The 288358-nt window shown below is 40.7% G+C and overlaps 3 protein-coding genes across 11 annotated transcripts in view; 2 read left to right on the top strand and 1 right to left on the bottom strand.

Annotated features, from left to right (window-relative positions):
* Positions 1-27413, top strand: part of jag2b (jagged canonical Notch ligand 2b) — a 39411-nt gene extending 11998 nt beyond the window's left edge. The window contains exons 3-25 of one of the 2 annotated variants that reach the window (XM_072682809.1): positions 3528-3582; positions 7274-7528; positions 8276-8336; positions 11251-11381; positions 12239-12358; positions 12548-12661; positions 14254-14367; positions 16289-16402; positions 16806-16852; positions 17138-17314; positions 19519-19675; positions 19859-20023; positions 20408-20521; positions 20604-20831; positions 21219-21335; positions 21450-21477; positions 22452-22537; positions 22982-23095; positions 23221-23336; positions 23561-23821; positions 24035-24166; positions 25149-25299; positions 25937-27413. In XM_072682809.1, the coding sequence (XP_072538910.1) occupies positions 3528-3582; positions 7274-7528; positions 8276-8336; positions 11251-11381; positions 12239-12358; positions 12548-12661; positions 14254-14367; positions 16289-16402; positions 16806-16852; positions 17138-17314; positions 19519-19675; positions 19859-20023; positions 20408-20521; positions 20604-20831; positions 21219-21335; positions 21450-21477; positions 22452-22537; positions 22982-23095; positions 23221-23336; positions 23561-23821; positions 24035-24166; positions 25149-25299; positions 25937-26457 (3378 nt within the window). In that variant the 3' untranslated portion in view covers positions 26458-27413. The remainder of the gene's footprint in view (positions 1-3527; positions 3583-7273; positions 7529-8275; positions 8337-11250; positions 11382-12238; positions 12359-12547; positions 12662-14253; positions 14368-16288; positions 16403-16805; positions 16853-17137; positions 17315-19518; positions 19676-19858; positions 20024-20407; positions 20522-20603; positions 20832-21218; positions 21336-21449; positions 21478-22451; positions 22538-22981; positions 23096-23220; positions 23337-23560; positions 23822-24034; positions 24167-25148; positions 25300-25936) is intronic. The other variant, XM_072682816.1, reaches the window with a different exon arrangement.
* Positions 27414-93067: 65654 nt separating this feature from the next.
* esr2a (estrogen receptor 2a) lies at positions 93068-122847 on the top strand. 2 transcript variants are annotated; one of them, XM_072682791.1, is made up of 10 exons: positions 93068-93497; positions 99371-99935; positions 103216-103382; positions 104153-104269; positions 105752-106072; positions 107592-107730; positions 111225-111358; positions 113798-113981; positions 116111-116346; positions 121079-122847. In XM_072682791.1, exons 2-10 carry the CDS (start codon positions 99532-99534, stop codon positions 121114-121116), a joined length of 1740 nt encoding a protein of 579 aa, XP_072538892.1. In that variant the 5' UTR covers positions 93068-93497; positions 99371-99531; the 3' UTR covers positions 121117-122847. The 2 variants fall into 2 exon arrangements, with proteins under 2 accessions (XP_072538892.1, XP_072538899.1); XM_072682798.1 differs by lacking the exon at positions 93068-93497 and adding an exon at positions 94771-94790.
* Positions 122848-123334: 487 nt separating this feature from the next.
* syne2a (spectrin repeat containing, nuclear envelope 2a) lies at positions 123335-208894 on the bottom strand. Of its 7 annotated transcripts, none has more exons than XM_072682753.1 (109): positions 208830-208894; positions 202658-202808; positions 199588-199649; positions 198801-198896; positions 198611-198688; positions 198391-198483; positions 197665-197858; positions 196848-197047; positions 196654-196754; positions 196145-196258; positions 195925-196062; positions 195361-195525; positions 194147-194259; positions 193897-194065; positions 193712-193808; positions 193438-193625; positions 192920-193084; positions 191254-191394; positions 191014-191115; positions 190434-190607; positions 190174-190332; positions 189110-190060; positions 188380-188514; positions 187826-187975; positions 186457-186638; positions 186137-186221; positions 185543-185652; positions 185179-185305; positions 184331-184473; positions 184088-184241; positions 182571-183160; positions 181973-182122; positions 181725-181875; positions 181200-181358; positions 180887-181054; positions 180199-180300; positions 179163-179366; positions 178090-178611; positions 176868-177134; positions 176593-176757; positions 175859-176071; positions 172994-174631; positions 171322-171513; positions 170734-170889; positions 169887-170122; positions 167733-169776; positions 167274-167608; positions 166947-167091; positions 166372-166572; positions 166029-166270; positions 165217-165367; positions 164712-164855; positions 164488-164628; positions 164183-164365; positions 163873-164010; positions 163549-163734; positions 163333-163455; positions 163007-163189; positions 162105-162194; positions 161029-161130; positions 160010-160087; positions 159338-159904; positions 158966-159072; positions 158518-158653; positions 158314-158388; positions 157739-157891; positions 157429-157629; positions 157172-157273; positions 156568-156768; positions 156184-156345; positions 155202-155333; positions 154128-154333; positions 153567-153675; positions 152945-153127; positions 152566-152712; positions 152115-152291; positions 151724-151879; positions 150779-150931; positions 149515-149685; positions 148703-148836; positions 146897-147101; positions 145968-146150; positions 145765-145878; positions 145460-145614; positions 145116-145263; positions 144693-144787; positions 144015-144246; positions 143653-143847; positions 142409-142525; positions 141603-141758; positions 139323-139484; positions 138155-138321; positions 135216-135378; positions 134566-134753; positions 134221-134371; positions 133788-133970; positions 132993-133130; positions 132688-132882; positions 132080-132332; positions 131444-131512; positions 130711-130847; positions 130311-130437; positions 129602-129804; positions 128589-128789; positions 127384-127512; positions 126795-126986; positions 124938-124994; positions 124752-124801; positions 123335-124393 (listed from the first exon to the last, which is right to left on the bottom strand). In XM_072682753.1, exons 2-109 carry the CDS (start codon positions 202743-202745, stop codon positions 124183-124185), a joined length of 21921 nt encoding a protein of 7306 aa, XP_072538854.1. In that variant the 5' UTR covers positions 202746-202808; positions 208830-208894; the 3' UTR covers positions 123335-124182. The 7 variants fall into 7 exon arrangements, with proteins under 7 accessions (XP_072538854.1, XP_072538856.1, XP_072538863.1 ...); XM_072682755.1 differs by having other exon boundaries at positions 161029-161127; XM_072682762.1 differs by having other exon boundaries at positions 186137-186218.
* Positions 208895-288358: the final 79464 nt, after the last annotated feature.

Below are 288358 nucleotides of genomic sequence, written 5' to 3'. Positions count from 1 at the left end.
ACAAGGTTTCATGCTGAGAGGGGTGCACTGATGCTCAGAGGGACTGTGGGGGATGTTGCCGAGGGCTGTCGTGTGATTTTGTCGGTCCTAATGTATTGTGATTTTGATGCCTAATGTATGCACAAGTGTGACCACTGCCTTTATTTATTTATTTATTTTTTTTCAGCAAGGCCAGTTCTGTTTGAGTTTAAGAGGTATAAGAAGAGTGGACACCTCTGTGATGTTCACATAACACACATGGTCATTGTAAAAGATTTTAGTACACCACAGAAAGTGTTTGTGGCTTTAATTCATAGAAAGAAGAAATTGCTTGCAGCAGATGGACCAGCCGTGGCAGCAAGAGTGAGAAAATCACAGAAGGCATAATGGTCCAATTAGTCAGTTAATCAAATAATTGGCGGTTAAAATAATCAATTAAATAATTATTTGTTGGTCTAATTGCGGGGGGGGGGGGGGGTGTAATGCATTGATTAGTTGTTGGCTATCTGATCTAAATCTGATAAAATTCCTAACATTCGTTATCATGCTCACTAATCGGCAGAGGGAAGGTGAAGTGAGCAGACCTGTAGAAATGGCTTCTAATGTTTTTAAAGTGCACAAAGTGATGCACATCGCTACCGTGTCTGCAGGGCCGTCTATTTTGGGATGCATGCAAGTCGCTGGAGGAATGCTGCCGGACAGTCCGGAGACTAAGGTTGATGGGCAGTCTCAGAATCTCAGAGGTTTTGATGGAGGTCTTTGTTCACTGGTCACCTCCCCCACTGCCTTTATCCCCATCCAGCCATTTGGGCAGCTGTCACATAATCCAGCTAATCAGAGACAGGGTGTGTGGGAACAGGACCGTTCCCTGCTTTACTCTATTACACACACACACACACACTTACGCACACTGACTTTGTCACCTTTCCACTGATAGCGGTGCTCGGTACAGTCATGGGCATTTTGAGAGGATAGATCCAGGGTGTTTACTGGCATTCATCAAAGGCCTCCCAGGACAGAACTCTCCACTAATACATACACAGACAGGGCGGCCGACCCGCAAGCTGGGGGATGGGCGAAGAGGTCAGAAGCCCCACTGCATGTCGTGGGATGATGCACGTCCATGTGAAATAATCCATCTTTTTAAGACGCATCTGTTGTGCGTCTGCATGGATGTGTGGCCAGAAGCTTGCCCCCCTTCTCTGTGCACCCACTACCACCCAGACAGACCAGCTACTGCTGTTAATCCCATACTGCATCGCTCAGACCAGGCAATGAGTCCCCTGTGTCTCAAAGGCACTAACATGTGCACACACACACAAACTGTCTGCCTCTATATCTGAGCAATCCTCCTAGCCCACCTCTGGAGATGAGAATGGTGTCTGTGATTAACATGGAGGACATGCTCAAGCTGTTTTAAAAGAGGGATGTGGTATCAGAATTGTATGTGTTGGCAGATGCAGCTTTAAAAAAATAGAGATGTTGAAATTCCCTAATCCAGATAGTCTTGTCTAGATCCCCCTCATGCCACCCAAATAGCTCTGATTCATTGACCATCGGACTCCACAAGACCTCTGAAGGTGTCATCTGGCCCAGAGAAGTTACTTTAGGTCCTTAAAGTCCTGTATGTTGTAAGGCAAAGCCTCCATGGCTCACATTAGTGAACCTTGAGTGTTCATGACCCTGTAGATGGACCAGAGGTTGTCCTTTCTTAGAGCACCTTTTGGTAAGTACTGACCACTGCACACAAGGAGCACCCCACAAGACTTGCCTGATGTTTTGGAGATTTTCTGACCCATCTTACCATAAAATTTGGCCAGAGGGACTCAGATCCTTATGTCAGATCCCATTATTTACTGCTTCCAACACATCTCCTTCAAGAACGGACTGTTTCGTCTGCAAACCAGCGTAATTTACTTTACTTTGTCAGTGGGTTTAATATCCTGGCCGATCAGTGTGAAGACAGGGCTGAAAAGGTGGATGCCCTAAAGTACCTGCTGTGCATTTTTCACATTGACGCATGTGGATCAGTCAGTCATGAAACAACTGTTTTGGTCTCGGGAAGGTGAGCCATCAAAGCTGCAGAAGGCACTTTGTTTGTTGATTAAAGAGCACACCAGCAGAGTGCAGCTCCTCTTTGGTCCATCCCTTCACACAGGCTCGCCACGCCTGCTCCCACGGCCTCATTTGTTTATGCGAGGTTTAGTTCCATTTGAGAGCCGAATCCTTTGAATATGGCTTCCAGCAGGTTGAGGTCTGAGTGGTTAGGAGATTCTAGTTTCTCAGTGTCCGTCTCTATCCCTACACCCCCACAGGAAGCATATGGAACATGAAACCCATTCGGTAGAAGAGGTCTGGATGAATAATTCGCTAAGTGGCTTATCATGACACTGTAGGAAAAGTGTCTTGCACTGGTGGGGAAATTGCAACTTTACATCCTGTGGTAAGCTAATGAATAAACCCTACTGGCTTTGAAGGTAGCTTGGCGCAGTGCTCAGCTAGGAGAGGGTGTGAAAATTCCCTGAGGGGGCTGACGGGTCGCATGTTTGTTTGGTAGTTGGTAGAACTTTCCATTGCTGAAGTGGTTTGGATTTGAAGTTAATGATAGATAGGCTTGGTCCCTTCAGTTCCCTGAGGAATATTAACAAAGCGAGTTAATGTGTCCGATGCATACAGTGAACCGTATAGCCTATGACGTCCACCAGCCTTTGTGATGATGTGATGGCCTTTCTGTGTTCATCCAAGGTGTGGTGTTCTGAGGATTAGAGGAGAAAAATGAAGATGCAAGGTATGATTGGAGCCTTGTCCTATACAGTGTAATCATCGCCTGCTTTTGGTACTGATTAATTCATCGAGACTCTTGATGGAGCAAATGTCATTCTCAATGAGTTATGATTTCCTGTTATTTTATTATGTCTGTCTTTTTCATAGTTTTGGTGGTTTGCGCTGTGTTAAAATTGAAGACAATAGACAAAAGTATTCAAACAGCACGCCTGCTCAGTTATTTCTCTTCCAGAATCAAGGGTATTAAGAGTGTTAACTGTCTCTGCTCTCCAGGAAAGGCTTTCAGGTAGATTTTTGGAGTATTTGATTGATTGATTGGTGTCAGTAGGTCCATGTTTATCTGTTCCAGTGAGTCTGATTCTGTTGGCAGTACTTCTCTACAGGAACTAGACTAGACTGTAAGCTGCATGTGTCAGCAATAGATGCAACTTGTAATACCTGAATGCATTGATTAGAATGGGTGTCCACAAACATTTGGACATATAGTGTATATGTGAATGCATTGGTGTGTTGAATGAAACGGTGAAAATGAGGACACGTTAAAGCCTTTAGAGTGATGGAATGTAAAAAGTGAAAGAGCCATGGCTCTGCTGGTATTTAGAAATGCTAACTGAAGGCCAGGGCTGTGTCTTTGTTTATGTCTATCCCCAACACACTCTCTCTCCTTCACTGTCTCAGCTCTTTGACTGCTTCTCGTCCCCTGCTCTCTTCACTATCTTATGTGCTTACTTTGTGCTGACTGTGTTTTTTCCCCTCCTTTACAGCGATCCTACACGCTCATCCTAGAGGCCTGGGACTGGGACAACACCACCCAAAACGGTGAGTACTACCTGTTGATCTGTACAGATGATACCATACCATAATGTGTTGGGATTTCTAAGCAGAAGGACAGTGGGATGTGCGGTGGGTTGGATGTTTTAGCATTGGCCTGCTGCTCATTGGCTTTGGGTTGGATGACCTTGTTGTACAATAGGTCTTTTGACTCTGAAAAGGCTAGACAATGTCGAGACTTGTTTTCTAACAGCTGAAGGACCACGAGGTTTGCCAAAAGGGAAATTTTAGGATGATTCATAAACAGCAATCTTACTGAGGCTTGTTCCATGGGCTTTACGTAGCGCAGGTGTATGCGGCTGTGTGGGGGGGTAGGGACTGTACAATTGTGGATCTAATTTTAATTGCTTCTCATGCATTTTAAAGAAAGAGATGATGAGTGTAACCCATAGGCGATCGCCACGCCTGTCCGGACAAAAACAGCGCTGGTCTGAGGCTCACAATCTTCTTGAAGAATCCGTCTTGAAGAACTTTTTGCGAAGTGGGATGGAGCTGTTAGGGCACTCCAATATACATATACATATATTTTTTTAAATAGTGGCACTGACTCAGTTCTAGTATACAGGGAAACCTGAGGCCCTTCGTACGGGGTTCCTCTGCCCTGAGTCTGGGGGAATAGATGTGGGCGCCATCAGGCCGCAGCTGTATCCTGTTTTCTTTTGGCTGTCCGGCTGCCGATCCCGCCGCCTTTGTCTTGCTGGAGGAATTGTCGGGAGGAAGGGGTCGAGCAGAGGAATTTAACATATGCGAGAGAAGGTGGACGCTGGCTGGCAAGAAAGGAGCGGCGAAGGGGGGTCCGCCTTTGATGTGCGGATGCAATCGGTAGGATGACTGTATGTCCTGGCCTCTAAAAGACGCCAAGCACAAACTTGCGCCTCTCTTGCAGCGTGAAGTCATTCCATCCTGTTTTCCCTCTCCATCTTCTCCCTGAGCAGTGGCCAGAGACAATGGGATGGGCCGGAGGGAGGGCGTTCATATTGGTCTGGGGCACCATAGTCCTGTTCAGTGTCGCAAACCATAGGTTTGACCTGGTGGTTGACGTTTTTGTTAGACCGTTTTGGAAAAGCCAAGAATAGTTCATTTCCTTAGGCGACTGCCTTCTCGCTGTTAAAACGTGCATGCATGAAAATTTCAGGAATACTTTCTGTTGGCGGCAATCGTCATTAATGTGAACCAGTATTTTAACACTGGGTAGAGTTCTAATAATTGCTGCTATAATTGCGAACTTTTTAGTAGCTATGTGGAGAGATTGTGTCCAAGAATGGTGGGTTTTATAGCGTTAATGAACTAGTTTTGGGGATGCTGATATATTGCTATGATGAGCAGGATAGCTTGCAAGGTGAAGCAAGAAGAAGAAGGGCCTGGATTTTGGACTCTGGATTCTGATTGGTATGACACCAAGTGAAAAACAGTCTTGCCTAGTGTTTAATATACACCAGACAAAGGTGCCAAGTCAAACTCAATATTTTAAGATCAGTATTTTTAAGGCCAGTATTGGCCTCTTCTCAGTAGTTATTGAATAATTGAATAATTATTATTGAATAATTGAGCTGAAAGATGCCCTGGCCCAAAGACATGGGCTGCAAGTATCTCCCACCCCACAGACTGATCTTGTTCTTGGAGCTATCCCGTATGTGTCCTTAACCAGATTAGTTTAAACAATGAATAACAATAATAAGGCAGTGTTGCGATCATAAGAAGCTTCTTGCAGAAGCCATACAGGCACATCTTTGCAGTTAGGCACTCTCGGCAGTATTAGTAACACTGCTAATGCCTAATCCATCTTCATCTCTAATCTTTTTCTCCTCCCATGCTGTCATATTTGAGAGCTGATGGTGCTGCAAATTGATGTCCTCTCAGGTGGTAGAGTTTGTGCTGCTCTTTGTGGCCATATCCCACTGTTCTGAGACAGTGGCCTCATTTGTCACTCGTTTGAGAAGCCAACCTGAGTGCTCGCTCTGTGCCAGACAGTAATAATGTTGTCATGGTGGGAGTCCGCTGCCAAGCCCTGTCTGCTGAAGCTTGCTGCAGTATGTGTCCTCACACAGGCTTTGGCAGTGCTGCGCAGCTTCAGAAATCAGCATTGCTGGGCTCTCCAGGCACAGCGTTTGTAATGAGCTTTGTAACGCTGATTGATGGTGCATGTTTAGTATTCAGTGTGAAGGCTCTGAGTTTGCTGCATGCTGTGTGATGTTCTGCTTTCTTCAAACTGGACACGTTCCAGCTCATGTTCTTTTGTCTGTCAAGGACCTGAGGGCCAGCAACAACAACAAAAAAAAATGGCTCCAAGACTCTCAAATGCATATTCTATAGTCTATAGTTGAATGTGCATTTGATAGGCTGTCTAAGCCAGAGATTGAAAGCCCATTACCTGTGCATAGGCCAAAAAAAATTGTGCACACATGAGCTAATGTAGAGAAGTGGCTGAACACCATTTAGTTCAGGGCGACTTTATGGACATATACAGTATGCGAGCGCTCTGTATGTATGGACGGAGGCCCCACAGGCCCCAGGAAAGGTCCCGTCGTATTGTGTTTACATGGCAGGAAGGGCTCTGGTCGGGCTAGTGTTTAGACTTGGACAGAGCGGCCCAGCAAAGCTTGCTCCATTGTTCTTTATCTGGAAGCGCCAGGGCTATTTCTGTTTTCGTTGCTTAATTCATCTGACATTGTTAGTGGATGGAGAGGAAGGTGTGTGTGTGTGTGTGTGTGTGTGTGTGTGTGTGTGTGTGTGTGTGTGTGTGTGGGGGGGGGGGGGGGGGGGGGGTCTGAGTAAGTGGGTAGGTTCAAGGGGGTGGTATGCAGTCAAAGCATCAGGACGGTGGAAATCGCAAGACCCCACCGTGATTGTTTGCAGTCTCTGATCCCACTGTGATAAAGATTGCTTTCTTTGTTGGCGTTGGCGGAGGGCAAGGGAAGCTTGGCAAAATGTAAGAGTTAGTGTAGATCGCTGGTGGGTGCCTGTGCCTTTATGAATCTGGAGGACAAGGCAGAGTTTTCCAGAGGCAAGGTGGGGAAAGTAGTAGGTGTAAATCCTTCAAGGGCTTTTCGGAGCTGAAAGTCAGGGAGTCCTCAGCTCTAGAGAAGTGTGTGTGTGTGTGTGTGTGTGTGTGTGTGTGTGTGTGTGTGTGTGTGTGTGTGTGTGTGTGTGTGTGTGTGTGTGTGTGTGTGTCCTCCCATCTGCCCTACTCTCCCTGGTAACAGCACTCATGGTCAGAGCTCTCCCTGACAGGCTATAGAGAAATGCAGTGGGTTATGGTGTGCTATTGGTTAACTGTGGTCTGGTGCCAGCAAACCTAGTTCTTCTTTGGCTTGCAGAGTATGTAGGAAATAAGATATTGAGAGGTTTTGTGCAGTTAGCTTCTCCGAATGGATTTGGCCAGTTGGCAGTGTCAGGAAAGTCATGGAAATGTATGGCTTTCAGTCAGGGTCTGCCTCTGAAGTTGTCTGACATGGTGGTCTGCCTTTTGTTATTGTCTTCTAAATGTGAGTGGAGTGTGCCTGTATTGTTGATCAGCTTCGTTCTTGCCTGGTCTGAGTGGGGGAGGATGGGCTGGACAACGAAATATTTTATTCTGTGGAAGGCCTAATAACATTTCAAGTCAAGTAGTCAATGGGCAGCTTGCCTTTTGTTCACTCCAGCTAGAGCCTCTAATGGTCTCCCTCTCTGTTCCCTCCAGATGAGGAGCTCCTGATTGAGCGACACGCTCACACAGGTATGGTGAACCCTGGGGACCAGTGGCAGGTTATTGCGCACACGGGCGCCACTGCCCGTTTCGAGTATCGCATCCGTGTTAAATGTGATGAGAACTACTACGGCAGCAAGTGCAACAAGCAGTGCCGGCCGCGCGACGACTACTTTGGCCACTACCGCTGCGACCCTTCTGGAAACATCGTCTGTCTGGAGGGCTGGATGGGACACGACTGCCGAACTGGTAAGAGATGTCAGATCGCTATACATAGCTTGCTAGAATGCATGCTATTCAACGTTATTCATGTGTACCTCCCATGTATCTCCAAGAAGATATAAATCTAGCTTGCCTTTGACCTGACCTTGTGAGCTGGCTATTGGGGCCTATCTGGTGGAGGAAGGGAAACATGGGTGTCGGGGACCTTAATTAATTAATTAATTAATTAATTCACGGCCTTTACCACCCTAAAAAAGACACCTGCTGCTATCAGTGGTTTCACAGCCCAGTAATCTTTAGTCCTCAGCCTAAAGTGAGATCTCCTGTAAATTATACCTCCACAGACCTGGAGTCACACTTTCCATTAGCTACATTGGCTTAATTCTTGCAGGACGTGGTGTCACTTACAACGCGTCCTCCGGTAAACAATCAGGGAGCAGCTTGGCTGGTTTTGTGATTGTGGACTGGGTGGTGGAAGGGGGCAGGATACTGAATCACTAGACTGACCTGAACAACAACAATGGCATGATAGGGTGGTGGTGGGTGGTGGCAGGGAGGCTTTACGTTGGGCCGTAAATGTGTCCTGTGTTTTAGGGAGCACCATGAATTCTCACAACTTGTTGTGCGTGTAATGGGGCAGTGCGGGAAAAAACGAGTTGGTCATATTTCCTTGTTGTTCATTTATTTCATATTGTTTTTTTTTCTTGTCTCCCCTTCCCCCTTCTGTCTCATTCTATCTCTCTCTCTCTCGCTCTTTCTCTCTCTCTCTCTCAGCTATCTGTAAGCAGGGCTGTAATTTGATTCACGGAGGTTGCTCAGTGCCCGGGGAATGCACGTAAGTGGCAGAGTGTGGTTTCATGCTCGCTTAGCCCAGCTGATCTGGCTCCTTAAGTTCAGCAGGCCATATGTGTGCATGCTGATAAGGGGTTTTGACCTGTTTACTCTACCATTAATTAATCAGTGCGCTGAAGCCGGTGTTTGTGCAAGCTGTTTTTTCCCCACCATGTTTATTTGTGCCCAAGTTGCATCCACTAATGGAAGCACGTAGAAGGTGCCACCAGTAAGTGTGACAGGGCTTTAAAAAGTCTCAGCTCTCCTTTAAAGCTTTATTTTGACTTAAAAGATGCATTCAATTTTTTGTTCCCATTATTATCATGTTGTATAGCTCTGATTGATTTCATGCAAGACCATGTATCCATGTGAGAAAGCCTGAGAGCTCACCTGAGGGGGTTTTTACACAGATCTGTGCGTAGTCATTATTCTTCCTGTCATCAGTCCCTAGAAATGCTTCACTTTAAAGGGTAGATTACAGGATCAACACGCAGTGTACATTGTCCGTGTTGCTCCTTTGGGACTACGTTTTTGCTTTAAGCTGTCAAAGAAGATTAATACTGTGGAAATGCCTTAATGGTTTTCCTCAGTTCAACAGTCTTTATTGCAGATTTCTTTTTGCTGTTTTTATTAGGAAAATAGTGGCAGCATCAGTAAGGAAAAACCACAGGAGCTGTACGTTCTGTCCTGAGGATTTCATATTCGGCTGTCCAGCAGTAGTGAAAACTTTAGCTAGCCAGCTAATTTCATTAAGTTCATTGCCAAATCAGGGTTCTATTTGATGAACACGTGGGTTTAAAGTTTGAGTGTGGAATGTCCTTTCTTTTCAGTATTAAGTGAATATGTATTTCCATGTTCTCCGTGGCGGACACGTATACATCCCCCGCTCAATCACTTCATACATGCTACAGGTCTCGATAATCAGACTGAAAGGCAAGGTAGCTTTGCTGTGCCCTGCACAGGAAACAGGGATGCTTCCTCTGCTGGAGTTTGCTGTGGAATCCTTCGACGTCACTGTGACAACTCCAGCCCCCCCTCCTTCCACCCCCCCGGCCTCTTCCTGCCCTGAGCCTGCGCTCGGCTCGCCATGCTTCCTAAGCCACAGGAAGAGCACGAAGCCTCCTCCAAACCCAGCTAAACCTTCAATAATTCATGCCCCAGAGGAAAAAACTCAGCACTCCGATTTTTGCAGTTGCCAGTACAAAGTGTGATTTGCCTATAGACCAGTCATGAAAAATCACCAGACAAGGAACCCATGCTGAGGTAATGTAGAGGGTGTTGAATGTTCTTTGACATTCAGTACCAGGGCCTCTGCCATAGAAGATCACACCCCACCCCCCCACCCAATGTTGCTGCAGTGGTGTAGTCATGTGGCCAATGCCCCCAAGGGCCCCCCTGTTGTCAGACTTTACTGTGCAATCTGACAAGCATGCAGATCCAAAGAAAAGAGCAGCGTGATCATTTGGAGGCCTTAAACATCCTCTGAAATAGCATGGATTATTTGCTCCTGACTGCCTGGATCCTGGTTGGGTTGGCATATAATGTACCCTTGTTGATATTTTTAATAAGTATTATGATATTTGTGTGTGCAATGCTGATCCCGCTGATGGATGTGACGCAAAACTGTGCAGCCAGGACCTGTTAATGGGGCCCATGTGCCTGGCAGATGTTATTAGCCACCTTTAAAAGAGGGCCGCCAATTCCCATGCTCTGCAGGATGCAGTGACCCTCTTCCCCGTCATCCCCAACCCAGTACACGAGGCGGTATCTATAGTTATGGCTGCTCTTTTCATAGGAATTAAATCAGAGACGTTATCTTAAACTGCCCTTTGTTTGTGCCATGGTAGAGCAAGGTATGAAATGACTGAGGAATGTGTATTGAGGGTTAGCCACCTGCCACACACAGGGCAACAAGTACCAACGCATGGCTTTTGGAGGCTTGTTTAGAATGATCATCAACTTGTCCTGGCACATAAGGGCTTGCCTGCCAAGTCACTTCTTTTTGGAGTGAGCGCGCTTACGTTTGGCAGCGCTTGGCAACACTAAATGCCTCTAGGCTGGCATGGGTTTCAGATTCTCTTTGCGCGCGTTGGGCAGCCTACACACTCTTTCATGTGCTAGTAGTAAAGTTGTATCTGGGCAACACTGGACTGAGCGCGTTCTTTAGTTGAGCTGATTAAGGCGTGAGTTCGAGTCTCTGCTCAGGATTGTGAAATTGGGTTTGCTCATCAAAGCTGGAGGAACAACGTGGGTTGCACAGCTAAGTACTCTGCAAAGAGAAATTCTCACATTCACCCAAACCCATAGCATGTAGCAGGAGGAGTTTTTTTTTTTTTTATATTGCTGAAGCCTGATGTGTTTGTCAAAGACGCTCAGCGCTGAATTTTAATGACTTATTCACAACCGTGATCAGCATGGATCAAATACAGACGGCTCTTATCTCTGCGTCTCTCTCTGGTGGGTTGAGGTACAGCTATGGAAGCCATGCCTCTGCAACCGGGAGCCAGAGTTTGGCCGTGCATGTCCTGCAGGACTAGTGTCTTAAAATAGCCGGCTCAGAAATGACAAGACAGCTGAGACCGAGACAAACAGAGCGAGAGGGAGAGAAAACCACTGGCCTTGGAATAGCAGAGTGCTGCTGTAAACCAATGATTAGCTAACCCCTCACCGGCGCTATTCCACATATCCTCTGGCTCCCACCAAGTCACCCATGGGGGAAGCGTGTGTTTATATGCATGAAAGTGTTGTTAACCTTTGCCACCGTGCAAGGTCTTCTCCTGCTAAGATTAGGTGTCTACAGACACAGCAGTGGCGCTTCAGCTTATAGCTATTACCCAGAGGTACAGGCTTGTCATTAAGATGTCATTGGTTGCTGCACAGACCTCCAAAGCTGATGGCGCCGCTCTTGTGGTTTCCAGGTGTAACTACGGCTGGCAGGGACAGTTCTGTGATGAGTGTCTGCCCTACCCGGGTTGTGTCCACGGCACCTGTGAGAACCCGTGGCAGTGCACCTGTGAGAAGAACTGGGGTGGACTGCTGTGTGATAAAGGTAATCCACATTGACATTTGCATATGCCATTTGACCGGGAGGATTTTTTCAGTTATCTGGATACCTTTGGTCAAGCCCTCTCTTGTAAGAAGATTTGACCCAAGTTATCAAGCTAACTGAGAAATCCAACTCATTTTGTTTATATAAATAAAGCAGGTCCACATGAAATTCTACTTTGAAATCATGAAAATCACTTTCATCCAATGATAATTCCTCTTGTGTATCTTCACACTAAGGCTTGGTTTCCCCAGAGAGGGATTAACGCTAGTCCTGGATGACAATTTCATTCAGTAAAGAATCTCTATTCAGAATAGTGTGTAGCCCAAGTCTAGACTTAATTCCTTGTCTGGTAACCTGATCATAAAAGTCCAGCAAATTTCCTTCAGGGCCATAAAACGGAATTACCCCCGTTTCAGTTCCGTTGATTTGCTGCCCGCCATGACGGCACGGTTCGTGGTCATGTGATGGAGCGCACACGCAGCTGGCCACGCGCTGGATATCGATGCCGTGGTTGGAGCGGCGCACAGACATCTGATCTCACGGCCGCTGACCAGCTTGTGTCCTGAAAGATGCTTAGGAATGCGAGGCGGCTGCTAGGTCGGCCGTCACTGTGGCCCTGTCTTTATTTATTTACTGGCCTTTATGTACAAGGCCTAGTCTTGTACGGCATGCTGGTAGCCCGCAGACCCTCTCTCTGTGGTTTGACAACTGCCTTCCCCAGAAAGAGATGTCCTCGGAAACGTCAGCATTGCCGAAAGGGTCCGGTTCTTAATGATGGAGTTGTTTGAGCCCAGCTCATTTTACCACCCGCAGCTTGACTTATGGACAGGGAGTAACGTGTGTTATTCCCTACGCAGATCTGAACTACTGTGGCACTCACCACCCCTGTGTGAATGGAGGTACCTGCATGAACTCTGAGCCAAACGAGTATAACTGCGCCTGTCCTGAAGGCTACTCGGGCAAGAACTGTGAGATAGGTATGTAGGCAGTTGTGCACACTGTTTCATGTTCAACATTGCAGACATGGGTCAGATAAGACTGTGTATGGTCCAACCGGCGAGCGAAGCAGTATTGCCAGGAAATGTTGCCCTGCTGGCTCACAGGAACAATGCTAGATCATCTTTTATGTGCGAGATGCTAATTGAGAATGGAATTGTCTTTTGCAGCAGAGCATGCCTGCGTTTCCAACCCGTGTGCCAATGGTGGCACCTGTCACGAAGTTCCCTCTGGCTTTGAATGCCACTGTCCACCAGGCTGGGAGGGCCCCACCTGTGCTAAAGGTGAGTATATCTGTGTGTGGGTGTGGGTGTAGTAAGTGTGCATTACCATTACCAATATTTGCAGACGATCATATAGTAAGTATGTGAATATGACATGAATATAATATGATGCTAGTACGAGGAAGCTTTGCCACAGATAGATGACTGGAATTATAGATAATTATGATATTAAGTATCTTTTCAGCTAAACTAATTCATTAATGATATTTTCTATAAATGAAATACGTGATCATATGGCCAGTGATTCAGAACTTTTGAGTAGTAGTATATGTTTTTCTTCACTTCTGCCTTGCTTTTGTTTTTTTTCCCCCGTCTTGCGCCTGCCCCCCCTTCTCCACACGTGTCCAGATGCTGTGGCCTGGCTGGGCTCCTGCTGGGCATTCGGGGGTGAGGCAGGGGCGGTGTGGGCTTCTGGCCACACAGTGGGGTTCCCTGTGTTGGCCGCTTCTAGCTGAGCGTTCGTAGGGGCCTGGATTAAAGCGCAGTGATACTGATCACAGAGACAAGGGGGATTTGCATAATCCTGCTCTCACTTTGAACCAACCCGCTTTTGGCTCTGCGAATCGAGAACGCGGCATGGTGCCCTCCCGCTTACCTCCTTTTTTTTTTTTTTTTTTTTTTCCCTCTTCCCCAAATCCAGAATTCAGCCCACCTTTCTGTGGTGGACCTCCTGCCCTACCGCTTGATTTGGCATGACTGCCCCCCCCCCCTCCTCATGTCTCTCATTTTCAGACCATCTCTGTCTCCTCTTTCTCCTCTCCTCAGTTTTTTTTTTTCTTTTTTTTTGGTCACACAAGATCCCCCCACCCCCCCATACTGATTGTGCATGACCCTACCCCCACCAACTAGCTTCCAGGTCCACCACGCTTATGTTGCCATTACCGTAGCAACAGGAGGGTCTCCTGCTGGAATTTGGCACGCTCTTTCCTCTTTGGAGCCCATGAAGGTGCTGCTTCACCCAGACCCATACACACTCAATTGTTACCCATGCAACCCCCCTTCTAAGACCCTGATTCTCCTTTACAATCCTATAGATTCATGGGGGCAAAGAGGGCAGGCTAGAGAAAGAGGGGCGTTTGCTGCTTTTCATTCCTCGTTTTTGTTTGGCTCCTAAACTTTCTTGTGCTCGGTTTGTGTTTGTGCCAGTATGAGATGTGTGAGGATTGGAAGGCTAATAGTGGCTAATCTGCTGCCCTCTGGATTAGACCAAACACTAATCGCGTTACAGTGTAAAAGCAGGACCACTCTGCGTCTTGCTCTGACTCCAGTTTCATATCTCTCCTCTTTTTCCTCTTTCGTTTTCGCTCTGCAAGTCTCCTCTGTGGTGTGGGTGGTTGTCGGCCCCCACAGTTTGATTAAAATCGGTGTAATCGCCCAGTTTTTATGTTTTATATGGAAAGCTATTGCACATAATTGAGCGGTAAAATCCTCCTCATCTGAATCCATTCGGAACATTGACCTCGTAACTGGTTTTAATGGTACAACTGTTCTGTTTTGAAAGACCGGCTCTGAGCTGAGTTCAGGCTGGAGGCTTCCAGCAGCTTGTCTTTAATGTGGCTCTGAGGAAGGTTTTGTGTGTTTTTGTATTGCAGACATGGACGAGTGTGCTTCCAGCCCTTGTGCTCAGGGGGGAACGTGTATTGACCTGGAGAACGGCTTTGAGTGCCTCTGTCCTCCACAGTGGGCTGGGAAGACCTGCAAGATCGGTGAGTCTGGTGCATATATTTACTATTGTATGTGCAGTGGTATGACTTGCATTCGGTTATATTGACCAGAAGAAACATGATTAAACATCAAGTCATATTATTAAGAGTTGCATAAGATGCTTTCAGCTTGTATTACTTTTCAAGGGGCTGAAAATATCTTGAAAGTATCTGACATGGAATTTATCCTAACCTAGGCAGAGTGACCCCACCATGATGAGTATTTAGTATATATTACATAAAATATTGAATTTAGGGTTAAGATTATAACAAGTTATTAGAGCTGTACCTGCCTCCTGTCTCTATGTTGTGGTATTATTAAGAAAGGTAATAAAACCTCAACATGTGTTGTACAATCTGCATCCACTCATGTTTCAGTAATACAACGACTCACCAGTCATAGTACTCCATGGCGCATCCTATCGATTACATTGTGCATTGTTGCATCCCAGTTTGTTGACAACCTGGCTGTTGATGCATGCGTGTGTATTTTGGACTCAGTGGATTGTAACCATGTACCTGCATGTGTGTGCGATCATGATGCCACCGTTTAGCTGGAATACAGTAATTGGTAAGGCTTTGTGAGGGGAGGTGGGGTCTGCGTAACCTGGAGGAGTGGAGGAAGACCATGTTTATACACAGAGTGAAAAAACCTGGAGACAGTCAGCCTTCTGAGGTCAGATCCCGCAACTGTCAGCTTCGTCTGTGCCTTTGACTTCTCTTGAAGATTGCGTGCCTCCTTTCCCCGCAGCCATCACGTCAAAGGAAGTACAGGATGTGCGAGAGGAAGCGGATTATGACCTGTAAACAAGTGGGGTGAGGGAACCGGAGCTGGTGCGCTCGGCTTACAGGCCGAACCTTAGCCCCCAGCTCGCGTTTCTCCAAGTCCCGCTAAGGCCTGGAGTCAGGTTTCCCGCAGGACAGGTGCGCAGGGAGGCAGCACGCACCTCACCAGGAGCCCACACTGAATATTTAACCAGATACTAAATGCCAGGGTCACGGCACCAGTGCTTCCTTACTTCGATAGAAGATGGATAGCATAGTGGATAAGTCCATTATTACCCTTACCTTTACTCAACATGTCAAAGATTTAAATAGGTCCAGACACTCTAAAACAACAAATTTTTTAAAATGTATTTAATAGCTACCTTAGTGTCACATGTTGATACCATGCTGGGAGGTTGAAGGCTAGCTTGTGCTTCCTCTGAGTGATGTGAAGATCCATCATATCTTTTTAAACTGCAGCACCATTAAAAGAGGTTAACATGCTTGAAGGAGAACACCAACTGCCGATTCTGTTACACCAGCTAACTGACGCCTGTGTTGGCTAACATCTCGCTGAGTGATGGGAGATTAGAGGAAGACAATTCTTCACACCCAGAGAGAGCATGGGATGGGATGCCCACTTTCTCAAGCCACAAACGGATCCCCACAAGTTGGGTTAGTGCCTTTGTGGCATCAGAATTTTGTTTGCCACCAATTTATAAGACCATAAACCAGTAAGAGTCCTTGTTAGCTAGCTGTGTCAGTCATTGGAAGTCTCCTAAAGCAGCAGAATCTTTTGCTGTGAAGATCTGAGGGGGCTCTACAAAGAGGAGATGTGAGGAGGAGAAGGGTAAAATAAAAAGCTTAGCACAGACAGGCCTGATGTCAACATGGAAATGTGTATGTCTGATAGTTATAGTGTGGCCGGTCCATGTCCTCTTGTACAGAGCTACAGACTGAACGCCGTTTCAGTGTGCTTAATGGTGATGGGGCTACAAAGAGAGAGCTCCAATTTCTCTCCTTTGACTTTGTTGCCATCATTTTTCTTTCTTTGTCCTTCTCCCTTCTCCTCTCGTCCTTTCCTTTTTCCCCCCTTCCTTCGTCCTGGTTTTCCACACGTGTTCCTCATCCCTCCCTCTTTCTGTCCCTTAATCCACAGATGTGAATGAGTGTGTGGGGAAGCCTTGCGTTAACGCTTACTCTTGCAAAAACTTGATTGGTGGATATCATTGTGACTGCTTTCAAGGATGGGCCGGACAGAACTGTGACATCAGTCAGTATCTCTCTTCAAGTACTCCTCTCCTCACTGGGCCCTGTGCCACACACTCTGGTGTTCGTTCCTTCTTTTCTCTCTCTTTCTGAGCTCATACACACACGCGCACATACACATGGGCACTGCGACCAGGGTTTCCTCTCTAGACACTTGATACTCTGCAGGGACATGAACACCACACACAGCGTCAGAGCCTTCAGCTCCTGTTGCATGCTGGGTTGTTGCTTCCTGTTGACTGGCCTTGTGGGCTTGTGTCGATTGAACTGATTCTGCCTTCAGCTCACTAACTCCTCCTCTTCATCTTTACTGCATGCAGTTCATTACTAATGACCAGTACCTCAGTTTTGTTTCCACTCAAGCACTTTGTTTACTGTTTGTCGTTTCTTCCTTTTCTGGTGTTTAGACATGAATGGCTGCCATGGACAATGCCAGAATGGAGCGACTTGCAAGGTAGAGCCTCTCCAATTATTAGTCTGTGATCAGCTCTGGCACTGGAGGTCCTGTATTCAGCACAGCTGGGTCATGTCTTTATTTAAACACACCCGATGTAGGCTAGTTAGGTCACTATAGGTGTGTGGAATTGATTGTATTGGCATTTAACAAGTGAAACAAAAAAAAAAGTCTGCTGGACTGTGGCTCTCTGGGACCAGAACTGGACACTCCTGAATGTATTCTTTGGCTCTTGGGTTTGATTTAAAGGCCTAATGTTTACATCACGTTAATAATCCTATGCAGGAAGGAGCACGGGGAGGCTACCATTGCCAATGTCCTCCAGGCTTCACAGGCACCCACTGCGAGATCCAGAGGAACAAGTGTGCCAGCAGCCCCTGCCAGAACGGCGGCCACTGTCACGTGCTGCTGGACAACTTTATATGTGAATGTCTGCCTGGCTACATTGGGACGGTCTGCGAGGTAAGCGCCCATTGCCTGTTTGAGCAGAAAATCTAATATCTACGACCTCAAGGTTTTCTCACTGAGGACTCAGCCTATACAATTTAAGTGTATAGTAGTGAAGGATTTACTTTATCCAGTTTTTTGTGATTCACAAAACTGTTTCATGAAGAATCAGGAAAGTTGTTCTCGTGGCATCCTTTTTTTTATTATTTATTAATTTTTTTTTGTGCTGCTCAGCCCAGCCCCTGTTGCAGCATCTAAATTGGGAGGCCTACTCCCATTTGCATGCATGTTTGTTTGAAGCCTTGGTGCGGGGCAGATCAGTCCTGCTATTCTAGCACAGGTGTGGGTGGGTAACTGGAGCAGAGGGGTTTATTCCTGCCACACTGCTCTTGTTATTGGACGGGACGGCGGAAAGGTCTGGTCTGGGGCCAGCCGTCGCCCAGCGGAGGGTTTTGAAGTGGATCTCTGTGGAGGTGCTGCAAGCTTCTCTGGCCAGTCCCCGGCTCACTGTACAGGCTAAAAATAAAGGGTGTAGTGAATGAGGCAACTCTTATTTGGGCTGACTGGCTGTGTGCCTGTGCGTGGCCCGGGAACAAGGCCTTGATTTTTACGTCCGATTCATGCCTGGCATGCCATTACGCTCCTATTAGCCTGCAAAGGCTCCGGTCTTGTAGGCGGATCATGGGCTATACACAGCAAGCGTTTGATCTATGATCACTCTCTTCATGAGCACCTGCACATGAACCTACTTTTAGAGCCCAAACCCGAGGCTTGCGACAGCCCTGCCCTAAACTGATACCCTATTGAATAACTGCCAACTAATGTATTGAAACGGATGCCGAATTCCCTCGAGCACAGCCTGCCCGGCGCAGTTTCATGTCTCGAAGCCGTCTGCCCTGCTGTCACCATCTCTTGCACCACTTTAAGCGGTGAACAGGCCTCAGCCTTCCACTGTACACACGGCACATCCCTAATAAAATAAATAGATGGAGGGAGCAGAGGGAAGGAAGGGCCAGGCTGCAGCCCCACAAAATGCCTTACATGGCAACTGGCATGATCTCTCCTGTTCAGAGGCTTGTTTAAATTCCCCACAAGTTCATCCCTCTTGAAGATGCCTAAAAAAAAAAAACTGGAGACATACAGTTGAAGTGGTGTGGAATTTAGCAGCCTAGCTAAATCAACCCATCTGATAGTCGATAATGCAATAATCTAGCCTCCATCTGCAATCTTGTAGTCTCTTGTACGGCCTAGAATATCAGCCAAAGAAAAGTCAAGAAATGTGAAAGTGTTTCACGTCCCTGCTGAATCTGCTCAACGAGAGCGAAAGGACGGCTAAATTTAGATTTACGCTTTGTTGTGATGGCTCTCTTGTGTGAGGGCAACGGGGCACTTTCCTTTAGCTGTAAGCTGCTGGCAGGCTTCCACAGCTTACCCCTCTCTGTTTATCTCCGTAGTTTAAGAAGATTGGGCTTGAAGAGCTAAAGCCTTGAGTAAATCAAAGCCTTACTTGCCTTCGCTGGACCTTCTCTTCGTTTTGCCTGTTTGTCTTTTGTTTGGCATTGGGTTTTTTAGAATCACAATCAGTAAGCAGAGCCAAAATGTTATCAGGGCGATCATTGAATTGCTCAGAGTAGATTTCAAAGTTCTGCTACTAGTCCATCCACTTTGGGTTTGGGCCCAAACTACAAAGCATGGTAAAGCAGCATTTTGTGTTTCTTGCAACATACAACTGGAATTGACTCCAAGAGGATCTGTGCCCCAAATGTAGTTTTTAAATCCAGGTTTCCATTCATCTTTTCCTGTGCCTGCTGTTGAGCTCTAAGACTTGCACTTTAGTTTCCCTGTGCTTTATTTAAAGCTAGCTATTTTAGCCTGTTAGCCTGTTTTAGCTTGTCTATTTCTAGATGTTTTGAATGTTTAAATTTTTTGCTGTTGTATTCTTGTCTTTTATCTACATTAAGCAACAATATTAAGTTGCTTTCCTGTATGAGATGTGGTCGAAGTTGACAAGCACATGCCAGATTTCATTGGCTGAGAAAAATATTAAAGTGCAAATAGTGAAAAACGTTCTCAGGTCTGTTTAGTGTGAAACGGTTAAATTGCATATGCATTATAAGTATTATAGTAGAGTAAATAACTGAGTAAATAGCTATAGCAACCATATACCATTTATGACCTCTCTCTCTCTCTCTCTCTACATATTTATATATTGTATATAGGTGCCAAGTCATTCAAACCCTTGCGAGCCCAACCCATGTAAAAATGAGGCATCCTGCCACAGCTTGCTAGGGGATTTCTACTGCGCCTGTCCTGAGGACTATGAGGGGAAGACCTGTGCAGACCGCAAAGACCACTGCAGGACAGCACCATGCCAAGGTACACCTGGCCCCGACAGTAAACTAGTCCAGCTGCTAGTTTTCACTTCGGTTTGGTTCATTCCACTATGTCACTATTAGCTATTTGTAAAGATTGGCTGTTTGCTCCTAAACATAGCCTGCCCTGATTTACCGCTGACCATGTAACATATCTGATTGGTGCGTTTGTGTCCCTCTTTTAAAGTGATCGACAGCTGCACGATTGCTGTAGCAAGTAATGTCACGGACGGCAGCGTGAGACACATCTCATCCAACGTGTGTGGCCCTCACGGCCGCTGCGTCAGTCAGCCCACCGGAAACTTTACCTGCACCTGTGAGCCGGGCTTCACTGGAACATACTGCCATGAGAGTGAGTCCTGCTGCCCAGGCTGTCTGTCTTTCTCTGTGGCGCTCCACAGTTCAGCATCGTTCACCTGCAGACCCAGAAAGCCTGCTGTTTCTGGGAATGATGTTTATATGAACTTTTGGTTCAACATTTAATTGAAAAACCTGTAAATCTTTACATAATGTGGATTCTTCACACTCTTCGTACTGTGAGGGTTCTTCATGCTCACTCATATATTACAATATATATATGTGTGGGTGCAGATCCTGGCCCAAAACTGCAAGTATAGAACTGCTGCTGGTTTGTCCAGGTCTGCAAATAGATGCATCTTCAGCAGCCTGTCACTCTTGTTCCCCAGCTGTTCTAACCACACTCCTCTCCTGTGCCTTCTACCATTCCCTCTCTCAGATGTGAACGACTGCGTGAGCAGCCCGTGTCGGAATGGCGGCACCTGCATTGATGGCGTCAACTCCTTCCAGTGCATCTGCCCCGATGGCTGGGAGGGCGACCTGTGTGACCTCAGTGAGTAGAGCCGTCTTTATCTTCCTTACTCCTTCTCAGCTTATTTGCTCTCTTCACTAACTCCTGTTTACCCCTTCTGCAGATGTGAATGAGTGCAGTAGGAACCCATGTAAAAACGGAGGCCGCTGTCTGGACCAGGTGAATGACTTCTTCTGCGAGTGCGCCAATGGCTGGAAAGGCAAGACGTGTCACTCGCGCGAGAGCCAGTGTGACGCCAGTACCTGCAGCAACGGGGGCACGTGCTATGACCACGGAGACACGTTCCGGTGCGCCTGCCCACCCGGTTGGGGGGGAAGCACTTGCAACACAGGTGAGCTTGCCGATCTCTAACGTTCCATACAATCAATACATGATAACTAAGCTAAAAAAGCAGGCCATTTCATATGTATCTGAGGTTAGCCTGACCCATTTACACTAAAGTTATAGGGGAACCCACTGTTTCCTGCCCCCAAGACACCTGATCCAACTTGGGAAATGTTTTTGGTAGTTTTCTAATCTTACCTGCTGTTACCTGTGTTGGATCACAGGATTACAGAATCAGAGAATGCATGAATGGATGGTTTCCAGGACTGAAGTTCAGAACCAAGTAGAGTTAAATCAGGTGTACTGGAGCAGAGAAAAGACCGAACTATTCAGGGCCAGGATTGGGATCAGCTGGTGCAGAGTTACCAAATACTCTTTCTGCCTGTGATTTCAGCCAAGAACAGCACGTGTGCTTCCAGTCCATGTGCTAATGGAGGAACCTGCGTAGGTGGCGGGGACACATTCACCTGCATCTGTAAGGACGGCTGGGAGGGTCCCACCTGTGCTCAGAGTGAGTGCCTACTGTTCTTCTCCTGCTCCTATTTAAGTTCAAAAACTCAACCCTACACATTTATTCCTAGTATTATCTCCTCACTGTGTCTTGCTCTTTTTTTGGCCCTCACAGACATCAACGACTGCAACCCTCATCCTTGGTAAGTAAGCTTGTGTTCGTCTCCTGCAGTAGGATGCAGTACCCCTCCTCCCACCCCCTTTCATATTTACTCTACTCTTAGCCAGAGCTGCTGGTGGCTCTGTTGTCCTTGCTGTCTGTGCTGACCCGCCCCTTCCCTGTACAACACCACCGACTGTGAATAGCCCCTCTTGCATGGCTTTCTGCCCAGTCCCCCCCCCCCCCCTTCCTCCTCCTCCCACCTCCATTCTCTCTGAGCGGATACACAGCAGCAACAGAGGAGGCCAAGCGGGATGGGGAGGGAGATGGAGGGGGGTGGTGTTATAAAGACAGGGGAAGATGTCCTTAAATCACCCCCTAAATCCGACAGCTTGGGAGACCCTGGGCTGGTTTTAATGGGGTGCACAATAGAGGCGAAGGCCCTAAAAGAGTGCCCCCAGCGGTGAGGGTTTGAGGGGTCTGAAGGAGGAGGGGCAGACCGGCCTTTTTCTCTTCCAGACCCTTGCTGCCCTCCTGCCATTCTGCCCCGCTGACCTGTGAGCAGGGGGATTGGGGAAGAGGAGGGGGGAAAAGGAGGGTGTCCCAGCAAGGGGTCAGTGGGGATTAGCATCTGAAAGGTGTGGTATTGATGAACGGGACAAGGCCTTTATAACCCTCTCTGTCCTCTACTCTCTGTGTCTTCGTCTTTCTTTCTTTTTTTTCTTTCTTTCTTTCTTCCTCAGCGTTCTTTTCATCTCGCTATCTTTCCACTGTGTGCAGGACCTCTACAGTTTTACTTAACCCCTTAAACTCTAGGCATTTAGTAATAATATTGGGTCTGTGGTTCAGTAACTGCTACGGATGAGACAGTTTGGTACTACTTTGAAACTGGTAGTGCACATCGTCTTAGAAAATTGTAGAGCCAAGTCCAGAGCAGCCTCAGAGTTAAAAGATTGTTGCTGCAGGTCATCCCATTGTCATTTTTAACTCTTTGCTCTCTTGTGTTCCTCTCCATAGTTATAACGGAGGCATCTGTGTGGATGGGGTGAACTGGTTTCGCTGCGAGTGCGCTCCAGGCTTCGCTGGGCCTGACTGCCGCATCAGTGAGTATTCAGTGGAAAGAAAGAGCGGGAGCGATAATGCCTTAAAAAAAAATAGGGGAGAGAGAGATGCATGTGGCGTATCACCCGAAATGCCAGATTACTCAGCATCCCGTGCCCTTTGACCCCTCTAGGGCAGAAAGGTCAGCCCTCGCTTGCATTCAGTCAGAGGAGATGAATTATTCAGGCCAGGGGAAAAATTCCTCACCACGCTCCGGGTGCTGACTCTTTGTCTCCTCTGACTTTACATAGAAAATAAGTCTTTAAGGATGCATTTCTCTGGCCGAATGTCTAGCAAGCTGCAGAGGGAACCGCCCCCAAGCCCCTAGGATATAGTTCACAAATGTAAATCGTTTCAAAGGGGGCTGTTTAATTTTCTCAACAGTTTGCAGATGTGCTTTGGCGAGAAGATAATAACCAATAAAGGTGTGTTTACTTTCCTCTCAGACATTGACGAGTGCCAGTCATCGCCCTGCGCGTATGGAGCCACATGCGTGGATGAGATCAACGGCTTCCGCTGCATCTGTCCGCTCGGGCGCTCTGGGCCTCGGTGCCAAGAGTGTAAGTACCTACTCGCTCAAAAGCTGTGCATAACTCCATGCCCTCCTTTACATGCTTGTGTGATATAATGAGCAGGACTTGCTTCAGTGTGGGGCTTACAGTTTTGCTGTTGCTGTGTGGTGCAGTTATAGGCATTGGGAAGACATGTCATTACGCCGGACTGCAGTTCCCTCACGGCAGCCGCTGGGAAGAGGATTGCAACACCTGCCAGTGCATCAACGGGAAAGTAGAGTGCACCAAGGTAAAGGTCAAGCATGCACAAAACGGCACCCTCAACACAAGTGTTAGTCTGGGGGTTTATTTTGCCCCATGTCAGTCTGACTATCCACATCTTACATCATTTACAGCATATGAACTCGTGTAAACCATCTTCCAGTGAGGCACGTAACCTCCTCCACAGATGATGCTACGTTGTAGTTGTGGCAGTGTGCCTAGCGGTTATGTGACCCCTGTCCCCTCTCTTAGGTGGTGTGTGGCCGGCGGCCGTGCCTGCTGCCAGGAACTCCAGGCAAAGAGCATTCAGCCTGCCCTGGGGGTCAGAAGTGCCTGGAGCACAGCTTCCTGACCTGCCTCTCTCCCCCCTGCCTCCAGTGGGGCTTCTGTTCTGGCATTGATGTCCGACATAGTCAGACATTGATGAACAGCAAGTGTGAGCCCAACACGGGCTACTTGGACAACAGCTGTGCCCACATCACCCTCGTCTTCAACAGGGAGAAACTACCCACAGTGAGTTTGGATTATATCTGATTTATTTGCTTTTTATTTATTTATGTATATGTTTATCAATTTTAGCTAGTTTAGATCCGACAGCAATAATGTGCAATATAGGGTGTTTAGCTGATGCCAGTGCCTGCAGTCTTTTTTTTTTTTTTTTTTAAATCATAAAAGAACTTTTGCGGTTTAAGTGTCCCATTGTTGATAACTTGGTTTGTGTCCTAGGGAACAGCAGTGGAGCATGTGTGCTCGGAGCTGAGGTACCTGCCTGCCACACGAAACCTTGCCAAGGAGGATGCTCTGTTGGTTCTTTGTGAGCTCTCCTACTCCAACCAGGATGCAGTCGAGGTGGCCATTGTAAGTGCACAGCTTGAGCAGCATCACCTAATGTCCTCTTTAGCTCAGGCCCTGCTTCCTGTAATACATGAGGCCTCTAAGTTTCCCCTGCAGAAGAAACCGAAGGTGCTCCGCAGGTCTTGCAATGGATGTTTTAGTCTAGTCTTAGTTGCACACAGTTCCTTGATGTTGGCATGTGCACCCTTTCCCAAGATTTGCCCATTCTGTTGTAATGAGATTCAGTTGACTGACCGGCAGCAGGTTCGTTCGCCCGCAATGCGGCACTCACCCTTGCTGCTTCAGAACCAGGCTGAGACACAACTCCAACAGCTTCCATCAGAGGCAGCCCTGGTGGAGAAGAGATTAGCAGATAAGCCATTTAGATAAAGTAGTATGACCATTCTTGTTCGGTCATGATTCTTAAATAGGAAAGCTCATGTTGGAGAAGTTGTGTTTGGAAGGTGAGGGGTGGATGTAAGCTTTCCGCTGTTGGTAGTACATTTTCAGCTTTTATATGAGTCACTGTGGCTTATGGTGGATTGTTGGCAAAATCTTCTAAAGTACCTTTACAATGTGATCTAAATCCACATACACAGTATTATAACAAGCTGACTCAGAGATTTCGGGGCTGCTCAGGTATGCCCAGCTGCAGGTCTTTGCAAGTTGGAGAATGAATAAAACCAATGGCATGGAGGTTTGAATTGAAAGGAAGATCGCTGTGTTAACTGGTCTATTAAGAGTTGCTCTGTAGACTTCTTCTCTCCAGGTATATGGAAACATAGGTACTTGTAAATAAAGCCATGTAGGTGGCTGGTTGTTTTTGCAAAAGCATCAATTAACAGCATATAGACATGCATCAGTTCCCACTTTCTCTGGTTTACCCTCTATTGCTACATCTTCTTCTTTTGCTTTCAGTCTCTCTTCTCCTTCCCCACACTCATGATTACTTGTGCACACACACACACCACACACTAATAACATCTCCATTGTTGGCTCTCCGCAGTCCTTCCAGCAGGACGAGCAGCCTGACCACAGTCGGATCCAGGAGGCGGCCAGCACCATCGTCAGCACTCTGTCCAAGCGCCACAACAGCACCATCATGCAGGCCGTCATTGAGGTCAGAGTGGAGACACGGCTCGTGCCCCAGCCAGTGGGTGAGTAGGGCAGCTTTTGCAACGACCACATTCAAGCCGTAGCCGAACACCGTCCAGCGAACAATGCACTCAGCAACTTCTCAATCTGCAGGCTTCTTTTCTGCCTATTAATCTTAAGACTTTCTAATTACATAACCACTGTAATTTCTCTGATTGCTTCTAAACACAAAAAAATAAGAAAAGGGTGCCGGAGACCCCATGGAGCCAGCTGAGCAAGAAGCCATAAAACCAGTGTGACTCATACTCTGTTCTGTCACTGTTGCTCCTTTTTTCTCACTGTTGCTGAAGGTGCATGAGAACGGCATGACTAATTCCAAGTCACTGTCTGCATACTTTCCGTCAGTGATGACTTCTAAAGAGTTCTAAATGACAAGGCCTTCACTGGTGGAGGTGCGGTGATGTGCTCACTAAGAGTTAAAAGGGGCCTCCTCATGAGAACTAGAGCGCTTCCTTAATGCAGTTGTAGGCACTGCTGTTGAAAGGGATGTATTTTATTGAATTTTCTGAATTAAATATCTTCTTTCTGTGGGTTAAGGACTTCAAATTCTTATTCATTTGTCTACAAGTGCATTTTAGTATTTTTCACACTTGGAACTGAAGATCTGTAAATGACAAGATTTCTTTTTTTTTTTCCCAGATTATTTGGTGCCCGTGCTGTGTGTGATCTTCTGCGCCTTGTGGATCTTCTGCGTGATTGTGTGCGTGTGGTGGACGCGCAAGCGACGAAAAGAGCGCGAGAGGCGCGAGCGTGCCCCAGTGGAGGAGAGTGTCAACAACCAGTGGGAGCCCCTGCGGCCGGTGGCACGGCAGCAGCACAAGGACAACCGGGATGCCGAGTATGAGCGGGCCAAGCTCATGGGCTCCCCGGAGCGGGCCCATGGAGAGGGTGACGAGGAGCCCGAGGAGGACGAGGAGGAAGACGAGCTGGAGTTGGCAGAGGAGTGGCGGTGCGGGACAGAGGGCGGCAAGCAGCCCGTCCCAAAGTACTCGAAGGCCACGGTGCGGCTCAACAGCGAGCTGATCTGCACCACGCGCAGCAGCAGCGGGGGCGCACCCCTCAAAGCTCCGCACCGGACGGCCCACAGCCCCAAAGACAACCGCTGGAAAAACGTCAACAGCACCTCTGCTGGCCAAGACGCCAAAGAGCTCTGCGTATAGACACTGGGAACGACACGCAGAGAGAGAAAGTAGATCTCTTGTTCCGCGGAAGAAGAAAAACAAAGGCTTTTGAGTTCAACAAGAGAGACGGAGAACTCTTCTTTTTTCTCTTTCTTTTTCACTTTATTTTTATTTCCCCATGGTGAGATGTTTTTGATCGAATTTTTTTTCCCTTTCTTGACACATTTTTATTTTTATATGTACAGATGAAGCAGATTTTTGTGTTTTACTTTATAAGAAAAAGGCAAAGAGACGCCCACTTTGTTTTTTGTTTTTTTGTTGTTGTTTTGCGAAATGTACTGCTGAAAACAAAGAGCAGGAAAAATACACTCAATAGAGGAAAACTATAAACTGTATAAAGACTTTCTGTTGTTGTTTACAGATGATTGTGGTTTTGTTTCATTGTATGCAGCCCGTGTTTTCAGCACAGACCTTGGATAGGGCGGCCAGTGAGGTGCACTGGCGATGGGGTCAGAAGCGAGAACTTTGACACTCCTTTTTTTGTTTTTTTTTTTTTGGTTTGTTTTTTGTTTTTCTTCCCCTCATCCACCTCTTCTCCACCTCTCCTCACTCCACGCCTGCCTTACTGAGCTTGTGGGTCAGTGCCTGCGAAGTGGCCTTGTTTTTTCTGTCACGTCTGTTTGTCTTGGCTGAACGCTCTTTAAAGGAAAAAAAGAAAAAGGATTGCAGTATTTTGAGTTGGTAGCAAGTGCCTTCTGACAAGCCCGTTTGTTTGCGTCTCTCGCTGCCGAGGTCGACCCCAGATAGATCACTACAAAGGGAGAGGCTAGTCTCAAGAGCAACTCCCATTTTACCACCGAGGTATTTGATCAAAGAAAGACAAGAAATCTGTAAATATGTGTAAATAGTAAAGGAGTCGCTGTGTATATTTGAATTTAGTAACTTAAGACAAGTCACACTTTTTTTATTATAATTATTATTATTATTATAATTATGATTGAAAATATGAATATTATTATTTTTTTATTTTATCTTTTTTTTTTTTTTTTTTTTTTTTTTTTTTTTTTTTTACAACGCCATTCCTTTTATTTATGCCAGTTGACACAGGCAGGTTTTATAACATAAGTATAAGTATACAGCGTCCCACAGTCAGAACAGTAATGTAATCAAACAGGTCATCCTTTTTATGTTGTTGGTTTGTTTTCACTTTATAAGGCAAGTAATTCTTTCAGGATTGTGTGGTGTATTGTGGCGTGTGTGTTTGCCTCCGTTTAAAACAAGGTCCCTATCTCCTTTCAACTTCTGTCCTTTTCTCACTGTCATAGAATGTTCTGGAAACCTGTGGGAAGCTCCTGCAGCGCGTGTCGAGGCCTAGCAGGCTTGTTCGGACGCTGGCCTCTTCATACGATGTAAAACTTTGTTCTTGCTCCATCTGCGTTTTTCCTGCTGTTTTTGGGTTAAGGCTTCATGAAGGGAACAATTTTGTTGTAAAGCATTTGTGTTCGAGGTACCAGCTCCTAACAAAAAAATGGATTACCTCAGAAGTGGTTCACTCTGATTTTTGTTTTCTTTCGTTTTCATGTTGGATATTTCTCTCATGGATGGCTTCTGGCTTCCATATATGGGAGGATGCAAAATAAAAAGAATTGAAATATTATCCTGAATTAATCTGAACAGCTGGTAAAATAAGAGAAACTTCATAACGCTGGATGTGCATTAATGGAAGGAATGAGGTGGGGTCGGAAGACTTTTTTTTTTTGTTTTTTTTTGTTTGTTTGTTTTTTTTTTTTTTTTTAAACAAATTTAAAGAAAAGGGTTTTTTGTACAGAAGAATTGCTCTGCAAACGTTTTTGGTTCATTTAGTGGAATTTATGTTTGTTCTTAGAAATAAATCAAACTATTTATTAAAGCATTTTATAACAATCTCCTCAAGAAAAACACTGTGTTCTGGTATTCAGTTTTAAAAATGCATGTCAGTGACCTTAACAGTCACTCGCCATGTTGTGGAAACGGTACACCAGTTCTGATTTTTGCAATCTCTGAGTCACAAATAACCACAAGGGGTCTTTTATAGCAGTTCTGTTACAACATCCCTTCTTTTCTACAGTAGCAGAGCAGGAGGAAGACTGCATGTTCCAAAATGATATTCGCTGCACAAAAATGGCAACATTATAGGACAAGGACAAATTTAGCAGTGGGATTTAAAAAAAACGTACTGATTTCAATTAGTTTTTTGGGGCAATTAATCAAAACTGGCATTCAGAGCCTTTTTTAATACATTGCTTTTTAAAAAAACAAAAACAAACAAACAAAAAACTTGATGTGCTGTCCCCTGTCACCTGACTCCACCCCATCTAGCAATGTGGAAGCAACATGGAGAACTCAAACACCGAGCCAACTGAGCAACTCCAGCAGCTTGGATCAACTGCTACAAATGAGTCAGACTTTCTATTAAAATAGCTGTTCAGTTCATCATGATGCTGATTTGAGGTCCATGGAGTTGATCACCCAGCACTAACTCTTTTAAGAACTGCACTGACTCTGCAGACCATAGTAAGACTGCAAAGACCACTACAACATCCAAAATGTCAGCATGCTGGCTGTACCTGGCAAGCTATGTGTGAATAACGGCAAAATGATGCGTGGTCTCTGCACCGTCAGAGCCACACAGGCTTTCAGAGAAGGCCTCATGGTTTCGTTTCTGTTTTCATTCAATAGTATGACGCTTGTATTAACACACTGCATAACTACACCACACCCAAAGTTATTACAGACATCGAAAAAGGTACATTTTTAAGCTGCAGCTTAATCAAAAATGGTCTTCAAGTTGTCTGTAGTAACTAAATATACAGCTAAACGAGCTCTTCTTCTGCTTAGGACTACACAATCAGAACTGAAGGCCTAACCTCTCAACAAGAGGAAATTGGTCTTACAGGTCCCAGATACATAACTGACTGTGAAATGAGTTTGCAGTTTAACCGCAATGAAGTCAGTTATCAGGAATAGAGAAGACCAGTGGTAGCTCTGTGCCAGAGCTCTGTATTAAAAGACGCTGTTAAACTGCAGGACACAATCGAACATGTGAATGTTTGTCATGAGCATCAAATGTCCATGTTTAATCTAGAACAGTCAAAAAATATGTTCATGCTAACATGGTACTAAAATCCCATAAGGGACGGAGGGTGGTGGTGGGTGGGGTAGTAGAAATAATCATAGAGAAGTCTCTAGTTGTAGTTGTAGTTCACCACTGCTGCTCTGAAAGCCTAAAGTCCAAATGTTTTCTGTAAGAATGAATACATATATATAGGTTGTTCTTTAAAAATTAGCATGTTGAACTGTTCTCTGGGTTCACAGCTGATTTCCATTTAAGGCAGGCCTAGATCATGGCGGAAAAACTTGTTCTGGGCCTTGTCTTGCTCTAATCATATAAATAAACTTGCTTGCCCTTGCTACTGCTAGAGGAAAGGATCCTGCAGATCGATACAGCAACTCTCGCTTCCAGTCAAGACGGCCCTGGGAGGAAGTAGCCAATGGCAACGGCTCGCCTGTTCTCGGCTGACTGCCCACCGACCAATGGGACGTTTTGGTTTCGTGTGGCTTCATCCACTCTGAATGTTTCATGAGGATGCTTATGATGATGCTGGGAGTTATGCTTTTGTCCCGTGAGGGGCTGCAGCTAATGGAACGGTTGTCTGATGGAGCATTGGCGTCAGGTTACACATCTCTGAGGAAGAGGACGGAGGAGGTTGTAGGTGTTTGCAAAACTGTAATTTGTTTCATTCATTCTGGTAGTGTTGGATAAAGAGCTTTGGCTAGTACGGCTGGGTAATAATAACAGTAGCTGTTGGACAGCTGAAGAATTGGGCTTCTTTAAAGTAAATGCGCTTAAATGTTTAATGTGGTTCCACTCTGTAATTAGGCTTATGCGGGTAGGCTTAACATATAATAAGCACATAGTGTAATCCAGGACATGTAACGATGGGCTCGTAAGGCCCTCAATGGGATTAGAACTGCACTTTGTAGTCTTGCGCACACAAACGGCTAGCAATATCCTACGGGAACTGTTGCGCGGAAGTAAAGCCTTCCTGCTCATGTGAATCCTGCTTCCGTCTGATCTGTCATTTTCCCAGCCCAGAACATTCCCCACTAGCATGGCTGACCTATATGTGCCAAGAGCCACAGGATCCTCAAAGTTGCCCCATGTCTCCCCTGGCCTAGACTGCAGCATGTGGCTGAAAACCGACACCGGATTCCTGGAGTGTCTCCCAGCAGTCAAGGACGTCTGACCCTCGCGCATTTATAAACACTGTGTGTCTATGATGACCTGAAATGCCAGGTACACCCGTCTCAACCAGCCGTCCGTCTGCTGTCACATCCTTCAGCTGAGAAAGGCCCCTCCTCCCAGGTTCCTTTTTTGCCTGCCTATTTGACTGATTACAGTGCATTGTGCTTCCAGAGGTCTGCCTGGGCACACTGGCAAGTTAGTGCAAGAAACGGCTGTCAAATGTGCAGAGATGAGAGTTTGTGGGAGAGTCAAAACCATTTAAGATGACTCATGGTGTGGTGAGGCTTTGAAGCAATGCAGACACTAAACCTGGGGGGTGATTAAACAGGAGCCACGCTTTCCCCATTTATCATTTTCCATTTACGAAACCTCACCAGCTCCTGTCACTTTTAGGCCTAATCAGAAGCCAAACACACAAAAGTAAAAAAAAATGGTGGGGAGGTTATAGAAGGTTCTTCAGTGAAGGTAGTGGTTCTATATAAAACCATTTGAATGGTTATGGGTTAAAAACACTCAGGGTTCTGCTATTATAGCAAGTCAAGGAACTCCAACCCTCCAACTCTTTTAATACGCAATTGGTGTTACCTAAAGGATCAAGCTAGGGCAAATGCTATTTCTAAAGCAACTGAACTTGAAATCGAATGCTCGTTTGTTTTTGTCAGTATCATTTCCAGGAGAAAAACGTACTTTTTACAAATTCGACGATTTTACAATCAGTGTAAATTAAAATTGCCCCCAAACCACACTTCTTCATCTTTGTGTTAGCTCAAATGCTACCTGTTATTCAATGCACAACACCATTACAAAGAAAAATGTAAATGTAGATACACTCTCTGGTTCCTTACCTTCACATTTTGCTGAGTACGCCTAGTATGCATTGTCACCTAAGAAGATTCAATAGCGTTGATACAAAAGTAGTGAACAGACTGAAAAATACACTATAACGGCTGTTCCTTATTTATACGGCAGTAGCAAATATGAGTGAAGATTCAGTACAGTACAGTTGCTTACAGTGTTTATTTCAGGACATTCAGCAGATACTACAGAAAAGGACTGATCTGCCAGACCAGCATGGAAGCTTTGTGATGTTAGAAGTGTGTGAAGCCCATGAAATGAATCATGTTGTCAATGGAGGACAGAGATCCAAATGGATCAAGCAGTCCAATGCTTAACGTGGTAGTTACCAAAGCTAATGCTGATTATAATTAGAGACTAATATTTAGTAGAGATTCATCAATAGTTATGTGATTATAAATGAAGTGATTGCACCATAGAAAGTAAACTCAGCAATCACTGATCTGCTCCCTGAAAAACAAAGGTGCCACACAGAGCTCTTTGAGTGATCACTTTAGTTTCCTTAAAGAATCATATCTAAAAAATATTGTGTGCATGTGAAAAACATTTAGTAACTAGTTTTAGTAACTTAATGTAAGGTAAGTAAAGTAAACTTAATGTAATTAAAGGAAAGCCAACTAACCGGTTCTTATATATATGTGTACAAAACTACTACTAATAATAATAATAATAATGATAATAAATTGTTTGATTGTTGATTGCTTGTTTGGAGAAAAATACATTGAGGTATTGGCTGATTCCAATACTGTATCCCAAGTATTTTATGATAATACTGAAAAAAATAACACCACTGAAATAATTTTGTTAATTCATTTTGTTAGTGAAAGTAGCCAAGTTTGCATTTTGGTAGAAGGTATAGCCTGGAGACTGTCAGTTCTCTCAGTCTGTGTATCTCAGTAGCATTCTGCCTGACTTTGATACAAAAAAAAAATCCCTTCCTTATGACAAGACCCACGTTTTTCCTTCGTCGTTTACGCTGATCAAACATTGGAACTGTCAGGGTTCAAAAACAGCCACATATGTGATGGCCCATAGCCAGTAGGGAGCCAATTGCCAATGGGTCAGGGGTCATCAAGAGCCTGTTTAGATACCCCTTTTGGCTTTTAACCTCTCCCCATGTTCTACAATTCATCAGAGTATTGGATGTTTATCTACGTAACCCAGCCACTGTGCCCGCTGCTTTGAGATTACATGAATGTAAAGGAACACTGAAGTCCTGTGCTGTTTCTCAACTTCAAGCCCAGAATCTTTCATCCGTTTCCACACACTCATGTTGCGTTGTCTTGATGTGGAATGAAAGGCAAAATGCCTCAATGCTCTTTAAACAGAACTTGAATGCATGGATTACTGGGTCATTTTGAAGGCCATTTTGAGGAACCATGAGAGCATCTGTACGCTTACTCCCAATTACCTACTCCATGATATGCACTAGAGCAGATGAGCTCCACCCAGGGGCCTTTGCTCTAGAGATTAGGTGTGGATTATGCAGCACAGTCTCACTGGTATGGGCTTTGGCAGCACGGTAAAGGTCATAAGCCCCCATGCAGACGTCACCTCCACACAGAAGATCAAGGGTCCTGCCCCACTCCATGAGAACCCATTCCATTTTTTTGCATTATGTTAAGGGAAATATTGCCAGTTTAATAATGAGCAGAATGCACATTATCAGTTGAGGCCAAATGGTGTCCCAGTACAGCAGCCGGAGAGAACCTCCGTGCCAGGCCCCTGTGGAGATATTATTGTTACAGATGATCAGATAAATAAAGGAAAAAAGGGCAGAAGAACAGAAAGGCCAGTGTCGAGTCCATGTCCACTTGAGCACTCTGCAGAGTTGTTGACTTTGGTCTGCTTCACTTCCTCCTCATCAGGCCAGATCTCCACATTTTATAGTCAGCTGACATTCAAATTGAATGCTTTTCTCAAAATCAAACTGGAATGACTGGGGACCACTGTCCTGGTCGATGGAAACTGTCCAACAGACATCAAAGAGAGGAGTTTCCAAAATATACACTCTGTGTCTGATTCAGCTCTCAAATATCCACAGGTTCTCTTTTCCTCAGGACATCAAACGGAACTTGAAAGAGACTTGGGGATCCTGATGTAACTTATTCAGTGTTCAAGCTTCTTTTTATGATTCCAGTGCATTTCAACAGCCTTTCTTACTCCCATATGTGCTCTTTGTTCTGTTGCTCTTGTCTGATCAGACTTTCTTCACATGAACTTCGCAAGGTCACTAGAATTATTCATCCCGTTATTTTGCAAATATGAATATTTATTGTACAACTACTAGACTTGAAAAAGGAGATGTAAAAATACAGAGATGGGACTTTTAACCAACATGCAACACTAAACTCAACAGATTAACAGCTTTTCATGTTCATGTATTCGTTTTTTTAAGAAAAAGGAGAAAATCACTATGGGCCGGGGGTCACAAATGCGAATCCATTACCCATGAAATGCTGCTTTGCCATCAGCAGCCAGAGTCAGAGAGAGCACAATTGGCAGTGCTCTGTCCAGGTGGGTAGATGGCGCTCTCTCCCCTCATCTCTCTTAAAGCGATGTTGGCCTGCATAGGTGTCTGTTAGCTGGTGCGTTGGAGCTGGGGATCCGATGCTTTCCTCCTTACCGAGCATTTCGGCTGCCCAGCAATGCCACACTGGCGATGGCTGACTGAGAATGTATCAGAGGAGACATGTGTTTTGTCCTTTCCCTCCTAGTGTCGGGAGGATTGCTAGTGCTAGAAGGAGCTACGAATGGATTAATTGGCAGTACCAGGAGGTAAAAGGGAAACAATCAACAAACATAATATGAGGTCCACTTCAGTTTTTTCCTTAGATCCTTTCACTGTGAGAGGATGACAACACTGTTGGCCTAAAATGATGTGAAGCTATTCAAGCAGACAATATCCAATCAAAAGTCTGAAGCTCCTGGTGTTCGCAAGCCATTCCAGATCTCAGCCTCTCTGAACGTGTTTGGGATTTTTAAATGGGAAAAATCAAAACATGCTCCAACTTCTAAGACTGAGCTTTAAAGGTGTGGAAACATCTCCTAATTGCAAAACTTATAGTGAATCTCCTGGAAAAAATGGACAATGTAATAAAAAGCAAGTGTGGACACACTTCTGATATTATATTTAGTTGGCAAGGCGTCTGTATTTCTGCATTTGCCTGTGAAGTTCATGTTTTCCATCAATGGCCATTTCAACAAGAATTAAAACCAATAAAGAGTGATCTCTGACTTTTCCACTGTACTACGTTTGAATATAGTCTGTTTACAAGCAGCTATTCAGACCTATTTGTTTCCGCACCACATCAAGACACATCTCAGTAAACAGCCTAAAGGTATAACTTTGTGCTCCCTGTTCCTCCCTGTCATACCTTCGTGAGAATCCGCCATTAGTCTGACTGTGCTGAGCTCACTGTAATCTAATCTCGCTCTGTGGTCAAAACATATTTGCTGTGAATAGTTTCTTTTGTGAACCGGTAAAGCCATGTCAATACCCACCGATGCTGAATCCGGGGATACCTGCTGGTATGCTGAAATATCAAAGGCCTGATGGATCTGAATACATCATGTGTCAAATATGTCTATTATTGTTAAAGGAAGTCTTTTCCTTTTTTGGGAAACTGATCTGGTTTCTCAATGTGGAGAAAATATTTCAAGAAGAACGCACAAGAAGAGCATACAGCCAAGTAGGGTCAAGGTATTCTCTTAAAAAGGGGGTTCTTTAAGGACTCTTTAGTAAACACGATGGTGCTATAGAAAACCATGACATGGTTCTTCGACCGGTTAAGTGGTTTTTCAAATACACAGAAAACCTCTTGTAGACGGCAAAGCCTGGCACGTCAAATTAGCGAACTGAGACCCCCTACAGAGGTAGACCTCAGGGCACTTGCTTTGCAAACTCTGGTGCAGTTAGTTTGAAGTATAACAGCTTGAGACCCTGCGTCCTCATATGGGGACATTACATTTCTTCTTCTCTGCACCATGATACTTCATTTTTTTAACCCTTGACCCTTTGTCCTCATATGAGGACATTGTTTTTTGCAAAAACGTCTTCCTGTACAAAGACTAAGTTTAATTTTTATACTTGTTAGGTCCTACTAATCCCAAATAGAAGAATTGGGAAATGCACACCAACCTAAAATCCGGGTCTCAGGAGGATAAACACAACATGTACCAAAGATGTCTAAATGGACCAACATTTGATGAACAAAAATTTTGGTTTTCATAGAAAAGATAAATGTCCCATGCTGTTTTGACACGTTTTATCATTGATCAGAATTTAAAATGAGGGTAAAGCAAGTTCCATGCCCTCAGAAATACTCCATATACACACGTGAAAGCACACATCAACAATATAAAGAACTAGCACACAAGTCTCATAATGCAGTTATCTACTTGAGGGTGTGGGCAACAGTGACTTTGCATTGCTTGGTGTCATAGGAAAGCCACAGTAATGCAGAGCATGTGTGGCAGATGCTTTGGAATATCACAAGACGTGCAAAGCATCATACAAGCTACAAGCTTAAATTAGTGTAAGGTCTGTGTTGTAAGAAAGAAGCACCATGCAAAAGTCTGGGCACCCCAAAAGATGTGAGCCCTCAGCTTTTAAAAGGCTCTCAGATCTTAATGAACTTGTTGGGCTATGGTTTGTTTACAGTCATCATTAGGAAAGGCCAGGTGATGCAAGTTGCAAATATCTAAAACCTCCTTCTAGCAATCATCAGCCATGGGCTCTCTTGGCAGTTGCCCAGCAAAAATAAAGGATGCTCACAAAGCAGGAAAGGGCTATAAAAAGATAGCATAGCATTTTCAGGTAGCTGACTTCTCAGTAATTAAGAAGTGATAACAGAAATGTTGGATGTCAAGTTGAGGTCTAGAAGTTAAAAAAAAAAAAAAACTTTGAGGGAACTACTTATTGGACTGCTAGAAATGCAAATCAAAACCCCAGTTTGACTCCTTAAGGAGTGCAGCAGCACTGTTTAACTGTGCTTGTCATTTAAATATTAGCAAATTCTTGAAGCAAGTGGTTCGACAAACATTACACTGTCTGTAACAAAAAAGCTAAAGGTGGAAAGAGCATGGCGTCCACAGCAAGATAATAATCCTAAATACACCTCAATATCCACGTACAAGTACAAGCTGAAGGTTTTACCGTGGCCCTTACAGTCAAGACCCAACCTAATCTGTGGATAGATCTCAAAAGACTGACCATGTAAAATTCACAGACCTTCCTGGCTTCTGGCTTTTTCCTTTTTTGTTATTTTGAAGTTGTAAAAGATGGAAATCCAAATATGAATATTATTATAGACTTGACTTTTGCATGCCATTGTATATCCTTGTCATCCTAATTTGCTTCTACAAAAACGTCTTGGCAGTGGAGCCCTTGTGAATTCACTCAGATACGTAAATTAGGCTATAAACAAATGATTTTGTAATGACACATTCCTGTGTTAGTTTGGGCATGTCTTTAAATTGCTCTGCACTCACATAAAGTGAACCTTGTTAGTCTTGTTATTACCAGCTAAAGAAAAGCATGAAAGGAGTGAAAGACTGAAGGGGTAATAAATTACGTTTTTGTATACTGCTCGCTTGCTGTGGGTCATGCGGTTGGCCATGTGCTGACCTTGGAACTGGACTTTGCTTGCAAATTTGGCCAAACTTTTGCTGTGAAAGGTTATTGACCATGCTTCCAAATCTATCTACCATGGCTGGGAATTCCTTGTTCCTGATATTTTATCTAGTTCTATTTATTGCTCATTTTATTGGAGTACCAGAAAGTACTTTAGTAAGAAGGTTACTTAGAGTCTCCTTGGCTAAAATACAGTATAGTGTAGAGCCTCAATCTGAAGTCCTGGTCTATTGCAAGACTATTGCAAGGTTTTTCTGTTTTTTTTTTCCTTGTCCTCTCACACCCTGTTGTCCGTCATGTTTTTCTGTGTGAGAGAGAACAGACTTCAGAGGGAGCTTTATCAGTGTGAGGTGAATAAAGATGAAGGAGCTGCTCGCATGCCAAAGCAGGGTTGGGCCCCCAGTCCTCTGGCCTCCAGAGTCGACTCCAGCAGATGTTGCACTTTCTCCAAGCTGCTTCTACAAAAGGTTGGGGAGTGGTGGCCCTCTGAGGGAAGAAGTCTTTTCTGTATAAGCAATCTGAATCCACCAAATGTTGTCTGATCACATGTCTGAACAGGAAACAAGCAATTGCTCTTCAAATGCATGTGCTGATGGGTCTCGCTGAAGTAATGCAGTTTGGATTTTTGGCAACTGGCTCCCAAGTAGCTTCCCCATGAGGCTGCAGGTTGCAATGTAAAAGGTCAACCTAAGACTCAAAAGACCTCACCATGACAGGAACAGCTGGGGTTGGCAGGTCACCATGTCGACTGGCGCTGTGCCCAGCTGGCAGAGGCGCTTCCCTTTGATCTTTGCCAAAACGAGCAGTTCTTGCTAATGACCAGATTCCCCCAGAGGGTATCGTCTGCTGTGAGCTGAGGGGAAGGTGTGCATCCCCACCTGGCAGCAGGACAGCTTACATCCTCTACATTTCTCCTTCCTTCCATCTGCGTTTGCTTCAGCTGGTTCTCTCACCATCACTTTCTGTTTCTTTCTCCTAAATGCTGCATTATCAAAATTGACAATAGTTTCAGGGATTTTACCAATTTTGATCTGTATTTATTCCATTTTGGATTTTTTCCATTTCCCCCAAAATAATATTATGATCCCCAATACCCAGTAGTCTGCAAGAACATATACCTAATAAGTCTCCTTGTATGATTTCTTTGCATTTTATGTGGTGTCTTGAAAGGGAAGCATTATGTCTTGAAATGGAATTTACAATTACAATTTCACTACATCACAGTCTGACTGAAAGTTCTAGAAATAATCTTGTAATAATCTTACAAAATTCCCAAAGGATTGTTTCCTGCTGAAATGTGAAAAAAAAACACCCAAAAAAGCATTAGCTTCTCACAAAATGGGCAAAAGTGCAAAATAGAACTGGACAGGCTACTCTGCTATTTTCCATTTTGGAAATGTGAATGATGGATTCAATCAAATATCAGAAAACTCTAGGAGAAAATGTCATGCCTTCTGTGCAGAAGCTGGAACTTGGATCACTGGATCTTCCAACAGGACAATTACCCCAAGCACACCTCAAAGTCCACCATGGCTTGGTTTCAGAAGAAGTCCTGGAAGATTCTGTAATGGTCGTCATTGTCGCCTGACTTGAACTGGAGGCATGGGCTCCTCAAGAGTCCTCAGGAACGCTGCCAGAAGCAAATGGTTGCTTTACTAAGTACTAAACACACTTGTCATGAAGGGGTTGAATAATTGTAAGACTGCAGTCGTTGTTAAAAGTGATATTTTGTGTTGTATTTGGAGAAAGCACTTGTTCTATTAGTTGTTCTGAGATATTTAAATTGTTCTCGTTTGAGTGGTTGTGTGTAGATTTAATGTACATGTGGCAAAGTAAAAGTAAGTGAGACTGAAAATAATTTGCAATGGGAGTTGAATAGTTTCAATTGCAACTGTATGTGACCATTTTGAGTATGTGTAAACATGGGTGGGTTAGCATCAACAAGACATCTACAGCAAGTAATCATGTTTTCAGGTCATTCATTCAGACTTTGGCATAGGGCTGGCATCATCTTACACTAGAAAACACTGTCCAACTAGGCCAATGACCTGTGAGTAGACTCAGAGTAAGGAGGGTGAGCATTACACTTTCAAAGGGGCTGTGGTAAGAGTGAAGCACTGTCATGCGCTGCCAATGATTCTGCAAAAATAGGCAGCCGGGGATGGGGGGGTGGGGGGTGTCACTACAGAGGCCGAAGCACGGCAAAGTCGTTAAGCCTTCGGCTTCGGCTCAGCCTTTCTGGGTCATTGTGTCTTTTAAAAACAGACACGCACAAGGCCAACAAGCAGGGACCCCTGCTGGGTTCAGGTTGGCCACGCTATCTGGGGTCATGAGAAACAATCCTGTCATCCTGCTGAAGCTTCACTTATACTGGCGCAGAATACGCTAGCCACAGATGCCACCTGCTTCCTTCCTGTTCATGTCCAATCCATCTAACAGTCAACACAGCACTAAAAGGAGGGTGCTGGGGGGGTTGTGTTCTCTTGATCAGATGAGGTGACAGCCTTGATACCTCTGGCCCTTGATCACATACGGATAGAGACGGGTTTGTGCACCTCAGCCATGCACATTCACTCCAACTCCTGGCCTGGTTTTGATGATAATGTGGGTTAGAGTGAGAGGGGTATAAGGTGATAGTGAGCGAGGAGAGGGAGACAGAGAGAGACAGAGATAGAGTGCGCGCGCGAGAGAGAGAGAAGTGGGATGGCAGCCTGCCACGGTGCTCATCACGTTCAGTGCAGTGTCAGAGTGCCGCATTGATCAGAGAGGTGAGGAGCAGCCTGGCTGCTGCTTAAAAACATCACTAATCACCTACTGCCTCACAGCCTTACAGTTCTGGCTGACAAGGAGATAGGTCAGTGTCAAAAAGGTGTGTGGGTGTGTTTTTTGAGTGTGTGGGAGTGAAAGGAATCTGTTGTCTTGTTCGGCGGTTCTGAATCATGATTTCCTTCCCTGACAAACTCAACTTCCCTGGATGTTGGAGATGTTGTGAAATACGATTCTTTCTAAAGCTGACCGTTCAACACACCCTGTCAGTTATTTATTAGATTTTAAAAAATGTTCTGCTTGTATTATTGTTCCTTTTTTTACCGTAGCTATAGAGAAAAGCAGCAGGTCCGCAGGCAGCAGAGAAAATGCAGCTAGAAGTTGTTATGTGATTCTTATTCCACTCTCTCTCTAGTGGTTTCTGACACTATATGACATGCTGCCTATATCATGATAATGGACAAGCATATGAAACTAAGCTAACCATCTCATCTCAAAGCCTAACTGTTGTTTTTACTACTGCCATTTCTTATACATGTCTCGTATATGGTAGCTTAAACACAGGAAACTCGGTTTTGTAGCACACCAGGAAGCTTACTATTGATTAATGCTAAAGATAAATTTGTTCAGGGGCAAAGTATTGGCTCTCCTCACCAAGACTTCCTGCCTCCTTGTCTCAGCCTCAGTCTCTCTTTCTCTCTTTCTCTCTGTACACAGACTATAGACTGGTACCTAATCAGAATGGCTCCAGCTAGTGTCCTTCAGGGTCTTTCTCAACCTCTTTTTGTGTTAGGTTAGGTATTTTATCAAAATCAGATTTACAGGAAAGGCTTAGATTATTCAGTTAAAATATCTGTATGTACTGGAACATCCTTCTCATCTGACTGAGCATGTGAGCTGCTGCCTATTTTAAAGAAATTTGGTTGGGAAGTTACTGCAAGATACTGTTACTGCGCTATATAATCAGCACGCTTTCCACTGACATCATTAGCTTACTGAACAATCTGTAGTTACTACTAAAGTGTTTGAGTCAATATGCTTATAATTAAGGAACATGCAGAGCTGGCAATGAGGTCATTCACGTTCATGGTTTGTGGCTTTTACTGAAACAGTTGACTTGGCATATTCACTTACAGTTAGCTAGCTAGAAAGATCAGGGTTAGACCTCAATAAGCTTTATTGGCTGTAATTTCATATTATGCACAGGAAAACATTATTTTACACCCAGTGTAATTACAAACATAGGTCACTACAGACATACACTGTGTCTGAAACTTATTCACTATACAGTGCACTACTTTAGGGATTCGCCGTTTTGTAGTGGTGTCTGAAAACGTAGTGCTGAATTTTCAGTGCACTGCAACAATCCCACAAATGATGTACATTAAACGGACATGAAATACCCCTTATTCATTGCGTTCTTTGGACTGAAGATTCACGTGCAGCTTCTCTGAGGACGACCAATGTTCAGGCTGTTTATGCGACCGGTGATTGGGTGCGTTTTCCACCAAAAAGGACAAATTTTGCTACACTGACCTCAGGGCCCTACCATAACTTGAAAGATCACAGAGCAATCAACAAACACAAGTCTCACTGCTTCAGTATTAAGACTTTGATACTACCACCACCACCCATGCCAGACCAGTGGCACACCCTTCTACAACTGCTTCCTGCCTAATGACCATGTTAAAACCTAAATGGACTCTTAACTATCTGCCACTATTAATATTACCACTATTAACTATCATTACTCTCATTACTCTGACCATCACTCCCATGACTATATTAAGTTCTACTACACCATGATTATTATATTATGCTTATGATCAGAGCAGTTCAACAGTATAGATGGTTTGGTGACTTCATCAATAATTTATTAATAGTTATGACCAGAGGAGGATGGGTCAGTCCCCCCTCTTGGTTCCTCCCAAGTTTTCTTCCTCCAGCTCTGAGGCAGTTTTTCCTTGCCACTGTTGCTGTTGGCTTGCTCACTGGGGGTCTTATAATTTCATGTCTTTTTATGTTATTTTTTTTTCTGTCTTTTTACTAATTACTGATTATGTAAAGCTGCTTTGTGACAAGAACAGTTTGTAAAAAGTGCTATACAAATAAATTTTACTTGACTTTGATGTGCCTAAGGTTGCTGAGGAGATTCGACTCCTCCATGTACTGGTAAACCTGGCAGAAAGTGCACAGTTCTGCAATATACCTGTATGTAGTGCTGCTGCATTGGATCACATGTCTGACTATTAAAAATGCATTAAAACCATAACTTGAACACATTTGAATTTTAATGAATAATTTAATAAATGTCATTCTTTGTTAATAATTGATTTGTAATTTGTTATTGAAATGCTGAGCCTTTTCATGCATGTTGGTGGTTTTCAAAACACTTTTGTCTGGAAACTACTGTAGCGATCTGGCAACCCTCTATATGATGCACAGCAATGAAACCACATACATAATGAGGCGTCCCAATTTTGTGTTCCCTACAATGGCGCTCCATATAATGATCTGGATTTTTACTTGTAGGTGATCATGAATAGGGCATAGTTTCAGACACAGCCATAGTGTTTTCACCTTTACCCCACACTGCACCTGCTTAGGGCTGCAATACACCAGGACTAGAAATGCGTAATATGCAAGTTTGAAAACAAAAACTAGACATGAACAGTTTTTTAACAGAACGTTGTGAAAAATGATCACATTCTTATTCACATTTTATTTTCCACCTTAAATGTCACAGTTACACTGCCGCACAATTACACTCCGGTAACTACAGAATTAGAATTAGAAAAATAATAAGCCAACTTAAAAAAAAAAAACATTAAAATGAGAACAAAGATAACATGCAACTGCTCTAAAAGGAAATCTTTACTTAAAATAAATAACTGGTTAATAAAGGTCCAGGTTTACTCCAGCTGCAGGAGTCAAGAGTTGGATCTACACCATTAAACCCAGAGTCAGGCATCACGAATCAGTGTGAGATTAGAGCAGAATCAGCAGCTGCAGCAGCACCTTCCCCAGGTTCTAGTGCCATGCTGGTTCTATATATTTTAATTTGGAGACACAATGGCACAAACTTTGGCATCACTGAAAGGCCCTCCTGCTGACTGGTGATGCCTGAAGAGTTTCAGCTTCAAACAACGAGAAAAGGGTGGCGAGAGAGTGAAGCTGTTGTGATATCCGCAGAGTTGAAGGAGGAGTTGGTTGGAAAGTGAATGACGTGAGAGGAAAGAAGGAGAGTGTGTAAGTGCATAAACTCTGAACTCTCATCCCACAGACCACACCAGTGTCCACATTAGACCACAGTAGACTAATGAGAACCATTTCGAGCTTTTAGAGTACAGTTGCTTAAAAAAAGCACAGTTCCTGTAACAAGGTTCACATTTTCAAAATAGCTATTTCAAACCCCAGACCACTGTTTTGTTTTGCGAAATAACACATTTAGCCTCCAGAATTGCCTACAACACTGACAGCCCTTTACACACATTTCAAAAGATCTAGCATATGATATAAGCGTAACATTCCTTATTGGCCCGTGATATTAACAGAAAATGTACTTTTGCACAGATATCACATAAATAGCAGCATGCTATTCCTTTGTTTGCTCCAAGTTGCCCTCAAATCCCTCAAACACTTTCATTTCGCAAGACTGCACACCCCCAGAAGACACCTAAAACCCTTTGCACAAGTTTCAGAAGCCAACAGTCAGCTCAATCCGGTCATCAGTAACAACCTACTATGTGACTGCTGAAAAAATATTCATCCAAATCTACATATCACTATTGCCATTAAAGTACACTGTCCAAAAGTTTATAGACCCTGGCCCATCCAACATTTCTTCTAAAATAAAGGGTTTGACAGGGAGTTTGTTTACGAAGTGCTGCAGTAACAGTCTCTTCTCTTCTGGGAAGATTGAAACATTGCCATGAGAATAGTGAGGTCAGGTAGTACTGTTGGATGATTAGTTCTGGATGACACCACCCCACTCCAACGTATCCTAAAGGCATCTCATGGTACAGTTCATAGCTCTTGTACATTTTAGAGCAATCCTGCCCAATCCTGGTCCTACTAATCAACCACCCTGCAGAGTTGAATTCTAACCCTAATGAAGGCCTTTTGAGGCATCTGAATATGAACTGATTTGTTGGATCTGAATTCATCATTGTGATAAACAAGGTACAAAAAATACTGTGAGGATTTGACTATATTAGCAACAACAGCATTAGTGGGGTCAGGATGTTGGATAATTACTATCCAAGCTCATTCCCCAACTCTGCAACTCATCCAAAATGTATTGGATGGGGCACCACTATTCCACAGAACACAGTTCCACTGCTGTTTATCTAATCCAGAGAGTCCTATTCTATTGGCAGTACCTCCCTACAGAGACTAGACAAGCTGTGTGTGCACATTTGCACATCTGTATCAGCAATTGATGTAACTTAAAGTAGCAGCATGCTTTCATTATAAAGGGAAATACAATGTATCTCTGTTCATTCTGTGTTTATACACACAGCTCTAATTCCTAAAAAGCCCCTTTTCTCTTTAATGAACTGAAGCAAGGTGATTCTGTCTGTCTGGTGTTCACAACACCACACCCAAGTCTTGCGTCAAACCTAGCACTTGACCTGTCTATAAATGACACTTTTTTGTCTGGCTCCACTAATTTGATAAGGAGAGCTGAAAGGAAAGGACAATGGAAATGCTGGATTATAAGCGGAATTCAACAATCTCTTCTGGCAAGCAAGCCGGAGTAATTACTGTTCATGCACCACCTTTTCTGACACTAGAAATGTGATACAGGCATTCTGGGATATAATGGAGGTTAACTGACATAAAAGGCCTCCGTAACAACATTAATTCTCTAATGAGGCTGTCAGAATGTTGCTGCCAGCTACATGATTAGGAAGGGAGAGGACAGTGTGAGCCAGTGGAGTCATTCACACACCCTGCCACCTGGAAGGGTTCCAGACTCATCTTCAAACCAAAGAAAGTTCACGAGGAGTGATCTTTTGAATGGGATATATTTCTTAGGATGAACCTCTTACAACCCCCCAAATAACTCCTCTTCCTTCACAAAGTAAGACATATAAGAGGGCGATATGGCATAAATATATGATAATACTGGATTTTTTTAGTATTAGTATTGATCATGGACAAAAAGAAGAAGTGGAGGTATGTCTAACAAAATACAATTTTTATTCGATCTTTTTATATGTAACTAAACCCAGTACTGATAATGTACTGATAATGTCTACAGAATAACCAGAAAAGCATACTGTGATATTTTGCGATATAATTCATGTCCATAATGACAAATATAATCATATAGAACAGACCTAGTACCACTGGGGCTCGGTTCCCTAACTGGGCAAGCACAGCACACTGTAGCATTGTGAATCCTTGGGCAAGACTACTGCATTCAGCTTCCTCTGTAACATGATTATGCAAATGTTGGGTACCCATGATCAAATGATTTTGATTATGGGTACATGACAAAATTAAGAAGCAGTGTGTTCAAAATTAAGTAGAGGGGTAATGATTTGGGCTTGTCTTACAGCCACGGGACCTGGGCACCTTGCAGTCATTAAATCGACCATGAACCTCTGCGAATACCTAGTATTCTAGAGTCAAATGTGAGGCCATCTATCCAACAACTAAAGCTTGGACGAAATTGGGTTATGCAACAGGACAATGATCCCAAGCACAGCAGCAAATCTACTACAGAATGGCTGAAAAGTACAAAAATTAAGGTGACTCAACTCAATTGAAATGTAGGGGTGGGCCCTTAACAAAGCTGTGCATAAACAAATGTCCACAAACCTCAATGAACTAAAGCAACGTAGCTGAAGCAAATAAGAGTGGGCCAAAAAACCCTCCAGAATGATGCAAGAGACAGTCATGCAGAAAACTTAATTTTTCACACATGGCTTTTCCATTTTGGCTTAATTTTCGTTAAATAAATAATGGCATGGTGGAATCTGTTGTGTGCTGTTGTTTACCTAGGGTTGTATTTTACCTAATTCTAAAACCTGCAAAGGACCAGCTGTTTTTTGCCTGGATTGGTTTGATTGGAAGCTGAGACATTCTGTCCTAAACTGAAGCAGAACACGCACAAGAGTTGTGTAGATTAGCATGCTGTTTATACATCAGGAGCTATTGCTTATCCATCATTATTGTGTGCCACCATCACAGTATTTACTTATGTTATTGGTGGCAGTCGAAGCACAACACACCGCTAAAAAGCTTTGTACAACATCAATGAAATGATAGATTGCGGGCTTGAAGTCGAGGTATTTAATCATCTAATGTTTCCTTCTAAACTCATTTCCAGATTTTAGTCATTGTTCATTATGACTTTGTTTGGCTTGGTTCGAAGTACCCTCCACGTTTCTGATTGTATACCACCTCATGTCTGAATAGAGAAATTTCTCTCCCAGCCTCTCTCCTCCCATAACTGATTACAGAAAGCCCCTTAATGTGTATTGTAGCAGGAGAACAATGACATTTCCATTGTAGGAACTCTGAGTTCCTGTTGATAAGCTGCCGGCTATTCGTGGCCAAGTAGTGTTTATGTGCATTTGGACACTGGATGAAAACAACATCTTTCAGTCAGAGGAGAACAAGTGTTGGTGTATAAATAGCCGAGCGAGGATAAGCATCAAAGATCAGAAAATTCCTCCCAGTGAACAAGGTTTCAAGCTGCGCTGCGAGAGGCCTGAGTGAGCAGCCAATTCACGTTATGATTCTTTTTTAGGTCTAATGAAGATCTGCTTTTAAAGGCCTGGTGTGGGATCCAATGTATGAACAAGAACCATATTATAGACCAGCATCATAAGACTCCATGAAAATCTGAAAATCTACTAGGTTAGAATGTCCAATGTAAGCCATGTATCTCCATTATTGAACCCTGTAGCTGAACTGGCTAATTGAACCAGTAGAAATGTTCTAAATTACCTAGAGCAAATTCATTTTACATTGACTTCCTTTCAAAGGAAAGAAACATTTTTGCCTTCTCCTGTAAAGTCACCATCTTGGAGATACAGCGATGATACGCAGGCAGATGTGTAATTTTGGCACTTTTGGTATAGATGGAATAAAGAATGTAAAAATGTATTTGTGAATGTATAGGATATAAATATTACAGAAATCTAATCTTTAACTGCATTAATTTTTAAATAACAAAAAATGCATCAGTTACATTTTGTTTCTAAAGGATTTCTAGGGGTGCCAATAATCATGACAAGTGGTTTTGTTCGAAAATGATGTGGTTTTTATTTTCTTTGACTAAATTTGGTTCAATTGAAGAGCAGATCACCTTGCTAACACTTTTTGGAAGGGAGGCTTTTATAACAGCTGCCATAAATCTACATTATAATATTTTAAAAATGTACTCCAGCAAGCATCGCTTCTCATAACACTTGCTGCGGTATTCCTTATATAGGTTATGCAGGTTATAGGTTTATGTCAGTTGCCATAGAACACTTATGTAAATGATATGTAGCCTTTAAATTATGCATTTAATAAAACTCTAATCTTAAAGTTTTATATATTTTCAGTGTTAGATTTAGTTATAAAACCACCAAGACCATTTAACCCAATCTTACCAGCACAGCTCCAATAATTATGGAGCTGTCTTTACATTGGATTAGGCTTATAGCATGCATTCACTTCATATACAAAAATACTGACTGTATATACTGATATACAAAATCATAAGTCCAACATCAACAGAAACTATAAGCAAACATTTGGCTAATGTCTTCAGTTATCTCCTGATGAAGCAAATTTCTCTGGTGTGTATTTTATTTCCTTCTTTCCATATTTCTGTATTTTTCTGCCCTTTTTCAAGAGCAGATTTGTGGAATTTGGGTGTACTTGTATCCACAAATGCCACATTAAAGCATAAATTGGTTTGCAGCTTTGCAGCTCATCTATTCCTCCAGATAGCAGTCAAAACCCAGCAGCTCACTGAAAGAACAGTGAAACGAGATCAGGCCTGGATCGGTCACCCCACAACTTGCTACAGTGTGAGTTTGCAAAGAGATGCAATGTACCTTGTCTGTGGCTGAAGGCTACTTGATGGTGGCCATAGAAACCCATTCAGGGCATGATGTTTATACCTAATGACTTCTACCTCTGCTTAGAATACAACTAATATTGTTAATATTGACAGATAATAGCCATGCATTGCTAGGGCAGTTTAAAAAGGGCTTTAGCCCTCAATCTCTCCATGTTCTTCCGACCTCCCCTCACAATACTGTAGCATCAGCAGAGAAGAAGCCTTAAAGAAGCCTTTTTTTATCAGTGGAAAAACACAGGCTCGCATTAAAGCAGTTCGCTGAATTCAAATTTCAAAAGCAAGCTTAAATTGATTTCTATAGCACAAAAATATTTATATAACACTTTTCACAGTGAATGTTGTCACAAAGCAGCCTTTACAGAGATCTAGGTCCAAGCCTCCTTTATGCAAACCAAGGGCGACAGTGGCAAGAAAAGACTCCCTCAAATTCAGAGAGAATTCTTCTTCAGAAAGAAATCTTGAGAGAAACCCATCCTCCTCTGGACATCATTCATCATCAGCCATAAATGATGAAAATGTGAGTGAAATGTAAAAGTCATATGCACAGCATATGAGTTGCAGTGAATGCCTCAGTTAAGTTGATTCAGAATAATTTATGAATGTGACTCAAATAACTGAATGGACCGATTCACTCAGAACACGCCTGAAGTCTGTTCATGAAGTCTTCAGCACATTGTGGTCTCTGACAAATACACACCTGCTTCCTGCAGGCTGCTTCTGATCTGTTGGACAGACAGTAGAGAATTTATCAGAAGATTAGTGAGGATTCTTCTGCCAGTGAAGAATCCTCACTTTTCAGCTGTGAAGGACTTCCATGGCCTACCAGTCCCTTTGTGATTAATGTGTTTACCAGTGCCTTCTGTCATTGTAATGCTATTCCACACAGTAGATTTAGGTAATCCCAAGGTTTGACTGATTCTTCAATGGTTTCATTATTGTTTTAGAACTGCTCTTGTCATTGTGCTGATCTACAGACTCCAAAGGTGTTTGAAAGCTTAGAATCAAGCCTAGGTGTCTCATGCCTGCACTAATGAAGCTATGAAAACACCTGGGAAGCCAAATGTCCCAAACACTACAGTGTCACGGACTGTGTAAAAAAGCCTTTGAGTGAAGGCTAAGCCCCCCATCCACAGTGTCTAGTGACACCCCTGGGCATGCACTTTTTGCTTCAGCTTTTGCCGTGTTAACCTTGTCTCAGGCATGTAGCTGCTTGTTGTAAAAGTGCTTCAGATGTTTGTTTGTTTTTTGTGCGATGCCATAAAAGAACCACTCTTGATTCCATAAAAAATGGCAAAGAACCTTTTCACATCAAGTGACCTTTAAAAGGTTCTTAACACACACACACACACACACACACACACACACACACACACACACACACACTATTACGAACATTCTGTAAGGTACAATTGTAAATACATGTAAACCAAAGGGATTTCAAGAATCATTTAAAGCATCATTATTTTAAGATGCAGACTGCCTCTCTAATGTGTTGCCCTAAAAGAGCCTATCAAGTCCAGGTAATAGATATTTCAATAAGTCTGCGGAGATCTTTGGAGATCACAATAGCAACTTTCTGTGTGCCACTGGGCGGCTTCATCGGACAGTCCTTTGCAGCTTAAAGGCCAGCGATCTCTTTGGAGCACGTTCTAGAATGTGTTCCATGTTGACACTCTAAAAATAGCCGTTATTCCCGGCTGGATGTTTACAGCACCCCCTCAACACCTGATCGAATGACTGAGGGCGGCGGTTTAGAGGGGTGTGGGTAGTGACTACTACAGATCTATTCCAGTTAGGTTGTGGGGGAAGCTGGGTAATAAGCTGCATCTGAAACACTCACCCTGTTATCAGTTTTAAAGGGTGGATAAATGATGGTAAATGATTCATCATATATTACAGTTCGAGCTAAGTGGGCTGATTGGAATGCTCACAGCCTCTATCATGTGATATCATGTGAAGTTTACATTTCAAAACAATTGTTTTTTCTATTTTAAGTGCTGAATATTGAAATGAATTAAAAACACAGGGGATAGTCAGTTTTCCATGTTATGATCCTTTTTAAGAAAACATAGGCCTTTAACTCTGCCTATTCATGCTGGATTTTTTTTTTCCTGTGCTGTGTCCTGAAGTGTATCCACTAAACTTAGCTCACTGCCACGCCCAGAAAACTGAGAATTGTAAAAACTGTATGCCTGGTTGGATGCAGCAGCCAAGAATTAAGGAGCCTGAATTGAACGAAGCCCAGTGAGAGAGGGAGAGAGAGCAAGAGAGTGGCTCCCAGGGCAGCTGTCTGATCCCTTCACACACTGCTGAAACCACCCGTCAGCGTCGCTCGTCATTTCCAAGACAACAGAAGTACGCTTGGGGAATGAGCTGTTGGCTCACACACACACACACACACACACACACACACACATACACCCCCGTAGACACGGGCAGCCAACTGTGTATGGAGTAAGAGCATAAGAGAGTAAGAGCAGCGAGGACAAATTACTATGCTGTGTCAGCACAAGCACAATCAGCCTTGTCTGCTGAAATATGCTACAATGAAGAGTGTTTGATAAGTGTGTGCTGCACACACAAACACACACACACACACACACACAAACACACACACACACACACACACACACACACTTACACACACACAGGTGTGAGGCAGGGAGGAGCCACCTGTTCTTCTCTACAGATCAACAGCTTAGAGTAAAGTGATCACTGTTGATTCAGGTACTGTGGGTCTATGACTGTTAACAACAGTTGGGCACTTTCTGGTTCTACATAAACCCCCTTTTTAAAAGGGTTGGAGCCACACTAATAATCAGTGCAGTTAAAGTGAAGTGCCAGAATGGAGTAGTTGGAGTAAATGGAATTGTACAAAAATAGAATACAAGCATATCTCTGTGTTAAGTGTTTTGAACTTTGATAAAACTTAGCTATTTATCACAACTTTACTACTATTATAAGTGCATTAGAAACACAGAGAAAATAAAGACATATTTGCATTAAGACAGTGAACCCAGTTAACAGTCCCAGGTTTTTTCCCACTGGAAACAAGAAGATGTGACAACAACCAGCCTCTTTACAAACCCTGACAACATAACACCACTTTAGTACCTCCATGATCAATAAGAACTGGCCATCACAACCCTATACAGGTTACAAACCATCACAGAAAGGAAGGTAGCTTGGGGAGAGTGACTTCACACTGATGGTAAGTGGAGGGGAAGGACTCACTCAGTATACAAATAGGTGGTGCCAGGACCCAATGGGAAAGTGAGTTTTACTTAAATAGGCTGCATTCTACACACAACCCCGCTGCATATTACTGAATACTGAATACTGAATATGAGAAACATCAGTATAAGAGAAATAATTCAATCCAGCATCAGTACAGTTTCTGTTCTTGTATGTGATGTTTTAAGCTCACATGGGCCAATAACTGTCCATTTACCAATGGCAACCAAATAAATGCAATTATTATAAGTTGATTCAACTCAAAGATCCATAAAATCACAAATGATCACCTAACTCAGAACAGTTGAGTGATTTTGGTTATTGATCCAGTTTTACAAACAACAGACTTCATTTATTTGGGTAAAAATAGCTTTTGGGATTCCAGTAAACTTATAGAATTTCATATGATATTTCAAGTGTGCTTTAAGCATTACTAGGTGGAAGCGTGTAAATCTCCTCTGGCAGTGGAGCCGTGTTCTCTGAGGTGATGTAGCTTTATCTAATACCTCTGAGATGAGTTGAAGAGGCATTTGTGATCCAGAACAAATCATACAACAGCAGTATGCGACCTTTTAAACGCTCTTGTGATTGAATACAATCAAAAGCCCACAGCAGTGGTATGCAATTTCATGTATGTATAGGGATGTCCACAAGAAAAAGTCTGAAGAAATGCTTCAGAACAGAAATGCTGTTTATTTAGCAGCTTGTTGGTTAGCTTAAAGCACTAACCTGCCCATGCCCAGCAGCAGTGTGACAGATTCTATCATGTCTCAGTTAATGACAGCCTAAACAACCATCAGTAACTTACTGGCTAAGGGAACGGTAAGGGGAAAGCTCAGTTGCATATGTGACATAGGCATTTACAGCTAAATTGCAGTTCTACACAAAGGCTTATGGGTATGCTTATGGGTAAGCTGGCGGCCACACTAATCTCAGGTTAGCCACAATATATACACTACTCAAAAAGCATTTGAGCAATTATTTTTGACTGCAATTTCTATATATTATATATTGCCTCATTAGCCTCATTCTCTCTGAGCAGGTAGGCCCTTCTCCCCCATCAATCAAATGACAACCAGTGGTCCCTTATACACATATTGTATCACTGGCTACTAATGCAAACTACTGAACCACAATGTTTTACAATGTTCACACACTGAAAAAAAGATCATTTGGACCAACTTTTGCTCTAAACTGTTACACTTCAATATAATAATTTTTCTCTGTTTCAGTTGAAAGCATACATCTTGATTTAATATCAACCAAAATGTCTTTATCCAAAGACAAAAAACCTAATATAAATAAACATATCATTTATTATAAAGACCATAAAATGATTTTCCACTTTTTTGTACTATTGAACAAACTAATTTAGAAACTCTACTTATTTTAGCTATTTTTATTAACTTTTTATAAGTTAATTTTCTTAAGGAATACATTTGTAACTTCCAGATTACCATAAAACTTTAATTACTTTAATTGAGCTACTTAAAATCCACATTAAGGCGGTTCAGCTCTAGTTGACTGCTGTTAACCCACCAAAAATATTGATAAAACCACAGCATTTTAATGCAAGCAAGACCACTGCACTACTCATTCAGCATAAAGTCATACCCAGCAACACAGGCAACTGCTTAGCTAAGATAAAAATATGCAGGGGGAATGATTACACGCTGATGGTGACTGAGCGTGCAGGACCCGCCTAATATGCAAATAGACGAGTCCAGGAGCCAATTGGAAAAGTGTGAGTCTTAATCAAAACAATACTGAAGCAGTACAGCTGACTCAGTTATTACTGGACCTGTTGAGAAATATCAATATGAGAGGAATGATTAAATCCTGCATCAGTGCAGTTTCAATTATTATAAATTGATTCAACTCAACAATCCCTTTTGAATCTGGACAAAGACACCAACAGTTGAGCAATGTGAGATATACCCAGTTATATCTACAACCGACAGATTTCACTTTCAGAGTGAGGTAATAGCGGACAGCAAAATTCGCAGAGGGGTGATCAGATGTGATGTCATGAGGTCATGTGACATTTTTGCTTGTATTTAAGTTTTATTAAAAGGGGATGTTATTTGCTTTTGAATGACATTAAATGTATGATCAATGTATCACTTTTCTTAAGTCTGCTTCAAACACAATCATTTCGTAATGGAGTTCTGATCCTGGAGTTCTGCAGCTGCTCATTAAATGTTATTAAAATGCACAATTTAGATTTATCTCCTACAACCATTAGCCTCTCCTCATATATCTATCCTTAATACCAAGCTAAGTCTTCCCACACATAGGCCTGCTCATGGTCTCTGCATTGTAGGCTCGCTTGATTGGATATTTGCATGCCACTAGTGATTTAACTGGACAGCTGACACACTGCTGATGGTCTGATCAACCCCACTCTGTGCATTGTTGGATAATTAGGATGAATTCTGAATGCTTTCCTCACTTATTACACTCAGAGACTGACCAGACCTAGGTCGTTGTCAGCACATTAGAATGGTGACAAGCCCCAACCAAAGGTTGCTATTAGCTTGAGGTAGTGCCAAAGGTGGGGGACATAATGATCGGTCCCAGTAACACGGGATTACAGCGGGTGTGCACCACCCGTAGCACTTAAATATTAGTGTGTGTTTCAATAATACATTCATGTTGCACCAAACATGCAATTAAAGGTTTAGAAGTCTCAATTATAGCTTTGATATTCTCAGTTTTGAGACCCATAATCTCAGAATATCTCTGCTGTGTATGAACAGTTTACTCCAGCAGCCATAACAACGACTTGTATTAAGAGATAACGTCGTGTTGCTCACTTCTAAGCTCCTAAGCTCAAGTTTGTTAGGTATCAATGCACTGTTGTACTACATATTCCTTAATTCAGAGATATTCATGAAATAAATCCTGTTGTTTCTTTTACTGAAATTAAGATTGAGAAGCAATGTGAGTGTAGTGAGCATTTGTCACAATTCTGGCATGGCCTACACATTTCATTGGGTTTGGGCTTGAGGGCCTGGTGTTAAATTGATGTTTGGGCTGTGAACCTTGATTAGTAACACACACACATTTCCCATCGGCTCCCAGCACCGTATATTTGCATACTGGGCATGTCTCCGCCTCCCTTCACTCACCAACAATGTGTAGTCATTCCCCCAAGCTACCTTTTTTCAGGTCTGCACTGTTCTTCTATGTAGCTTTTGGGCTTGCTGTTGAAGGTTTAAAGGGGAAGCTGTTGCTGCGGCCTGTGGCTTTATGTTGGTTAAATGCAGTAGTGCCAACTTGTGTGATGGTTTTGCTTTGTGCAATCAGTGTTTGAGAGAGCATAAGATGGTAATATTTCATTTTAAGTTGTTTAGTGTGTGTGTTTAAGATACATGTGAGTAAAGTCAATATTGAGCATGTCCTCCCCCCCTTGTGTCCCATCATTGTGTAGTCATTTCCTCAGGCTACCTTCCTTTCAGTAGGTAGTTATACTTTGCATTCATGTTGCTGGGTTCCATAGCTTAATGTGTATTAGCTGAGTACTGCTTATTCTTTTATTGCTGCAGCTATGTGCTGCTAATGTTTAGTTGGTAAGCGTTTATTCTATTAAGGGTCCAACATTTCTCTTGTGGTTGTATAAGTGATTAAAGGCAGTGTAGTGAAGTATCTTTCTGTTGTCATTATTCAATGCAATTAAGATAAGGTAAAGCCTCATGCTGTATTCGAGTGGTGTCAAAAAATGAGAAATACCATTTGTACCTCATGTAAATTGCACTGAACAGCCAGTGAAGTGATAAGCAGGGAAACTTTGGATTCTGGATGATACATGAGTTTACAAGATTGTTTCCAAATGTTTTTAAAGTCAAGTTTTAATCATTTTCTGTTTTTACACTCCAATGCTTAGCTGACTAAAATGAATTCCATTCGTTTGATATTTTGCAATACAACCGTCTAAAGAGCACAGCTAGACACAGACCTATTAATTACAACCAAGCTAATGCAGTCATGCTGTCATGCATTGTGTCAGTCTGGGAGTTTTAACTTGTGTAAAATGAATGTCTGGGAAATTGTGTAAAAAAACATTGTTTTCATTTTGCATTTTTGCTGTTTGAATTGCCGCATATTCTGTGTGATTTTTACAGCTTTAAGCTTGTCTGTTTAAGCCTACTATTTGGTCAACATGTACCTGCATCTACATGCAACCAATGGTCTGTTTCCCATCACAATTGTTTCCCATCACATGTGATTCACAACAGCCTAGAAATGCCTAAATGCATGTGTAAATAAATACAATTCAGTTTTCAATGTATTCTTTATTTTTATTTAAATGATTAATGATTTAGCAACATTAAGGTAATTTATTAGTCTTATTAGTCTTCAAGAATGGCTGGCATGTTCATTAGCATAATTGCATGATTTTAGAGACATTTATCAACCCTCACACATACACACTGCTACAATTTAGGCCTAGTTGAATTGTCCCCAATCAACTCAATCGTCTTATTGACCATGAAACTGTCCTTCAGAAGGTTTAAAGGTGCTGAATCTGAAGCAGGGGCTTCTTTCTTGGACAGCTGTCCACTCAGTCCATGGCAAAACTATTTTGACTGTGGACAGTGTAATTGGTGTTCAGCAGCTTCCAGGTCATGACAGGGACATTCAACCAAAAGCTGTATGTGTGTTTATCACCATGTATGCACTATTTTGACCCTGGGTTGATTTCAGAACATCAACCCCCTGCACCCACCCACCCACACACACACACACACATATATGAATACAGAATTTTAACAATAGCTTTAGTGTGATCTTCTCGCAATTGAGCTGCTCTCCCATTCCACCATTCTGCCGCTCCCATCAGTCTGTCTCACAGTCTGATGGCCTTCCTGGCTAGTTATCAGTGGCTAATTGCCAATGATGGTCAGTAGTGCAGTGCATGAAACAGCTTGTTTTAGCTGTGAACGACATCTCTGTATGTCTCTCTCCTCCCTGTCTGTCTCTCTCTCTCCTTACCCCTGATTCACTTACAGTGTATCCTAGGCCCTAATCATGACCTGCCCAACAAGGCCTTTCATGTCCGCTTTCCCACGCTGGGCCAGGCTCCGCCCATCACTGTTCCAGGCTCCAACGTTCGGCATGTGTATGGCTTCAAATCAGTCCCAATAATTGCTGTCTGAGAGTGTCTGAGACATGAAAGGTTAATGTAGGATTAGGTGGTTGCATGCTCTCCCCTTCCGGCTGACAAGAATTAGAGAAAATTAGAACATTAAAGGATGTCTCCCCATGGATTAATGCTCCTTCCCCCCAACCACACTTTTTGGTTTGTTTAGTTTGTATCTCTACGGATGTGAACTTTAGTTTTGCTCTTAACATTACTCTTGGCTTCCTGTTCAATTTCACGGTTCTTAATCAAATGCAGCTCTAGACACAACAACTCTTCGTCATTAGAGACACTTTTGTGTTGCCTTTACATTGACTTTCAGCCTTCCTTAAGAAACGAAACCCTTCTACTTGGCTTACTATTGTACTGACGACTCTTAGTGGAAAACTATAAATACTTCTGCAAAGTAATATTCATTTTTTAAAGAAATTTTTCTGTACTGTGATGGCAAGTAGTAGCCAGATTCTTTTGCAGTCTCTCTTGCTTAGAGAATAGAGCTCCATAGGTGCTAAATCTTTGTCATCAGTCTCAGATGACTCTGTCTAATTAAAATTGTGTATCCTGTATCCATTGCCTGTTCTCCATAGCTTTGTCCTCAGTAGTTCTCAGAAATGAAAAGAAAATAGTTTACTAAAGGTCATCTTCCCATGAATAAAATGAGATTACGCTGTTGGTATTACACATACCAACATTTCTTAGTTAAGGCTCAATGGATTCCTGAGGGAGTGGAGTAAGATTTGCTTTTACATCACTTTGCTTTCTTTTACAATTCACAGCTCAACTCCTTAACACTCCAAGGCGTAATACTCACTAACTACAGGGACTTCTGTATAAACTGGTGGGGCTATTCTTTAATAATTGAGGTTTGTAAAAACTTTCAGCCCACAGGCTGACAAATCACAGGAATGTGAATGGTGTGAAATTCCAGAGAAGTCTTGAGATACTTATTATAGAGGAACCAACTCAAGACTATCATAGCATCCAACTCCAAGGCATTTGTCCAAAATAAGCAGTTTACCAACATGGGTGTCAATGGGATTTCAATAATAATAAAATAGCTGTAAATCTGAAAATAATGTATTTGGTACTATTTTGCCTTTCCATGCCATGTATGTATACCTTTCCTCCATGGATGTATAAGAACAACTCTATTTTAGGCTAAAATGATAAAACAGAGTTTCAAGCACAATCTTTAAAATCATGCTATGTAATATTTCTCTATGATGTAGCTTAAATGGATTAAGCTATGTATTAAATGTGTCACATGTCTGGTTCCTATCACCAGCACTGCAAACAATTCTGACCCCCAGATCCAGAAAGACATTACCGAAAGAAACATCCACCTACAGCCTTATCCTACATTCTCTGGGCAACTTTGACCAACTCTGTGACTCTGAACTAGAGCTGTTCTCTTGCATCACTTCTCCCTCAGTGGACAAAAACTGAGAGCTGTTGGACATTTTGAAATATTCGCCTGAATGCAAGAGCCTTTATTCCCACTGCAATAACCATCAGCAGCTTGGCTCTATGGTATGACAGTGCCAGTTGTCGACTCACGCACTGCTCCTGGTTCTCACTGGTTGTTCACCAGCAGGGTCAGTGTAGTGTCCTCCAGTCCTGTAGCTACAGCTGTTCTCCGGCTCCCCACCCCCATTTTACCTCTAGTACAGCTGCTCTCGTCACTTTACTGCAACTCATATGGGGCTGTAGCAGACGGTCTGAGACCAGATTTCAGAGCCAGCGTTTTGGGATGCTGCAGGCAGTGTGTGTGTGTGTGTGTGTGTGTGTGTGTGTGTGTGTGTGTGTGTGTGTGTGTGTGTTTGAGTTTGTTTTCATACACTTGCAGGACAAACAAATGACCTGAATGGCCTGTAAAATACTTTTTTATAGAATGTGTATGTTTACACTTTCTATAACTGAAAGGACAATCGCATTTCTCTTTGGTTACTGGGTTTACTTTTGGTTACAGGGCAGAAGTTTTAAGGTTAGGCCTAAAAAAGTATTCAAATTCACGCTTACTGTCGAATTAACCTTGTAACTCTAGTGTAATCATTTAATTAAATGACTGGATTTCATATTATACAAAGTTGCAGATGCATTGCATGTGTGGAAAGAATGAATTATTGTGCTGTGTGTGTGTGTATGTGTTTGACAGACGCTAGCTCCTCAGCTCACACTTGATAAAGAGGCATGCACTGGTGTGTTGGGGCTGAGCTCGTATCCTGCGTCACTTGACAATGTCACCTTTATGCTAAGGCAACTGAGTACAAAAGCAGAAAAGGCATTTTCAGCACCAAAGGACAAAACCTCTCACCCATAGTTTCTTCTCTGCACGTCTGCAAACTCAGATCTACTCTAAGCACTCACAGAAAGATTCACTCTCACTTGCAAGTAGCAGTGCTACAATTTAGACGATGCATGTTGCAATTTTAGAGACAATGGCAGCCATTCCTGAAGGCAGTTGCCAGCTCACGGTTCATATCTCACACCTTCAGATGCTGATGGCTGCCCCTCAAGAGGCAGACATTTTAGGATGTGACATGTGTGACTGGGCACCTCTCTTGATCCGCTAAACCCTTGCCCTCATGACAGAGTTTTCCTCTCACCCATTTGACACACTGGCCGCTTGAGCCGCCACCTTCATATAGAGCTGTGACAGGCATACCAGTGTGAAGAGCAGAGGTGCCAAAAGCTCTTGGAGAAGTGTGCCTCCTTCCTTCACTGACCTGAGAAAAACTATTATAGACAGCTATGGCAGGACTGCAGACATGCAGGCTGATTAAAGGAATGGTCTGAAATAGCCAATGTGATAACTTATGCCAAATACAGCCTTATGCCAAAATCTTAACCCTGGCCTTGTGAAGTGTCTTTGAAATGAGAAGAATAAACTATAAATGAATATACATACATGAAAACAGCTGCATTGTAGAAAGTTGGATTTGCCCAACAACTGTTTTAGTCAGATAAATTACACTTGCATGTTCCAAACCTGGCTTGTGCGCCCCCAAGAGGATGAACTTTCAGTTCTGCTGCATCTGTAACTCCACCTCTGTGATGATGAAATGGTATGATGGGAATTCAATAACTCATTGAATGAACTTTTTAATATTATTATTATTATTATTATTAGAAGGGATTAATAAAGTACAATCATAACCATAATCATACAGTCAGTGCCAAAATATTGGCACCCCACTTCTCCACCACTTTGATGCAAATTTGATGCAGAAAATTGATGCAATCACAAATGCTTTGGTATTCACATGGTCAACTGGTTTAAAAGGAGGAACATTGGCCCAGTCTTTATGTCTATGTAGCACACTGAGCATGGAGAAAAGAAAAAAGAGCAAAGAATTGCCCTCGCACGTGAGAACAAACTTAAACAAAAGTATGGACAATCTCAAGCCTACAAGTCCATTTTTAGGTGTTTTAATTATAAGCGTTCATACAACAACACATGGGAACACCATACAACAACATTGCACCAAACTAGTGAGTGGAATTTTTATTTTTATATTTTTTCACATTTTTGTTTTACAATACCATGGGAAACTATAAATCTAAATACATGGATAATTGAATACGATTTTTTATAAATAAATAGAAAAATAACAAATTGACCAATGGGCATTACCGTCTTAATGGGCTTTTCAGCGTGTTTCAATTCCTGCATTTTCAGGAATTTCTGCATTTTCAGGAGTCTATTAGTAATGATCATGTTGCATGATGCTGTAAATCCCATTACATGTCATGGTCTCCACCCTTTGATGCAGTTCTCTTATGAACATATTAGTAAGGATGATTGTGCACATTTTTTCCTCATTTCACATGTTCAGTCATACTATAGGTCACATATTTTACTGTAGATCCCTCCCTGTGTGTCACAGCTACTTTGTAACTGAGGATTTCGAACCTCAATCAGCACTTACGAGCTGTGCAGTGCTTGAGTGAACAACATTTTAATTATACATGCTTGCTAAAGTTATACAAGTTAATTATACCTCTTAGTTTTAGGTATCACTAGAAACACTATAGGCCCATTCAGCCTAGTTTACTCGCCCAGGAGAGAGAGATTGGACATCATGTTCTGTGAGATTTGAGAAGATAAAGTTGGGTGAAGCAAGTTACATGATCACCCTCTATTTTTGAGGAAGCAGATGTTTGTTTATTTACTGACAATGCGCCTTATTCACCAACCATTCTTAGGAAGACATTTCATCCTTAAACCCACGTACTCTGTTTTTACCAACCAGTGTTTTCTTATTTGGGGTTTGTTCAGTTTATGAGGACAATGGGGTCCATCATTGAAAGAGCAGAGCTATGAACATTTCTTGAAAATAAATTGAAGACAGTTCTTTAGAACATATTGGTGAATGAGGCCCAATGTCTAGATCAACTATGCAGATGATGGCTCCATCAATTGTTAGCAGTTGGCAAGATTCACATAGGAATTCTATTGCAGTTGTGGTCACTCCTCTTGTAAAGCAGCACGTTGGGGACAGAAGCAGCAGCACAAATATGTTAATAGTATTCTAGAAGATTCTGGTATAAAATGATACTAGAACATGAACATAATCTGCATGTATGCAACAGCAGTGAGATTGTCCCACATGAGCATAGAGCCTTTTCAGTATTTACTTGTAAAGAACCACTCTTATTTATACTGATCCCACATGTGAAGGGAAATTACATGCTTTGGTTGCTAAGAAGAACTCATGTGGCAATGCAGCCAAGAAAGAGGCCGGAAACACTGATAAATAAATAACGTGGTAAATAAAGGATGGATCCCATAAAAGGGGGGGAAGTAGTGGCAGCCCCGGTATTGAATGTCCTGCAAATGAGCCCACTCATCTCAGGGCCTGGCTGAGCTGAGCTGAGCTGAGAAGGAATTGGCACTTAGGAGTATGGACTGCTCGGCAGACGGTAGGTGGGCTGTGCTCTGCGCTGAGCGGTGATTGGGGGGGGCTACCCAAAGTCAGTGACTGGAAGATGGGGGCAACGGGTATTTCTGAAAAGACAAGAATAGGACGTGGACCCCCCCAAACAGTGTCAGTCAAGTGCCAAGGAGGAAGTAACTTCCTTGCAAATGAGAGGACCATTGCCAACACTAAACCTTTTGGAAGGAGCTGGCGTTCTGGAAATTCTGGGGGGGGGGCAGGGACGGTCTCTCTTAGAATAGTATGAGGTTACACATTGGTCCTTCCCCTTTTCATTCCATGACTCTTTGGCTTTGTTGAGACAGGCAGCTCAAATCTTTTTTGGCATATCCAATTTGAGCACAACATATTTTCTGGCACGAATGTGGTCTCAGATTTGATTCATATTGGATTTGTGGACTTTGTCACCTGTTCTTGTACATCAGAATGGACAGATGCAGGTGACATGGGGATTTAAAGCTTTTTAAAATAAATTTGAAGTATGTATTTTTGTGTTAATGTTGGTATGTAGTTTTACATTTCAAGATTTTAACTCAAAACCTCTAAGGATTCTTAGGATTGTTGACTGACAGGGGCCCTAATTGCATATTTTGGCAGAGTTGTTAGAGCTTTCTGAAATAACATGCCGATGTGGGGCCTGTATTAGTCCAACTGGGAACCAGAACGTTTTTTCCAGGGATTTCATGTTGGCCCCACACATGGATACTCACCAGGGACCCACCAGGGTCAGTGATGGGAGCAGGTTAGGTTAGACATGAGCCTCATCTGGGTTGTCCATTGCACATAGGGTCTAGATGGGACCCATGTGAGATTCTGACGGGTTGTAATGATAAGACCCATTTGAGAAACCCAACTGGGTCCCAGTAGCAACACATGTACAAACCCACTCAGATCCAATACCCACCTGGAACCCACCTAGCCCACATTCCACCCATGTGAACCCCACATAACCATGTTGGCTGGGGTGTGGCCTAGTGTAATATGTTTTAATGGGGCCCAAAATCCCTGGCATCACACTACAGAGCTCTTTTGTAGCTGTCATCCTGCCCATATTAGTACTGCTTTATTACTAGCCCATATTACACACATTAAACGTATTCTGCATAAAGGTGCGTCTGCTACCAACAATATGATATAACGTGACTGGTTCACTAACATCTAGGTCTAACCTGTGACAACCAACGTAAATATGCACATAATCAGTAATCTGTAATGAAATACATTTCTAAAGTGATCCTCCCAACCCTGCTGCACGATTCTAGTCTTCAAGCGACTACAGCCTGACCTTGCATGTTGCCTATGTGGAATCGTCTCCACAGAATCTGCTGTTCATCAATCTGTCAAGGTGGCAATGACAACTGATTGGCTGTGTTACGCAAGAGATTGTATACCCCTCGCACCATGTAACCTCAGTTTAAATGACAAGATAATGAAGTCCTGTGATGGTAAAATGGAAGATGTATTACAGAGCAAAAGAGATATCCATGTAATCACTCATCACCCCATCTGCAGAGTGCTTCTGAACTACCAGTCCAGGCAGCACCATCAGAGAGGATGATAAAAGAGCTCTCCCACAGAATGTGCAAATGAGGTGCAGGACTTTGCTGCCCCGCTTTAGGCAAAACTCAGTCGCAGTGTGTCTGCAGTATCGGTATGCCCTGCGTGCGCTCAGGATGTGTGTGCACGCTGTGTGTACGAGTGTAGGGTATTGGGTTTCTGCGTGAGTGGCAGCCATGTGCTGCTGGCTCCCAGGCTTGCCGCACACACACTGCCGCCTGTCGTCTCCCACTGGGCCTGCAGTATGGCAGCACAAGCGTCCACTCCTACACCAGAATCAGAGGCAGATAAAAATATTAAGACAATTTTAGCAGTTTTTTTAGATATGATTACAACAAATTGAGAATTGTGAAGCAAGATGCTTCAATGTAGCAGTGGAAAATACAGCTAGAGTTTTTGAACATGTCTGGGCAAGCATGATTCGGTGCAATGGTTACCCTAATGTACCTGCAAGACTTCCAGCACTGGAAACGTATATATGCATTCATTGTTACATTTTAATAATCAGACACTGTGTTGACCTGAAGGAAGGGTGGAAGGACATTAGTTTCCCAAGCCCATATTTTGCAGCAGTGTTAGGGGATGGACATGCTGTTTAATCATTACCAGTGTCTTTACTCCAGGCACAATGAGCAACCCAATTAATGGGGTGTCATACATTTACAGCCTTTTTGTGCTAAAACAAAGAATTCCTTTCTTGGCTCGTGTTATAAATCAGCTAGTGATGTCATCTAGTGACACTGCAGGACAATGTGGCTGTGTGACGTTTGGCCTGTGGACTGCAGAAGGATGATGGGGAGGGGGGGGGGGTCACTGGCCCCTTGCGCCCCATGGTCCTGGCACCAGGGCAGGGGCTTACATTGAATGGTGTGGTTTGCCAGTAGTCTATGAGTTGCCTACTTGCTGAGCCAGTAATGACAGTTAAGTGAAGGTTGAGGCCTGGTTACTGCTCTGTGTGGTCTCTGTTTACATTGTTTGTTTTGGTCTGCATATTTCTCTACTGTTAGGGCAAAGTTACAGGGGGTTTTGGCTGAGGCCACTTGGAAGCCAGGCTCCAGTAATACAGGATAACCCCCAAAAGTTCTTGTCTCTTAAAAAATTTCCATCCCAGCAAAATATTGGGGAAAATATTCCAAATAACTTTGGGATTTTAATTGATCCATTTATCATGGACTGTTGACATGTAAATGGCAGTTGCTGTGTTCAACTGATATAAATAAATGAACAAATATCAAACCTTCGACAGCCACAACCACTACAGTATGAGCCATTGACCCAAGACATCTGACAAGAATCTGATTAATTAGCCTTTATTCATTTGTGTTCAACCCCCCACTATCCCCCAAAAGCAAATCTGGCTATGCCACTGCTCTACTGCATACTGATATTTGTAATAGTATATTAATATTAGTTAACACTTTCACTCACAAAACATTGCCTGTGCTGGAAAGCACAGTAACAAAGCTGTATTATGTACTGTATTGCCACTACAATTATGTGGTAAAGAATTCTAATGGTGGTGGAATGGAACCTAGTTACTCGGCAGACATGCTTACATGTGCTTAGTACCTATACACAACTGTGTCAGCCTGTGCAGGTTCAAACAGAACGTTCTGAGGTAGGTATGTTTAATGATATGCTTATTCACATCAAGTACCTTTCCCAAGAAGCTGTGCTGAAGGCTGGTTTAGACATGATTCAGGAAGCTCAGAAATCTGGGGTATTACCGTGCTTACCACACCTGAGCTCACTCAGTATAAAAGTGCATATTCTGATTGACAGGGTTAGGAAGGGTTCCTTTAAAAATTTATTCTGTTACAGATTGCTGATTACCTGTTTAAAATATGCAACTGTAACATAGCCCAAAGGATTACAATATTGAAGTGACTTAATCTGATTACTTTCCATTACTTATTTCATTAACTTAACATAGAAAATCACATCAACCAGTCCTGAGTGTCTCATGTCCACCTGAAACAAATCTCCTGTCAGATACACTCTCTTGAAAATAAAGGGTTCTTTGAGTGATGTTATAGAAGAACCTTTTTTGGAAGACTTTCCATTCAGGTCAAGGTTCTTTATCAATTTAAAGGATCTTCACATTCACAGCTACCTCAGTGTTCCAGTACTGAGATGGACATTTAGTAACTTGCACACAGTGTGGAAAGAAAATTTATTAAATTAAATTAATATTTGCTTATGATTAATGAGCTGGAGCAGTTCTCCCCCTGAGTGAGGACTCTCTGATTTCACACTGATCTCACTTTTTGAGAAGTCCTGCCCCTCCCCAAAATGGAGATTCTGATTGGTTCTGCTTCTGCTTCTGACTCCCTTCTTCTACTTCTTTTAATAAGCAACTTTTAATGAGCATATATATATATATATCTTTTAACTCAATATATACTCAATATATATGTAAAGAACTAGTTTAGAACTAGTTGCAGTGGTTGCTGCGACATGACAAAACTACTAATAGTATCACATAGTTACTGTTAATATAGACCACTAACAATAGTATACTCTGCAAAAAACACAACCCCTCTGATTTTTAAAAAAAAACTGCAATCGTTTAACATAGAATGAGCCTTTCTTTCTTCCCTTCAGCTTACTACTCTAATCAGATGCAGGTCACTGACAGCAGTTTGCATAATAGCATAGAGATGTTTTGAATTGCTCATATATTAATACTGGCATATTTGCCCGTTTTAATATATGATTGCCAATATTATTATACAAATATATGTGCTTATGGTCTTCAAAGGACCATAATCAACTGTTTCTCCATCATAGAGGAAACCATCAAACCATGTAAAAGATCACCGAAACATTCAAAGGGTTCTTTGAATTGTCATTGATCTTTACTGATCCATTATCTTTTCCAATGGACCCATAAAGAACCTATTTTAAAGAGTGAAGTCCAGGGTTCTTTGGCTCAGGCCCTGGAAGGCCTGTGTCCAGCTTAGTTTAGCAGTTTCTTGTTTAAAGCATGCCCACTAAACCTGGAACTAAAAGGGGAGTTGATTTAGTTGTGTTAGAAAGCCAGGACCAAGTTTGGACACCCCTGCTCTAGTCGATGAAGATCTACTGTAGAAAAGTTTTCTCCTAATGTCATATCACATGTTCCCCTAGAAGTACTTAAACCAAGCCCACCCCCCACAACTCTCTCAATGGCAGCGTTAGCGTGCAGATGCTGATAAAAAAGGAGAGGTTCATTGAACTGCAAACCTGCTAATGGGATCCTTGACAAAATAATTCCTTTGCAAGGTTGACGAGGGAATGACAGATCTCCCTCTTTCTTGCTCACGCTCCTTCCCTCCATCTCTCTCTCTCTTTTCTTCCATCGCTTTCTTTCTCTTACTCCTTCTCTGTCTTCTCCTCACATTCTCTCTCTCTCTCTCTCTCTCTCTCTCTCTCTCTATGACCCCTGACCTCTGACCTTCCGCAGCCATTCCCTCCCATCTCTCCGTCTGTTTATGGCCATTATCCCTCCACATCTCCGATACATCCATTTTCCTGACCTCTTCTCCCTTCCTTCACCGTCCGAGCACCTCCATAGCCATTGTTTGCTCTTTTCCTTTAGGTCCTTGTATTAGTGTAGGGGCTGATTTTGGAGAGGGACGGGTGCTGATCTGTGCATAATGTCCCTCTCCCCGCCCCCGTGGCCCACTCTATGGATCAAGGTTCCACATGGCTAATGACTGACCTTTTCCTCACGGTCCAGGGCCTTTCCCTTTATCGGCTCCTACAATACCTGACATTCATCTGCCACTCTTCTTTCATCCCATCATTATTCGCCTCAGATCAGCATTGTCCTCTCCTCTATTCTCCCGAGCAGCTTCAGCTACCTATTAAATCACTTTAGAAGAGCTGGGGGGAAGGGGAACACTCAGCACGGGTAATTTCCCAAACGTGGGCTGAATTCTGACTCTTTAATGCATTAGTGCTATCGATTGACTGGTACAGTATGTTTGTCTTTCTCAGGATTTTAGATTTTATGAAGTGACACATGTATTAGATGATGCACAATTTAGGTAAAGCTATGCTATACATCCAGGCCATTGTCCCTCTTAAATAAATGAGGATTACTGGATAAAGTGTTGCCAATTCATTGTTAATTACGCTGTGATTATTATCATTTTACACCTGTATTTTATTGAAAGAAGCAGAATTCCTGCTGAAAATGCAAATTCTAAACTTTCAGTCAGGACCACATTCATCTTAATCTGTAGAAGATGATTTATTATAATTCGTATGCCATTAAAACTGTCATTTTTGACAGTGGTGTTGTTTGGTGGAAAGTCTAAAAACATTTTCTCAGTGTTTCTGTAAACCCTGCAAGTGTGAAATTACATTTAAATAACAGCAAAAAATCTGAATAACTGAAGAGAATTTAGTAATCACTATTAGATCAGGTTTGACCTGCGGTTTACCCTGAGTCACTAAGTTTTGGTGTCTTGGTGCTGTGTGTTTTCAGAGTGAGCACATTGTCGATGGGATTTGTGCCGCTGCTGTTTCCCCGCTTGCTCGGCGCATAGTGTTGGGATTGCTGATCTCTTTTTCCTGGTCTTAGTTTCCTGTGGGCTTATGGCCTCCACACAGTCGCCTTCCTCTCTCCCGGTCCCTCCTGCCATCCAGCCACTGGCGAAACAAAGGATGGGAGATCCATGGCTTTTCCGTCACTCAGCTCCAGCTTTCCCACCCAGACAAGCATCATCACGCCTGTGGGAGACTGAGTGGGTGACACATCAGCGTCCTCTTGCAGTAAGAATACCAGATATTGGGCTTAATATATTTTAGAACCTAACTATCCCCAACTATTCACACCAGATTCGGTGAGGTTTCTTAAAAATGTGCAATATCACTAACAGTTTTTTTAACAGCTTATCTCCCTTATCGCATTTTAGCTGCATGCCTTTAATGCCTTTAATCTGTAATTTGGCACGCTGGAGTCATGCGGGGGTGTTGACAGCAAGAGTGAACAAGGCCATTACAGAAACGCATTAGTCTATGTCTATTTTTTCAGGCTAAAAACCTCTGGAATGTCAACAAACGTAATATGTCACTAAGGTAACCCCACCACCGCTATCTCCAGAGAGTTGGAGCGTGGAGTCTCTGGTTGGCAGTGGTCAAGTTCAAGATGGGTTTGGCATGAAATCTGATGGGCTCGGGTCACCTTTACATTCTTAACTTGGTGGGTCAGGTTGAACTCCAAAGAACCCCTATTGAGCATGTTTATGTTTTAAGAGGGTAGGCTCATTTGTTTTAGGTCGGGGACCTTTCATTCGGAATGCGCACCCTTGTCTTTTTAATCAGATATTTATTTAGTGCCAGTAGCACTGTGTAGTATATTAGAGAGCATATACAGAGAACAGAAAATTGGTTGTTTGATAAAACAGCCAATGACAAAGACAGTACGCTGTCAAGAGTTTCTAATAGTTCTCAGAACCCAAGCAGTCCTAATTATTCACCTCAAGTTGGGAAAGAGTGCTGTCAGACTCAGGTCAGATCAGGTTCCTATGGTAAACTTGTTGAATCAGGTCAGGGTGGACTATCTTCGGGCTGAGACCAAGGTTGTCCCTTTACTGTGAGGAACACGACAGTCATTAGCCCTGTGATACCTTGATCAGTAGAGTGGGATGCATCAGCAAGGAGGGGAACCACCCAAAAGTAAACAATTGCTGTGTATGTGCTCGTACAATAGTCAAGCTACAGTTCCTATTGCTGAAACAAACTATCTAACACAGTGAAACTCAATTGATTTTCAACAGCTAGATTTAGGCCCAGGGTTAGGGCTAGTGTAAATTAGTCAGTATCCACAAAGCTTCACATCCTCATCATGTCATATCAACCACCAGCTCAGATGGACAGATGGTGTGTTACACATTTTCGCAGTCACTGATGTTCGAGTGACATGACGTCTGTTGTGGAGCCTATTATGACCTTGAGCCATGCTTCTCCTCTAATAAGTGCTGACTGGCCACAGCCGTGCACTAAGAGAGTGAGTAAGAGAGGCTAATGTCAGTTTAAGGTCTGCATCGGGTGGCGAGACCCACAGTGATGGCCTCTCCTGCTTAACAGGAGCCTCTGCTGAAGTGTGACATAGCAGGCAGCCTGGCAGAACCTCTGACCTTTCGTCTCTGATGGAGTCATGCCCTTGTCACAGACGATGCAACACTGTTCGACCTTTTCGGCGCAAAAGGACTGTGGCCATCAATCAAGAAAAAGGGAGTTTGAAGAGGAACGAGGCAGAAAAACTCTTCTAACTTCTTCCGTAGCTGGGGTTACGTGTAAGCTCTATAATATACAGTACCTGTGTTTTCCTTCACAGTGCTAATGGCAATAAATACCTGTCACAGAGCAATGGTATATACAATATATTCAAAGAGCTAAATCCCCCAACTCACAATAGGTGAGCACCATCTCAAAAGAAAGTTTTTTAAGTGATAGCATAGAACAACCACCTTTCTATCCTCAATGAACATCAGGATGATGGGCAAAGGATCATTTCTTAAGAATCAAAATAAGAACATTTTGTGAAGTTAAAAAGAATGCAAAGATTACATACCACAACCGGTTTTCCTAGAATCATATTTTCAAACCAAGAACATCATATCATAGAGCTGGAGAATATGCCACAGGGGTATGAGCCCAGCCAAAGATGACCAGATATGTCAACAGAGTTGAAACTAGCCATGGACATCCTTCAGTGAAACATGGTTGGCAGCTGAAACAGCAAAGAAGAAATGAAGATCCTCACATCATGTCTGGGATGTCTGGAATGTTGGAGTTATGGGGTTATGCTTAACCCTCTTATCCTATTTAAACCCTTAAAAAAGCCTATGGACAGCCGCTGGGCCAAAAGTGTTGTTACAAACTTCTATTAGCAGAGAAAAGCCCCACCAGTTTGTACAGAAGTTACTGTGTAATACACCTGGAATAAACCTTGAAAGTTGGACTATGTTTGCTTTTCAACTGAAACATCACTGTGTCTTTTGTGTCTGTATATTGATTATGTATGACCAATATATTGAATAGCCTGTCTGATAGACAGTATGACCAAAAAAATATGCCCTTTCTAATGTGTTCCATAACACTTTAGAACCAAGATGGATCACCACTGTCAAACACCGCCTGAAATTGAAACCTAGCTAAATCAATATTTCCCTGCTGTGGGGAGTGATCAATAGTCTGATATGAGATCAGTATAGGGATCAGGGACCTTTTCAAAAAAAGGTCAATAGATAAATTGTAATCTCCCAGGCATGTTTGGGAGTAATGTAGGATTTTAAATTTTGGTGGCAAAATACCATGACGTACATGTTCAATCTCCAACCATTTTACCACGATTTGTGAGCTGTTTAGATGATGTCTTTGGGTGGGCTACAAGCTGCTTAGTTTGAGGTAAAACTAACAAGTTTTTATGTGAAGGGTTGAGTAAAGAGAGAAGACAGATGCAGCACAGCATCACACAGTCAGAAATCTGATCTCATTGTCTCTGGTGCGGCCTGTGCCAAGGTCAAAGGTTGCTTTCACAGTTGTCCTGCCCTTTAGGCTTCCCTTGGCTCATTGCAGGACTGGTTTCCTGAAAGGCTAATGTTAGCTTTGGTAGCGTGGCTAAGGTCAGCTTAGCCACACCACTTAACCTGTGTCACCTATTAGAGTTTAACTGGCTATTAAAGCACTCCTGGAGAGTCTTTAATGGTGACCCTAATTTTACCATGTTTTAGGATCAAGAGACACAAAACCTGAAAAGGAGTTCAAAGGATGTATTAACACAATATTGGAGCAATATAGAAATTAGGGACAGCAGATAATGGTTTACGAAATGGCGTTGTGAGACTATTCAACTATTTCAAACTGATGTTTGATGCTATATGTATTGTACTGCAGAACAGCAGAATGTTTATGCGACTCCAGCCAGCTACACTTCTATTTGACCTCTAACAGTGCTACTGCCTAATCTTTCAACCCTAAATAGATGGGCCCACACTCTTGAAAAAGAATAGGTTACAGTCAAAAGTAAAAGGGGGTTCCTGGAACAATGCCCCCTTTTTTGTCAACTCCAGCTATTGAAATGGCACAGTTCCTTTATTTTATTCATATTTACACTCCTGAGCCTGGGTGGTGGTGGTAGTGGATGGAGGGAGGTTAACATCTGGAGGTGATGGATGATTCTGTCTACACCGACCTGCCAGCGCTGTGTCTTGATGAAATTAGAAGTGTGAAATACTGGGCCTCCACCAGACGCTAAACTGATTTCACCTGACATCTACTGACCTGATCTGCACTGGTCATTTATCAAATTATCAGAAAATCATAGAAGGGGAATATTGCACTTCTGCTGTCAATATCTCATTTTACAAGATTAGAGCTGTTGTGATGTTTGGAGGAGCGTGCCTTTGATTTGATAATGCTAAGGCACAGTGCTTATTGCACCTCTCTATTGCTTTAGCAATTCTTCAACATTCAAGATGACTCTGGAATACCACAGAAAAGCTCTTGTGTTTGCAGAAGACAACAGAGATATATTTTGAATTTGCTTGCAGCCCACCCTCTGCCCACACACACTTGCTTTATCTAACAGTAACATTTGACACATTTTTTTGCCGTCTTTCTGCTGAGTTGGTCAAGGGAGTTTCTGCTCTTTTGTTTTTTAAAGAAATGTAGTGGTTATTCCTGAACCTGGGTAGTGGTGGTAATATTGATGCAGTTGTTATATTGAAGTAGGTAACAACACCACATTCCCCCGTGATAGACTAGGGCTTGATTTCCCAGACAGGGCAAGCACACCATGCTACATCAGTAATAGTCCTTGGTCAAGACGCCTAACTCTACATTCTCCTACCTGTGTAACAATGTAATGATTCAAATGTAAGCTGCTCTGGATAAGAGCGACAGGCAAATGCTGTAAATGTAAATGACAGGAGTCTGTTGAAAAATAGATGGCTCTGAAGCTACATTTTGAAAAGAGATAACCATGATGCCTGAGATGTTGTTTTATGATAGTATTAAGATAATGTTGTGGCCTAAAGAGTAGAAAAGTATAATCATGGAGTGGTACATGCAGGGGATTGTATTTTTTTTTCACTGTTATCAACATACACATAAAAACTCAAACAATATGTGTAGGTTCGCTAGTCATTTTCAATAGTTAGTTAAATAAATGGTGGACATAAAATGGCTGTAGACATTGTGAACCCAGTGCCCTACTGTACCCCTACTGTACTGAACCCCTGCTGTAAAGAAATCTGAGTTGTAACTTTGTCCATAGTGCACCATTAGACACCTCACCACTCTGAATCACTTTGTTAACATCTCAGTGTCTGAATTATGTTAAATGTGTCAGAAGCTGTGGAATTTGCCTTTGACAAAATAAGGTTTTATAGTGTAAATAACATTAATGTTAAGTTTTATTTATGAACTGAACTGAAGCCATGTAACTTTATCAATATGTGATCTCAACCCAGAAACAGGTGGGAGTTTGGTGATAAGCTTAGACTAAATGCTTGTCACCAGCAAAATCAGCGTATGCTGTGCTTTGGAGGATGGTATGCTGGTCAGTGACCATCTGAACCAGCACCAGATAAGCATAGAGCAGCACCAGATAGTAGATGGTTGAGATTTCACTGGAACCTTTCTGTTCATCGGTTTTTCTTTTCTCGTTCCTCTAACTGGTTTGGAGGCCAGCCTTATAGGCTAGCATTACTCATTATCTCCTCTGAATCCAACCATTCTTTTAATGTTTCCCACCGTATTGAGAAGGAATCAGACATTGTGCAGTATTACTGTCCATGTCTGTGTGACTTACCACATCTTGGTGCCACTGTGACATGTGAAATCATTCTCACACTATGATGTGGGAACTGGCGGGTGATGTCATGGGGTTTTACAATATCTTACACATGTATGTTGGAGGAGCATAAAGCCCAGGCTTGCAAAACAGCGACAGAGGCTGTTAGGGACTTAGAGGGAGGGATGGTGGAGAGGGTGTGGGACATGTGAACGCCCTTGTACTTTTTTATCCGCCCTCTGATAGAGGGATTTAGTGTTTTAACAGCCTCAGTGCAGTAATCTAACACGAGTGGCTTTCATTAAACGGATCTGCATGTCTGTTTTACAGTAATAAAGACATTTCACTGCTTTTAAGGCAGCAGGAGCACCGAGTGAATCCATGGTTTGTGTGTGTCTTATTGCGACTTCCTTCACAGTCTCAGGAGACACAGGCAACACGAGAAAAGGCAAAAGTAAAAAAATGTGGTGTCACTCTGAGATAAAGAGAAACATACCTGCTGCCTTAATGGTTAACTGCATTTTGATAATAAAAAGGAGGAAAATGTGTTTACCAGGCAGAATTTCTCAGCGTCAGTGTCGGTCAGCACCTGGGGAAGAGAAAATCATCGGCTTGCTTCGGGGAAAGTCATCGAGTAATATGACCAACTGTAAGGCAAACACATGGCACAATATTTTGGAAATTTCTATGACAACCTCCTTGAAAGACAAGTCAAAAGAAGTCAACTGGAAGTCAGACATAGTTCCCAGTGGGTTGAAGACCATTTTTCCAATTAGAATAATTTGGGGTTCAATTTGTTCTTTTATTTGAATTGGATCATAAACACTTGAGTTAAAACTTCCCGACTGTTGTTATGTCTCAGCTTTTCAGTCACACTCTAGTTGGTTTTATGATTGCGAGCAGTTAAACAGAATATCTTTAAATCTGACATGGAGATCCAACAAGTCTGGTTTTGCTGAAGAACAGTTGTTTTTGTAAAATGAGAGTAACATTGAAGAAAAACAATAGAATTCCATCCTTCATTCATAGCACTTTACAAGATGAAGTAAATGTGCTGGAGGTGTTGCATTTGCCAGCTTAGAACTTGGCATTGATAAGTCCAGTGGAGACAGGAACCGAGGCACCTCATCCATGAGGCGTGCAGGCCTGCATTTGAAGCCTCGGTCATGACTCATTACACTAGGACTACTGCTGATCTTGCCAGGCGTACCCAAATCTTTGCCAGACCAAATGTCAGACGCTGTAGACGAATAAGGAGGGTGTGGATCCGTTGTTCTCTAGCGTGCAGCTAGAAAAAATGAGAAATTACACAGAGAGCCCCAGGAAGAAAATCTATTTTACTCTGCGGCCCACCCGTATCAATCGGACCACCAAACAGAACCACCGGGTATTCCACATATTTCATTTGTGATGTGCTTCTCCATATTTACTGAGGTTAATATCGACTCAATATTTTATTCATCAAAGTGCATACTGCCACTCTTCCCACGGCTTTCTTTTCCTCACTCCTCCTCAGTTTTAACACCTATGACTAGAGCAGCAAAAAGCAAATAGTACACAGTAAAGTGCTTAAACGACTTCTTATTACACAGGAACTGCACAATAACCCACCCTGAGGTCCTCTTAGCTCCACAGTTATGGGCTAATGTGGGCAATGTTTGCTTCTTTAGTTTTGATCTGCAGCTACAATGCAAATATCATTAAAAAGTAATGGAAGCTTACACTCCACCAATTAACACTGTGCATCATCACACATTACTCACAATTTATCACAAACCATATTAATTTGTTTAGCAATATAGTAATACATAATAGACTAGAGATTGAGATTGTGTAAGATAGTAATCTATGAACATGTTCAAAGTACAATGCATGACAAAAAACTGAAGTAGTAGAATTTCATCTGTACCTTTTTCCTATATATATATATATATATATATATATATATATATATATATATATATACAGTGAGTCCAAGAAGTATTTGATCCCTTGCTGATTTTCTTCGTTGGCCCACTAATAAAGACATGATCATTCTATACTTTTAATGGTAGATGTATTCTTACATGGAGAGACAGAATATTAAAAAGAAAATCCAGAAAATAAATCTAAGGAATATATATTAATTGATTTGTATTTCATGGAGTGAAATAAGTATTTGATCCCTTAGTATTCATTAGCAGTTCTGGCTTTTACAGACCAGTTAGACACTCCCAATCAACTTGTTACCTGACCTGAAGCCACCTGTTCTCACTAATCACTTGTGTGAAAAACACCTGTCCACAGAATCAGACAGATCACACAGATTTCAAGTCTCCAACATGGGTAAAACCAAAGAGCTGTCACAGGACCTCAGAGTCAGAATTGTTGACCTTCACAAAGCTGGAATGGGCTACAAAAAGATTAGTAAGGTGTTGGATGTGAAAGTAACAACTATTGGTGCAATTATCAGAAAGTTTAAAGAGTATAACATGACAATCAACAGACCTCGGCCCGGTGCTCCAAAGAAGATTTCGCCTCGTGGGGTGGCAATGATGCTGAGAACAGTCAGAAATCGTCCTGCAACCACTCGGCAGGAGTTAGCAAATGACCTGAAGGCAGCTGGGACCACAGTTTGCAAGGAAACAATTGGCAACACTTTGCGCAACAATGGATTCACATCCTGCAGTGCCCGAAAGGTACCCCTGCTGAAGAGAGCACATGTGGAGGCGCGCCTCAAGTATGCCAATGATCATTTGAAAGATGAACCAAGTTATTGGGAGAAGGTTTTGTGGTCAGACGAGACCAAAATTGAACTTTTTGGCCTCAACTCCACCCGCCATGTGTGGAGGAAGAAAAATGCTGCCTATGACCCCAAGAACACTGTGCCCACCGTCAAGCATGGAGGTGGAAGCATAATGTTTTGGGGGTGTTCCTCTGCCAAGGGTACAGGGCTACTTCACCGCATCACTGGGAAGATGGATGGAGCCATGTACCGCACAATCCTGAGGGACAACCTCCTCCCCTCTGCCAGGGATCTGAAAATGGGCCGTGGTTGGGTCTTCCAACATGATAACGACCCTAAACATACAGCAAAGGCAACAAAGGATTGGCTCAAGAAAAATCACATTAAGGTCATGGAGTGGCCCAGCCAGTCGCCAGACCTCAATCCGATCGAAAATCTATGGAGGGAGCTGAAGGTCAGAGTTGCCAAGCGACAGCCCACCAACCTTCATGATTTAGAGAGGATCTGCAAAGAAGAGTGGGCCAAAATTCCCCCTGGTGTGTGTGCTAAACTTGTGGTTAACTACAACAAACGTCTCACCGCTGTGCTTGCAAACAAAGGCTTTGCCACTAAGTATTGAGTGTGTTTGGCAAGAGGGATCAAATACTTATTTTCCTCATTGAAATACAAATTAATTAAAATATATTCTTTAAAATTATATTCTGGATTTTTGTCTTGATATTCTGTCTCTCCATGTTAGAATATATCTACCATTAAAAGTGCAGAAGGATAGTGTCTTTATTAGTGGGCAAACAAAGAAAATCAGCAAGGGATCAAATACTTCTTGGACTCACTGTATATATATACAGAGAAATATAGAAATGCTTTAAATATCTCAGAATAAACTCTTACCTCACCTTCCATTTAAAAATTAAGGACATTTTTTCACTATTTTGGAGAAACATGCTTGTCATGGGACAGTGACAATATATTGTCGTTGTTACACAAAGATCTTGGCCAGAGATCTTTGTGTAATGGCACCTCTGCACTTCTTCAGCACAACAAAAGCAGATAAATTAAGTAAAATCTTATTCCACTCAAAACTCAGTGGAAAAGAAATGTACTGGGCAAAATTATCGGTACCTTTTCAAAACTGTAAAAAATGTGTATTTTTAAAGATATTTCAACATCTGGGCATTTGATCTTCATTTACACAGTATTGAGAGATAGAGGTAATATAACTAAACCAATAAAACGGTCTTAATGCAATTTTGTTATGAGGTGAAGGTTAGGACACCCTAGTGCTGGGAGATATGACCACAAATCAATATCACAATTAATTGAAGAATTTTCTCCTCCATGTTGCTTCCATGTCACAGACTGGATGAGTGGAGGCATGTGACTACACACAAGATGACTACATACAACAAGTATGTTTTAAAGGGACAGTGCAAACCCAACAGTAGAGAGTATAAACAGATTCCTCCAAATTTATTACTACTAAAAATGCTAAAAATTAGAATTGGATGCAGCACATGTCTTATTTAAACCTCAGACATTTAGTTTGATTTGCTTTGGATTGTTGAAGTAAGTGGGATCACCATGGTGAGAAAGAAGGTTGTAGATGCAGATGAGTCTGGGAAATGGTTTTAAATAATGTCAGAACACCTAGAAATCGATATGTCACAGTCTGGAAGATAGCCAGGTCAAGCTGCCCTAGCAAGTTCAGTCCAAGAGCAGACTGAAAGATGTGTGAAGAAATCTCCAGCAATCCTAAAACTATAACTCCTGCCACAGTTGATGTCAAATTACTGAATCTACCATCAGTCAGGTTAGGTTTGATTTTCATGATACGAAGGAGGAACTTATTGTTTTAAAAAAGAAATATCGGGGCCAGCCTAGGGCTTTGACAAGTTTGCCAGAGAGCACCTAAACAACGCCTGGAACAGTGTGCTTTGGACAGATTTTAATGATTTAGAATAGAAGGCATGTTTGGTGTAATCCAAACCTTGCATTTGAGCACAAGAACCTCATGCCAACTGTGAAGCATTCAGGTCGAAATGTCATGGTTTGGGTCTGCTTTTCTGCAGCAGGGCCTGACAATCTCTCCATCATGAATTCACTATCATTTCTTTATTGTTTTAGAGGGTGCTTGAAGGAAATGTGGGTTTGAATTAGCAAAATTACCATTATACACTTCATGCTAGCTTTGTGCAGTATGTGGGGGGACATGTGAATCTGTGTCAATGCATTTCCTCACATTAGACAGTTAAAGGGCTTTCACAAGGAATTGCATTGTTAACAGATTAAAAGACCAATGCTCAGCAATGTTTGTCTTTCTTATAAATCACAGGTTTAACAGGATTCTGATTTGCTAACATTTTCTTGATTGGAAGAAAAACTTGGATCAAAAAACAGTCACAGCATGTTATGAAAGAAATTCTGTTGAAATGAGGTGGGTAGAAGTTAAAAGAACTAATTGACAGATGTTGTCAAGTAATGTACAGAAACTGATTTGTCTCTTATTGAACCCTATCTAATCTGATACCCCATTATTGACTTCCAGTTCTGTCACCCATCTGACATCCACGCAGAACAAAAGGCATCTGGCTGGGAAAAAGACTAGCTGATGGATTTCATTTGCTGTAAGGATAAGATTGTGTAAATTCAAATGGTCTATTTTTTTATTTCCTAGTAACTGAATTGCCAGGCCACCAGGGCCCATCAAGAAAGACCCCATGCAAACTCTGTATGGTGTAATTGATGCTGTTAAAAACTGTATTAACTTATCTATTGCCTGGGGGAAATACTAAGCTATGCTGTTTGTCCTGTTTGGCTTCTGCTGATTGATTCCGCCCTTAGCCAGCCCAGTTGGGGTGGTTTCTGTCCTTACAGTCCCTGTAGGTGATTGCCTGTACACTAACACAGTCAAGGAGATACTACCCCCATTCACTATATTTTGGCAAGCTGTCTGCAGGCAGCTGGGGAAAAGCATCACCCTTATGCAACAAGCAGAAGCATTCGAGTTCATTGTTATGCCTCAGAGGAACGTTTCTACAGTGCAGTATGTTGTAAAAGCACTCATGGTGAAACCGTGCAATGGCATGCCTGACCTGTGTCTGTGTTGGTACTGCTGCCAAAAACGCCTCCCTCTGAGCACTAATGAAGTGCCTTTAAGGACGAGAATTGCTCATTGCTTGCTCAGGCCTATGGTTCCTCATCTCATCATGACTGTCCCTAAAACAAGCCTTGTGGCTATGACTTATGTGTCAATGCATTGCTAAAGAATGTTCAGTTATATTGACCTAATGTCTGTTGGCCATGTTCCTCCTTGATATACCCCTGTGGTATAAAGCACAATGCCATACATCTCCTGTCTTATATTACTTATATTCAGTTGTGTGTGTTTTTCAAACCAAAACCGTTTTATGCATGAATTAGTCTTAGGACATATTCACTATCTACTACTTATTATTCAGTAACACCTTAGTTTTATTGTATAGTTGTAAGAGTGAGGAATTGAAGTGTGGGCTCCTAGGAAAATCAAATAAACTTGATTCTGATTCTAAGTGAAACCCTTTATTATTAAAGGACATGGTTCACAGGGCTCCTCCAAGTTGTGTATCAGAAAGTCTTGCCATACGCTGAGTTGCACGTTTACAGTGCTAATGGAGCCGGGCTGTGGTGCCAGACAGCGGCTTTTGTGGCCCAGCGGCACCAGCCCCCTGTAAAATCTGCCCAGTGTCCTAATGCACTACACCATGCTAGGCAGCATGAGGTTTATGGTGCACTGCCAGGTCCACCATGGTGGGCAGCCAGCTGCTTTCCATTAGGCCCCAGAAAGCTTTGTTGAGTACCGAGACATCGTGGCACGAGCCCCCAGGAGTGAACCCCCATTTTTCCATTTCAACTTGCAGCTCATCACCCAACCCACCCTCCCTCCTGCTTTAATAATGCCGGGAAACCATGCTCACACCACTAGTAAGAAGAGTGTCATCCAGACCACCACCCCTCTACTTATTAGCCACCCATCTGACATCATCAGACTGAACTTTTATGCCCTGCGTCACTCAAAAGGATATTAAGGCAATCTTTTAGAAAACTCCAACTCATGCAGAGACGCCATCAATCAGCACATGTTTCTTGCTATTCTGCATGGAATAGTGGTTCCTAACCCTGGCACTGGAGTAGCTGCCCCTGTCCTGCACATTTTAGAGTATTGCTGCTCTAACACACCCACTGCAGTTCAGGGGGACATCAGGACAAGGACTGAAAACCACCGGCTGTAGCAACCACTTTGACATCAACCATTGGCTGTCAAGAAGCTGTAGCAAATGCTTTAAAGAGATTTTTAGAGCTTTGTTTATTTTCAATGAGAACTCAATTACTGTAGGGTCCACAAGTCTGTGAATACATTTAAATTCTGATATGTTTGTCTTGTATGTCTGGAAATTCAGAAAGATTTTAAAGAAAAGTTTTTAAATATGCTCTATTTCAACATATATGTATGACACTGAGCTGAGAGATAAAAAGGTCAGATTTTTTAATCTCTTTGACTGAAGAGGTCAGACAACTCTCAAAAGCCTGTACATTATTAAACATCAGAGTGTAATTCAGTGCCATTTGAGAACCAGCTCTGATTCCTTAAAGAATATTTTCATTTTTAGAGTATGAGAGGTGGAGGTGTAAGGAATCTTTTTATAAGGTTAAAGAAACCCCACTTCATGTAACGGTTCAACCTTCATTGTTCAGGAACATCTATTATTGACGAATGGTATCAAACAGAATAATAGCAGAAAGTGTCAAGGGGTTCAGTCCGCTTCTGTGGTTCCACCACTCCCACTCCTGAGTGGGTGCAGTGACTGTGGTTAGACTGACGCGTGCCGTGGCTTGGGCGTGGAGACACCCCATTGGCACACCCTGTGCTTCACGTCAGCCCGGCCTGTCTCTACAGGAAGGAAAAACTCCCTGCAGCTCTGTTTAATAGGGACGATTTCTCTTTCCTGAACAGATCATTAGCTGTCATGCTGTATGTAGCCATTCTCACTGGCTGAGAGCCGCCATGAGCCAGCCGCAGGGTTTAAGACCCACACTGACACCCCGAAGCAGCCCGCATATCAGTCAGTATGAAGGCAGCATGACGACATCAGTGTGTGTGTGTGTGTGTGTGTGTGTGTGTGTGTGTGTGTGTGTGTGTAAAAAAGAGAATAAGAGTGAGTAACTAAAATGTGTGTGACAGTTTCGAGATATCTACATCGTTACTCCAGATTGTTGGGTTTGATTGACGGTATCCGAGTAGCAACATATTTCCACATTTTTCCTATATAAGAATCAATATAATGCATATGGTGGTGCACCTATCTTATGAAACTAGTAGCATCACTTTGCAACACCCTACAAACCAACGGACACTCCATAGCAATCCCTTGAAATACCATAGCAACCACTGTAGCACTGAGCTGAAACAACTTGGCAACCACTTTAAGTGCCATAGAACCTACATAACAACACCTTAGCAATCACCTTTAACACTTCAGCAACCACCCAAGCAACCACATAGTATACCATAGCAACCACCTGAGAACGCTTTAGCAACACCATAGTACCCACTAGCAACAACATTTTGGCCAATTAGAAACACCTTAGCAACCCCCTAGCCACTACCTTGGGTACCATAGCAATCCTATATCACCTTAGTGACCATGTAGCAACAGCCTAGCAACTGTGTGAAAGTGACGGCCTCTGCGCAACTATTCTGCGTTTCCTTCAGGAAATGCAACATTGCTGCATTGCTGCCATTCAGCCTGCCTTGAGCCCAGGCTTAAAAAAATCCTATTTTAAAACAGTTAAATAGTTTAACCATTACATTGAATTTTATTATTATCCACAATTAAGTATCATATTTTACTTTTGAGAGTACATTTATATCATTTATATTTACATCATATATCATCATTTAGTGAGGTTAGGATGTTGGATGATCACCACCCTGCCTCATCCTCAACTCACCAACTCACCCAAGAAGTATTGAATGGAGCACCACTATTTAACCTGGGATAAAAGCAGGGTGCCAATAGGTTCATGCTAATCTGCTCCAGAGAGTCCTATTCTATTGTCAGTACTTCACTACAGGTACTAGACATGCTGTGTGTGTGCGTGTGCATTTGCACATCTGTGTCAGCAAGGGGTGCAACTTCCTGTAACGAGGTGTCCACACACATTTGGTCATGTTGTGTAGAGATCTAACATTTGAGTTTTCTCTGAAGAAAAACTAGAAGCTCTCTTATTACATGTAAATGTAAGAGCAGTAAAGGGCACCCACCAGCTTATGAACAAGGTTATTATTTAGGAGATGGTGCCCCCTTCTGTTCAGCCTGAGAGATGTAAAGTGAAGCAGGACATACAGAGAAGTCTATAAAACATTACAACATATTGTGAAATTGTGTGTGAGTGTGTCGTCTGAAGTGACAAACCAAATCTGTGTTCCTCTTACTGTGTTCTTCTAATCAAGATCAGAAACTTTATTGATACACAACATCCTTTCACTACTATTTACTGTATTTATCATTATTGTTAAGCCATGTCATGTCAAAATACCTTTGTCTTAATGTTAGAATAATTGTATCCCACACATATTGTATTGTAGCACAAGTTATCTTTGCATACTATTTTAGGGGCATGCGATGAAAAACATGAAACGTGTTAAACTGTTGGACCATTGTGGAATAAAATATTACATTACATATATTAACAAAAAATAAGTCGCTCTGGATAAGAGCGTCTGCTAAATGCCTTAAATGAAATGAAATGAAATGAAATAAAATGATCACATGTATAGTGTATAGGATGTGATTCTTTCACTAGAGGGTGAATTTACATGCACTTAATATTTGAGTTAATAGGTTGATAGGTCCTTATCATTTATTTGTATATATTAACATTGACAAGAAGTAAAAAACCTCAATGATTGTCTGATCCTAAGACACAAGATAGATGACCAATTGATACTTTACAGGTTCAAAAATAGATATAGATATAGATAGATATTAAATATAGACTTACTTAGATTCTTCATTGTCCATATTAACCCTTCTGTTGTGCTAATTTCATGTTAACCCCTTAAACAGTCTATGGCCCGCCAGTGGGCAGAAAGTGTTATTACAAACTTCTAATACAAAAGAATAGCCCTGCAAGTCTCTGTAGTTACTTTGTAAAAAGCCTTAATGTACAATGAGCCTTGTAGTATTAAGGGGTTAACTAGTCTTGTGTTTCCTGTCAAAAATGAATCCCTTCTTGTGAATGCTTGTGAGTTTTGAACTTCTATGTGCTATTGATGGCCTGTAGGCCTCATTTATATGAGCTCATGCAACTCAGTTTTGAGTAGAAATAGCATCTTTTTGGATTGATTGACTCTAACAAATACTCAGATGAAATACATTGTGCTACAGACTACTTCCATTTTTAGTAGTGGGACAAAATAACTTGTCTTGCGTTCCTGTTCAAATGAGTCTTTATTAGTAAATAAAGGAATATGGTCCAAACCATTTTTAGTGTTCATGTTTACACACAGTAAAGGTAACAACTAAAAAAGTCAATTTACGAAGGATAAGCAGAATGATTGTGCAGTCTCAGTGGCTCCCACTTCCAGGCAGTTGTGGTTGCCATGGGATGCTTAGTAGCTGCTAGGCAGCTGGTATGGTGGCCCCTGTGGTTGCTATGGTGTCTCAGGTGGGTGCTCAGGTGAAGCTAAGTAGTTGCTGATGTACCCCTTATGTGGTTGGTTAAGTGCTACTTGTGTTTTATATTATCTGCACGCAAGAAGGGTGCACAAACATTGCTCCCCATTCATTCCAATAGGGAATAAAATCCAAAAGTATACAATCAGACTGGATTGAGAGTTGGAACCGTTGTACAATGTTAAAAACTGCTGTTTCCAGCCTGGATTAACTTTACATTTACACCACAATGGAAAAACACTTTTACACTAATGGTGTACAAGCGTTACATACAAATAAAATCTGATCTGATCTGTTCAGATGTAGACAAAGCATTTTTCAGAGAGAAAGCTTGTAAATCAGTCAAATTTTAAACACATGAGATAGAATGGAAGTGGTCCCGTCCTGCGTGTTACGGTCAGAGCTTTGTCTCAAACTCTTATCAGTGGTATCACTTCTAGTTTAAAGATGTAAAGTGATGACTGTGAAATAAGGGGGTTTTACCCGTGAACCACGCTTTACCACTGGGAGCAGGAGAGGGAGCTGTTGCACTGGATACAGTCTTTACTGAACTCACCTCAAACTACTGTGGTTCCTGAAGGGTTATCAACTTGTTATGACAGCATTGTCGTTGACTTTGCTGTTGTAGCTAGGAACTGGGCAGGTTGAAAAAAGACTAGCGTTAGCTTGATTACAAACTAAAAAAAAAGCCTGAACAGTGTGCCATGTCACATGATTATTAAATAAATATCATTTAAGGGCACTCACACACCCTACAGTTTCCTATTCTTGCATTTTTGCAAGTAGCTTGTTCAACCTAGCAACTGTTGCTATGAAAGAAAACATCTGTGGGTGGCATCTGTGGGCAGAGTATGGACAGAAGACTGTCAAAGTCCAGACTCCTGGCCTGGTCAGTTGAAACATCTCTGTGCTGTAGGTAAAGTTGTGAAGAGGCTTATGCTGGCAGGACTGTGGCTCCCAAGGACCCTTACTGAGATGAATACCGCCTGACAGATCACTTCAAAGGTCTCAGCCATATTCAGGCCATCAGTGGGCCTTTTTTTTTTACCAAGCACTTAATCTGTCAAGCTGAAGTGTACAAAAAACATGGCAATACGGTGTGCTTCCACAATTTACTGCCGTTTCTTTTCATTGGATTTCCCTTCTAGCATACACACACACTCCATCGTCAGGCTAGATTAAATGTTCTTGATGGACACTAAAAGTAGTACCGTATGTTTTTTACTGGTTCATCCATTATAATGTTCTTTGGCATTAAGTGTGTTCTCCACTCATGGCTTGTTTTGGCTTTTTTATTAACATCATCTGGCCTACTGCTGAGCTATTGCTGCCTTCATTTCTCATAGGTTTTTTTAAGGGAGATACTGAGCATTTAAATCTGATTCATATACCACTTATGCACCATAATGATACTCACATATTCACCAGTGAAAATCAGACAGTTCTTCTGGTTGTTTGGTGCCTTTCTTTTACATCCAGAAAACATATTTCAGTGAAAGTATGAACACAGGTGAAGATGTGGGTACAGAATAGCTACAGATGGAAGAAGGGAGTAGCATACAAGCTGAGAGAACAGAATCTGTATTCAGAGATTGAGGCAAGGTCTGCCTACTGCACCAGCCTTGACAATGACCTGAGCTCACAACCTAAGATTGTGGAGGATGTTTGCTGCATTTCTGTCATATCTAAACTAAATGGTGGATGTTAAGAGAGAAGACAGGAAAGATGACTCTGAGAAACGTTGACATGTCTTGTCTTGTATTTTGTTGTATTGCATTGTGTTTTTTTTTTTTTTTTAGAAGGAGGGTGGTTTTAATTGCTTTTGCAAAGAGTACTACACTCCCACATCACAGAGTGTACCGGCAGAGAATGCAAAGCACGGCACAACAATAAATCCTACTGCTGTCTTACGGGAAGCTGGCCATCCCCAGAGGGGCCTGGGCCTGCTCCCCCAGGCTCTATTTATCTCTCTCATTTATTTTTCCCTTTATATATTTTTTATTGCTGCCTTCTCTTTCTGTCTGAAGCTATAACTTCCCATTTTCACCTCTAGAACTGAAAAAGGAATTCCTTTGATTTTTCTAAGTTTCTGCAGAATTGAGATGTACACTAAGTCACTCAGAGTGGTGTAGTGCTACATACAGTGTCATGCAAAAAAATGAGCATCCCTAGCCAAACGTTCTGTTAATGTTTGTAGTCATTTGAGTAGAAAATGAACTGATATCCAAAAGGTACACAGTTAAAGGTGATACATTCATTTCACATATTAAAAGCAGAAGAAGGCTGATGATTGGTTTAGGTCATCAAAAAAGGATGCAGAATTCCATAGAAAGAACACCTCTCCAACTGTTAAGCACAGTGGTCTATATCAATAATGCTTGGGCTTGTGCTGCAGCCAGTGGCACTGGTAGAGGGAAGATTAAAAGATTTACTTTAGTACCAGCATATGATTGAAGCCGATGCATTATTTGTAAAAAATAAATAAATAAATAAATAAAACCAGAAAACAGAAGTTGGCTACAACAGAATAATAATCCTGAACAAAAAAGCTCAAAATCCATGATGGACAACCTCAAGAGGCTTGGTTTTGCCATTGGCTCTCACAGACTCTGCATAACATTGAAAATCTGGGAATCTAGACCCTAAAAGAGCAGTGTATCCAAGACGGTATTAGAATTTCACAGAACTAGAAGCATTTTGCAGGAAGAATGTATGGAAAAATCCCCCAAACAAGAACTGAACGATTCTTGCTGCTACATAAAGCATTTACAAGCTGTATTAGATGCCCAAACTTTTAAATACAATGGTTTGTAACGCAAATGGTGATAAAATCTTTGGAAGCTATCTCTGCACCATGAATATATTTCAGCACAAAATAGGCTGTTAATCTGATCTGTAGATAGGGGGCTGAAGTGTGCTAGTCAAATAAAGTGAGATGAGAGTAGGATATCCAAGCACTTTAGACTTGGATATTTTCATCTCACTTATTCTATTCTATTATTGAACAAACAGTAGATTTGAGTGAAGGAATTAAAACCTCATTAGGACACTGAGATAAGCCACCATAAACAAGCTGCACAATAGGCGTGCTAGAGAGGTGGTATAGGTTTCCTTAAGACTACCTCTTAGACCTGATCCTTCAGCTCCTCTGACCCCACCCATACCCCACTCCCCTCAGGCCACGAGTCCCCCCTGAGCCGGAAACAGCTGTCAGTGAAAAAGAAGAACTAAAGCCTTCCACAGAAGCAGTGTTTTTGTGAGTAGTGTTTTTAAGCAGAACGGGATAAAAACTGCATCATAAACAAAAACAAGAAGGAGCATGGTTAGAAAGTATCCCACGGTGCTGTAGTGCAGACTGTAGAGCAGAACTCCTGGGCCACAATAGGTTCTATGAAACAAAATCACTGAAGAACCAATTTGGGTTCTGTAAAGACTCTTTTATGGGATGGACATTTTAAAAGAATCCCCACATAACATAAAGGCGGTGTATCAACTGTGTGTCAAGCCAAAACAAACGTTAGGGAACTCTTTAGAGCTTAGCACCGGCTGCAAATCATGGCCAGAGGTAAAGACTGAACCCTGGGAGCCCTGCCGGGGCAAGCCAGCAGGCAGCTTTGTAGAAGTGAGAGAGGGAAGTTGTTCTTGTTATGAGGATGATCTGGCACATGCATTGCACTGCTCTGGAGGAAAGAACTTGGTGCCTTTTGGTCATGAGTACTTTCTCACCTATACTCTTACTGTGTCAGCAGTTTAGTGGCATTGCTGTGCAGTTCATGTTATAATAGCAATAACAGGTAGCTAGTCCCATTCAATTCTTCTAAAGGTGTTTAGTAAAGGTAATGAGTAAAACATGATACTTTGTCGGGTTAAGTGGTTCTCCTCTATGATGGAAAACAGTTCCACAATTGTGACAAGTAGGGTTGCAACGGTATGAGAGTTTAACGATATGATAATCATCTCAGAAAATATCCCAGTAATTACAGTAACACATTACATGGTACTTTACTATTCTTCCTTCTCTTCTTCTTCTTCTTCTTAATTATTATTATTATTATTATTATTATTATTATTATTATTATTATTATTATTATCATCATCATCAGATACAATGACCCTTAAAGGCATGACAGCAGAGTTTTTTAAAAACTGCTTTACTATAGATAAAATATTTAATGTACTTTATTATGGAAGTATATGTGAAATCTCCCTTTAATTAATAGCAAATAAAAAAAGCTTTCTATTAGGAGGAGCTTTTTAAACTATTGTTTTGTAGCTAATGATTGTTTTCATTATGGATTAATCTGCTGACTATTTTCTCCATTAGTAGAACTGAATGTTTGGTTGTATTTTCTACAATATTGCACATGTACAATAACCATAATATTTTATGCCATTATATACTTAAATTGGTACACCCCTGCAACCCCACTAACAACTTAAACGAGCCATTTTCAGTACTTTCCACAAGTGAACTTCTTACTGAATTACATTTTACTCATTAACATTTAGTTACTAATTCCATTACTATATTTATAACACTCTGTTACACTTAGTGGCATCATCTGTGATTAGCTTTGTGATTGGTTATACCACTGACCTTTGAGGTTTATTGTTTTATTTTAGACCAGAGGGCTGTTCTGTGTGCTGATAGATGCTAGTTGTAATAAGAAGTTCCAGTGCAGTTTACAATTTACTAAGTACTGAAAAAGTTTAGATTTTGAGTTTTGGGTTTTTTTTGTATTTTCTATACAAGACATACTTTTACTTACTGTTATTGAGTTATTGGCTCTTTGAATAAATATTTTTTAACACTACTGACAAAATGCCTCAGGCACCTTTTTTTCAACTAAATTATTGTCCTTTTAAGTAACGCAGTACACAACATGGGTCTGTGGGCACCTGCTGATCTTCTGCTTTTACCTAAAACAAGCCAAGGAGACGGTTGACTGTTAGGGTCATGTGTGATTGCTCCAGAGCATTCTATTATATTCACAATGCTTTTCTTTGGAGCTTTGGCAAGCTGAGTATAATCATTTTTTATAATTTTAAGGCATGTGTCAGTAATGCATATGCTTCAAAGTAGCAAACATTTGGAGATATAATATAGATAGCCTGTCTTAAAACAAACAAACAGCAATAAAAAACACAACAAAAATTGTGAAGTGTGTGTTGTCACGGTAGTTAGGTGAACTGTTGTGCTCTATGTTTAAAAGCAGAAAACCATTCAAGCAGATTTGTGCACTACCTTGGTGACTTGGTACTTCTCTAATGTTCTGTTACATGACCAGTGGATAATTTTCTGAGAGCGCAAACTGTGCCTCCATTACTGAAGAGAGCGGTTTGTCAATTAACATATGGGGAGTGCGCTACCAGTCAGCTTTTCATCTCTCACTCTTCTGCAGGCTCTAATGCTGGCAGCAATGCCAGAGCCACGAGAAAGCCCAGCATTCTCAATGCATATCAAAGCTTACAGTGGTACAGAGCGGTTACTGTCTTGTTTACTCCATACAATTATAAACGAAGCGCTGAGTAATGATATAATGTTGTCATTTTTGTCACATGTGATATGGTTATCAGTCATGCTCACAAATTTGGTGACTAAGACCTTTGATGTCCAGCACAGGCCCTGGTAATCTTCACTGTGGCTGATATGTGTCTCAGTCTCTCTCTTAGCCCAGAGTCTCCAGAAGCCTCAGAAGTCATTACACATTATCTGATAGAAAACATCCAGGAGCATGGCCTCCATGGTTAGAAAAAAGTTGGTGGTAATCACGTCACCATACTGCATGAGCTCTAAAAGCCCAAGATCCAGGTAACAAGAGCAATCATCCCAGCAGGCAGGTGGCAACTTATTGGATGTCTTCAATGCAGGAGCGGGGAGAGAGGCCGAGAGGCAGCCAGCAACTCATCTCTGCAGCTGCGTTAAGCTCAGCTCTCCTGCGGCGCATGCTCTGCCCAGCCACATTTACAGAGTCATTACAGTACATCTTTAGCCCACAAGAGGTGCACAATTTGCAGTCATTCACCTCCTCAAATCAGCCTCAAGGTGCTTACAACTAGGGCACTGGAGAAGCCAACACCATTCTGCTGCACTCCCTTGGTAATTTAGCTGTTTATCCCCCATTTGCAGTCTTGACAGTGTCTTTTTGTCTTTGTTCTTAGCTTCAAAATGAGGCAATTTCCGGATTGGCACTACAATAAAAAAGAAAATAAGGGTTAAGTACCCTCACAAGACAGAGAGCACAAAAGGAGTGAGCGTGATTGGAATTGCATCATTCGGTGTATGACAAGATAGACTTTGATTAATCTGGACATCAGAATTCATTTTTGCATATTATTAAATTGTCTTGGTCCATTTAATTGTAAATGAAGTTTGTAAAGTCAACATGAAATTAACATTTATTATGTTTCTATGTTTTAAATATGTCACCCTGCACCTGAGATTGAACACAAGTCATTGTGAGTAAGGTTAAAAGCAGTCCAACTGAATTCCATATATAATTTAGTCTTCTCTGAACGGGAAAGCAGAGTCAAGTCATCTTGAAGTAGTTCGATTAGAAGAAGTTGTGCACTGAACGATTAGATCTGCTTTTCTTCACTGACTGACGAACATACTGTCATTTCTTCAGGACTTGTGCTGAACAAGATTACGTTTACTGTAATGCTGAACACACAGAGTAAACACTAATGTTGAACACTAACACTAATGCTGAGCACTAATACTAATGCTGAACACTAATACTAATGCTGAACACTAGAAGTAAACACTAATGCTGAACACTAATACTAATGCTGAACACTAGAAATAAACACTAATGCTGAACACTAGAAGTAAACACTAATGCTGAACACTAATACTAATGCTGAACACTAGAAGTAAACACTAATGCTGAACACTAATACTAATGCTGAACACTAGAAATAAACATGAATGCTGAACACTAGAAGTAAACACTAATGCTGAACACTAATACTAATGCTGAACACTAGAAATAAACACTAATGCTGAACACTAGAAGTAAACACTAATGCTGAACACTAATACTAATGATGAACACTAGAAGTAAACACTAATGCTGAACACTAGAAGTAAACACTAATGCTGAGCACTAATACTAATGCTGAACACTAATACTAATGCTGAACACTAGAAGTAAACACTAATGCTGAGCACTAATACTAATGCTAAACACTAATACTAATGCTGAACACTAGAAGTAAACACTAATGCTGAACACTAGGAGTAAACACTAATGCTGAACACTAATACTAATGCTGAACACTAGAAGTAAACACTAATGCTGAACACTAATACTAATGCTGAACACTAGAAGTAAACACTAATGCTGAGCACTAATACTAATGCTGAACACTAATACTAATGCTGAACACTAGACGTAAACACTAATGCTGAGCACTAATACTAATGCTGAGCACTAATACTAATGCTGAACACTAGAAGTAAACACTAATGCTGAACACTAGAAGTAAACACTAATGCTGAACACTAATACTAATGCTGAACACTAGAAGTAAACACTAATGCTAAACACTAGGAGTAAACACTAATGCTGAACACTAATACTAATGCTGAACACTAGAAGTAAACACTAATGCTGAACACTAATACTAATGCTGAACACTAGAAGTAAACACTAATGCTGAACACTAATACTAATGCTGAACACTAGTAGTAAACACTAATGCTGAACACTAGAAGTAAACACTAAAGGTGAACACTAATACTAATGCTAAACACTAGAAGTAACCACTAAAGCTAAACACTAATATTTATACTGAATATTAGGAGTAAACACTAATGCTGAACACTAATACTAATGCTGAACACTAGAAGTAAACACTAAAGGTGAACACTAATACTAATGCTAAACACTAGAAGTAACCACTAAAGCTAAACACTAATACTTATGCTGAATATTAGGAGCAAACACTAATGCTGAACACTAGAAGTAACCACTAAAGCTAAACACTAATACTTATGCTGAATATTAGGAGCAAACACTAATGCTGAACACTAGGAGTAAACACTAATGCTGAACACTAATACTAATGCTGAACACTAGAAGTAACCACTAAAGCTAAACACTAATATTTATGCTGAATATTAGGAGTAAACACTAATGCTGAACACTAATACTAATGCTGAACACTAGAAGTAAACACTAAAGGTGAACACTAATACTAATGCTAAACACTAGAAGTAACCACTAAAGCTAAACACTAATACTTATGCTGAATATTAGGAGTAAACACTAATGCTGAACACTAGGAGTAAACACTAATGCTGAACACTAATACTAATGCTGAACACTAGAAGTAAACACTAAAGCTAAACACTAATACTTGTGCTGAACACTAGGAGTAAACACTAAAGGTGAACACTAGGAGTAAACACTAATGCTGAACACTAATACTAATGCTGAACACTAGAAGTAACCACTAAAGCTAAACACTAATACTTATGCTGAACAATAGAAGTAAACACTAATGCTGAACACTAATACTAATGCTGAACACTAGGAGTAAACACTAATGGTGAACACTAATACTAATGCTGAACACTAGAAGTAAACACTAATGCTGAAGACTAATACTAATGCTGAACACTAGAAGTAACCACTAAAGTTGAATACTAATACTAATGCTGAACACTGTCAGTAAACACTAATGTTGAATACAAATACTAATGCTGAACACTATCAGTACACACTAATGTTGAATACTAATACTAATGCTGAACACTATCAGTAAACACTAATGTTGAATACAAATACTAATGCTGAACACTATCAGTAAACACTAATGTTGAATACTAATACTAATGCTGAACACTATCAGTAAACACTAATGTTGAATACTAATACTAATGCTGAACACTATCAGTAAACACTAATGTTGAATACTAATACTAATGCTGAACACTATCAGTAAACACTAATGTTGAATACTAATACTAATGCTGAACACTATCAGTAAACACTAATGTTGAATACTAATACTAATGCTGAACACTATCAGTAAACACTAATGTTGAATACTAATACTAATGCTGAACACTATCAGTAAACACTAATGTTGAATACTAATACTAATGCTGAACACTATCAGTAAACACTAATGTTGAATACTAATACTAATGCTGAACACTTTCAGTAAACACTGTGACAGAATTCTCAGTGTCACAGCAGCAAAGGGATAGCAAGACAGTCATATGCAAAATATAGATAAATGACCACTATATACACAATATAAATAATAGAAGTTTCAAAAAACAACAATATTAATTACAGATTTTTTACAGATAATTGCTAATTGACCCTTAATTGCACATGTTGCACATGTTGCAGTATTTTTACATTGAGGGATCTCTGTTCCCTGAACATGTGTGTGTAGTTAAGTGTGTGTGTATGTGGTCCGCTGGGAGCAGTGCTGGTTGTGCAGTCTGACGGCAGCAGGAAGGAAGGACCTGCGATGCCATTCCTTCACACACTGGGGGTGAAGCAGCCTGCCACCAGAAGCTGCCCAGTGCCGCCAGAGTCTACTGCATGGGGTGGGAGCTGTTCTCCAGCATGGATGCCCGCTTGGCTGTCATCCTCCTGTCTCCCACCACCTGCACTGGGTCTAAGAAACACCCCAGGACAGTCTAAAAGCTTCATTGCGTTTGAAGTAGTAAACTAAGAGAGCAATAACCACGTATGTTACATTCTGATGAATAAAAGTAACACATTTTATTGACCTGAGTGCAGTCCAGCCTCTTCTACTGCTCAGCCCTGTGCTCTCCTCATTCTCTATGACAAAGGTCGGGGGTGACTGTGGTGGGCGGGGCTGTGACGCAGCGCTGGAGGATAAGTAAGTAATGTGTGCGGAGAGAGGCTTAGTCGGCGTTCAGTCCTTAGCTTAGATACAAACACACACACACACACACACACACACACACACACACACACACACACACACACAGAGTGGGGATCGGGCAGCTTTGGGTGAAGCCTGGTTATTGCTTTTATTTGATAGGTTCGCTTAGTTTGGAGCAGGTTGCGAACTCGAGAGAGAGAGAGAGAGAGAGAGAGAGAGAGAGAGAGAGAGAGAGAGAGAGAGAGAGAAGGAGAGAGAGAGAAAGAGAGAGAGAGAAGGGAGAGAGAGAGAGAAGGAGAGAGAGAGAGAAGGGAGAGTGAGAGAGAGAGAGAGAGAGAGAGAGAGAGAGAGAGAGAGAGAGAGAGAGAGAGAGAGAGAGAGAGAGAGAGAGAGAGAGCGCATCTGTCAAGTCTTTCCCCGCGCAACTGTGAGGAAGAGCCGCCTGTTCGTACTGCTGACACCGACACTACAGGTAGGCAGCTTCGCTGTTGCTGTGCTCGTTTGTCGGTGTGTGAACGTCTGCACGCGTTAGTGAACATCTGTTAGTCAGTCTCTCTGAGGCGTGTTAGCAGTTAGGGGCCAGTTTCACTAATGTTCATCAGTGTAACGCAAATGAGACGTTAGGATGTCAGCAGAGTCATTTAGAGGGGTTAGGTGTGCAACTTCTGATCACTGTAGAGAAACTGTAGAGGAAGTCAGAATCGCGCACAGTGCTGGTGAGAGAAACCAGGTGTTAGAAGTGCTGGATGCCCCTGCAAGCTGCGTTATTCTCATGAATACACACTGTCTGCTGGTTGTGAAATCAAGGTGGTAGAGACGTACATGCAAAACCCTGTTAAGTGAAGTAAAACAACAACAACAACAACAATAATTTGTACATAATTACTAATATTTTATTAATAATATTTTATTATTTACATTTACATTTACAGCATTTAGCTGATGCTCTTATCCAGAGTGACTTACAAGGTTACTGGTATTACAGAGGTGGGTCAGTGTAGTGTTAGGAGTCCTGCCCAAGGACTCTCATTGGTGTAGTGCAGCACAGTCACCCAGACCGGGAATCAAACCCCAGTCTCTAACATGGTGTGGTAGCTCAGTGGCAGGTAGTGGTGTTATCTGTTGCGCCACACCAACCAAAATTATTTATTTTATTAATATTATATAATATCAGGTCCTCTGGTTATACATACAATCTCTGGGTTATACATAAAATATCTGGGTTATTCATAAAATGGGTATACTTTCATTGTAGATGTTATGATCCCTTTTAAGAATGGTCACCACTGTAAAAAAAAAGTCACTTTACCACTGTAAAAGTCACATAGTGAATCATAAATATATATATATTAAAATTATTAATATAATGATTTTTATACCTCATACATACATTTCATTATACTCTGCACATGTACTGAACTTACAGCTGGTCAGTGATCTTAAATTGATATCCGTAATCTTTCATTTGCTTGATTTGATTCATTTGCTGCGTACTATTCGGGTCGCATAGTGTACTGTATTCGGGAATTATCATACCGGTAGATCAACTACACAGGAACTACTTTAATTATACAATCTAGAAAACATGCATTTGTGCCAAATATACTTAATGCCCCAGTTTTAAAAAAGCAGTCTGAAAGGAGATAAACACACTGTAGATGGAAGTCTGTGAGACATTGTGACTGAATTTCAGGGAGCTTAAAACATCTTGATTTATTACTGTTCTTTGGACATTCTACAGATTCCCTTTGCCTCAGAACACAAGGTACTTGATTCGTGGGGGTGTCCTGTCTGACAAAAATAGCCCGAAGGTCGATTGCCTTAGGCTGATCTGTTTCTGTACTCTGCATAGTGTATCTTCCAGCAAATTAGGAATGTTGTCTAATTCATGAGAAGCTCTTTTATTATGATGTGCCAACAAATTGTGCAGTTTGTAGAATTTATTCTCTAAAGTCTTCAGAGAAGAAAGACAAAAATGAAAGCGTTAGCAGGAAACATCGTGGATTTATGCTGTTATTCCTTCCTTCTTTCCTTTTTACTTATTAGAAGGATATATCTGCTTTTTCTTTCAATGTGTTGTCCATGGCCGGGATCATGTACCAAATAAAAAGGCTCTTATTCCAGCACATTCATGTCAGAATATGTCTTATTTTTTGGTACATTTGTGGCTTAAACAGCGGCTTTCCCCAATTCCCACTTTGCTTGCTTGTCTTTAGGAGTGTAAATCTCTGATAAGAGTTTAGTACATTAAAAGTTGCCATGATCTAATATAATTCAGTTATACTGGTATGAGTCTGTGTATTTTCAGTGTCAAGGTTTATGCCAAAAATGCACACTGTAGTGAATTATTGGTCTTCTAATTGGTCTTTCAAATCTGGCAATAATAGAATCACTATTACTAATAATATTAATAAAAAGATAGAAAGATGATGTGTGCAATCTAATCAGTTTTGAAGTTCAATGACTGTTAGAACTTTCAAGTTCAGAGAAGACAAATTTCTAACAAGCATCAGCTTATTACGTTAATTAATCATCTTCAGATCAAAGCACATTTTATACCCATTTTAATATAATAAGAGCTCACTGCCAGTGCTCCCTACATTCACATGAACACTGATTTCAAGCACTTGTTTCAGACAGCACTGAGCTGAATTGGCTCGTGGGTTATGGTCAGTTACAATACATGTGATGCTTGTAAATCTGATCAAAGGCATGATGTGGCTTTTTCAGATTTTTGGAATGTGACATACATTTCTTATCAGGGCTGGAAGTGCAGTAGGCCTGGTTCCCAGTCCTCCTCTTTAGGGAATGGTTTCCCTCTCTGCCTCTCCCTTATCCTTTTTCCGCCTCAGAGAAGGGAGTGAGGGAAGCTGGAGTGGGGGACAGCACTGCGGCCTTGGGCTTTTGTTTCTGGTATGCACCATTGGCCGAGAGATTTCCTCTGTCTGAAGCGAACTTATTTTCAGTGTAGAGATGGACCGAGCAGTGTTTTTGTCACCAATCGCAGATTATCTTTTGGGATGATCAGTCGGATGCTAAAGTTATATTAACCTTTCCAGGCAGACTTGTTCTGTCCATTGTCTTTCAAGATTAAAGAAAACATTCAAGATCAAGAACGTTCTTTACGTTTTAGAATCAAACCCATTTAAAACGCTGTGGACCCCCAAGCACTCACTGAGAAAGCATGTGAATTCCTGTGCCGAACTGCACTGTGGAGCTCAGTGTGGAAACACAACCAAAAAGGGCTGCTTATGTGGCGATAAAAACTCCATCACTTTGGATGTGGTTGCTATAGCTTTCTGACTGTTGCCTCGGTACTTTTGGTGGTGGTTAAATGTGGTCTGCACTGTTTGCTATTTTGCATCATTAGTGGTGTTTATTAGCTCTGCTGTGTTCTGATATTTAAGCTGCGATCCGAAGCCTAGGCTGCAGCCGAGGCAAGCTGCATTTCTCGGCTAATACGTCATAGAAGGCTGTTCCGAAGTGAAGGACCCTTTGTATACGCGACCAATGTATCCTCCCCGTTCCTCAGTTACCCACAGTTCTCTGCGCACATAAAACATGAGTAAAAAACATTTTTAGAATCATAATTCATTTCTGTGTCGAAGCGCAAATGCCAGAGAGACTTTTCTGTGACTGAGGAGTCTTTTGCAGAGCTACTGTAATCCTTAACTCACGGATACGACCTGATCTGCTCTCAGAAATATCGGCCCATCGTGTGTATGTGGCACACTGCTCAGCTGAGAGAACACTTGTACTGCACAGTAGTCATTTTAGGGAACTTATCAATTAAATCTACAATTGACTGCTTAGTTTACATGTCAAATTATTGCAAATTTTTCTGTGTTAAAGTATCCATCTTGCCATGCCCCTTTATTCAGATAGTAATGACAGAGTCTGTGAGTATGATCCGGAGCAGCTTCTGGTAAAAGTGAATGAATTAGATGTACTTTTAGGCTCTTTCCAGTATGACTTTCTTTTCCATTCTGTATCCACTGCACAAAAACCTTCTTAATCTTCAGTGAAAGTCAATAGAAAAAAAATGTTTCTATTGGTCCATTTATTTATTTACATTAAAAAAGTGAAAAATGGCAAAAATGTAGAGACAAGAATTTGCATTACAGTGAAAAAAGTATCAAAACTGTAGTCTTGTCTTTTCTAACATTACATCCACATCTATAAGATCTAGAGTTAGAAACAGCAAAAACGCTGTAAGTGATAAAGCTACATGGAGTTACACATTTTGCTTGACCTAAGAAGTTCTTATTACATAAATTAATGTAATTTAGGCCTTTTAATGTTGACTTTTCAGTGGCCCACATAAGGAGAAGCAGGTCTAAGGAGTAATAATATGTCTACCCCCTGTTACTAGTGTGATATCGGTATTTTCTTTTTTTAAAGAATTCAGAGTGGCCCTTATCACATATCACAATACATTCTAAGAATCTAAAAGGCAAAACATGTCCCACATTTGACTTATTCACTCAACTGGATTGGAATCTCTGTCTTAAACACTAGAGCTCTTTCGGCCAGGCACCTCATCGTGCCTTGTCACAGGTTCAAAAGTCCTTGGCAAACTAAGATTGCTTTTTGATTCTCTCTAGTTATGGAAATAGGGATGTGCAGGTAAGTAGATTTTCAAATACGTCTGTCTAACTCTGGTTACTCTGGTTTCTGTAGCTTCTTCTGTGTATTATAAATATACAGTGAAATAACAGCGTGATTAGAGCGGCATATCATTTCTTTGTTTTATTGGCAGAGGTTGACAATAGAAATCATAGCACGCACAAAAGACGTTTTCTGTTTATCTTTGATTCTAATTGTGTTGACTGAGAACTATAATTATTGCTTAATTCTGCTTTAAGTGGGTACGCTGTGTGATCTGTGTCTCTGCAGAGCAGGAAAGTACACTTTCCTGAAAGCAAATATGAAGCCCTTGAGACTTCAGCTTAGATTAACGGTCCCACTACCTACAACTGCCAACAGTGGGTGGAAAGTTCAGTGCTTGACATTTTTCTGTGTAATTTTTTTCTGAAGTTGCTGAGTAAATTTGCACAACCCAGCACTCTTTCAAGATATTGATGCAGCACAGTTTTTACCTCAATCTTTGCAATGTGTAATTCAGAGAAGGTTATGTTTTATTCATTGCTGCTTGTGTTGATTGTCAGCTCATTGTTAGGTCGTGTTATATCGTATGGTTTAATGCGAAAGAGTCCTAGTGTGACTCCCAGTCAGAGCTTGTCACCCAGTCTCACTCTGCTGTATGAGTAGAATTTAAACAATTATTAACTCAGGTCGGAGCGTGTTTTCAAACCTGCGACTGCTACTGGCCTCTCAGCGTTCAGCCTGTGCTGTTCTGTCGTTTGTTTGTCTTTTGTGCTCGTCACAACTGTACGTTATTGTTATATCGGTCAGTACAATACTGATATCACAGATGGCTGCATTATGAAAATTAGCCGGCTGAAATAACAATATGTTGGCTCTTTTAAGTTTCTGAGCAATCACAGATTCATTTCTGTGGGATTTCTGTTGAGTCATTCATCATGAAAAAAATCCAAAATAAATATTACAGATATATGTATTACAGAGCCTAGTGACGTATTAGTGGTTTTCTTTAGCCATATAAACACAGCGTCGCTACTGTACATTTGATTTATACTAAAATATGGTTTAAATCTCACAACTAACTCTAATTCTCTCACATACCTGCTCCTCTATTTTACTTTTAAAAAGTTGTTAAAGCATTTTCTCTATTAAAGCTTCTGTGTCTGAGCTTTGTCGTGTTAGAGGCTGAAGTTCTCAAAACTGCACTAAGATGCTATAAGAAAAAAAATAGTAGTACATTTAGTAGTATAGTAGTATAGTATTAGTGTAGATGTGATTACTCAGATAAAACATTGTGTGACATATACATACACACACACACCTATATATATATATAGGTGGTTTTCCAGGGGGCTCCTAGCCGGTCACTAGATTGTAATGTTAGTCTGTTGGTTGTAAATTCCTTTTATTTACTCAATAATAAGATTCAGTCTCAGAGCTGGATCTGTTTTTTTCCCTGTTTGTTTCCTTTTTCATTTTCTACGATTTTTGGCAAATGGATGTGATTCCCTCAGAATATTGCAAATGTTCAATCCATCTTTTCTGCATTTTTGATCTCTAGTGTGAAGAGTGCTGCTTTCTGCCCCCTGGTTGTGCGCACATCTCTGTAATGAGGTTGCACAGAAACCCGCCTGCATAAACATATGTAGATTGTGTATATATATATATATATATATATATATATATATATATAATCTGTGTTCTGTTTTTTGAGGGTATTGTATTCTTTCTGCATTATAGGTGGAAGGTGGAAGGTGTACTGAAGAAGATGCAGTAGCCCTCCATTCAGCCTGAATGCTTTTGCAGGCCTTCATTTCAGATTGAGGATTATTCTCCTGGTCCCACTGTTCTTGCACTCCTCCGCTGATAATGCGATAGCCCTACACCTCTCCTGAATCATCATGTCTAAATCTCCAGAGAGAGATGCCCCCCTGCTGCAGTTGCAGGAGGTAGACTCAAGCAGGGTGGATGGTCGGGTGCTTTCCCCCGTCTTTAACGCCTCCTCCTCTCCCGTCCTGCCCCTGGAGAGTCACCCCATCTGCATTCCCTCGCCCTACACGGACCTCGGCCACGACTTCGCCTCCCTGCCGTTCTACAGTCCCACTCTGCTGAGTTATAGTGGCACACCCCTCTCCGACTGCCCGTCAGCACGACAGTCCCTCAGCCCCACCCTTTTTTGGCCCCCTCACAACCATGTGTCCTCTTTGACTCTGCATCGTTCCCAGACCCACCCTCAACAGAACCAGCTCAGCAGCAGAGCCTGGCAAGAGCTTATGGCTCAGGACTACATACCTGAGGAGAACAGGTAAATTTCACTTCCTGTACAGAGACTTAATTCATTCTTATTATCTGCATACTTTAAAGAGTATTATAGAACATAGTTAACTTTATATTGTTTTATACAATTGCAAATGTGACTGCAAAAGGTTGGGTGTTTAAAGTGTGTTTCTTTAGTTCTGCACTGGATGCTACAAGGCTTATGTAGTTAAAGAGTAATGGATGCTTATATAAAGCAGTTGGCTCTGGGTCAGCTGCACACCTAAAGCATCCCACACTTCAACATGTACATACATTATATACAGTTGTTGTCAGAATTGTACATACACTCATAAGGGACATGGACGTCATGGCACTGTTTTTTTTTTAAATATTTTTTTATTACCCAAGATAATTATGTAATATTAATATTTTGTGGGTTTTCTGAAATCAACACAGGGTCAAAATTATACATACAAAGTAAAACAGTCCTTCTGTTGCATCTTGTCAAGATGCATTTTGTAGCCATAAAAGCTTCTGGAAGAATTCTGGTTGGATATTTGACCACACTTATCATTCAGATTTGTTGGTTTCTCACACAGACACACATTTTAAGGACTGCCCATTCCAAAAGCCTAATGTTAGCCTTCTTTATCTATTCCACAACTAGCTTTGATTGTCCTGTTTGAACACCCTACAATCCAGAGTCCTAAGCATTTCCGGTTCCTGCTCAAGAACACGTTATTCGCTCACCTGTGTATTCTCAGCTTTAGTAGGTCTGTTAGAGCAAGGACATTAGCAAACTGTGCTGGACTCCGGCCCTAGGTTGCCCACACCTGGTCTAGCTGATGGTTTAAGGTTAGGCTAAAGAATTCTGAGTTCTCCTTCTTCTTCTGATAGTCCCAGAGCATGCTACCACCATAAATGCTTACCAGTTTTTACACTATTCTTTAATTTCAATGCTTCACCTTTACTCCTCCAAGGAGTACATTATATGGACAAAAGTATAGAGACACCTGCTCATTCATTGTTTCTTCCGGAATGAAACCGAATAGTATTAAAAAGAGTTTATTCTGCTTTTGTTGTCCTACTACTGTCCAAGATAAGCTTTGTACTACATTTTGGAGCATTTATATGAGGATTGTATTCAGAGACAAGCGTGGTAGTGAGGTCAAGATGTTGGATGATCACCACCTCATATCTCCAACCCCCCCCCCAACTCATCCCAAAAGTATTGGCTAGTGCACATTCATTCCAGAGGACACAGTTTCTTCTTTAGTTTCTCCATGTCTCAATGTTCATGTTCATCTGCTCCAGAGAGTCCTGTTGTCCTGCAGAGACTAGACAAGCTATGTGTGTTTACACATATATGTCAGCAGTAAGTGCAACCTAAAAAATGGCTGAATGCATTCATTAGAAGGAGTGTACACAATCATTTATAAAATGTACTTCTGGTCAAACTTAATCTTTGCCTCACATGACCATTGCGCTTTGCAAATGCAGTCGATGACGGTCTAAGGTCTGGAATCCATGGACACTGCCAAATACTGAGTGTACTCCCCTGAGATGCTTTGCTAAGCATTTATTTCCTCTGTCTTAAGTTGCCGCTTGTTTGTGAGTCTTTTATGGGTGATTTTAGTTTAGCCTTTAGTAAGTGAAAAGCTGCTCAATTGGGTTGAGGTCAGGTGACTCACTGTTATTTAAAAACATTTATTTTGATGTTAAAAGTTATTTTGCAGCCATAAGGAAGTACAGTCAGTCATATTAGATGATAAAGGATGGTTTATTGATGATGGTGCCAGTTTCTTAAGATTAGGGAAAGGGCAGGTGCCTGGACCTGAGAGAGAGAGAGGGTGTTCTACTGCATCCTCTGCTATGCAGGCCTCTGTTTCTATGTGTACACACACAATGATCCTCCTCCCCAACAGACATCTCATTTGCCATGCCATTGTTCTTGACTTCAGAATTCATCGTGCTACTTCTTACAGCAGTCATATCATCAATAAACACCAGTGCACCAGTACATACCCTAATCTTTCTGCTATTAAGCAAACAAATCTTGAAGTTTTTTTACATTCATTGAGGCAGCTCTTGGTCTGACAGTTATATGCCAACGCCCTTGAGAGTGTTCTTGCCTTGACTAGATTATATTGAGAGGCTTTTCTGTACCAAAAGATCATCTACTTTAGATGTCATCTATCTTTGGTGTTGCCAAGCATTGATTTGTAATAAATGAATGATGGAACAGGCCACACCTGGCCATGATATTGCATATCAGTCAATTGCTTATTAGGCCCAGTTACTTTAGAACCTGTCAAAATGGAGGGACTATGTAGAAATGTCTGTAATTCCAAAAAAATGATAAAACAATATTATTCTGACATATTCTTTCTAGAGAATGGCTTTTGCTTGTGCATTTTGAAACCTGTTTTGGATCATTATGCTGTAGGTGCTGTCTTCTCTCTCCTCTGTCTGGGATTTTTTTAGAACATTTGTTTTACGGTATATATTTCTATATAGGAGGCTTGGCAATATAGGAAGGGTCCAGTAGTATAAAAGTAAGTAAACAAACAGGAGATTCCAAAGTTTGAGTTAACAAAAAAATAAAACTCCTAACAATGGTAAGACCTGGTAGACCACCACGACTTCAGACCCCATGCTTCACGCTCAATTCAGATCTGAAAACATCTACAGGTGTTTCTGTCTGATTGTACACTGTAAGAAGACCAGACAAAAAGAAAAAACCTGTTTAATCAAAATACTGAAACTCCTGGTGTTGGCTGTGGCAACTCTAGAGTCTAGACCTGTTAGAGCCTAGACCTCTTTGATAGATTTAGGATTAGTTGGATGTTGAGAAGCAAGTTCAGCATGCAAAAAATACTATAGGTACTATAGGTAAAACATGGAAATTCAATATACTAAAATGTCTGATATTATAATTATGGCACATTGCATATTATGTGCAGTATTATGTGATATGTAATAATATGTACTTGACGATATTTGTTTTGGACAGTACAGCCAATTGACATGTATGTAGCATGAAACAGTAGCAGTAGCTAGTTTGTATCACCTATATCCTATATAGCCACTTGACAAGTGTGTGATGATTAAACCGTTGAGTGCGCACAGTGCTTGATAGCTAGATGAGCCTAATAGTTCCAGTGTGAACCTCAAGAAGCAAAGTTTATACATTAAGGGCATCTTGTCTGGTGGATTACATAGTGGGGAAAAGCTAATCTGCATTCATGTGATGTTTCTATTGCTTTAAATAGAGTATTGTAAACTATGTTCAATGAGACCTGATTTGCACTCTCCCTCTTCCCCAGCAAACCAATAGGGAAAAGGTCAGCGGAGTGTGGGGAGAACTTAAGCTCTATGGAAAGTAAAACAGACATGCACTTCTGCGCCGTGTGCAGCGACTATGCCTCTGGCTACCACTATGGCGTCTGGTCCTGTGAGGGATGCAAAGCCTTCTTCAAAAGGAGCATCCAAGGTAACATGCTTCCGACAGCAGCCTGCTATACTTCAGTAATGCAGTGATCTCTTGGTAAAACATGCAAGCGATAGTTATTGTACAGGTGACTCTTTCATTGTCATAACCAAACTGCACCCTATAAGCAACGTCCACCCCTTCCAACTCTGATGGGCTTGTTTGCAGTGTTTAACTTTGTCACTGTGACCTGGCAGCTTCTACCATTTCACTCATCCTATTCTGCTGTTTAGGCCACAAAGTGAACATTTTAAAGGTTAAAAACCTTGCACACACACACACACACACACACACACACACACACACCTCATTGTCCTAATATGCCTTCTCTCCTCAGCCATCTTAATGAGACCCTCCTGTCTCTTGTCTGGGATCTTGAGGTGGTTTCCAGCCTCGAGGGCTTTCAGAAGCACAGCACAGTGTTCCCTCTTAAGAGTTTAACTGGAGCCAGTAATGCCGTTAGGTTCTGTTGTTGTTTGTTTTTCTAATGTATTCTCTCAGAGGCCCTCAGCTGCACTGCAGCCAGACACCTGCTGCACTCCCTTATCTGTGCTATTTAGTTTAGTTTATACATTTAGTTTAAACAACAGGAGGTTTGCTTCTCCTGTTATCTCAGCTTTTGGGGGGACACACAGACTTTGTCATTAAGATTTCTTAGCATAGCTTACACTGGCACAGGCCTCTGATTATGTATATTAGATTATTTTTTGTATAGGTTTATAGAGTGGCTATGTACTCTGAGCAACTGTTTACAGCTGTTTTTGGTTCATTAGGCCATAATGACTACATCTGCCCTGCAACCAACCAGTGCACCATTGATAAGAACCGCCGCAAGAGCTGCCAGGCCTGTCGCCTTCGCAAGTGCTACGAAGTGGGGATGATGAAATGTGGTAAGTGCACAGGCGCTAAATGTAAATGTCCCATCCTACAAAATGTATGGAAGGGGGGGGGCAGCTACTCAGAATTCTTAGCAGCAACCACCAGAAAAACCAGTACTGTGACACTGTTAGGACATTGTGAAAACGGCCTAGTGAAACTGTATTAAACGGTTGTAAAATAGAAAGGACTTGAGCTGCAGGGTTGCTATGGCAACCAGAAGCATGACATTATATTAATGATAGACACCTTTTACTCACTGGTCCTTTGCCAGATTTGCCATTTGTCTAACAAAAATTGTAGTAGTTTGAAAATGCAGTTTCGAGTGCATATGATGAATTTGTGGGGTATGCTTTGTTTAAGCTGTACTGTGGTGTAAAAAAGCTCTGATACTTTGATTCCCTGAATAGAAAATGCAAACTAATGACCCTACATTCATCATTTTGTGGTAGTTCTGCTTCTAGTGGGTAGGTCACTACCATGCAAAGCCATGCAAAATAATGGACTTTGTTTTTAAAACTCTCGGTCTGGACTTTGTTATCTTTATCACCTGATTTGATCAAGCAGTATACTGGCGTATCTCAGGCGATAAGGGAATTGCTTTTATTGTTCATGTAATTATGTTTATTTATTGTACACCCACACACACACACACACACACGTATTAAAATGTACCCTCACCCCACACACAGGAAAATGATTCATGACAATGTCTAGATATTTTGTGCATACACAGTGTTTTGCTTTGATGACGTTTGTTAGCTTTTTTTAGTCGTGTGGACAGAACATTTTGTAGAACATGGTAGCACAGGTGAGTATCTCAGATGGCTTCCTCACGACTGAAAAATAATTCATTAGCACATGGTTAAATTAAACCCTTGTTGCTATGGAAACTAATTTGTTGTCCCTCTCTGCTTGTGCAGTGTTTTTTATCTATGAGATTCATTCTTTAATGAAGTTGATTTTAGGTTTTAGGTGTTTATTGAATTGGCAGTCAGAAGGTTACATACGCTCAGCATAGACATGAACATCATGGCAATATTGAGCGTTCAGTGATTTCTTTGAGCTGGTCCTTTTCTGGGGTAAGAGATAAGATCGAGTTGGTGGGTTGAAATGTTGAAAAAACTCATGGTTAACATTGTATGTAAACCTCTGACAAATATAATAAGGACATATGGCCACAAAAAAAGTATAGGTTTATTTATTTATTTGCTATTTTCATAATATTTGGTCATTTATTGGTCATTGGTCATTGTATTAAACGCTCAGAATATATTTGGATAAATAAAAGTGTTGTGTGTAATGTTAAACATTCTGTAAAAGTTTGTACCAATCAGGATAGTGTGATTGCCAGTGAGAATCTTTTTGTATTGAGTCTTTTTGTAGTGGTCTCATTTGTTAGAAATCTTCAGAGAAAAAAATACTGTATTACTGTAAACCCATATTTTTACAGTCAAGCTTTCAGAAAAGATCAGAAAGTGTGTTTCTGTGTCTAGGTACGCGTCGGGACCGTGGCACCTACAGTCGCGGAGGCCCGCAGCAAAGAAGGGCGACACGGTTCCCTGCCAGAGTAGTGACGGGCAGTCATAGGCAAGCAGAGCGCAGAGGAGACCGACCCATCAGGCCAAAGGACGTTTTTGCTGCAGCACTGAGCCCAGAGGAGCTCATAGCCCGAATCACAGAGGCAGAACCACCAGACATTTATCTAATGAAGGACATGAAGAAGCCCTTCACTGAGGCTAACATCATGATGTCACTCACTAACCTGGCTGACAAAGAACTCGTCCACATGATCAGCTGGGCCAAGAAGATCCCAGGTTTGTATATGTGTGTTGGTTGTGCATATTTTAATCCTGTATTTGATCACCACTGAACATCTGGTCAAAGGCATATGTTGTTCAGAGTTTAGTTTTCATATTTTGAGAAAAGAATCTGTTGTTTATTTTGTAAGGCTGCTATGAAAACTCACTCATATTGCTAGCTGCTTAGTCAAATTGGACGGAATGAAAGATGCTATTTAGAGCTTATTCCTAAAACGGAATGGAAGCAAATGAGAACATTCAGCTGCTAACAAGCACTCATGCTCTGCATGGCTGTTTTAGCATTTAATAACAACACAGCAGCTGAGTGGAGCCTTATCTCTGAAGCAGCAGTGGCAAAGTCAATGTTCCAAAGTTCTCTTTTTTTAATATTGGTATTCGGGCCAACATTGTGAATTGTGTAAAGACACATTGAGGCATAGCTAACAAGACACTAGTAGAGTTAGAGTTGGCAGTTATTATTACATCTGTTTTTGAAGACATTTGGGTGAATATAGATGAATATGAAATAACAGATCAGAGTTTCAGCTTTTATGTTCTAAAATTTACATCTACATGTGAATATCCAGAATTAAAATCAGAAATTCTCATCTCTCAGCTTATATTTATCTATTTATCTCAAAAACAACAGATGTCCCAGTTTGTCGCAAAAACAAAAGAATTGGTCTTTCTGTTTCAAAATATATAGAAGAGATCCCCTAGTAGAGGAAGACAATATGATTATTGTATTTGCAGTAAATTACACAACTGTATGCTTTTCTGTGTATATGATGGTTTTAAAAACCACTGATCAACTATCTGTTGATCTATTGGAACTATGAGGGCATAATCAGTCCTGGTTAACTGTATTCAGTGCAGTGTATAAAGTATAGGACCACAGTAAAAAAGCTAATGCTTTTTAAATGTGCTGAGAATGAAAGGAATTCACCTGCCACAGGCCCTGATGATGCTTTTCTACACAGCAATTCATCCCCATGTCATTTCTAACCATTTGGTTTAAATCGCCTACCTCCCAAGACTGAGCCAAACTCCTCTCACCACTTCCCTTTGGGAAGGGAATTTAACAAATCCTATTTCATCTTCTTTCAGTTAATATCTAATCTTTGGAAACTTTCAACAGTATGTGTCTCTGCTTCAGTGGTTCCCAGCCGTGGTCCTGGAGGCCCTCTGCAGTGCCCACTTTAGTTTAGTGCTCTTACACTAATGGGAGGACTTGGTAATTAGATGATTAGCTGGATCAGGTATGTTAGGAGCAAGTCATGAGTTGGGAACCACTGGTCTTGACTGTTTATGATATATTTGTTATATGTCATATAACACCGAAACCCGTACTGTAACATAATGGGCAAACATTCATACTGTACCAACCTACTGTGAAATACATAGTAAACTAAAGTAATTCTGATTCTGTTCCTGAAGTAAAGAGGGGAATATTAGTATCACTGATTTCAGAAGAGGCAGATTTCTACACATGTGTAGTATAAGTTTTGCAATGCTATGTTTTGTGTGTGTGCAGGGTTTTTGGATCTCTGCCTCTTTGACCAGGTCCACCTATTGGAATGTTGTTGGTTAGAAGTGCTGATGCTGGGGCTGATGTGGAGATCTGTTAATCATCCTGGGAAGCTCATCTTTTCCCCCGATCTCATTCTCAACAGGTACAACGCTATGCATTCGTCCCACATTTTCTACGCATCTGTTTTCTCTATGTCAAAAGAGCCAGTTTCCCAGACCCGAAGTAAGCCACTGCCACTGCAATTTTGTCTAAGATTATGCTTAATCCACATCATCCAAACCACCCAATAAGACAAACAATGACAATAGTCTCCAGTAGAGAATTGTTCAGAAGTCTTGATCAGAAGCATAGTATAGATGTAATTATATCTGTGTTATGTTGCTGATATTTGCTGTTCTACTTAATAAATGTGCCTGGGAGATGGCCGCGTGTGTTGATAATGAGAGTTTGGTATGTGAAAGTGAGGTACTGTGACAGTTCTTATGTGATAAAATCCAACGGCTTCGGGCTAATATTGTGTTGTTGATATAGTACTTGTAGTCAGTGTTAAAAGGCCTACATTATGTCCATTCATGTAATACAAACTTCTTAGGTCAGTAAAACTCAATGTGTAGTTGTTTCACTTTATCACAATATTTTTGTATTTTCTGTTATGGAATCTAGACTTATAGCTGGGGATGTTGCTTGTTACAGTAAACTCTTAATATTATTGATACATTTCATAGCCATCACACAAGAATCTCAATTATTTTAGTTATTTTTCACTTTCGGATATAATTTGAATCTGTCAGTTAAAATCCTGATAAATGGATCAACAAAAATGCTCCAAAGTCTTTTTACACTGACTTCCATTAAAAGTTAAGTAAGGTTTTTTCTTCTCCTGTAAAGTTGCCATTTGTAGATACAGTTTTGGCGTGACAGCCATGTTTTTCTAAAAAGACATTAGCAATCCATTAGAAGACCTTGCATGCATTTTACCTGACCGAAGTACTTTTAGATCTGTCCTACATTAGGCAATCATTCTGTCCCACGTTTTTGCAATGTTTTCTAAAACAAATAATATTTAATATTTCTTGATAAACAAACATATCATGAACACATCCTGAAAAACCCTAAACTAATTAATGTTGTCTACACGCTATGTCACTGCCCTTTGGGTGGTTTTTACAGGTAGTGCTTCCTGTGAGATATTTGAGACATGTGATTTTGGTCACATCATCACAGCTTGTGCTAACTCGTAGTTTAACTGACTTTGAATTTTATGAGGAAGAACTACACAAAATAGAACTTAGGTGTCCCTCATCTGGTCAGTTCATCCTGTACCCAAATGTGACTGTGTCACGTGAATGACTTTGTTATCATACATCCTCCATTTGCCGTGGCACGGCAGAGAGGCATCCACTTCTAGCACTGCCCTAGTGGACAGGAGGTATGAAACATACCCCTATTTTTAAGCCGTGTCTGTGCCCAAGTGTTGGTATGATATGAAAATTGTGATATGACTGAAGTTCATAGCAGACTGAGGATAAAACATTGCTCTTGGTGTGTGTCTGTGTATGTATGTGCCTGTATGTGTGCTTCTGCCCATGGGCCAAGGGTTAGGAGAGTTGATGTCAGAGGTTATGTCTGATAACCAGTGCATTGGCCTTGACATGCGTCCACTTTACCTATGGGCCCCCATGCTGGTCTCTCTGGATTCCATCAGTAATGCTTACTACTTTTTTTAGCCCTGCAAACTGTCCCAGAGTTTGATCTTTCTATCTTCACTCTGATCGTGTATCTGAGTTATTGGCTTGCCAAAGTGAGTAACACTCTATTCTCTTAATCAAACCCATAGCACTGAATAAGAGTAAATCTGAACCATTCATTTCTGCTGAATTCATTCCCAGTAACTTTTACTAAGTCTTGTCGCACTTATGTGGCTTTAAAAAACGCATTTTCTCAGAAGTAAACAAGTTTTTTTGTTCCTAAAAGCTGTTTTTTAGAAAGACAAGCTTAATGGTACTCTCTACTCTTTAAGCACGATGGTACTCTAATGGTACCCTCTACCTTTCTACATCATCCTAAGGAAGCACACAGTTGCAGAAGAAAACTTCAGTCATGGTCATGCTCTGTTCTGGGACCATGTCTTGGACTATTTGGTTTGCTGGGACCCTTAAGAGGGGCCTGTGTGCTGTGATAGCTCAAGGAGGGAGGATGGGGCTGGGAATGTCACTGTTCTAATATATACCTTCTCATCTGTGTCACTGTTAAGACCAGGTGAACTTCTACACACAAAACAGAGGGCTGGCAAGTTACCACCATCCAACTCATGTCTGTCACCGACAGCCACTCTGCGTAATGGCTAGTATAAATCACATGAAAATTAGGCCCTGTGCTTCTCAAAAAGTAATGAGATGCTGGTGTGTTAGCCATAAAACATTAACAGCTCTAAGAAGTGATGAGAGCAGCAGGATAGAGAGTACCAGTATACCAGAATACCTTCCAAAAGAGTCTTTCTAGGAAATATCTTCTAGGAACAGATTGTCTTAGTTCTGAAAAAATGTGGGTCAGAAAAAGTGCAACAAGAATCTACTGGAAATGAATACAGTGGAACTGAATGTTTCAGATTCATTTAAAGTTTAAAGAAAGGAGGAGAGTGTAGGTTTTCATTGCTCACTTTGGCAAGCCATTATCAGAGCGAGGACAATTGTAATATTATTACATAATAATATTCTGCTGCGTGGACCACTTCCGCACCACATGCCCGTATTCCAGCTCTGCTCAAAACATGCCCCAGAAATCTGATGTGCTGTTGAAGCCAGCAAGCTCATCCAGTGTGTCATTAACGCATGGAAGTCTGTGTAAGTCAGGCCTTCTGACAGCGTCCACATGGGAATGCCAGCTATTGTCCTTTTTTTACCAGGACCACCAGTGCTGCCCACAGACTGTTTGAAGGCCTTCAGTTACCCCTCGTTCATTGCTTTTACCTTCATTGCTTTTACTTTCGCTTGCTGCTTCTCCTTTCTCCTTTGTGTGTCATAAAAAATCGACAGCTGGTGGGGGCAGAGCCAAACCAGTGCAGTATTGCCAGTATTGCTAAGTCAGTCTGTGTGAAGTCTCTTAGGCCGCAAAGATGTCAACATAGTGCTGCAGAAGTTCCCACAGCCGCTGTCTATGTACATCTGTAAGGTCCATCCCACTCTGCTGGCAAAGCTCACTCACTGCCTCTTGTGTAGAACTAACCTCCTTTTTTCATATTTGCTGCTTCCCTGGAGGTACACTGTCCTTTTTGCCCTGACTAGTGTGTCAATTGAAATGATAAGTGCCCCCCCCCCCCCCCCCCCCCCAAAGATAAGCAGAATGTGGAAAATGGTAGTGTAAAAAATAACTGTGAATGTTAATTGGTACATAAAACCACACCATTGCCCCGAGTGGACCTTAAAGTGAAACATTTTAATATAGAAAGCATGCATTATGCATTCATTCAAATAGAGGAGGCATGAACATGTTTTTTTTTTTGTATATTGGCATCCAGACCGATTGTTAAATTTTTTTTGAACCTTAGAAGGCTTAGAGCAGAATCCTAGGACATGATGTTATTTGGCGTTAGGTACAGCTCATCTGTAAAGCTAATTACTCTTTGTTGTTGGGCAGGGATGAGGGCAGCTGTGTTCAAGGCTTTGTGGAGATTTTTGACATGCTTCTGGCAGCCACGTCCCGATTCAGAGAGCTGAAGCTGCAGAGGGAGGAGTATGTCTGCCTCAAGGCCATGATCCTCCTCAACTCTAGTAAGTTTGTTTGTGTTTCATAAAAATCTACATATGATTACTCCAACAAGTTGTTTTTGTTTAATAATAATAATAATAATAATAATAATTTATTATTTTTAACTAGTTAAAAGGGTAGTATTGATTATTACTAATTATTACATAATTATTAACTAATCATGAGTTGGTTATTATATACTATAACTACAAATACAATGTACAATATATATAATATAAAATTATTTATGTATTATTACAATTATTATTATAAATAATAAAACTACCCTAATGTTTTAATGAAAATGTATTATTGTTTTCGGGTGCATATTTAATAATATTATGGACAGCAAGGTAAAATGTTCCTGCAAGTTAATTTAACACCAAGGCACCCACATATTTTGTAAAACTGCTTTTATTTAAATTACATACAAATTCAGGATTAACAAAATGGCTGGGGCAGATTGTAATAGACAACCAGGGTACCTATTGTTATTAAAACATTTTTTATGCTCTTAAAAAGTCCTTGACCACCCATTATTAATATATTAATAATAATGATTAAGATCTCAGCAATTAGTAAATTGAGTACACTGTTTGTAGATTGTCAAATTATAGTTACATTTCTTATTGGTTTAAAAGTTATTTACTCACTCACTACTGCTTATTACACTATCCAATGAAGTAATTAAATTAAATTGATCTACTGATTTATTGTTACAGTTTTGTTCTGTTGTGCAGCCTAGTGTATTTAAGCTTAAATTTGTATATTCATAATCATTTTATATTCACCACTTTACTTGAGGAGACAAAAACTGAATAGATAGTAATTGAAATATCAGTAATGGAACATAACCATGAGAATCAATAATTAAAGATAACGATCTTTACAAATCTTTACTAAATTTATTTGTAAAGATGTCATTACAAATAAAGTATTAATAAATGGTTATGTAAGCAGTGATGAATAGTGAAAATGTAAAGACAGCTGTGAGCATAATGAGGTAGGTGAATATGTGAGGAGGGTAGTTGTCAGTAAAGCCCATGAACTATGTAAAACAGTCTGAACAATGAAGGAAAACTGAAAATATAAATAATTTTTATGATCTTAACTGAAAAATAATTGTGATAATTATATCAAGACAATGTTTATATGTATAGAAAATTACATTATTTTATATATTTGATAGTGATTTGCATGAAGTTATTTATGTAACAGCACAACATTAATAACAAGTTAAATGTTTTAAAACTGTAATCCTGTAAATAATCCAGATAGTAATGACATGTATGTATAGTAATGACAGTGTTTTGGTGGTGATATCAGTGAATCAATTTGTACATTTTAAGGGTTTAAAGTAGAGAAAACATACACTAATTTATATTGAGTTGTTGTTTGTAAAAGAGTGAAATGTTACAATGACAACATCAAACTAAAAGAAAATGAAAAATGTCCAAACATGGCATAGCCATAAAGAAGGAGAAAATAAATGATAATCCATGTTTGGATTAACACTTTAACTAATCAGTGCACAGCACTATGGTTTTTACTCAATGTGCTCAATAACAGACTTAACCAGTACAGTTGTTTGTGTGCATTAGTTTAGTTAGATTGTGTTTAATATGTGATAATATAGATCATAATCATACCATTTTTATTGTCATTGATACAGAAATCCAGATCATTCCACAGGATTCAGTTACTTGTAATTGCAAATGGATTTCACTGGATCTTTCCTTACACACTCACTAAAGATTCCAAGTTATTTGGGAACATGTAATTATAAAACACCCTTTGCTATCAAATGACCCTTTCTTGAGATTTGTTCACTTTTTATAAGTAGTAATATAAATAATAAATAATTATGTATAAATGTCAGTTACACCACATATATCATGAGGTCATTCATCCATTCTGTGTGTGTGTGTGTGTGTGTATGTGTGCACACGTATGTTTGGGATCACAGTGTGCTCTTTAATCCAACATGGCCCTTTTATAAATGGTCTTAGACCATATATCTTTCAGCAGCTTTACTGTTATCCTGAGTGTAATTGAAAGGAGTGTTGGCAAGGGCAACCGAGGGAATCTCTCCCACTCTGTAAATGTCTCATGAGAACAACACGCATTTCAACATGCTTTCAGCACATATATCAGTTTCATTTTAAATGCATAAGTAACCGGCAGTGCTGTGATCCTCTTGTGTATCTTAGCCAGATCATATTTTCTTCTGTCATTCTGCTAAACTTTTCAATTATCTCATCTATTCTTTTGGGCTTTCCAGTTAGATGCTGAAGAGCTTCCCCATCTGTTTTTCATTACTGTCAGCTAGACACTTTCAGGATAAACACAGCGCTGTGCATTTCCCTGTTTACTTGGAAATACCATTGGGCTTTTGCTTTTGAATCTTTTTAAGAAGTATGTGACTGTGGTGTAACTGGCTACATGGTTGTGTGCCATTGCAGATATGTGTCTGAGTGCGGCTGAAGGAGGAGAAGAGCCACAGAGCAGGACCAAGCTGCTGCAGCTGCTGGACTCAGTGACTGATGCACTGGTGTGGGCCATTTCTAAGACAGGCCTGAGCTTTCAGCAGCGTTCCGCACGCCTTGCCCACCTTCTCATGCTGCTCTCACACATACGCCACGTCAGGTACAGCCCACTGCACCCCTTCTGAGTAGAAATCCAGTTTCTGGGTGATAAAATGGTAATTATTAATTATGATCAATGATGGATATTATTTAAAATAATAATAATGATAGAGATCAAAATAAAACACTATTGTCATTTTCAATAATGTAATTATTTAAAATATTATGCTGTTAAATGCTCTTTCAATGCTTGAATTTCATACAGTTGCTTCCTTAGTAAAATGAGTGGCGATGTATGCCTTTTAAACACAAGGTGCTTCATTGGTGCATAAAAAAAGAAACTGGAAGTGCTTCTAAGAGGACAGGATAGCGTATTTAATTGACAGGCAAAAAAATCAAAAGACTTAAGAGACAACAATTAAGACATGTGCTTGAAAGTAGTTATGAAAATGGCATGGTCTGAATGCCCCGTCATATATAAAGCACCATCCACAATTATTGGCACCACTGGTTAAGATGTGTTAAAAGCCTTAAAATAAATTCAATTTTATTGAATGACACGAAATAATTATTTTTCATAATATCACCTGTTCCACAATTATTGGAACCCATAACAGTTCCTATAAAATAAATGTAGTTGAAGCATTGTCATTTCTACTATATTTTATAAAGTTGATCAGAGAATCTAGGAAGCTTCATACGTCAGACAATGGATATAAGAACATAGCCACGCGCCTACACCTGCCCGTGTCTACAGTCAGAGGAATTATTCAGAAGGAATTATTCAGAATCTACTTTAAAACAACTGGAACAGTGGCCAACCAGCCTGGACGCAAGTTTACCTTGTCATCACGCACAGTGAGGAGGACGGTAAGAGAAGTAAAAAGTTATCCAAAGCTCACTGTTAGAGAATTGCATCAAAGAGCAGCATCTTGGGCTCACAAAGTCTCCATAACAACCATCAGGTGCTATCTACATGCCAGCGAGCAGTTTGGGCCTTTTCTCACTTAAAAGCATAAACGTAAGCGTCTGGAGTTCACTAAGTGGAACTGGGACTTCAGCTGTGTGCTTAGGTCAGATGAGACCAAGTTAGAGCTTTTTGGAAACAACCACTCTAAGCGGGTCTGGCGTAACACAAAAGATGAGTATGCGGAAAAGCACCTCATGCCCACTGTAAAGTATGGGGGAGGATTGGTGATGCTGTGGGCCTGTTTCTCTTCCAAGGCCTTGTTAGGGTGCATGGCATCATGAACTCTTTGAAATACCAGGACCCTTTAAATCAAATCATTACCAAATAATTGTGTCAATAATTATTTCTTAATGTGGTATTTTTCTCCCACTAAAAAAACAATTAAAACTGTGCATAGTTTTCCTATATTATTATTTAATATACTAAAAATATTTATTATTACAAAAAAATAATTTATTAGAAGCCTAAGAACACATCTTAACGAGGGATGCCAATAATTGCGAGGGCGCTGTGAATGAATAACAGTGTGAATGAATAAGGGAAAGCTATATCAGAGACTTCTACTGATACATAGCTACAGCAATCCTGCAGCAATTCACTCTCCTTGCAGAGAACACATTTCAGATGTATCTACTTTAAATGGCTATAGGCTGCTTTTCTCTAAAGCACAGACAAGGGGGCAGAATTTTAAACTTTTTTTGAAAATTATATATATAAATATAATGTATGTATATAATTTTATAATATACATTTATAATATATAAATATATCATATTTATTGGTTTTGCAGTAATGTAGTTTCACACATTACAACACATTGAAACATCTTTAGTAGCAGTTTCTTTAAAATTTACAATTATTTAAAGACATATAATTTTACGTCTGATTGAGTAAATATATCTGTGTGAATCTGGTGGATAATTTTATAGAGTTTCAAAAAGAAAAAATCTTTTTTAATAAACACATTACTATGCGTTTAAATTTTACATTGCTTCAAAGCTTTTGGTTGGCAATATAATGCTTGTGGTGCAGGACAGTCTAAATCAATTGGATTCAGTCAGATTAGATTATTAAAATAACTGATTTTAATAATTAGTCTCTTTGATTTTGTTATCCGTCTTTATATGCTGTCAGTAATAGTCAGGTGTTAATGAGCTCAGGTGTTAGATGCAAGCTTTGCCTTTCTAAAAAACTTTATAACAGAAACTGTCTCTCCTCAGTAACAAAGGTATGGACCACCTGCACTGCATGAAGATGAAGAAGATGGTGCCTCTGTATGATCTGCTCCTAGAGATGCTTGATGCTCACATCATGCACAGCTCACGTCTGCCCAACTCGGGTGCAAGAGAGCCTTCTGTTCCAAAAGAGGACCCCCGCGCTCCTGAAGCCTACAAATGTTCCTCCCAGCATTGGCACCAGTCTGGCACAGATGACCCTGCGGAGCGCAGCCAAACCAGTAAACTACATATTACACATATTACTCACTGTTTAATGTTGTTTTAAACAGATTTTTTCCCAACCCTTAAATGTGACATTTTAAAATTTTAAAAATTGCTTGTTACCTCCCGACCGCCAGGTCTGTGCTAAAAGTGGCTGCATCTCAGCCTATCACAACAAACCGAGAGTGTATGCCAACAAAGTAATTTACCTGACTGTGTGTGAACCAAGCACGGGTATATATACTGCCTGGCACATGCTGTGCGCCCTCCCTCTCGTCTTGCCTGGAAATTGAATAAATACAGCTTCTTCTGAGCTTCGGATTCTCTGACTTCCAGGGCTTGTTGTTTATTTTCTTCTCTTCTCTTCATTGGATCACTGGCACTAGCTGGTTCTGTCATATGGAAGATGGTTGTAATGTTTGTGAAATTAACGAGGCACTCGCAGTGATTTAGATTTATTATGAAAGAGCGGATTAACAACAGTAGTGCAAAATGTAAGCCAAGCATAAATGAGATTATATTAAGAACAGACATAATACAACAGCAAAAGCAGAAAATGAGTAAAACAGCTTGTGGGTGCTACCCAGATGATAAACTAACATCCCCTGTTCAGTAAATGCAGACAATACTTAGGAGGTAAACCGAGCGTCCCTCTCTGATATAATACCCTCTGAGACCCCAAAGAAATGATGGTAGAAACAACATGGTAGGCAGGAAGCAAGTGAGAAGAAGGAATAAACCCGACTCCTCTAGAAAAATGACCAAATACTGTGAGAATGGCAGTGTAACCCTGAGATTATGGTAAATTAGTGTGGAAATCTATAGCCAAATGTGATCAAAAATAAGACAGTACTTATAAAGGCATAAGTTTACCTGCAGGAAATGTTCTGTAAGTTTTAGACTTGGAACTGAACAAGAATTCACAAAATGAGAAATATCCATTAACATACTCTCCCACCAGTATTTACCAGACTAATAGTTGATAGTAGCAGTTAGCATGGTCTCAAGGTTCCCTTTGCTTATGAGTACTTATAATAAGGCATTGGCTTTTGTGTGAATTCAAAAGGTGTGAATTATAAACTTTTAGATATGTGGGTACTAACAGGGATATAAGGCCTCCTCTAACCAATGACACCATTGCACTTTGATAGTGAGTAGTTAACAATCATCTATGCCAGAATTTAATTAGGCAGGAGTTACCTTCTGAGAGTAGAACGTAACTGGAAATAACTTACTATGCATGCCACTGTACTGGGAAAGAACTGTCCCTACCTTTACCTCTGATGCATCTACTAGGGGTTGAATATTTTAAAACTGGAGTAAAGCTTTCCTTGAGAGTGACAAAATCGGCATCAGCTTGGGGTGTCTAAACCTATTTTTTTTGTGTTACCTTTGAGGTGTGTAGTAAGAGGTGCAGCTATGGCTCTGTAGTTCTAAAGGAAATTACAGTAAAAGTTTGCAAATGCCAATAAATATATTGTCCTTAACAGAGCTGGGCACTGACCAATTGACAACAGAGTCTATTTTGCAATCTTTCAGCACCCCCATCTGAACTGATAGTGTAACTCAAAAAAGAAGTAGAGGACAGCTGAAACTTGCATTTCATTCCGTATACAGGACTAGATAGACATGCTGAACATGAGTCTTCAAGTCATGTTAATATAAGTATAGGATTACTGTAAGCAATCACAAACTGACCCAAATCAGAGCCTGAGACACTGAGGGAGCAGGTACTCATAGTGCCCCTAGTTATGATAAATGCAGTTTTCTATTGATCTCCATTTTTAATCATCAGTAGCACCCCTGAGATGTTCCAAAATGACAGAGGCTAATGATAAAGGATAAGAATAAGACTTGGTCATTTGATTTGGACCTGCAAAGTCTCACCCCCATCCTTCTTCTTAACAAAGAAAAATGCAGCAGGGCCAATGAAACCTACAAGAGCTTCCTGTACATATTCCTCTATGGCTTTCTCTTCAGCCTAAAGTAGTAGCGTGGAAACATTAGACTTATTAAGGTCGTCCATATGGTCAGATATTTGGAAGAAATATAAACAGTTGGACTTTGAATGGTAGTAGACCATAATGCTATAGATGGTAAACAAAGTCAAAGCTCTTGACAGAAAGGAGATCTCTCTCTCTCTCATAGAAATCAGTGTCATATTTCTATAACCACTAGATTCCTAGAATTATAGAATAGTAAGTAGAGTCTAAAACAAACAAACAAAAAAACTAATCTGTTCATTAAGAGTAGTAATAATTTTTTAGGTTGTGTAATTTGTGAGATTACTTAATTTCCTACTGGTTCTCCATCCATGGCAGACAGTTTCAGTGGCATTTTTAGGGCAAGCCAGAAGGGTCCAAAATAAAATGTAACAATCAGAGCAGGTTCATTTTAACCACTACTAGTGACTAGTGTACAACACTCTAAAGTGTAATTTGCAGAACTTTGAACAGTTCCCCTTAAGATCGACTTTCAGAGTATGATTAAACATTGCTTAAATGAACTAAACTGTACATGGAACCAAACAGCAATATTCAAATGCAAAGCTTTTCCACAGTTAAATGTGAAATAACAAACGAGACTTACTTTATCAGAACTGGTGGTGAGTTTACAAAAAAATGGTACATACTGAAAGAAACAGCCCCCGAGCAACAGAGGTTGGTTAACTGTTGTAGGCAAGTTCTTTTTAGCTCTTTTTAAGGTTGTTGGAGATCAAAACTAGTTGCTGCTGATGTTCACTTTGTTGTTAAGCAAGTGAACCAACCAAGTAATCTAAAGTATCAAAAAGGTGGTTGTGTTGAGTTGGCATTGTCTACTTCATCAATATGAAGCTTTTTTTTTATATATCTGCTGTCTGCATTGTGGTATTACGAGCCCTATGGAGGTGCCACAAAAGAAGAAAGCTTGATTCTAATCACATCAACTCAGTTGTCTCTGAATTAAACCAGCTGAGGAGTTTGGTTTTAGCAATGTGCAGCAAAGGGGGAAGACAGGTATAGGAAGCCACTTTGGCACATATTTTCTGCCCTTGCCCACAAGCTGAGACTTGAGCATTTTTCTAATTCCTCTACCCTCGTGTTGCATGAGGGCTTTCCTCTCTCCAGAGCATACTTGAGTCCTACCCTCATCCATCCGCTGCCTTAGGCTAGGCTCCGGAACATTGATACTTAAGCCACTGGCTGAGGGACTATGTGGCAACACAGGAAAGTTCAGGGAGTCTTTTCGGGACCACATTAGCTGCATGCAATATTTCTCTAATGTTCTGCCCATGCTGCAGGGGAGACATATTTTAGTGTGCTCAGACATTGTGTTAGTGGTGGTGTGCCATGTGAAACATTTATTTATGGCCTTTATCCACCCCACTGAACTAGACGTGTGTTCCGCTCAGGCCCAGCACATTATTGTCAGGGCTTCGTCTACTCATGTCCGGCATTAGGGTTGATGGAAAACTTGTGAATTGATGCACTGGTGGAGACTTTGACCCAAGCTCCTTGGTGCATGGTGCCAATGGAGCTTCATTGGGCTGGTCATTTCATTTTTGAAAGGAGCCCTCTGGGACCTCCCACTAGTGAAAAGTGCTTTCTTGCTTGCTGTCTGTACATGCATCATTACTGCCTAAAGTTCTAGACTCTGCTTTTTTGGACTAGGATACTTTGATAACATGCTCAGGCTCGGATGGTGCCCTATGCATGCTCTGAGAACCTATGTTTGGCTAAAGCTGTTCGTGGAACTGATCAACTGTTGAGCTGAGCCAAGATAAGCTTGCCACTCTTAAAACAGTATCTGTCTCATTGGCTTGTGTAGGTTATTCAGGGGGCCTACAGGGCTGCTGGCTGTCCCATGGCTGCCTCGGCTACGTGGCAGTCTGGCCACAGTGTAGCAACATCAAGGGAATTTCCCTGCAGGCATTATGTGCAGTGGTGACATGGTAGTCACAGCGCATCTTCTCTCATTTCTACAATGTGAACATTGCGGCAGAAGAAGGGCTGACCACAAGTGTTCTGTCTTGGATCACGGGATGCTCTTGTCCCAAGCAGTATATATACCCGCACTTGGTTCACATTTTGTGTAGGTTTTAGCACCACAGTGTCCTTGTCACAAAGCACATTTAAATTACTAAACTGAACATTGAGTCCAAGTCTCTTTTGAGCAGGACAGAGGTGAACGTCAACCTCAAATGTACCCAGTCCAATTGCCATATCTGGGGTGTGGATACTGCTCAGCTTGATCAGTTCATCTGATTTCTGCCAATAGACCATGAGGGCAATGCTTGCAATATTGGTGCTGTTTATCCAGTCAGCATATCTACGGATGCCTACATTGGAACTGGGTCTGCTAGGATAAACTGCCAACAGCTAGCCAGAGTTCAACTGTGATTACACAAGTTATAATGTTTGTTGATCTGTACAAACTCAGTAATCATTGATTTCTCCAATGCACACAACAGTTGTGCCATATTAATTTCTGCATTTTATGGTTGTATTTCTTATTGCTTCTACAGTGATGGGTTACAGTAATATAATGTCTGAATTTCCTAGCTTTCTGTCATTTTTGAGGTTTAAAGCATTTACCTGATATGAATAGAATGAATTTGAGAATGGTTGTTTATTTGTTACTGTGCTACTTTTAATTATTTACAACTTTCAACAATTAGATGTTTATTCTAGTACCGAAAAGTTACTGACTGTGGTAACATATACACAGCTCCTTACTTATTCACGTGTCTCTTCTTTTTTTTCTCAATAGTGCCCAAAAGTGACCTTAGCATTGTGAAGATGGACTGAGACTGTACAGAAAGCGTGATTTTGCCTGGAACATCCTCACAACTCATGTACCGTGGACCAAAAGCTGTCTTTGAACAACATTTTTACTGTTGAGTGTGGAGACTTGTGGACCACTGACCAAAATGACCTGTACAAAGCCTTAAACAAAGTCCCTGTTTAGTAAAAATGAAGATAAGCATTCCTGGATGTCATGTCAGTGCTCATGTTCAGTGGTTTCACGCAAACAGAACAATCTGCCTTCTATAAAGAAAGACCCAATGCACTTGTCTCTTTGGAGTCTGTGGTATCAATCTTAAGAACTTTCTACTGTGATTGTGTGAATCGCAGTTCTATATGGGTGACATGGGAGTACTTCTTGCACTGCAAAAAACTTGTAATTAAGAACCCCAAACATGTTAGGAACAGTTGTAATCACCATCTTGTGCCTGTACTATTGCTTTAAAAGCCTTGCTTTTGGACAGACTATTCTGTTCTTAGACTTCACTATTAAGAAGCCATTTACGGGGTAAACCCAAGACTACTGTTGGCAAAATATGCACTAAACATACAGATATATAATAAGACATTTGACAGCAGATCAGTTGATCATATGTTCACTTGACCACAGCTGACCACAATTTACATTTTCTTAAGTGAATAAAATGTAATGTTAAGTGATGTTTGTATTTCTTGCAAACAAATCATACTTTAGTAATAAAGTAGACATTTAGGGACCAAAACCTTCCTAGCCAAAGAAGACCAAAAGCAAACGTGTCCATCCACCATTAGCCAATGTTGCAACCAACTGCTCACCCATATTTAGTGGGCTTAATTTCAACAAGGGCACTACAACACATTACTACTGGAATACCTTTTGGTGCTTTGCATCAAAGACACTTTGTGTCCTTGTTCAAACATTCTGCACAATTCAATGATTAAGATGTCAATAAAGTCATTCAGGGTTAATGGTGATCAATAAAATTGTTGTATTCGTGTAGTCAGTTTGCTTCTTTACAGTCAACCATTTAACACCAAAACACTCTGACTGACAGTTATTGAATTTTTGTCAGTAGTTTTTAATGTGATGAGATGCATATCACTGCCATTGTTTACAAATTTGCACTGTTGTGTAAAGACAGCCCTATTCATTTGTATATCTATAACATCCTGAGTTATTTTTTTCTGACTGTGGCTTGCAGACTATCTGATAGGAGATCTAATATACTTACTGTGCAGTTCTTTATCAAAATCACTAGAGGCTTGAAATTTGTACCAACCAAAACCAAAAGTCTCAATATAGTCCACCTTTTTTAAGATTATCCAAAACTGGGAACATGCAGAAAGAGAAAAGAATGCAGCATATCTGAAAAGAAGACAAGGATGTGACATTTCTAATGAGAACAGAGATAATGACTGTGGTCTGCAGCTTTTATGCTTTTATCTGTTTTCTCCATCTACAGCAGGAGTAACCAGAAAAAAACTTTTAAGCATTTTCAAGATTTGCCCTAATGATAATGCTGACAGTAGTGTAAGTAAGTAGTAATCTGTAGATGCCAAGGCATATGACTGTGGGTAGTTTATGATTAAAATCTGAAATTGGTTAAATTGTGTGTGTATGGTGCAGCTAAGTTTGGATTTTATTTAACTAAACTGGAGATAAGCTTGTGTAAATCTATGCTACAGGTTTATCAGATGGAAAATGTTCATCCTCATTAGGATCAAATGATTGAATAAAAGGTGATGCCACCTTCAGACATGGTATGTCGTCATTTTTATATTAGAACTGTTGGTATTTTGCAGAGTTCCCTGTGAAAGGTAGGTGAGGTATTATACTGTATAAGTATGGTGCTATACTCTGATTGCAAATTGTGCTCCTGGTGATCTACCTTCCTGCAAACTTCAGCTCCAACCCATGATCATCTAATCACTGGCGTCAGAAGTACCTTGATTAGATGTTACAATTAGGTTGGACAACGTCCTACTCACCATCTAATCCTTTCATTTTGTGCACATGAATGAGAAAGCGTGAGAAAGAATGAGAAGCAGAAGGCTCTACATACCTGTGAGGACCTCAATTTGACACAAAATGGCCCTGCTAGTGTTGCCATCCATCTGAGCAGTGTTTGTTTGTACCAACATGACAATGTTTTAATTCAGCAGAGAATTTCCTTTATGTTCCCATTAAAAATTAGAATTACAATAAAAAAGAATTATAGGATAAAATATTCTCTGTCACATCTTGTTGAATGGGAAGGTTTATTGCCAAAATGAGAAGACATTAAATTATGTTCCGAAAACTGAATTACTGTACACACAAATGTCCTCTTAGAGTCCACATAATACAGTAATACTTCCACTGATCCATATTTTATTTACAATAAAGGAACTAAGAGATAATGTTGATGCAATATTGATCATTTTTGCCATTTTGTACCATTTTGTATCTCATGATCTCATTATTACAGTAGAAAATTAGTTTGGGTTACCAGTCCAGTCTTTCAAAGTCATTATTCCATGACAAAGGACACATTCAAACTGTGACTGGATAAATGTTACTTTCAAAACATGCTGGTGCTGTGTTGTTTAAAGCAAGTGCTCTCTGGAGCATTGCATCTACCTTACAATTGTTAAGCAGGCATACCCCAACTCAAAACAAGAAGACCTGACATAATGACCAGAAAACCGATTAACATTATTGTCAAATTCAAGCTTTGCTTCTTGTTTCATATGGTTTGTATGATTATGAGCCTGCATAAATCAATGACCCTAACAGAATGGTAAGTTGAGCACATTAACAATCTCTCAGTCACATTTACTAAAAGGAAATACATACAAGCAGAATGTGGACTATCTATAGTTTATGCACTACAACAATCTCAGTAGTACAGTTCTTATTAGGGAATAAATAATATAAAATTAAATTTATAAATACAAACGTTAAAAATACATTTTTGGACAGTAGCAACGTGTTCTCGCACACCTCAGTGCATTGAGAGTGTGTATGGGTTGGCTTTGGAGCAGGCCACCCAGTTGGTCAGTTAAAACAAACAAACAAACAACAAAACGCACGACTGTTTGTTTGTGCTGTCATGTGGGAGGAGGTCCATTAGTGTAGCGCAGCATTGGATAGAAGGAGCGGGCAAAGTTATTAGAGAGTGTACAGCTGTAGTCTTGCTCAGACAGTGGCACCAGGCAGGCCAGGACCAGCAGCATGAGGAAGAGGAGATGCAGGGGAAAGGCAGCTCTCAAAACCCGACTGAAAAAAGAGCGCTGCGGAGAGGGGTCCCGCCTCTCCACCCTGGAACAACAACGAAATATGAAGTTTCATGTCAGAACTGCTTTCTTGCAATGCACTGCAATGTATAACAGACTACACAGTTCTTTTCTAGTGATTTAGTGTTAAAATAATGTAATTTCTCATTAAAATAAAATGTATAATATCTAAATAAAATGTAATATGACATCAGACATGTTGATAAGCTTATTTTGTGGATATCGTCAGATAGAAGTAGCATACCACTGTGTGATATAGGTGGGCCATACTGCCCAACACTGTAGTTATTATAATCACAAGAATATGATAATTACTGTTTTTATTAGGTCATCTATGGAAATCAGCATCAATAGCTACTCCTGTTCAAACCAATGTACAGTACCTGCTGGAGCCTAAGGATCTGCTCCCTGCACCAGCCACAGCTGCCAGCTCCTGCGACCACACAACACACACAAACCAGCTCAGTTCTACACCATTAGCTTTCCTCAAATGAATATGCATCATTTAAAGTGCAAAGCTCACATTGCTGGAGAATAGTGCGCAGTAGTAGCATTTTGATGGAGCCTACCTTTGATGATGATTGAGGATCTTGTCCTGTACTCACAGCCATGGCGTCAGATGACTCCTGTAACAATTAACATCCAGGTACATTGTTAATTTATAACAGTTTAAAATGTAGAAGCAGGTATCTATTGACTAATGGTTAACAGAGCTTAACATGACATTTAATTAAACTGCATAATTAAACAAGGCCGTCATTCTGCTCTACTGATGCAAAAGGCAGTAACTGTTGTTAGTGTGTTCTATAGCACTACAGCTTTTAATTCTATCATTGCATGGCTGTTGTCCCCAGTCAGATGATCAGCTTATCCCAATTTCTTACATTTTTATTATTTCATATGTTTCCTTAAGGTCCATTTACAATGTTGGCACAGCTGTATGTAAAAAAATATAGAATTTGTGTACACAACCATTTTCCTCTCAACATAAAAACATGCTATCTGTGTTACTATGCCTTTAAGACTGATATAAGATAAATAGGTTCTGTTCTGAATGGCTGTACTGCATTCGTTCAAAAAGCAGTCTAGAACACTCCTAAAAATGTTAATGAGGGGGCGTGTATATACAGATTAGCCATAAAATTTAAATATGCCTAATATTGTGTAGGTCACCCTCGTGCCATGAAGGCTTGGACTCCACAAGACCTCTGAAAGTGTCCTGTGGTATCTGGCACCAAGATGTTAGCAACAGATCCTGAGGTGGCATCACTGAATACTGGGCACCCATGACCATGATACTTTTATACACTAGATTTATTTGGAAGAAGGCTAAAACCAACTTTCGGGTGCTTGGTCTGCACCAGGGTTTGTGTGACAGCGTTCTGACTTGTTCTAATGAACTGCACTTTGGAGCAACTGCAACAGGGTTTGTTTTAATTTAAACCAATCCTGCCAACTGAAACAAACCTGCTCAGCACCACTTTGACAAATATGTCACCTCACCCCATCCTGTAAACCGCAAACCCCCAACTAAAGATTAGTACCTAATCTTAACTCGATCCTGTTCCAGGAAATACTGACAGTGCTTTCTGGGAAATATTTTGAAGCATACAGCAATTTTCTGCCTATTCTAAAAGATGAGCAATTATGAGCAGATGACTAGTGAAGAATAAAGCCATGTCTGATTTTATCATATCTATTTGGCTATTATTCTTGAGGGTGCATTTATTCTCACTGGTTCTTTTGCAATTAGGATATGTGTACCTAGAACATAGGTATAACTGAAGCTACTACACCTCTACCTACAATGTAAGAGCTGTGGTGTTAGCATTGATAATACTCTTTCTTTTTCCAGTCATATCAATAATTTCTTTTGATTATGGCCTGTTTAATCATTGTTTGGCCTGTTTCAAACATTCGATTTTAGTCATTACATTGGTTACATCATGCATTGACTATTGCCAAATCTTCAATGATTTCAGTTCATTCAGCACTCTGCAGGGCGGATTATTACATGTACCAAGTGAACTGAGCATGTTACACACTTGCAGATTAAGTTACTTTGGCTTCCTGTGTCAGAACAGATTAATAAAAAAAATATATATATATATTAACATTTAAAGCTTTTCATAATCTCTCTCCTGTCTATCTCACACACCTTCTTTGGACCTATAGTCTTCCTTTGAGGTCTTCACCAACAGCTTTTTTATCCCTACCAGCCATCAATCTCAGTACAGTGGGTGCCAGAGCCTTTTCCTATGCTGTGGAACAAACTTCCCTCTGAGCTGGACGCTATCACAGTATTCAAAACTGCTCTTAAAACATATTTATTTAAATGGTCTCATTTACTTGAATTGCTTTTGATTTGGTAATTATATTGATCATATTGAATTTTATTAATTTTCTGTTATTGTAACTGTCCTTACCAATCGCTCTTGAACAGTACGGAGGTCCTGCTTAACCTGACGCAGAAGCAGACGTAATTTGATATCAGTGACATGAAGCTTCTCTCTGGCCTCAAAGCTGTCATCTGTCTCTGACTCTGGGAGCAGCTCGGACGCGATTTCCTGCAGAGAGCTCACTTGCATCTGTCTGCTCTTCAGCTCCTCTTCCAAACCCTGCCAGCCAAGGGAGCAATAGAGGTCAATTAAAGTAGTGCTAAACAATTACTGAATTTGTACAAAAACTGGTCACATCTGACCGGTTTCAGATTTTCTCACTTGAACCATCACCACTAGGGATCTCTATGGACAAATAACTCTGCCTCTTCAGCCCATACAAACTCACTCTGCACTTTACTGGAACTGTACCTTTTTAAACCCACTCACCTTGCTGCATTTAGAACATTTCATATCTATAAGAAAATCCAACATGTACTCCACTACAATGTCCAGTTACTGTTCTATTTGTTTTACTTTTATTACTTGCCAATACCATAGCTAGATTCTGGATATTCCAAAATCATTCCAAGCAATTTCACTGAAATGTTACATTTAGAATTGCTTTCAGACTTACCATCAATACAGTTCTGTGTTCCTGCAATGCAGAGGGCAACACAGCAGGATCAAGGATATTTACAGTGTATCGCCTGCTCTCTGCATGGGCCAACCACAGCAAGAGAGAATGCAGTGTTTCATGGAACTCCTAAAAGAGCAGATGTATAAGGTCAGCGAACATCATACAAGATCAGACAGTTATACATTTGACTCTATACCAGTTCTGATGAAGTTACATTTGGCTAACAATACAACTCACTCAATTTATGCTGTACCCTAAATGTAGTTGGACAAAAGTCAGACTAAACACAAAATTCTGACTTTTTATTTCTGCCTTCTGACTGTTACTATACAAAGAGGTTTCAAATGCTTGGAAAATGCTTGGTTTTTCTTTTCTTTTCTTTTTCAGAATTATATTAAGGAATCATTTGTCAATACACAAAGTTTCAAAGTCGTTTTTTGATGCTCCACTGCCTTGTCATAGAGAGAAGTTCTAACTGCACTATAAAACTCTGGTGGAGCTGCACAAGACCTCTCACGAGAACTGTATAGTGCTGCATAACCCAAGTCATATTTTTTGCAAAATTCTACAATATGACTCTACAACCTCAGTCCATATGCTTCCTTCTTTTTTAGATTTTCAACAAATGCACATGTACAGCTGTCCAACAGGGGATGCTTAAAGTGAAATGCCTACAATGATGTTAACATGAATTACACTGCCCACCTGTAGGGGGATGAGGAAATATTCTCACATGATGCTTTTTTTAAATGGACCAATTACAATGTTTTTGTGAGATAATTCATGGATGTTTAACAATAACAATGGCAATCTCAGGCACTAGTTCACCTGGCTGTCCAGTACTCCAGCAGTAGTAATATGTCATACAGTGTCAGAAACCACATAAGCAAACCTATTTGATATCACCTAACAACATGGTTTACGGTTAGTGTGTGAGGACTTGAGGTCATGCAGCTTGCATAATGCTGGCAGATGGCTATGTACAGTAGCCGTGTAGCTCCAAGTGAAATACCCAGGAAGCAAACTTCAGACACCAGACAGTTCTTGGCTTGTCAACTATATTAGAGGAAAAGTGTATAAATTTGTTTTTATTGGCTGAAGTTGGTCTTTTTAAACTGCTTGCTGGAACATCAGAAGTGCTATCTGAATTTCACATCATTTTATCTGTATGCTTAATTCTGTAAGTAATCTAGACATCTGACCTGGCAGGCCATAAGTGAGTTTCGCAGGCTGTCCTCCCAACCCTCCAGGCCCATGCAGGCTTCAGTCCAGCCTTGGTTCATGTTGCGCAGGCCATCCTGTAGTTGCTGCACTTCTGCACTGGCCTCACTCTCTAACTCTCTACCACCCAGGTTCAGTGACAGCATCAGGGTTTTATAGCGGGCAAAGGACTTCTGCATTTCCTGCAAGAAATAGATATACAGTGATTTAACATTTAACTTTTAAATTGGTGCTGGGCTTTCTTAAAAACGATCAGGATCAAGATATTTTACAAATAATCTCAGCATCACATTATCTGGTGATGTTTTGCACTTATAAAATTAATAAACCTATGCTTTCTGAGTACTGGTACTTTATGCCAACATAATATGCTACAAACATGACACACTGCTGTTTAAAGTATGAAAAACTGGGCTGGAAGATTTAAATGACTTCACATATCACATATAAGTATATTTTTAGAATGTGGCATGATGTACTGCTTCTGCTTCACATTGCCAGAAAGTTGTGATTAGATTCAACTGGTCTGGCAGGAATCATGACTGGCTGTGGCTAGTGAAATGGACCCCAAATGTCAGGTGAATTTGCTTAACGGTGTTGATTTAGTAGCTAAGGGAGCAATTACTTCTTCACATAAGTGATTCGGTTGTTGACTAAATCTTTGTCTTCAATAAAAGGAATGATCATTTTGTGCGTACTCTTGATGTCTTATATTAAAATTAGTTGGGCAATCTGGAACATTTAAATGTGACAAATATGTAAATATTTTTATTGTTTTGAGTGATCTGTTTTTCCATGTTCAGATTATCTTACAATTGCACCAAAGGTAACTTTTCATAGTGTCATAAAACAGAAAGAAACTTTAATTCAATATCATCTTAGGAATGAGGAATAAGAAAACTGGATGAGTGACATCGGTATCAGAACAGTTACAAACATTACAAATAGATATACCCAGCAGTTAAAATAAGGTAAAAAAAACATAAGCTCACACCTTTAGTTGTTTGACCTTGGCTTCCATAAGCTGGACACTGACAGATGTCTCAGCCTTTTGAAGTCTCTCTAGCTCAGGGGTGACACGGCCTAACCAGGAGGTGATATTGTGTAGGTCAGAGGTCAGCTTTTGGGGATCTTTGCTGCTACACTGTTCCTCACTGACAGCCTGTGCTCGCAGCAGCTCCCAGCGCTCAATTACTCCTGCACAGGACATGCACAGAGCATATCAAAAGATGTTGGGAAAACAGATAATCATGGCCTGACAAAACAGGCTCAATCTAATGCATCAGCATTGCATATGTAGATTTTTAAAAATTAGATGGAGAACATCACATGTAACGTGATTTCTATGGCAATGATAATGATTTCTACCTGTTTTACACTTTTAACGCTTAAGGTGCATCAAATAGTTCTTTGAGCAAAACCACAGAAGAACTACTAAAACTGTATTTGTAATAGAGGTGTGAGAGGAAATTGGTAGAGAACCTTCAGATTAAGATTTGGTGAAAAAAGCAAAAGTTGTTCCTTTATGGCATCGCTCATAGAGCCACCTGAAGCACCCTTGTTGTTGAGAGTATATATAAATAAGGCAAAATTTCCATTGCTTCAAAAAAAAACCCAATCTTTTCATCTCCAGTTTCATTATTGTAGGGTCAATATTCTTCTTATTACATTGAAAGTTAGCCAAGAGATGTGCATGGGCATACCTGACGGTTTATTTTCAATGGTGAGTCCAGTAAGGCCATGGTCGTCCTGTTTTTCTTCCTCATCCAGGATCAAAGAAACTTTCTTCACACTCTCAATGCGGTCACTGCACTTGGACATGAGCTGAACCTATCACACAGGCACAGCCCAATCACATTTGAAACAAGTCAAAGCCCTTGCCACATCAGCAGCTATATCTGATTCCAACTGAATTCCTAATCTGCAAATATTTATTCATGTTTTCAGATATGTCGAAATAGAGTCAGAAAGACAGAATACACACTTATCGTTCACTTAGTCACAACTACTTTGTTTGTAGACTTTTCATACACATATTGTATTATCACCTCTAACACCTGTTCAGTGCTCAGTTTCTAACCACAAGAACACATTTTTACTTACATAGTCCTGTTTATAAGGTGTGCTAGCATGTACAGGTGAGTGTTTCTCTGTATCAGGAAGGTTCATTTTGAGGGACGTAATCTCTGGAACACTTTGGATGCTCCAGTTTTGAACCACTGCCACGTCCGATCCTGAGACTGAGAGACAAGAAGGAAAAAGACATTAAACATTACAGGAAAAGCATTGCATATATAACTGTCATTATATATGCACATTCTTTGAGGTAAAAAAAGTATTAGCATCATTGTGCTGTGCCATGCAGCAGAAAGGGCAGTGGCTGTGAAGTGGGAGGACATGCGGGGGGAGTGAGTCTGCTGAGAAAGGGGGGGGGTGTAACCTCTCCATGCCCTCTTCTCCTCTCTTTCTCTCCTGGACAAGACCATCTCTGAGCTCCCACTCTCTGCATAGAGCCAAGGCTTTCATGCTGTGAGTGCTGAGCCAGCTGGGACAGGGAGGAGGACAGGAAGAGGCTTTGATTCATGAGAGACAAAAAGACAGCCCATGACTGGAAGGAATTCAAAATACAAGGCCTTTGATGCAGTGTGTGCCCACTCTATTATCACATACGCACACACAGCACTGTGATATGGCACCAGCATGGGATAGGGTGAAGAGTGATAACAAAGCCATAAACAAATGCAGTGAGGAGAGTCTGCAGCAGGTGGGGGGAGTGCATGTCCAGCTGAAGCTGCACAGCTGCAGACTGAGCAGCAGGTAGGAGACTGATGCCTACCCGAGGTTGGTGTCAAAACCTGCAATGTGGACTTAACAAATGCTTCTGGACTCTCTGTGACCTCCACACCTGAAAGAAGAAGTAGAACGGGGGGCACAGAGACTTTATCAGTCTCAGAGCACATCAGTGGCTTTGAATGACATCAGTGGCCAGCAGTGCTTTTATGGTCATAAGGATCACAACGTGTTAACTGCAAAACAGCTGATATATTTATATTAAAAGTGTTACAATATGTCCCTTTTTTCATCTATTTGCCACAATTTAACCACCATTTAACCAACCATTTTCTTCTTTAAACGCACCTGGTTCAACTTTTTTGTTAATTACCAGGTGTAGTATGTGTGCTTAAATAGGTAAACCACCAAGCTGTGCTGGACAGCAGCAGTCTGGAGAAACTTTAAAAGCCCTGTTGTATGGCATCGATCCAAAGAAATTATATTTAGCATTTTTGGACTGAGGTTGTGGTATGAGTGAGGGTATGACTGTAAGAGTTGGATGGGTGGGTTGAAGGGGTTTCATATTATTGTTTTTATTAATAGCTTTATATTATATAAATGTATGTCATATACATTTTCTGTACATGTATCTCTGACGAAATGGTCAGAAAAACTATACTAAAAAAACTGTATCAGTTACCTGAAAGACCACTGAAAAAGCTGGTGTCCTCATCCTCCTCGTGTGAAGAGGAACCTCCTAGGTCTCCTGTGTGATCCCACTCCAGGGGGATGGAGTCAACGCTGACGGGTGTCTCGCGGCCTGAGCGCTCCAGTGGCGGAGACAGGAGGCACATGGGTGGCTGGTTGATATCCCGGGTTACTTCTGCCAAACCAGAGCCTTCTGTCTCTGTAGTGCTCTCACTGCCACAGAGCTCTGGTTCCTCCAGCAGCAACTGGGAAAGACAGAGATTAAAATAGTATGAGTACAGAACATTCAAAGTTAATAAATCATAACCATTTGCACTGATTGGCCTTTGTCCTTGGTGATTTCCCTGCTTGAACACACTTACTAAAACTGGTAACTAACATATGAGTTCAATCAGGTGTGTCGGAGCCGTGAAATTACCAAATTGTGCTGAACTACAGCCCTCCAGTACTGCTGGCAAATCCTGACAAAGTTTTATTAATGCCAACTTTTCGCAGCTTTTTTTTACGTGAGCTGGAATGCCCATGAGTAGGTACTTTAGATCAGGTGCATTTATGTGTATTATGTATGTCAAAAAAGAAAGTGAGGGGGAGATGGCGTACAGGTCGAGGGCTGGTGAGGCGCTGGTGGAAGCGGGCCACACGGCTGAACACTTCCTGGCAGTAAGAGTGAAGTTCCTCTAGCTCATCCTCTATAAGAGCAGCATCCAGTGGAGAGCTCCTCTGAATCAGGCCCTCCCCAAACACGATTAGAGCATCAATCTTGTTTGTGTTCAGAGTGATCTCCTTCTTAAGGCCCTTTAATTACAGAGAGTCAAGGTTTATAAAATGAGTACAGTTGTATGAATACATTAGAATGTTCGAGTATAATAAATATGAATGTTCTTAAACAGTTAGTGTCTACTTACATTAAGCTGTTTTAGCTTTTGGTGAATGTCACTCTCTGAGAAGTGCTCAACGTTGGTGAGCTGCAGGTCCATCTCAGTCAGCCACACCAGCAGACTCTCTCGTGTGCTCTCAAACTCCTCTCTCTGAGCTGTAAAGTGCTGCAGAAATAGAAAAAAAATAGGTAAAGGCAATGGACAAAAGCAACATCAACTTAAGGGCCTTCTGATCACCCTAACCATAGTTCACTGTTTTAATTTTGTTAGCAAATCTATCAAATTTAACTTCATCATTATTTGATCACCACTTGAAGCTACAATTTTTAAAACATTTCCAAATTCTGATTAGCATTTATTTTTGTGTCTTCAACAGAAATGATTTGAAATTACTGAAAACAATGCTTTAGGGTTTACATAGAAATATAATATCAGAACAGCTTCCCTCTGCTTCATTGTATAAGCAAAGAAATTCAGTGTTTCTAAAAAAAACCTGCAACAATGCTTAAATAAATAATAAATAAATAAATAAATACATGACAAATAATGTATTGCATAAGTGCTTCCAGTAAAGCTGACACACCTGCATAACACTTGTACCATGTTCTATACTATGTATTGATAATGGCCGGTGAAATTGTACATGAGTTCAAAAATGAAGGAACCAATGTCCTGTTCAATGAAACTTGCACAGCAGATGTTTGTGTATGTGTGCATCCTGGTAAAATACATAGCTGCAAGTTATAATGCAGCAAAGCCAGCACAGCACTAGAAAAAGTATATTAGTAATGTATGGGGAATTAGCTGTGATAGTGTTCTCACCCTCAGTCTGCGGAGTATAGCTAACAGTCTTTTCTGCAGAGAGTCCCAGCGCTGGTTTCCTTGATGCACCATGGATCGGAGTTTGCTGGATGTGTCTATGCGATTTTCCCGGGCCAGGCGACTATACTGGTTATTAATGATCTCTAGTTGGGTCAGTTTCTCATGCGCCTCTCTCTGGAATGCCTAAGAGAAAGTCACATACCATAGTGAATTAAGTTACTACAAGAATGTACATCTGTAGAGATAAATCTATTAAATTGTTTTCAATAATTAATTTTTCATCACAAATGATTGTGTTGGAATCATCGGGTGTATAATGGGTATCTCAAATAACAGCTTACATATGTTATGTAGGAGATTTTCGGTTGATCATATTAATAATTAATGAGAATAATAACAATAATGATAAGAATAAAAATAATCTGAATCAAACCTCATATCTTTTGAGCTCTTCTTTGGCAACAGTGTAAAGAACATCAGAAGAGTTGGGTTCAGCAGCAGTGCGCTCAGCAAGATTCAACCAGTCCTCAAAGTGTGAGTAGTCATCTTGAAACTTACACCATAGCCGCCAGGTCTCCTCAATCCTGATGAATGAGATAACATTACTTTTACTTCAGAAACAGTCAGTAAGTGTATCTACATAACTTACCCAATCTAGGCCACTGTTATATCAATATTCTGTGGGCAAGAATCTTAGCATTACATTCATCTGCCATTGTCATGTCACTTGTCCATGGCTGGTAAATAGCATCTGCTACACAAATAAATGTAAATGTACCTCATCCTCCTTTCCAGGGACATGGAGCAGATGTTTCTCCAGCGCTGATCCAGGCTGCGAGTGGTCAGCTGGATGGAATCGTTTTCACCATCGCTGCTGCAGGCATCCTCATCATGCAGGAGCACATCACACAGGGTGAGAATCGAAGCTACACCCTCAGTATGTTGCTCAATGTCCCGCTGCAGCTCCTAAACACAGAGAGTTGAACACTTTCAGTCTGCTGTTCTGTAAACAAAGCTTATTGCTTGTCGGTGGGCTGTAGACCTCCATTAAAGACACTGATAACATACCTTACTTTTACAATAGACTCTTTTAGAGACTTTTGTGGATAGTTCTAAGGAAAAATAAACATTTGTATAAATCCTTTACACTATGCCTGGGTCTTCAAACTTGAAATCGTATATTCCACACACAACAAACAAACTGTGATTCCTTAGTTATGTCACTTTTGCCCTTTTGGCACCTTTATTCTTAGAAGTGTAGTTACTGAGTAAGTCAGACTGGTTACTGGATGGTAATTCTTAAGATTAATACCTAAATATTAAACATATAGTCTGAAGGGTTAAACAGCAGCCAGGAAGTAATGAGCAAATACATTAAGCAGTTGTTGTCTTCACTAAATAGCTTTTTTCAAACTTGTTGTTGCTTGCCTGCTGTTCTGCTAGTCTCTTCTGGATCTCATCTCCATGGCAGATGCTGTAGTACACAGGCTTGGTCAGCTCAGCCTCAATGCGGGACAGCCAGGCCCGCAGGTTACTCATGTTCTTGTCCAGCTGTTGCACTGTTACCATAGTCTCCTTCAGTTTGTTCACTCTGGACACAGAGAGGTCAGAACAAGTCAAATTTATGCCTCATATATAAGCATTAATATTTTTCTAACTAAACTGACTAACATACTGTACAATAGCACATGTCCTAATGGCGAGTCAGTGCTACTTCACCCCTTTTTAGCACTTCTCCAATACCATTCTCTCCCTCTCTTGTCCTTCTAAAAGCTTTCATCTCTCACAGTGCACCCCAAGGTGTCTCCATATCCCTCAAAAGTCACCATGGTAACACACTACTGTGAATCCCCAGCTCAAAACAAGTAACCATAGCTACCCTCACTTCAGATACTGAGCACACAGAGCTCTCAGTTCAAAAGTTGCCAGAGTGGAATAGTACTAGGGCCTAATTAAAAGAATGGGATGAAACAACTTTGATGAATAAGCATTTTTGATATTACACCCATATACATATATAACTATGTATGTATATTTACTATCTATAGGCAATGTGTTTAGGGAAATTAACAATTGCACTGTATTTGCAGAAATGACAACTGCTCTAAAACAACAGAATGAAAAGAAATTATTATAATAATTATAATGCAACGATGTTATTATACAAATTTAACAACACAGTACTAATATTTGATGGCTGCTATACACGTAGAGATGCATATTTAAGAAAAAAAGTGTCTCCTAATGTTTTCCAGAGCTGTATATATAAATACATAGAAAACCCATTATGAAATTACTGAAGAAGTTACAGCTCAAAAGAATTCCCAACATTTTGCCAAAATGTCTTATAAAGAAATTACAAGAATTAAAATGAAAAGAATTTACTTTTGTAGACTGTTCCCTTATCTGCAAAAATATTCAAAACTATTTTCTCAAATGGCTTTTAATTCCAGCAATATCACATTCATCAAAGATTCTCTGTCAATTCAGAGCAATGCTAGACAGGTAAAATATTAGGCAGTCAAAGCCTTACACTTTGACACCTCTAAACTGTGTTTCATTGAGAAAAGTAGAGACTAGATTCACACAACTAAAACCAACAACAACCTTTCAAGGAAAGTTTACAACTTACTTCAGAGTTTTACTTTAGAGTTCTCAAAGTAGAAAAAACAACATTCAAATTTCACTTCTTCTGAAAATGACAAAGTAGAGTAATCCACAGTGCCTTTTGGATATATAAAAACTATATTTTAGTATTCTGTTAGTCTACTTATAGATGTAATTTAGTGTTTAGTTGCAAAAGATTTCAAAGCTTCTACACAGTTTTGATATTAAACTATTACACTAATTATGTCATAAATAATTGGGTCTCCATGAACCAGTACTATTTTTCACCTAAATTATAATGAAACTATGTTTCTCCTATTCCTACTAGATAGAAGGTTAAATGCACATTGACTAACAATTGGTCATTGCTGCTATAACAAATATTGTTTTAAAAAGTGTCTTTGAGGCTCAATTCTTTTCTGAAAGCTGAGATCGAGTATATAGGTAAGACAAGAAAAAGAAGATTGGTCATGCTATGCTTGTCTGTTAGCTCCTCTCAGATGGAATCAAAGCACAGATGCTGACTGACGACAGCTGCTTTGTGCTACACGAGGATAATGCAGAGCATTTATATGGCAAAATCAGAAGGCGTACATCCTATTGTTGAGGACAGCAGTGACAGCATGAGTGTACAGGCCAGCCGTACCTACAGACGGCCTACCGTGACCACTGTGCAGCGGGGTCTGCACTGGCTGCCTGACCCCATTGTGTCCCTTAACATGATGGCTAATGAGAGATGACGGACTCCCCCCTGCCACCCTACCATACACATACACAGCAAATGCACAAAGGGCTGAGGACTGGCCACAACATCCTAACTGGCCATATGGCAAAGCCAGAGCATCCAGCACTGGTAAGAGCTAGCTAAATCCCCCTACTTCCACTACTAGCACCATCTGGCTGTCTCTGTCCACGTCACGGATTTGGGCTTTAGGAACGGTAACTATCTTATAACTATAAGCAAACTACCTTAGTATGCCTGGGATCATTCTGTAAATGTACTATTGAAGAGCAAAGTGAGAATTTGTGATAAACCTGACCCTGTTACCCTATTTTATAAATAAATATATTGTCATTAGAACAAAAGATAAAAGTTGTGGTTTGAATGAGATGAGTACTGGTCACATGTTAACTACACAAAACTTAAATATATGTAATAATCAGAAAGAAGAACACAGAATATGGAAATCTATGGTGAAAATGAGAGCATGTTAAAAACCTACAAATGCAAACCATTAGTTGCTGATCAAAAGCTTTGGGACAACAAAAGAAAACTCACATGCAAACCCCAAGTGTTTACACATAGATAAAGGTCCCATTCAGTTATCTATGCAGTGAATAAAGTGTTAAAAAAGTGGGTCATTATCTATTATTAGAAGAGTTCTTTAACTTCCTGTGGTGTACAAATGTTAATAGCTGTATTTTTAAAACTACACTGATTTCAAAGAAGACAATATGCTTATCACTGAAAAAAAAAGACTAGCCAAAATCAATATGGTTATTACAATATATAATATAACTGTCTATTATCGTATGGAATATAATATAATAGCTGAAGTTCTATGTATTATTATTATTATTATTATTATTATTATTAAGTCAAACAGCTGCTTTAAGCACATTTTATTCACCCAGTATGCAATTTCATCTAGTGATAAGCAATCTATTCAGCTGCTCTGTTTAAAAAAAAATAAAAAAGGGCCCATAAGCCACCTGGAAAGCCACTCATTGTCACATGCTTGCATGCCTGTTTTTCTCACCTGGCCTCAATGTGGTCGAACAGGTGCTGCCAACGGTCGTTGACATCACGCAGCGCTCCATGGATTTCAGCCTCTTTAGCACGGTCGCTGGCCAAAAGGAGTTGCTCCCCCAGCTGCTTCAGGTGGCTCTTATTCTCACTGAAGAGGTTAATCTCCTCCATGCAGTCCTGGAGTGACAACAACAATGTACTTCAGTCACTTCAGCCAGTATCTGGCATGTTTTACTCGTTAACACATCTACCTCAAACAAAACCCTTCACCATCCACACACTGTCCTGTTCTAGGCTCAGCAGCTGTCATAACCATACCCCAGCACTCAGGGCTTTCTCTCTCTTTCAGGCCAGCACTCTTGTTCATTTGAATTTGGTGAGGCAAAGACTCCCTTTGACCCTGCTGCTCCCTCTCTCCTTTCTCTGGCTTCACCTGTTTTGTTTGAATCGACCCGATTCGCTTTCATCAGCTGGCCATTGGCTGTTGCCACTGACAACAGTGCAGAAAAACAATGGCCACTTTCTGGTTTGTGATCATTACTCATACACCTCTGACCCAGCAAAAATGTTACGAACACTAAACTCTCTGCTAATGAGTGGCTTACAATTACTATGTAATGAGAGAGAGGCTACATATAGAAGCCCATTGTTCTGAAAAAAAAACAAAAAAAAAAAAACAAAGGGGTAAACAGTTATGTCCTACATACTACAATATTGAGTTATAATAATTAAACTAAACATCTAAATTATTTTTAGTTAGTTGACTTGGGCTGATGTTTGTGAGATTTACTTGAATTGCTTGGACATAAAATGATAATAAAAAACAACATATAAAAAACTATTTTTCTGGCTTGTGTGTATTTCAATAGATACAAACCTTAATCAATTACACATTTTAAAACATTAGGCTTTAAAGCAGTGTGTGATGTCTCCCATGGGAAAGCAGAGATCCCTTTATAATCCTTATATGGATGCTCACAATGCTGCACAACTGACCTATTTTCCCTCTCACCAACATACCATACCAACTTCCTAAAAGACTATAAATGTGCACCATATATTCTCCAAATGAAACATAGTAGTACTCTGATCTCTCTTAGGATGTATATATATCCTTTATTGATATTAGCAATATTTACAAAATGACATGTGACAATTTCAGCGTAGATGAGTGTTACCTTCTTAAGTTTCTCCACCATCTCCTCAACACTGAGGTGTTCACTGCTGTGGTTAACCTTTCTCTCCATTTGTGCTAGCCACTCGCATAGCTCCTTGTTTTTGTCGTTGAAAATAATCCATGCATTCAGACGGTCGGCAATCTCTCGTTTGTGCTGGGACACCTGCACACAGAGATAGAAATGAGAAATGAGCTAATGAACTAATACTCAGAATCAGGTTAGACAAACATGTACATCATTGACACATACAACAGCTTAACTTTCTCTTTAAATGCTAAGAAATTTAGAGTGGAGTACTATTGTGTTACGGTCTGAATGCTTCAGAAAGAAAATATGAGCTTGTCAAGACTTTTCAGGTTCTACTTTTATGGGTAGTGACTCTTAAACGGAAATCAAGGAGGACCACTTACTGCTACAACATAGTTTTCTCTTCTAAAGCCGTAAAAAAGGCTCTTGAAAAGATACGTCTAGGCAGCGCACCAATTGAAATGTGACTTCTACAATCAAACATTTCAGAACATTTCTAACTAACTGCAGGACTAACTACATGGCAGGACTAACTGTGTGAGACCTAACTCTTACAAAAAGCTAAAAGTGCTTTATATACAAGGGTCCTTTAATAAAACACGTATGTCACTGAGTCAGATAGATGTTCAATTGTTAAGCTCGGAATAAAAGTTATAGCCTGTATGGCTCCAAAGCACTAGCACTGTCTGGCAGTTCCTTTATTAGTATGCCCAAACACCATAGCCCAGCAGGGAACATTAATGAGGCTCTTTCACTTTCCCCTAGCCCCAATCTTATTCAGAGAGTGCTGAAGCTAAAGTGTACCCTTTTTTCATAGTTCCATCAACTCCGCACCTGGGAATGTAAAATAAGGCAAATTGACCTTAAGGATCTTTTTTCCTGCCATGTAAGTGGCAGTATTTATAAGCAGGGTGCTATTGAGTGAAATCACAAAGGAATTAAGGTTTACACTGAAATTTACCAGGTACACGTTTATAATGACTGACTGCTTCGTAAATTGAACCTTAAGCTCTGCAAAGGTCAAAGCACTAGGCTCATTTCACACCCACTGTTTTAATCATTTCACCTTTTACTGCAGTTTCATGAGCTGGGGGCCGTGTCATTTAACACAGCAGTTAACTATTCCTCAGAGACACTGAGCTCTATTGTTATTTCTGATGGCTCAAGAGGACCTGTGTTTCCTTTAGAACACACAATGCATCTGGGCCTAACAGACTGAACATGGTCCTGCCTAGCCATCTGCCATCCCATTCCAGTGACTGATTCCACCTGCAACCTGTAGTCCACTGACACAGAAAAACACAGCATCAGGGCATGGTTACCAATGAGCCAAACAACAGAACAGCTACACAATTAACAGAAATAACGTTTTATTGAACAAGCCTCTCTGTGTTGTCTAGTGAGAGGCTCCAAAGTTCACTAAAGGCCTCTGGCTAAAGTGCTGAATCCAAGGAGTGTCCTTTTTGTATTAACTGCTCCAGCCTACTGTTTACAGTTTGTGTAAGCCTTACCTGTACAATACTGGTCTGTCAGTAAGCCATTCAGGCATTTAAATTCATGGTCCAGCTGGACAGACACCTGCACTTTAAATGAAGTTACCCAAGTGCTCTAAACATATGACCACAAGAACTTGACATATATTAAAGAAGTTATTCATAAAAACAACCCAAAATATTAAGAAATGTACATGTGATGGGCTTTTACATTTGATCTTTATCAGACAGATAAACAAAGGGTCTTCAAAGTTAACTCACTCAGCTTTAAATTACTCATGACAACATAATCCAAAAGAGTTCATTAACACAGCAGTGCGGAAGTATCAGCACTTAGATGGGTGGCTTTTCACTACTGTTTATTTGCCACGCTCCAATAACATATAGAATGGACATCCTTCACAGAAAACAAAGCTTGTCAGCTTTAAACCAGCTTTAGAACGATTACTGTGACATTGGATTTTGACTGCAAACATACAAAAAAATGTCTATTAGCTACCTTATACACCTAAAGAGCACCCCAAACATTCTTGGTTATACTCTACACTCATACATAATGGCAAGAAGCACACATTTCATCCACATCCCAGTTTTAACTCTGTCTCTCTCTTTTTTTTCCTCCCATGTGGTGAAGTAGAGTGCTTCCCCCACATTTCCAGATGCAAAGAACCCAGCGGTGAAAGCATTGTGTGACTGAACAACAGCCCCCTGCCCCCCAGGCTACTTTTCCCTCCAATTCCCCCTCTCTCCATTCACTCACCTTAAGGCAAAGTTCTTCCCACTGAGAATGGAGTTCCTCCACCTGTCCCTGAAGTAGCAAGGCATCGGTGGGCAGCACATACTGGGACACGTCCGCCTTCATAGTGGCCAGATCCCTCAATCCTCCTGCCCACAGCTCCAGAGAGTCCTCATGCTCCTGCATAACACAGCAGCCGGCACCAAGTCAAGTCAAACCCCTTTTGCTGCTACGCGCTAAGCCTAGTCCTCCCTTGCTCTCTCTCTCCTTCTCTATGTCACTCTGTCGCTAGCCTGCGGGATTAAGGCCTGCTAGTTGGGACGGGGGAGGGGAGGAGGCGGAGGGGAGAAAATGAGGAGAGTGAAACAGGGGGGGAGTTTCGGGGGGAGGGGGGAAAGAGTACACACATAATAGCCCAATAGGGGAGGTGGGGGAAAGCCCCAATTTGTTGGTACTACTGATTTCACGTGCTTTTAGAAGTTCCTGCGTTTTCCCTACTGACAGATTATGCCATAGCACCTCCCTTTTATGGTTTGATCAAGAAGATTGCTGTACTTGCTGTAGAACAAGATTAGCTCAGCTCAAAAACATGATTTAATCAAATCAGATGTCTTGTATGGAAGACAGCCTGGACAATTGGTCGCTTAATGCTTCAACACAGAACAAAAAACTCTGCAAATGTTCTCACTCATTATTGTTGATGGGTGTTTAGAGTCTTACTGTTATTTAATTTCATTTGTCAGCATGTTACACACGGTAATATGACCTTCAGAAATCAGTCTAACAACAATATGGTTAAACACATTGTGTTTGCACTGGACCTTAAATACCTTGAAGAGCTTCTCTAGGATCTCTAAATTGTCCAGTGGTGTCTGCTTCAGCCTGACGTTAATCTCCTGCAGTCTGAGTGCACTCTCTGCAAGTCCAGCCTCACAGGTATTCCAGTTCTGCAACAAAGCAGGAGAAATCACATTAATGATGAAGAAGGTATGCAGCGTCAGGCTCTCTTAAATTTACCTAGGGGAATGAGCTTATTTGGTCAAGTACTGGAAAGACACAGAACAGAAATTTGGCATGTTGTAATTTTGAAATCTGATCCTCATTTCTAAATGTTGTGGTATACAGTATTACTGTTATATCACCCAAGCCTAGCATACAGCCAATTCATTAAAGGTAGAACTAAACTCAGAATTTTTTTCAGTGCAAAATGAGGCAATGTTAGCATTAGATTTGCCTGTACTCTGTTAGAGTGAGTTACAGGAGCGATTAAGAGACTAAACTGAAATATTCCACTCAAAATACAGTTATGCCTACAGAAAGCATGCAGTCTTTCAAACCCCTACAACTCTAAATCTCTCCCAGCTGAAGGGCTTGCATGTGAATGTGTGTCTGAAAACCTAATTAAAATGTTGGCTTGCTACAGTAGTCTGTAACTCGCAATTTCCACCAGCCTTTCAGGGTGATAAAACCCAGCTGCCTCATTTGTGGATCAAATCAAGATTATGATCTTCTGTCCTCTGACTGCCATACTACAGGAGAGAAACGCGCTAAAACGGAGTATGTAGGTCAAAGGCAGCTAAACGAACAGCTATGCGAACATCAATTTGGCACAGTGAACAAAGAATTCAGTAATGGATTTCACCACTACTGAGGTTCATAAAAGCTGTGTCATTTTTCGATTAGGTTTGAGAAGGATAGCCTTTGTGTAACTCAAGAGCTTTCAGAAATGTGCTATTCAACCGATGTAAAAACATTAGGATTAAACATTTACTGCACATAACATTATACCCTTAATCTAGCTGTAACAAACTCATCTCTGAAGGCAGAGTGAAAATCGTTGAAACAAAAGGCTCCCTTTTACTGATTTAGATCCATGTTCATGTGACATTTTAGCAAGTCCAGCGTTTTGTTGAAAATGTTGGTTGACACTTTGCCTAATCTAAGTTAAGTGAGAGATCCAATTATACTGTAATTTCTCTGCATCTATAATTCTTTCAGAACAGCATCCCATTATGCCAAAATGCATAAAGAGCGTCCAGAATGAGCTCCAAAGCCTGAGGTTTCGGTCACATACCTGAACGATATTTTCTGTGAGAGATTTTCTCTTCTCCACCAAAACGTGGCTCTGTTCCCAAGCTTCCTTCAAGGCCCCCAGCTCGGCACTCAACTTGGCCTGCGTTTGTGCATCTCCCACTAGGAAGATCTGCCTGCCTGTCTGTATGGTCTGACTGTAGAGTTCGTCATGCAAGCTCAGCTGTTCCTCAGCTTGCTAAAGAAACAATAGACACAAAGACTGTGAGAGATGGATAAAACTGTACATAAATTGGTGGTGATGCATCTTGTGATTGGCCAACTCAATCAAATAAAAGATAAGATTAACAGCTAAAGGAAGCTAAACTAACCGTCATATACAACAGTTTAATCATTTATTCTTACCTCATAGTCTTGAATAGACTGTTGGAGCTGTTGAAGGCTGCAAAGTGGCAAGCCAGCAGGGGGAAGTATAGGTTCTAGGTTACCAAGAAGCTTCCAGAGTCTTTCCATGCCTACACCATAGAGCCTCCATTTATCTGTCAGCTGATCCAAACTCCTGCTACGCTTCTGGACTCTGCGGAGTGTGCCTTGCCATTGCTCCTTCAGCTGAGTTAACTTTAGGATTAGATCTCTCCTAAACACCACAGAAACCAAGATCAGGCCCTTGATGTTGTAAACACTGTTATATTCACACACCTACAAACACACTGCTACTATACCCGAGATAAACGCTGACCTTGAACTTCTACAGCTGCTCAACAGCAAAATACTTAAAAAACAAGTCAGTAATGATTTTGTTTCATTTCTTTGTTGGCAGCACAGGCCATTTCATTTCCTGTGAGTAAGTCAGCTTGTTTCAGAGGTGAACTCTCTGGCACTCCCCCTAGAATTATGGTCTCAGCTGGATCTCCACAGGTGGAAAGAATGCTGCTGGAAAACCATGATTTTAATTGCTTCAGATCCCTTTCAAGAGAATATCTCATTATTTAATTTCCTAGCCATAGCAGTCAAACCCCACAGAAAGACAGTATATAAGGAGATATTCTGATGGATTCTGCCAGTATGTGCTTTGTTGCTCACCTATCCATTATCTGGCCATTTTCCAGAAGACTCAAAGCTTCATTAACTACAGCATCCAGGAGCTGCTGACCAATCATAACTTCCATCTTTAGCTTCTGCAGAGACACACAAGAGGAAAATACTAACATCAAATATTTGGCTTTTCCAAAATATGTAAAAAATATCCACCACCACTGATGAAATGGATTTCCATAAATGAGAAAATTTCTTTGATGCCAGCAATCAGTTCTGAAGACAATATTGTCCTCAAGAGCCACCAGCTATCTTCCCACGGACATTGTAGAGCACAGAGGAGCGTCATGAGTAAGAGGCAATGGCACAACATTTGCCTATCTCTGTAACATGATTAAAATCTGCCCAGAGCAACCGCTGTTACAATGTTGTAAATGTATATAGAAGAGAGAGAAAAAAAACATTTCTGACCTGGTGTATTGTGAGTTGCTCTCTTATAGAAGAATTATTTCCAGAAATGTCATTGAAAAGGCCAGACTCTACTTTTTCCAATAAATCCATCCATGCCTGGCATTTAATCTGGAAACTCTGAGCACACAACTCCTCACTATACATCTCCCTAAGAAAAGAACCAGAATATAATCAAAGTTCTCTCAGCACAGTGAAAGCATTTGTAACACATATAACCAACAAACATGGTGGCTTGCAAATAACAACTTCTGTCCAAAAACATAGGAGCATCGTCCAAAATAACTTATCATTCAAATAATTATCACTATTTTAAAGCATGCATTAGCCTTCTTAGCAGCACGCACCTGTGTCTGGCTGTGGCTTGAGAAAAGACCCGCACCCACTGTGTGTTAAGGACTCGCAGGCGCTTTACCATACAATTGCTGAGGTTCAATGTGAGACTGCGTTTATTCAACTCTCCAAGGTCAGGGGTCAGACCACTCTGCTCCAAAAGACTCAGCTTACAAAGCACAGAGAGAGAGACCAAGCAAGACCAAATGAATCAAATTGTGACATTTGACAAATGATAATCTGTTTTTATTCATTTACAAATAAGGCATTTTTAAATAGGCAGTTTTAAGACAGGAAAAATAAGGATCAACTGGTTCACCTTTTGGCGCTCTGTGTTTGCAGTAGTGGAGGTTATTAAGTTTTCATAGCTTTTCAGATGTTGCTCCAGTGATGCCAAATCAGTGTTGAATCTGACATGCTCTTCTAGCTCCTCCTATGGGACACACATGCAAAGCTATTCAAAGGAAGTCTTCCATTGGTTTTACAATATTCACACAACATAAATATAGCTAAATCCATTACCTGGAGCTCTACCCGCCTCCTAGCCAGTGCATGACCCAGACAAACAACATCACGTGAAAGCAACCGGGTCTCTGATTGGATCAGGGCAGTTGTCTGTGACTCCGTCTGTGCAATAAGAGGCTTAGAGGCCACCAACACTTCTGCAACACTGTTCTGCATGGCTTCCATTTCATTCTCCACAACCTGGTAAAGAGACCATTGGAATGTGTAAATGGAAATAACAGAGAGCAGGAGCAAGAGTGATGGGAAAAGAGAGAATATTTAATACCTTCATTCCTAATTCAACACTGTCATTCTGTGACTGATAATACATTACAAATGGAAATGGAACATAGCATGTATCTTTCCATCTTCAGCCTGTTAGATTTTGTCATTCATTTTTAATCAAAAGTAGGCAGGAACATAGCAACAATGTAGTTGTAGCTTGGCACACTTGCTTTACTTCCGTTGCTCTCAAAATGAGCTTACTGACTGAATGGATTTTGATCATTCTGTTTTTTTCTTGCTTTAGTCATCATGCTTTTTCAAATTCAATTCAGAGACGTAGAGGCTTGACATTAAACTAATCTCTCTCTCTTTGTGAAATAAAAGGGTGGGAGGGTCTGGAGAAGCAGAGTATAAGTACTTTGGGGGTATTTTTAGCCTTCTTAACAATGCCCTACGTTAACTCGAAACTTAATGTTCCACTGGATATGTAAAACATCTCTTCTCCAAAATCTACAATGTCTTCAAAGCTCAAAACCTTTTCATTTGCACTCTTTACGTTTTAATTATTACCATAATCGTTTCTATTGTTGCTCATACAGCAACATGAAACAGTTCCTATTTTCCATACTGTGCCCTTCGTAAGTTTCATTTTGATTTATTTTCATCCAGTGTGATTTGATTTCCTGGTGTGACTGTGATGCAAGTCTTGGTAAATCACTCACGCTGATGGCGTTGAGCCTGCAGTGAAGCAGCTCAGTGCTGTTCTCGCCTGTTGCCAGGGGGCTGAGGAGCCCCTCATACTGCTGCCATTGGTGGCTCAGGCACACAGTGCAGTCTCCATAGATCAGTCTGTACTCTTGCCAGAGACGCAGGACTTTTTGAGCCTTCTGCAGCTCCGCACCCACATCCTGGACCGCCACTTTCCACCTGAGGAACACACACATACAAGTACACACACATGCATCAATGCAAGGATACATTTACAAATAAAGACAAAAGAAGACTGTATTTCTGTCAGCCCACAGACTAGTTACGCTTCACTACTGTCTACTCAAGAAAACCTCAAACCGCAGAAAGAAAAATCATTCTGCTTGTAGACAGTTATGAGTTCCAGAGACATTTACCAAAATTCCCATCCAAAAGTGTCAACGTCCTCAACATTCACTTCTGTGAGCAATATTTACAGTGCACTGTGTTTGTACTAGTTATGTAAGATTAAATTTAATATGCAAGGCTATGGAAGGTTAATGTAATGAAGTATTTATACACCCAATGTGTTTATGCACAAATTAGTCCAAGAAGATTCCAGGAAGAACTTTGAGTTCATCAAACACAGCTCCCTCAAGTGTAACCTAAATCCTTCCTTCTATGCTTTTAACGGTGAGAGTGTTTTTTGTAGAATGAAAGCTGGTACTTGGATGTAGTAGAAGTATGTTGTAGGGCCCACACCTACAAAATATTTGCATTTTTCCACAAATGTTTGTGTGGTTTTATGTACCATTTTTATTTTTGATTATTTCATTATCCCTCAGGCTTAAACAGCCTGTTTTTGTTACTGTGCCTTTAACTCTCCTGTTGTGAACCCATTATAATGTAACACTCACTGTGTTACTTTAACAACATGTTCTAAGCTTAAGATGCTCTTTTATTTTGACTATAAAATCTGATAAAACATATTGTGTTATTTATCACAGACATGTTATGTCAAAGTTTAGAACATTTGATTTGATTAGAGTTTTTTTTTGTAGTGGCATAAAATAACATGTTGCCAGTCAAAAATGGATGGTATGATTTCTATTAGTAAATAAAATTACACAAAATCACACTTAATTAATTAAACTCAACCATATTACAAAATTCACAGGAAAAGCAGAATGATTGCTATGGAGATGCTTAAAAGCTGCTGTGGTAGCCCATGTGCTTTTTGAGTGTTATTAGTGTATTCATTTACATATAAAAAAAGATGTGCCCCTATTCATTCCTATGGGGAAAAATCTTACTATCAGACAATCTGGAGTTAGAACAGTGTTACAGTGTTTTAAAAACCGCAGAACGAGATGTTCTTCTAAAAAGACACACATTTAAACAAAGACAAATAAAGACTGTAGCCTGGATTCACATCCATCCATACCACCTACATGCTGTACACACATAAATGTGAGGGTGTGGGAGAGGACTGCCCATCTGATGTTTGATCATGTACCTGAAAATACTTATTATATGACATTTAATTATTATATTTTATATACTTATTATAGTGTCACACATTTGTTTAAAATAAAGTAAAATAAAACCGAAACACAAAATGAAAATGAACAAAATTTAACTTTTAAATTGGTCACATTTGACTTGACATTTGTGATTTTCTTTTGATCATTTGATCCATGTGTTTACATTGTGTGGACACTGTTGTGTTTTTCCTAATGTAGCATACAGTCATTGATCAAAGATGGGCTAAGCTCTGGAGCACAGAAACTGTTACAGCCACAACTGTTACAGACAAGGGCAAAATAGAAGTGATCACTGACCGTGATTTCTCTCGGCCCAGACGGTCACGCAGAAGTGAAGCTGCACCAGGGTGGATTTTGCCTTTCAGGTCTGAGCAAAGGCTGGATAATTTTGTCCAAACTTCCTCTGATCTCTGTAGCCCCGTCTGAAGCTCCTATGGACAAGAATTAGGCTCAGATGTCAAGAGTAATATTTAGAGAGTGAGGTATACATCAAGTAAGGCATCACTTCAGGCCTACACTCCTCCAAAGAAAGAAGTCATATGCTTCTGTATATATATATATATATATATATATATATATATATATATATATATATATATTTCAAAGTCATTCTCTTTGTTTAGCATTCTTCCAATCGCACTATATGTGTTAAAGCTAGTCTACTTTCTCTTTAATCGCTTAATTGGCCAGGATTTCCCACAGTGACTTCCAACTTTCACTCCTACAGATTCAGAATAACTCTGCATTGACTAATGGCTTAGTCCCACCATTGGGAGATCCAGGGTCCCTCACTCTTATCCCTCAGCTACACAGTGTGATCATCTATATATTGCTTATGTAACAGAACTTGTTGATAGTGGTCTCCATGTGCGCACATCTATCTAATCACACTGGCTCAACCACCTATGCGTCCAACAATTGTAGCATCCAGTGATGGGAAATTCTAGCTATTTTGTGTAAACTGGACATGACTTAACATTACAGTGGAAATTGGTTTAAAATGAAAAAAATGAAGTAAGCCTGGGAATAAAGAAAAATGTAAATAAGGAAAAAAGATCAAGTCCTTCCTTACTGAACTACATACATTTTTATACGGTGTAAGAACAAACCTCAAGTTCTTTCACATGTTCCTTGGTCTGCTGGAGTGAAAACAGTCGTGATTTGCTGCATTCAAGCTTATTGCAAATGCTGGCTGTGTGCACGGCTGCATTCCTCAGCTCAGTGTCAAAATGAATCCACTGATCTTTTAGAATGACCAGAGCAGCCTGTACAGCACACTTCTGGAGAAGTAGAGATGGAAAAATATGATAGATTAGATTATATGTACATATTTAAAACCATTTTTATGATTTTGCTTCTTAATTTTGTCATTACTTGTACTTATATATTACTTACTCTGAATCATACAACACTGGCATCATGGCAATCATACAAAGACTGACAGAGTGGTCAGATTTCTCAACTTAATCAGACTGTGTAAATGCCTTTCCTACTAAATCTCTTTTGTTGAGAGACAAGCTGGCACATCTTTACACAACACAGATTTCTTTTTCCAAACACATCCGAATGTAAAGTTAAAGCCATTTTTGAGTTTCAGACCCAATCAGAGCAAATTTTAGCAGATACTAAACGAGGCACTATATTTTGACACTTTTTAAATGATCTGTTGATATTTCACGCCAGTGCAGGTGGCCAATGTAAGTAGGTGCTTCCATGTAAATGAACACAGATACAATAACTTATGATCAGTGCAAAAAACTGGTTTAATTGGCATGCTTCTTGCATTAAAGTGAAAAAAAAGTTTAACAAGTTGTGTTTTGGTTCATTAGGTCAAAATATTTTATACAGGTCAAACTAAAAACTGATTTTTCTGACAAAGTATGCAATTATTTCAGAAAATAAATTATACTGAATATATAATATATCATAACATTTTTCCATTATTTCAGCTCACCCTGAATTTAGCGCTGATCGCATTATTGTAAAATCACAGTTTAATTTTACTCCGTACATTCTGGTAGTTAGGTAAATGTGTGCTGAATGTGACCTCTAACAGCATTTAAGCATCTCTGTGACATTCCTGCAACAGAAGCTAGTGTGCACATGGCTTACACAACCAAAATAGTTGTACAGTAAATATTATACATTTCCTTTGAACAGTAGTTGAAAAAAGTCAAATCATTATTTAGGTAAAAGCTTCTCTTTATACACCTGAGTGTTGTAAAATGAAAAACACCTAATTTTTGAAAGAGCAAGTTAGGGAAGACATTTCTAAGCTTTTTTCAAAGATTTATGAAAGCCCTCAAGACCAGAGTTGTCTAAACCCAATGAAATGTTTGAAATGTGTTGTGTTTTGTCAAAATAAGAAACTACCTGTTGTTTTAAAGCTTGCCACTGTTGAATGGTACTCTCAACCTGCAAGGTGAAGGCCTGATCTCCTGGGTGCTGTCCGTCCTTCTTCCCCAAGAGGTGAAGGGATTTCAGTTGCAGAAGCTCAGCTGATTTCAGATTTTGCTTTTTCTCATCCTGCAAAAAAAACAAAAAAAACAAAACACAACTCAAACATGACTGTCTGCAGAATTATGATACACAATACCACTGTACTGTGATACAAATGTGTTTGGTTATGAAATACCCTGATGATGAATGTTAATTGGGGAAAAAGCAATATGACTAAGAACTACAAAAGTGCACCTTCTGGAAGAAACACAGAATCGTTGTGCTGCTTAAATGGTTCCCACTTCCTACTATGCTCTTGCTATGTGGTATCTATAATGTTCCAAGTGGTTTCTAATGTGTTTTTAGCTGTTTGCTATGGCTTCTTTTGTGTTGCTTGCTAGACCTGGCTAGTACTTGCTAGAGGGGGGCTACAGTGTTGCAAGGTGAGTGCTATGCTATTTCAGGTGGTTGCTATGGTGTTTTTTTAGAGGTTGCTACTCAGTTGCTATGGTTTTTCAGATCATTGGTATTTGTCATGTGGTTGCCGTTGTACTCCATGTAGCTGGTTGGGTGTTTCTAGTGTATTTGTATCATCATGACATTTGAAGGGTGCACAAAGTATTGCACCATATTCATTTGTAAGGGAAAAATTATAGCAAAAATATGTTGCTATGTATGTAAGCTGCATATCCAATCAAAAGCTTGAATCACACAGTTAGACCAAACAATCTGGAGTGTTTACTTAAGTAAATGACTCTGGAAATCAGTTTTAAATTCCTGTGGGAGACCATTTTACATCATCACCAGGTTACTTGTCAACCACTATTACCCTATCAGCTAGGCCTATTGTCAATACTAGTCTAGTGTTCAAATACAGACCTCATAATTCTTTAAAGTTTGCTCTATATCTGTCCAGCCAGTTGGCTTCTCATTCACTCTCATCTTCTCTTCTTGCTCTGATATCCAGCTGTGCAGTCGCTGCAGGCGTCCCTCTCTGTTCTTGCAGTCCAGTCTTTTGTGTTCCATTTCATGTATCTAGATAGTAACAGCACATTTCACAAAAAGCACTTCAATAATTCTCGTGTTTATTTAAAATACACTTAAAACTCTTCTAAACTGGCCATCTTGCAAACTCTCTGCATACTTCACATATTACTCTTTTCATCCCTCAGCTTAAATGTTTTGTAACTCTCTCTGGAAAAGGGCATATGCTAAATGGATAAATGAAAATGAGTAACATGTAAGTGTTGGTTACAGTGCTAGTACTCACCAGGCTGTCAATCTTTCCCTGTAGGAGTGTCCAGCAGAGACTGAGATTGCCCAGTTGCTCAGCAAAGACCAAACGCTTGTTACGACTGGTAGAGTCTTCCACAAAGCTCACCTCCTCCACAGACTGTCTAAAGAAGTCTATACATGGTTGCCGACTTGTAACTTCTGCTTTACAGGCCTGAGGAAAACCAATAAATAATTGCAATAAGCACACAATATTTATTTATGTTACTATGGTATTTCACATTATTATTATTATTATTATTATTATTATTATTTAATAATAATAATAATAATAAAGAGCTAAACATGAAAAACCTGAAACCATGAAAGGGACCAGGCTTAGGGTTTCACTAGCAAAAAAAATGGAATTTTGAATGAACTGGAAAACAATAATCATGAAGTAAAGCAATTTAAACATAGAGGGTGTTGATGAAGAAGAAGATAAATACTTTCAGCCACTCCACAAGAGTGGTGAGCTCAGAGGCATCCTGGACAAGATACTCTCTGGCGCTTTCCTCCTCCAGTCTACCCCCCATGTGCTCCAGCCAGGAAGTCAGTTCAGCCATGACCTCACCACGATCCAGGCCTGCCAGCAGCTAGCACAAGGACAGAGGGAGTGTTTTTTTATGAGTAGTCATAACAATATTTGACTCACTGTCCTACACTTCACAGTCATTCTAGGAGGGAAAATATAACACCTAAACACTTTAATTAACAGCATACAAAAACATATACAAACCCCTAGGCAACTGTGTGCACTTAGCAGAACACAATAACAGCACAGGTGGTCATAGGAGTTCAATGTAAAGCATAAAAACTCCAACTTACCTGTTCCAATTTGTGCTGAACAGAGGGAAGGGTGTTAATGAGTTCTGTCCAGTTTTGCTCAAGCTGTGTTAAATGTTTGCGCAGTTCAGGAGCCTCAGTGTCTGACAGTGTCAGGACCCGCGTACCAGCTTTTACTGCATCAGCCTTCTGCACAGACCTGATGTCCAGCTCCTTAGAGAAGTCCTACAACACACCATTTCAAGCCCAGTTAAAAAATGTTTTAGCTGTCTGTTCAAAGAGTAGTTCAGTAAAAATTGGTTTCTTTAGCTTCGCACTGGAGCTAAAAGTTTCATATAGCTAACATGTACTTGACGTTTTTACCTCTTCAACAAGCACTGTGCAAATTCTATGCTTCCTATCAGTTGTCTAAACACAACAGAAAAAATAAAAGCTTGAAAACGTCTGCTACAACTCTTTGATTAATAAAGCACCATTGTATCCGTTTATATGGATAACAGCAAGTCAGTGTCAGAAACCACAAAGCAAGTCTGCCCAATAACAACAACATTGTAGGCTAGTGTGTAACAATTCAGGCATGTTGGCACAGTGATAATTACTTGTTTTCTGTGTCATGGAGCGGACCAGTTCACAATTTACATATTGAATATTAGCTGAAGATTACCATGAGCTTTGGCAGAAGGAGTTTCGAGTCACACAGGTTGTCCCACATCTGCACTTGTGATCGAGCAGTACCCATCCATGCCTCCAGGTCAGCAGAGATGCTTTGAAACCTACAGAGCAAGCACAAATACAGACACAAAAACAGAAAACCACATAACATCACTGTGAATAAGTCCATGAACTCATTTACGTAATGCTAATGTTGTTTGGTTTTTTTTGCTTTCAAATCATCAAGCAGTTTTTAGTCCTGAAAAGCTGGGGTCCCTCACAGGGATCTTCCTTTATAAACACACCTAATTCAACTCGGTTCAATCGATTTATTATTAGGATTAGTGGTTGTGCTTCGAGTAAGGAACAGTGTTAGACTTCTCCAGGGCACCCCAGGGCTGGTATTGGAAACCCTTGTGTTAAAGTAAGGAAAACACTAAAACATGCTGCACACCGAGTCTCCAGCATTGAGGTATATTGAGAACCTGCAATATACAGATGGAGCCTGCAGCTTGTTTTACTCTTTTTAGTGTGTGTGTGTGTGTGTGTGTGCATGTGTGTGTGTGTGCCACACCTATCATAGTTGACTCTCTTCTCATTTGTGCATTGGATTTCATACTCCAGTCGTCTGCTGAAAGCCAGCCAGTTTGCCTGCAGTCCTGACCCGGGACCAGCATGTGCAACTCTCTCCCAGCAACTGGTCTGGGACTGCAGTGTCCTGCCCAAGTCCTGCAGCAGCCCTAACTGAGGCTTGCTGTCCTCCAGGAGCCCTCGCAACCACTGTGAACCAGAGAAAAATATGGACAGCAGAAAAAAAAGAAAGCAGGTTAGACAAACAAAGTGCATTAAATTAAGAAAGCAAGAAAGAACAAAAAAACAACATTCATAAAAAAATCAAGAATGCAAGAAAGAATGAAAAATAGAAAGAAGGCCCTTTCATCATCTGCTTGTAGTACTAGCTCCCAGTCTCGCTCTCCCTCTCTGCATCCACGCCATCCCTTTCAGTGCTATGGCAACATCAGCCCCCTCACTTCTACCTCTTGAGGATTATGGAATGGGAATGAGCTCCGGATAAATCTATTACTGCCATCCAATAGGCACTGTTCACCGTTCTGCATGAGTCAATCGGACTGAGAAATGAGCTTCCGTAATTGTGGGAGAAGAAATAATACAAGAGCAACGGGCAGTAGAACATGAAGTTCTGCAGACATGGCAACCATCTTTCCAAGTAATTTGATTCGGAATAGAGTGTGCTGTAAAGGGTACCATACAGCCCAAAGCCAATGAATTCTTCACAAAGAAGAAAGTCCTCCTCCCCCTTCTCCTTCATGCCTCATGTACCAAAGCTGCTTGTGCTAGTTCATCAAAGGGCTTGCCAAATAACTTGTCTGAACAGGATGGACCTCCTCATATCCTCTGAATCACTGAGTCTAATGAGACAGATGAATGGCACCTGATAAAACTGCAATGAGAGCATGGTGATCATCAAACTCATAGTGGGAAAGCAGGAACTGGGTAATCAGGCGGTGTGTACTAAGAATAAGAGCTGAGGACAGAATCTTCACATTCTGGATCTTATCCAGAACAACATCATATGCTTCATCTTTTAACTTTAGGAAGTTAAATAACTTTAGGAAGTAGATCTCACTTGGTAGGCTTGCAGTCGTTCCTCAAGCTGAGGTTCATTTTCCATGTCCAGACTTTCACTGGGCATGGCTGCATGTAGCTCTTCCAGCTTCTTGCACAAACTCTTCTTCATCTCCTCATATTGAGACCACTCCTGCAGCCCGCACACAGTAGGATATGGGAAGAAAGAGTACACACAAGTCAATGACTGCTAAACACTGTCATTATTTTACATCAGTGGTGTTCATATAAAGTGCTAGTTGATGGTTTTTAAACTAGTTAAAAGGAGGTTTAATACTGTATTAATAACCATCCACCTTTTTCATCTTAAGGCTCACCACCTCAAGGTCCCGCACCTACTCTCATTTAAGACTGTGAAGTTTTTTGCAACCTACACAGTCATACACGATACAAATAGCAGGTGAAATTACTGTCACATTAAAATATGATAGGTTGGATCAAATGGAAAGATAAAAAATAAAAAATAAAATAAAAACAAATAGACAATATTGTAGGGATGTGGATTGGCGGCACCCGCAGCTTGGAAGAATTCACAGCGGGGCCAGCAGGCTAATCAGGCAAGCGGCTTCACCTGGCACGTGAGCTTCTGATGACTAAGACACCTTAGTACAATCCCCCCGACCCTTTCCTCAAACCGTCCTACAAATATATACACATACGATTTAAGAGTGGAAGTAGGCAGCTTTATGTGCAAAGTTCTAGATGAGAATGAGGATATGGTTATAAGAGAGTATAAAGTGCAGTGTACAAAATGTGCAAAAAGTAAGTGTGCTACACAATGCTGCTTTGGGATGGAGGCACAGAATGATAATGAATTATAATATAATATACATATTTGCAACAATTTTTCCATCAATTTTCCTGTACATTTTATGTTTGTTTTCTACAATATTTTTGCTCATATGTTGGAAACCACTGGAATTTAGTGTTTAGGTGTTTAGTGACTCAGTGGTTAGGGTTCTGTGCAAGACACACGTTCGTACCTGAATGTTTTGTTGCATGTGAGCTCCTTGCTCATGAGCCTTCAAGAGTAATTCAGTCACCAGACGGCCAACATCTCCTTGACCCTGCAGTGCCCCCTCCGGTAGCTTTTCAGACAGATGCAGGATCATCACATAGTAGCTCTTTAACTCCTGGAAGTATTTCTGTCAGCACATTAATTAAACAACAAAATAAAATCAATGATGGACTGACCTGACGATTGACTGTGGGCCTTCAGCCACACACAGTGTGGATTTTCTGGCCAATTCATTAAATCGCAAGATCGCAAGAATCACAATGATAAATAGGTAATAAAGTGTTTGAACATTCAGCAAGACATTAATAAAAGTCTTGGGTTGTCAGGGGTTTAACCTGTGGCTGTGTACCTTGTGTCCTCTGAAAAGGTTCTGGAGTTCACTGCAACTGTGAGACTTAGGGTTTTGGCAGTTTCGCACTCGTTCAGAGCCCAGGTCCAATAGAGCCCTCAAGACCTGTAGAAGTGAATGACAGCAGCGCTGTAGAGCTGCATTTTCTCTTACTGACCCCTGCTGCTCTCGCATGGAACTCCATACATTGCCCTGTCCTGTCTGGGAGGAGAGAAAGAAAAGAGAAAATATTTCCTTTTCTTAAACAATCATACTGAAACAATCACAAAATTCAAAATTATGACCACACAAAAGGGATGATACATATAATTAAATTATGATTAGGACCTAACACATGTCTCTTCTGATACATTCAAAACCAGCCACCACCTCTTTTCAAACTGCTGCCGATGCAGCATTGCCAGGCAGTCAACACGCTCAGAGGAAAGTGCTGGGTCTCCTGTTTATTAGTTTTAGAGGCTTTCTAGTTGTTTGGTTTTCTCTTTCTCTGCTTTTTGGATCAGTCATCACACTGACACTGCCAATATGACCTCAACAAAAGTTCACTTGCACCCACACTTGCATCCGGCCTTCACATCTCATTTGTTACAGGATGATAATTTACCTGTTTGCTGGACCGATCCTGAATATGGCTTCTTGTTTCATCCTGCTGAGTTTCTTTGGTCTTCAACACAGACACTGGGCTTTCAAGCAACTGTTCCCCAGTCTGTGCAACAAGAAATATAACTTCAGAACAGAAATTTACACTACTAATATGGTAACACAGTAATGAATTCTATGTTATCCATTTTATTTATGTTTATATTAATCTCAAAAAATCTTTTTAGTATTATTATGACATTATATAATAATAGAATTAACCTGAAGCTGGAATGTATGACCCAGCTGTCTGCTCAGCAGCTCATCTTGGGATGACAGGGCTCTCTGAGCGGATGATATATAGCTGTTAAGGCACTGCAGGCAGGAAGACACATCTGATGCCTCCAGACCAAATGCCTCAGTGATCTCTGAGTCCATCCCACTTATCTCACTGCTTACTGTGGTCATTTGTGCAGAAATACTCTGACGGAAGGAGAACTGGAGTCAAACTACAGTTGTATTGATGCTCTGAGGACAATGCATACGTTTTTAGGTGGTACTTTAGAACTCAGTATCATATGAGTGTTGTTACCTGCAGGTTTAGCAGATGGAGCTGGTAGGCTTCCCTGCTGTCCTCTGATGGAGTGTGTAGCATGTGAGTGATAGTGGAGAGTGAGTGACTCAGACCAGTCAGGGTATCACACAGCTCGGACTGAACAGTTTCCCTTTCGTCTGCTGCAGCAGCCTAAAGGAAATAGCCAGCAGAATCTCATGTTATTAAGAGACAAAAACAGCCTTTCTTACCTACTGTTTCGTGCCTACTGTTGCAGTCCTAACAAATCTTCATTCAGTTGATAGGACTGGTCATGCAGGTCAAGAATTGACACTAGGAATTGAAAGCAACCTAAAGCATAAAAGTGAATGTCTGAAGTAGACAAACAACATCCAGATGAGCCCATTCAATGTGACACAATCTGAAAGATGCTGGCTTTAACAACAAGACAGTGATCCAAAATGTAAAGCACAATCTAACATACATCCAAGATACTTTAAAAACACATTCTGAAGCTTTTTAGGGGTGACCTTTACAGTCATATGTCATTTACAAATCTACATATTTAAGTAGACATTAAACCTTTCTAAGCTCTGATGTACTGATGTACTCACGCATGCTTTTTGACGGATATGTCGAAGTCGCTCAGTATATCCAAGGATTTCCTGCATGATGGAAGGTCCTGTCACCTGTTGTAAAGGTAAAAGAACAAAATCTATTAAATTATGACTTTATAATGTTATAATTTATAAGCATACTTTATAGATGCATCAGCAGACACAAGATGTCAATATGTTTTATACAGATTTGACAAAGACCTCTGATGCAATTCTGTCCTGTGCAGTGTCTGAGTCCAACAAAGTCTGAAGTCTGAGCAGAAGCTGGGTCCAGTTGTCCCTCACTGTAGCCATTTCCACCAACTGTCCAGAAACACAGATACCCTTAGCACTGGACCTATATAAAAAGAAGAACTGCTGTTAGTGGTGCTTCAACCCTGATACCAGGGTACCCCTATCAATGTACACTAGGCAAAATCCAGTTTCTCTATTACAACATACCACACATTGACTGGATACAGTGTTTGAGGGCGTTAAAGATGACCAGAAATATTATATGTGCACAAACTGCTAGCTGTGCATGATTTCATCAAAGTAAAACAGGAACTAATACTAAAATAATGTATATAAATATTTATATTACAAGTATTTATTTTCACTGAAAATGTTGCAAATAATGTCTAATATAAAAATTGTGAATGTGTCATACCTAGCATTTGTTTGTGTCTGTTCTTCTAGCTCCAAATCAGAGATGCTGCCATGGCGAGCAATGGCCTCGATTAGATCTCTCTGCTCTCTCAGTTCACCCTGCACCTGCTGCAAGAGAAAAAGAATTAACTGTGTGCTCTAGTAAAGTTCATAGTTCATCATATCATGTATTAATATTATTTCACGATGAATGTGGGTTTACAAATATGCATGTTTTTAGAAATTTAGAAATATGCACTACAGTTTAAATGTTTTAGACATACAATTTGCAAAAAAGGCATAAAAACATAATATCTTATATCATACTGTTGCATCAGTATGATATAACATGGATACTAAGGATATAACATGGTGCAACAAAGCAATAGTTTACCAGAGCTGTATCATCCTGAGGACCAGTGTCTGTGCCTGAGTGAGACAGAACCAGTGTGGGAACTGAGGTCTCCTCTGGCTCACTGGCTTTGCTTGCTGTCTGTGGGACCTTACTAATTGCTGTGCATGCAACAGCTTCTTTCTCCGTGGAGTTAGAGGTGGACCCTTCCAGTTGGTCAGTTAACTTCTTTGGAATATCTGACAAAGTTTCCATGTTATTGGCCTCCTTGTCCTTATCTTTCTGACTAGACCTTGACACACACGTCTTTGTCTCTGTCTCTTCTGATTTAACCAAATTGTTCACGGTCAGTTTTTCAGGCTCCTTCGTGGTTTCTGCCTGTCTGATATCTTCCTCGGTTTCCTTATAACTTGTTTCAGATGGTGGGGCAAGCCTCACTGGTATGAGTTTCTCAAAACTTTGGGAACTGATGGTAGGCACAGAAGCAGTGTCTTTAGCAACTGTGTTATCTGGAAGGCATTTTGTGAGCTGTGAAGGTGAAACAGCATTTCCAGGTTTGGTCTCCGTTTTTAATGGTACAGAACTCTTTTCGTCCTCAGGAGAAGATTCCTGTTACAGGTAAGCCATATTAGTGATGCTTAGCTAAATAATCAACTAATCAACTACTTAATTCACAGATTTTCTAAGTTCATATGGCAAGAAGACAAAACCTACCTTAGTGAAAGAGAGCTTAACCACAGCAGTTGCCTCCATTTCAGAATGCTCATCATCCAGTACAATCTCATCTGGGTCCTGGTGGTTTAGATAGGTTAGGATGAGAACAGTGTTAAAAAGCAGATCTGAGGAAGACAGAATTCATCAAGGAGAAGAGGGCAGCTGTATCTGACAGGACCAAGCAGCTTATGTTTAGAATGGCAAATAGCGGTTGAAAGTGGCTGATGTGACCTAAAAAGGTAAGAAAAAGGAAATATGTATACAGAAATAGTGAACATGAAAAATCTAACAAATATGATTTATTACTTTCCCCAAATACAGTTAATCAGTCAAGACATGTGTGGTGTTTCTAGACTAAGTCACCCGTCACAAATTAATTTGCTCCAAATACACTGACAATCTAAGCCCAGTGTCTGTTAGCTACATAAGCCTAGGATCTCCCATTGTAAACCTACAGTCATATACCAAACATCTGCACATACGGTAAGTGATAAATCAGGTTAATTCGTTTTTCTTTGCTAAATTATAGCTTGAACACGTTCTAATTTAAATGTAAAATGTACTTGAAGTGATCAGTTTAATGTTTTTTAAACAGCTGATATCACAAGAAAACACATGTTTTAATGCCATTTGAAAATGATAGCATGCTTTCAAACAAATGTGTTTTTTATCATTATTGTAAGGTTTTCAATAATCTTGTAATTTTTACTGTATTTTAATCTGCATTTTTGTTTGTTAGTTAAGGAGGAAAGAAAGGAGGAAAGAGTTACGAAGATGAGCTATGTACATACAGCTGTGAAAGGAAGGAAGGAAAAATATTAGGCACATAAAACCAAAGTGGAATGTGACCTGGAATAAGCAAATATCAATAACCAAGAGTCAGAGTGCATTTTTGTAGTTTGGAAAGAAATCAGTGTGAAAAGCAAAAGGATTTCCAGACCAAGGTTGTCCACCAAATCTGTTTAGGCCAGTGAAACTAGAGCCACCTTTCTCAAGATTAAGAGACATTTCTTTTGTACCTCTGGAACACTGCATGTTAGAGTCTCAGAGGAAGACGAGTGACTGCTTCCATCCTCATAATCATCATCTTCGTCATTATAAGGTCTTTCCACTGGAATCTGCTTCATGGTTCCGGGAATTTGTGAGGCCAAGGTTAAAGCATTAAACAAATTCATTCAAAAACTTGTACTTTCAAACTACGGAAAGGGTTTTAAGTAGCATCAAAAATATTGTTTGAATTGTAGCAATAAGGTTTAAAATAATCATCAACAGCAGTCTTCATCAGAGAGAAGAACCATGTTGCATTCAAATGTTCTATACAGTCATGCGAAAAGGCTAGGACACCCCAAAAACCTGTGTGATTTGATAGAGATAACTAAATAAAATAACTAAATAACTTGTTACTACCTAAAATGCCTAAAATTAAAAATCAGGTGCACCACATCAACTGCAATTAGAACAATTAGAACAAACAGAAATCAGTCGTTCCACTGTCCGCTAAAGAATTTACAAATACAACTGCCAACATGGCCAGATCAGGCTGTCCTAGCAAGTTCACCCCAAGAGTGGACCGAAAGTGCGTAAAGAATCCTAGAATGTCATCACTGGATCTACAGGTAATCTTTAGAAATTGCACTTTATTAATTGTATTTTCTATTAAATGACATTTCTTCAGTTTTATTGGTTTAGTTATATTACCTCCATATCCCAATATTATTCAATTGAAGATCAAAAGTCAATATGTTTAAATATATTAAAAAAGACAAAGGTTTCCCAACTTTGTCACATGAAAGTATATAACCATAGCCTGCAGGAAGAAGTTATGAAGAACCCATCTTTTTAAGAATGTAGTGAAAAACTTTGGATGAAATGGAGGATCATGAGGACAGTCTGAAATTACATTGATCTAATTTCATCACCGTGCTAGAACACCTCATCATTTGCAGACAATGTTCAGATGGAATATGAGGCCAAGTTATTTCAGATTTTGTGATAAGAAAAACTCTCAATAAGTATTCAGCTATGCAACGCACAGCTGAGTGTATTTGAAATGTCCTCAGTCGTGCACTTGAATAAAACTGGATGTTAAACTCACCATCAGATTTCCAGGGTACTGAAGAGCTAGGCTGGATGCCGTTGCTTGCTCAGAGGGAGAGATAACATCAATAGAATGACCAATAGCAGCCTGCAAGAAGAGATAAGTAAGCTTTACATAATACTGCTCAGATTGAAGAAAAAAGGAACAAATGCACATGGTTATTCAACAGTGAGGACACATGGATTACAAGTTAAAAAAGTGATAACTAGTAATTGATGTTATTAGGTATCATCACTGGCTGATAATAAACTTGGTTGATACTAACAGCAATACTTAACATTTCACATGAAAGCTTACACTACAACACATTTATGAAATGTGTGACTTGCTTTAAAGATGCATACATTATTAATTTTTCATCATTTTGAAACAGTTAAATATTTCATTATTTTTTGTAACTATTTTACATGATAGAGTCTCCAGAGACACTAATTTTTTAAATGTAGTGTTAGGAGTCTTGCTCAAGGACTTTTATTGGTACAGTGGTGTGTTTGAGTGTGTCGACAGTTATTGGTATCAAAGTGGTGTTGCTTCCTGGTTTAAAAATTAAACTCCCGTGAGCAAGTAATTGATAATATCCTCTGTGCTTTATACTTAAGTGAGCAGAAAAAAATGTAAATGCCCATCAGCTGTAATTCCAATATCAATATTCTTATTTAGTCACGGTAGCCATGGGTCCCACAGATCCCCTTCACTAAATGTGCTCTCAAACTATGGGATGCTTCCCTTCTTTTATTCACACACGTTTCATGTTTGATTAGCTACAGGGGACATGTTTACTACTTAATGACAAAATATGTCATTTGGATTTTTGTTTAAACAATGTTTTAAAAAAGAACAATAACATATCTTCACTGCCATGACCGACATGCAGGGTGTAAGTATGCAATGGTACAGACCTTGAGTTCAGCAGTCTGGTCTTCAGTGAGTTGTTGTAGATCAAGGATGGGTTGCTGAAGCTGCTGGGCTTTTTGGAAGGCTGATAACGAGTGTTCTGCTCCTGCAGGCAGTCCCAGGCCAGCCCTGCATCTCTCAATCTCATCTATAGTCCTGTTCATGACCTGAAGGTTGTCTAGGATTACCTGCAAAATGTGACAAAAATTTGTAATTAGCAGTGCTTCTGAAAAAGAATAAGATCTCGTATATAAAATAGTTACCTCTGTTTATCAAACCAAACAAATGGCCACAATTTCGTAACCATACATGTGATATGGAATGGACTTGCCTGTCTGTTGTGGAGATGTTCCTCTAAGGGAATATCCTCTGTGTCCACAGTAGATAAGATGGTTCTGATTTTTGTTAAATTTTTCTCCATTGTCTTTACTTCTGCTTCAATGGCATCCATTTCCTAAAGAGACAGATAGAATACATATAAAAGGCATGCAGAGAGTGGTGGTTTGTTCCAAAGGTATTGGACATAGCAAGGGACTGTAGTGCTTACCGCTGCTGCATGCTGGAGTTGGGTGAGTGGCTCCAGAGCATGCCGCTGCATATGGACAACACGGGTTTGGACCTGCATAAGGTTCTGCTCTTGAGAACTGGTGTCACACACTGCTGAGATCTCCTCCAGTGCAGGCCCAAAAGCCTCTAGAGCTCCCCGTATCCCCTCGGATTCATCCAGCACCACCTACACACCAAACAGTCTGTCAGATAACTATATAGCTAAGGCAAAGGATCAGCCACCATTTGTAATTCGACAGATGTGCTGTCCAAGAGCCAAGAAAAGGTAAGCTATTCAAAAGGATATGTGCACTAGTGGCCAGACCTGTAAGGAGTTGGCATGACTGTGAAGGCACTTGGCAGTGGTGTAGGTGTGAGGGGTATCCAGCCATGTCTGAGCCTCAGCCAACCACTGGGTAGAGCTGTGAAGAATATCCTCATACTCTTGTAGACATGGAGGGATCTAAATGCATTAATAGAGATCACATAACACATAAATACATTTGAACATTTGGGGTAAATGTTCAAATTTGCCCTTTGCTTTCATTTCACTTTACTTCACTTTAAGCCTCCTCTAAAATGATGGTACTTGCTGAATTCTGACTTTGTGGAGTACGAGAACATGCAGGACTTACTCTGCTAATAAAGGCAGTCCTCTGCTCTGCCTGTTTGGCTACATCCTGGTAGAACTGTAAAGGTTTGGTAAGTTCATCCATGAGCATGTGAGCTCTCTCAGGCTGATCCTCAGCCAGCTCCTGAACCTCAGACTCCAGTTCTGCTATCCGAGAGTGCCACTGGTCTAACTCATCCCATACGCGCTGTATGTGTGTAGAAACACAAACATGTAAGCACACATACAAGAGGATAGTGTCCAGATTGGATGTCTTTTTTACCCTCTGAGTATAATTATGAAATAAACATGTGAAACATGTGAAAACACCTTCAGCGTGTTCTCAGCTTCTTGCACAGTGGAACTCTTCTTCTGCAGAAGGGCCTGCACACAGTTTAAGCCCACAGTCACTTCGCCCAGCTGCTCACTCATTCTGTGGAGAGGGTTAGTACTCTCCATCGCCTGCCTCACCTGAAATGCACAGAAGTCAGTAACCATACTAGATGGTGCAATAAAACTTTTCACATACATAATAAATCACAACTCTTATATACCTTCTCCTTGACATTCTGTAAGCACAGAGTGACTTCGTCATGTAAAGTCTGGATCTCTTGAGGTGGCTCTTTGCTGCTTTTTTTCACTCTGTTCATAATGTCCTGCAGTCTGGCATACTGAGAGCCCAGCTCAACTTTTATTTCCTATATTAAGAGAGGGGCAGACAGGTGAGGCATGCTTCATGGCTTGCACCTGTCAAAACATCCTTTCCACATATATATTTTTTTGTTACTGTTACTGTGTGAACATTTCATGATGAATGGATCAACAGACATTGTCCAAAAGTATTTGGAATTGTTACACCACTTGCAAAGGTTTTTTTGTGGATATGAGTGGTCCAAAAATGTATTTGTATTTAATGATATTTGATATAGTAAAATTGTATTTCTTCTAAACAATTGTCTAAATACTATGTCTCAGCATTAAGCAGATCTGCAATATTACCTTAAACAGGTTCTGAGAATTACATAATACACTTTTTATAGTCATAATGTGAGCACACACCTGTAAATGTGAGGGATCTGACTGGTTCTGCAAGACACACAGCAGTGAGAGAACACTCTGCTGTACTGCCTTCAGCTCTTCCTGCAAACGACCCCACTCCTGGATCTCAGACAGCACTTCACGTCTCACTATGCTGCTTTGTTCTCTAAGGCTGTGAGTACAAACACACATCATGATTTGGACTAATCAGATATATTCAATAAAATACAAGTAAAATCCCCCAATCTTTTAAATGCCGAAGTACTAAAGCCCCAAACCACAGATATTGCATACATTAAAAAAATAAACATAGTATTATGAGTATATAAGTGAAAGGGTGTGAAACTTCAAACACTGTTGTTTTCTTATTCAAACGATAATACTCATACGTCAAATGTAGTTGTAAAACGAGTTATAAAACTTGACTTAACTTCTATTTACTCTACAGAAATTAGACACCCAGCCCAGAAGCCATGGCCCGCAAAGGACAGTAACACTGTCCAGTAAAATTGGTATAAAACTAGTACAATTACAAAATATGTTTGTATTTCTTCTTGTTAAAGTTCTTTGCTTTGCTAGGCTAGGCTGAACTATGCTATATGACCACTATGAGCCGTTACAGTGATATAACCCAACTAATAAAAGCATAACTTGCAATTTTTTGCCACCATTAAGGAACTCAGATACTCTTTACACACCAAAGAAGACCTTTAATAATACTCAATAAATGCATATGATGGGTTTAAACTGGAAAAAACTGATGAATGAAACACTCAAGTATTTCAGGACTAAACTGTTGTTTACAAAGCATGCATAGTTGCACATTGTCATACCTTCGACAGCGGCTTTGCAGTGACTGCAACTCCTGACTCATCTCAGTGGGTTTGTTAAGCTCCTGCAGGTTTGTTCCACAGCGCTGCAAAGAGACCAGGATGAGGTGCTCTTGGTCCAGTGCATCCTGAAGTTGCTCAGTTTGGGCCAGAATCCATTTAAGGTTTCCAAGAGATCTCTTCACTTTGGAAAAATCTGTAAGGACACCCTGAACACGCTCAAGAACTTCTCTGGATTTGTTGATCTAGCAGACAAGACAAAAGAAAATCAAAATACTCTGTTCTTTAAACTGAATGCTGAGTACAATGTTTGGTTATAATGTTACATGAATTTAATTGTTTTTACCCTTAGCCAAATTTCCTTCCATTCTGTTTTTGTATGCGTCACTCTGGATTTCAGGGCTTCCAGTCTGCGTTGCAGCATGGCCCAGTGCCTCCAGAGATTCCCCAGTGTCTGATCAACAGCTGCATTACAGCCTGGGGCCAGGCAGCTCTCTCTCATCTCCTCCAGTCTTCTACTCATGCTCTTCAACTCCTCCTGAAGTGCCTACAGTATATATGTAGAGTATGATAATTTCAGTCACTCATCAAAAGGGAATCACTTGCCATTTTAATTGTTTTGTTTTTTTATACATTTTGTATTTACAATATTTAACGTTTATTTAAAGTTTCTTTGTATCAGCATATAAATGCATATATACATTAATAAATGTATTACTCATGTTCTACAGCTTTCTAAGTAATACTAGAATCCTCTATTAGAATCAACAAAACATTTTGATTTGTTAAAAACAGACTCAAAACTTCTGAACGATAGTGTACAACGTCTTAAACATGTCAAATTGTGTAAAATGAATCCATGCCCTAGACAATGTTCACTTTCACTATCACTGTCATTAAAAAAAATAAAATAAAGCACACCTTAATATCCCGGAGCTGGTCTTTGCACTCTCCTAAAATTGCTGGCTTATGATTGAAGCTTTCGGAGAGTGTACGATCAAAGTTTCTGAGAAGTTGGTTCATTTCATCATGTTGTTTACTGCGACTGGACTGCTCCTTTAAGCACCTGAAAATGTGGTCCCGATCAAAAACATTACATTCAAACCAACAAACCACTCCGGTTCAGTTCACAGAGGTTTTCTCATAATGCTTTTGGGCTTTTAAGCCTTTATAAATGATTGCTGAGAGAACATGCTTTAATTTTATAATTATATTTATTTGAATAAAAACATGAAAGGTCCTAACTACCTCTGAAGTGTCTTCAGTTTGAGCTGAATATGGGCTTCCAAAATAGCATCATGCACAAGAAGGTGGCTGATAACTTGGATTTGGAGCTTCTCAGTGAGAGAGCTGGAGAAGCAGGATTGTATGGGCAATCTGGCACGGATTTCATCCATGTGAGCCTGGAATCCATCAGATAAACTGGCAAGGGTTTGTTGAGTATGGCGCAGTTCTTCCATATAGTCTTTGAAGCTGGCTGAAGGAATGAGGAGTCTGAACTCAACTTGCTGCAGGAAACCAATAGCTTCTTGAACAGCCCATAAGTAATCTTTCAGGGCCTCCTTAGCCTGGATCAGTTTTTCCTAGACAAAATTAAGTGACAAAAAGTATGAAACACTATAGTTGGTGCACATATAGGCCTTTTGGCCCTAACACAATTAATTCTAACATTCTGTTTGTATCTCTATATGATGTAAAAGCATTTACCATATGCATCTTGCATTCTTCTAAAGTTCTTCTCCCCATGTCAGTGGCTTTTCCATAGCTTTCAACTGATGTGCAATCTTTGCAGCCTTCCAACATTCTCAATCCAGAGTCCACAGAACTCTGAATTGCCCAGTACTTTCGTAATGCTTTAACAATGCTCTGGTCTGTGGGTTCCAGACAGCTGATCTGCTTTAGCTGGTGCTTAGCTTTCATAAAGTGCCCAGTCAGAGCAGACAGCTCCATAGGACCGCTGAGATGCTCCACTAGAGAGTGCTCAAGGCTTTTAACCTCATTGCTAACAATTCGCTCCCAGGCAGCAATGCTTTCAAACAAGCTTTGGATCTTTTGCCTCTCTGAGTTTAGCTGGGATGGATAGAGGTCACTAGATAGAGCCTCCAGTTGGTCAGCGGCCTCTTGACAAGACATCATCAGCAAGGGCAACTCTACTAAAAGGCTCTGACCTAGTCTGAGTCGCTTACTGATTTCTATGCTCATATCTGAGACCTGAGAAACTGTCTTCCTTATTGCCTCTCTGTAGGTATCCAAATGTTTCTTGGAGGACAGGTACTTTTCATGTTCTTTGGACTTTTGGTCCAACAGCCTTGCTCTACCCTGTAAAGCCAGGATAGTGCATAGCAGATCTTTCCTCCGATGCTCCTGGCAGTGCTGTGCTTCCTGCACTTGTGACTGATGCTCCATCAGCATGTATCTTACAGGCACAAATGCAGAGAGTGACTCTTGTGTTACAGGATACCTTTGCTTTTCAAAGTCAGTAGTCATTTGGCGTAAGCTCTTCTGGATGGCAGCAAATTCTTCTGTAGAAGACTCCTGGGCGTGCAAGAGTTCCTCCAGTTCCCAGCATGAGGCTCGCTTACATCGCACAATCCCAATGATCTCATTTCGCAAGGTGGTAAGTTTGTCAATAAGGTGGAAGCTCTCTGCCACAGTAAGTCCCTGAATCATGTCCTTTGACTCATTTAGAATTGTCTGAATGGTAACCATCCGTCTCTCAGCTTCTTTCAAGGTAGCTTTGTGCCTTTGATGGTGGACCTTCAAGTCTGCAATGGTGGTTCCGAGCTCTACTGCTGCACATTTACAGGACTCTTTCTCTAACAGTGAGGACACCCAGGTGCTACTCTCTGTGATCTGACTCTCTAGTCTCTGTCTGGCATAAAACATCTTGTAAAGTTCTGCTGAAGAAGAGTCTGACTTCTCTGAGATCATACTGTACAAATTCTCTAAAGCCTCTAGCGCAGAAAAGATAAAAGAGGAATCCCCCTTATTGAGTCTGGCAGTCTCCTCTCTCAGCTTTTTAACAACAGAGGAAAATTTGGATCTTCTTGATGAAATGTCTGCCTGGAGTTTTTTCATGTTGTTAACCTGCTGGTTAGCCTCCTCAGGAAAGAGAGATAACTTCTTTCTCCTGGTGACTTTGTTCTCAATTTGTTTAGCCCAGGTGAAATAGTCTCTAATAATCTCTGTCAGCGAGTGGTCACTGGGAATGGTATCGTGAGTACCAAGCTTCTCCTGCGTATGATGCAATTGAGATTTCACATTTTCTAAGGCTTGCTCAAGCTCCTCTCTCTCCCTCTGCCCCAGTGAACACTGGAAAAGACCCTGACAGAGTTCACAGAGGTACAGGTACCGTTCATTCATTTCCACAAAGTCAGATAATGCCATTATTCTCTGTATGGTATTTTGGCATTGTACATGTGTCTGAGGGGACTGTGAGGGGAATGTTGTCTGCAAAGATGACAGCTCACCCAGCAGCACCTTAGTATCCTTTAGTAGTATAGAAGCTTCTGAAGTACAAATGTCTGCATGCCTCAGACTCAAATCTGCAGTCTCCTCCAAAGTCTGCCACTTCTCTTGCAATGTCTTCACCTGGAGTAGGCATACCACTGGGCCCTCGGTCTCACCTAAATGGGTTGATACCTGGCTGCATGTTTGCAGGAGTTCTTCTAACAATCCCTTCTTTTGCTCCATGGTCTTTAGGAATGCATGCAGCTTTTCTGCTTGAATTACACTGCTTCTCAAAGAATTCCTATAAAACAGAGACAAATGTTGGTAAGTTTAAAACTGAAAGCTGTGAAAATGTTTTTTGACATATTGAAACAAGTACATTTCATTGGTCATATCTAAGATTTAACTTACAGGCTTAGTGAGTCCAGCTCTGTCTCCAGTTCCTGTAGAGTGTCTTGCAGTGCCTGTATTTGCTCATAATACTGTGTAATTTGATGGAGCTGGGCCTCTTTAACTTGTACTGTAGCTGAGGCGTCAAGCAGCGCTGCACTCCATCTACCCTCTACAGCTGGACTGTGCTTGGAGTGACCATTGCCTACACACTGAGATAGTGCAGCCACCTGATCCACAACACACTGTCTGCAGTTCTGAAAAAGAAGTAAGACAGAAGGCGATTTTGTACAATAAACAATGCGCTGTCTGAACTACAGTGGAGGTTATTGGATTAATGGGACATCTATAAACCCTTAATAGGGTAAAAGCAACAATTTTATGTTTCTGGAAAAGGAAACGCACATGAGCTTATGCAACACCAACAGGCTTGGCAGGATGGAAGATAACTAAGGCTTGGCACCATGGAAGATAACTAAAGTAGAGGAAGGCAGCATTTTTTCCTTGGTAATGAAAAAAGTTTAACATCCACTCAAGGAGGAAGGCGTGTCATTGTCAAAGCCTACAATCAAGCGACGCCTTCATAAAATTAAATGCTGAGCTTTTACTTCACGCCTGCCAATGGAACTGGGTCACTGGTGTTTATTAATGATGTAACTGCTGATTGCTAACTACTGATCAATAAGTATTAGATAAAACTGCTGGATCAGTAATAGTCGGCTCGTACAAATGGTTGAAGTAATTAGCATTGCTTTTAAAGGTTAAGATGCCTGCCCTGTTTTTCTTTTTGCTAGATTTTGAATGATCTTTTCATGATTAATGATGTGGTGCTTTGTTGATACCCATGGAAATCCTATAAAAAGCATACTTCGGCTTCCTGGAGTTGCTGGATCATAAGTTCAATGTTGAGCTGGGCTGGCTGGTATCGACATCTCAAAACTCTGAGAACAGTCTTTTCCAGCTGTTTCTCTGTGTCTGTCAGCGATTGTTCCAGGTTCCAGGGAGCCTGTCTAGACTGACTGTCCTGTAAAAACAGAAAATATATGGAAGACAAGAATCTAAAATGCTGGCATGACTGTGCTTGTGTTTATTCGGCATCACAGGATAGCACAGGAAACCACACTGCTCAAGCTTCCTTCCTGGGCAGTCTCTTTCCAAGATCGAGCAGCATCAACATCAACATGACTATCCCAATAATGACACTTCAAAGTTAGCCAGTGTTATCTGATAACCACACCATGATGTAACCTCTCATTATACTGTAATGAGAAATCATTTTTTCCCATTTTTAAAATGCAAGATTCTTTACATTTTTCATGCAAGCCCTGAAACAGAGGTGTGCGGTTAAATGAATGAAGATAAAGTTATGATATCAAAAGAATTAATTATTAATTTAGATTTTTTTCTAACTAAAAGCCAACAGGGAACAGCAGATTTGAACATCTTCAACACTCACTGTGGAAACACTGCTGGTATCAATCAAAGGCTGAACTGCTGTAGTGATGTCCAATAAGGTAGTCCACCCTGATGGTCCGGTAGGCTGGTCTTGGATGTGTCTCACTCTTTCCATACTGCTCTCGTTGGGGACCCCACTTAGAGCATCTTCACCTTCAGACACATCTGACTTGGAGCTGGACATTTCCTCTAGCTATACAATTAGAACACAAAAAAGTTGCATTAGAAATCTATGCACACACAGCCACAGCGAATGTTAACACTGACTGTTTTACTAGAGGAAATCATGTCCCAGCTCCACCCATGTGAGCATGAGTAAGTCCCAGTGGCAGTTGAAGCAGGAATGCAGTCTTTTTGAGAGTAAGGCCATCCCTCTGAGAGGCGTGGTGTGTCTTTAGGCCTCAAGCAGGGTGTAGAGCAGCTGCAGTTCACAGTGAAATTGGTTTCGATGATCCCAACCTAATGAAACACCTGAATTGCACTTGATGACTCTGGATTTGGCTTGCTGACACATTTACCAATTTTGAAGACAAGACATAAATTGTTTTAATCATAGTGCTCAACCAAAAGTAAGCATCTGTCATGTTAATAAATTAAACAATTCTTTAATGTAGTTGCAAAGTGTTTAGATAGTAAAAAGAACCACTGCTACTACTACACTGCACTAAATAACTTAGAAGTGGGCCAGACTGTTGCCAGATGCACTACTGGTGGAACCAAAAAAATACAATACTTCATATTTTTAACAAAACAATTAATTATCGTAATGTTAGTAATTATGTAACTTTTAAACCATTAACTTCTCAACCTCTAAACCGCTGCTTGACTACTAGTTTTTATCACCAGATCTAGTTAAAATTACTGGCTCTCGTATCTTGCTCGTATCCACTACTACACTATATGGGCAAAAATATAGCTTGTTCTGTGTTTGTTGTCTCCACTGTCCACTGAAGGCTTTCTACTAGATTTGGGAGGATTTTACTGCATTTAGCAACAAGAACGTTGGCGAGGTCAGAATGTTGGATCTTAACAAGCCCACCTCATCCCCATCTTCCCAACTCATGTTAAAAGTATTAGATGCAGCACCATCATTCCAGAGAACACAATTCCATTTTATACTTCATACCTCTCAAGCCCACGCCTGGCATTAGGCATGGTATCAATGTTCACTCTAGAGAGTCCTATTCTATTGGCAGTACTTTTTACATCTGTGTCAAAAATGGGAACAACTTAAAGTAGCTGAATGCATTAATTAGAAGGGATGTCCTTAAACATTTGGACATGTAGTGTATTTTAAGTTACCCAAAAGACATAGTGAAGCAGAATAAGGCCAATCTGATACAAGTTAAAGCTACAGTTCTCATAAGGGTCGTTAAAGAGGTGTCAAACTGTTTAATGTCGATCACGACCTTTATAAATCCTATAACAATAACAATAACACAGTAATACTTCCATTTCGAAAAAAAGATTTCCACATGTCAAACCAGCAAAAGGTTTCAGAAAGAACGTTCTAAATTCAGGTACTCTGAAATAACCTCTGCTGAATGTCAAATATGACCATCAGGTATCCTTCATCACATCATGTCAAAATAAACCCCAATAGAGGCAAAAGAAAACTACTGTATTATGAATTAATTAATAATCTAATGAAAGTCACATAAATGTACAGATACCTTTATGTAGATGATGCTGTGTGAATCCTCTGACTGGTCGCTTAAGCATGTTTTAGCAGGAGTGCTGAACAGCTGTGATGGCAGTGTGGTAGTGGACTCCAATTTGTGACTTTTAATTGCTGCTGAATCAGGAGTTTGCTTCTGACTGACATGCTCAATGTCTATTGATTTTATTTCAAGAGAATCGTTCTCTATGACACTGGTATGGCTGGTGCCCATATGGCCCATTCCTGCTGCAGTAGCCTGTGTTCCAAAGATTCCATCTGTCTCCACCATTTGCAAGGAGTTCAATACATCATCCTGTGTGGTGTCCATAGCCTCCACTTGTTTAGTATCTGTAGTTACATCCTGGGGCTCTGCAGTATCTTTATGGCTGGATTCTGCAGACACAGTACATGCTGTGGCTGTAGTGTGTGGATGCCTTGTGTTAGTTGTAGGATCGTATAGTGAGCTGGCTGCACTCATTTGTTTGGAGCTATGTGGCTCCATCTTCTTGTCATCTTCATAGTTTTTCTTATTCAAAGCCAAAGTGGAAGGTTCTGAGCAGTCGCTATTATGAGCTTTTACCTGGTTAGTGTCCAATTCATTTGTCTTTTCTTGTGTCATTATAGATGTGGACTTTTGCTGGTAGGAAACAAATTTGCCATTATGCTGGCATGTCTCCCCCACTGTTGCATTTTGCAGTACAAACGCTTCTACAATATTTGTGACTGATATTGCAGCAGCCTGGTGATTATCTGTGGCCCACTGACTTGACTCTTGTACTTCTGTTTCTTCAGTGGAACTCTTTGTACTAACAGGCGTTTGATGTTGTTGAGTGCATTCATTTTCAGCATGACCTGGTTGCACTGCTTCTGGAAGTGCAAACTGCGTTTCCTCAAAACGATCTAGCGGTTGCATAGGACTCCAGGTTCTCACACATTCTGGCTTCTCTGATTTAGAGTCCATGGGTTTAGCAAAGTCAGGATAAAAAGGGACATTTCTGGAACAGAATTCATGAGCATTCACAGTTTCAGGAGACTCTACATGCTCGTCAGGTCTGAGTATGGGTTGATCAACATCGAGAACGATGGTATAGACTTTTGCAGATTCTGGACTCCGAAAGCCAGACTTGTTTGAATCAGAAACCACAACGTCTGTCTCTGGTCTACATATTTCTGATGCTGAGCCATGTGAAATTTCACTTTCTTTTTGGAAATTTTCATTTTCCTGGCTGAATGTAATTTCATCATCAAATTTAGCATGTGTTCCAGTATCTAAAATTAGTCTGCCAACTTTCTTGAGAGCTGGCTCATCAGTAGAACTTTCATCCTCACGTTGGCTTGCTGTAAAATCAGCAGTACTCTGTGTGGTTTCTTCAAATTCTAGATTTCTCACTTCTGTTTTAGTGATCTTAATGTTGGGTGACACTGAAGTGGAATCTACAGAAAGCAACACTGGTGTGGAAAAAACAGTGTCCAGAACAGTGGTCAAGTCAGGCTTTGGAGCCTCATAGCATTGCTGAAGAGGAGTAGTAATATCAACCATGTCTTTTGTTACAGATGATGGCTTCTGATCTTGCTTTGACAACAGGGTCACATGTGTCTCCTCTCTGATTTGGGTATCTTCCATGTCCTCCTTTATACTGCCAGCAGCCACCTGCATCAGATCACAATGTTATCACAGATACTCAAATGACTCCTTATCCAGATCCATCTCTATGTACTGAAAACCACTGAAACAGTTTTGTTGCCTCAGCAACACATAAAGTTGTTTTTTTTTCTAAAATGCCTGTGAGGAACTCAGGAACATCTGAATAACTTGTACATTACATACCCATTTAGAGCAGCTGTGTTATTCAGAATCCTATGTTGCACATTTCTGAGATCCCATGGTCACAGTGCTATCAGACTAGCATCGCTATAACAAGCTGTAATTACTCTGTAACAAGCTGCAAACAAACTCTGTAATTATTCGTTCTCCTTGTTATGTCCTTGCTCCTTGCTATTGCTAGATGGCCATCTACCGTTCTTAAGTGCTTTCCCTACTTAAACACCCGCTAAACCTAGTGATGAACTTTTTATATGCACAGGATTACCTCAAAATAAATTTTTAATCAGTTATGGCTGCTATTTAACAGGTCAAAGCGGTAACTGTGTTGCTCTTCCTCACTTAGGGTGCTGGAAATGGCTCAAATACACTGAATCGTTCTCCTAAACTTTATCATCTCCTTATAGGTTTTTAAAACAAATTTGTTAGCTCAGGTATCCTAGGGATTAATTAACCGCTTATAGGTTTGCTGCTCTTCCTCATTTAGGGTGCTGGAAATGACTCAAGTACATGTTAATGTTATCCTAGGGCTGCTATCCATTATTGATTTAATTTATTTTATTTCTTTTTATTAATTACATTATTTGTTATGCTTCTATTATTCTTTATGTATGCTTCTGTTTATTGTAAAGCACTTTGAATTGCCACTGTGTATAAAAAGGTGCTATACAAAAAAACTTGCACTGTGCTGTTTTGTCTTGCCATCCCTAAATAATCAGGTGTGTTCGTACTAATTGTCGGACTGTAGATAGATATGTTCAAAATACCAACCTAAAGGTGTGTTTTTTTCTTTGTAATAACTGTGTTAGTAACTTCATTACAGTTGTACTACAGAACTAGGTTTTCAGGTTTAAAGTATATGTCCTTAATTTACTGTAAAAAGTCTCATAAGCCTACATGACAGTATCACATGACAGTTACAGTATATCACAGTTGAAATACTGAATAGTTAAAAAAAACTTTCAAGCCTGTTTAAATGATATTGCGCAAGCATCATTCCTCGGCTCTACAAGTTAATTTGCCGTTACTTAAGAAAAAAATATATTTACTGCTCACCTCAAACATCTTTTCACCTGTCTTCTGATTTTCAAGACAGCTAAGCTGTTTGTGAATGGACTCTCGTAGCATCACTCTCTTAGTGAGCAAACTCTGGACGCTCAGAGACAGGGCTGTCTGACCCTCTGTAGTGCAGCTTTTCAGCAAAGCAGCAGCCAATGCCTCAACATCCTGCAGTTGCTTGTCCTGTTGTCCCAGAGCCAGAAGCAAAGCCTGCAGTGATGAGTCAAAATATTGTTTGAATCTATGAACAGAAGTGTGTGCAAACATAAACTCCAAGCTTCAAGTAAGTTCATTACAGCTCCAAACACATCTCAGAATGCTAAGTAGCACTTTCAAACACATTAGAAAATGGAACACATAATAAATGTGAACTGGATTTGGGCCTCCTGTGACTGGATAAATGTTATTCTATCCTATGCAATTTCCATCTATTTATTATTGATAATCATTGCTAATTACTGAACAAACACATACTTATGGTGTAGCCTGTTTTGATAATGTGTTTGATTTTTGTTCGCACCAATATGCTCTTGATCTGAGGTGTCTCTCAGGCTCATTGCCAAAAGTGTATGTTTTTGTTGCTAATACTGGTTTGAGAAACACAATGTGAAATGTGCATAACGTCAAAATGTTTAGATATGTACAATGAATATTATACTGGACAGAAAGTATCTCTGGTGTACATATGCATTTTATTAGGATTAACAATTTGTGTATATATGCAAACTCACTTGTAGAGTCTCCACTTCAAACGTCTGGTCTTGTGTATGAGGGCACACTAACACTTGCTCTTGCATTCTCTTCTCCAAGTGGTCCAGGATTTCACCACACTGCTTCAGCCTGAGGCTGCAGCATTGTTCTTTCAGAATACTCTCATTCAGACCTTTGCACATGTCCTGCACATATTCACAAGAAAGACACATGTACACACGCAATCTTGAATACTATGAATTAGTCATAACATCTGGCTCTTAAACTTAATGCATCTATATACAAAAGTGCTCACGTTAAGTTGTACAATCAGGCTGGAGACACTGTTTTCCAGACCATCATAGGACGAGCTGGGGTTCTCTATAATCGGTGCATGCTCTTCAATTTGGTCTCTCTGTGTTGTTATTTCAGAGTTCAAGGCTTTGGCTGTGTCCAAAAGGCCAGTGGCCTTCTCCAAAGCCTCCTGCTTCTCAACCAGCCCTGACCAGGGAAAAAGAACAACTAGCCCTGCTTTTTGTTCTTGTAGCTGCTGAAGTCTGTTCTCAACCTGCTGCAGCTGGTTCTGAAAGGAGAAAGAATGTTCCTCTTGGTCTTCACCATTTAGGCTCAACACATGATCACACATCAATCATTGCATATGGCTTACAACAGCTCTGAAAACATGTAGCTGAAAGAAATGTGAATTTGCTAAGCTTTGCTATGTGCTCTGAAGCAGTCTTCTTTTTCTCCCTCTTTATATCAATTTGAGCACAATCAGGATTGTGATGGATCATGTCCAGAGTCTCAAAATGAGACATTTCTGAATGTTTCTTGAAGATACTTTCATATGTCCTAAATGATCCATTCCAATCAGAGAAGCAATGTGACTGTCTGGCATAAGAGAAGTAAAATTTGAAAAGGTTAAGATAAGTTATTTAGAAATTGGTCTATCCTTGGCTTTGGAAATGTTCAACCTTTTCCGCAAAGCAATTTCATCTTTTTTTTTTTTTTGGCAAATTGGTCATTTTTGTCTTGCCTCTCTTTTAAAAAATCCAATGTCCAAGTTCTTTCTGCAGTCGATAAAAATGGCAGAATAAACATTTTTTTGTGTGATAATTACAAAAAAAAGTTCAAATGAACAATTAGATGCTTAGATCACCCTAATAGTCATTACGATTGTCCTAAAATGGTATGTAATTCTAATATATGTGGCATAGTTCATTTATCTATGTTATCTTTAGACTGGTGGCCTGTCCTCCTGCTTTGTTCCCAAAGATTCGGGGTAGACCCTGATCAGGAAGAAATGAATAAGAGGATGGAAGGATGAATGGATGTTATCTTTAGACCTTGTGAACGTGTGGACAAATATTTTTATGTTTTATGTTTTTTCCACGTTCAATGTCAGTGAGTAATTTGAATGCTATTGTACTTGAGATCACTAGTTAAAATATGCCACTGTAATATAACACTGTATAATGTGATCACATGCACAAAAACATGATAAAATTTATATGATCGTCCTGTGAAGGATTGCTTACCGGCAGCCCTGTCAGATTCGCCTCAATGTTTGCCTTTTTTTTCTCTATGTTTACATCCAAAACATCAACCAGTATTCCACTGGTCAAGGTTCCAGTGCTTTCTGCCTTGTGTGTGAAATCCTGCATCTCTTCAAGGAAGTCATTGTGAGCTGAACTTTCTTTGGGTGATTCTTCTGTTTTGTGACAAGACAAAGCTGCTTCACCCTGAGGATGCTGAGGATCAATGAAGTTAGGTTGCAGGGGTAAAGCATCTTGGGTTCTCTGAACAGTGGAGACTTTGAAGTTAAGATCTTCTATGCCTTTATCTTCAGCATCTTTGACCTGTGGCTTTCTGAGATGCTCTGCCTGTTCCCTCCTCAGTATGATCATCTTTTTGGCTGCAAAGATGCTCTCCTGCAGACGGGCTCCATCTTCAGTAAGAGTGTGCAGACTCTCTGGGCTGGCTACATTGGACAGCAGAGCTAAGTTGTGCAGCACAGCATGCCCCTGCTCAGCTTTTGCCTGAAGCTGCTCAAATAAGCCCTGTGGGAGTAAAATGTCATGTAACCTGCAGTGCAGTAATACATCCTTAAAACATGCGGTTACTATGAGAACAAAAGCAAATGAAACTTTGACATTAATTAAGTCATTATTTCTCACTTGATCAGTAAAACAAATGGAGAAAGTCTGTCAAATGACCAGATTCTAGACTTTCGATAGTTATCACATTTGTATTTGTAAGCCAAAAAGAGATATTTTATCATGTTTTGAGTTTGATGAGAAGGCCAGGGACCCCATGCAAATAAACCACAACCTAAGTTCTAAAATGCTGGTTTGATCCAGCTGAACCTTGTGCATGGATAACATAGTGCTTTTATTGACATAATATGTGTTATATGCTTGCACATGAATAAAAAAACATCAAGATAACTTTTGTCTTTTAGCTGGCATCTTTTTGGCAAAACACACTTAAATAAAAATGAATAATGCAAATGTAAAGCACCATTTAAATTATTAATCATTTCTCAGTGAAACATTAGAGAAGACTACCCAGCTAAGACATCACCTTAACATTTTACTTTTATTCTATTCACCTGAATATCCTGGAAGAACTGTGGGCTTCCAGATGCAGTGAGTGCACTAAGGGCATCTTTTATTGCCTGTACAGAGGACATGCACTCCGTCATGCTGGCTGCCACCTGAGCCTTGGCCGCCACCAGCTCCCTGAAAACATCACTGGTTTCAGAGAAGAGCTCCTTCACCTCTCCTATCCTCTTCATCAGCTGGCTCCCAATCACCTAGAAAACACAGCAGAGCATATGGTGATGAGCCAAAGCATTATGACCTCCTGCCTAATATGCTAATGGTCCTCTGCGTGAAGACCTCTGAGTTTCCCCTGTGTCATCTGGCACTATTATATGTTAGCAACACAACCGTTAGGTCCTGTAACGTTGTGTGGTGGAGCCGCATTGGAACAGAATTGTATAAATGGTGCACATGTACCCAGTCATCTTTGTGATGTCAAAGAAAACAGGACTTGAATGGCCAGGTGAACTTTTTCCATTGTTGCAAAGTGCAGTTCAGACACTCCAGTGTCCACTGTAGGAACTTTGTACAGGGTATGGGCACTCTGAACATTCTACGGCTTTGCAAACCCATGCGTGACACAATCTTCCTGTAACTATAATGAAACATTTCTGTTACTTGTGCCACATTATCCCTTCTGTCACTTTGACCCAGATGAGAGAGTCTTTGTTGATGGTGCGCATGATTGAGTAGTCGTTCATGTTTTGTCCCTCCTTAGACCCAATGATGGTAGTTACTCACCACTTCTGACCTCATGCCTGATCTCAAGCCTTGCCATTTCAGAGATGCTCTGGCCCAGATGTCAAAGTCACCCAGACCTTCTGCCTATTTCTCCGACATCCAACAATTTTACTTTGAGACTGTTTAGTTAATGTTGTTCACCTCATGTGTGAGTGTTCATTATCTTTTGGCTTATCCATGTGCATGTGCAGTATGGAAAAAGAGCAGTGGGTAGTAACTACAGCAACAATTAACTATTAAATACAGCCCACGTTTTCTTCCCTTCACATGCACTGACCAGTCCTTAGGCCTGGGTAGACTCACCTGTAGCTCTAGTGGGTGCTCTTTGCTCTGAAGCAGCTCCTGGATCTCAGCAGACCTGCGATGAAAGCGGGCCACGTTGTCCTCCTGGGTCCTTACCTCCTCCTGTGGGGGAAATTGGAAAGAGAAATTGCAACCAAAGGTCTAAAGCTTCACTAAATCAGTGTAGCACTGAAATTAATTTATTTAACAAGCCTAGGTAAATGACATAAAGCTTAGCCCTACAGAGAGTGCGAGGACTGAGCTGCTAGAGACTGCATGGAAAAAAATGAATGAACAGGTTTTCCAAAACTTTTGTTCATGTAGTTAATATAGCCTTTCACTGCTCAGCTCTCACTCCTGAGATAAATAGTTTTAAAGAACTCATTTTCACAAATGCCTAAGAACTGCAGCAGGTAGAGAACCAGCTTAGCTGATATATTTGGTTAGAGAGAAAACAGTGCAGCACAGTGCAGCACAAAAGAACAGGAAACCTGTGACATCATTTAGATGCCAAGTACTTGACACAGCCTCAGAGAATGTGAAAAGCGCCTTGAGTATATGTTTTTGCTTTTGGCCCACTTTAGTCTGTCACTAACATTTGTCTTTCAAGTTTGGCTAAAATGACAAAAACACAGTCAAAGGCTACAAATATAATAACATGACAGCAGACGGGCATAAATCCTGCTTATTTCTCAGCAGATAAATTTACCTGCATAGAAGTGACCTCCTGTACTGTCTGAAAGGGTTGTGACTGGGCAAGTGCTATGAGCTTGCAGGTGGTCCAATCATCCACCTCTCTAGCCAACAGGAGGAGCTTATCCCAAAGGGACAGCCCAACTTGCAGATTGTCTAGACGACAGTCTATCCTCTCGCTCACCTGAGGAACAAGTGATGAAGAGCATATGTCATGTTCTAGACATATCCTGTTTGTGAAGTGAAAAGAAACAGTGTAATGCAAGTGGTATCAGCAGTATCATTCTAAACAGTACAGCTTAATGGTGTTAGGAAGTAAAGCAGCATACATCCAGCCAGCGGTCCATAAGTGCATCAGCTTCGCTCTCAAATGGAGCCTCCGGACAGTCTGGAATCTTCCTAATCTGAGACTGTAGCTGTCTGCACACTGCCCTGAACTCCTCCACCTTGTCTCCGACAGCACTCAACTCCAATTTAATATCGTTAACCTACACATACAAAAAAAGAGAGAGAAAAAAAAATAAGACACACATAAATATAATAAAACATCATATGAGAACCAATATGCATGACATTTAATAATTTTAACTTTAACTTCAATCAATTCATATATACAAAAGTCAATATCATATCATAGTACATACCTAATAAGTAACAGTAGCTAATAATTCAAATAATTCAAACTAGTTTTATTAGATTTGAACTGAATACTATGTATCATCTTGTATGGTTAGTTTGCAAAAATGAATCTAAGCGAAATATGCATTTGGAACATTATCTGGCTAATGCTGCCATCTACTGCAACTAAGCAGAGTATTACAGTGTACAGTGTATAAGAATGGTACAGCTCATACACGAGTCAAGAGCCGCTGGAGGTTGTCTTTGCCCATGTAGGAAGCCTGTTCACTGATGGTCTGTTCTGCTCTCTGCAGGGTGTCCCCCAGATGACTGCGACAGTTCTGGAACCTCTTCAACAGCTCTGTCAGGGAAAGGCACTCCTCCCGACTATGCAAAACCAAACAACATAAATGCTTTACATGTACTGCTTGGCACTTTTGTACTGTATAAGCAACCAAATTATAATTTTCAATAGTGCTCTGACCTTTCAGTAACTGCTGTGTGTGTCTCTTTCCACTGTGCCTCCAGCTCGTTGAGGTCATCGTGTCTGTGTGTCTGTGATACATCCTGCACACTTTGGATGTCTGAATGCAGAGCGGTTAGCTTACTCTCTATGTCTGTCAAACAACGCAATCTGGAGGGAGACAGATATGCAAAAGTTAAAACACCCCATTAAAGCCTTAATATATATATATATATATATATATATATATATATATATATATATATATAAATATATATATATATATATATATATATATATATATTATATATATATTTTTAAGCATCTGGTCATTTGATTGAACAATATTGGGAGATGGGGGTAATATAACCAAACACAATATGACTCCTAAAAAAGACACAGATCTGATTTTGTCAAAGCCTAATGAACACAAATATAAATCTTTTCAAATCAAAATAGAACCACACACTATAAATGATTCATTTAAATGAATGAAAAGTGCTGCAGCAATCTACTAAATTCTTTACCAATACGCTCCCCACAAAATTTTTAAAATAAGGCTTGTAATGCAATGTAATGTTGCAGTATGGTCAACCCAGAATGTGCCTCCTGCTCTCACCTGTGCTGCAGGGCAGGAAGAGTGGGTTCCTTTAGGCCCTGTCTCTCCAGCATTCCCTGCAGCTCCCTAAGCGTAGCCTGCAGGGCTTTCTTCTTCCTATCCAACATTCGCTCCCTCTGCTCCTCTTCCTCCTTGCCCTGTGCTCCTTTCTCTGCCCTGCCTGCCGTTATCCCTGCTGCACGTTTAAACAGTGTACACACTATGTCCTGACAGCTTCCTATTCTAGTGTCCAATGAGACGCACACCCCTGCGTCCTCCAGCATATGGTCTAAATCTTCAGCTTTCTCCTTAGCCTCTTGGAGCCTCTGTTGGATGGAAGCTGCTGGTAATGCAGAGGTCTCTGATGTTGTGGGAAGCTCCACATGCAGCTGGTGTAAAATGGGCAGGAGATGTTCTAGAGCATCCAGAGCTGACTGTGCTTTCCCTAAATTATTCTTCAGCTGCTCCAGGTGGTCTGTGCAATTCTGAATAGTGTGCTGCAGTGGCAGATGGGTCAAAAGCTCATCTTCAGTCAGGCCTGCAGAGTCTGCTGCCTTACTCTCTGAATCAGCGAGAAGTTTCAGTTCCCTTTGAATGTGTTCACCCACAAGCTGGGAGAAGGACAAAGCCAGGGTTAGTAAATTAGTCATATTATCAAAAAAGGATTGTCTGCACTTGTAAAGACACTACGAATAACAATGACCAGAAATGCCAAGCCAAGATATATGGTGCTTCTTTACTTTCTCAATGGAGCTATGCGGCTAATGACTATAGTGCCCGTGTAATAGCAGCATAGAGCAAACTACCTAAAAAACGTCCTAAATCACCAAACACTTGCCTCAAACCATACCCCGTTGTTAAATAATCTCAACTAGACTCGCTTATATGGTTTCTTATACTTTATGACAATACACCCATAGGCAATTACATGGAGTTGGAACCTCCTCTGCAGCTCTAACAACAGTTTAGAAATTCTGCAGTTATTGAGTCAGCATTGGAGTGAGACTTTTATGCACTATGATCCTCAGCACTCACCGACCACGCTCTGTAATTTTACAAGGTCTGACACTTTGTGAGTTGATGTGGTTCATAAATGTTCCCCTTTTTAACAATGCCACTCACAGTTGATGGTGGAATATTTAGGAGTAAAGTAATTTCACCAACTGACTTGTACCAGCAATGGCGTCCTATAACAGTACCACGCTGGAATTCAAAGAGCTTTTCAGAACCACCCACTTTTTCACTAATGTGTGTAAAGGAAGACTGCATGGCTAGGGGCTTGTCTGAATTCAGTAATTAAGAGGTGTGTCCCAATACTTTTGTCCATAAAGTGTATGGTAATTTTCACATATAACAATATTATGCAATGACAGAAGTCTATTTTGCGACATGAGTGAAGCTACATGCTTTACATACTTGACTGGCGTAAAAAAGCAAACTATGGACACCAAATATGATTTGGGTATTGAACTGCATTTCTACACTTTGAGCAAGGGCTTTTTTTAAAGACTGCAGAGTAAGTTCATAAGATGCTGTACCTTTATGCCTCCATGTAGAGCTCTGGATTCTGTGAGGACAAAGCCAGTGATGTCCATTGGTTTTTGAGTGAGCTGGTTTAGCTGATCAGATATCAGTTTTATATTAACCTCGACTGGCTCCAACAGCTCCAAAGCACTCTCCAGTGACTTCATCCTACAAAATGAATATTTTTTGCACTTTGTGGTACTATACAATTGGCCAAATATTGTGTACTCGTGCGTGAGTGGTTGTATGTGCATTACCTGGCCTGAAAGGTGATCTGCTGACCTCTCCACTGCTGAATGAGCAGTATTCTCTCTGACTCAACATTGCAGCCATCATCCATGTGTGAAGAACTCTGGAGATCAAGTTCTGACCACAGAGCCTCTGTCTGCTGTTTCAGTGTCTGTACACAACATAACAGCCAGTCACATTTACCAGTTTGTTTTGACTTTTTTTATTATTTTGTTTTTATTGTATTAGTGTAATTTGGTCATTTTTGAAACATGTGGCATTCTGGTTATAGTTTAATAATTACTTTATTCTTGATGTTGTACAGTTTTCTCTCGTTTAAAATAAACTAACAGCTTTTTTAATCAACACTATATATATTAGCATCCTACTAATATTATGATATTATATGATATGTGATTTCTTTATTGAGAATTGGTATACACAGCCTTAATATACAAAGCTAATCAAATATAAAACATCATATTTTCAGCAACTTTTAATATACAGTTACTGTCATAAAAAATCTAACCCACCAATGAGGTCTGCGCAAAAGTTTGGGCATCTTACAGTAAAAGCCCCTTTGGCAGAAATCACAGTTCACAAATGTTTTTGTAGCCAAAGTCTTTGAATTGTTGTAGTTGGACCCTTTTATCCCTGTTCTTTGCAGAATGCCTCTAGTTCTGAGAAATTCTTGGGTTGTCTTGCTATACAGCATGTTTAAGGTCTATTCACACATTTTCTATGCTATATAATATTTCTATGCCATAATTATCTGTTAATTCCCATGGTAAATTTCCCAACTTTGAACATTTTGAATATTGTAACCCTAGGAAAGACAAACTTTTAATTTAAAGCTGGACAGAAACTAATAGAGAACCTGGGCTTCTTGGAGGTGGGCATTCAGGGAGGCATGTGAGAGACTGGAGCTTGTAGGGAACCCTGTCTTCAGATGCTCACTGTTCATCTGCAGCTGCTGCCGCAAAGCTGAGTGGGCAGCACTGTGGCTATAAAAAAGAACAGATAAACCCCACTGCAGCAAAGGCAAAGACTCACATTGTAATAAGCAACTGAAGTCTGTAACACCATCCTTTCCTTCTTTAAATAAGTCAGTTATATATATATAAATGGCAACTTCTTGTAAGCTCCATCAGAATTACACATACATTAAACATACAACAAGCCAAAGAAATACAAGCACAAACAGTGCTCCTACCTTCATGAATCAGTGAAGCTGGACTTACTTGCTGTGAGTTTCCTGTGGGGTAGTATTTTCTTCCTGTACTTGGCTAATGTGAATAACAGTCCTGTTGGGGGTTTGTTTGGTACCCACGCTGTTGGCCTGAACGACACCCTGCGGGAGTGGGGAAAGATAAGGCTGAGTTACAGGGTCACCAACTCCCAAAGCAAACGTGTGTGCTATCCAACAGCCCTATCCAATTACATAGGATTAACATTAACAAGCCACGGTTTGGCTTAAGAGGGTCAACCTCAGCCTATCAGCAATGGCAACTTCTTGTAAGCTCCATCAGAGTGCTTAGAGACTGCAAAACATGAGTACAGGAACATTTACGTTAACATTTTTCATCTAAAGGAAGTGCACATCAAACACTGTGCATGTGACATAACTGCTCCTGTGCAAACTGGCATATATGTGTGCAAATGATGGCCAGTTTAAAAACCATTATTACACCATTTGAAAGCCTTATCTGTCCTTTTACATTAAGTAAAAGATAATTGTATTTTTTAAATGCTACATTTCTTTATTTCTTTAAATATATTGCACATACAACCACAAACGCACATGCATATATATGCACATGTCAATGTGCATGTACCTGTAAGTGTGCTTGGCTCAGTGATTGGTCAGCAGGCAGTCTAGTCTCTCTCAGCAGGGTGCTGTCCTGAGTTTGCTCCCCCCTGCTAAGAACACACACATACACATTAACCCACTCACATGGCACATTAGGTTCAACCAGTCCATAGGGTGGAATATGTGAAATACATAGGAACAATGACTAAGGGCTGTGGTGATGCCTCAATGTACACCTTTTGGATGGTTCTCACTGTTGCCTTAAATAAATGCGGAATACAACTTCCCCCAGGTCCACAGGTCCACATGTGCAGTATTCAAATGAACCACCACTCCAGGACTTACCTGTGCTGGGGTAGCACTCTGTTGCTGGTTGGGTTAACATGGTACTGAACAGTCTCTAGTTTGCCCCCACTCTCCCTCAGATGGGTGGTGGCCAGACAGGAGCTGGCTGATGTCTTCAGCGTGTCACTAAGCCCCTGCAGAGCCTCCAGACGTCCCCTAGGCTCCACGATCAAGGAGCATGCCTGGAGGAGGTGGCACAACACAATGTGCATGATTCTGCAGTGCAGTATGCATTTGAAATGGCAAAGCTTCATCTTTGGGATCTTTAGTACTACATTAAAGTACAGCTGCAATTACAATCAGTACAGAATTTGTTAATCTAGGATTGAGTCTGTAAATCATGTCCATCCCACATTCTATTTCATCAGTTGTTTAAAACACAGTGTAGTAAAAAATATAGTATATATGTGTGGAAATGTGTAATAGCATAGCTCTGCAACTCTACTGTCTGGCTTTGTGCAGAGGCACTTGTACGATGACCGTTTTGAAAGGGAGGTGACAATCCCATTAGAGATAATAAGGCTTGCTAGAGACTAAATGAAAGTGATTAGACACTAAGTGTTTACTAATGCAAACATGCAAACAAGGTGCTTCTTCTTACAGTCTGCCCAGACATGCAACACAGCCATCAATCATAACTGCACATCAAATGGCTTCATGATCGAACACAGCAGGAATCTCTGGGAGCTCTACCAAATGAGTAATTAGACTTGGAGGTATTTCAGAAATTCTGTGAAGCACAGTTATGTGTCACTACTTTAATGTTACAAATCTATAATGTGTAAGTGTATTTTTTGTTTAATGCTTTTTTGTAGGCTGAGGCTGCATCCATACAGGTACCTTGCAACTATGCTCTGTAAAAGAAGGAACAACCTAAAATATAAAAAAGCAGTTGTAGCTTATGTAACCCTCTCTGTGGTATAAACTAGACATGACCAGCTTTCCAAGTTTAAACCTCCATGGGTTCAAGAACCAACTTGAATGAACTGTAAATTGCACTATAACTGTAAATTACTGCTGTCAGATCACAACCTTGTTACCTTTTGTTAGTTTTACTATACTTTACTTTACCCTATTTTTAACACTAGCAGCCATTTATGATGGTGTGAATGGATCATGGAGAATGGACTAATAGAAATAGTCCAACATTTGGAATACAGTCTCTTTACATTAACACTGCATTCAGGAAAGGAACATCTTATTCTCCTAAAAAGTTAGCATCTTAATGTTGGAGCTACTGGGTTTTGTAGTAAAGCAGATACATGTAGAGAAAATGAATCCTACTCAAGTGAGAAGAGAGCAGATACAGTGGTGCTGGTGTGATTGTTATGCAAGGGCATGCAGGTTAAAGCATGCAGTGTTAAGGTACCTGTTCACTGCATACTTGGTCTGGAACACAGGCTGGGGTTTCAATGTTAGTGTCTATTTCAGATTTTAAAGCAGCCACAATAATCGGCTCCCTTCGCCGAACCTCTCGCCACAAATCTGGCAGAAATGACTCTATTGCCGAATGCACAGCCTAGGCAGTGAGACACAGTAGAGGTTTTTAGATTCACCTCAGAATACATCTTGCAGAAATGACATGCATGGTTATAACAGCAAGTTATGCTGTACTTCTCCAAAGATCTAACAAATATTATTTATGTGCCTAGGCCTACATCGAAACATGTGATACTGACAGTGAACGTGCCCTGACAGGCTCCTGGCTCTTCATCTGCTCTCCCCAATTAGCCAGGGCTACACAAACAACTGGGTGAACCATGATAACAGTTACTCACAAAACAGAGCCTAAAGCAGTCCTAAAATCTACTGAATCCAATTCAACATGCCAAACCATTGTACTGGTAGGTTGGAATTATTGTCAGTCCTGTGCAACATGCAAATAGGTAAGGCTGAAAGTGGCAGGCCTGTCATTTGGTTTACCTCCCATTGAGCCCTGACAGACAAGGAGAGATGCTCCATGTCTCTGAGTTGGGCTTCAGAGCAGAAGGCTCCTACTCCTTCTACAGCTTCCAGGAACTCCTCTAACACTGCTGGCTTAAGCTGTCGGAGTGTCCCCTAGAGGTAGAAAAAGATTATATTATACTGAACAAATAGTACAGCAAAATTATGTGGTACACTCTGAAAAAATGAAGGGGAATGCCATCGATTTTTCAAAAGGTATGCATAATTCAGTCAAAGAAAACATTTAGTTATTTAGGTTTAATGTGAATGGTTAGTTACACAAAGAGACTAAGATTCTTTACACTTTTGGTCATACAAACCAGAGATCAGGATATCTTAAGGTGAATATTGCCATTTAATTTTCATGTGCACAATTCTAACTCTCTATTATATAGTATTTCAAATCAAATCACCCTGAATGACTTTCTGTGCCACATATCGATTTAATCTTGAAAAAACAGTCGAATTATTATTATTATTATTATTTCTTTTTTAAAAATCATTTAGGATCCTTTATTTACAGTATTGTTTCCCAGATCAGCCACTCAAAACAAACATCAACTTTTTATCAATACAGCAATCTAATGATATTGAAACATTTCAAAGGAACTACATGTGAAAGGAAAGTATTGTTTTTAGGCTGCTGAATGTCCAAAGTATAAGATGTTCAAACAACACAAATATTAACAAGCAGCATATTTGGATTCACCTTCTTTCTCCTGGCTTGCTCTTCAGATATTACTTTATTGCTGAAGATGGTGATGACCTCCTCTATGTGTTCATGCAGACGCTGTTTAGCCTTCTCCATTCTACTCCTGGCCATGGCCTGTGCTTTAGAGTAAACCTCAGTCTGCCCAGGGACATGGGCAGAGCCTGAAGTCTTTCCTGGGCCTCTCTGTTTCTGGCGTGTGCTAGAACTCTGTGCTTTCGGCTGGGCCTGGGCATGTTTTGGAGTGCAGGGTAAGATACCAAGCTGGGTGTGTGTGGGTGTGTCACCCTGCATATGCAGCTTGGCCTGGGCTTGTGGTGATGTCTTGACATGTGCATGTGATGTCTCCAAAGACTGAGGAAAATGCTGAGCCTTATCCAGAAGACCATGGTGCAAGTGTAGGGTAGTAGTTGCGGTTTGTGGCTTGGCTTCGGATTGAGCGCCAGAATGTTGTTGTTGTGAAGTCATTGGTTGATAACTGTACATGTTTTGAGAGCTGTTGGCCGAGAACAATGAGCCTGGAGACTGTTGAGGTGTTTCCAATGATATCGTGGTTTCAATGTGGCCTAGAGTTAAAACCTGAACTTCACTTTCAGTCTCTGTCTGACTCTCTTTTCCCAGGGGTGATGAGGGCAGAGTTTGGTGCTGTTTTAGCAGCACATCTACATTTCTCAGGATACTTTTCTGCTCCTGAGGGTCAGCCAGAGAAAGCTCATGGGGTTGAGGGCCAGGTTTAGCTTTCAGCTGTACTCTTTGTACCTCCTGTTGGCTTTGTGGCTGTGTTAGACTCTCCAGATGAACTCTGCAGACTTGAGCTTCATGTTCCTGGAAGGTTCCTGTTTGGGCCTCTGGAGTGGTGTATGCACGAACAATAATCTTTGGAGGGGGCTTACCACCTTCAGTCATACCCTCACACTTCACTCCCATATGGTTTAGCTTCTTTATGATTTCCTAATAGAGAGAGAGAAATGGGGGTAATCTGGTGTTTTAACATAATGCAAGATCCCATAGCTTTAATTTCTCACTCTTGTTCAAAGGGTTCAACAGTTATATTCTGTTGTTACCTGACAGTGCTTAACAGTGTGTTTTACTCTGTCCTGTAGGGCAGATATGCTGAGATATGGCAAGGAAGAGCTCTTTTGCACATTTTCCAGCAGAGACTGCAGATCCTGGCCCTCTGTCATCACCTGGCCCTCCAGCTGCAGGCCTCTGCTAATCAATGTCTTTAACCCAAGAAATATGATATCAAGACTCTGCTTTGAAATGTGGTTAGAAATGTCTAAACATTTTTCCTGACACGGAAATGTATTGACTTTGTACTCACTTTGCCTCTGGGGTGAGGCGTCTGGTGCCTATGTTGCCACTCTCTCAGCTGCTGGCAGACTTCTATAGCCTCAGTGCTCCAGTGACCTAGCTCAGCAAGTCTGCCTTCTAGCAGAGATGCCCCCTTCTGTAGTCTCTTACATGCCTGCTCCACCCTGTTCAGAGTTTCCCTTACCTGTTTAAAAACATGTAAAGACAAATCCTATTAGAAATCTACTCCTATTAGAAATCCTTTTCTGTTGTTTTAAATCCATGTAGTCCACTATTAGCTGGAGTGATTTTTTAATGCAATCTGACATGCTATATGCTATCTATCTTTACTTTGTTCAAGTGTTCACAACAAAGCTTGCACAACTTACGACCACCCCATCGTCTCCCTTTAACTCAGATACTGATCTGACTTTGTACCACAAAGTAGAAGCCACCTGACCAAATACAACTTGAAAATTTGCATCAATATATTAGCATCTGAACTTGACCGATCTCCAGCATGAATAGTTAAGTTCCCATTTTTAAAGCTCTATTTCTTATAGGGTGAATATATGTACTTGTTATATAGCATATATGGCATTTGCTGTCACCTCTGGCAGCGTGTTTTTGAGTTTCTGCAGTGCCTCCTCACTAAATTCAGGAGATGGAGATAAGGAGCCCAAATCCAACTCTGTCATCTTTTTTGTTACCATCTAAATAAAAAGGGAAAAAGAGAGTGTCAGAGTGACAGTGTGATAAAAAGAAAAGAACATAGAAGAAACTGTACTTCAGTGTCTCTTCTATGTGTTACACCCAGGCTATGTGAGAATAAGAATGAATCCATGATGTACCTGCAGTTTTGTTCTGTATGTGCGCAGAGCTCCAGAGGACACTTCCACAGCCTCTCTTAGCATCCAGCCTGCCTCCTGCAGCAGCATCTGTGCGTTATGAGCACACGGAGCTATGCCACTGGACTGCTGAGGGTCCACTGTCTGCAAAGTGTAGGTGAAGGCATTGGCTTTACAGACAACATACTACAATTACACAGCAGTATCTAACGTAGAGTCCAACCACTTGGTTAAGGTTCATTTGGTTAAGCATTTGTCACAGATGTGTCTAATAAATAATATAACACACCACATTTATCATTTATCTACAAAAGTCCAGTTGTGTGAGCATGTGTTGCATGGTGACATAAGCTACTTTCCTTCTCCACCATTTTACTCTACAAAAGAGGATATAGACATTCTGAAGAGACCAAAGGGAATATTGGTGACACAGCTGTTTCAAATGTCATGTTTAATTAGGTACTGAACTCATTACACCTTTAGTTTAAATTTACTAATGGGTCATTTTGAAAAGATCACTTAATTCCAGTCTGGTACTGTAATAGGACCTTTTCCCTCCTAGATATTTGTGGACATCCTATTATTGAAAAGTGACATTTTAATTTGCATTTACTGAGACGCATAGGGCATAGACATTACCAGCACTCTGCTGTCCAAATTCCAAATCTTCTTTGGCATCAGTAAAAAAAAAAACTGTGCGTCGTGGCATGTGTTCATGGCACGGGTTTCCATGGCCGAGCAGCAGCATGCAAGCTTTACATCACTAAGCACAATGCGAAGCGTCTGACTGAGTGGTGTTAAGCACACTATCACTGGACTCATGAGCAAAGAAAACTGTGTTCTGTGGAGTGACGAATCACACTTCTCCATCTGGCAGCCTGATGGACTGAGTCTGAGGAGAACGTTACCTGCCTGACTGCACTGTGCTAACTGTGAAGTTTGGTGGAGGAAGAATAATGTTAGGGCTTGGTAATCAAGGGTTGGCCTATAGGTCCCTTTAGTTCCAGTGGTGGGGAATCTTACTGCTTTTGCATAAGACATGTTGGACAATTGTATGCTTCCAAAATAGCTTAGGGAAGGCCATTTTCTGTTCCAACATGACTGTGTCCCAGTGCACAAAGCAATGTCCATATAGGAATGGTTGGGTAAGTTTGGTGTTGAAGAACTTGGCTGCCTGGCACAGAGCCCTGACCTCAGCCTCATCTAACACCTTTAGGATTAAGTAGAATGGAGATTGCAAGCCAGGCTCTCTTGTCCAACATCGATGTTTGAGCTCACAAATGCTCTTCTGGTTGAATAGGCATCCACAGACACACTGCAAAATCTTCCCAGAAGAGTGGAAGATGTTATAGCTATGAAGTGGGGACCAACTCCACATTCAATTAAATAAAAAGCTCTTAAGTCCAAATACTTTTATCCATATAGCGTATTTTGACCTGGAGTGCCCAAATTTTTACATGCCACTGCTGATAGCAACGGCTTTCTGAACTTCTAGCTGTTTGAAGTTGATACTGGCATCAGTGAGTAAATATAAACTGCTGAAGAAGGTTTATTTTCTGACAAATTAACATATAAGTGGTTGTAAAATTATTTGTTGCACAGTTCAGGACAGACGATGAACAAAACTTCTCTGTGCAGCTTTAAGACACGCCCCTTCCTTTGTACTCACAAACTTTGTCCTCTTGATGAAGTCCGCCCATTTTATGTTGAGTCTACTGAGCTCATCTGCCACAGAGTAGCTAGTGGAGCTGTCTGTCACCTCGGTCAAGAAGTTGCCTGCTTTATTCAACCTGGCCTGGCAGGTGCTCCATTCAGACAGGTTCCAGGAGGCTTGCTGAATGACAAACATTAAATAGTGACAATAATTTTACACAGATTCCAAATCCAAATCTCTTCTGAACTTCTAGTTCTAGGTGAATAACAATACTGCACATAACAAGTCTGAGTAAGTACAACTCACTATACTTGTAGAGGTGATTTTCACTCTTTTTAAAGCATGGTCCATATGTAAGAGCTAAATTTACATTTGGTACACAGATGGTTTACTAGTTGTTCTAGGTCCTATAATGGTTCAATTCCACTATAAACCAGTCTGGCTCCCAGACACAGTGCAGATTTGTCGAGCAAGCCTGCTTAATAGGTTAAACATACACTGTGCAAATCTTGGCAAGTCAGGCGACACAGTACCTCTTTTCCTGCAGTCTGAGTTTGTCCCTCCAGGAAGGCCTGTAGTGAATGTGAACAGTCTCTGTAGGATTCCCATTCAGCTAGCACCCGGCTCATAGTATCCTTGACTGCAAATGCTGCTTCTGCGCTCGTTTCTGCCTCCTTCTCAGCCTCCTTCACCTGCCTGCTCACTGCTCCAGAGTCCTCAGCTGCAGTGAAGGAGAACATCAGGTTGAAAATGAACTGTATTATAGAGACAAGAATGTATCAGTATTTATTTTGCAGATGTACTCACCCAGGGCTGCCTTGCTGGTGTAAGTGCTGGCAGTCTGTTTCAGCTTATGAACAGCCGCCTTTAGCTTGGACACCATACCTTGCGTGTTGATAGAATCCTAATTTAAATATGTTACTGTTAGGAACTGCTTCTTTTGCTTCACAAAGTATACACATAACTAATACTAGCCCATCAAAATAACTTACGTGCCAGTCCTGCATCAGGGAATGCACAGCTTCCTGAGAGGTGTAGGGTGCTCTCCAGGAGTTTAGTTTGCTCTTGAGACAACCTAAGAGCTCCTGGACATGGTGCCACTGCTCCCGGTACTCCAGCTTGATGCCATGGTACTTTGCTGTCACTCTGGCATTGGTAAAACTATAAGAATTGAAGGTTATGTAAGAATATAAAAAAGGCATCTGGAGTCAGAAGCCACTGACAGAAAAATGACATGCACACCGTCTCTTCATTTCATCAAGTTTATCAGCAGGGACTCGAGAACCACCGCCATCCTCTGTGTTGCGGAACTGATGAAGTGTATCCAGGTGCCCGCTCATGTCTTCTAGCAAAACCTGAAAGGGTTGGAAATAATAAATACCCAAATGTTTGTAGACATCTGCTCAACATCTCTTCTAAAATTCAGGAAGTTTGTTCTTTTCAAGGAAAGCTTTGGACTCAAAAGCTGAGTGAAGAAGTAGGGACTGGATAAAGGGTTAAGTAGGAAACAGACCAGTCCACAGTCCACCGCAGCAGATATTGCTGTGCACAGTGCAACAGTTAATGATAGTCCTTATCAGTATGACTACAAACCTTTGCAGACATGTAGACAAAAATACAGACTAATGTGACTGTACATGTAAACAAGTGAAGTGTGTTCTTACATGTGGTTGGGTGCAGTCAATACAGTGCAACAGACAGCTGTACAGAACAGTGTGAGGTAGCAGTTTTAAGCTACATCAGGTAGATCTGTTCAGCGGTCTGACTGCCTGTAGGAGAAAACTGTTAATGAGTCTGGAAGACCTGGCCCTGATGCTCTGTAGCCTTCTTCCACGTTGGAGGGGTGTAAACAGTAACAGCAACAGAGATTCCTCCTGATGCTGTAGGTAGCTTATCTCAAAGGTACTGAATAAATCTCCCCAGCGAGTTCCACTGCTGTACTCACTGTACCTGCAGACTGACTGTGTGCATGTCTCGTATTACTGTGTGTACCATGCATAAAACTGAACTGAAAATATTTCACTTTTATTTACAAAGATATTGAATAGAGCGCCATCAGGCCAAACAAAACAATTCAACTGCTCCACAGCTCAAAGTTGATTGTCTTTTTACCCCTCTAACCCACGCATGACATTAAGCATGGTGCCAATAGTTTCAGGTTTTGCACATATGTGTCAGCAATGGGTGCAACTTTAAGTAAGAAGAGATGTCCACAAACATTTGGACCAAAAACAATGGGAAGGTCCTTGTGGAGTGAGCACATGTGTACTAGCGTACTGTCTCTAGCTACACAGTAGTGCTAAGTGTTTATGCTGTTTGTCATATGTCCAAATTACAATGCCCTTAATTTCGTTGTTGCATAACAGTACTTGTAAGAAATCTAGACTGTAGAACCGAATGAAACTGTATATCACCCAGAACTAACAGAAAGTAATTGAAATGGTAGCTTTACAAACCCTAAGCTTCTCCTGCTTGTCTCTGGCATCTCTGGAAGATCTTGCATGGTCATCAGAGTTGCCCCGCTCCTCAGACAGCACAACCTCCATAGCCTGTAGCCATTTTCCCAAGGTGTGTAAAGGAGCAGGCAAAGCTTCATCCAGTTCAGTTCTGTACTGCTGCAACTGCAACAGATTGACTGTCACTACATATCAAAACACTATGAACAACACAGCATCATAAACATATACCAAAGTTTCTGAATGCTACAGAATAACCTGATGTACATAGAGCATTTCTCAAAGCTGAACGGAAATACTCAAAAAAAATATATATATATTTAACTGTTACATGACAAACTATCATTAACAAGTAAAACAAATGCATATGAGTGTTTTTATCATGCTAGTCACTTTTTCTGCATTACCTGTTGAAGTGCATCCAACAATGAAGGCATCATATTGCTTTTATACAGACACTGAAAACATGGCTGCACACAGAAAGCTCTGATTCTGCAGGCTTAAACATGATAATAGTTGATCTATCATTTTAAGAGAGTTAGTCTCTCATACTCTCATACACACCCTTTTCTCCATAAGGTCCCATGCTTTTTTCAGGGCGAGCTGATCCTCACTGAGCTTTGAACTGCGTTTCATTGCACTCAGCAATGGAATCACAGGCCGCCGCTGCTCGTAGAATGACTCCACAAATGTCTGGAATGTCTGTGACAGATCCAAGTACAAATAAATCACAAAGAAACTCTCATTTGTTTTGTGATACTGCAGCCAAAAAGCTTGATCTTACCTGATATCTCTCTGCATATCCTTCTCCCTCTGTTGAGGACCATATGTCCAGCACTTCCTTATAGGCTTGCTGAAGCCAGCAGGTATTCTCTCTAACCTTTTGACTGTGAGATGCCTATGAGCATTTTAAAAGAAAGAGAAATGGATACTGATATTACAAAATAGATGGATTCCACAGCATGGTAAGACTCTAGATCAGCTTGATGGTTGAACCATACATAATTTTTCCATCTGTACCTGACACAAAGGGGAAGCCAACACAGCAGGTGTGAAGTGAGTAGGAAGGTTGATAGGAGAAAAGCACTTTGGAGAAAGTAGAGTTTGTAGCTACAGCCAAGAAACAACAGGAAGCGTAATCAAGAATAATAAAGACATGTTAGACTCAAAGGTAAGGAGAAGAAGCAGAGGAGAGTAAATAAGAATAGAACCTATGCCAAACTGTCTAGAAATGTACTCTTGAAAAACTTGTATTCACCTGTATTCACAAAAACTCACCCCACAAAATCTTACCTCAAGGTCATCCTCTGCTGAAGGTAGATCATTAGAGTACTGCAGGAACTGAGCTACATAGGTCATGATGGACTTCTCATCTGGGTTAGTAATATCAATATCTGAGAATAGACACATGAAAAGACATCTTACACAATGACATTTATGGCACTGGAATTATACAAAATAAATGTATAGCTTAAAATGACACTCACCCTCAGGTTCAAGCAGTCTGGGTATTCCCAGCTCCTGTTGGGCTATGCGGAAGGCCTCTTCCAGGTTTTGGAGGTTGCTCCTGGTCTCAGTTAGAGAGAGATCTACAAGGTCTGGCCTCAGGGAGCAGAGGATAGCCAAGAAGGCCACACCATTCCTCCAGCTTGACTTGAAATTTTTTACACTGACTGAGCAGCCCACACTAGCAAGAGAAATGGCGATGGGGTAAATAAAAGGTATAGAGAGAAACTGGTAATATAAGTTTCTATATTTTGCCACAAAGCTAACAAGTATATGTGTGAGGGGACATGTAATCTTAGTTAAGCTGAAGTTGGGTCTCTTTATGTAAAATATTATTGTAAAGGGCAGTGGTGCAAAGACATACTGTGGCATTATTGTGTGTGTCAAAATATTTAGCATAGCATGTCGACTCAACACTGCTACTGCGGTATTAGCAGCATGCCGACCGGTGGCCTTGTCCTGCATCGCTACCACTGTTAGCATTGCTAAAGTGGTGTTAGCATCACTTTTCCCCAAGCTGCCCAGCAACGCTGCTACAGCGTTAGTCACAAGCCATGTTCATGAGGTCCTGGGCCCTTCACATCGAAAAAAATATGCGGCCTACATTTTAAGGCTCTGAGGGCAAGGCTTGAGTCCTTTACCAGGCAGGGTCACATTAAATGGTACATGAAACCTTTTTCTAAATAAAGAGCAAATCCCAAACTTCCCAGTGTTAAAATGCTACTGACATTGTATGCAAAAGTAGACTCTTTTTTTTTGTTTTTCTGCATTTAAGAATATTAGCTGATGGCAACTCACTTCCGACACTGATCCCGCACCCAAAGGAGCAGGGCCTTTTTAGCAGAAAGACAAAAGCGTGCATGTAGAGGTGACATTCTGCGTGGAACAGGGCTTCCTCTTACAGGTGTGCCAGGGGCTGAGTCCTGGCTGGACAAGGACTCCAGAGAGGAGGAGCGTGAGCCAAATGACAGAGTGCTGGCTAACTCCTCTATCTGCAAAATTTACACCACATGGCATTTACAATGCAGAAATCAAACAAGTGCAAAACAGTTGTGACAAACTTTGGATATCCTGATGATGTTATATAAAAATGGTTTAGAGAGAAAGAACAATACTATCTACATTATGCTAATGTGATACCAGCCATATTTTGTTCCCATAACAATGCCTTTGCTGTGGGTGGTACAAAAGCATTTTTTTTCTTTGTACCTCAACCGCTGAATACAATAATTGCAGTCTCATCCCATGTGCCGTGACCCAAATTATTCAGAGTGCACTGAGAGAAGTGAATCACAATAAGCCTTTTGATGGAGTGAAAGAGAGAATTTCAACAGGGGATTCTGCATCATTGAATAGAATGACAACTCTACTTTAAACTGTGGGATGGTGTTTGAAATCTGATGCTGGATATATTGGAGTGAAATTGGAATATACCCTTAAGCAAATGTAAGAAAAAAAGAGTCACATGAGTTGGACCTTCAAGTAATACTTACTGAATACTTCAAGAACTACTAGGATACTCACATGACAGTGCAAGATAATGGTCCATATAAGTCCCAAAATGATGCAAGGCTTCCCCTCTATGATGTCTGGGATGTTGATGTTCACCAGCTTGATCTGAGAAGAAATGTTTTATGACATTTTTATGACAACTTAAAAATTAATTTAGACATAGTTTTACGTACTGTTTATAATATAATGGATACTGATGTATGATTCAATGGAGGTATCACAAAGCCCTCACTGATTTATTCTTTAAAAAGTTCAAGGCAGTTTCAACATTGCCTCTCTGCTGGAAGACTCCATGGCCCTTCTCTCGTTTCTGTAGGGAGACCAACAAATTCAAATGAATGCCACGAGACACTAATCACTCTTTAAATGTATTTATATCATTTGGTATTATTGCTCATACTCAAGTCAGCTTTGACACTAACCAAGCGTTGGCCACTCATGACCTCCAGCAGGTCCAGCAATCGAGTTCCATCACTAAGATCTGCAAAGAGATCCTGCACCAAGGAGGGAGAGCTTCTCTGCAAAACACAAACATTACATGGGAGTGATTCGTTTCAGTAAACATCTAGTCAGTAGAGGGTAGGGCACAGCACACATGAAGAATAAAAAATTTGAATGATTAGATTTTCATTTGTTTGTAACTTAATCTTTCATTATGTGGGAGCAGATATTATAACTTTCTCTTGCAAGGTGTTAATCATCTGCCAACAGAACACAATGTTCTGCTGCTTAAGAGATCATAATTCAATTACAGAAGAAGCACTCGTGCAGAAACACACATTATCACATATACAAAGTCAGCTGAGATGAGGTCCAGTGCAGGCAGAGGAGACTATCGCTCTCGAATTACCACCCGGGGTCAAAGTGGGCTGCGGCCTGGGCTCTATAAATAATCCATGAAGAATAAATACACCCTCTCATTTACCTCATGGCAAGATGAGCTGACTACATGCTGTGAGTGAGTCAGCATTTTAGGGTCAATGCTTTGTTAGATGTTGCTCAGTTGACAAACGGAGCAGTAGTACACGTGTTAAGGGACAAATGAAATATATAACAAGAACACTGACTGCATGGCTTTCCTCCAAGACTTCAACTATGCTGACTGAAAGAGTATACAGTTATACCAGTGACATCCCTCAGATATACTCTTCTCTTTCACACTACATTCACATTATTATGCAGGTTGACTTCCTCACAACCATGGTTTACCTTAGAAAGCTGAGCATTGATCCAATTGGTAAACGTCCTCTTCTGAACCTGTTCCTGTTCCACTGCAGAAAACAAGAAACAGCACACTGAGGACAAACCTGACACATTCACATGAAATCCAAAGGGCAAATGGCCAAAACTGTAAACCATCAAAGTGCTTAGTAGTTTCTGTTTTTTTCAAAGTCAAGGAAAGCTTTACTTTGGCATTCCAGTAGAATACATCTACGCAGAAGAATGCAGATATCTGGCCAAAAACAGAGCTTTGTGGTTTCCTAGATCTAAGCACTCAACACCTTGTTCATAGGGTAACTATTTTTAAGCTTGGAACAGATATGGCTCAACTACTGGAAATCTGGCTCAACCTACCACTTTCTAAAGAGCAAATCAGTTCAACACAATGCATTTCTGCCTACACTGGTGTATCTTCAGATAGCTTCTCTCCTGGTAACACTGCATCTCATTACACGGTTCATTTTTGAGAGATAGTCAAGTACTTCAGCAAGTCTAACCACCCTTTAGATGCCACATGTTCTGTGGGAGCTGAACAAAGATTTTCATGCTTTTAAGGGCAAACTAATTCTCAGCACCTGAAAAGGGATGCTAATGCTATCTGACAATACATGGAGAGTCATATTAAGAAGTGACCTGAGGGGTGCTAGACATGACGCCACTACACTGACTACAGGCTACAGGCACTTCCAATATATCAGTGACATGACACATGACTTAACAAAGAAAATCTTCAGCAGGTCATCTTAAATGAATTCTTTATGGCAGTTTCTGTCATTCTACCCTCTTCTGTGTGTTTGTTCAAGAGTTCTTGTGAGAACAAACAGAACAGAACACTGCAACATCGACCCAAAAGGAAAACAATGAAAGCTGATTTATAAGAATTGTGGCTGTGTTTAAAAGGCACCTGTATTTCAGGTTATTAACAATGGTAGAACCCTGGCACACAGTCAACCTCACACACACTGGGTGTTTCCTCTTTTTCTTCCTTTCTTTACATGTGAAGATATACATTTGGGCAAAGCAGAATTTGAATAAATGAACAAAGAAGTGAAAATGTGATTTGATTTGTGTGTGCTAGCTTAACCATTTCCAAATCTTTCCTTGAGAAAAGCCAGTATTTACAGAGACCATCCAACCCCTACTTTATCTAATCAGTCCTTCATTACAGTAAATCAGGTGATCTGCTGGAGAAACTGAGAGTACACTGAGAATCACAAACCAAAACTGTGTTCTTTGTAGCAACATAACTATATAGTGTTACATAGTGCTTTATAGGCAAATGCACATTTCCATAGCTGCCCTAAACCCTTTTTCTGAACAGTGATGTACACCTAATGGACAAACATATTGGGACACTGGCCTGTTAATTGTTTCTTCTGAAATCAAGGGTATTAAAAACAGTTACCCTGCTTTTGTTGGAGTAACTGTCTCGGCTGTCCAGACAAGGCTTTCTACCACATATTGGAGAATTGCTGTGAGGATAGGGCTGCCGCAATTAGTCGCCATAGTCGATGACGTCAAGTAAAGACATCAATACTTCAAGCCAATGCAACGTTTTAATGTTTAAAATTTCAGTTCAAATAACAAATGCTTTTCCTCATTACCACAAGCTAACTGCTCCATGAGGTCAGTCGATTCTAACTCCAAGCTACAGCTTTAAAAAACAACTAGGGCTGTAGTCAGACTCAGTTGTGAATTGGTCAGTTAATTTTGCATTAAAATTAAGTTTCTAATTATTATGCTTTGATTGCAAACTTTTTTAATCTGGTACCAACCTGGTCACAGGTTTTTCTTGTCGACACTTGTGTTGGTAGCTCAGCAGCTTTTCTAGGCTGTCTGATTCTCGCAATGGGTAGCTTAGTGAGTGGGCTACAGACTCAATTATCATTCTCCTCTAAACGTTTATAAGTGGAGTTTCAGTCAGACAGATTTGAATTTATTCTGTGGTGAACAGACTGTTATTCTGCTAACTAAGCTAATGCAAACCAGCTCTCTCTCCTGAGTCAGAGCAGTTTAACTTTTGTAATTGTTGTCAGACGTTATCATTTATTGAATGATTGATATAAAATTGTGCACTGTGTTTACTCAGTTTGTTACCTCACAGGAGGAGACTGTACATAAGCCACATAGACACAGAACCGTCTGCACTACATGCACAATTTAAGCTACCAAGCAAAGCACTGTACGACTTGTCATTTTATGGCAACTACTATAATAATATAAAAAAGTAGTACCATTTTTGACACGATATATGACATATGATTCATTCATTTTATCCCAGACATGTTCACTTATGGAACCTTATATACACTTTTAGCTCCACATGCAGGTCTGTTTAACTTCTGACTGACACTTAAACTGTTCCTCAGCTAAATATAGCAATCGGGGAGTTTGGGAAATAGAGGAGGGAGGGAGGGAGACACAGAGATTAAAGAAAGTTAAACACTTTCAGTTGACTTAGTGGGTCAGGAGTCACTGTGATTTGCTCCTTGCTAAACTGGAGGAGTCCTGAGGCCTCTTAACAATTCAGATTTCAAAACTACGAACTGTAGTGCGCAGCTGCCTGACGCAACAGTGCAACAACATTCTTGTTACATGCAATGTCTGTAACTATACTTTTGTATCAGAAGCCAACAAAACAAGTTTCAGTGGCCAGACTGCCAAGTAAACTCGAACGAGTAGGATGACAACACAGACACACAGCGCACAGAGACAGCAGCCACACCCTCTCTCAGTGTGTTTTGTTTAATGAGTTGTTGAGCGGTGAGTCAGTGCTTTAAGCCGTTTACACTTCCCACACTCTGAGCAGCCAGAGCACGGCAGAGGTCTACGAATCGAATATGCACATTGGGAGTATGGGTGCACATCCACAGCCACTGACCACTGAACAAATACACTTTCAAACAAAAGCCTGGCTTTTCGTGGCTCATATGCGGCTCATAGCCCCAAGCTGCTGTTCTGCTAATTGTAACACCATATTATGAACAAATCTAACAAGCATTATCGCCCCCCGCTGTGTGAAAACACCATAAGAAACAGCTGTGTGCACGGCCCTGACCTTGCAGCAGCATGTGGACGTCATCAATGTCCAGCGGAAAGGCCCTTGCGTCCCCAAGGGCTGCCTCAGGTTCTGCCTCTGATGCCATCACACCTTTCTGGGGTCACTCAGCACTTCAGATCACACAGCATGGTGAGGTGTATCCTATGTCCTACAACCAAATAAGATACATTAGTATCAGAATAACAATTTAGTATCATACAAATGATGAGCTTATACCAAAAAACATAGCCTCTGCACCCATTCTTGGTAAAAGACACTAAATGTTTGCAAGTACTTCACCCACCTACAACAGGAAAAGTCCTTAAAGGTGCATGTGTGTGTCTGTGTTTGTCAGTGTTTTATTACTCCTCCCTTCCCTATTTAATAATTAATCTTCCTTGCAGAAGTAGGAAACTCCCCTGCTAACTTCTAAAGTGGATTATACTGCTACTAATATAGCATTTGACTTAACTGCATCTGATCTGGTTTAGCCCCTTAATGTGACATATAAAACATTTTATTGAATCAGACCGTTATGCTGTTCTGCTCTGTGTGGCCTTCTATAAATAGGTGACTTTAACACAATGATTTCATTGAGGTCGGTCACCCAGGTGATATAAGCAATGGGAACGGCAACTACTTTTAATTCTTCCCTTGCGATTTCTCCATGTTCATCTGCTATAAATGAATTCAGCTAGGTTATAGACCCCTATTGTGATATTTATGCCCTGCAAAAATCATCATCCAATTAAAGTGTGTTTGTCACATGTCACATAAACGGTACAACTAGCAGTGAAATTCAATAAATATATAAGCAGCATTAACAGTAATGTGCAATGTAGAGATAAGTTGTTAAGTGTAAAGTGCAACAGTATGCTGTGCAATAGAGCAGGAGGTAATAATAATAACAATCCAAGTGAAAATAAGAAGTCCTGTGTATTATGTGATGTGTTGGGGTAAACCTAGATATTCTCCTGGGTCAAATCCAAATAATATTTTTTTATTTAAAAAATATAGCCTACTTTTCCTGTGCCTTAAAATCTGACTAGAATGGTTGGGCTGCTTAAATGGTTTCTCCTTCCAGGCAGCTCACTAGGGTGAAACTAGGATTTTTGCAAAGTGGTTGCTATGGTATCTCAGGTTGTTGGCATGGTGTCTCAGTTGGTTGCTAGCGTGTTGTGAAGTGGTTGGTATGGTACCCTACATGGTTTGTTTGGTGTTACTAGTGCATTTGTATCATTGAAACATTAGAAGACATTAGAATAAACCCCATTTATTTATGTTGTTCTAATATAAACTAGATAACAATGTAGGCAGTAGAAGAAGTTTCCAAATAAGCATTGGCATTAGGGGTGTAACATTAAAATGTATCTAATGCACAAATAACACCAAAATTACACATCAACTGGATACATCGTCATGTTGACATTGTGAAAATACAGGATCTGTGATCCCAAACTGAATCATGAGTGCATCAATACCCCTCCTATACTGGCATCAGTCACAATAAACAACAGTGGAAGAGAAGCCAGTGCACCTTCTAAAGTTAACTTTTACAAAACGATATAACCTCAGCTTAGATACTGCAAATCAGGTGGAAATACTCCAGACTTATTACAAGGTTCTTTTGAAGCAGGCTTACACAAGAACCCACCTGACAGCTTGACAAAAGGTTTTTCTAAGGTAATATAGCACCTCTACAGTCTGTAATGGCTGCATTACCGATGAAGCAGTAAATAATTTCCTGGAATGGGAGTAGTTTGTATACCACAGTTGTAATTGTTTGTAAAGAGTGTGGGGTTGGTGCCAGTGTTGACGGCTGCCAGAGACGCTTATGAGCTTAATGCATTCTATACAAGTGGCCTAACAGGAGTGATCACGACAAACAGGCCCTTGTACAAGAGTTGCACTGAATGGAGAAACTGCGGCTGTTAAATGCTGTAATCTACACAACTCACAAAGAACTACTCATAGGCATACTTGTGCTCTAATGGTCTCAGAGACACATACGCTCTGTTTGTGTGTATTAACATACTTACAAAGCTTGTGTGGTTTCGGATCTGTCACTGTGCGTTTGAATGATCTTTCGTACTGGAAAGAATATCTGTGACAACAAAGGTCACACTAATAGCATCTATTGTGTTAGCCAATCACACAGACTCTTCTAGAACTGTTATAGCATATTCCTGCTTATTCACACACAGACACACCTGCTGTGGGCTGGGATTTTAGCACCTTAGCAATTGCCAAAGTACCTTGGAAAGGTCTAGTGGGTAAACAGGGAAAGCAGGCCTGACTGGACTTTCTACAGGGCTTCCAGTGCCAGCACAATGACATCAGGAGGGAAAGACTGCCCCAGGACACATTTAGTCCTCATAAACTGAAGACCATGTACCCTCACCCAAACAGAGTCAAAAAGGACAGGCTGATAAAGACAGACTGAGATTGGGGGGAGAGAGCAAGAGAGAGAGAGAGAGAGAGAGAGAGAGAGAGAGAGAGAGAGAGAGAGAGACCTGCAAGGCATCTGTGGGGTCTGAAAATAGGATGCACTGATCTACCACATAGATTGAGTGGCAGGCAACACTTGCTGTGTGTGTACGTGTACATGTGTGTGTTACGAATCTGGATCACCTTCACATACCCTAATTCTCTTTCCAACTCAATCGTTTTGCTATTTCACTGCATGGCAACCTGACATTGTGTATACAAGCTCATGTACAGCCAAGTCAGACTGGCCTCAAAAGGTGAATACATTTTAATGCAGAATTTAATCTAGTATCTATTACAGTTATTCAAAGAGGCGGGCAGAAATAACAAATCTGTGGTTAAATCCCTTCCTGAGCCGCGTAACAGACACTACACGTATTTACAAATGCAGTAAATGCATCACTAATGCGTGAATGGTAATCAGCCAAGCAAGGGGCATCTGTCAGCTCGTATGTAAATCTCACAGCCTCTTCTCACAACTTCCCAACTGCAAAAACAGCCCATCTTAAATCCATTATATTTTTGTGATGCCACAAAAATCACACATTTATATAAAGGTTTAGCTCTGCCCACTCAGACTGAAGTTATAAGAACTGTTTCAGACTGGATTTAGCTTTCTGACCAATTGGGCATCTAATCAGAACAGAACTAGCTGAAGTACATAAGTCTATGACAGACTGTTTTCACATATAGTTCGCTATTAGTTCGTTACTAAAGTCCGCATTTGAGTTTGGGTTTTGTGATGCTGTATCTTTTTCATTTGGTTAGGTTGGTTTCACACGGCAATGTCTGACATATGATGAATAACACACATTCATGTTCATTGTGTTCTTTGATTGATCCAGAATTTGATGCCAATAGAGGTTGTGCATGGGACCTCACAGGTGGCAGGAGTCACTGCAGCCACAACCACTGAGTGACAAAAGACAGACTGAGCGGCTGTGTTAGCATTCAGTGTAAATGCCGCTAAAACATGAAACAAGAAAGAGCTGTTGTGCGAAACACTGACTGTACACACAGATTCGGCAGGAATTCAGAGCTCTCCGTTAACAGACTGCTGGACGCTCAAGAGAATAAAAACGAATGGATCGCTGCAATTTGCCAAAAGGTGTGGGAGTTCACCGTTTGGTGAAGTCACCCTCTGAAAACAGGTGGGGAATAACCAAGCCCACCGTAGTTGTGAATTTAGCGACATGCTAAGTTCAAGTAAGAGAGAAAACTGGATGAGCTATCCCTCATATACAGTTTTTTGGCTCAATGTATTATCTACCTATTATGTATAAAATAAAGATGCTAGAGGTGATTTATGTCTACATGTATCATAATCTTAGTCATATAATGTAATCTGACAGTGTGACTCTTCTTTATAACAGATTTAATTATGTGTCAGTTTGAATTTTACCAAGCCAATATAATCCATTGGTCCTGATATAGATACAGGTCATTCTTGGCAGACCACAATGCCTTTGTGTTGTGTGCAAAGGTGCAGGGGGAGTGTTCCCAGTTGTCAAAAAGGTCAGAACTGAAGAAAATGTTTGATAGGTCCACGCTAATCGTGTTTGATAGGTCCACGCTAAAGTGTTGGAAATAGTCCTTTAAAATGAATTATGCTTGAATTTGGTACATTGATACACATTTATGTCATAAAAGGATCCTCAGGTAAAGAGGTATGTAAAAAATGTAAGATACGGGCCCCTTAAAAAAGACAAGCTAGATTTGATATTTAGTACAAGACAAAGTTCCCCAAATCACTACAGATAGCCAGTTCACATCCCGACAGGTGCAACATTCAATAAAAATATCAATGCAGTACTGTCTATTAGTTTTTGTTATTACATTACTGTGAGGACATGCTTCAACAAGACTACTATTACTGAATGAATTATGGATACAGTCACGCGTCATTCACTAATTATTACTATCCAACATGGATTGCAGGTTTGTACTGGATTTAAATAACAGTCGTCGTAAGTAATCACTTAAATTACTGTAGATCCCCATGTGAAAGTAATCCAGCTCAAATAGGGCTGAACCTTTCCATCCCTCGTAATGTAAGTGAAACTGTCTCAGATTACAGTGTTCCTGATGAAGAGATATGCAGGAGTTATTCTCTAAAAGATGCCATTTCTTTTTTCCTCTTGGCACTCTCGCTGCACTGAGCTTACTAGTGTTAATCCCCAGCAGGCCTTCTACCACTGCACCTTTTCAAAAGTCACTTAAAGTATCACAAACTGCAGTCTTTTGGCTTGTATACTTGCAGTACAAGCTAGACGTCCACGAGGGTGGCCTATTCAATAACGCACTGATGGTACGACTATAATAACAATAATACCAGTACAATCGGTGGTAGTTTCTTCTGAAGCAAGACTAGACAAACTCTGGCAAGGTGCAGCAGGCCCAAAGCATGGGTGTGGGGTAGACAAATTAACCTGCCACAAACAAAACATATTAGTCATGCACAGCAGAGATGTGCTTGCTTCTGCACATTGCAGACTTGTAGAGGCAGACACAGCCAAATGAAATAACAATGAAGTAATAGACTGTGCATCTGCCTTGATACTAATCTACTCTGAAGAGACGTTTACCTCTTTAGGACATGAATATGAATAACGTTGAGACCTATCGTTGACTCCTTGTTTAATGGTCTGTCCATTTTTTGAGATCTGAGTGGGACACTTGGGCTAAAGTCAGATGTGGCCTAAAGGTTACAAAAGCAGGATTTGGACTGGGTCGCTGGTTTGATCCCCAGCGCTGGCATCCACGGCTGAGGTGCCCTTGAGCAAGGCACATAACCTCCCAGTTGCTCCAGTTGGGATTTGCATGTGTGTTCTCACTGCCCTTTGTTAACCATAGATGTTAGTCCATAGTACTGCTGTGCAATGGCAATAGATAGGGTGCTTAATCGCAATCTTACAAAAACATACAAAAGCCAAGTGGCCAAAAGGCCAAGTGCAACAACCACCAGTCTACTCGTGTCAAGGTGTGCAGCGAGCCCTGAATGAAGGCCATAACTGCCTTCTAATGGCTCAGGTAAACGGCCAGTACTTGAACGCGGTCCATTTAGTCAACACTAACACAGCAAAGGAGTCTTTTACAAAGCAGACAACAGGCTCCAAAAGCAAGCGGGCAAGAATCCACCAGTCAGACCTCTTTTGAGAAAAACTAACGCAATGTTTTGCAAACTAATATTACATCATTCCTATTCACTACGACTTTTAGTGAATGCCAAAATGCCTTGGCTCTGGTTCTACAAGTTTCAGCCGAATTGCAGAATCCTCCTCATTCCAGCTCAGAGCTTTTTCAGAGCAGAGATGGCACAGCATGGTTCACCTCTTCCCTTGCTGTGTTAGCAGATACGTCCAGTGCGGTCTAGTGAGTCTGCTGAGTCTCTAGTCGTTAGTGTGTTCTTGAATATTAGCTACATGTTATGTGTCAGTGTTAAAATGCTGAAATATAATAGAAACAGTGGACAGTTATGCTCTACAGTATGAATTACCGCTCTAAAATCTCATATTTTAACGCGTAAACTTGTTTTTTTCCAGCTACAGTGACTGACCTCCTACACCAAAGAGCGAGTTACAGGCAAAGTCTGCATCTCTGACCTCGCACTTTAACATGTACCAGAAATCACCAAGAAACCACTAACGCTACTAAAGCATGCCGATTGAACGGCTACCACTACGACTCCGAGGGATTTACTCACAGACGGCGTCGCGGTGTGGGTTTTTCAGTGAGACACTTATTTTCAAACCCGTACACAGAGCCTGAGATCCTGAGGAGACGGAGAACAGCACGAGCTCGGGCTGACAGCGCTGTCTCGAGCGCGCGCAGTGCAAACATAGCCCCGCCCACAGAGCGACGGAGACGTTGTTACCCTGCCCCTATTTTAACAGCCCCGCCCACCCATCCAGCCTCCTGCACAGGGATTGGCTAAGGGCAGAAATATTATAATAGGAGGTGTCCTATAAGCTCGCCCGTACGTAACTTTGAGCGGTGGCGGTTGTAGCTTGTGGCCCCCTGGGCGAATTCCCACACAGCCCATCAGCTCCCACTTCAGTGTCATTTTCATACTTAGACTTGGCTTATATGAATATTTCTAATGTGAGGCATATTTATGTTGTACAATCTCTGTTTAAAACATGTTATTAAGCTGGGGGAAAAAAAAACTACAATCATAGCTGAGGACATTCAGTCACTATAAGACCTGATAGATAGCCTTTTATAAGGGAACAGAAGCCCAACGTGTGTGGAGTTGAGGAAATTATTCAAGAACGGTCAGCATTAAAAGCAAAGAAGAGTGCGGATAAGATAAATAATGAGAAAGTAATGCAGATTTCCTGTATTCCTGATGATGTGAACACGTGATTCTACAGAAACTGCCAAATAGTTTCACAGTGGTGATGAATGGAAACCTGCCGTCTTAAGAGTTGAGTGCCTCTAAAAGCTCCCTCACAGGAAGTTATTACACTACCTGCACTCCCTGATGCATGAGTGTTTTATTACAAGATGGCTTTTTAAAGATTTTTGGGGGGTCTGATACATATTTTTTAAACCATTCATGGTCGAGAGGTACATGCAAAACTATTTTTTGAGTCAGATTGGCCTCTACTGTCATCAACGTTCAGTGTAAAACTCTCTGCTGTTCTCTGGTAAGTTTGGGTAGTAAGTGTGTTTTCACGATGGTGAAGATAAAGCCCAGAGGTAGGGGTTGCCAGCCAAGAGGCTATGTGGATGGTTAAGAAAGGAGAGCGAGTGATATCTGATTTAGCACCAGACTGGAGAAGTCACACAGGGCTCCTGCATCTGTCCAAAGACAAATAAACAATGCTTTGCCTATAGTCCGGATCAGTCGATCTACTGCAAACACTGCCAGCACTGCTGTAGTGCTGCTGCTGCTGCAATCACGGGTCTCTGATAGCTGAGCTCATGAACGCAGCTGAAGACCAAACACAAAACCAAGTTTCTATCCTGCAGATTTTCCGTAAGAAGATGTTAGAAACGGGATTGTCTGTTCTTCTATTTAAACTAAAGGTACTGAATTTGTGACTTTTTTCTAAATCGTGGTGTTGTGATGAATAATTAGGGGTGTGCAGTGCGGTTCCTGCTCTCCTCCTCCCGAATCTCTGGACTGTGCTGCCCTCTTGTGGCCATTGCTCTAAATGCCTGAGCAGTGGGTGTGTACGGCTCTTCGGCGCTTCCCCAAAGTGATCAAGGCCCCGTTCACGCGTATCGGGATCTTTTAAAAAGGTTTCTGTGTGCGTTTTGCCCTCAGATCTCAGATTTCAACAAATAAATACATGTGCATACTGTTCTATTACCAACATATTCTGCTGTAGTTTTAGAAGTAATTAAGTGATCTGCGTAGTACACTAGCTAGGGAGTAGTGTGTCATTTGGGATTAGACCTCTGTGTGTTGTCTCTCTATATTATTATGTACCGTTGCTCCACACAGGGCTAGCATGCTCATGCGACTCTGGATTCATCTGTGAACCTCGCCACGAGCTGAACACGCACCTTGAGCAGAGGCAGCTGTGTTCACTCAGAGGCGAGTCGCCCCGCTGATCATTTGGGCTGGTGAGACTGAATAGTAAGCTGTGTAGTGTAGCCAGGCGTACTTTTAGCTGACATGCAAAACGTTGCTCTTGCTAAAGTCTGCAAATCGTTGTTTACTTGAAATGCAGGACTTGCTTTAACCACGTGCACAGCAGGAACGTGACGTCACACGCGCCGTGTTTTTCTTTTGGGGAAATCTGCTCGGTCCGTCATGGCCTTTATTTCGCCCAAAAGTAGTTGTTGTAAATTAGGTTTGTGTTTGGTCAGTCAGATTGGGTACAAATTGAATCCAGGATGGACGTCTGTTGTAGACCTAATAATAAACGTAGTTTATTTAATTTAGATTAGCTCTAATTCAGGTCTAAATGTGTCACGCATGAAAATTAGACTGATAAATGTTTTTATTTTATTTATTTATTTACAACATTTAAAATGTATTGTAATGCTCCCTTCTGCAAAAGAAGGACTGTTTTGCACAGGCTGCGCTTGTTGTCAGCAAGGTTGTTTTAGGGGGTTTTCGACTGCGCAGACGGACACGTACAGCGTTATTGTCTCGCGAGTGTGAGGCGGCTGCAGGCGGCGATTCCTATGGGCTGGACTGGATGAGAGACGCTTTGCTGCAACACTGATCAATAGTGTTTAGTCAGTTTAGCCCACAGATCATTAAATAAATGTTTCATGATCATATTTAATTGAACGCTGTAGCAGAGGGGTTTCTGTTGCATCCTCTTAATCAGCGAACTAAGAAATACGCGGTCTCCGCAAGATCTACCACAGCTCACGAGAGCTGCAGGTGTCGACTGTGCGATTTCACGGCTTTCTTCTAACCTGCTCTCGCTGACCACCAAGGCAAAGGCGCAGTTCATCTCGAACACATTTTTGTATTTTGATCCCACTTATCTTGCGCAATGTTCGTAAAATGCTACAGTCTGCAGTAAAGTCTGCAAATCGTTGTTTACTTGAAATGCAGGACTTGCTTTAACCACGTGCACTGCAGGAACGTGACGTCACACGTGTATTTAGATCCCACTTAGCTATCTTGCACAATGTTCGTAAAATGGAAACACTGTTACTGAACACAGTAATATATATATATATATATATATATATATATATATATATATATATATATATATATACATTTATTGCAGTCGTGAATGGGCAATTAATCACGTGGACAATTTCACCCAATGAAACAGTCTAGAGGGATGACGTTTCAGGGGGGATACGACGTAGATAAGTGACGCTAATATCTGTTAGCAAGCTAACACACGCTAAGGGAGCTAGCAGTAGCTCGATAGCAGAGAGCAAGAGCACGATAGCTAGCTAGCTTTACCTGTTGGTATCAGCTTCATATGCCAGCGTAGCAACAACAGTATTATACCGTTGAACTTGCTGATATGTGATCCACATTTGGTAAAGATTTATCAAGTTTTTTTTTTTTTTTAGATAAAACCTTATAAGTAAATATCATTTGATAAATATAGCTAGTTAGCTAAATGTGGCTTAGTATAACAGCCGCGTGAAGATTCATCACGTGCACGATTTTAACCAATGGAACAGTAGGGATGATAGGGTGTGTCACGACGCCGTAACTTTGGTAAGTAGATGAAGTTAGCTCGTTAGTTAATTCAGCCGAAGCTCAGTATAGCAAGTCAAGTCAAGTGGGTTTTATTGTCGTTTCAACTACATACAGAGAACACAGTGAAACGAAACAACGTTCCTCCAGGACCATGGTGCAACATAGACACAGTGCATACAGAACACAAGTGCAACACAACACAGTACAGACAGAGGATAATAAATCATTGGCGGTAGTGTGCAAATTCTGCAGTGTGTAATAAATATTGAGTCCAGTGAGGTAGTAAAGTTATTAGTGCAAATGCTTGTGCAAAAATGCTTCCCATTTTATCTGGGGTAAATGGTTGGAGAGAGAGAGAGAGAGTCTGTGCATGTAACAGAGAACACATCAGTTGAGTTGAGTTGAGGAGTCTGATGGCTTGGGGGAAGAAGCTATTGCAGAGTCTGGTCGTGTTGGACGGGATGCTGCGGTACCTTCTTTCTGATGGCAGGAGGGAGAACAGTCTGTGTGAAGGGTGGGTGGAGTCATCCACAATGCTGGTTGCTTTGCGGATGCAGCGGGCAGTGTAAATGTCCATGACGGAGGGGAGATGCAGCTGCTCAGGATGCTCTCTATAGTAGCAGCAGGGATATTATTTTTCCGATTAAACGGGTGCGAGAAATCGTTTCCTTGAACTGGTTTTATTGAGCGAGTTATACTGAATCGGCCGTGTTGGAGAATGGTTGGTTCAACTCGGGACTGGACCGACCAATCGCTCCATTAGTCGATTTCAGGAGTGAATCGTTCACAGGCTCGCAGGTAGAAACGAGTGAACTACATTTAAACAGCAGTTAGTTCCGACCCTACAGTCTAAATGGTTGAGAGGCCTTTTAGGCTTTTTCGCACCACACCTGTATTACTCCGCTGATGCTTTGCCAATAACGACAAGCTTCATGCTCACAAGCTGCTGGTTGTTTTGTATTTGTGCTCAAACACATCCGGAAACTGATCAAATGGACCACTTTCAGATAACATTAGCTCTGCTGCCCGTTTGGTCAGAAGAAGAGTGTGACTGCTAACGCACATCAAATTCTGAATCGGTAAACGCTGTTAGGTCGGCTGCAGTGGCGGAAGAACAGCTGAACAGCTGGAATTGGCGAGAAACGAAGAGAAGACAGGCTACGAAGTGCTTCACAGACTGGCTCTTATGCAAAATTCATTTGGTGACGATTGAAAAGGCTGAGCTGAACTTAATACTTCGACACTTTTATGGCTCTGTCCGTGTCGCAAAAGTATCAGCACTTTTCTCAGACTGCACACGAGGCTCAACAAGTAGATAGCTAGACACCTCAATGAACCTCCTCTTAGTTTAAACAACGTCTTTCTCGGAACAGCTGAAACAATCAGACGCGCAGGCGGAGACACAACGACCCGTCATCCATCAATTTCACCCGCAGGTTAGGAAATGATCAGGAAGGCTAACGCATGTAATCCTGACCGTCCAGTAGGACTCCTGAACAAAGTTTGGTTCGATACCTGTCTCCACTTCGGGCGGCGAGTTAAAGAGGGCAACAGAGCACTTACATAAAGAGTCATTTGTTGTCAAAACTGATGAAACCGGCCCAAAATACTGCACACTGCCATTCAGTGAAACAAGAAACACAAAGTCAAAAAACACAAAACATGTTTGCCAAACCTTGAGGCCGCCTATGCCCAGTTGTAACATTAGAAAAATATCTGAGTAAACTTTTTAAACTTTTATTTACACCCCAGAAAGTCAGTGTGTGCAGCAGATGCAGTGTGGTACATCGCGAGTCGTCTGGGAGGGAATCGGTTTGCAGCTTTGCTTCCACGGAGGCTGGTTGAGCCGCACATACACCAACCACTGCTGGTGAGACACAGCAGTTCAGAGATTGACTGATGCTGGTCTGGAGTCAATGGGGATTATGTCTGTTACTGACCACCGGTAAGTAGAAATAAAAGAAATGTGCTTCTCCAGTTATCATGTGACCTTAAATTATCGTATATAGATTTACAAATTACAAGTCGTTAAAAAGCGATTTGCCAAGCAAAACCCCTTGCCAAGCAAAGGTTGAGCATAATTTGGACAATCAGGAGGAGCAGGGGCGTTGGTGAGGTGTGGATTTTCATCACGAGAAGGAGAGAAGCAGTTTTTTTGTGTGCGTAGTAATGGAGAGGAGGGGTTTAAGCATGGTCCTTCTTCCAGACTTTCAGTCATTACATAACTCCATTTGGAGACCCACACTAGCTGACGGAAAAAGGTGGAGTGCAGTCTTCAGTGCAGAGCATAACCCAGACGACACAGTACAGAGGACAATGAACTGAAGTGTGCAGATTAACATATACAAAATGCACTAACTAATAAATAACTAAATTCTATCTTTTAATGCTTAATGGATTTTATTTTTTAGCCTTTTAGCTTGTTTATCTATGCTTATTATTTGTATTCCAAACTACCGTTATTTTGTTGTGTTAAACTATATGCCTCTGTTGGTCTACTGTGTTAAGGCAGGGTAGAGAATATTTACCTTTGCATATCAGCTACTCCTTCGTTGTGGAACTACTTTTTGGCGGAAGGTATTGTCAATAATAAAGCATATTCAGTATGAAATTCAGCGCTTCCTTGATTTATAGATGTTCTTTCTTTATTTTGTTAAAAAATAAAAGCAATTTTGTTTGGTATAAAAGCAGCAGAACACTTGAGGTTGTGTGTTTTTGTGAATAACATCACGGCTGTGAAGATCTACGGCACTGGCTGAAATCATTGCTGTGATACTATTATCCAACCTCAGCTGCTCTATTGCTTAAGCACACAGTTAGTTCCGGACAAGCGAGCTGATTGGCTGAGAGGCGTTCTAACCTGTGCTGTTCTTTCGCCGTTAAAAGCTCGTTTTTATCACTCCGCTAAAGGTTGTTGCTATAAATCTTGAATGTCTAAAAGTCACAAAAATGCCCTGAGCTAAAGAAAACCTTTGAATCACCTGACAATAATAGGATTAAGAAAGAAAACACAACAAGAAAACAAACAGAAGAAAAAAAACTGGGGAGGTTAATTAGTTGCTCTGTTTAAGGAGCTGGAGCTGGAGAAGGAACTGCAGGCTGTGCAGGGAGTGGAGATTGTTAAGGAACTATAATTTGGTGGAAGAAAATGCTTACATTAAATGCTACATTCATGACTCTGTTAACTTTATTTTCAGAACTGTGGTATGAAAACACCATGTCCAGTTCATTGTCCATCTCATAGCTATAACATCTAACTTCATTCTAAATGCTTAATTCACAGTTCTTGCATCAAATTGTTCAACAAAGTGTCCTCATCTGAAAAAGAAGGCATTACAATTGGGCAATCTAGAAAATATTTTCTGGGTTTTGAGCATTTGTTTGAAGTAACACAGATTTGCACCAACCACAAACTGTTTCTACTCTCTAATTTTAGTATAAAGTTTTGTCTTTACAATGTATTTTTTAAAAATTCAGTGCCTTGCTAAAGTATCCCCCCATTGGTGTTTTTCCTATTTTGTTGCATTACAACCTGGAATTTAAGTGGAGTTTTACTTGGATTTTATGTCATGAACCTACACAAAACAGTCCACATTGATGAAGTGAAATGAAGAGAAAAACCTATGTCAAGGAAATCGCTATGTCTGGTGCAAACCCCACACCTCATCACCCTGAGAAGACAGTGACACCATGTTTCACTGCCACCACAGTGAAACATGGTGGTGGCGGCATTCTGTGGGGATGTTTTTCATAGTAAAGGAAACTAGTCAAAATTGAAGGAATAATGGATGCTGCTAAATACAGGGACATTCTTGAGGAAAACCTGTTTGTCTTCCATAGATTTGTGATACTGGGATGGAAGTTCATCTTCCATCAGGGCAATGACCCTAAAAGCATACTGCTGAAGCAACATTAAAATGTCTTGGAATGGCCAAGTCAAAGCCCAGACATCAATCCAATAGAGAATCTGTGTTATGACTCAAAGATTGCGGAATCTGTCCAACTTGAAGGAGCTGGAGCAGTTTTGCTTTGAGGAATGGGCAAAAATCCCAGTCGCTAGATGTGCCAGACTTATAGAGACATACTCCAAGAGACCTGAAGCTGTTACTGCAAAAGGTGGCTCTACAAGGTATTCACATGATACAAACCCCCAAGGCAACAAAAACTGTAAGGGGGAGGGGTTAACTGTGCAAGGCACTGTACATTTGTGATAAAGGGGTTCATGCAGTGTACTGTAAGCTGAAATAGAACCCACACTGTTCCACTTACAATTTTAAGTTACCTTTTACTACACATTTTTTTTTTTATGTTTGTAAGTTTCGTTAGTCAAACTTTCTCTCTAACTCACATTAGACCTTGGGCTGAACTAAGTTGAATTGACTAAAGTGAGAACACTAGTTCAGAAGTGCGTGCTCTAGACGTCTGGGAACGGTTTGGACTTGTAAGTTTATCTAGAATTAAGCATTTCACACCACACCACTCTGAAAAACTGCTCACATCTCAAACACTGAATTATGCAGAAATGTTCCAGATTCAGTGGAAGTCTTCTGTGATGATCTGCAGATCATCTGGGAATTGTCTTCTGGGGTTTTCATCTGTGTATTAAAAAAAAGGAGAGGACAAAAAATAAATCTCATAATAGTTCAGACCCAGCAGGCATAGAAGCAAGCAAGCTTCTTACCTTACTACCTGTGCATGGCCAGTTTACTGACAGCGGTCAGGAACCTGCTGGTGAATTTCTTCCTGCAGGAAGCCCCAAAAACTGGATGAGGTTTTCTAGATGCAGTGCATCTTCTCACAGTGGCATTCCAGTGGCAGGTGGACGGGAGAAGAGTGTTTATAGACTGGTGACGTCTAGCCTGTCTTTCTAGCAAGTTATATCAGTGCTTCCAGTTTGAACTACGAGCTTAGAGTGACCACTTCATTACGTTTTCAGTTCAGACCTATTAATGAATGTGTACCTTGATGTTTACCTGAATCCACCAGCCAGTAGAGCATGCTGAGGGCTACCTCAAAATGCTCTCTGATGAAGTCATCATGCTCTCCAGCCTTGTGCAAAAGGACCACTTCCTGGTCTATTTTCTTCTGCAGGTGGGCCAGAGTGGTCATGGTGGCTCGAGACCCTATGGAGTGCAGGTTCTTAATCTGAGACAGTGGATACTAAAGAAGCACAGTGAGTGTCTAACTCAATCACTGACACTTGTTTTAGAGCATGAGCACTAACTTTGTTAATGAAGGAAGGTTCAGGTAGGTTTACAGGGCACTCAGCTGTCATTAAAGAAGCTGTTGTCCAGCTGTTGTGTGAATGAAGAGTGTATCTTACCTTCTTGATGGCGGCCAAGCAGACTTCATGTAGCTTAGGCAGGTGGTCTGCCAGAGCATGCACCAGTTTAAGCTCATCTGTCTTCCTCATCCTGTTTTAAAACCTTGACATTAGAATTTAGCACCATGTCCAGAACGTAGTATTGTTATAGTAGGTATGATAAATCATGAAACATTGAACAACAAAGGAGCAGCACCATTTGGGTTGTATATTCTCAGGTAACTTCAGCTGTTATAACTAGTTTTGAGTGCTGCTCTAAAACATATCATTCTTGATGTTCCCTGACTAACTTCAGCCATCCATGAGGCAGCCCCATGGGCTCCCCGCTCCCTTCCTTCTGCTACCCTCCTATGGGGCTTCTGTTCCCCTGTTCTGTGTAGCTACAGACACTTTGGAGCAGTCCTTTGACTGCATTCTCATTCTGGATGTCTGTTTTCCTCCCCTGCCAAAATCCAGTCACCTTCTGGGCAGCTCTGTTATGTACAGGCTGCATGTTAGTTTCCTCCAGCCTCTTTCTCTGCCTATCGAGACATGGTGTCTCGCTACCTGTGATTATATGAGCATCATTTGTTTTCATTTGTTTTTGTTGCTGGTACAAATAATTGAATTAATTATTACAATTCTGGAACTTTGTCTCACCGTTGGTCTGCATGCTCAGGCTCCTCAGTCTGCTGGGTTTAGCATCAGGTGGAGGAGAAGTGTATATATAAATAGTACTGCACAGCGCTCCTTCAGTGTGCACCACCCTATAGGTGAAGCATTTGGGGTGCAGAGGCAGCTGCCTTCTGTGTCAAACTCAGGGGAGAGGTCTTTCATCCTCCACAGCAGCCCCTGGGTTGGAACCCTGTATCGACCAGTGTGCCTTTTCAGTGGAAGTTTCTGATAAAAATACCTATTTGGAGGTCCGTCAAGGGCTAGGGAAGGAGTCATGCAGGTCTCCACACTGAAGGTGTGTTGCTGCTCATGTTGCTGCATGCCTTCCTTTATTCCTTTATTCTTCTTATTACCACCATTAACCATCTTCATTACTTTCATTATTTTTACTATTCTCTAGTATGATTATATTAGTTATATTTTTAGGACAGCTGAGCAGAAGAACAGTCTTACCTGGTGGTAGGATGGCTTTTATCAATAATTTATAAGAAGTTTTGACCAGATTAGGATGGGATCTCCCTTGTGAGTCTTGTTTCCTTCAAAAGTTTCTTCTTGCAGCTCTGAGGGTTTTCTTTTGACTGCATTCTCATCCTGGATGTCTGTTTTCCTCCCCTGCCAAAATCCAGTCACCTTCTGGGCAGCTCTGTTATGTACAGGCTGCATGTTAGTTTCCTCCAGCCTCTTTCTCTGCCTATCGAGACTTACCCGTCATGGTGTCTCGCTACCTGTGATTATATGAGCATCATTTGGGAACAATCAATTATAAACCATGCTATACAAATAAATTTGATTTGATCCTCATTTGTCCCCATCATAGTTTACACGAGTAAACATAATAAAATATCTAAGTGTATATGTAACTATAAATAAGTATAAAGAGCAGACATATCATCTACTTAATGGTATATAAAAAGTAAAACAAGTAGATATAAGAAAACAAACATTTAAAACAGTTAAATTAACATGCTGTGTGGTCCCCTGATGGCTTGAGGGACCCAATGTTACTGCTTATATATGGAAAAGGCCTACTCTGCAAAGCCATTTTTAAAGCTACCACCTGACAATTAAAGCCCTTAAGCACAATACCTCTGCATTTGTCTAAAAACAGTAAAATTACTTTCTGAAAGCAGTAGTCAGCATCAGTAATGCCATATCCGTCGATCTACTGCAAACACTGCCAGCATTAAATCCACCTGCCTAACAGTCCGTAGGTCCCGGTCATGCTGCCAAAACAGCATGACCCATCAAGGCATAAATTGCACCTGTTAATGTGTCCTGTACTTACTAATCACCAAGAAGTTTGCAGCAAATCATTTAAGTCCTGTAAGTTAAGAAGCGGGCCTCAGTGGATCACATCAATTAGCCTGGGGTGCTTATGACCCTATTACAGGTTCACCAGTTATTTCAGGTTGTGTAGGGATTGACATAAGACACAACGGCAAAGCGGGGCTTCACCTGTCAGTGGTTTCTAATGTTATGGCTGATTGGTGTCATAAATTTAAAGCAAGAATATGACCTTAATAATAACCACCTGTAGGGTAAAGGCTTGAAACCATAGAGCCAGTTTCCCAGACGGGTTAATCCTAGACTGCATAGCATTCTGAACACATCTGATTGAAATAAAAATACGGTCCATAATTTCCTATCAGAGATTGATACAAGACTACTGTACATATGACAGCAGCTTTTGTTTACTACTACAGTAAACATGTACACTGTTCCTCTGAAGTCCACTAGGTGGAGCTAACATCTTGCCAATTCTCATTCAGGGATGCACAACATAGGGGTGTTCTATATAAATATGGATGAGTGAAATGACTTCACAAAGCTTTAAAATATAGTGGAAACATGAAATAAAAAAAGACAATTTATGTGCATGTCAGTTAATTTAGTTAGTGCCTTATTTTAAGGAACATATTTAAAATGAATGCACATCCTTTAGGCATACATAAAATGTAACAGATTGTTGGTGAAATGGACTTGGGACCTTCTACACCTACCACATCTATCACACCAAATGCCGGTGCAGAGGCCAGCAGTGAGTGAAACAGTTAAATTAGAGTCATAATTAACTGCCTTCAGCAACCAATCAGACCTCCTATGGTGTTCAGAGCGTCCAATCAGCCACCCTACCACGGTCTACTTGGCCAATCAAGCTCCCCGCTGTGATCAGAGCTGTCTTTGAAAGTCCAAAAGGAACTATGTGTGCCATCGCACCCTGCTCTCTTGCTAATGGCTGCAGACACAGGCTGATTGCTGTATTACAAAGTAGCATCATTACCCTAGATGTTTTGTCTTCAAGTTACATACAAGCGACTCTGCCGTTGTAAGGTTAGTGGAGTGTGCTAATGCATCCTTTAAACAGATCATTGGAGAAGAATTCATGTGTGTTAGTTTGCAGATTGCAGTTTTTAAAACGGGAAGCATCCCATGTATGTTAACACGTAGCCTCAGTTTCTATCCAAATATTTGTAGCTGGATTCACATTAATGTTCTAAAGTTTGGAATTTAACCAAATTGCTTGCAGACAAGTGTATAGAATAATGCAGACAGGAAGCTGTACATAAAGAAAGTATAGCATAGATATGCATCTACAAAAAAAAAAAACAAGACTGTAGAAGATTTGAAAATAACTGAAGATACTTTACAGCTTTGTGAATTAAGTTACAATAAATTAATATCTAGGTTTCAGATTTCAAAAGTGAAGACAACATCAGAACAGGTAACTTGACAATAAATAATGTAGATATAAAACTACAGTATTATTTGTAATTCACATTTTAATTCAGTGAACATTGTAACATTTTAGCAATCTGCATTGTATACATTGTTAATATAGCAATCTAAACTGTTGAATTGCAGAATATCTGTCTTTTCTGCTATTATTCAAGTTCTACAGTGATGTCTTACTGAATCCTATTTTATTAATGCATTTACAGTACTGACAAGGATTTGAACTAGGATTTGGATCTAGCCATCTGCTAGTAAAAGCACCTCATAATACTTAAAGCAACTATGAATGCCAAAATGAAACCCCTCAGATGGTTGTCTTATAGATTTGATTTCACTGCCGTTTTTATTATAAGTAATGGGACACCCACTGGAACTTTTTATGACATCCCATCCTAATTTCATAGGCATTAATATGGAGCTTGTCACCCTTTGCAGCTCTCTGCAGTTATTGAGAGTGTTGAAGACTTTAATGCATTATGCTCCTCAGCACTTGCTGACCCCGCTCTGTAACTTTAAGTGGTCTGCCACTTTGTAAGTGAGTTACTGTGGTTCCTAAACACTTTCACTTTTAATAATACCTCTCATAGTTCATGATGGAATATCTAGAAGGGAAGAAATTTCACTAACTGACTTGTTGCAGTGGCTTCTATTACAGTCCACACTGGAGTTCAGTGAGCTCTTTAGAACTACCCACTCTTTGACTGTGCAAAGGCAGACTGCATGTCTATGTGTTTGGTTTATACACCTGTGGTAATTGAACTGAATGGAAATTCTAAACTCAATGATTAACAGATGTGTCCCAATACGTTTGTCCATATATAGCAGTTAGTGGCTGCCAAAAGCTGTTTAAACTAATTAAGGCTTAATAAAATTAGAGCATAGTATCTAGGGGAAATGCTGCCAATCAAAGCATACTGTAATTATTGTAAATAACTACACTTGACTACTCAAATCTATACAGTGCATTTTTGGATGGATGGATATATCGATGTATGGATGGCACAAATGAATACAGTCTGTTTGCCATAACATTGCTTCTTAAGCAAACTAATAACTATGATGACTGATACAGACCTCACACTTTGCTAAACCTCCTAACCAGAAGAATGGTGGAGTCTGTTGTACCAGAAAGTGCATGAAAGGGAAAGTAAAAGGTTTCCAGGGTGAGGAGTGTGCCATATTTGCTGCAGGCAAACAGGGCTGTGTTGACTGTGAGTGTAGCAGTGCTGAGTGGGAGGTAAGTATACGTGTGGGTGGCTCGGGGAAACTGTTCCAGTCCTGCGCTTATTTACACTCCACTCTGCAGTGCTGACAACACAGTGAGGTGATTTTATTACACAAGCATGCAATATGCTGCACTATTTCAGATGGCGACGATTCTGTTTTCCCATGAGCGTGTACAATTGAAAATGTTACTTGCTACGGTGAAATTGTTACTTTTTCATTTTTCAAGTACTGAGGACTAATCAGTGACCGGGTCTAAGTAATATTTTGCATAATTGTGCTTTGGAATAGCCTTGTGCAGGCCCTGTGTTCATGTTTCCATCTGAAACAGACCTGTACTTATAGTCAGGTCCATAGGCATTTGAACAGTGACAGTGAAGTTGTGTCATTTTCCTCTGTAGACCACTTTAGTGGATTTGAAATGTAGCAATGAAGATGTGACTAAGGTTAGGACCTTTAATTTTAATTCATTAAAAGTTTGTTGTTGAATTATTGTATTAACTATTGTATTATTGCGATTCTACCACAGTTCCGTTATCATTGTTAGATTTTAAGATAAAGAGGACAACATTCTATGAGGTGAAATAGTCCCATTCTGTCAGTTATATTAATAATAAGTTCTTGTTACGTTCTTAAAAGCCAGGCTAAGCAGAGCTAAGCTGTGTTATGTGGCTGTGGCCAATAAAATGCCGTATTTCATTTTTTAGGCCAAATAACAGGGTGGTAAATAGGCTTGTAAAACAGCATTTGAGCTTTTCCACCGAAATCACACATTTACTATTTAGACAACATGTCTAAATAGCTCAATAAACTGCTTTTTTTGCTACCACTATTGATATTAATTCAATATTGTTGTGAATACCTAAATAAAGCTTATTTTAATTATTTCAGCAGTCTCCGCCACTGCTAAAACTTCATCCAGACTGTGACCTTCTGTCATAATAATCAAGGAATTTCTCAAACATCAAGGTTACACACAATGGCCCAAACATTAGATGATGTTACTGGTTGTATTAATCACATGGTTACACACACTGATGCACACACTACCAAAGCTGTTAAATATTAAGAGCTTATATTTATGTGGAGCTTATACTTCGTCTGAATGCTTTCTTCTGATCTAAACCTGTGTCTTAAACCACATGATGTACCCTACCTACCTACTTACTTACCTATCTAGCAACACTTTTCATGAGTGTTGCTCTGTTTTAAACCCACAGAGTCTGGATTCATTGTACTTGTGTGAGGTTTGGGACACCGTGCGAAAAACAGTGTGAAATCTCCAGCATTTATCTTTGGTTTAGTTTTTGGTTGTCATTGGAAGAATTAGGCTGGCCAATGATAGCTTCATCTTCCAAATTTAAAGTAAAATAAGTGTTTTCACAGTCAATAGATTTTATGAATGTATATGAATGTATAATGGCAACATTGCTGCTTTGTTATGGCTGACGTTTTATTATTGTAAGCTCTGGTGTCGCTGCTAGGTGTGTGTGTATGTGGCGGAGTAATATTTGAGTCATTTCGGGAGTAATATCATGCGATATTGGCACTCCTCAGCCAATCACATTGCGGGGTTGGAACCAGCTGTGGTATAATTAACAGTATACCTTTTATTTTGCAGAGTACATCCGAGTCGATTTGCACGCCGCCAGTAGAATGACCACAGGGTGGCTTGCAGAAAGTGAATCCACTTAATCGTCTGAGTTAGTTTGACAGGAACACACGGTAACCATGTTCTGAGCGCTGCTGTAAGTTCTCACAGCCCTGCAGGAGGAAAATAGCCTTTCTCCAATCTGCCAGTTTGGTAAGTTTTGCTGCAGTAAAATAGAGGAACATGTTTTGGAGGTATAAGGAGTTGACAGAGATATAGCTGCATACAGACAGTTCTAACTCACACACCTAATCCCCCACACACAAATGTGCATATTTCTAAAGATATAGAAGGTAAAACCCAAACAAGCCATCAAAACGAGTCAAGAACACAGTAGGACAGTGTACTCTGAGCATGGGAAGAAAGAAGCAGTCTCATCTTACCAGTGTGTACACACAGAGCAGGCTCCAGGAGGTGTGGTGTGTCAGGAGTGTGTGTTGGGATCAGCAGAGCTCCTCAAAGGCTTCACGGGAGCTTCTCCATCTCTCTTACAGATGAAAGAGCATTCAGATGCATCTCAGTGACAGCACCTAAATCCTGCAGCAGGGATGCGAACTCTGCATTCTCAACGACTACACTTGCCCTTCAATTCACCAAGTTTCATCTCCACTTTGCCGATGTCATTTCTCATACATTGACTTGTTTACTCACGCTGAGTCCTCGGGGTGAGCCTGCTAATATGTGAAGTATAACCGCTTTCAAGAAGGAGTCATTAAGGTGACAAATTAGAAGCAGTATGGCTGCTATCATTAACCTCATTAAGTCTTTCAGCATGATTACCTTGACCAGCTCGCCCGTCTGACTCCCAGGCACAGGCAAGCTTATACTGAACCTAGACACAAAGAAATTCTTTTACAGAGATGTAAAAGAATATGTACATAAGTTCATCCTAAATGTAGTCAATCTGCCAAGACACATTTGCATTACATTAGCTTAGCACTGGATCAACCAGCACATCACACTGTACCAATAAGAATCCTTGGACAAGGACTGGGCTGAAAACAGGGCCGTAACACTGTGACTATAAGTCGGTATTGACAAGAGCAAGGTTGGTTCTAGTAACACAATACATCCGTTACAAGCAGGGTTACTTCAGAGCCTAAACAGGATCACTACTCTTAACACGTTTGTAATCGAGTGAGCTTTCCTGTTTGGGATTTTCTTAATGCTCTGGCGCTGGCCCCTGCAGCTGGTTTCTGGACTCATTATCTCCTCCACATATATCATTTGTTTGGGCTGTCCCTCTGCAAAGTTTCCATTCCGGGTTTCTGAGCTGTTCTACATTGATTTAGTCTACTGTATAGTTTGGACTTTTTGTTCTGTTTTCTAGGTTTGTTGATATGGATGAGCCTGGGCTGTTGCAGCCTGCCTAAGTTTTGACCACTGCTTACTTTCATGAATTTTGGCAAAATGTTGAAATGTTGGAAAGCTCCAATTAAGACTACTCTGCACATGTAGCCTTGGTCACTGCCAAAAAACCTGGGACAAAAATGCATGTACACATATGCGACGGACTGTAGCGAAGGAGTGGTTTTAAAAGAAATGTTGCCCCATTTACAGTGCTTATAAAAAAGACAATTGGCCTGTTTTTGGGTTGGTAGTGGATTTCTAAAATTACTTCTAACCAAAGTCACATACCTTCTGTTTAGACACGAAATGTAAAATACTGATAAATGCATTTTATGGCACCTTTAATAATATGGTCTGACAAGTGTGTGCCTGTTCGGGTGCTGTAACTGGGACATTCGTTTCCTTCAGATACCAACCATGTCTTGGCTGATACTGTATTTGGGATTTTCCCAAATTGGAAATTTGATTTTCCATGGAACTATCGCTTTAACTGTTAAGTCCATTGAGGGAATTCTGTCTCGCCACCCCCCAAAATATATTTCCCCTCTTCATCCCTAGGTGGGTACCTAATGGTATGCGTTGATTGTGAATGCATTAACCCTGTCTGGTTCATGCTGCTACCCCCTTCCCAGGGGCGTAATTGACTATCCCTTAATGAGCTGCTCCTTTTAAGTCAACGTGATAACGATCTCCAGCCCTGTGTTAATTATGCATGGAGTAAGCAACCTTGAATACCTCCTCATTGGGAGATTTTGCTTTAATTTCCTATTTTTTGCTTAATTGGTGCTTGTCTGGCACAATTCGCTTCGCCTGGGGTGCTTACACGTTTGTTTGACTGTTGGCAGCTCTTTATTCTGATGCAGTCTGAGAAAAAAATAGGATAGGAAAGAGCCAGGAGGGGGATTTGCACTAAGGTGCCCTGCAATTGACTGCTCTTTAAAAAATGGCAAAGGAAAGTGTTTTCATCTATATTTTTCAACTGTATCTCCTCTATCAGGATAAATGCAGTGTATGGGTGTGACGGAGCACTCAGTGCATTAGGCCTAATGCACTGCTCTCTCCGAGTTGTGTCTACATGGTGAAAATTGCTGTTTACAACACAGGCTTCTGAAGCATCGGTATACGTTTTTTTCTCCACTCGAATCCAAAGTAATAGCTCCTGGGCATGCAGCAACATTAGTGTCAATTAAAGATAATCAGCACAAAGCCATGACAGACAGAAATACACTCGCATTTCCAGATAAGTGTTGTCAGAACAGTGAATTTGTCTTGACAGATGTAAGGGTTGGGTTAATGTTGGTTTGTGTGTGTTGTGGGGAGGTGTCTTATGTCAAGTAGAATGTGTCAGGGTCTCCTCAGGGACATGCGAATGTGCACAAAATTCTCCATTAAGCTCTCATAGTCCTTAGAGTTTAATTATTGCCGGAGATGTGGAGAACAAGGACACAGGCATTAACAAACACAACCAGCACACACAGACATATATACCCCTACAGTCATTCAGAAACACACATTCACACAATATGTATCTATTATCTATACACTGAAGCTGATTTCCATTTTAGACCTTCCCTAGTTGAACAAAATAGACTGAAATATACTAAACATTATTATGCTACATCACACTAAAGTGTACTTGGAGGCACACTAGTAATCAGTGCACTTAAAGAGTGCTAAAATGGAACAACTATTTTTGTACTTATTATAATCCAATTGTACAAAAATAGAACAAAAGCATAACTTTAATTGTGTGGTGTTCTTAACTGCATTGGAATTGGTATATTTTAATCCTATATGTTGCATATTGTATACTGAAATTACATGACATATATTTGCATTAAGACAGTCTAGCCTGCTTCCAGTCCTGGACTTTATTCTCACTGGGAATAACATAACATATTAGCATCTAACATCTTCATACCAACCTGCTTCAGTATAGCAGTGCTTTTACAGACATCAACACTGAGGACAAACATCCACAACACTACAAATCCTGCAAATGGCCACATAAGGGAGGGTAGTCTGGAGGGAATGGCTTCACACTAATGGTGAGTGAAAGGGAAAGACACACCCAGAATGCAGACAGATGACACCAGGAGCCAGTAGGAAAGCTGGGAGATTGAATACACTTTGCCAAAATTTCAAAAGTCTGTTTAAAATCAAGTATTTAAGAAATATATCAATGAATAAAATGAACTAAATTTGAACTAAAAGTCTACCTTATAGCAATGTACTTATAAAAAATATTTTATATTACAAGTATGAAAAAAAGGTTTGTATGAAAGATTTGATGAAAGCATCATAGTAATGGATTTTAAACATATTTTAAGTAAATACACAACTATACTGGCATATTTACAACATAATTAGACCATTCTCTGTATGTTTTAAACACAATTAAGTGCACTTTTCCCATCAGGGTTCAAAAGTACTCATTACATCATTAAACCTTAAGCTAAATTTGAGAAAAACGTGGAGATCCGGCACATGTTCATCATAATTTATCAGCATTTGTATGTGTGTAAAATGACACTGTCAATAGCGACACTATTTCCTCTACATACCAGGATAAAAAACCATCCATTGGTCACCAAATACACTAAGAGTGTGTTGAAAAGGCGCTAGGCAAAACAAACATACTGTAGATTACATAATAATAAATTTTTACCCAGCATTAATAGAAAGATAAAGACAACATTCAATCAACCATCTTCTTTACTGATTTCTTTTCAAGGACATGGTGTCTTCAAAACCATTCTGAAGACATTAGTCAAACCACCAAACCAGAATACTACTCACACAGATATTAGCCCACACCTATGGCAACTTTAGGGGATGGTAACCTGGGGTCAATGTCTTCACACTAGTGGTAAGTGACGGGGGAAAGACACGCCCAGTATGCAAATAGTTGGTACCAAGAGCCAATGGGAAGGTTGAATATTTTACCTAAACGGGATGAACTGTACTTAGTGTGTCATGACTGTTGGTGTCATGAGCGCTGGTTTGAGTATTTCTAGAACTGCTGGTCTTCTGGGATCCAGCACAACATCTGTACAGGTTACTTAGAATAGTGCAATAAAGAAAAACACTGACTGGCAGTTCTGCAGATGGAAACACCATTTTGATGAGAGAGGGCAGTAGAGAATAGACAGACTAGTACATGAACAGAAAGGCTATATATATAAATATGTTTACATTATTGCAGTCAAAGCAGTTTGCAGTCAGGAGTTTTGTTCTCACTGGAAATAATATAACATTATTGCAATTATTATCTCCATACAGCTCTGCTTCAGTGTACATGTGCTGTTACAGACTTCAATACAGCAACGAAGCACCAACAACACAACCAAGAGTGCAAATGTAGACATAGAGGAAGGTAGACCAGAGGGAATGACTTCACACTGATGGTGAGTATAAGGAAAAGACACACCCAGTATGCAAACACATGACCCCAACAGCCAATAAAAGCTGGGAGTTTTAATTCACTTCACAAAAATGTACAAAAGTCTGTTTAAAAAACAGTATTTAAGAAGTATATTTAATTAGAATGAACTAAATTTGAACTAAGTCTACCTTACAGTAATGTATTTATTCTATAAGTATATATTGCAAATCAAAAGTTTACTTGTAAGCTCTGATGAAAGCATCAAATTAGCACACTACTCATCCATCCATCTTCTCCTTGTTCCTGGTCAGGCTTACGGTGAGTCCTGAGATCATTCATCATTACTCAAGACCAGTCCAGGATACTGCACGCATCCATTTACTCACACTTACAGACTTTTAAACCCTACAAATAAAAAACTTCATTAAACTTCACCAAACAGAACAATTATAATTGCCATCTTCATATACTCCTATAGCATAACTTGACATAAATTATCATTTTATACTCACACCTCTACACAAATGAAAAATAGACCACAAAGGGGAAAGTAGCCAGAGGTGAATGGCTTCACACTAGTGGTAAGTGAGGGGGGAAAGACACACCCAGTATGCAAATGGATGGATGGATACCAAGAGCCAATGGGAAGGTTGTGTGTTTTACTCAAAAAGGCTGATTTGAGTGTGGCTGAGAGTGACTGTTGGTGTCATAAGCGCTGGTTTGAGTATTTCTAGAACTGCTGGTCTTCTGGGATCCAGCACAACATCTGTACAGGTTACTTAGAATAGTGCAATAAAGAAAAACACTGACTGGCAGTTTTAAAGACGGAAACGCCTTTTTGATGAGAGAGGGCAGTAGAGAATAGACAGACTAGTACATGGACAGAAAGGCTACGGTAACTCAGATACAATTGTAGTAAGCAGGAAAGTGTCTCAGAATGCACAACACGTCCAGAAGACACACACAAGGTTCCTTTCCTATCAGCCAAGAACAGAAAGCTGAGGTTGCAATTGGGACAGACTCACCACAACTGGACAGCTGAAGATGTAGCTGGTCTGATGATTCTCAATTTCTGCTAAAACACACACACACACACATTTAGGGTCAGAAATTGGTACCAACAGCAGGAATCCATGGACCCACCCTTTCTTGTATCTACAGTCCAGGCTGGTGGAGGTGGTGTAATGATGTGGGGATAATTTTCTTAACACACTTTGGGCCTTTTGGGCACTTACTCTATTTATTCTACTTTAATTGTACCAAAATAGAAGAAAAACATAACTGTGTGTTAAGTGTTCTGAACTGTACTAAACTGAGCTCTTTTAAGTTTGCTTTAAACATAGTGCATATTTTACATAATGTATACTAACTTTAGAAACACAGACAAAACAGACATTAATTGTACTTAATTAAGTCACATTGTATTATATTGACTATTAATATCATAATTAACTTATTAAATTACCCAGAGTCAAGTTCTGGGACTGATTATCACAGGGCACAAAACATGCATATTCAGATTGGTTATTTAACAGACAAACAACAAAGCCTTAAAGTGAATGCACACACACTGGGGAGTGTAGTTTGGTAGCCATAAGCTTCACACTTATGGTGAGTGAAAGTAGAAGACACACCCAGTATGCAAATAGATGGCACCAGGAACCAATAGGAAAGCTGGGATTATTAGTATATTTGTAGTATAAAATTAAAATCACATTAAATGATTAATTTAAGGGCTGGTTTGAGTATTTCAAGAACTGCTGATCTTCTGGGATCCAGAACAAAATCTGTGGCTGCAGTTGGGACAGACTCACCACAACTGGACAGCTCAAGATAGGAAATGTAGCTGGTCTGATGAATCTCATTTTCTGCTGAGACACACAGACACTTTTAGGGTCAGAAATGATTAAATGCAGCACCAGTGCAGTTTCTGTTCGTGTGTGCACTCTTTTTAACTCACTGTTACAGTGTTAATACACTGTTCATTTGCCAATAGCAACCAAATAAACTCAAAGATCTGTAAAGTCACTAATGATGAACTCTGTACAGTTCAGTTCAGTTACTGCTGCTTCCAACACATGTTACATAAATGCATAAAAGCCTATTATCAAAAAAGAATTCAAGAAAACTAAATTATAATGAACTAAATTGAAACAACAACCCATAACACTACATAGGTGGAGGGCCTAACCTAGAGGGAAAGTCTTTACACGTATGGTGAGTGAAGGGGAATGACAGGCCCAGTATACAAACAGGAGCAAATGGAAAAGCCTGCAAAAACGTCAAAGCCTGCAAAAACGTCGAAAAGAATTTGATGAAACAATCATTTTAATTTTTAACATATTTTAAGTAAGTACATAAATATACTAGTATATTCACAACATAATCAGACCATTCTCTGTATATTTCAAACATGATAAGTGCATAAGTGCACTTTTTCCATCAGGGTTCAAAAGTACATTAAACCTTAAGCTAAATTTGAGAAAACCAGCACATGCTCATTTTCTCAAATGTATCTGCATTTGCATGTGTGTAAAATGACACTGTCAATAGCTACACTATTTTCTCTACATACCAAAATCAATACTATTTATTAAACCACTATTCTCACTCCTATTCATTCCCACCACTGGAAGCCACAGAACCAGCCATTTCCATTAAACTTCTCCTAATTACCATACTATGTGCACACATAGGAAATGGTAACCTGGGGTAAATAGCATCACATTGATGGTGAGTGAGGGGGGGGGGGGGGGTGTTACCAAATAGTTGTGAGCACAATTTACCCATCTTCTAACGGCTACTTCAGCAGGATAATGTCACAAGCATCTCAAAATTGTTTCATGAACCTGACAATGAGTTAGTAGTGCTCCTGAAATGCACTCTAGTGAAAAACGTGGACTCAGATATACTAAACTTTAGTACACTATAGTCTACTTGTAGCCACCCTAATAATCAATGCAGTTAAAAATGCTACAACAAAAGAACTATTTTTGTACTTATTCTACTTTAACCGTATAGAAACAGAAGAAGCATAACTTTGTGTTAAGCATCATTAGCGTAGCATAAGCACAGAGGCCAGAGGTGAATGGCTTTCACACTGGTGGTAGGTGAGGTAAGTCATGCCCAGTATGCAAATAGATGGTGTCATGAGCCAATGGGAAGGTTGTACATTTTATTTAAATAAGATGTACTGTACTGACTGTTGGTGCCAAAAGGGCTGGTATGAGCATCTTTAGACTAGTCTAGGTAATAAAATGGAACTTTAGGAATACTTAAAGACACACCCAGTATGAAAATAGATGGCACCAGGGGCCAATGGGAAAGTTAGGAGCCTCAAATAGGTTGTTTTGTACACACAAAGGCACTGTATATTATTGAAGCAGTACAGCTGACTCACTTACTGGACTAGTTGAGAAAAGTTAATATGAGTGAAAATATTAAATCCAGCATCAGTGAGGTTTCCAGTTTGGTGTTTTGTTCTCTCTGAAAGTAATTTACCATATTACCTTTCTTAAAATTCAGCTTGAGTGCATAAAAGCTTTTACAGACATCAAAACAGTAACTAACCAGTAACAATAAAACCTAGGGTGTAAGCAAACACATAGGGGAAAGTAGCCTGGTGGGAATGACTTCATACTGATGGTTAGTAAAAGGGAAAGACACACTCAGTATGCAAACAGTGACCCCAAAAGCCAATGGAAAAGCTGGGAGTTTTATTATACTTCACAAAAAAGTAAAGTCTGTTTGAAACCAGTATTTAAGAAGTATATTCAGTTAAAATTAAATAAATGTGAACTAAGAGTCTACCTTATAGTAATTTGCTCCATAACTCTGTTTACTCTCATTTACTCTGTTGGGCCCTTGAGCAAGGCCCTTTACCGTCATTATTTATTATCCTCTGTCTGTACTGTGTTGTGTTGTCTGTCCGCACATGTTTGTTTGTGTTGCACTTGTGTCTTGTATGCACTGTCTATGTTGCACCATGGTCCTGGATGAACGTTGTTTCGTTTCACTGTGTACTCTGTATGTAGTTGAAATGACAATAAACCCACTTGACTTGACTTGACTACCCTCTCTGCTCCCCGGGCGCTGGAGTTGGCTGCCCACCACTCTGGGTGTGTGTGTACTCACTGCCCCTAGTTCACTAGTGTGTGTGTGTTCACTACCACAGATGGGTTAAATGCGGAGGGCACATTTCGCTGTACAGTGTACACTGACAAATATGTGCACCTTTACCTTTACCATTAGCTTTAATATTCTATATAAGAAGTGTGATCAAAGTTTCCGTGCACTTACAGACATTTAAGCCTTCCAACAAACTTTCATCAGATTTAATCTAACCAGCATAACTATAATTGTCAGCTTCATAAACACTGATATCATAATTATACTTTTGAAAGCACTTCAGCACAAATGTAGTATGAAGCCACTCAGCAACCATCATTTTGATCAAAAAATGAACACAAAGAGGAAAATAGGCAGAGGTGAATGGCTTCACATTGGTGGTGAGTGAGGGGGAAAAGATATGTCAAGTATGCAAATAGATGGTGTCATGTGCCAATTGGATCACTGTAAATTTTATTCAAACAGAATGTACTGTACTGACTGTTGGCCATAAGGGCTGGTTTGAGCATTTCTAGACTAGTCTGCTAAAATATAACTATTTTAAGTATACCTACACACACTTTAAACATGCTGCACACCGCTAAACTAAAACATGGTACATAAGCATTACAATTTCACTACTGTTATCAGTGCAATTGGCGCATTCGTCCAACATAAAACCTTCAGAGCCTTTAATAGAGGGAATGACTTCACACTGATGGTGAGTGAAGGGGAAAGACACACCCAGTATGCAAATAGATGGCACCAGGGGCCAATGGGAAAGTTAGGAGCCTCAAATAGGTTGTACTGCACACACAAACACACTGTATATTATTGAAGCAGTACAGATGACTTAATGGATTAGTTGAGAAACATCAGTGCAGTTTCTGTTCTTGTGTTGGATGTTTAGAAGCTCACATGGGTCAACGACTGTCCATTTAGCAATGGTAACTGAATAAACTATCTAATAAACCATCTAATTTTCAAAACCAACAATAGTTAGTCTAGAGACCAAGCCAACCAGTCAAGCTACCACTCCCCTCATCATTCAAACCCTTATCATTTACACAACAAATGTAATAGATAGAACTTAATGGAGCAAGTGAACAAGTAGGGGAAGGTTGCCTAGAGTGAAAAGCTTCACACTGGTGGTGAGGGAGGGAGGATAGCCACGCCCAGTATGCAAAGAAACCATGTGAAGAGCAAATAGGATGTACTGTAATGATCACGTACTGATCAACTCTCTGCCAGCATTAATGAGAAGCATAACAGACTGAGACCAGAGTCAGGATCAAACCCACAACATCAAACCCTTTGAGCTGTGTGGCACAGATACACATGCATTCTACACTACTGTACTGTCCACACAGTAAGTTCACCTTTTTAAATGTAGATACTTGAACCCCCTGCTTTAACCTACCGCTGTTAATGAGCTATTGTAGTGAGTGATGTAGCGACTCTCTAAAACTCTGAAACTCATACATTTAACTGCATAATTATTATATCAAGTATTTTAAAGGATGAATTTAAAGGCATTTATGTTGTCAAAAAGTGATGTGTAAAACCTGAGAATAACCTGTTTATAGCCGCAGCCATTCTTATGTTGAATAATCCATCTCAATTTGCTGGTTATTAGAGTTAAAATCTTATGAATGATTGCAGCTGCTGCATAAACATATCAATGTTTGAGCTCCTTACTTAGTACCATAGTATTATAGTACTTCATACAGAGTCACCATACCCCCCTAAATGCCTTAGACAAAATGAAAACCTATAGGCATTTAGACCTTTATCTGTATGAGCATATTAATGTGGTATATTAATGCACTATATATTTATATTGTATTTAAGATTTACTTTCTTTACTTCACTGTTCTGATATTTGTTGTTAATCTTTACCTATATCATGATCCTAACATTGGTCTTTTGTGAACCTCCATTTTTATTGGCCTCGAAATGTATTTTCTTCCTTAATTCAAAATCCTAGCATGGTCTATGCTTTCGTTTCTGCTGCACAGATACTAAGCAAACGCTAACTCTCATGAACTGAAATTGTGTTAATGAGTGAAAAGGTATACAGCTTCATCACATATTATTGTTATTATTATTATTATTATTATTATTACTACATTAAATGTAAATGAACTCTGAGTCAAATCTGAACCAGCACAGGGTGGCGCTGTTTCCCTAAAGAGGGGCTGTGGACTCGCTCAGCAAGGAGAATTGTCCACAGAGCAAACCACTCTCAGATGTCAAGCAGTGAATGATTAAGTGAAGGAGGATAGCTAGGAAATCCCCTGCTCTGCTAACATCATTCTCTCTGCTAATGAGAAGAAAAGGGTTCTGAGATTTAAGACATTACCAACAGGGGTAACAGACAATGCCAACCCCAGTTTATTCCTCTGTTTGTCAAACGGTCTTCTGTGAAACGTCTGTAAAGTATTCAATCTTAAGTAAATGGCACAGCAATTAAAAAGTAACCACAGACAGAGACTGTGAATGCTTGACGTACAGAATGCCCTTGAAATGTCCTGAACTGGGTAACCGAGAAGCTGCCTTTGTCACATGCAAATAGAAGGCTGGAGTGACTTTTTATGTGGCCTGTGGGCAGGAAGATGAAAGCCAGGGTGACTCATTGGCTGGTACTTGTTAAGCATGCTCATAATGAAGAGAAGAGCATCTTCACCCCTCCCCTCCACAGCGGCTGATGAAAACATGAAGATTAACAAAGCTGTGTAACATTTTATGTTGTGTTGTATGTTCATGGGTTTGTTTTCATACATTTGCAGGACAATACATGTAATAAAATGGATACAAAACTGACTTTGAAGCAGATTCTTTTGAAGGAATGATGGAAACAATGGAGATGAGGGGAAAATATAAGAACCATTTAGCCAAAGACATTCAAAAGGTTTTTTGGCTTGTTATGGTTCTATGGAAACTGTCCATTTACTAAAGATTTACTTTTAATAAATGTATATGTATGGATACTTTATTGGGCATAGGTTTTCTAGCCTTTACAACCTCACTATACACATAAAATGATCAGTTCAGCTACTTTTCAAAGCACCCATTACTGACAAAGTCATTTTAGTTGTGTGTACAAAGCTTAGAAAATCATAGAAAAGCATTGCCAAACTAACAGGATGCCCTGAAGCAGCCACACGAGAGTCTAACAACACCATGCCCAATGCCATAAGGTGGATAAAGGAGTGTATATGGAGCAGTGGGACTGACTTCTGCAGGGATGAGTTTAAGTGATATTTTTGATCTATAACTAATCATCCATTATCAATACCTGACCTCACTTATGCTCTAAGGGCTGAATATCATCAAATCTTCACAGCAATGTTCCAACATCTATTGTAAGGCCTTTGCAGAAGAGTAGAAGCAACAAAGGTAAAACAAACTCCCTATTATTGTTATTAAGCCTTGATTTCAACAGCAGCTTTAGAGAAGCATGTGTCTACAAACTTTTGGACATGTGATGTATATAATTTACAAATATGATTCTTTATAGAATCATACCTTGGATAATTTGGGGGAGAAACAAGACTGGTTCTTTCATGGCACCACTACAGAGAGACATTTAGCAGCTTTATTTTTAAAAGTGTAGCTTTTTTTTTAGGACTTTGAACATGAATGTGTAGTTACGTGTGTGTGTGTGTATAAATATATATAGCACACACACAGGAGTTGTGTATGACCTGACGTCCTGACAGGGTATAAAGACAAGCCTGTACGTGTGTAGCATGAGTAGGAAAGAATTGCGGGAAATGAGAGTCTACAGAATACTAACTAGTGCTAAACCATGAGCAAAACCTACAAGCCCATTTGAACGCAGCAGGGTGTGCAGTAAAAAGGCTGTGTTAGTGGATCCTGACGGCCTCTTAAGCCATGTGTCTCTGGCTGTGCTTCTCCCAGTGGGACACTTACATATTGGACTGCTGCTGTCTGCCCCTCTTTCTCCAGAGCCTTCCTTCAGAGTTCCACTTTGCCAGTGATGGTGGAGCATTCCCTCTGTGAGGCCGTCGCACATGTACCTCTTTTCCCATCTGCACATTTCCATCTACCTCCCGCTGCTCTGCCAAACACTCACACAAGTGTGTGTTCCACAGCTCTACTTTTCATCAGTATCTGGTTTTGAATTGGCAAAAAGAAAAGCCAAAAAAGATTATTGCGCTAGAGTGAAGCAGACAGTGTAGAATACAGCCCATGCCTATATGTGAAAAAGAGCTGTGGAAAAGCACTTTTGAATAACTGATCACATATCAAACTGCAAGTCACATTATTCTTTTATCAAATGGCATGGGTGGCTGGTGGCTGGAAAAATGACTGACCCTACAGATGGTCCGATCATCACGCACAGCAGTTCTCAGAATTGAAAGCTCGTCTGAAATGGTTCTGAATTGCTCTCACAGCCAGCTAAGGTTGGGGAGGGTGTCCATTAGCTGAGATGAAAGAATGGTCAGTTATCATTGTCCTCCAGGTACAAATGAACTGTCCAATGACGTCACTTCTGTTTGGAAAGATGCAGTGGTGCTTCATGTGACTCAGACCATGCACATGCTGTCTTACATTGCTTTTAAAAGGAAACTCCACCTTAGGTCACATTAAAACGCTTCCAAAATGTGCAATAAATAAAACTCAATGTAAATACTGTGTACAGCACACGTGCCTCAGCTCACCAAGGGCTCTTTTTTAAAGAAAAGGTAATCCACAAGGCCAAGGCATCCAGTTTTATATCAGCTTCTGCACTTCAATCCAACAAATGTATTCATTCTCTGTTTTACATGCCACAGGCTAGCAGCAGGCAATAAGCTTAAAAACTGGAGGTACTGTATTTGGTTAAATAGAAGAAACCGACCTTCAAAGACTGTAACTCTGCTCCTTGCCATATAATTGCCACATCTATGGGAAACAGTGGGTATAACTCCAAGGCTGAATCTGAAATTGCTTTCTACTTTCTGTACATTTTGCACTCTACCCCGAATATTTCGCTGTATGTCCAGCATGCAAGTCTGCCCATGTAGTTGAATCCCAAAAGACTCTTTGTTAGCTGTATTTCTTTTTAAAAAGACTATTTGAAGACCTGCATTGTGTACTAAGAATAGGAAGCCATTTGGGGTTCAGCCCGTTTCACAAGCGATCACTGTAGGCCTACAGTGCTTTTCCCTTGCTACGTCAATAGCAGTTTCAACGCCATATACAGAGTGTGAAAAAAATTCTCACAAAGCTGCCCTTCAAAGGAAGTGAGTGAAACAGAACACTGATAAATAACAATGGGACTATGTGTACTTTGTACTTTGTGAAGAAAAGCACTTTTAAACATAAATGTGCTTTAAATGGTTCTTTTAGTGATGCCGTAGAAGAACCACTTATGGTCCCATAACAATTATGTTTGTAATAGAGATGCGTGAGAGTAAGGAACCTTTTAAAGGTCTGAAGAACCTTCACTCAATGTCAAGATTCTTTACCATCGCTCAAAGAACCCTTTGAAGCACCCTTATTTGTAAGAGTGTAAGTCTTTGCTTGAGGAAACTGATGTTGACAAATGAACTAACATAAGCAGAGGAGAAGATTCAGCCTAATTTTCAATAATTGTGCGATCAATTGTGCAGAAGAACGGGAAACAGGTGATAAAATGCATTTGACACATAAACAGTTCTATAATTTGTCCAAACAACATTTACCAGAGTCATTTTTACTACATTTTTGTCCCCCATCAAAACAAGTCCGTAAGACAAAAAAATCAATGTTGTTGACTCAGGGTCATAACACCAGTATAAAAGTGCAGATGCTCAACCACTCAGCAGAACCGTGCAGCACTTGGAGTAAACACAGAGCCATCAGCTTTGACTAATAGCTGCGGTGACTGGATGCAAATGCATCTAAATGTCTAGTGTCTGTTTTTTTGGCCACCATCAGGGCCCCTTCTTTCATGGTCATGCTAATGGCGGTGGGTGCTGCTTTGTGTCAGGTAAGAAAAGACTGTCTCCTCTCTCTCACACACGTAAACACACACACATCTATTCTGCACTTCCAAGTCTGCACATCCCTGGAGAGAGCTGGTGCTCGAACGCTGTTTACGAAGTGCCATTAAAGTTTGCTCTCCATGTGTGAAATTGTTTTGATGGACTGTGATCATGATCTAAGGAGAGCAGAGTTAGTGCCTGGCTGCTTCTGAAGTGCATGGTCATCCTGCCCCGCCGCCCACTGCTAAAAGCCCTATTCAAGTTCGATGATTAAATGGTGTGCTTGATTAAACAATGGAATTAATTAAATCCGAACACCAGCAAAGAGGCTTTTCGGGGCCTGTCAGTCATACTAATTGCACTCTGTGCAGGTTTGGTTATTAGCCACTTGAAGGCAAGCTTGTGCGCGCGTGCGTGTGTGTGTGTGTGGTTGGCCTGTCATTTCACTCAGAGTGGTTCTGTGAGTGGCATTATTTCCATTTGGAATGGATAGGCATATGCAGTGCTGGAGAAGCCAAGCGACTTTGCTTCACCTGGAGTGGGATGAATGATGATATTGCTGGAACATGAACCATCCCATGATAACTGGCCCTCATACCTTATCTCAGAGAAGCAAAATTCCATTAGTTCTAGAGTTACAGAAGTTTGGATTTGCAGATTTACTGACTACAGCTTTGGCAATTCTAGAATAATGTGTAATATAAATACTGCACATTAGTTACATGCTAATAACATACAATACAATACAACATACAATACTAATTACAGCTAGCAATGCTAAGCATTGCATTTACTGTTCCTTGCAGTAAATTTATGTGCTTTATACGTTTGCAACTCAAAGGCTTAAAAAAAAATCAGAGTAACTCTTAACCAAAAAGCAGTGTTCATAAAGACACATGAACTATTCATGACAACTGACATAAACCTACATAAACATTTTTAGTTTATTATCTAGCTTTATTTAGTTTATTGTTTTCTGTGGTCAGATTCCGTCAGGCAAGCGAAAATACATCTGGTGGAAATATGTTAATATGGATAATAATTTCTGTGGATCTCTGGATCTGTTAGAACATTATGGTGAGAATTTGATTCCATTCAGCCTTAAGAGCATAAGTAAGTGTCAAGTACTGATGTTGAATGATCAGTTCTGGAGCAAAACGCCTCTACAACTCATCCCAAAGGTACTGGACGAAGCTTCATAACTCCAGAGAGCGCAGTTCCACTGCTTCACAGCCCAATGCTGGACGGCTTAAACCCAACTAAATGACTCTTGGCATTGGCTTTGGGCTCATGTGCGGCTGTTCCAGAGATTCTCGTTCATTGATACTGCTTTTCTATGGAGATTATACAAGCTGTGTCTGTGTGTGTGTGTGTGTGTGTGTGTGTGCGTGCAAGGGAACCCCTGTGTCAGCACTTCAAATTCACTAATTAAAAGAGGTGTCATTTGATCACTGATGCTTAGCTGAGTCTTAAAAGGTGTGCAAATGCGGATTACTGTACATACTGCACTTTTTGGCCAGTGTCATTCACAGCTCCACTTTTTTAGATAATGTGGGACAGACCAGGCTGTTGGTTCGCTCCAGATAAACGAACACATCAATAAGAGATGAGTAGACCGCAGTGGCATAGGTCACATGACTCAGCCCCCCCCCCACCCCACCCCCCCATCCCCACTGCACACTACCCCACCCGCCATCGCCAAAGGCCGCTGCTAAGAGGAGAATGAAAAATTCATCTTCCTCACATTCATAATTCAGCAGCAGAGGCAGGCAGCCACCTCCTGCACAGCCAGTGCAGGCAGTTGACCCTCCAGTTACAATACAGCCATCACCACATCACCATCATAGGAGACAGAGAGAACGAGAGATAGGGAGAGAGAGACAATTAAAGAGCGAAAAATAGGAAAGGGTGCAAATGAAAGAGTAAGAAAGAGGGAGAAATGACAGAAAGACAACGGCAGAATTGGAGGGGGAGAGGGTGACACACAGATAGCGAAAGAGTAAGAAAGAGAGAGCAAGACAGAAGGAGTAGACATATTTTGGCAGGTTTCAAAGGCCCCAGAGTGACAGTTGTGCTCTCTGTCTCTGCTCTGTGTTTTGGTGCGATGGGGGGATGGGTGGATGGGTGGATGAGGAGATGGGAGGTTAGAGCCAGGGCACAGTGGAGCTTTGCTTTGGGGCTGAAAGAAAGGAGATTAAACAGAAGGGATATTTCATCCAGAACAGAAAAGTTAGAAAATGAATGAGTCATCTAGTGGAAGACAGGTGCAACACAGTGAATTTGCATGAAGGAGCAATCTGGTGAAGAAAAAGCTGATGCAGAAAGTAGCACTAAACACTTTTACTAGAAGAGCATGAGCAAGAGTCTGCTTTACCTTGAGTGAGCTTTATCTACACTGAAAAAAAAGTACATTGAATTTACATCAAATTCCACAGTATGTGCTCAATGAGCTCTTATTATCTTTTTATCATACTTGCAAGATTATACTTCACTTTGCTCTCAAAACAGCCTTTTCTTAGCCCAAGATATTGGAAATTTCTTTAAGATTACGATCCATAATGACCATGGTTGGGCAGTGCTGTCTCAGCGGTAAGAGCACCGGGCTATTAACAGGGTTGTGGGTTCGATACCTGGGCTCAGCAAAGCTGCCACTGTTGGGCCCTTGAACAAGGCACTTAACCCTCTCTGCTCCCCAGGTGCTGCAGCGATGGCTTTCCACCACTCCCTACATGTGTGCTCACTCTCACTGCGTGTGTATGTGTGTGTTCACTGCACGGATGGGTTAAAGGCAGAGGCCAGTGTCCAACACTAATGGTGAATGACTCGGATCTGGTGACCATTGAAGAACATGTAACTCATTGTAATGTTCATAAAACCAGTTTAAAAGACTTTTGCTTTGTGACAAAGTGCATCATTATGCAGGAAGTAGTCATAAGAAGATGGTAAAATGTGGTCATGAAGGGATGCACATGGTCAACAACAGTAATCAAATAGCCTGTTGCCATCAGGTGATCATTGATTGGGGTTAATAGGCCTAAAATTTGCCAAGAAACCATTCTGCCACACCTTCGCACCATCATGTGAATGAGAAAATTGGAATTCCAAATTAATGGGACACAGTGTTTTAATTGAGTGGGCATTGTCCCGCCCACCCCTGTGCCTGACCATGAATAGAAACCTTTAAACACATCCAAAGCAGTTCCCAAACACCAGACCAGTGCTATTCTTTTTCACTGTCAGTGTCCATTCAATGCATCACCTTTTAGTGTAGTCCACATGCAACTGAATGGCCAGTTCTACATGACCTGTAAGACCTGTATACCATGACCCTCAGAGTGTGTATGTGTGACCAAACGTGTGTACACACTGTGTTTGCTGCACCTTTGTACAAATGTCTTGCAGAGAAGCTGTGTGAATGATTTTATATGTCACACTGAGAGGCTGTGTGTATGTAGTTTGGGTGAGTGTCTAAATTGGTGTGTGGGTGTGTATCTCAGAGAAAGCCAGTGTATGTGTTGTGCATGCAGCGCAGGGTAATTAGCTTCGGTGACATTGTTCTTGCCTGCCGGCCTAATCTGTCTACGAGAGGCTTTATCAGTCCTGGTGTTTACCAAGTGTGCCCGTCAGACTAGTGCTTCGCTAGTCCGCCACTAGCCATCCCATCTCTCCCACTATTGTCCGGCCTGACGCCTGCCCACAAAAGGCAGGCCCCATGTCCTTATTGTTTAAAAACAACCAGCCAAGACAGCCATCAGCAGGCAGCGGGCAGATGGCCCCATTCAGGGGTGCTAACAATACAAATAGCTCGACCCAGAGTGCAGACCTGCATCCCAGAGCTGTCTGGGCACAGCACATCCACTGCTGCGGAGTGATTCACACTCAGGGAGATATACACAAGTAAATTGCTGCCGTGTTTCAAACTAGAGCATGTTAAAATTGGTGCTGGGTGACGCAAGTTGTTTCCACACTATTGGCAAATCCTTTTTCAGAGCAGCTGTCTCAGAACATTACAGAATTAGCTTGTGGTGGCATGAGAACTCGATTTAGAAATGTGACTTTTTTGTACGCTATTTACAAAAAAGGATAACACTTGGTAATATGAACTCTTAGAGGTTAACTCTAAAACTCTTCTTAGGGCTTCTTTTAATTTGCTGTAATAAGCATAAGTATGTTATTTAAATATGTAATTCCACAGTGAGTTGGATGACGACATGGTTTTTGTCATGGAATGACACAAAAAAAAAACCAAATCTGACAGATGTACTGTGTTCAGACTATAATAAAGGATCAAAACTTTGGAATATGCAATTGTAGTAGAATATCTCAACATTTCAATGAGCTATGAGTGAGAACTAAATTTTATTACATAATGCTTTTTTCTTTTTCAATCAAACTGTTGATTGATTTCTATGAATATAAATAGTGATAATAGAAACCAGAGACATTGCATTGGAAATGATTCCAACAGTGCAAATTCAGTCCTTTGATTTCACATTCAAAATTAGCACTCGCTTGTTAATGATGGTAAAAAAGTTTTTTGGGGGGGAGACTATATTGCCTTAAAATGGCATGCAAGTGCTTCTATAAAATGCATTTCTGTCTGAAACCTTCTCCACCTTGTCAGTAGCATATGTAGTTATAGTGGAAATAATACTATAAGTAACATTTTTATTGATTTTCTGAATTCTCTGAAAAAAACAATCATAAGTTCTCACTTAAGAAAAAAACACAGTGCATCCATCAAGAATGAATGCAGTAAACATGTTTTATACACTGTTTCCAGTACCAGAGGGAGCAAAGCAGCATCGCCGAACCATCACCATGATTCACTGTAGGCGGGGTGATCTTTTCAGAGTATGCTTCATTCTTCGTTCTCTGGACATACCACTGAGCCATATGCCTGAAAAGGTCATCACTCCACAGAACAACTTATGTAGCATATATTTTTGTTTGTTTTTGAGCAGATTGAAGCTGACCTTTTTTTGTGCTATTGAGTCAGTAAAGGTGTACATTTTGGAGTATGTTTAGGGATGGAGACCGCAAATCAAAACCTCAATGTCTGCTGCCTCCACATTTTGCTGCAGGTCTTTAGGACTCATTCAAGGGTTTTTCAAGGCCAGCATGGGGTAGCTTCCTCTTTCTGCAATGTCCAGGTAGTGTAGCCAGTGTTGAAATGCTTCCAGCAGCGAAATTCAGTGCTTTGCTCTCTTTCTTGTATTCTTTGCCTTGTTTGTGTAGGGCGGTGATCTCTTCTCTGAACTTTTTTTTTTGTCAAATTAGCCTTATTTCTAACGTTCAACTCAAACCAGTCCAGGTATTAGATCTTAAACACACATTATGAAACTAATGAAGCCCTTGAATTGCCCTCTGTTCTAATGAGAGATTCTATTCAGGGGGTTAATAATTAAGACTACAGCAGTCATTAACAGTGGTATTTTGTGTGTTGAATTGGGAGAAAGCACTTGTTATATTGATTGTGTTAAGATGTTTAGATTGGTCTTGTTTAACTGATTAGTTAAGTGGAAGGAGTGGAAGGAGGCGACAGAAGCTTTTAAAAGGGTCTTATAGCACCAACTGTGAATTGGATGCTGAATGACTGCAGGTCTGTTTTTCCCTGGGCTGAGTCTGTTCGCTGGACAACATAAGACTTTGTAAGTCTTTCAACTTTTGTCAGTGTAGAGTTGATTCAATCGCTGTGAGAATTCACTCATGCAGAGATGTCTGAAACTAATTCCAAGAGCAGAGGTGGAAAAATGAGCATTTGCATACATGTGAGCAGTCCCACAGTGTCTGTTTTGAGCTGATCAGTTACAGCTGACCCACCGCACTCATGGGACAGGGTGGCTTAAAGGACAGCCTCCATTGTCTGTGGCGCGCCTTTGTTGGCGAGTGTGTGCTGAGGAATTCAAGTAGTGTGTAAGCACCGACTAAGTCCTAGAATGATGAAAGGCTTGATTAAAAATATGGTTTTGTGTAAGTGTTGCATTCACGCTGCGTCGCGTGCCTTGAGGGCCGATGCTGCCGAGTGCAAGGAAGTGCGCAAAAGTACAGTGTGTCTTGTTACTGCTGCATTAATCAACTGCATGAATTCATCAAAGGAGAGATCATCATTCAAATGGAACCTGGTTAGACTGGCCCATGGTCCTTGAGGAGTGCTGCGGTTCTTCACCGTCACGGCAGTCCCTCTCTTGTTATTTGCTCCCTGAGACCCAGGCTAATTGAATAGTGGCCGGTGGCAGCTGGCGTGGAATGTGGTTGCTGTGCTCCGGCTAGGTCGATCTGCTCGGATCAAAGCAAAAGGAGGGGGAGGAATGAGAGGGCAAACGGGGGAATGTTTTAAAAGCCCCCAAAAGGCTCATATGAATGCAAGGCATGCCTCTAGCAGGGCACACTCTGTATTAAGAGGGAAAATGTGTGGGAGAGTGAAGAGTAGCTACAGAACAAACTTCTCCCTGGACCACTCTCAGAAAAAGGAGTTCTTTTGGTTCTCTAAAGAACCTTTCAGTGGATGCTTCTTAAAAGAACACTTTAGGGGGAAAATGTAGTTCTTCTGTAGCATCCCCCCAAAGAACCCAGAGACAGAGTTGAGCTTAATACTTTGAAAAACTAGTGGTGGCTGAATACTGGACACAATGTCCTGGAGGTATTCAGGCACACACTCTTTGACATAATACATAAAAAGAAACATATTCAAAACACATTTATGATACGTTTGGAATACAGATGAAGTCACATGGGAAAAATGCTGTTGTCAGTCTTATTTTCCCATCGACTGGTTCAGTCCACTATGGCTCCCACAGTCCCCCCCAGGGCAAAACTGCCACCAGTGTCATCAGCTCAGTAAAAATTGGACACTGTTTGATAAATGCACCAGAGTGCCTTTTAAAAAACAGATACTCGTACATTTTGTGTTTAGATAGCTGTCATAATCTGGGTTTTCCAGAGTCAACTCTCATCTCCTGCTGCTGGAGTGAACCTGAACCATTATTAACCAGCGAAACATATGCAGAGCAAAAGTATTCTTTCCGGAGCAGATAAAGGTTGAAATTTGCCTCTAAATCTAATCCTCCTTAATCTCCACTCTAATCTTTAAGATTATGAGGGTCTGCTTTCGTCAGCATGTGTTTGGTTGTGAAGGGGTACAAATATGAATGTTACCTCTCTTCAAATTATAACCAATGTAGCTATCAGATATTATATTTACACTGACTTGCTTGCTTTTTTACTAACGTTAGGTTAATGTGATGAGCAGAGATGGCCACTTTTCATTTATCTAGAAAAGTGTATTTCCTGAAAGAAACACAGATTGGTTTCCATTTCCAGGCTGTCGCTAAGTGGTTGCTACACGGTCACTATGGTAAAACGTTTTTGGTAGGTGGTTGCTATGGTAAACTAGGTGGTTGCACCCTATACCTGCATATACGTTCCGTGACACTAGCTCTCATTTTAATGAGAAAATGCATATTACTGGCCAGTGCTCAGGGCTTAGTGTGTCTAGGACTGAGAACAACTGTCAAATATGAATAGAAGTATATATATATATATATATATATATATATATATATATATATATATATACATCAGCCTCTACACATGTACACATCTTTCTGTATTACTTCACTTAAACTACATTTACATTTCATGGCATTTAGCTGACGCTCTTATCCAGAGCGACTTTCTAGGTTACTGGTATTACAGAAGTGGGCCAATGTAGTGTTAGGAGTCTTGCCCAAGGACTCTTATTGGTGTAGCACAGTATAGTCACCCTAACTGGGAATTGAACACCAGTCTCCCACGTGGTGGGGTACCTCACTGGCAGATAGTGGTGTTATCTGTTGGTCTATCAATGAAGTGGTTGGTGTGGCGTTAAATGTTTAATGACAGCCATATTGCTGATTGGATCAGAAACGGGCGCAGCAAGACAGCTGAATAAGAGGATAACTGAAGGACAACATTCAGCAAATTCTCTCGAAAGTAGGTGCCAATCTCATAGAGCTTGCAATATAGTGGGTGATTAGGGGAAGGGAGTGGGCTGGGTGCTAAGAGTTTTTATCATTTTCCTGTAATATTTCACACAGTACGTATATCATATTCATTATGTTTTGTTTACCCTAATAAAACCAATATAGCTCTATAGGTCCAGAGATATGAGGCAACTGAAACCCCTGCAGTTTAAAGAATCAAAAACATTTTGAAAAGCTAGGTGCTCTTTTGACAGTCAGTGTAAGCGATTGCTATGAGGATGGAGAAATGATTGGTTGCTGCTGTGGATGGGAAAGTGGGAGATGGGGGAGATGTGGAATGAGGCAGCTGCTCTTTAAGTGGAGGAATCCTTAAAGCCCAGACACTGCAGGGGGAGGCCAGGGGTGATGAGAAGCACCTGCCATCTCTCTTTCTCTGTCTCTCCCTGTCTCTCCCTCCCCCCTCTCTCTCTTTCTCTCTGTCTCTCTAGTCTCTTTGCCTCTCTCGTTCATTCAGCATCAAATGAGCTCATGCCCTGTGGAGAGAGCAGCAGGGAGGACTGCTTTAATGCTTTTGAATAGGGATCATGCATGGTGTTAAGTTTACGCTGATTAAAAGATAAAGACGCAACAATCCGCTAGAGCTAACTTGTTTTCTTTTGTTTGACTTGCGTTTGTCAAAAAAGTAGCAGGGGCCCGATTAATTGAGCACGAGTGCTATATCAAGATCAGTATAGACAACATCAGACCTTCCTCTTTCAGTGTATTTATGGGCTAATCGTGTTCTGGACTTGAAATGCCCAAACTTCTGAAAATCTATTCAACTGTGTTGTTTATTTGCTCTTGAGCTTGCCACATCCACGAGGCCCTGCACATTTTCTTCTAGCGAGCCGGCTAAATAGGCAGTGAATGCTCTAATGGAAGCAATATCCTCTTTGATTTTCTTATTTACTCTTTATTTACTGGGTGTACTGTAGATTGAATTGGGGGACACCAGCCAATTTAAATGTAATTTATTTCTGAAAGCAAAAGCAGAACAGCTAATAAAGTGTATGGCTCAGTGAGTGCCCATGTGAGCTCCCCTGTTACTAAAGACTCATTCACCTATAATCATCACCACCAAGCATCCTTTCTTTTAGCCTTGTTTTTGTGGAAGTATAATTGCTGTGCATTAATTCAGCACGCATTTAAACAATTTCCTGGGCAAAAGGCCTCCAGCCTAAAGCATTTGATATCTGTTCACTGCAGTGTTTAAGATTTACTGAAACTAAAACTGAAGTTAATGCATCAGTGGCCAGTCAGTGTTAAGTTGCTCTTGTCCATGTTCCATATAAAAAGCTATGTGGGTGCTTTAACCCCTTGAACTGAAATTCTAATGCTTATGGTCCTTGTATTAATCTTTAAGGAATGTTACAGCTTTTTTCAGCGTTTTTCCCTGTGTGCTGCATCTGTTGCAGTTAATTGTCATGTATCATCAATTACATTACATGTACATGGGCACTATGTTGATTTTTTTTTTTCTTGCTAGGTGGTTGCTATGGTATACCAGGTGGTTGCAGTGTTGTTGCTTAATGTTTGCTAGGGTATTTGCAATGGTGTTATATATACAGGTGTTATATATAGGGTGTGTGCTACAATGCCCCTGGTGGTTGCGATGGAGTTGCTTAGTGGCTGCTAGGATGTTGCTTTGGTATACCAGGTGGTTGCAATGTGTGTCTCAGGTGGTTGCTAGAATGTTGCTGTAGTACCCCATGTTGTTGGTTGGGTGTTAGTAGTATTTGTATATTTGAATATTTTATATTAGTTTATTGGTATCACCATGACATAAAAAGGGTCAAACATTTTTAAAATCTGAAATTAATCTGTTGTTGTGTGGAAACTAAATGTCGGATTGCTTTGCAATACATAATCATAATTACACAGAACATTTTTACAATCTGTACAGAATTGCTTTACTTTACCCACACGGGAGGTCTTTTGAAAATGGACTTCCTGTTTCAGGTCCTACTACAAAATCTCAGTGAGACTTAAGTCAGCATTTTTGGCATTTACGTCCTTCAGAGGTGGATTTGTTCTTATAACCTGCATAACCCACTTTGACTTGCACCTTCATATCACATAATGATGTCCAGACATCCTCCTGATCTGGTAGAGATTGTAGAGAGATTGTAGTCCAGCCTGTTAAAGCAATTCATCTAGACCCTAATGCAGCAAAGCATCACCAAACCATTACACTACCACCACCGTGTTTTACTGTTAACATGATGTTCTCATTGGGCAATGCTAGTTTAGCTTTTCATAACATATAAATGAATCTCAGAACCAATTAAAGACAAATATGTAAAACTAGAAGGACTCAGGAAGGGCAAATACTTTTAGATGTTTAGTGCCCAGGGTTTACACTACATTTACACTACCGGGGCTACAGCTTACACTGTAGGTTGAAAAAAATGTATTTGAGTATTCCTTTAAGACTTATGATTCAGTAACTACTGTTTAAATATGTGATGTCAGTGAGGTTGCACCTCAGCACTTCACAAAAGCTTGGTAATCATGAGACAACAGAAAAGAAGTTCTGATCAATAAACTATAGATGTTGATTTTCATACATTGTTTGCAGGTTTTAGCTGATGGAGCCAGGCAAGAACAGTGTGTATGGTGGAGGCGTACAGCAGGGGATCACACTTTTCTATCACAGCCTGCAGAGGAATCTTAATTGAGTATTCAGGCTGAGAGTTGGAGGGCTAATCTACTCAGCCTCCACTGGGAAGTTCCTGTGATAAGGATGAACTATCTTTGGAAACAGGACTCCAGAGATTACGGACACTATTGACCTGCAGATTGTTGGAGAGATGCAGAGACTTTAATCAACGCTGTGGAGCACTAATATATGCCCAAACTAAATAGCATATACTAAGTGGTAAAAAGTGGATTGTGGATTATGTGTAGCAGGTCAGGTTCGATTACAATGGTGTGTAAACATTTTTCATGGTTGGGAATAATCTCCATCTTATGCTGTTAAAACAAAGATGAGATTTACTTTCATACACTTTGGGCCAGTTTCTCAGACCCAGATTAAGCTTTCCCAATAGAATAAAATTATCTAAAGGTACCATGCCAATTGGTAATAATTGGTTGGAGGGACCAGCATCAAGCTGTGGAGCAGTGGAACTACAATAACTGGTGTAGTGGAGCTCCAGGCAATCTTTTGAGTGTCATTTGTGAATCTAGAACTCAGTACCAAAATCAGTACCAAACCTCAAGAACACTTTAGTTTACACGCTCAATATCGAAAGAAATATTGTATGACCAAGTGACTACAAACATTTGGACTTATAGTGTAGGTAAACTGCACTATAGTCACCTACTGCACTAGGTTGAAAAGGTGTAGTTTTACATTAAGGCTGCTGTGAGAAATCGGTCAAGGCATTTGAGGAACAGTTTAAAAGGGAATGCTGAAAAAGGGAGATTTACTTACATATACTTATGCTTTCTGTGATTCCCCTTTTTCCTCTACTTGAAATCCCCAAACGTAAGATTTAGAAAATTAGTTACCAACTGCTTTGTGTCGAGTTTGCCACTTCCATTGGACCTTGCACATTTTGCTCTAGTGAGTTGGCTAAATAGGCAGTCACTTTAATGGAAGCAGTACCCTGTTTAACCTCTTTATTTACTGTGTATGCTCTAGATTAAGTCTGAGTACACCTGTCAATTTACATGTATTTCAAAACGTGGCTTTAACTAAAACAGAATAGCTAATCAAGTGTATGGTTCAGAGTGCTCCATTTAGCTCCCCTTCTCCTCTTCTCTTTCTTTCAGCCCTGCGTGAATGGAGGAATAATTACCATGCACTGATATATAGTGGCGATCAGAGGCAGACTCTATGCCAGCTCTTTTTATAAAGGCACATTCCATCTACCGAAACTTACTTCTAGCCCAGGGAGTATACAAGTATAAAACTGACAAGAAAGTATATTTATAGTACTAGTTATAGATATGGCACATCAGCACTGATGAAAAAATGCTGGATTGGATTTCAGAGGGAAAACAAGAAGGAATCTGATGCAATCCTGTAACATAGCTATCCCAAAACAGTCCACAATCACACTGTGTGATGTCATGCTGTTTGGAGTTTGAGCATGGTGGCCTACTTTTTTTACTTTTTCTGTATATATTAATAGTCTTTGTTATGATGTGCCAAATGCAAATTTACATAATTATACTCAGAATAATGTTATTTATTGTTCAGCTCCTGCTCAGCACCAAGCTTTGTGCAATTTACACAATGCATTTAACACTGTACAAAAAAATGTATAGGCTCAAACTTCTAAATATTAGAAGTAGTTTCATACACCTCCACCTTACAGTGGAACAAGAATGGAAATGTTTATTTACATTATATAATATTATTATATAATATTATATAACTTTATACAGTATTAGATTACTCTTTGACATTTAAGCCTCATATTCTGCACTTGGTAAAAAGCTTGACATGAGAGGGTTTTTATTTTATTTCAAATCCTGTTTATCTTTTGAAGCTAAGAAGAAACTGCTCCTTTTTTACCTGCTATTAATGATTAGGTTTTCATTTACATGTATTCATTAAACTCTTGATATCAGAAAGCTTTAAACTTATAAGTAATTATAGAGTTATTCTCCGCCACAGGATCGTTATGAAAGAGTAGCTTTGCACTCATTGACTAAATGAAGGCTCATTAATTGATACGCTTTAATTTATAAATATATACTTGGTTAATGACCTTCTTATTTAGCTAATTTTCTAAATCTGAAAGGAACCGTAAATTACGGTCTATGCTTTCAAAAATATGTTGTTTGATTATGTGAGAACTAACAGTTTAGAGATGCTGTGATCTGTCTTTTGTGGAAAAGGGATTTGCGATATCAGTGAGATTCGTCCTCATTAAATGCAGTCTTAAAACAAACTAGGAAAATGTGTTAAACTGGAAAATTTCTTGCTGAATAGAAGTGCCATTGATACTTACCTGGCAGGCGTGATACCATGAGCACAAAGGTAGTTCACCCAGGACAAGGCTAAGCCATTGCACTTTGGTTGTGCTGACCCTCACATGTGGTGGGATTGGGACAATGGTGGCTCAGTGCTTAGAGCACTGGGTTATTGATGACAGGGTTGTGGCTTTGCTAAACTGCCACTGTTGGGCCCTTAACCCTCTATGTTCCCTGTGCACTGCAGCAAAGACTTCCCTCTACTCCAGGCACAAGTGCTTAACAGGTCAAGAATGTTAACTGCATGGCTGTTATCATCTTCAAATATCTGCATTATCATATCATCAGGTTTCTCTGTTGACTGATCAAATACAAACACTGGGAAGCAACAACAGATAGTTGCATTATTTATTCATTTGAGATTTTATTGTCTATTGACCGATGTTCTATCATAAATCATGCAAAGCATTATGAAGTTTAGGAATATGATGCATACAATGTGTTTTGCACAAATGTTTACTGATGGACTGCTCAGTGGCTTCTATTCTATTAGTCGTCTGAGCCATAGTGAATGTCTGTGGTAATGAGTAGAAACAGACGTGGCAGATAGAGGTTAGGTTGAAACGGGCGGGAGTATTCCTTTAAGATGTCCTTGGAATCATATTCCACCGTAGTCTATGCCAGAGAGCAATGTGTGTCCAGGCATCGCTGCAGGACCCAAAGCTAAATGCCCTGTAATTCATTCCATCCTGCTATTTTGGGACTTAGGGTGAGTAATGTATTTCAGATTTCAGGCTCCTCTGGAGCAGCTCCCTGCCAATAGCATCCAGCAGAGGTTAATGTGTGTGCGTCCTGCAGTGCGCTGAAGACAAAGGAACAGGCCTATCGACCGTCTGCTAAATGTGCTGTCTGCGTCTGCCGGCGAGAGTTAGCTGGCTCCTGCTCGGTTCTCATGGTGATAAATCACCTCTGTATTGTGTACATAGTTTGTCGGCACGCCAACATATGATAATGCCACCAGACTGGCTTTTGGAGCCCAATGGGCTTGGTGGCTCCATGCGTAATGTACAAAAAGTGCCCCATTATGTGCTGACCCGATTGTGCGGCACATGTTTATAGGTAATCTGATATTTTATCTTCATTACTTGAGACGTAATTTTATTTATTTATTTCTTTATTTATTTAAATAATGCTTGCCCAATTTTCCTCCCCAATTACTCAACCCACTCGTTAGTGCTCTTCCCCATCACATGCAATGCTCCCGACACTGGGGTGACTGACACATGCCTCCTTTTTTGGAACTGCCACAGATGCAACATCATGCTTTGAGTAAAGTGGCAGGTACCCAGCTCTGATGCATTTGCTATCAGACGTCTGTGCTGGCCAGCATCCCACTGAAGTGATGTGAATAGTGAGAGCCGCCAACCCACCAGGAGAGAGCAAGGCCAATTGTGCTCTCTCAAGCTCTGGCTGCTGATGGCAGCCAGCATGACTCAGGATTTGAACCAGCAATCCTTGGGTCATAGTGGCAGCGCCTTAGTCTACCGACCTGTTCAGTGCCATGTAAAAAAAATAACTTCATGGATGAAATTGAATTCTCCTTCTTTATTTGTGTGGTGGTATCTTAATACACTGAGGACACAAACCAAAGCAGTAATCAGGCACCACAGTACCAAGCTCACCCTGTCTAAAACAGTCCTGTTCAGAAATAATGTTCTGTGGCCTGATGAGTTAGAAGACAGGGTCCTGTTACAGCTGCTGTAAAAACACAGCATCCCACAATAAGAATATCATAGCAACTGTAACACATGGTGGTGGTAGTGTGACGGTGTGACGATGCTTTGCTGTGATACTTTTGCACTGCATATCTAATCTCCTCAGAAATATCTCCTGAAATGGGAATAGTGTGTATGTATTGACTGTGTTGACTGGAAATTAATAAGTGAAATGTGGTGTCTGTAAATTATGGAGCTGCATCAAATTAAAATGTTCCAGTTCGTTATTTACTGTACATTCACGACAGAGTGATTTCTTATGGGAGTATGTGATTTGTAGCCATGATTTAGCAACAAGGCAAAACGGCAACAAAGATAAAAGTGACAAAAGGGTTTCTCAATGTTATGCAAATGAATTATGCCACATTCTAAACGATTGGCTCCAACAAAAAATCAACAAATCCTAGATTCTGATTCAGATCCCTTCATTTTTTGTTTCCTGGCATTTCGTTCCAATTCTCAACACTGTGATGCTAAACATGGAAGAGAGACTCACAACCACTGTTATTTGAATTATTTAACCCCCGAAAAATCCTATGCTGGTGGGACAAAAGTGTTATTGCAAACTTCTATTAGCAGAGAATAGTCTCAACAGTTTGTACAGAAGTCCCTGTAGTTACTGAATAATACACCTTAGTGTGGAATAAGTCTTGAGCCTTGGAGTGTTGAATTTCATTATTAAATACACATATTAAATAACATTTTAAGCGCAATGACTAGAACATAAACAGTATTTGTTTTGGCTATTACATTTTCTTGTCCAAAGCTGGATCTTGTACATGTCACGTGACCTTGAACACACTCACAAAAGACAAACATGGGGCGACCTAAGCGCCTTGTCCTCTGCTAGGGTGAACTATTCCAGTAGAATACAGTATGACAATTCTCTGCAAATGATATTAAAACTATAAAACTAGACACCTAAACACCCACATAAACTGTCACCTTTTCATAACTAAAACATGTGTGATTATGCAGTCAGCAGTAGACCTTCCGAAACAGAGCTGGCTTGTGAATTGCGTTTACTAATCCAACAAAAAGGCACTAATTTTAGCCACTTAGAAATGATAGCTGTGGTGTGTGGATGTGTTTTGGTATTTGTATAGAGAAGAGAGAAAGCGAGAGCATGACAGTGTGTGCGTGAGTGTGTGTGTGCATGTGTGTGTATGCAGTGATATCTCTTTATCTGCCAGTGTTCATTATGTCATGGTTGGACAGGAGCCCAGAGATGTTATAGAGAACCCAGCAGCAGTATCACACTCTGAAAGAAAAGCAGGCAGAGAGGCTCTTTGTGCTGAACTGATTGCATTAGGAAATGTAGAGCAAGCCATCTACTTTCTCCATCTCTTTTCTTCCCCGAACTTCCCCTCCCCTCCCCCCATCCCTTCTCTACGTGCTTCACAGCTGACAGACTAGTGGCTTATGAAAGCAGAACTCCCCTTCCGCTTATTATGCAGTGGGTTTAAGGCTTCAGTTGTTCACTTCCCTTCTTTTTTCCTCCTTTTTTGATATTCCTTTGCCATCACAACATTCATCTAAATGCTGCGAATCCCTCGTTCTTCAAAAAGGAACGTCTCCTTTCATGAGTTCTGCTAAACAGCAGTGCTGCATATCTCTACTCACTCAAGTGTGTCTTCAATAAGGGAAACTGACACACACACACACACACACACACACACACACACACACACAGACATGGAGGGACAACAAGAAGTCTCTAAATTATATTCACGTTCAGATGGTCCTGCAAGTGCAAAAACATGCGGTGTGAAAACAAGCAAATATGTGCTTGTAATCATGCTTGTCAATCAGGAATGCAAATAAGCATGTGCACCAAAAAAAGGCATAATTACAGAACACAATAAAGACATTATTTTTCATACTGGTAATTAATTACCATTTTTAGACACAGAAAACCACCTCCCTAGGGCAGCACAGTGATTGCCTCTGTCAGTTTGGACATTCTGTCCATTGGTTTGCTGCACACAACAGAGCCAGTCAAAGGCACCACATGCTGGGGTTCTGATCCACGAAAACTGTAATAACTTTTGATTGGACCAACCCTCGCTCGTCATTGTCCGGCTCCACCGGCCCACTGTATTGACAGCACCACACAGGGGTAACAACACAAGCCAATCAGCCAAGCTCAGGGGAGGCCCACAGCACAACAGCTTGGAGACCAGGAGCACGGCTCATTACGCTGGGAATTCACCACCTCACACTGCGGCTTTCTCCTCCGAATTCTCTCTCTCTTTCTCTCTTTGCATTTCAGCTGCTCTGTTCTGTAGTTCCAAGGCAGCGTGAGAAAAATCGGTGTCGTAATCTGTGGACGGGAGCCAGTGTTAAGCAGCTCGTTCAACCATGCTTTTCCACTGAAGATGAAGCAACAATGCAGTTAGCCTCAATTCCCAGGCTATTAGTCTGCAGAACCTGGACAGAAAACACTGTGGTGAATCTGTGGGGAAAGCATTTTTTTTAAGTTGGTTGTACAAATCAAACAAATGTAGCCTAACTGTGCCAAATCCGACTACACTACAGAAGGAGGTCTGGCATATTGTTTTGAGAGTGCAAGTTTGCGATGGCCATCTGTGCCTGAGACTAAGAAAGCATAACTGGCCTCAATCTCTCCGGATGGGTAGGTCCAATCAGAATGATGCCCTCTCAACAACATAAATGACTAGAAGTGTAACCCAAGAAAATGTTTTTTATCATTTGCACAAAGATATTTAGTACATATTATGATTTACAAAATAAGCTCTCATCCACTGGTGGCACTGTTCTGCAGATATTCGTAAAAATTGTACAGTTCACACTACAACTCCTGTCCACTGGTGGCACTGTTTTGTCAAATACACACAACCTGTCTGCCATATACATGAAGAAGGATTGAAATATTGAAACATGGTGATTGAATACAAAGTCAAAACCAAATTTGGACTGGTGTACTAGGTAGTGCTGACTTGGCAAGTTTGACTCATGAGAACAAACTCCAGAGGAAGGGAGGATGCCGTATGGTAATTTTGCAACTGGAACAGCAGTGTGGTGTGAAATGCTGTCTGTCTGTACCAAGTCCACACAAGTCACGCCCTGAGAGAAGATGTGACAGATTGAAATTACACAAACAAATGTTAGAATATTCCTGTAAGTAATGTCAACTCTGTCTTGAGTGCTGATTGACATGTGGGCCAGTTTTACTTCCATACAAAAATGTATAACACATACATATTGTGACCAGTAACCTGTGATCAGTGACCAGCCCAACACACTGTATTTACCAAAATCAAACCCTGTTTGCTGTTTGAACCTGCAGTGAATCAAAACATCACCCGCCCATTGCCGTATCCACAGGCAGGATCCCCAGGGTGGGTGTGGTACAGTACAAAAACTCACACACTCGCTCTATGACTCACTCATTCCTCCCATGACATCATCAGTGGTTGACCCCCGGGATTGCTGGGAACAGGAGTATAAAGAGAGTGTGTGGGCGGAGACAGACAGAGCAGTCTACCATAGAAACAAAACAGAAGAATGGAAGAAATGAAGTAGAGGCCTGCTACTGAAAACAGGTGTGTTTCGGTGTGTGGCCTTTGCTATTCACATGCACTGAGACTTTTTTGATATGTAGCCTCTGATTAGATCTCAACTTCACACCCCAAAACAATGTAAACTCTGCCAGCTGTCATCCCTGGTTAGTACCTCCAGCACTTTGACTGTACGACTGCTTAATAACCCAGTGAAACTTTTAGTGATGCCCCCTTTAACTTGTTCAAATATGTTGTTGGGCGTGTACTTATGGTGTGTGCATGTTCACTGTGGTCATGGAAAGTCAAAGTAAAATGGAACAGCATGTGGAACATGTTTTTTTTGTGTGTGTTATTGTGTTTTGTACCACTATACACAGGCCTGTTTATTTAAAAAAATAATAAAGCCACATTTACAGAACATTTTCAACAAATGTATCCTACCAAATAAGCAGTACAAATATAACATCTAAAAATGCTATTCAGTGTTAATATTAACAGTTTTATAGTCGTGTCAATGTGAGAGCAGAACCCATGCTGTGACCATGGTCCTGCATGTCACCATGTGGTTCCTCCAGGAACACAGTAATTGGGATAAAACGTGACTGATGAATGACTTATACTGTATTAATGTGTTTTATTAAGAGGTGTTAAGAGGTGGGTTTTTAGTCTGCGTTTGAAGATAGCAAACGACTCTGCCGTTCGGACCCCAAGGGGAAGTATGTTCCACCACATCAGTGCCAGATCAGAAAAAAGCCTGGACTCTTGTCTTCTGTGGATGGTGGGTCAAGCTGTGCCGTACTCAAAGCTTAAAGAGTTTTGACCATTGCCATCAAGTATGGAGGGTCTGGTCCTTGTCCTCTGGTCCTGGTCTTGGCTTTGTAGGCCAGAGTCAGGGTTTTGAATCTGACTTGGGCAGCTACAGGAAGCCAGTGAAGAGAACGCAGCAAAGATTCAATTTAGACACATTGAAGACAAGTCGAGCCTTCACATTCAGAATCAAGTCCTGGTGCCTGGTGGTGCGCATAGGGAGACCAGCCAGAAGAGAGTTGCAGTAATCAAGTCTTGAAGTGACAAGAGACTGAACAAGCACCTGGGTGACCTCTCTAGAGAGGAAGGGTTGAATTCTCTGGATCTGCAGAAATCTGCATGTTCTGCATCTTGCAACATAAGTCGAGAATGAGAACGGGCTATCCACGACTACACCAAGGCTTTGTGCTTCTAATAGACATCAGACAGCATTAATAAAGTAGACAGCATTATTAAAGTAGACAGCATTATTAAAGTAGAAACGCAGATTATGGAGCTTTTTTTGCATTGGCCAAATGACACAGTCCAACTGCTCTGGTACTATATTATGAAACTGCAAAAATGTTAATGATCTTGATTCATGTGTTTACTGGAAAGATATTATCCCCTAAGCCACCATACTAATGAACTATTACTGCATGTTTTGTAAATATATCTTCTACATTAGTTTCAAAGTAGCATCTAAATGGAGATTATTTTTAATTGGCTGGATATTGAGCTAAAAGCTATTGTTAGCAGTTAGCTGCATGGCTATCTAAACACCATACATCTTCCATTTGCTGGTACACTGTACTCAACAAGAAACCGTCAAGTGAATGGTGTTTTTCCTGCTTAACAACTGAGGTAAGAGGTACACTAATGCTAGCATGGTTATATTGATTAGCCCATAACTCGGTGGCTATGCTGGCGGTCAGGATTGGTTAACTACTTTGGGGATTCCCAGTTCACAGCAGATTTGCCAGTGTTGAATCAATACTGTGAGTGTTAAGTCAACACTAAGTGTTAAATTTATCACTGTCTAATAACTATGCATCTGTATGATGAGATCATTAAACAAACTGAGATATTGAACAAAAAATTATTTGAAATTGTGTATTACGATAACCTGATGAGGATGAGGTCTTCATTGCTGTGCTACGCAATAAAATGACCAAATTATATATTATCTGCATTTTCTTTTTCGGTTAGAATGTCCAAATATTCTCACCTATTCTTCTGAATACAGTAGAGATGTTTACTTTACTGAGTGTGAGGACAAGTGGACTCTGAAGTTGTTAACCATCCTGTTATGTTGCAGGTCAAATTGACCTGTTTCAAAGTAAAAAAAAAAAAAAAAATATATATATATATATATAATATATATATATATATATATATATATATATATATATTTTATTTATTTATTATTTTTTTTTTTTTTTTGGAGTATGAAACTTTATCTTCTGGGGTTCATTTATGTAATGATTTATGATTTACGTAATGGGGTGGGGGGTTGATATTCCAAGTAAAATGCAAGGTTAAATAAAAGGCAAATAAAATTGTAATAAAATAAACAGTATGAAATTGATTTGTCGTGAAAAAAAAGTCAATTCTTATAAGTAAACCATGATCTGTAAGGAGTGAAACATTTAATTACACAAAATATTAATTAAGGTAATATTAATTGAGCTAACAACAATGTTTATGGAGAAAAAATGCTTGTAACTATTTTCAGATGGTTAAATGTACACTAGGCCAGTTTGACTCTGGGATGTTATTACTGTTCCTTACACCTAAAAAATCAACCTTTTAGAAAAAAAACTTGAAGGAAAAATCAGAACAACCTAACAAGACTTAGATTTGATTATTCTGTGATTTGTGAAAAAGTCTATGTATATATTATATGTACAAGTGCATGTATAAGCCAGCATAATAGTGAATCCAGCTGATGCTTTAGTGAGTTTTGAGGCAATGCAATGTGTAACTTATTGAACCTTCTGATTAATCATCACTCTTACAAGCTGTATTGCGTCCTGAAGATGAATTTTTATTCTATAATTAGAGTCTTGTTATTTGAAGCTCTATTGAACCTGATGCTGCTGTGAGCTGCGGAGGAACGGTACACTTACAGCACTGCAGTAAAGACTGGAGTTCACCCTACCTTTACTGACCTCTGCATGGTTAACTGTCCTGATGCTTTCGGGTAATAACTACTTGTTTTTTGCTTTTTTCCTGTTCACTGTTTGCTGTTCGGCAAAGTACTCTGCAGTAGCAAAGCCTTGTCCATGAGAGTGATGCAGTGTGAGATTAGTGACTTTCGACCTCACTGCCATCATTAACACTTTATTTACTGACAGCTAGTTTTGGGTGTGAGGCTTTTGGCCAGTGGAATGAGACTCGCCCTACAATATTGTAGAGGGGGTCATGAGCCAGGGCAACAGATATTACAGCTACATCAGATTACTTGGGTCCATAGAGACACTTTCGACACTTTCTATAAGATTGAAGGAGAAAAATGGAACTGCTTCACTGTGTATGTGTGTGTGTGTGTGTGTGTGTGTGTGTTGAGATAAGAAAAACGTGGAACAGTAGCAGAATGTGTGCAGAGATGTGAGTCCCAATGACCCTGACCACCGCCCTCTACACACCACACACACACACACTCATACACTCTAGACATCACCCCAGTGACAGATGTATCTCTACAAACACAGGAAGCCCCCAAGAGAGAACAAAGAGTGGGATGCAGAACTCCCAAGGACAAGGAAAGGCTTTAGGGCCCATGATAAAATGTATGGGGCTCAGAAAACATATTAGTGGTTCAGGATTTATTATAAGAAAATCTATTATCCAGACTGAAAGACTGGTGTAAAACTTTGCCACTAACATTCAGCTGGGCTAAAGTGAGGGGATATACACTAAACACCTTTCAAAAACATTCATGTAATTTGTAATGGTTTGTAATGTAATGGTTTTACATTTAGTTAAAATACTGAGGCATTTGGTAAGCTCTTTTTCTCAGCTTTCTCCCCAGTGTAGTCACTTCTGTTTCCCACTCACTAGCTAGTGAAAGCAGTGAAAGCTGCGACATATTAAGCGAGAACTGCCACTAACACAGTGTCACTGAACAGTTAACACACTTGGAGGAAAACTCTAACTGCCCAACACTGCTAAATCAGCTAAGAGATGACCATGTTGACTAGCAGCGTGGTGGGTGATAGGGGAAAGGGAGGACCATCCTACCCATACAGGGAAAGCAAGGCCAATTATGTTCTCTGGGCACCACTTCTTACTTTTTAAAGTGCAAATGAGTATTGATATTGACTCTGAATTCCATATTACTGCTTCACCATTATATACACCATATACAGTGGGGAAAAAGTATTTAGTCAGTCACCAATTGTGCAAGTTCTCCCACTTAAAAAGATGGGAGAAGCCTGTAATTGACATCATAGGTAGACCTCAACTATGAGAGACAAAATGAAAAAAGAAAATCAGAAAATCACATTGTCTGATTTTTAAAGAATTTATTTGCAAATAATAGTGGAAAATAAGTATTTGGTCAATAACAAAAGTTCATCTCAATACTTTGTTATATATCCCTTGTTGGCAATGACAGAGGTCAAACATTTTCTGTAAGTCTTCACAAGGTTGGCACACACCGTTGCTGGTATGTTGGCCCATTCCTTCATGCAGATCTCCTCTAGAGCAGTGATGTTTTGGGGCTGTCGGCAGGCAACACGGACTTTCAACTCCCTCCAAAGGTTTTCTATGGGGTTGAGATATGGAGACTGGCTAGGCCACTCCAGGACCTTGAAATGCTTCTTACGAAGCCACTCCTTTGTTGCCCTGGCAGTGTGCTTGGGATCATTGTCATGCTGAAAGACCCAGCCACGTTTCATCTTCAATGCCCTTGCTGATGGAAGGAGGTTTGCACTCAAAATCTCACAATACATGGCCCCATTCATTCTTTCATGTACACGGACCAGTCGTCCTAGTCTCTTTGCAGAGAAACAGCCCCAAAGCATGATGTTGCCACCACCATGCTTCACAGTTGGTATGGTGTTTTTTGGATGCAACTCAGCATTCACTCTCCTCCAAACACAATGAGTTGTGTTTGTACCAAACAGTTCTACTTTGGTTTCATCTGACCATAAGACATTCTCCCAATACTCTTCCAGAACATCCAAATGCTCTCTAGCAAACTTCAGACGCGCCCGGATATGTGCTGGCTTAAGCAGGGGAACACGTCTGACACTGCAAGATCTGAGTCCCTGGCGGCGTAGTGTGTTACTGACGGTAGCCTTTGTAACATTGGTCCCAGCTTTTTGCAGGTCATTCACTAGGTCCCTCCGTGTGGTTCTGGGATTTTTGCTCACCGTTCTTGTGATCATTTTGACCCCACGGGCTGAGGTTTGAGGGAGATTAGCAGTGGTCTTGTAGGTCTCCCATTTTCTGATTATTGCTCCCACAGTAGATTTCTTCACACCAAGCTGCTTGCCTATTGCAAATTCAGTCTTCCCAGCCTGGTGCAGGTCTACAATTTTGTTTCTGGTGTCCTTCGACAGCTCTTTGGTCTCCACTCCATAGTGGAGTTTGGAGTGTGACTGTTTGAGGTTGTGGGCAGGTGTCTTTTACACTGTTAACAAGTTCAAACAGGTGCCATTAATACAGGTAATGAGTGGAGGACAGAGAAGCCTCTTAAAGAAGAAGTTACAGGTCTGTGACAGCCAGAAATCTTGCTTGTTTGTATGTGACCAAATACTTATTTTCCACCATTATTTGCAAATAAATTCTTTAAAAATCAGACAATGTGATTTTCAGAATTATTTTTCTCATTTTGTCTTTCATAGTTGAGGTCTACCTATGATGTCAATTACAGGCCTCTCTCATTTTAAATAAATACTTTTTTCCCCACTGTACATATTGTTTATTGTATTTAATGTACGCCTAATACATCCCACATTTTTAGTGTGTTGTTTTAAAGTTGACAGAAGTCCAGTGTCCAGTGTGCCAGATTGAAAACTGTTGTAAGTACAGTGTTCCTTCACTGTGATAATAAGCCATTTTGAACCCACTGTTCAAAATCATAGACTTTATTTCTACTGTCCCTGTTTATATTGACTAACTAACATTTACTCCACCTTGAGTTCACACATCTCTTTTGTGCATGCATCACATACATACACACACACACACACACACACACACATACACTCTTTCACCCTCTCGCTTGCTTGCTCTCTTGCACGGCACACACATTTTATGCTGTCTGCAGTCCAATTTCTTTGTGCCTGTGGTACTTTTTTTAAAGTATTCTAAAAACTGCACCCCATGCACACCTGATCATTTTGACCCAAGGCTGTCTTTTTAAATTCTGCTTTTGCCAAGGTAGCAAAGGTACCTTAGTGATAATGTTGATTTTTGCTGGCACCCTGTGGGATTCTAGTAGTACGTTAGTGCAAAGCTAATGCATGCGTTGTATTTAAATTAAGACATTAATATATACTTGAGCTTGTTTGTAGCAGTTTAACAGGATCTCATTCATAGTCAGGAACATATTTTTTTCCTCACAAAATGAGTCCCACAAACTTTACATCAAATGTGATTGATCGAATATTGGACTTTACTTTAAGTTTGGAAGGATATCGGTGGTTAAACTGCTGTGTTTAAGCCTTCAGTCCTGACTTGTTTAGCTGAGACATAAGGAAATACTCTGGATAATTTACTGCTTGAAAAAAAAAATTTACTTTTCTATTGCCTAGTAAAATTCTCCTTTTGCTGTCCTTGGAGACATACACTCACACAGACAGTCTGTGAATCCTCTCCTTCTGGCTCACTCCCGACTGTTCATTTAGATGAGCAGGAACACTCTTTCTCATTCCTGTCCCTGTCTCTCCACATCGCCTCTCCCATGCTCAGTCCAAATTTCTCTCTTTCTCTGTCTCTCTCTTTGTGACTCAGGTAGCGTGACTGTGCGGGTAGCTGCAGGGGAGGCAGTGGTGCTTCATGACTGATCGTATAGACACTGGGCTAATGCTGTTGTGGTGATTCACCCGCTGCAGTGTGGTCTATCCCCTGTATACACACACACAGACACACACACATAGAGCCACTGCCCTGGCTGGGAAACTTCTCTCTGCTGCGGTGGGGAACAAATAGTCCCCTGAGAGGGCTTTGCACAGGCCTGCAGTACACACGTATATGCAGCTTGCAGGCATCCAAGAGCATGTATACACACATACTGTGCGGTTTGATCCAAAGGGAATACTTAACATACAAGAGAACAGACACGGCAACGAGAGTGAACAACAAAAAAATAAACACAGAGAGAAAAGAAGAGGAGGATAAAAAGAACATGCGGCACTGACACATAGGGAGTGGGTGAAGAGAGGAACAAAGAGAATGCATGTGGAAATGTGACAACAAACACATTGTAATGGGTGATCTATAAAAAAACCTGCTTGAACTAGCAAAAATATGTTTCTGTGTGCTGGTGCCACAATATTTTTAATCAATTTTACAGCCATGACTCCACCATTTCCACAGTGGATGTAGCTGTGGACTGGAAACACTTGAGCAGAGGCTGGCCCTCTTCTCACAGTCAACAATCAACAGAGAGGCAATGTTAAAAAGGCCATATGCTACATTATCCTTGTTTTTTGTTTCCTTTAATTCCACCAAGCAAAGGTTTGGACACCCCTTGTCAAGCGTTCTGTTCTTGTGAATAGCTAAGTGAGTGGAAGATGACCTGATTGAAAAAATACATAAAGTTAAAGGTAAAACATAAAAAAAACATTTATTTAATGTTTTAAACAAAATAACTTTTTGATTTTTATTTCCATCATAGCTATGTTGTTTTAATGTTGACGGAAATGTTTTTGTCGCCCATTCTGTCGCTGATTCTTGGGCCACAATTGCTGCACTGCTTTTTTTTTTTTTTTTTAGATCTATCCACCAATTTTTGATGATGTTTAGACCTGCGGGTTTTCTGGGCCATGGTAAAACCTTCTGCTTACTCCTTAGTTTTAAGGTGTGTCCAGGATACTTATCCTGCAGTACAAGCCATCCTCAGTGTGTTGTCCTGAATTTGTTGGTATTTGTGTTCTTGAATTTCTCTATCAGTGAAATGTTACTTGTGCAACTGGCTGCAACACAAACCTAATTGAACTGTGTTTAACAGTTGTACAGGTGGTCTCTTTATGAAATTCTGCACCATCCCCCCAAATGTACCATTCCTCATTGCAGCCAAAAAGTTCTCTTAAATTCATTAGTCCATAGACTCTTACATCAGTCTGCCCACGGGCTTTACAGGTGGAGAGAAATGTTCTTTTCATGAAATGGTTGACCTTTTTTATTAAGGCCAAATAGACCTATTTTAGTGTAACAGGCTTGTTTAGTTTTTCATTTGAAAACATCTGATGCTAAAATTTTGAGGTGAGGATGCAAGTTAAAGAGAGGAGATAGGAAGGTGGTTGGATGTGGTAACTTTGTCATGGACAAAGATATTTCGAGGAGGGGCCTTATGCAGTCATCTCCTGGTTTGTGCTAATTAATTATGTTTATGTTTAGAGTGATTAGAGAAGCTCATGGCTGCTGATTGTTGGGAAAAGGTTTGAAGGTTCGGAAAATTTGTTACGGTGAGTAGAGGCTGGAGGCGGACGTAAACGCAGGCGTTTATTAAAACAAGGAAAACAAAACCAAACAAAACAAACACAAAGAGATACAAACTAGGAAATAAACCAAACACTGAAACTAACAAAGATAACAAGCAGAAGCAGAAAAAGAACAAAACAAGACTGACCAAACTATAACACTGCAAACCGTCATGATCACAAGACCAGACAAAAGAAGGCTAAAATAAAGGGGTACTTGTACCGAGAGACAATGAGGAACACCTGGGATTAACAAGGGGGCGAGGAAACAGAGGATGGGTTTCGATGGCTGAGCAGCTGTATCCAAGCCTTACATCACCAAGCGCAATGCATAGTATTGGATGCAGTGATGTAAAGTGAATGAGTCTGGGAGAACGCTACTTGTCTGACTGCATTGTGCGAAGGTGTAAAGTTTGGTGGAGGGGGGATTATGGTGTGGGATTGTTTTTCAGGAGTTGGGTTTGGCCCTTTGCTCCAGTGAAAGGACCAACAAAAACAGCCTGATTATTTCTAAAGCATAAAGAGATGCTAGAAAACCTCTCAGGGGAAACTATAAAAAGCAAGACTGATATACGCATATGTTTGATACTTTCAGAACTGCACTGTATTGTGTCTTATTCAAAAAGTAGTTCAGGCTGAAATGTACAGAACAAACTGTGAGGTTCAGGCTGAAATCCTTAGGGATGTCAGGAAAATAACAGCCACTCCTCTAGGAAGTCTGGATCCTATAAAAAGATATTGCAATGAAAGACTTTCTTTCTGATGATCAAGAACACTGGTGGTTCCAGGTTTTTCCCCCACTGTTATAACTTAGGAATAGCTCAGCCAGTTTGCATTGCTTTGCATGTAGTTACCGAATAGTAATCCTTAGGGTGTAATAAAAGCCACAGAGCAAAAAGGGGTTAATTGTTCTCCCCACATCTTCCAATAACTCTTCAACAGACTGTCTGCAGTGACGGTAAGCACTCTTTATTACCTCAGTGTGATCATGCCATATGTAAAGATGTTAAAGGTTAAGTGTAAATATGTTCATGGTTGTGACATTGCAAATGTGCCATTTTTGCAGCCTATGTTCCATATATGATATGTATGAACAGAGTAAAGGGTACATTCTGAACATATTTTCATCACATTACTTTCATTACATCACATTATCCAGTACTTCATAAAACACAGAGCACAGCGTCTTAATGAGACACCGGTCTCATTAAGTGGATGAACCAGATCTAGTAATGGGAAGCCTGTGTTTAAAGGGGTTGTGTTGGGTGGGACGTATAAGTTTCCATAGGTACAGCATGGAAAAGAGAGTATTTTCCATACTGTGCCTATGGAAACTTATACATCCCTCCCAACACAACCCCTCCAAACACAGGCTTCGTATTACTAGGTCTAGTTCATCAACTGTGTCTCATTAAGATGCAGTGCTCTGAGAGAGATAGGGCAGAATGACAGAACAGAGAATATACATGCAAACACCAGTCTAACCTATATCCTGAAAATAACACAGTTCATAATAACTACAGTGAGCCTGGCAGAGAGATACAAAATTAATGTCAAGTTATATCGAGAAGTCCATATTTACACAAGCGATAATCTACTTGTGGAAAATTGTCTAGAATCCGTCTGGTTTTTGTCTAGACGCTAAAAAGATACGCCAAACATAAATGGTCTTTTTGTTCAACTCAGTTTAATTTCCTTCATTACAGAAATAACCTACAGGGCCTGCAGCCCTGACGGAGAGCTTGAACCACATTAGCATCTATATTAGTATCTAAATGCATTGGCGCCTGCGCTGCCAAACTGCTGTAAATTCCCTCCCTGCCGGGTGGTTGAAATGCGATGCTTGTGCACAGCAATGAACACCAACTCCTCTCTCTGAATCCTTTGCCTGGGGCACGCATATCAAAGAGGTGTCTGTTCCAACCAGAGTGGGGGTTAACTCAGAGACGCAGCGTTCGCCAGAGAGTGCTTAACCCCGTATTGTAGCCCCCTTCTGTGGGTAAGGCCACAGTCAGAACCTGTGGCACATCATTAAAGACAAACACAGCCTGGTATGAATTTGCCCCTCTCACTCATGTGGGCATAAGAGAGAAAATTCTCTGGGGCTGAAGTGGGACCGGGGCTCTAATTTCCCAAGAGAGGCCCAGAGGCGCTGTTACATGACAAGGACTGCTACCTCCCTTTCTCTCGCTCTCTCTTTCTCTCCCCTACTCCATATGAAGGCTTTGTCTAACTCCAGGTGATCTTACCATGGGTAGTGTGGGGTTTGATAATGACACCCTGGTATCATTTTTCCTCTCTGGCTGTCACAGTACAGGTGGATAGCCCGGAGCCTTTGCACAGGGTAGAGGCTAGCTAGCTGTCTTACGACACAATATATAAAGGCTTCATTCAGAAGGAGCAGACCAAGAGACTTGACATTTGATCATCTGCATGCGGTAGACTGGTCCATGAGTTGATGTATTATTATTCATCTTGATCTGTATATTGTCGCGATCATAAGAAAAAGTAGACATATTGTCAACAAAATTAATGACTCATTTATTTGTATTATTATATATGTTTTTATATTATCCCAACACTAATGGCCAGTCTACTCAATATTGACATTTAACTTAACTTACTGATTTGACTTAGTGATTACAAGCATGACAGAAATAACATTCTGTAACATGCAATCCAAGTCATTTATAACAGACATGAATGAAAAAGCTTCTTATCTGGGCAGGATGTGTTTAACATTAGAATAAATACCAATAGCATTAATGCTAAAGTAAAGTTGTGTTTTTTGTTCACTAAAACATCTCCAAAGCTCTCATCATGGGAGTATACTGTTATTTATAATGCTCATCCAGCACCTGCTTTGGTAAATCAGTTCCTAATGACGTTAAATTGAACACATCCACGTTCTGCATCCCATGCAGTTATGTTATTTTATGTTCCAGTGTTCCAGTCACAGTAAAACATTTAACCTAAAACCTGAATTGCAGGACTGCAGTTGTCAGCTTATCCTGTTTAGCTGGCTGGCTCAAACAAAAACTAGCCAACCACTTGTCAGACAAGAGGTAGACTAGCTGGTACAGTACAGATGTTTTGTCTATGTCTACAATTTCCTTGCTGAAAAAAAACAAAAAAAAACAATCACAAGTCATTAAAGTTTTGGTGTGTTCCTGGTGGTTTTAAAACGGTGTCTACATTAGTAGTGGTGAGCCATGACTGATTCTTGACACATTGCATGACCTTCGTGTGGGATCTAAAGGTGTTCTACAGGGAAATAGTGGGCACTAATGGTAAGTAACATTAAGGTAATAAGTAACCATAAGCCGATTCCCATTAGGAAGGAAACCCATAATCAAGTGTTGTAAGGCAGTATTCAGTGTGCACCATTGCACCATTTTAACTTTGCAACTAGGCAGGCCTACATGCGGTATGAGTGATTAATTTAAAAGTAAACTGAACATTACTTTCAGTTGCACTGAGAGCACATATTGCAGCCACAGGCTCTGATCTGCCGCCTCTGTAACTGTGTAGGTCTTACACTTGACAGCCAGAAAACCTCCCTCTTTTGTTTGTGTGAACAATCTTGGACAGGATTATGTAACCACACTGTGAAAAGAGTGAGTGTATTTCAGGAACAGCCCAGTTGATCTACTGTAGATAAGACCAGTGATATCACCTTGCCTATTTTTCATACAGTCACTAATGGTGCATTTCTGTCCACCTGCACAAGGCCACTCACAGGCCATTTCATTGGACCCACCAAATATGCAGTCATGAGCCAGTAAAGTATTCATTCTGAAATTCATTGTTTTGTATGTTAAAAAAATATACCCAATATACTTATTCACCCATTAAGTCTATTGATTGGCCACTGACTCATTGAATCATTGATGGGTGCCTTGTGTGCTTGAATGACAATTCAAGCAGGAGATTTAAATAGTTTATAGTTTATAATAAGACCCATACCTTAATTAGTAATTATATGAAGAAACAACTGTAACATTAATAAAGAAAAAAAAAAAAAAAAATATATATATATATATATATATATATATATATATATATGATTTGTATTTATTTATTTATTATGTGTGTAATTAACAGAATAATTCTTACACTAACACAACAAATTTCAGAGTATTACTTTTCATTAGACACCACAATTATGGCAGTTTTAGGGATTTGTCTTTAGGATATGGTCCCCCCTGTGGGATTCATTCAGCTTCAAATGTGATGCAACAGTGAGCATTTCAAATTTGTCCACTGATTGGTCTTCCCACAACATGCAGCGCATCCCTAAAATGCAGGACTTTTCTGTTCTACAGTGATAGTAAATACAAAATTTTACAGATCTGCAGCAGCACTTGTGCCAAAAGAGTTAAATCTGGGCAGACTATTACAGGAAGCCAGAACTCAGTAGTGAGTAGTAATAGTGAGGGTTAAATGTCAGTACCTTCTATTAGTTATATGCAGTTAATGAAGCATTTGTAGCTTTAAGGGCAATCGTGAGGAATAGCAAAGTCTAGCCTAGTAGGTTAATGGGTTGAATGGAGAGTTAGCGAGGACTACCGTTTCTGTCCCTCCATGACTGCACGACCTTGTGTATGATAGATGGTTGATGGAGGCGAAGGAGACAGCGATGGATAACTGCAAAGGAATGGGGCACTTGTTGCAAAAAACACGCCCACAGATTCATTCATACAGCCTTCAGACAGAGAAGGAAGGAATTATTCTGAACATTTGCTAATGGAGCTTACATTTGCAGAAGGAAAACGGATTCATATAAGTACCAGTAAATTCTCAAAGCAAACATCCCACCATCTGTAAAAATGCTGAAGGTAAAAAGAGGATGGCTTCTACAGCAGGATAATTATCCTGAACACATCTTGAAATCTACAGTGGGCTCCATCATGAGCCACAAGCTGAAGGTTTTGCCATGACTCTCACAGTCTCCCAAAAATCTCTTTGCACAGATGTAAAAAGAGCAGGACTCTTACTAGAAGCCTTTTGCAAGCAAGACCTTCAGCTGCCTACCTCTGTATTGCCTCACAATGCATCTAAAGTCAAAGAAATCTTAACTGATTTTAACATCATTTGACCAATATTTTCAAGCATTTCATTTGTTTTAGGTGAGCTGTTTTATTGGTTGTAACCCTGTACAAATCTTACATTTATATGTGATAAGTCCAGGTGATTCTAGTCCCGCAAGTCATTCTAGTGTCTGCTGTCATTGTTAAAGGAATTCTCGCAGAAATACGCCTTTGCTGTAATGCTGCAAGTGTACACCTCGTTGTAAAGGTAAAGAAAAATTCATGTAAACTGGTCACTGGTACTTGCTCAAACTTAAATAGGTGTGCAGTATATGGCATCACATTGCATTTCCAATGTTCATACATATTTTCTACACAGTATTTCCACCTTGTGTGATCCTCTGTCAAATGCATATGCATGAGGGAGAGAAGCACATTTTGAATTTTTACATGCATATGGCCCATAAATTGTGCTTTAGAACTTCCACACTAGTTTTGCACATAACATACTGGCAGAACATGTCTGATTTGTGCCTGAAACTGGAGCAAAAGGCTTGACAGTGTGCAGTGAGACTGAAACACTGACAATATTTCAATAGTGGGTTAAATCTCACAGTTATAAGCAGCAGTGCTTTGGCCTTCATTTCAGTGAAGTAAAGATATGAAAGAAATGACAACACTAGTGGAAAAAGGGTGCAATAGTGGAACCCCAGTTAGTCTGAATTATTAGTAGGGGATTCATCCAGAATCAGAATCCGATGATTTTGTATGAGTTCAATGGGAAAGAAAGAGGGGTCTAACAGGCGTGTGGTTCATTAACTGTAAATGCAGATGTAGCAGGTCAGACAAAGTTATACAAAAATTCTTGAAGAAAGGGCTTTGGACTGTGGGTTCTATCCTTGCTCCGATCTCTGTCTATGAGCAGCTTGGTATGTTTGGTGGTTTCTGTGTCCACCTACCTCCCAAAAATCACAAACATGTTTTCCTGCCTTGTGCCAAATGATTTCAGGTAAACTCCTGACCAACCCCAACCCTGACCAGGACGAAGCAGACAAGAAGTGTGCAAGCTTGCAGCCCTTGCTTTTATATAACAATGTACAAAAAAAACAACAACAACAAAAAAAAAAACACACCACCAAGCATGCGGTGTCTTTCTGGTGAAAAAGCTATGTAATTACCTAAAATCATAAGGATGCTCCTGGTGTCCCCCTACAGTCAGGAAGTATAATTTGCGCTTTGAGCCACCACTAAAGGACACACTTTACATATGCATTCCTGGACAAGCTGAGAGATACAGAGTCGTCACGGAAACGGAAAGAATCATGTGGACTGACACAGAGTCGAGATTTGCACAAATTTCACTCTGGTTATGCAGTGGTACAGAGTTATTGGGAGCATCGTCTGGTCCACTTCACCAAAGCTTCATAGTGCAGGTTTGCAGGTTCTGTCATGCTGGACTCTGAGTGGGAATGGTATAGATGGTATTCTCCATAATACAGGTCAGTGGAGCGTCAACATGATTTTTTAACATGTTAAAGGTAAAAAAAAAAAAAGTCGCTTTAATGACTTTGAGAAAAGCGTCAAATTGAAATCAGCCATTGTGCACTCCTGAAGAGACTTCATGACACATTGTGGATCCTTTACTGTTCCTTCTGATTCCATAATGAAAAATATGCCACTAAGTATGCTGTCTAGATTTAATCTGTAGGAAGTATTTCTGTGTAAAATTGAAGGAAAGTGTAGTAAAAAGAAAATTTGCACCTTGCCAACGTCCACACATAATCCGGCACACATGGTCAAGGGGGTTATGTTCCTTTGCACAAGTATGTTGGGAGCTGGAGTGCACAGAAGACATGAGCTTCAATCTCTGCTTACTATTCATGCAAGCAGGTGAGGAATAGAGGAGATGGAGTGTGTGTGAGGAGGAGGAGGAGGAGGGAGTGAAGAGAGAGTAGAAACTCATAATCCTTCCTTTTCTCTCTCTCTCTCTTTCTCTCTCTCTCTCTCTCTCTCTCTCTCTCTCTCTCTCTCTCTCCCTCAGTGGTGACAGGAAGAGGTGGTTTGAAGGTTTCCTGCTCGGAGAACAAATTGAGTTTTGCCTCCCTCTCCCTGAGCTCATATTTATGAGTGTGTCAGTGCCTGCTGCACTGCACTGTCTGTCCAAAAAGGATGTGTGGGCAAAACAGAGATGAGTGAGAGCTTCCCGCACCCCCACCCCTCCCCCACCCACACACATACACACACGCACAAACCTGCACACCTCCATCCACACACTCCCATAAACGCAAACTTACTAATACACACACAGCTAAGAAAAAGGTGAGAGGTGCTGAACACCTCCAGGCAGGTCAGACAGACTCGCTGTCTACACCCTGCCTGAAAAAAAAAACAACAACAACAGTGACAATCGAGAGAAATTAAATACATAAATCACAGGCCCGGCCAGATCTCATATATCAGTGTTCTGTATTTCTCTATAATATACTCTTATCATGACTCACACGACAGCCCACCGCCACCACAGCTGCTATTTTTGTACAGCCTATAAAATCCAGGACGTCCATCTGCAACAGGTCATGATTTACAGGGGCCTGTGCCACAACCTTGAGTGGCCCTCTGAGACTACAAGGAGCACAACAACAGCATCTACCATCACTGCCATCACCTTGACCTTCACCTGGAGCTTACTGACGTGCGAAAATGGTAGCTTATTGCTATTCTTGAAAAAAGAAAAAGCTACCATTGAATATTCCTGATTTCTGCACGAACAATCAACACAGTTTTTACCAAACAGAATGTAGACATATTCATGAAGAAATAATATAGGAAAGATTGGGAAGGCACAGTAATTATGTGCACAGTACCTTTCTGAAACACATAAGACACCCATATTTGAATACAGTATTGTAGACAGTGCTTGAAGAGGGGAAACGCTGCACGTGTGCAATTTTGAGAAAACAATACAAATATCAACAATATAAAAGTTGTTGGCCCAGCCCTTGTTACATCTCAATCTTTGCGGATCCTGCCGTACATAGTAGGCAGGTATAGAGCCAACACCTTGGACGACCGCACGAAACCAAACTGGTGGCGGTGGGGAAAAAAGAGGGGAAAGAAATGTCAGCATCTGAAAGCCGCAAAGTAGACGTGTAAGTAGAGGTCTTTATAAAAATAAGTGGAAGCTCTCCCGGTAGAACTTTCACTAAAGCTTTCATTTTACATGTTGAGATTCTGATTGGTTCTGCTGTAGAGTTTGACTCTCCCAGTTTGTGCAATTTAGGAAGAGTGAATTTTAATAGCAATAAAATAATTGGCATTAAGAACATGGCTTCTAAATTTATGTGGCAGGCTGGATTACAACCTTTACTGGGCCAGTTGCGGCCCATGGGCCATATGTTTGACAGCCCGGATGTACATGCATTTACATGTAGAGTAATAGTTGTGGCAAGAAGGCAGGACACAGACGCGCTTAATCCTGTGAAATGTAAGTATTTTAGATGTACCAACAGCTTGTGAGAGGTCCCAACATGCAGGAAAAAGTCCAGGTATGCCAAAGAGTAAAATGTAGATGTGCCAGTACTGTGTACCAGTGAGTCCTGCCCCCCTTTGAGCACTGCTTGTAGAAATGCAGTAACACAGTTTGTGTCAAATACAAGGGTTCAGTGGTTGTGACCTACACCACTAGCAGGCTGGGGTTGTAGCAGTAGATAGGATAAGTTGTGACAGCAATAGAAAACATGCCCTCAAAGGCAGATTTAAGAAAGCATATATTTATGGAAAACTGCATGTCCAACTCGCTCATCCAACATCGCCTGAAAAGGGAGTTTGTCCTCTTTTTTTTGTCTCTTCTTAGAAGGCTTTACATTAGAAGTTTGAACATTGCTGTAAGAATTTGACTGTGTTTAGCAAAAAGAGCATTATTGAGGTAATGGATCACAAACAACACTCCAACTCATCCCAAAGATATGTAAATGTAGGGGTGGAGGGGTACATGCATTCATACTGAATTGTCAAGGTACAGAGAATACACAATACTAACATTTTACTTCCTAATTTACTACAGGCTGTAGCAGCTACCTCAGGGGGGCACTATAAAACACTACGTGGAACAAACTGTACCTTGAACAAGAATTAATCCAAGGAACTTGGTTTTGTTTGCTTGTTTGTCTTGCTTTTTGCCCATTGTACTGTACTGTACCAATAAAAGTACATGGTTTTACTGTTCCCTCCCTCTCCCCCTAAATGTAATCACTTAAAGCAATTTCTTAAAGCAAGAATAATGTTTTACTGTCACCGCGGCTGCTATTTTTGTATAGCCGAAAGATCCAGAACGTCCATCTGCAACAGGTCATTCCTCAGTCCATCCTGATGGCTCTGTTTTTGACTTTAAGACAACAAGGAGCACAACAACAGCACCTACCATCCCTGCCACCACCTGGAGCTTACTGCTAGTGGGAATTTCCCCACTGCGGGACTAATAAAGGACTATCTTATCTCTTATCTTATCTTAGTTAGCTAACTGATACTGAGAGTGAAAAGGAAAAGCTAGCATTGAATATTCCTGATTTGTAACATTTCTGCATGTCTTACCTAAAAATTTGAATTGTACATAATTACTGAAAGCTTTTCACCCAAAACATCTACAACGTCTGCAGTGACCTTATTGACATTACCAGTAGTGATATAACCCCTGGGCTGGGCAGGACTGGTTATACGTATGTTCAGACCTAAACTTTCCATCAAATGTATTTATTGAGTGTTTAAAGTTGTTCTTCAATGGATTGTTCTGTAGATACAGATACACAAAAATGGAAACCAAAAACAAAAAAATTGAATCTGGGCCTACAACTGGATCAGCATTTTTTGCATGCAAATTAGCTTCTTTCTAACATTATACATTCTCATTCGAAGGGATGTCTGTGTTCAGCCCTGGTCTGTGAGATAGCTAGCACCCGGGAGAGTTCAGATCCAACACACCTGGCTCTAATATCAAGAAGCTCTGAAGGTCTTCTCTTCTGGATGAGCCGTGTTGGATTAGGCTTGGAGCAACCCTGGTTTAGTCCAAAGAAGGGAGCATATAAAGACTACTGCAGTTGGCTAAAGCCTAATGCACACTGGAGGAAATGCTCCACGCCATGCCAGCAGAGGGTCTCTGGCACTGGGTAGCAGATGGTGGAAAGCGCAGCTGTAGCACACAGGAAGCATTGCCCAAATGTGCTGATAAAGAAGGAGCTCAAGTTCATTTCAGACTCATAAAGATTCACTGTTTTCAAGCTAAAAGACGCTTGAATGGGCCTTGGTTTGACTTGAAATATGATAAGGCTAGGCTAGCAATTTCAGCGGAGGTGACAGCAGATCTATTATGTGCTATTCTGGAGCCTTAAAACCCCGTACTTCTTTTTCTTGTTTGGGAGTCATATTATTCAACTGTTGGCTGTCTCTCAGAGGTGGGCTGTATTTCTACTGATGTTTGACTCTAGTAACAAGATGCCATGCTACCATGTTTTTGCCTGCAAAAACCACAAGTCTCCCTACGCTTCTGCCATTCACACGGTAAAATGTATAATGTCAGAGGTCATTGATATGAAGATTTCTAAACTCCAGGCAGAACACTCAGATAGCCGTCAAAGTACACAAACCTCCCACACTAACAACCTCTGTGTTATGCTACTCATACTTATATAGGCCTTACAGGCAGCTGCATAAAACACACGTACACACACAAAGCTAGAACATCCTCAGGCCGGGTGCCTTTCTTTTGCACTCCTCAAAACAGGCTGTGAAAGGTGATGTTTATGTGTGTGTTTCTGTGTGTGTGTGTATTTGTGTGTGTGTAAGCTTCGTGCCTCATCTGCATCTACTAGACATGCCTCTGTTACATAAGCGAGGAGATTTCAGCAACGCTGAGTGAGCACACGCTTTCTGCACCCTGAAGACAGATTTGAAATTCAGACAAGACGAGTCGGAGTGCAGTAAATAAAGGCAGAAAGCAGACCACGCTCGAATGGCCCCGCTGCATGAGAGCTGCTGACACACCCATATAGACTTCCTCTATTGATTGCCCCCCCACCATAACACGGGGAGACTGTATCATGCCTGAGGGATTACAGAGCCTAAATATACACCTGCATTCAAAGACCAATTTAAAAAGGAATAACAGAGTGGTTGCCTATTACTCTGACATTTCTACCATAAGGGGTATAGCTATGCAGGAATATGATGAAATGTCCACTGAATATCTATCATTCATGTCTAAACCTACTTTTATTATAGACAGAAGTATTGGGACACACCTCTTAAACACTGATAGCAGGTTTCGTTCAGTTTTGTTGCCACAACTATATAAAATCAAGTAGCTAGCCATGCAGTCTGCCTTTACACGTGTGGTTCTAAAAGAGCTCACTTACACGTGTGGTTCTAAAAAGCTCACTTAATTCCAGCGTACTGTAATAGTTCTAGATATTCCAGCATCAACTGAGAGTGGTATTATTGGAAGTGAAAGTGGAAGCGTTTAGGAAAAGCAAGCTACTCAGGGTAGAAGTGGCAGACCACGCAAAGGAACATAGTGCATAAAAGTCTCCAACAATCTGCTGTACCTAATCTACTGTCAGATCTGCAAAAGGAGAGACCAAGGGGAGACAGAATAAGATGTCATAAAAGCTCCTGCAGGTGTAATGTGTAGGTGTCCCAATGCTTTTGTCCACATAGTGTATTTTATACATTCATCATCACAATGTAGGCACTGATGAAATACATAAAATGGCTATTTGTAGATATAATGCAGTATTGATATCCAACAATGGTTCAGATATTACAGGAAAAAAGGCTGATTCTGAAACTAAGCTATGACTGGCATTATTATTATTTGCCCTAAATAGATATTACCAGTATGACAACACTAAAAGATATAGTATAATATAGTATATAAAGTGTGAAATCTCTGGTTATTTCAGGTCATGTCCCACGTCCCCTGTCAGTTGTATTCTGTATTCTAAGACCCTCCACTGTGTATAACTGTAATATGATGCACATTACAGCGAGAATCATATTTGTAATTCAAATATTCACCCTCAGTATTCATGCCTAGCAGTTCCTGTCAGTATTAATGGAATTAAAAATGCTTATGTCACAGTGCTGGGTGTTACAGATAAAATTCAGTATCACATTCAATATTCCTGCATCATGGTATCACATATTTAAGACAGAATTAATGAGTTGCAAGAGGGGTTCCGCTGATTTTTTAAAAATTTGTTTTTAAAATTTCTGCATAACTCAATGACTGAAATATAAATAATGCTATTCAGGGTTGTTTGATGTGGGACGTTTCACTGTAGAGAAACTGTAACAACTCATCCATGGAAACTGCATACACATGCACAGTGGAGTGGTTTTATTTTGCAGGTCTAACACCATGATTTGTTCAATGCACAGCACAATAGACCTTTCTGGCCATCCGAACCAATTTCCTTTTAGCCGAGACCATGGCAAAGTGACTACACCTCTCAGTAACCTGTGTTAACATACAGTTGTTTAAACAGATTGCCTTGTTTTTGGTTTTTGATCTGTAGTTGTTTAGAAATAGCTCCAAGAGACGTTCCTGACCCGTGTACGTCTACAACCATCCTACTCAGATCTATTCTAAGGTCTTTGGCCTTTCCCATTGTACTGTGTGTTGATCAATTCAATGAGCGCTGTCAAGCAAACCCTTTTTATTTGGGCACAGAGAAGCTACCAGCTGTAGTCAATCATGATCACTAACAGGAGGTAAAGAGGTCTTGGCCTTGGTGAGCTTAAAGAATGAATAATTTAAGTGAGTGTATGAATAAGTCTGACCCTGTATGTATAATGTTGACACTGTGTGGATTTCAGCACACATAATCAAATATGGGAACAACATTAATTATATACATAAACAAATTATGCACTGAATATTTCTATTAAATATGTTGTACATTCATTCTTCCCCAGAAAAGAATAACCATTTTAAAAACATGAAATTTCCTTTAAAGAGTCCGTTTGAATGTTGAAGGTATTATTTGAATGAGATTTGTTTGAATTATTGAATGTACATTGAATACATTCAATAGGTCCACACCATAAACAAGGAAGGATGTGAAAGCACCCTTACAGACTAAAAACTAAGCAACAGAGCATCTCATCATGGATATAGTGTACAAAATATATCATAAATAAAGCTAGAGATCTTGCTAAAAGTGAAAGGCACTATCGCAGTATGTCTGTGTCACGGTATACTGAGATACATAGAGACAATATATTGCTCAGGCCTTAGACGTAAATGACAGTTATTTATTTATTTATTTCCCCCCATTCTGTCTTAGTTCTGAGCACACTCCAATTGCACACACAGTCCTTGCAAGTCTAGATAGTATCATCTTGTATTATATTCTGCATTATCCAAAGCTGATGGCTTCATTTAGAGATAAAATTGCTTTCTGCTCCCTCTAAATGATAGAAGACATCTGGGAAAATATCATTATGGAATCCAATGCTAATTTACCTGTCTAAATGAATGTGCGTGAGTGCGCGCGCATGTGTGTCTGAGTGTAGCGGTCACCCTGACAACTCAGACAGCGCTTACAAAGAGGTCATGGCGAGGTCCTGGAAAAAAGCTGTCTCCAGCGAAATATTCGCGATCCCTTCCGTTTTTCATTTGCATGACAGATCTGCAATGCGGAGAGAGATAAGCCTCCCCCCACATCCAACTCCTTTTCATTGGCTGGAAGCGCTAGCGGAGATGGGGGCTTATCATTTGATTGACGGCTGTGTCAGTCCCCCATAAGCAGGTTTTTTGAGGCCATTTATGAAACTGGTGATAAGGCTCATTGTTACCTACGCACACCTATAACAAACAGACGCGGGGAGAACGAGAACGAGAGGGGCGAGCAGAGTGTATCGAGCTGTGCTGATATGGAGAGCAGGAGGGTGATTGATGAGGTCAGAGTGTAAGTCACGGCGCCAGCTTTGTTAATCTCACGAGTCACACCAAACATGGCCTGTAAAACTAATGACACTCTGCAGCCCCTCGATCAGTCAGGCATTAGTGCAGGGTAACAGCACTGCTGGCCCACTAGCACACTGCCACTCTCATGGATCTTAGTTACGGCTACTGTTCAACTTTAATTTACAATGCCATTAAGCTTTCTGTTGTTCCACCTCGGCGGCGCAGCCAAAAGCGCCTATTGGCTGCATGTGTTTGCAGCTTGAGTTCACAATTAGAACAGTACGACTGTAGTATAGTGAATGGACATATGGCTTACATACATTATCATATAAATGCACATGCATATCGGAATAAACATGCAAATACAAGTTGCTATCAAACACATAAAAACACCCTCGCACACACACTAATCACTTTCACGTTGACAGGCCTGACTCAAATTACAGCCATGCGTAGGAGGATTTAGCAGGAGATGGAAATGAATTTTGATTCATAATCCCACCGCCTCACAGGGGACATCCAGAGACACTGCAGGGCCCTAATTGAGGTGATACACATGAGCGACGTGATTGGTTCACAAAGCCACTCTGAGCAGGGGGGGAAGAAGACGTGAGACAGGGTTCCGATTGCCTGCCCGTCAGGCCACTACTCCGGCTAGCAGAGGGAACGGGTGAGGTGCTCATCGAGGAAATAAGCAGAGGAATTTAATTATATACACACACACACAAGGCTTATGGCGTCTAGAAACCGCAGCTTCCTGTCACAAATCCAGAGCTGGAATGACAGAAGCCCTGGCGAGATCTTTTTCTGCTTGTTTGTACCAATGACAGAAATAGGGGTGGAGAAGGTTTAATGTAATTTAAAGGAATGTAAATGCTCAACCAATGGATAGACTACACTGTTATGTGGCCTAGTTTGAGACAGGGAAGGGACTGGATAGAAATATTTCTTCCCTTAACTTCATGCTAATGAAAAAAGGTGAGTTTAGATTTATTTTTATTCTTTAAAAAACTTCTTTTATTAACTAGTCTCTAAGTTTTCTAAGAACAATTGGTATTCTTTAAAAAATTCAGATGGTTGGCCTTCAAACAGATCTGTTAAAATAGTTGAATTACTAGAATTCATGTCTTTTAAGAAAACTAAAAGTGGAGATTGTCTTTAAAGGACTGTTAGTTACTGCATAAGGAAAATAATGGCGTTCTGAAGGCACATCACAGTTCTCTCAGTATTTGTCCGCACCCCTAATCCCTCTTTCTCCAAGTTTTTGACCCCTTTATATGCCCATACATATAAAGGGGTCTATCCCCTATCGTTTGAACAAACATTGGGTTCATCTCCACCCCGTCTTCTCCCTCTTCTTCAGACCACCACTTTAATGGGGGGCAGGTTTCACATGCAGACCACAGAAAAGTCAACCCAGGCTTCTAGCCAAAACACTTCTGAGTCCGCCCTCCCATTTAATCTCAGAGTGTGGTACAGACTAGCAAATTCTTGTATATTGAATGTTTTTGGACACTTAGACACTTGGACGTTCTGTTTTTTCCTCCATTATGCACAAATTTAACTGAATAACAGAAAATAAAAGTCTTTAAAAGAGTCATTTATAATAAGCTGTAAAATGCAGAATAAAATGTTACAAATGTCTACAGAAGAAAATCCTAAAGATATATGCTGCAGTTTCTGGCATGCTGAGCCTGGGGTAGCAATGACAGCAGCACTACTATTACAGGTCAGTAGAGTATTAACATGATTGTAAAGTTGTTATTTGAAGGTATTCATGCTACATAGTAGTGCTTTAAGAAAATCACAAGAACAGAATTTAGAGTATTCAGAATGATTATATTTGATAATTGAAAGTTTTTGCTTAGGAAAGCTTTTGTAAATTTAGCCCCAGGTGCTTGGGCCTATAGGCTGCAACCGGTCTTGACTATGAAATTGCAATCCCTAATCCGCAATGTAAAAAATCTCACATTGAGAGTAGCTGTGTTAGAAGTTCTGTTTTCAAGGTTTTCCAGTAAACTTTAACCTAACAGTGGTTTGGTTAATGCAAAGATTCAGCAACTGTTATAAATGCACATTATATATGTTTACATAATTTATAGTTGGAGATTTAGAGTAAAAGAGGGATGCCATTGTCATTCACACCTTCTTGTGCATTTGTTGTTGTTGATGTTGTTAATAAATGTTGTGAACATTGGCTTAATCCCTTCACTATTTTTATGACTGACATTTGACATTTCCCAACCCTGGTCCTGTCCTTGTCATTTTGGTGTTTTTCTGTATTACCTCACCAACTGCAACTCAGGAACAGTGTGTTAATTAGTTAATTCACTGGATCAATTGTGTTAGATGAGGTTAAATGAGGTTAGATGAGGTACTCTATGGTTGTGAACCTGTTTAAGCCAATAAAAGGAGTTAGAAATGAAGTAAATTAAAGAACAAAACATAAACAGCCATCTAAACATAACCTCTATTATCACCTACTGCCAGTTTGATCCTCGGTGATGCCACAGCTGTCTGTGGATGGGAGTCCCAGAGAGCATAATTGGCTTCACTCTCTGGGGTAGGTTGGGTGACCTAACCTTTCCCCCCAGCACAATGCCAGCCAGGCACGGACATTAGTTAGTTGATGTGACAGAACTGACATTTAGTGATCTCATACATTGTACAGTTTGCTGTCTTTGTAGAGACTAATATGAGGAAAAAGTGTTTAATGTTCAGGTAATTTAACAGCAATATGGCATGTTTAATATCAGCAGCAAAGATATAGCCTGGATTATCTATGCAATACAAACAAATAAATGTAAGACTAAATCCTGTCACAACTTCAGATAACCCAGCAATAGTTATAAACCACATTGTCATAGCAAAACCAATACAGAAAACTGACATATGCCCATAGGAAGAGTAGAGGCAGTTTGATGACTAGCAAAGTAAAGCAGAGAAATAATTGACTTGATTATTACAATTTAAACTATGAGTACTACAAGTACAACATTGTTAAGATGAAAAAACAATCATAAAATATTATTATATTACAGGGTATTGAAGTTGTGTATAATATTTTAACCCTGTAAACAGCCTATGACCTGCCAGCGGGTTAAAAGTATTATTACAAACTTCTTTTACCAAGGAATAGCCTTACCCATTTGTACAGAAGTCCCTGTAGTTACTAAACAATACACCTTAGTGTGGAATAAACCTTTCTGCATTAAGGGGTTATAGAATAGTACCAGGCTAAGCAATGAAGGATAAAACCAGTGGGATTTAAAGCGAGCTATGCAAAAGGGTAACAAACAACCAATTATGAATATGCTTCTTTAGAGGTTAGTTAAGATTTTACAATGGTTGACAATTTACAATGGTTTTACAGTTGTAAATGCCAGTGATAGCAGATCATAGCAATTTGTGCACATCACACTCTGACCACTCTATGCTCTGCTATACTGCATGTGTGAACCAAAGGAGCACATCTGTGACAAATATATCTTTTATATGAGAGAATATTTATGAGAACAGTGTGTCCAACTGTGATTTGATCATTGCTGCCTTGCTTGTAATCTTTGTGGATCAATGGCTTGACATGTTGCTGCCTTACTGGAGCAATGATGCAGCAGACAAAGTAAAGTAAAGTCAGACAACTCTTCACTTTCCATCACTTTTGCTTTGGTCAAAAAAAAACAAAAACAAATGTGTATCATCCAGTAAATCAATCCATATCGTACACCAAGCATCCACTCAAGCAGCAGCCTACGTCCCATTAGATGATAATGCGCCCAAGTGCCTCTCTCCTAATGAGAGCCATTTGGGAGGGCGTGCTCAGCTAATATGACTGATAACAAGGGCATTGTCTAATTGCACATCTAATGTGTCATTTAGCACTGATGTCTTTGATAGGAGGGGTTGGCAAAAGTCCTGTGAGCTCCAAGCGCTATACTGCACCCAAGAGAGATGGAAAAAGCTGCGTTCATTGAGTAGCACTGGGGTAGCCGCCCAAAAAGAGGTGAAGCCATTTTCCCCTCAGGAGAGGAAATGGCTGGAATTATCCACATGGTTTATCTGTTGGAACAGGAACACAGATATACCCAGTAGATATGGCAAAAAGGCTTTTGTTGGTTGGCTTTGCAATATGCTTTGTGTGATATTAAGTCCAAATATTGATTATTGTAAGTGAGGGAGACACAGCGAGAGAGAAAGAGAGAAAACGAGGGCTGCTGTGTTTCAAATGTGGGCCATATTAGCAGATGGCTGTGTGAAAGCAGATCAGAGACAGGCAGGCTTGGCGTGTTTACAGATGGGATCTCTAACGTTAGGACGGTCCCCAGTCCCCCCACAAGCCAAATCTCACGCCTTCTACAGTCAGCAATACCACTCACTAATTCCCTTGTACACACAGAAAATGCCACTTATGCCACTTTGCAGCTATGAATTTTGAGCTACATCAGTAATGTGAGATTTTGCGAACGAGGCCCAGAAATGGTCAGATCTGATTTGCAGCAGACTTTACTCTGCATTGCACACAATGAGATTCTGGCATGAAGAAGCCAGGAAGGCAGGAGCCAATGCAAATGAAATGTCATTTTTATCATGCACCCTAATGTTGCTCAGCAAACACTCCAATTACTATACACATTCAGAGGATTTCCCCATCATTAAACCAATTCAATGGACTAGACAAATGATATAATTACATGGAAAACGAGGAACGAGAGACAGCCACAGATGTTTTCATTGGAAATGACACCAATATTCAGTGTTTACAAAAGAAATAAGCTGCACCCGGTAAGAGTAAAGGTTGCATGTGTTCATCACCGGTTGTGTCAAATGTGAGTGACAATATTGGCTCCAGAGTACAATCCAGTTCAATTTAACCTTTTAGAAAAAGGCCGGGATCACTTTGAATACTTAATCACATTTACATGACATTACCTTACTGCTGATTGTGCACTTCGCCCACCTTCTTCGACATAGTGGCTTCAGGAGATGGATCTTTTGAAGCGTTAACGTCTAACACTGACAAATGAACCTTTAAGACGCTATGGAGATACTGGTTTATCATACAGACCTCAGTTGCAACAAACCCCAATCAGCAAAATTCTAAAAACAGTTAAAAGGCCTTTGTTTTACAGCTAAGCTAGAGAATATGATTGTTTTAAACATGACACTATTAAGCCACACATTGCAACAGTGCATCCATTTGAAATGCAGTGCTAAAGCCTTACAGGGACCAATGTGAGTGTCACCATGGGGTCTGAAAGGCTGCGACGCTTGAACCCCCCTGCTAGCGGAGCTTCACGCCGACTGTGGTGGCTGATGCCAAAAGCTCATTCTTATTCACCCCACTGTGCTCTTCTAAAGCCCAGTGCCTCGCACAGAGCTACAATCCGCTGTTGCAGGTCAGCCGTACAGAGCCCCCCGCTTTATGAAACAGACACGCATATCCCCAGGGGGCCATGAGATGGCTTCAGTGTTGACGAGCCCTTTAATATTTCATGCCTTTGCTTGGATAAGTGGCAAGCCAGCTCCCCCATAATATTACCCCTGCAACCCTTACAGTACATACATAGCCCACACTCTCCTCTCCTCTGCTGTCGCACACATCTCTTGCGGGTAGCCAATTTACACCTGCAGCAGCCAATTAAATAGGAACCCAATGGGGAAAAGGCCAGGGTCAGTGGGAGGTTTAAACCATAAGCCACCTTTCAAACTCACACACGCACACACACACACACCTCTGCCTGTGTAAAGCTGCAATGAGTGACCCATCTGCCTGCTCCCACAAAAAGAGGAACCAGGATCAGCCTGGAGCTCGAACTTTCTATCAAGCGCTGCTTGAACTCCTGATGTCTGTCTAGTTGAAGTTATGACCTCATCTTTAACCCTTAAAAGAATATTATTAGACTATCATTACTGAAAATTCTGGGCCAGTTCTGATATCTGATATTTTTCATGTGCATGTCTGCTGATGCCGATACATACACATTTATGAAGTGTACAAAATTAGAAAAAAATAGTAGGGTTAGAAATGCAGTAAAGTGCACTTTTCTGCTTGTGTGATATAAAATAAGGATGCAAAGGATGGTTTCTGTTACATTCAGTTTCTATTAACTATTCAACATCTATTCACACAGCAGACTAGGCAGTCTCTAATAATCCAGCAGTAAATATCTATTAAGCACCATCACTCAGCATTCCCTAAATTTGAACAGTGGCGTCTGCTTGTATTACATGGACAAATGATAAATAGTGAATTTGTCACAGATATGTAACCAAGCCCTGGCTAAGGAGCTAACATTAGCTCTACCAGAAAGACTCCAGAGGCAAGCATGCAGAAAATAAAACATTAATCTTGATAGATATAACAAGGTGATAGATAACAATACAACATCTGGACCCTCGCAGAGCCGTACATGGATGGCAGGGACAAAGCCTAACCCCTGGGCAAGCGGCACAACCAAACTGGAGGTGACAGGGAGGCTGGAGGGGATAAACTAAACGACAGCTTCTGAAAGCAGCAAAGAAGGCGTTTAAGTAGAGTACGTGCAGTGACATCTCCTGGAAGAATTTTCACTGAAGCTTTCACACAATACACAAATCCCAGCCAAACTCAATAGATAATTCACACATCACATATAACTTTGCAGTGCATTAGTGTAAATATTGGCAATACTGGTACACAAATGTCATAGTTTGGTTCACCCCATGGTTGGAACCTCACGGTTTTGAGTCCAGAAAAATGGGAGAAAAAAAAACATAAGACTAATCCAGGTTTCTTTTCATTTCATTTAAACTGACATTTGTGTAAGTTAGACTTCTTCTGTTCCATCTAGTGCTATATAGCGCCTGCCAGAGGTGGTTAATATAGTCTGTAAAGTGTAAAATTTCCATTCCAATCCACTGTGATTTCATGAGATGAAACATGTATACTTATTCATTACTTGTTTATACTGTTTATACTTTATATTTATTTAAAATACTTTTGTTTTCAGTTGTTTAAAATCCAAAGATGAGAACACAGAGAGATAAAGAATAAAGAGAGAGAAGTCACTCTCTCTACGCACAGCAGCAGTGACAGAGAAAGATGAGGGAGATAAAGGTGTAGGACAGGTGTGGGGGACAAACAAGACTACAGTTACCATAGCAATACTGCTAAACCGCTATAGTTCCCACAATACCACGTAAATCCAACAGCTTATAGCTAAAGGTTTCCGGGTGGCACCGACAAATGTGAAATTACTGCATTTACCCTAATAATAGCGCATGCCGCGTATTCTTTGCGAGACTGTGTGCACCAAATCGTGACCCCTGTACTGACCCGACACGGGTCACACATACCGCTACACCCCCTAGTAATTACTTAGAAGCTGAACAGTGGATTATGGCTACAAAGTCTTACATATGACAATTCAGGCATGTCTAGTTGTAATTTAGATGCTAGTGTTCTGACCTAGCTTAACCTATTTGGTGCCATTTAATACTTGTTGTTTTGTCAAATTCTAACAGTGTAATTACAAATCACAGGAATGCTTTTTTATCACCAGCTCTAACTGCAACGTCTAAGGGCCTTCCAAGCCTCACACACCAGCAAAAACAAAAGCCCAGCATAAAACACCATGTCTGGTTTAATACAGCAGAAAATCCCCCCCCCCCCCCCCCCCCCTCGCTTCTGTAGGTTCAGCTTTATGCTTGAGCCACAGTGCCTAGCTACCTCAGTGAAAGGAGTAACAGGCTTATAGGCTGCCCCTGGTGTGTGCCATTTTTCAACATTAAAGCTTTCATAGTGAATGGGTGAAACACAGCTTCTCAGCTTCTCAGTGCCTCTCACAGGTACACAGAGGTAGAGCGTGAGCTCTGGGAAGAACATCAGAGTGCACGTAATGATGCAACAACGGATTTGAAATCATACAAAATAATTTACATCTCTCTAACACAGTAGATCACATAACCGAAGGTTTGAACCTTATAATCCTTGCACTTCAGATGGATCGCAAGATGTCCTCCTGTACTGCCCGTCAGCACGGAGCTTCTCATCTTTAATCAGTAGAGTAACCAACCGTTTGAAAACTGATTTGGCTTTAATTTAATTCCATCAGCTAAAAACATACGCCAGACGCAACAATGCGCTGGTGACGCGTGGCCCGAATGCTAGCTGTTCCTGCTACCATGCACTAACCTCGGTAAGCAGACATGGACCAGCTTTTCTGGCTCTTACTTAAGTAATATACAGTAGCCTAATAGATCTGTCAGTTCTCCTGATATCACTTACACCGGTTCAGCTGCCCTCTGTTTCACAAGAGTGGCCCTGTTATCCAATACAAATTAAACCACCCTACTTCTTTTAAAGCCAAAGAGAAGGTCAGTCTGGTCAAATGAAAAGAGCAGTGTTGTCTGGGTTCCTCCATTCAGATCTAATTCCACATCTGGTAAAAAGACCTTCTTGCTATTACTGGAGTTTTTTTTTTTATCTCTTTAGCTTCAAAGGCTGAATGCTAAGCCTGGAGACAGCGTCCCATTTCTTTTGCTGGGTTGCATTTTAGCTAAGCCACAAACAAAGCTTTGCAGGCATTTATTGTGCCAGCCAAAAAAAAATGAGCTTGCACTCTCTCATAAAATAAGTAAACAAGGCCATATGGTTGAACATCATGCATTCATGTCTCTGCTTTTCTTTGAAATGTCCACACTGATGCCTGCTGCCCCCACCCTCCCACATGTAGTCAAAGGAAGTCAACGTCAGTGACACCTTCAGAACAATGGAACACCTGGAACATTTGAGGAAGGCAGGGTTTGTGTTTTTTCAATCTGAAGGTGACTTTCTTGCTTGTTGCTTGCAGTAGATGCATATCAAGTATGAAGTAAAGTAGAACTAATTAGAATGTCAACAGTCCATTCGATATTCTTTCTGTTCATTAACCTTGTGCTAACCTCTATGAGTGCGGTTAGCCAGTCTGATAGATGGGAATATGGAGAGATTGCATTTTCCCTGTTTGCTGAGGTGTGCGGGCCGTGACAGCTTTGACAAATTGGGGCAATGTGG

The sequence above is a fragment of the Salminus brasiliensis genome, chromosome 1, assembly GCF_030463535.1.
Source record: "Salminus brasiliensis chromosome 1, fSalBra1.hap2, whole genome shotgun sequence".
In the NCBI taxonomy this organism is placed as follows: domain Eukaryota; kingdom Metazoa; phylum Chordata; class Actinopteri; order Characiformes; family Bryconidae; genus Salminus; species Salminus brasiliensis.
The sequence above is the reverse complement of the archived record's forward strand: the minus strand, read 5'-3'. Positions and strand labels throughout refer to the sequence as shown.

Bases quoted from the DNA above. Each gene is read 5' to 3' on its own strand.
- esr2a (XM_072682791.1), top strand. From the start codon at position 99,532: ATGTCTAAATCTCCAGAGAGAGATGCCCCCCTGCTGCAGTTGCAGGAG. The intron at 107,731-111,224 runs GTACAACGCTAT...GTTGTTGGGCAG, and splicing joins CCCGATCTCATTCTCAACAG to GGATGAGGGCAGCTGTGTTC. The intron at 113,982-116,110 runs GTACAGCCCACT...GTCTCTCCTCAG, and splicing joins TCACACATACGCCACGTCAG to TAACAAAGGTATGGACCACC.
- syne2a (XM_072682753.1), bottom strand. From the start codon at position 202,745: ATGGCATCAGAGGCAGAACCTGAGGCAGCCCTTGGGGACGCAAGGGCC. The intron at 186,639-187,825 runs GTACCTTAACAC...CACCTCCTCCAG, and splicing joins ACCAAGTATGCAGTGAACAG to GCATGCTCCTTGATCGTGGA. The intron at 170,123-170,733 runs GTATGCTTTTTA...CTTCTTTTTCAG, and splicing joins AGCAACTCCAGGAAGCCGAA to AACTGCAGACAGTGTGTTGT.